The following is a 242,539-nucleotide window of genomic DNA, read 5'->3' on the forward strand; positions in this document are numbered from 1 at the left end:
ACTGAGGAAGGTAGAGTCCAGCGTGGGGAGCAAGAGCATGAAGGTATTGGCATGTGAGGAGGATTTTATAGGACATACTGGCTTTCACTGGGAGCCAGTGGAGGTGTGTAGCTAGGAGATGATTCAGGGTCACCTGATCAGCCCTAACTACTCTCTGTCACAGACGAATATTCTAAGCCTAATCTTAAAAGTAGAGTTGAGTGTCTGTCATCCAAACCCAAAGTGGGACAGCTGAAGGCTCTGCCTCCCATCCTACTTTTAAAAACTCGAAGAGTGTAGTGTAATGTAAGCCTGCAGTGTGAGAGCGACGTGCTCGGTCCTGATAATGAGGCGCTCTGAGGTCTTTAAGATGTGAGTCTGATCAGTCAGGACTTTGTATTTGAGGAGAAGGATGTGAAATTCGGAATTTAACAGGGAACCAATGAAGAGAAGCTAACATGAGCGTAACATGATCTCTTGCAGCGCTGTTGTGCATTTACACCTGCTTCACATAGCAGCTGATCAGCGGTGCAGAGGTAAGAGAGCAGTGAAGCCCATGAGCTCTGTAAGAAAAATAGGAAGGTCTCCATGTCACCAGTCTTGTTTTAATCAGCAAATCAGTGTTACACCAGTTTTGGGAAGAAGATCAAGGTTGGAATTTCCTGTTAATGACAGAAAATATCCAATGACGGTGACTCTGAGAATACAATGTTTGTACGAGCTCAGACAGTCGAGCCCCTGAAGATGAAAACACAAGTTCAGTTCAATTTTATTTATAGAGCCAAATCACAACAACAGTCGCCTCAAGGCGCTTTAGTTTTCTTTGTAAATGTGAAAAAACCACAAATATGCTGCTGTGTAAAGTGAAAAATGTTTTTTTTATTGTGTTGACATTCCGAACAGTCCCAGGACATCTTTATCTATAAAAACTAATCCCTGAATGCTGTGGCTTCATTTCCACCTAAAGCCGCTACACCACTTCTGTCTCAGCCAACAAAATCATCGAGACTTTCTCTCCATCTTCATCTTTAACAGGCTGGCGTCGCGCTCCTCAGTCAGTCACAGCGTTTCCTTGCATATGGCGTGCGGCATCTTCTGTTAACCTTTGACCCTTAAAGCTGCTGAGAAAGTCTTTGAGTGTTTAAAGTTCAGCTTTTTTTTTTTTGTCCGAATTTGAGCGTTTTGGTAAATCGAGGCTGTAAAACTCTACATTTACACATCAGTTCTGTATCAAAAAGCTACAAAGGTGCTACATTCTTGTTCCGGTGTAATGGCAACGCGTCTCCACGCACAGGCTGCACTGTCCAGGAGGGGGTCCCCCCTTATCATTTCTCCTCCAGCTGCAGAGCCACTGCAAAGCTGATCCAGAGTCAGTTTAGAGTCTATTACAGGTTTTAAGAAAACCTTGTGTAGCCCTTTATTTGTGCTGCAAAGTGAGGCCGATCAGCAGCTGAGACAGTTTCTCCGTCCAAGTTTGTCTCTTATTCAAGTAAAAAAAAAAAAAATCCTTTGGCTACCTGCTGGATGTTTAAGTCTCCGCCTCACTATCACGTTCATCTTGATTGGTGGGTTCATTTTGGTTTAGAACTCAGTGACCAATGAGACGAGCAGAGAGGCAGAGAAGAGAGAGAGCGACAGGGAGATGGCTGCCGCCCCGCCGCAGTCCTTAGCGTTCTCCTGTAGGACGAAACAAATGTGATGCTCGGTCCTTTCATAGCAGTTTCTCTGAGTACATCAGCGTTCACCTGTTTCACCACACAATCATTAGTTAGCTTTACAGAATGAACAGCAGATCATGGATGACTTGATGTATGAAGGGTCAGTGAAGTTGATTTTTCTGTCCGTACTCTGGACTCATTTTAGCATAAATTATATTCTAACGCGTGCATACTTAAAGCGAGTAGACCTACAGTATCACAGTTTTTCTCTTTTTCTCTGCTTTTCTTAGATGCACTCAAACCTTCTGTTTACATGGGGCAGCCAATCAAACGACAGCTGGGTTAAAGGGAGGAGGAGCTAAAAACAGCTTACTTCAGACTTGAGTGCTAGAAAATAAGGCAACATATTTTTGGTTTGGCTTCTTTAGTTCTGAACCAACTGATGCAGAGTCTGAGATATTTAACCCACAGTCTGAGTGTTCCTTTGGAGATCATCCTGACATCCTGATAAATGATGCACCACAGTCCAGTGTAAGCAGTAGATTATTACAAGCTATGACCCATCATGCAAAGCTCTTCTAGGGGAGTCCAAGAATAAAAATAAGGAGCTGGAAATGTGCCCAAAACATCTGCTTTAAACAGCCATCAAGTGTGACGGGACTGATGTTAGAGATTATACACAAGCTGCAACAACGACTGTTAAATGATTAGTGGAACCTTTAAAGTGAAGAATTTGAATCCCTTAAAAAAATCACTCTTAACAAAAGAGGTGATGTTCTGCTTTTCAGCTGACTGTTGGATGTGCTGCAGGACAGAGGTGCGTCAGTACCCGATTGACCCTGAGACCTGCTTCGCCTTTATTTATTTCACACACAGACACACACACCTTATGTGTTGTTGCTAGTTTTCTGTGTGAGATTCTTTATTTGCCTTTAAAATCACCACGTTTGTGTTTGCTAAATAGTCTTGCAGTTCTTTTGCGTTCACAGTCAGCAGTGGGGCTCAGCACTGACCTTTGGGTGGTAGGCGTGGCATGACTCAGGGCGCCGCCGCACCTTCTGGGATTTCATCCTGTTGCACTTCACTGTGGCGTTATGTTCACAGATATTAAGGAAAACTGGAAGCTCGCTGTGAACAACCGTCGATCGGCAACGCCTGACTTTCTGGGAATAAATATATAATGGGGACGAAATTTTGTAGAAACAAAGCATGACGTAAATCTGAAGTTTCAAAGCCTCAGCTAAGAGCAAACAGATGTTGTGAGACTGCTCAGATAATCTATTAATGTTCTCATCATTGGCTGTGGAGTGGCAGTGAACTGCATCACTGATCTGAGGGAAAATAAGGAGATTACAGCACAAATGTGATTTTCCAGGCTGAATGCAGTCTTGCCCTCCCTGCAGTATTTGTGGCTGTAAGCATCCAGCAGGGGGCAGCATTTTGCTGCTGAGTATGTGAAGGATATATTTGATCTCTTTGGGCTCCAGCAGAATGGCTCCATACTGACGGGAGCAGTCACAGTAGGCCTGAGTCACGACCAGAACCAGGTTAGTGTCAGGAATCTGCTGCACCACAAACATCCTGAAACGCAAAGAAGGCCGCAGTCAGTCACTGCCAATCATTCAATTATGCTTAAGTTGAAACTTCCTCGATTTAAGACCAGATTAACAAACTATGAATGAAGCTTGTTTTGATTTTTAAAGTGTGTGTGTGTGTGTCATACTTCTGGCAGCGTCCACACTTGTTGAGGCTGTTGGCCTCTCTGACAGACGGGTCGTACATGAAGCCTGGGTAAGCTGTGTCGCAGGGCTGCAGCGCGTCCAACTTCTTCTGCTTATGAGCTGTGGAAACCACACACACACACACACACACACACACACACACACACACACACACTTGGTTTAAATGACACGACTGCATTCAGCAAGATATGGTCTTAACAAGTAATAACCCAGCATTAGTGCAGCATAACTGGCTTCAGCTGCTCTTCATTATGTTAAATCCCAGGATGAACCTGGTCATGAATTTGTCATGCTGCAGTGTCCAGTCAGAGGCGAGCAGCAGCCAGAGTATTTAATGTGTGAAACCAGATGAGATGATGCTGATAATATAACAGCAGTAATTTTATCAGCAAGTTGTTGATCAGTGCAGTCTGATAGAAACAGCTGAGTCTCCCACATTTTCATAGTTGACTGGAACATCTTCATCTCTATCATAATGTACCTGTCAAATAAATTATTATTAGTCCTTTATTTATCCAGGTAAAAATCTCATTGAGATTAACATCTAATTTCCAAGAGAGACCTGGCATCATGGCAGCAAAAGTCAAAAGTACATGCATCACATAATTACATAACAATTAAAAAATCTAGAGTGTGATTAAAGTGGTGGGTGGGTTCTTTTACATTTTGAGAGGAACCAATTGAGTCTAATAACAGATTAAATGCCATGTTGAGGCTGTCATTTTTAGCATCTACATGGATGTTAAAATCACCCACAATAATTATTTTATCTGAGCTCAGAACTAAATTAGATATAAAGTCTGAGAAATCAGACAGAAACTCTGTGTAAGGCCCAGGTGGACGATAGATGATAACAAGTAAGACTGGTTTCTGAGTTTCACAGCTGGGGTGGACAATGTTAAGCATCAGGCTTTCAAATGAATTAAAAGTCTGTCTTGGTCTTTCGTTAATTAATAGGCTGGTGTGAAAAATTGCTGCCACACCGCCCCCTCGGCCTGTGCTTCGAGGTTTCTGGTAGTTAGAATGACTCGGGGGTGTTGATTCATTTAAACTAACATAATCATCCTGCTGCAACCAGGTTTCTGTAAGGCAGAGTAAATCAATTTGTTGATCAATTATTAAGTCATGTACTAACAGAGACTTGGAGGAGAGAGATCTAATATTTAATAATCCACATTTCACTGTTTTACTCTTTGGTTCAGATGTGGATGCTGTACTGTTCTTTCTTTGTAATTGTTTATGTTTAAGTTGTTTGTTGCAATACAAGACACAAAAAACCAGGTAGAAGTCCCGGGACCATGACATGCAGGTGGTTACATATGGTTAAAATGATTCAAATGCAGTAAGTATGCACGTTTCTCATATCAGTATAGTCCATAACTGGATTATTGTCTGTAGCCCACATGATTAAACACTTTAGTTACATAAAACATGTGAGTTTAGATTTTATCTACTGTATAGCCTGTATAGTAAATTAATATGTAGCCCAATAAGTATAAAATCCAGAAAGCTACACAACATGGGGCGGTTCATTTACAAACACAGGTCTAACTTGAGTTTCACACAGTTTTTATTAGAACACAATCAAATTGTTAAATGCTTAAAGTACACAAAATGTCAGAAATCTGCACCGTCATGAACAGAAATTTAAAGCTAATTTTTCGTGATTTGTTGATTAACCCTCCGAGGTCTAAATCCCACGTTGTGCACATCAACATCACAGATTTGTACAAATAAAGTTTATAACAAAGACATGTTAAATATTAAGCTCTGGAAACAGCTTGGTTGTTGTTGTTTGGAACATGTTGTTTTGTTGCCATAGCGATGCCTCCAGGGAAAAATTAGGGAGCAGAGCAAGAATGAGACCATATTAGTGGATATATGTTTGATAACTTTGCCTAACAACCATAAAGAAATGTTTTATATTTTGTGTGTTATTGAGCTTTAATCCTGCATGAAGGCCAAGATGAATCTCTTAGAGTAGAACTTTACAGGAACTATTAGAATAAATAAAAATAATAACACATTGACTGCTTTAGTCTTTTAGATTCACTTCTGTCTGTTTTTTTTGTCTCCATTTAAAAGATATCAAACTCTGAGCAAACAACTTGATGTAAAAAGAATCTCTGCACATTCCGCAGTCTTTGCTGCTAAAGTGACATCACAGCATTTAAGCATGTTTTGAATGAAAACATCAGCATATGAACACAAAACTGAAGAGACACTGCAACCGTATGAAAGCAGACCACTATTTAGTGACATTTCGACGTTTCCCTGAGGATTAACTGCTCTGTAATTTACCAAGAACTAAAGTAAGCTCAAATTTCAGTTTATAAACTTAAGATCATTTACTTAAATATATAAAGCCGGATTTTCCTGCCTGCCAGGACAGTATTTATGTACTTTACATTGTGCAAGACTAGAGTATATTTTCCATCATAGAGAGGATGATGTGGATCTATTATTCAGGAAAACAAATGAAGACTTAACTATTTGTCAGCTGATGTAATATTTGACAAATTATACATAAATTAGAAAATGTTCTTAATCATATCTGAGTGACAGAAGCTCTTTTTAACACGATTATTTCTGAGATTATTTTGTTCATTTAGGAAAATAGAGAAGACTTTTGTTCTCAAACAAACTATTAGAATTTCTGAGAAACTGAGGCTGCGTCCACATGTACACGGCTGTTTTTGAAAGCGCAGCTTTGTCTCTGCATTTGGGCCTTTCGTCCACACCTAAACAGCAGATTGAGTCACTGAAAGGTGAGATTTTTAAAAACTCCTGCCAGGGTGGAGATTTTTGAAAACGACGTTTTTGTGTTTAGGTGTGGACGAGGAAAACGGACATTTACTCAGGCAATGTCAAAAGTGTGCGCCGCTGTTGACGCTGTGGCCACGTTAGTGTTTACATGAGATCAATTTCTACAATGGCGGATGTAGACAACATACTGTGTCTGTTAATCTTAGTATCTGCAGTTTTTACACACTTACATATACACACACAGTTACTGTGCCTCCATTTAGAAACACAGAGGCATCAGAGTGCGCATCAGACGTGGATTCTACATTCAACACAGTCGGTTTGGAATAAATGTCATTTAAAAAAATGACATTTATGTACGCTGTATGCATTTTGTCCATTCCAAAGTTGTGAGTCTGTTCCAGCCAAAATGCTGTCTTTAGTTATTAACATTTGAAACGATGAAGGCAAGTGAAAGTAACACAAAATTAGCTGCTTTTCCAGAAAAAGACAAAAACTTTTCAGAAGCACGTAAGGTTTTGTGAGGTTTTCCCACCCAGGCTTCTAGACTTCTGATTGGCCAACATTTCTACACGGTTAAGATTTGGCGTGTTCTTGACAGCGTTTCACTTTGTTTTTAGCATTTACATGTGGAAGGAGATATTTTTTCAAAACTGCACATGTGGACTGGATTTTTTTTAAACGAAAAAGGAAAACGTGCGTTTTCAAACATAGGCGTGTACGTTCGGACGCAGCCTAAAGTCATCACAAAAAAAGCAAATTCTCTGAACATTCTGAGTTGAGGTTTACTGATCATTGTTGTTTTGTGTTCCTTGTAGTCAAAATGAGTGGAAGAGGAGATGGATCACAAAATAACCGTAATGGTAAGCACATGTGCTCAGTCTTGAAATTGATGAAAAACAGATTTTCAGCAGATAGTTATGAATGCTAATTAAAAGATTAAATGATCTTGCAGGCCGACAGGTTAACCCACAAAGGTTTTCAAGTGGAGATCAGGAACATGCTAACCGACCAGCTAACCAACCAGCTAACCAACCAGCTAACGAAGATATTGGTGGACTCCGGGGCTTCGTGGTCGATCGTTATCGTGCTCTCCGTGATATTTGTCGGAGGCTGGATGCGCTAATAGCTTCAGTATTGAATCAATATGACGATTACCTTTACGATGACTATGTCAATTACAACAATGTCAACATTCAAAATAATAATGTGAGGGACAATAATGCCAATGCTGACAACAATGAACAGCATGAGGATCATAATGCTGTTGTTGTCGGTGGCATTGAAAATGAGGATTCTGATGAGGCATTTGAAGACTGTGAGGATGTTCACCAGTACATCCCAGAAGAGGACCCTCAGCCAGGTGTTTCCAGGAGGAGGTCTAGAGAGATGGATGAAGAAGATGTGGAACCAAACAAAAGAATCAGATGGAGCGAGGAGTTTTCTGATGATGACTCTGACTTCTTCTCTGCTTGCGACACTGATAGCGAGGGCTGTCCTCATGTTGGTAATATTGCCGATGAGGACATCAATCAGCAGGTAACAGAAGAAGAAGCACAGCCTGGTGGATCCACGAAAAGGTCCAGAGAGGAAGATGTTGACGAAGAAGGTCGTAATAGCAAAAAATCCAGGCTTGCACACTCTGATTCGGGGACCAGCTCAACTGTGTACGACCACTCTGAGAGCAGCAGTGATGAACTTTTTGAAGATGCGCACGAAGAGCTTGACAACCATGAAGCTGGAGGCTCGAGGAAGCGTTCCCGAGAGGATTCTGAGGAAGAAGAGGAATACTTGCCTGTGTGCAAATTTCGGAGGTGTTCAACTGAGTCCACCAGCAGCAGTGATGAAGACTAAGACTATTTCGACGGGTTTCTTCAGTATCCTTTTAGTAGGCTGATGGGCTACTCAGGTGACCCTGAATCCTCCATGCTGCAATAAGCTGGGCATACACTGTGCTGCGATTTTTTTCAGTCGCGTTATTCAGCTCCTGCTCAAACTGTACGATTGACTCGCAGGGGTGAGAAGTTTGTGCCGTGGCTTGTGTCCAGATGACACGCCGCACCGCCGTTCTACTCCGTCTTTTCACTCTCATTTCTGCGTTTGCGCGTGCGCAGTGTGAGACGCTGTGACACCCTCGGGACGACCGACAGGATTTCAAACAGGTTTGATTTTCTTACGAGCAAACGATTGATGATCGGGAGCTGGTCGTGAGGCGTTAATCGCTTCTCGTTACCCCATGTAGACGATGCACGACACACGATCAAGGCCAAACTCGGGACGACCCCCAAAACGGTCGCACGACTGAAAAATCGGCTCAAAATGGGCCAAAAATTGCACAGTGTATGCCCAGCATTAGGCTGCCGGGGGATTCCCGTGATCCACTGGGTGCTTCTTCTTCGCCCACTATGTTTAATAGGCCTCTCTGCACTGAATGGTACTTGTTATTAACCTCTGGTTCTCTTCCACAGCATGTCTTTATCCTGTTTTACTTGCCCCTCCCCAACCGGTCGCAGCAGATGGCCGCCCCTCCCTGAGCCTGGTTCTGCTGGAGGTTTCTTCCTGTTAAAAGGGAGTTTTTCCTTCCCACTGTCGCCAAAGTGCTTGCTCATAGGGGGTCATATGATTGTTGGGGTTTTCTTTGTAAGTATACCTTACAATATAAAGCGCCTTGAGGTGACTTTTGCTGTCATTTGGCGCTATATAAATAAAATTGTAAAGCGCTTTGAGTGGTCCCGAAAAGCGCTATATAAATGCAATCCATCATTATTATTATTATTATTAAAATTGAATTAAAAATTGAATAGATGTCACTGTGATGATTTCTTCCCTCCATAGAAAGCTTAGACCCAAATGCAGATTCAATGCACATGGTTAAACTATTTATGAGACTTTGTTTAAAGCGAGGGAATGGAGAACGTGGCTCGAGCTAGGAGTGTCAGCAGAGAGCAGGAACCAGAGGAAAAGCTATCGAGAGACTGAACACCTGGCTCCTGATGGGAACAATCCAACGGGAATTCTGCAACAGAGGGAGAAGAAGTTGAAGTTGAAAGATTTACGCTGTGTCACATGAAAATATTCCTTTGCAGCATTTGATTGAAAATAATTACTTTGATTCCATCACATCTTAAATGAATAGTGCTGGACGGGTAAGGGAGTTTGAGGGTAGGATGAGTATGTTGGCAGAGGAGACCTAAACACAGGGAAAACAAGGTTAAACACAGGGAAGGAGCAAGCCAGAACTGGAGCAGAGGTGAAGCCTAGTTACCACTGGAGATGGCAGAACAAACTGGCGAGGAGTAGCAGGCAGCGCTGGTTTAAGAAGCCCTCCTGCTGATTGTTTGCAGATGAGGCCCAGGTGAGATGCTGGAAACTCCACCTCTGAAGTGTGGACACAGTATCCCGATTCCAAGTGGAAAAGCCCCTCAGACACTTCCATGGTGCATGAGAAGAAGGATGAGAAAGCATTCATTGTCCATCCATCCGTCCGTCAGCGTAATGCCTGAAGGTTTATTCAGATGTAAATATATTACATTTTTAAATAAAGATCATCAGTGTTTTTAATGACACTGCATTTCATTCACGTGTCTCTATTGGACAGTGTTGTAGAAGTCACAGAAGACAGGAATCAGTTCCAGCTTGGCCTGACGTTTGATCACTAGTGTCCTGTTTCGTATTTGAGAAAAGAGACATACGACTGAAGGTCCATAGTGCGTCAAAACAATGATTTTATTAAAACACATATATGTGGTGAAGATGGGCTCTGCAAAACATCAGCCTCGATCTCCCCAGAACAGTACACGGGTGTGATATTTATACATATGATGACAAGTAATATGCGTCACCGCAGATGCATGTTCCAGTAACTCCAGCCTGGACATATTCTAAAAAAGAACAGTTACTTCCTCTCCCACCCACCAGATGCTTCCTGTTATTCCACTCTCTGGGCTTATCAGAACTAAACTGTCACGTATGCAGGTAAACAACTTTTGGAGTCAGTTTCTAAATACTGTATATTCAGGCAAACTGTGTGTCTGTGTTAACCTTAGTGCATGACCTCCCTCTGCGTCATCTGTTACCAGGCAAACTTCAATGCAGCAAGCTGCTGAATGCACACACACAGGCCTATACAACATGTATCATATGTGGTAAATTGTACTGTAAGCATGTAGGCAACCTTTCAATAGCTGTGCTTTGCTCCATAGATCAGTCGAACTCGCGTCGGCTGTAGCTTCAAACCATTAATTAACTTGACCGAGCTTCAACTCTTTAATAAGCACAAAAAGGCAATATGTGTGTATATAAGATTATTATGTAATTATACTAACACCTGAAATACAGACTTTAATATAACATCAACAGTTTCAATAAATGTTTCAATGAAATGATAATGATAAATCATAAATGATGCAACAGTAATAATAATGATTATGAATAGTAACAGTAAAATAATATTTCATCCCGACACTAGTGATGTGCGATACCACTGATTTCCTTTCCGATCCGATACCAAGTAAAATTCAGGGTGGTATCGACGGTACTGATCCGATACTTTGTACAAAAACTTTACTCTTTTATTGTATCTCAAATTATAGCGTCATAATCATTACAGGACATCAGATTACTTGTTCTTATCACTTAATAATGCAGAATTCATCATATAGAAATACAAAACCTGAAGTTGTGCGCTATTTGAACACCTTGCCTGCCTGCAGCACTAAAGGACTCCGTGAGAGACGTCTGTCTCGCCCTAGCAGCACCTGTCCTTCTCCTCCTCTTCAGTTCGCCTCAACATACGCTCGTCATATTCTGTGATATGATTTACTCTGAGGTGTTTGACAAGGTTGGTGGTGTTGCCACAACACCTCACTTTCTTGCCACATGTATCGCAAACCACGTCTCGGCTGTTTGTGGATGTAAAATACGTGCACACATGACTCCAGTTACGCTCAGCCATTGTTGTGAGTGCGCACGCCAGAGGCTGCCACACATTTATACAGCCGTATTTCACACATGACTATAAAAGGCGGACGAGGGAGTAGTTCTTTCCAATCTAGACAATCCGAATGATAGTTTCTTTCCACTGTGTTCCTGTTTATGAAAAACTACAATTTTACCCAAAATGATTAAAATATCGATATTTTAATGTGGAAACCTTCTGTTTCCACATCTGGACTTTCTGTTGCTGCTGTGAAACTTTCTTTGAAGTGGCTCATCAAAGTTGTAATTGATAATCAATTCCCGCACAGTGTGAGAATCCAATCAATTTGCTTATCAGGGGAAAGGTGTGATTTTTTTTAGGACACAGGAGCCTAACATTAACCGGTTTAATCTTAGCTTATTTCCATAAGAAGAAAAACATAGTGAGAAAGAGATCACCAAAATATACATGTACAAATGTGAAATGGTCATATGTAGTGTGAAAGAGCTATTTGACATCTTTAACCTCCTAGGACCTGCCGTCCACATATGTGGACATCGCATTTTGGTTTATTTAGACCAAAATACTCAATTTTGCTCTACAAGGGCCTGATATCCATTTACGGGGACATTATACTGCTACAGTTCTATCAAAATTTTAAATCAATATCTTCACATGTGGCTTCGATTTTCCATAAAAACAAAAATAAGGTAAAAAAAATAATAATCAGGTAATTCTTTGTTTTTACATTCATTGGACCCAATCAGCCCAAATATCAAAGACAAATTAAAAATGCATGCTGTGGAAGAGTTTGGGTCTTAGGAGGTGTTGTGGAAATTTTAATTACCAAAGCCTGCAGACACGATGAGTTGTAACAACACCTTTATTTCAGCTATCTTATGCATAAGGAGGGACGTCAGTCAGGGGGCACTGAAAGTCGTCTCTGACAATGAACAGTTCAGGTCCCTTTTATACACAGTCGCAGAACAAAAGGCTTTTACAGTTGCAGTTCACACCTTGGCTCTAAACAGAAAGACTCTCTATCACCTGTGTGAATCTCCCCCACTCTGGGGTCAAAGCCTTCCTGTGTGAGCTTCCGTATCCTGGGAGACATTCACCAGTTTCTCACCGTCTGTTTCCCAGCGTGAATGAGGTGTGAACCAGGCATACTAAACTAAGTAACATGAAAGCAAGACAATACATTAAAGGACAATACACTAAAGAGAAATCCCACAACAGAGGTTAAATTCAAAGTAATGTATAAATCCACTTCCATAAAACATGAAAAGGCGGAGCAGCGATGCCCATCTCAGCCAGTGTATGATGGTGGGGCAAGATGGCAGCTTCCACAACATGACGCCAGCTCCTATGTATTTTTAGTAGATAAATGATACGTTTATGACAATGTATCAATTTGTTGGAAGATGTAATTACACCTTAATTATGTAATTAGAAGCAAAAATGATTTTTTTTTTAATCAAATCACCTCAAAAAATTACTGTACTTACTTTCTAATTGATTCTTTACCTCTAAAAGGGGTGGCTGTGGCTCAGGAGGTGGAGCAGCTCATCTACTAATCAGATGGTTTTTGGGTGGATCCCTGGCTGCTCCAGACTGCATGCTAACTGTCCTTGGGCAAGACATTAACCCCAAGTCACTCTCTGATGCATTCATCAGAGTGTGAATGTGTGTGAATGTTAGATAGAAAGCACAGAAAAAGGGCTTCTATGAACAGGTGTGAATGAGGCAACCTGTATAGAGCGCTTTGAATGTTCAGGTAGAGTAGAAAAGCACTGTAAAAATTTCTCTGTGTTGATTTCTTTTAGTTGGATCACTTGTGCCTGAAGACGAGCCTGCATGGCTTGTTCTCGTGACTCTGAAGGATATCACAGAACTCGTCGTGTCCCCTGTGCATAGTGATGACTCTCTGGCTTTTTTGGAAAGCAAAATTATAGAGCACAGACAGCGATACCAGGCACTGTTTCCTGATGTTAAGCTACCACCAAAACACCATTATTTGGAGCACTATCCACAGATGATTAGGTTTTTTGGTCCAGTTGTTTGGCTGTGGACAATGCGTTTCGAGGCCAAACACAGCTTTTTCAAGCAGGTCATCAGACACACAAGCTGCTTTAAGAATGTGCCTCTCTCCTTAGCCTCAAAGCATCAGATGATAATAGCTTACCATCTAAGCTCCCCATCTCTTGGCAAGTCTGAACTAGAGGTCTCGGCTGTATCAACTTTTCCAGTGGATTTGCTTAAAGAGGAGATGGCTAGAGTCATTAGGCAAACATTCCCTGACATTCTAGAGATAAACCTTGCACAGTGTGTGACAATAAAGGGCAGAACTTATAGGAAGGGAATGGTACTGGCCCACAGGGCAGCTGGTGGGTTGCCAGAATTCTGTGAAATAAACCACATCTGCATTGTAAACCAGAGCATATTCTACATTGTCAGAGAGCTTGGTGGCTGGTACAGGGAGCACTACAGAGTTTTTGAGCTCAACCCAGTATCTGCAAGAATATTCACTCTTGTTTCACTCCGTGAACTCCTTGACACTTATCCACTGGTTGACTACAAGATCGGATCAGTCCGCATGGTGACTTTAAAAAGGCATATAGAAATAAAAGGTGTGCAAATATTTGTAATGAGTTCAGTCACATGTATTTCACTAGATACATTCTATCTTTCTTTTTTTTTATATATATCTGACCTTTTATAACCGACTGATATGTATGGATAACTGTATGAAGACTAAACTGAAATTATTCTTTCTGGGTGTCTGATGTATTTTTTTTTTTTTGTCTACAGAATAGCTGCTTGAAATGGGGACCCCTGTGATCCTAAAGATCATCTTGACTGATGGAACCTGTCAAAGGCTCACTCTCTCCATTGGACCACCTGAATCAATTGAGGATCTCATTGTTGAAGTCAAGAGACAGTGTGGTCTTCAGGGCAATTTCAGACTTCAGTTTATGGATTCCTTGTTTGGGAATGAGTTCCTTAATCTTACCTCAGTTTCAGAAGTGGCAGACAGAGGGACTCTTAAAGTTATTGACATGTCAAGACCCACCACTATGCAGCATGAGGATTATATCATTCTTGATCCTGTCCAGGACTCCGAAGCCCTCAGCTGTTCCTCTGTTAACGATTCTTCGTACCTGTCTGGTGGATCTGTGGACACGGATGTGTTGTCATCAAGTGAGTCAACAAGCTGACGATCTTCTTGGCCTGCTGTCTTTTATGTGCCCAAGTTTTCGTATGATGCTGAATTACAACTTCAGCAGGCAAAAATTGCGTACAATCAGAATGGAACTGCACTTATTCCAGATCCCAAGTTGAAGTCAGCCATCCTTGATGGTTTGGTGCAGGAAATTGTGAAGTATAAAGTGTATGTCAGTGATAAAGAAATGGATCAAGTAGTTCAGAGTCTGATCAAGAAGCATCCCTGTCTAACTGAGACAATTCAATTCAATTCAATTCAATTTTATTTATATAGCGCCAAATCACAACAAAAGTCGCCTCAAGGCGCTTCATAGATACAGAGAAAAACCCAACAATCATATGACCCCCTATGAGCAAGCACTTTGGCGACAGTGGGAAGGAAAAACTCCCTTTTAACAGGAAGAAACCTCCGGCAGAACCAGGCTCAGGGAGGGGCGGCCATCTGCTGCGACTGGTTGGGGTGAGAGAAGGAAGACAGGATAAAAGACATGCTGTGGAAGAGAGACAGAGGTTAATAACAGATATGATTCAATGCAGAGAGGTCTATTAATACATAGTGAGTGAGAAAGGTGACTGGAAAGGAAAAACTCAATGCATCATGGGAATCCCCCGGCAGCCTACGTCTATTGCAGCATAACTAAGGGAGGATTCAGGGTCACCTGGTCCAGCCCTAACTATATGCTTTAGCAAAAAGGAAAGTTTTAAGCCTAATCTTAAAAGTAGAGATAGTGTCTGTCTCCCGAATCCAAACTGGAAGCTGGTTCCACAGAAGAGGGGCCTGAAAACTAAAGGCTCTGCCTCCCATTCTACTTTTAAATACTCTAGGAACAACAAGTAGGCCTGCAGAGCGAGAGCGAAGTGCTCTAATAGGGTGATATGGTACTACAAGGTCATTAAGATAAGATGGGGCCTGATTATTTAAGACCTTGTATGTGAGGAGCAGGATTTTGAATTCAATTCTGGACTTAACAGGAAGCCAATGAAGGGAAGCCAAAACAGGAGAAATATGCTCTCTCTTTCTAGTCCCTGTCAGTACTCTTGCTGCAGCATTTTGGATTAGCTGAAGGCTTTTCAGTGAGTTTTTTGGACATCCTGATAATAAGGAATTACAGTCGTCCAGCCTGGAAGTAATAAATGCATGAACTAGTTTTTCAGCGTCAGTCTGAGACAGGATATTTCTAATTTTAGAGATGTTGCGCAAATGGAAGAAAGCAGTCTTACATATTTGTTTAATATGTGCGTTGAAGGACATGTCCTGGTCAAAAATGACTCCAAGGTTCCTCACAGCGTTACTGGAGGCCAAGGTAATGCCATCCAGAGTAAGAATCTGGTTAGATACCATATTTCTAAGATTTTCAGGGCCGAGTACAATAACCTCAGTTTTATCTGAATTAAGAAGCAGAAAGTTAGCGGCCATCCAGGTCTTTATGTCTTTAAGACATTCCTGCAGTTTAACTAATTGGTGTGTGTTATCTGGCTTCATGGACAGATAGAGCTGGGTGTCATCTGCATAGCAGTGAAAATGTATGCTATGTCTTCTAATGATGCTGCCTAAGGGAAGCATGTATAATGTAAACAGAATTGGTCCTAGCACTGAACCCTGTGGAACTCCATAATTAACCTCAGTGTGTGAAGAGGACTCTCCATTTACATGCACAAATTGGAGTCTATTAGATAGATATGATACAAACCACTGCAGTGCAGTACCTGTAATACCTACAGCATGTTCTAATCGCTCTAATAGGATATTATGGTCGACAGTATCGAACGCTGCACTGAGGTCTAGCAGGACAAGCACAGAGATGAGTCCACTGTCAGAGGCCATAAGAAGATCATTTGTAACCTTCACTAAAGCTGTTTCTGTGCTGTGATGAGCTCTGAAACCTGACTGAAACTCTTCAAATAAACCATTCCTCTGCAGATGATCTGTTAGCTGTTTGACAACTACTCTTTCAAGGATTTTTGATATGAAAGGAAGGTTGGAGACTGGCCTATAATTAGCTAAGACTGCTGGGTCTAGAGATGGCTTTTTGAGTAAAGGTTTAACTACAGCCAGCTTGAAGGCCTGTGGTACATAGCCGATTATTAGAGATAGGTTGATCATATTTAAGATCGAAGAATTAATTAATGGCAGGACTTCTTTGAGCAGTTTTGTAGGAATGGGGTCTAAAAGACACGTTGATGGTTTGGAGGAAGTAATAATTGAAGTTAACTCAGAAAGATCAATTGGAGAAAAAGAGTCTAACTTAACATCAATGGTACTAAGAGTAGCTGTAGATAATATTACATCTGTGGGATGATTACTGGTAATTTTTTCTCTAATGATAAAAATTTTATTTGTGAAGAAGTTCATGAAGTCATTACTAGTTAACGTTAAAGGGATGGTTGGCTCAACAGAGCTCTGACTGTTTGTCAGCCTGGCTACAGCCACCAAGAGATCGAGACGAGAAGAAGCATCAGACAGGCTCCAACACTGGATTTGGAGGATGGAAGACCAGTTTAAAATATAAACTCTCAAACTATCGCACCCAGCTACGAAAACTGGGCTGCCCAGAGGTGACTGTAAACTCTCTAAAGAACAAACCTGTTGGAAGATGCAGTGCAGCCTTTGGTGTCAAAAAAGCAAAGAGGGGAGAAGTTAACTTTTGCCCAACATACCCACCAGAAGAAACTGAGGAGAGCCTAGAGGCAATGCGGAAAACTTTACTCTTGGACATAAAGAAGAAGAACAACAGAGAGTTGTTGAAATTCAAGATGGAAAAGACTTTTGCCTACAGAAGACATGAAGTTGTTTGTGATGCACCAATGGTAGAAGCTTTCATGGCAAGATGGCCTGCTCTATTTGATGTCCATGAGGTAAAGTTTGACTCATACCGGGAGTTCTTGGAAGAGGTGTTAAGCTAAAATACTTTAGGCACATTTAACCGCCCATTTCTTCAGCATTGGTGATTGTGGCCTTCTTCCTGGTGTTAAACATTTGAAGCTCACTCTTTTGTGCTGATGTTTTCAGATCAATGCTGAGTTTAAAAGAATTACCACAATCCCCCTTCAATCAAAGTTCCTGTCTCAGATGGATCTCCACTTAGACAACCTGGTGAAGCTGTTCAAAAGAAGAGGAGGACAGCTTGGACAAAGACTGAAAAAAATTGTGGCACAAATGGATAATGTAAGTGATAAAGCCTTAACACAACTATGACCCCTTTTGGACAAAACTTTTAATTGTGGAAAATTGTAAATGTTTTCCAATGATAAATGCTCTCATCTTGTACTACTTGTACATCTGCTTGTTTTTGTTTTAATCTTTACTTTGTCAACTTTATTAGTATGTGTGCCTTTACTTTGAAAGCATTCATGTAAAGTACAGTACTAAAACCTAAAATCAATGAGAAGGGCTGACTGAAGATACTAATCACACAAATTTAATTTCAGTGTGAAGATGTTGATGCTGGACGTGAGTGTGTCATTAAGGGAGTGTGTATCTACATGGGTGAAGATCCTGACAACCTTATCCGGGAGTATGTGGTAAGTACTTGGGGTATTTTATTTTATTTTATTTTATTTTATTTTATTTTATTTTATTTTATTTTGCTTTATTTTTTATTTTTTTTTTTGGGGGGGGGGGGGGTTGACTTTCACCAGTACATCATATTGCTCACTTGCCATGGATTGAGTAACATGACTTCTTTTATTTTATTTATTTATGTATTTTTTACAGGACATGGATGAAGACACCATCAATGAGCCCATTGAAGACACCACTGTTGGAATTTATCTTCTTAAAGAACAAGCTTCAGCAGATGAACAAGAAGACATTGGAGTTGTCCTTGAAGGCATCAGGGTGGTGAAGAATTTGGATAATGTAGCATTTGCTGTGGTAATGCTATTTGGACTCATGTATGCACTAAACCTTGCCTACCCTGCTGACCTCCGCTACACCTTTGAGGTTTTCCAGAAGGTTTTCATGGAACTGGATGGAGCTAAACTCTCCAACAAAGTTCTTGCTCTCAAAAACCGTCTGTTTCATTGAAGAGTCAAAGACTGCACTTCAGCAATTCTTTACTGAACACAAAACGAAAAACTGCAATGTTATACTGCTGATACTGTTTGTTTGGGGTTTTTTGTTGTTGTTGTTGTTTTTTCTCATGTGACTGCACTTCAAGGTGACACTTTTTTTTTCTTTTGGTGGTATTGTATTGCGAGAAATGTTTACAGAGGTTTTTTAGCAATGTGCTCTGGGTCAACCTTTACATCCTGCTTATACGTTCAAAAGGAAGATTCCTTTAGGTGTTTGGTATTATGTGACAGTGTCATTTAAGCTTCAATTTAGTAAAAAAAATTCTGTACAGCTAAAAACAAAATGTGATATGTATGAAGATATATCTTATCCTTAATAGCAGCTTGCTGCCTCTTTGAGTTTTGGAAGACCAATCTAAGCTGAAATTGTTCTATATATGTACAGACTTGATCATTCAAAGCAGCTTGCTGGTTTCTGTCTCTTAAACTCCAGGTAACAGGAGTTGTAGAAATGTTAAATGCAAAAAAAAGTTATATTTGTGTAAGCCTGTTTGTTCATGGATGCTTTTTGATTCTTTTTCCAAGTAGGCTTAATTTAGTTTCAAACTTTTAATTGTGAAATTAAATACAAATATGTGTAAGATGACAGGATCATTAAGAAGCACTTATTTGTAGCTTTCTTGTATTGCTGCTAAGGTCAGTTTTGAGGGGAAATATTTACAAATGTTTTAAATCTTTCTTTCAGTTATATCTGCAGGCAATCTCTAAAACTGTGTAACAAGTTTATATGCTTGCTGTTTTCACTGCTGTTAAAATAAAGGTGAACTTTTCAGCACTCACATTTTTTTTTTGCCTTTTTTGTCAATAACATTTAGTTTATATTTACATTATTATATTGTACATAGGCAAGAAACCAAGGACTGAATTTTTATGAAGTTGACTTAAAATAATTAAGTAGGATTTAAAGCCACAATCTGTGTTGCAGGAACATAATTATAATGCCTTTATGTTACACAATTTCATTAAGTACCACTGACAATCAAAAATACGTTGGTGTTAAACTTTAAAATGTATCAACATTACGTAATACATTGATATTTTGGTAACAGATAAACAGTATGTACATCGCACATGATTTTTTTTTTAAAAATCTGATGTGAATGAAATACTTTGGCTTTACAAGTAATTATTACTTGTTGGAAAGTGGAAAATTAAGTCAGTCATACTTATTCATATTATGTGGGACCGATGTACACAATAAAATCAAGTGAATTGAAAGAACTTTTTTTTTCAGTGTAGGGAGCCTAAAACTGACATCAAACAACAACAATACAAGACACAAAAAACCAGGTAGAAGTCCCGGGACCATGACATGCAGGTGGTTACATATGGTTAAAATGATTCAAATGCAGTAAGTATGCACGTTTCTCATATCAGTATAGTCCATAACTGGATTATTGTCTGTAGCCCACATGATTAAACACTTTAGTTACATAAAACATGTGAGTTTAGATTTTATCTACTGTATAGCCTGTATAGGAAATTAATATGTAGCCCAATAAGTATAAAATCCAGAAAGCTACACAACATGGGGCGGTTCACAGGTCTAACTTGAGTTTCACACAGTTTTTATTAGAACACAATCAAATTGTTAAATGCTTAAAGTACACAAAATGTCAGAAATCTGCACCGTCATGAACAGAAATTTAAAGCTAATTTTTCGTGATTTGTTGATTAACCCTCCGAGGTCTAAATCCCACGTTGTGCACATCAACATCACAGATTTGTACAAATAAAGTTTATAACAAAGACATGTTAAATATTAAGCTCTGGAAACAGCTTGGTTGTTGTTGTTTGGAACATGTTGTTTTGTTGCCATAGCGATGCCTCCAGGGAAAAATTAGGGAGCAGAGCAAGAATGAGACCATATTAGTGGATATATGTTTGATAACTTTGCCTAACAACCATAAAGAAATGTTTTATATTTTGTGTGTTATTGAGCTTTAATCCTGCATGAAGGCCAAGATGAATCTCTTAGAGTAGAACTTTACAGGAACTATTAGAATAAATAAAAATAATAACACATTGACTGCTTTAGTCTTTTAGATTCACTTCTGTCTGTTTTTTTTGTCTCCATTTAAAAGATATCAAACTCTGAGCAAACAACTTGATGTAAAAAGAATCTCTGCACATTCCGCAGTCTTTGCTGCTAAAGTGACATCACAGCATTTAAGCATGTTTTGAATGAAAACATCAGCATATGAACACAAAACTGAAGAGACACTGCAACCGTATGAAAGCAGACCACTATTTAGTGACATTTCGACGTTTCCCTGAGGATTAACTGCTCTGTAATTTACCAAGAACTAAAGTAAGCTCAAATTTCAGTTTATAAACTTAAGATCATTTACTTAAATATATAAAGCCGGATTTTCCTGCTTGCCAGGACAGTATTTATGTACTTTACATTGTGCAAGACTAGACTATATTTTCCATCATAGAGAGGATGATGTGGATCTATTATTCAGGAAAACAAATGAAGACTTAACTATTTGTCAGCTGATGTAATATTTGACAAATTATACATAAATTAGAAAATGTTCTTAATCATATCTGAGTGACAGAAGCTCTTTTTAACACGATTATTTCTGAGATTATTTTGTTCATTTAGGAAAATAGAGAAGACTTTTGTTCTCAAACAAACTATTAGAATTTCTGAGAAACTGAGGCTGCGTCCACATGTACACGGCTGTTTTTGAAAGCGCAGCTTTGTCTCTGCATTTGGGCCTTTCGTCCACACCTAAAAGGCAGATTGAGTCACTGAAAGGTGAGATTTTTAAAAACTCCTGCCAGGGTGGAGATTTTTGAAAACGACGTTTTTGTGTTTAGGTGTGGACGAGGAAAACGGACATTTACTCAGGCAATGTCAAAAGTGTGCGCCGCTGTTGACGCTGTGGCCACGTTAGTGTTTACATGAGATCAATTTCTACAATGGCGGATGTAGACAACATACTGTGTCTGTTAATCTTAGTATCTGCAGTTTTTACACACTTACATATACACACACAGTTACTGTGCCTCCATTTAGAAACACAGAGGCATCAGAGTGCGCATCAGACGTGGATTCTACATTCAACACAGTCGGTTTGGAATAAATGTCATTTTAAAAAATGACATTTATGTACGCTATATGCATTTTGTCCATTCCAAAGTTGTGAGTCTGTTCCAGCCAAAATGCTGTCTTTAGTTATTAACATTTGAAACGATGAAGGCAAGTGAAAGTAACACAAAATTAGCTGCTTTTCCAGAAAAAGACAAAAACTTTTCAGAAGCACGTAAGGTTTTGTGAGGTTTTCCCACCCAGGCTTCTAGACTTCTGATTGGCCAACATTTCTACACGGTTAAGATTTGGCGTGTTCTTGACAGCGTTTCACTTTGTTTTTAGCGTTTACATGTGGAAGGAGATATTTTTTCAAAACTGCACATGTGGACTGGATTTTTTTTAAACGAAAAAGGAAAACGTGCGTTTTCAAACATAGGCGTGTACGTTCGGACGCAGCCTAAAGTCATCACAAAAAAAGCAAATTCTCTGAACATTCTGAGTTGAGGTTTACTGATCATTGTTGTTTTGTGTTCCTTGTAGTCAAAATGAGTGGAAGAGGAGATGGATCACAAAATAACCGTAATGGTAAGCACATGTGCTCAGTCTTGAAATTGATGAAAAACAGATTTTCAGCAGATAGTTATGAATGCTAATTAAAAGATTAAATGATCTTGCAGGCCGACAGGTTAACCCACAAAGGTTTTCAAGTGGAGATCAGGAACATGCTAACCGACCAGCTAACCAACCAGCTAACCAACCAGCTAACGAAGATATTGGTGGACTCCGGGGCTTCGTGGTCGATCGTTATCGTGCTCTCCGTGATATTTGTCGGAGGCTGGATGCGCTAATAGCTTCAGTATTGAATCAATATGACGATTACCTTTACGATGACTATGTCAATTACAACAATGTCAACATTCAAAATAATAATGTGAGGGACAATAATGCCAATGCTGACAACAATGAACAGCATGAGGATCATAATGCTGTTGTTGTCGGTGGCATTGAAAATGAGGATTCTGATGAGGCATTTGAAGACTGTGAGGATGTTCACCAGTACATCCCAGAAGAGGACCCTCAGCCAGGTGTTTCCAGGAGGAGGTCTAGAGAGATGGATGAAGAAGATGTGGAACCAAACAAAAGAATCAGATGGAGCGAGGAGTTTTCTGATGATGACTCTGACTTCTTCTCTGCTTGCGACACTGATAGCGAGGGCTGTCCTCATGTTGGTAATATTGCCGATGAGGACATCAATCAGCAGGTAACAGAAGAAGAAGCACAGCCTGGTGGATCCACGAAAAGGTCCAGAGAGGAAGATGTTGACGAAGAAGGTCGTAATAGCAAAAAATCCAGGCTTGCACACTCTGATTCGGGGACCAGCTCAACTGTGTACGACCACTCTGAGAGCAGCAGTGATGAACTTTTTGAAGATGCGCACGAAGAGCTTGACAACCATGAAGCTGGAGGCTCGAGGAAGCGTTCCCGAGAGGATTTTGAGGAAGAAGAGGAATACTTGCCTGTGTGCAAATTTCGGAGGTGTTCAACTGAGTCCACCAGCAGCAGTGATGAAGACTAAGACTATTTCGACGGGTTTCTTCAGTATCCTTTTAGTAGGCTGATGGGCTACTCAGGTGACCCTGAATCCTCCATGCTGCAATAAGCTGGGCATACACTGTGCTGCGATTTTTTTCAGTCGCGTTATTCAGCTCCTGCTCAAACTGTACGATTGACTCGCAGGGGTGAGAAGTTTGTGCCGTGGCTTGTGTCCAGATGACACGCCGCACCGCCGTTCTACTCCGTCTTTTCACTCTCATTTCTGCGTTTGCGCGTGCGCAGTGTGAGACGCTGTGACACCCTCGGGACGACCGACAGGATTTCAAACAGGTTTGATTTTCTTACGAGCAAACGATTGATGATCGGGAGCTGGTCGTGAGGCGTTAATCGCTTCTCGTTACCCCATGTAGACGATGCACGACACACGATCAAGGCCAAACTCGGGACGACCCCCAAAACGGTCGCACGACTGAAAAATCAGCTCAAAATGGGCCAAAAATTGCACAGTGTATGCCCAGCATTAGGCTGCCGGGGGATTCCCATGATCCACTGGGTGCTTCTTCTTCGCCCACTATGTTTAATAGGCCTCTCTGCACTGAATGGTACTTGTTATTAACCTCTGGTTCTCTTCCACAGCATGTCTTTATCCTGTTTTACTTGCCCCTCCCCAACCGGTCGCAGCAGATGGCCGCCCCTCCCTGAGCCTGGTTCTGCTGGAGGTTTCTTCCTGTTAAAAGGGAGTTTTTCCTTCCCACTGTCGCCAAAGTGCTTGCTCATAGGGGGTCATATGATTGTTGGGGTTTTCTTTGTAAGTATACCTTACAATATAAAGCGCCTTGAGGTGACTTTTGCTGTCATTTGGCGCTATATAAATAAAATTGTAAAGCGCTTTGAGTGGTCCCGAAAAGCGCTATATAAATGCAATCCATCATTATTATTATTATTATTAAAATTGAATTAAAAATTGAATAGATGTCACTGTGATGATTTCTTCCCTCCATAGAAAGCTTAGACCCAAATGCAGATTCAATGCACATGGTTAAACTATTTATGAGACTTTGTTTAAAGAGAGGGAATGGAGAACGTGGCTCGAGCTAGGAGTGTCAGCAGAGAGCAGGAACCAGAGGAAAAGCTATCGAGAGACTGAACACCTGGCTCCTGATGGGAACAATCCAACGGGAATTCTGCAACAGAGGGAGAAGAAGTTGAAGTTGAAAGATTTACACTGTGTCACATGAAAATATTCCTTTGCAGCATTTGATTGAAAATAATTACTTTGATTCCATCACATCTTAAATGAATAGTGCTGGACGGGTAAGGGAGTTTGAGGGTAGGATGAGTATGTTGGCAGAGGAGACCTAAACACAGGGAAAACAAGGTTAAACACAGGGAAGGAGCAAGCCAGAACTGGAGCAGAGGTGAAGCCTAGTTACCACTGGAGATGGCAGAACAAACTGGCGAGGAGTAGCAGGCAGCGCTGGTTTAAGAAGCCCTCCTGCTGATTGTTTGCAGATGAGGCCCAGGTGAGATGCTGGAAACTCCACCTCTGAAGTGTGGACACAGTATCCCGATTCCAAGTGGAAAAGCCCCTCAGACACTTCCATGGTGCATGAGAAGAAGGATGAGAAAGCATTCATTGTCCATCCATCCGTCCGTCAGCGTAATGGCTGAAGGTTTATTCAGATGTAAATATATTACATTTTTAAATAAAGATCATCAGTGTTTTTAATGACACTGCATTTCATTCACGTGTCTCTATTGGACAGTGTTGTAGAAGTCACAGAAGACAGGAATCAGTTCCAGCTTGGCCTGACGTTTGATCACTAGTGTCCTGTTTCGTATTTGAGAAAAGAGACATACGACTGAAGGTCCATAGTGCGTCAAAACAATGATTTTATTAAAACACATATATGTGGTGAAGATGGGCTCTGCAAAACATCAGCCTCGATCTCCCCAGAACAGTACATGGGTGTGATATTTATACATATGATGACAAGTAATATGCGTCACCGCAGATGCATGTTCCAGTAACTCCAGCCTGGACATATTCTAAAAAAGAACAGTTACTTCCTCTCCCACCCACCAGATGCTTCCTGTTATTCCACTCTCTGGGCTTATCAGAACTAAACTGTCACGTATGCAGGTAAACAACTTTTGGAGTCAGTTTCTAAATACTGTATATTCAGGCAAACTGTGTGTCTGTGTTAACCTTAGTGCATGACCTCCCTCTGCGTCATCTGTTACCAGGCAAACTTCAATGCAGCAAGCTGCTGAATGCACACACACAGGCCTATACAACATGTATCATATGTGGTAAATTGTACTGTAAGCATGTAGGCAACCTTTCAATAGCTGTGCTTTGCTCCATAGATCAGTCGAACTCGCGTCGGCTGTAGCTTCAAACCATTAATTAACTTGACCGAGCTTCAACTCTTTAATAAGCACAAAAAGGCAATATGTGTGTATATAAGATTATTATGTAATTATACTAACACCTGAAATACAGACTTTAATATAACATCAACAGTTTCAATAAATGTTTCAATGAAATGATAATGATAAATCATAAATGATGCAACAGTAATAATAATGATTATGAATAGTAACAGTAAAATAATATTTCATCCCGACACTAGTGATGTGCGATACCACTGATTTCCTTTCCGATCCGATACCAAGTAAAATTCAGGGTGGTATCGACGGTACTGATCCGATACTTTGTACAAAAACTTTACTCTTTTATTGTATCTCAAATTATAGCGTCATAATCATTACAGGACATCAGATTACTTGTTCTTATCACTTAATAATGCAGAATTCATCATATAGAAATACAAAACCTGAAGTTGTGCGCTATTTGAACACCTTGCCTGCCTGCAGCACTAAAGGACTCCGTGAGAGACGTCTGTCTCGCCCTAGCAGCACCTGTCCTTCTCCTCCTCTTCAGTTCGCCTCAACATACGCTCGTCATATTCTGTGATATGATTTACTCTGAGGTGTTTGACAAGGTTGGTGGTGTTGCCACAACACCTCACTTTCTTGCCACATGTATCGCAAACCACGTCTCGGCTGTTTGTGGATGTAAAATACGTGCACACATGACTCCAGTTACGCTCAGCCATTGTTGTGAGTGCGCACGCCAGAGGCTGCCACACATTTATACAGCCGTATTTCACACATGACTATAAAAGGCGGACGAGGGAGTAGTTCTTTCCAATGTAGACAATCCGAATGATAGTTTCTTTCCACTGTGTTCCTGTTTATGAAAAACTACAATTTTACCCAAAATGATTAAAATATCGATATTTTAATGTGGAAACCTTCTGTTTCCACATCTGGACTTTCTGTTGCTGCTGTGAAACTTTCTTTGAAGTGGCTCATCAAAGTTGTAATTGATAATCAATTCCCGCACAATGTGAGAATCCAATCAATTTGCTTATCAGGGGAAAGGTGTGATTTTTTTTAGGACACAGGAGCCTAACATTAACCGGTTTAATCTTAGCTTATTTCCATAAGAAGAAAAACATAGTGAGAAAGAGATCACCAAAATATACATGTACAAATGTGAAATGGTCATATGTAGTGTGAAAGAGCTATTTGACATCTTTAACCTCCTAGGACCTGCCGTCCACATATGTGGACATCGCATTTTGGTTTATTTAGACCAAAATACTCAATTTTGCTCTACAAGGGCCTGATATCCATTTACGGGGACATTATACTGCTACAGTTCTATCAAAATTTTAAATCAATATCTTCACATGTGGCTTCGATTTTCCATAAAAACAAAAATAAGGTAAAAAAAATAATAATCAGGTAATTCTTTGTTTTTACATTCATTGGACCCAATCAGCCCAAATATCAAAGACAAATTAAAAATGCATGCTGTGGAAGAGTTTGGGTCTTAGGAGGTGTTGTGGAAATTTTAATTACCAAAGCCTGCAGACACGATGAGTTGTAACAACACCTTTATTTCAGCTATCTTATGCATAAGGAGGGACGTCAGTCAGGGGGCACTGAAAGTCGTCTCTGACAATGAACAGTTCAGGTCCCTTTTATACACAGTCGCAGAACAAAAGGCTTTTACAGTTGCAGTTCACACCTTGGCTCTAAACAGAAAGACTCTCTATCACCTGTGTGAATCTCCCCCACTCTGGGGTCAAAGCCTTCCTGTGTGAGCTTCCGTATCCTGGGAGACATTCACCAGTTTCTCACCGTCTGTTTCCCAGCGTGAATGAGGTGTGAACCAGGCATACTAAACTAAGTAACATGAAAGCAAGACAATACATTAAAGGACAATACACTAAAGAGAAATCCCACAACAGAGGTTAAATTCAAAGTAATGTATAAATCCACTTCCATAAAACATGAAAAGGCGGAGCAGCGATGCCCATCTCAGCCAGTGTATGATGGTGGGGCAAGATGGCAGCTTCCACAACATGACGCCAGCTCCTATGTATTTTTTGTAGATAAATGATACGTTTATGACAATGTATCAATTTGTTGGAAGATGTAATTACACCTTAATTATGTAATTAGAAGCAAAAATGATCTTTTTTTAAAATCAAATCACCTCAAAAAATTACTGTACTTACTTTCTAATTGATTCTTTACCTCTAAAAGGGGTGGCTGTGGCTCAGGAGGTGGAGCAGCTCATCTACTAATCAGATGGTTTTTGGGTGGATCCCTGGCTGCTCCAGACTGCATGCTAACTGTCCTTGGGCAAGACATTAACCCCAAGTCACTCTCTGATGCATTCATCAGAGTGTGAATGTGTGTGAATGTTAGATAGAAAGCACAGAAAAAGGGCTTCTATGAACAGGTGTGAATGAGGCAACCTGTATAGAGCGCTTTGAATGTTCAGGTAGAGTAGAAAAGCACTGTAAAAATTTCTCTGTGTTGATTTCTTTTAGTTGGATCACTTGTGCCTGAAGATGAGCCTGCATGGCTTGTTCTCGTGACTCTGAAGGATATCACAGAACTCGTCGTGTCCCCTGTGCATAGTGATGACTCTCTGGCTTTTTTGGAAAGCAAAATTATAGAGCACAGACAGCGATACCAGGCACTGTTTCCTGATGTTAAGCTACCACCAAAACACCATTATTTGGAGCACTATCCACAGATGATTAGGTTTTTTGGTCCAGTTGTTTGGCTGTGGACAATGCGTTTCGAGGCCAAACACAGCTTTTTCAAGCAGGTCATCAGACACACAAGCTGCTTTAAGAATGTGCCTCTCTCCTTAGCCTCAAAGCATCAGATGATAATAGCTTACCATCTAAGCTCCCCATCTCTTGGCAAGTCTGAACTAGAGGTCTCGGCTGTATCAACTTTTCCAGTGGATTTGCTTAAAGAGGAGATGGCTAGAGTCATTAGGCAAACATTCCCTGACATTCTAGAGATAAACCTTGCACAGTGTGTGACAATAAAGGGCAGAACTTATAGGAAGGGAATGGTACTGGCCCACAGGGCAGCTGGTGGGTTGCCAGAATTCTGTGAAATAAACCACATCTGCATTGTAAACCAGAGCATATTCTACATTGTCAGAGAGCTTGGTGGCTGGTACAGGGAGCACTACAGAGTTTTTGAGCTCAACCCAGTATCTGCAAGAATATTCACTCTTGTTTCACTCCGTGAACTCCTTGACACTTATCCACTGGTTGACTACAAGATCGGATCAGTCCGCATGGTGACTTTAAAAAGGCATATAGAAATAAAAGGTGTGCAAATATTTGTAATAAGTTCAGTCACATGTATTTCACTAGATACATTCTATCTTTCTTTTTTTTGTATATCTGACCTTTTATAACCGACTGATATGTATGGATAACTGTATGAAGACTAAACTGAAATTATTCTTTCTGTGTGTCTGATGTATTTTTTTTTTTTTTTGTCTACAGAATAGCTGCTTGAAATGGGGACCCCTGTGATCCTAAAGATCATCTTGACTGATGGAACCTGTCAAAGGCTCACTCTCTCCATTGGACCACCTGAATCAATTGAGGATCTCATTGTTGAAGTCAAGAGACAGTGTGGTCTTCAGGGCAATTTCAGACTTCAGTTTATGGATTCCTTGTTTGGGAATGAGTTCCTTAATCTTACCTCAGTTTCAGAAGTGGCAGACAGAGGGACTCTTAAAGTTATTGACATGTCAAGACCCACCACTATGCAGCATGAGGATTATATCATTCTTGATCCTGTCCAGGACTCCGAAGCCCTCAGCTGTTCCTCTGTTAACGATTCTTCGTACCTGTCTGGTGGATCTGTGGACACGGATGTGTTGTCATCAAGTGAGTCAACAAGCTGACGATCTTCTTGGCCTGCTGTCTTTTATGTGCCCAAGTTTTCGTATGATGCTGAATTACAACTTCAGCAGGCAAAAATTGCGTACAATCAGAATGGAACTGCACTTATTCCAGATCCCAAGTTGAAGTCAGCCATCCTTGACGCTTTGGTGCAGGAAATTGTGAAGTATAAAGTGTATGTCAGTGATAAAGAAATGGATCAAGTAGCTCAGAGTCTGATCAAGAAGCATCCCTGTCTAACTGAGACAGGCTCCAACACTGGATTTGGAGGATGGAAGACCAGTTTAAAATATAAACTCTCAAACTATCGCACCCAGCTACGAAAACTGGGCTGCCCAGAGGTGACCGTAAACTCTCTAAAGAACAAACCTGTTGGAAGATGCAGTGCAGCCTTTGGTGTCAAAAAAGCAAAGAGGGGAGAAGTTAACTTTTGCCCAACATACCCACCAGAAGAAACTGAGGAGAGCCTAGAGGCAATGCGGAAAACTTTACTCTTGGACATAAAGAAGAAGAACAACAGAGAGTTGTTGAAATTCAAGATGGAAAAGACTTTTGCCTACAGAAGACATGAAGTTGTTCGTGATGCACCAATGGTAGAAGCTTTCATGGCAAGATGGCCTGCTCTATTTGATGTCCATGAGGTAAAGTTTGACTCATACCGGGAGTTCTTGGAAGAGGTGTTAAGCTAAAATACTTTAGGCACATTTAACCGCCCATTTCTTCAGCATTGGTGATTGTGGCCTTCTTCCTGGTGTTAAACATTTGAAGCTCACTCTTTTGTGCTGATGTTTTCAGATCAATGCTGAGTTTAAAAGAATTACCACAATCCCCCTTCAATCAAAGTTCCTGTCTCAGATGGATCTCCACTTAGACAAGCTGGTGAAGCTGTTCAAAAGAAGAGGAGGACAGCTTGGACAAAGACTGAAAAAAATTGTGGCACAAATGGATAATGTAAGTGATAAAGCCTTAACACAACTATGACCCCTTTTGGACAAAACTTTTAATTGTGGAAAATTGTAAATGTTTTCCAATGATAAATGCTCTCATCTTGTACTACTTGTACATCTGCTTGTTTTTGTTTTAATCTTTACTTTGTCAACTTTATTAGTATGTGTGCCTTTACTTTGAAAGCATTCATGTAAAGTACAGTACTAAAACCTAAAATCAATGAGAAGGGCTGACTGAAGATACTAATCACACAAATTTAATTTCAGTGTGAAGATGTTGATGCTGGACGTGAGTGTGTCATTAAGGGAGTGTGTATCTACATGGGTGAAGATCCTGACAACCTTATCCGGGAGTATGTGGTAAGTACTTGGGGTATTTTATTTTATTTTATTTTATTTTATTTATTTTTTTTGGGGGGGGGGGTTGACTTTCACCAGTACATCATATTGCTCACTTGCCATGGATTGAGTAACATGACTTCTTTTATTTTATTTATTTATGTATTTTTTACAGGACATGGATGAAGACGCCATCAATGAGGCCATCGAAGACACCACTGTTGGAATTTATCTTCTTAAAGAACAAGCTTCAGCAGATGAACAAGAAGACATTGGAGTTGTCCTTGAAGGCATCAGGGTGGTGAAGAATTTGGATAATGTAGCATTTGCTGTGGTAATGCTATTTGGACTCATGTATGCACTAAACCTTGCCTACCCTGCTGACCTCCGCTACACCTTTGAGGTTTTCCAGAAGGTTTTCATGGAACTGGATGGAGCTAAACTCTCCAACAAAGTTCTTGCTCTCAAAAACCGTCTGTTTCATTGAAGAGTCAAAGACTGCACTTCAGCAATTCTTTACTGAACACAAAACGAAAAACTGCAATGTTATACTGCTGATACTGTTTGTTTGGGGGTTTTTTTGTTGTTGTTGTTTTTTCTCGTGTGACTGCACTTCAAGGTGACACTTTTTTTTTCTTTTGGTGGTATTGTATTGCGAGAAATGTTTACAGAGGTTTTTTAGCAATGTGCTCTGGGTCAACCTTTACATCCTGCTTATACGTTCAAAAGGAAGATTCCTTTAGGTGTTTGGTATTATGTGACAGTGTCATTTAAGCTTCAATTTAGTAAAAAAAATTCTGTACAGCTAAAAACAAAATGTGATATGTATGAAGATATATCTTATCCTTAATAGCAGCTTGCTGCCTCTTTGAGTTTTGGAAGACCAATCTAAGCTGAAATTGTTCTATATATGTACAGACTTGATCATTCAAAGCAGCTTGCTGGTTTCTGTCTCTTAAACTCCAGGTAACAGGAGTTGTAGAAATGTTAAATGCAAAAAAAAGTTATATTTGTGTAAGCCTGTTTGTTCATGGATGCTTTTTGATTCTTTTTCTAAGTAGGCTTAATTTAGTTTCAAACTTTAATTGTGAAATTAAATACAAATATGTGTAAGATGACAGGATCATTAATAAGCACTTATTTGTAGCTTTCTTGTATTGCTGCTAAGGTCAGTTTTGAGGGGAAATATTTACAAATGTTTTAAATCTTTCTTTCAGTTATATCTGCAGGCAATCTCTAAAACTGTGTAACAAGTTTATATGCTTGCTGTTTTCACTGCTGTAAAAATAAAGGTGAACTTTTCAGCACTCACATTTTTTTTTGCCTTTTTTGTCAATAACATTTAGTTTATATTTACATTATTATATTGTACATAGGCAAGAAACCAAGGACTGAATTTTTATGAAGTTGACTTAAAATAATTAAGTAGGATTTAAAGCCATAATCTGTGTTGCAGGAACATAATTATAATGCCTTTATGTTACACAATTTCATTAAGTACCACTGACAATCAAAAATACGTTGGTGTTAAACTTTAAAATGTATCAACATTACGTAATACATTGATATTTTGGTAACGAAGTGATATCTGCCCGATATCCGTGCTCTCTATTTATTAATAAAAGTCAAACTTCATTAATGGTAAGTGACAGAGATCTGATGAGTTCTTGCTGGTTTGTATCCACAGGAGGATACAAGCAGCTGCTTCTGTTTGTAGTCACCGTGCACACATGTTGTGTTTAATTGTGTCCGTGTTAATTTTTAAACACGTTTTCTAAATCAAATGTTTATGTATACATCAAGATTAATGTTCCAAACAAATGACACTATACAGCAAATACATACATAGACATATGCAGCAAAAGGAATCTGAGAAGATGTTTAACTTCTAAATGTTTAAATTGTTTGTTTGTTTGTTTGTTTTATATCGTTCAAAGTCTGTCAGTTTGTCATTCCCTGTTATTCCTGCTGACTGATCACTCAAATAAAGTGACACAACATGACCGTGGGTCTGATTTTTCTGGTAAACTTGTTTAGTAGTCCACTGGAGACGTATACCCTGTTCTTTGAACTTTAATACTGGACAGAAAATCGTCTCCTTCCAAAAACAAAGGGTAGCATTAGTATGAACAGCAAAACAATGTAGAAGATTTTCTTTTCTCTTTTCTTGTGTCTGTGCTGTGTCACATCATTTTGGCTCAAAAGAGTTTACTTTATTGCTATGTTAGTTTTTTGCTATTCTATTACTATATTTATATTTGTATTGTACAGCACTTTGGTCTACCAGGTGTGTTTTTAAAGTGCTATACAAATGATGATGACGATGACGTTTACTGAACAGCTGAAAGACTTTAAAACAAACCTGTTACTTTAATGATATTTCTGTGGTACTACAGAGTCCAAAAAAAGTATCACAGTAATAATTCATCCAAATTGTAACTTTTAACTGTCATTATCAGCCCAAAGGTTCACAACCAGTGCATCCCTGATAGAATGTAAATATATATACAAATCTATAAATTGTATTATGTATATAACTGTGAAACAAACATAATGGACCATTAATGTATCATAATAGTACATTTCAGAATTTGGGGTGTACTTCCAGGTGGGATGAGTGTCTGTACAGCTCCTCCTGTTGATGTAAAAAAAAAAAGTAAATGCCAGTTTTTTTAGGTTTTCATGTTGATGTTGTAACACAGTAAAGAATTACTCTTACAGAAATAAATGTCATTCATTTTTTCAAATTGCAGTTAAATTCATGTAACTTAATGCTGATGCTGTTGACGACTGGGGCTCACACGTCTTTTACTTTGTCTCCAGGACTGACTCACCATGGTTGACCCACAGGAAAATAGCCTGCATGACATTCCTGACTATGACGGCATAGAGGATGAAGCTTTCCCCCCGCTCCCACCACCACACTCCCCAGGCCGGGGAGGCCAGGAGGAAGGAGACCCTTTTGCAGATGGTAGATGCTGCTGTGCTCTTACAGGATTACTATGAGGTCTTTAAGATGTGATGTGATGATTCAGAACTTTGTATGTGAGGAGAAAGATTTTAAATTCATGGTTTAATGAAGAATCACATAGAAAAATAAGATTCAGGAAAATAAGGCCAATGTGGGAGAAATACAACCTCCCATAGTCTCATAGTCCTTCCACAAAGCTGTTTGGAACAGCTTGATAATAATGAATTTGTTAGTTCAGCCTAGAATTAACAAATGCATGAACTGGTTTTTCAGCATCACTCTGAGACTGGATGTTTCTAACAATAACAACACACATGTGTTTGTTTGTGTGAGCAAATGAAACCTATCAGATAGATACTGTTCAAACCAGCACATTTCTTCTGTAACCTCCGATCTATAATTTGTCTGGATTTAAAGATAAGCTTGAAGTTTGCCACGCTGCCAACAGAATGAGTTAGAAACACATCCTGTTGTCATGTGTTTTCAATGCAGGAGATGAAAGGTGAGGTATCACAGCTGGCTGATGTCCCTACTGCTAAAAGGAGAGGCGTGAAGAGACCCCAACCCAAGCTGGACTCCCACAGGTAGCAAAGACAATTTATATTACGACAGAGGGTTGAAATGCATTAAAATGCGCATTTAAATAGGAATTTGATGTCATCTTGTGTGAGCTGGGACACAAGGAGGCCAAAATCATTGATTGACGTGTGCAGACTATCAGTGTTGCAGCCAGGTTGAACACACGAGTCTGTGACTGCACTGGTTTTTATCACCATTTGAATAATAATCGTGCACAGAAGCTCAGAGACACGCTGACACAGAGTTGTTGCAAATGTTTGAAAACTTAAGTTTGTGGAAAGAACTTTGCACAACAAAAGTGATGTGATATTATCTGAGTGGCGACACCTGTCGTTTAGCAGAGTACTGCAGCGTCTTCTTACGCTTTAGCGGCGGGTACAAATGACTGCATCTGTGTGATGATGGTGCATCTTCACTCTGCCAGTCATTTAAAGAAGAAAGACTCTAATACCATTGTTGTTTTCATCATTTGGATGGGGAAAATTCCCAGACTGAAAATTGTCAGAGCGTTGGAGACATCCCTGGATGTGGTGAGAAAGATGGATGCCCTGGTTATGCCACACATGAAAAGCAGAGCTGGTGCTGCTGGATTACAGGCCCCAGTCCAAGAAGCAACGGGTTTTCTTCAGACTCAGATTCAGATTATCTTTGCTGGACCTCCCATCACATTTCAGCGTGCCCTGAGTATAGCATGATGAAAACTGTGTGCTGTAACTGCCTTTAGTGTGTTTAGTATTAGTTGTTTCCAGTCTCTGTACACCTATGGTGTTAGTATGGTTAGTATTGCCAACAATAAGTCAGGCTCGTTCCCAGTGGTCTCCCAGTGGGTGTCCCAGTGGCACTCCTCTGTTACTGTTCTGTTCACAATGTTCCTGGACAGAACTAAGTTATACTAAATCAAAGGATGTTAAATAAGCTTTTAAGTAAGAACGTCGATTATACTTAGGATAAAATTTGCAAGCTGTATTAAAGAAAAACATAGATTTTCATTTTATAAAATATTCAAATTAATTGCAACTTTGCAATATATATATATATATGTATATATATATATTTATTTAGATGGAGAAATTTGACTATTTCTCATTATCCTGCCTTATGTACAAACAGGTGGCAAAAGAAAAGTTGTGGGCACCCTGAAAACCAAACACCCTACCTCCCCAACAAGCTACTGCCTACTGAACATGGTACATCTAAAGGCATTGATATTTCCATTCAGAGGGTCTGTCTGTGTTGGCCCTGTGACAGGCTGGCGACCTGGCTGCTGGGATAGGCTTCAGCCATCCACGATCCTGAATTGGATAAGCCAAATATGCCTGGATGTGCTGCTAACCCTGCTTGTAATCCATTAATGGTTTAACTTAGTCTTAATATTTTTTTCCCAGGCTGATATCAGATAGAGGGCTTCCAGCTCTGGGCACTCTCTTTGACAATATCCAGTTCAAAGGCAAAGGACACGAGGTAGGATATGATAACATCTGTCCCACCAATTACCAGATGTGAATGAACATTGGTTTTTGAGCTAAATCTGTTTGGCCTGTCAGCTTTTAAATAGATGTCCTAAATTTGGTTTGAGACTAAAAGGCCAAAAGTTGCCCTTTCTGTCGTGGTCAAAAATGAGTGAGGTGAACCAAAGGTTGGTTATACCAGATTAAGATGTCTTTTTTAATAAGTCTTTTGTTCCAATGACTGGAAGTCATTTTTTTAGTGGGAAGAAGAAACGTCCTATCACACAAAGCCCTCTTTCATATCACTACTCGCTGTTTTTGATGTTGGCCCCATTAGGCTGCAGACCTGCGGCTGCTGATGCAGAAGATGGAGAACTGGGCCCACAGGTTGTACCCCAAATTGCAATTTGAAGATTTTATTGACAAAGTGGAAAGGCTCGGCAGCAAAAAGGAAGTGCAGGTGAGAGGAAGCAGTAGAATATTTCCTGCAAGCGTGTGGGATTCCTAATGTTCAGAATTTGTAATTTTTTACTCATTCTTTTATAGACATGTCTTACATGAATACGACTGGACATGCCCCTGACACATGAAGATTTTACAAGTACAGATGGTAAGAAAAAAATCATTACTGATGGGGATACGGTGGATTAGGGCTGTGCGATATGACCAAAATCTCATATCCCGATATAAGAATTCTATCGTCCGATAACGATATAAATCACAAAAATGTAACATTTTCTGTAAATTCTGTGGATCTCGGGCAGCTCGACTTGCATGAAGTGTTTCCAGCTGCGCGTCATGTAGCTGGAGTCGAGTGTTTTAACCGATGCATGAAACGATACATTTTTAGACATAAGTTGTAACGGCCGCCGTTTTCTTTGTGAGTATTTATTACACGGCGTGCTGCGGGGAAAAGCCTGTTCTAACGTTTGAGTCTAAGGTTTATTTTTTAGCACCTGGCGGCTCTTTTTTAACTTCTCATCCGTAAACAGTCTGCATACTCGTTCATGTGATTCAGTTTATTTTGAAAAGTCTCAACAGGCTCTTGAGCTTTATTCTGAAAGGTTTATGTGGAAAATAAACAAGCGGACACGCGACGCGATGGTTTTACCGTCGTTGTTGCTAACCACAACGCATAAAAACAGGCGCTTGTCCGTCCGTAGCTGGTTATATTAAATATAAGAGAAAGAGAGAACTTTAAGAAATTAATATAGCCACTACAGTGACCATCAAAACCATGAAAATATATTACCGTAAACAGTTTATTTTGCGACACCACGAAACAAACGATAGCGTAAAATGAAACATAGACGTTTTTATATCGTCAAACCATATATATCGTTATATCGAACAGCCCTACGGTGGATTCACACCTGCAGCTGCACATAGGAAATACTTGCCATATTCCACAGGACTTAATTATCAGCATTGCTTGAAATTGTGTTCAGGTGCTGGTGACGAAGAGGTACAACGTGAACCGGAAACATTTGGGGATCCTGATCTATTCAGCAGAGAGAGCTTTATTAATGCTCCCCAAGGGCAGATTGCCGAAGCCCTCGCTCCCCCACCTACTCCCTCTCTGACCGAAGAGCAGCAGAAACGCATTGAGCTGAACAGACAGCGGGCCCTGGAAAAGAGGCTCGCACGCCAGCAGCAGCAGCAAATTGGTAAGAATGGCAAAAATGTATCATACAGGTGGGACACAATATAACAGAAATAATTAATGAATCTGCTACAAAACATCCAGCGAAGGTTCATAAGGATCATCTAGCTTTATTGGTGTATTAACTTTATATGAAAATACAAAAAGCAAAACATTGCATGTACAGTATATTGCCAAAAGTGTTTGCTCTTCTGCCCCCACACTCATATGAACTTGAGTGACATCCCATTCATGACGTCCGCCTGTGCAGCTATAACAGCTTCAACTCTTCTGGCAGTGTTTATGGGAGTTTATGACCATTTGTAAGGTCAGACACTGATGTTGAAGGCCTGGCTCAAAGTCTCTGCTCTAATTCATCCCAGTGGTGTTCTGGTCAGGACTCCCATGCCAGAGTTCGTGTCTTTGTGGACCTTGCTTTGTGCACTGGTGCCCAGTCATGCTGGAACAGGAAGAAGCCATCCCCAAACTGTTCCCTTAAAGTCGGGAGCCAAAATGTCTTTGTATGCTGAAGCATTAAGAGTTCCTTTCACTGGAACGAAGAGACTGAGCCCAACTTCTGAAAAACAACCCCACACCGAAATCCCCCTGCCACCAAACCTGGAGCTCTGTTGTCCTGGCAACTGCTAAGTTGACTTGTCTATCGGCTTTCCAGATTGAGAACTGTGATCCGTCGCTCCATAGAATGCATCTCTCCTGTTCTAGAGTCCAGTGGTGGCGTGCTTTACACCGCTGTGTCCCATGCTTTGCGTTGCACTCTGTGATGTAAGGCTTGGACTACAGCTGCTCGGACATGGAAATGGATTCCACGAAGCTCTCTGTGCACTGTTCTTTAGCTAATCTGGAGACCACGTGAAGTTTGGAGCGATTGACTCCACAGAAAATTAGCAACCTCTGTGCGCCTCAAAATCCCTAAAATCCCACTGACTGGGATTTTACGTGGTCCACCACTTCATGGCTGAGTTGCTGTCGTTCTCAAACACTTCCACTTAGTAGCAGCAGTCTGCATGCCTAGGTGCTTGATTCTATACAGCTGTGGAAGTTACTGGATCACCTGAATTCAATGATTTGGATGATGAGTGAATACTCCTTACAATATAGTGAAGTGGATATAGTGTATATATCCACCAGAAACCCTGAAGGTCATCACAGTAGTGACGAGTTCCCGTATTGCACAGTTCGTCCAAACCACCAGAGATTCATCACATTAAAATGGTAAATGGCCTGCATTTGTATAGCGCTTTTCTAGTCCCTAAGGACCCCAAAGCGCTTCACACTACATTCAGTCATTCACACACAGGCAATGGCAAGCTACATTGTAGCCACAGCTGCCCTGGGGCACACTGACAGAGGCGAGGCTGCCGGACACTGGCGCCACCGGGCTCTCTGACCACCACCAGTAGGCAAACATGGGGTTAGTATCTTGCCCAAGGGTATTTGGCATGCAGCCAGGAGACAGCCTGGGATCGAACCACCGACCTTCTGATTAGTGGCTGACCTGCTCTGCCACCTGAGCTACAGCCACCCCGTGGGGAGTTTGGTAATAAAAGGCAAAGCATGTAGAAAACATTAGTTTAGTTTTAGCGTAGTATTTTTGTTTTTGCCTTACACTTGTGATCCAAACTGTTTTTACTTCCTCTTTAGTTAAAACGGAGCCAGCTGTCTGCGATCTATTGTCTTCAAATCTTTAACAGTGACATTAAATCGTTCTTCAGGGTCCTCATTTACCACAGAAATGATGTAATGTGATTTAAATGAGACCCATAGAAAAGAAAATGACCTGTTGATCGGTCTCTATTATGAGCCTTCACCCATAAAAATGTGTTTACAATTGATAACACTAGATGGTGATATGAGACCATTTCCATTGTATTACCCGAGCATGATTTACTCATCGACTTTAAACTTTCAGATTTTAGTTATTAGTCCTCCTTAAGGGGAGCCAATCCACCCGTTCTCCCTTAAATTGAAAATCTGTTTTTACCCCCCTTTTTTTTTTTTTTTTTTTTGTCCTGTATAGAAACTAAACAGCTGACATTGTTCGGGTAGTGTAGCTTCCAGAGATCTGAAGTTAACGTGAACTCTGGAGGGCAGTCAAAAGCTTAATTTTTTATAATGCAACATACTATTATTTACATACATACATATTATTTTAATAAGCAGTTTCAGGGTTTGTGCTGTTTTAATGAGTGTTTGATGGAAAACGACACTGGCGGGATTTGAGTCACATGACAGGTGAGTCCTAGTAAATAATTTCGAGTATGTGTACATAACACAGGCTAATGTTTAAAACTATTATTATTATTTTGCTAGCTATCAAACTTGCTGGAGAAATGATTGAAATGCACTGAGTGTGATAGAGTATGGCAGTGCTAGTACAGCAGTTAGTTATGGCATGGTGATTTATGCAGTATGCTTTAAACTTGGCTAACATTACTTAGCAGTAGCAGTAATATTAGTTACTTCACTCAAGTGAAAGCTTTAATCGTTAGTCCGACACTTAACTAGCCAACTTAAGACTTAAAGAAAAATTGGTAAAAAGAGGGACTGATCCATGTGGGCACAAAGAAGCCATTTTTTGTGCTACTGAAGTTCCCTGGCTTTCATTCAAAATGTGTTTATCGTGAGCACCTACACATTAAACAATTTAACAATTAAAAATGGCTTTAAGCTCACATTGATGCCTGTGGGGCACCATCAGCCACTGAGACAACAGACACATTTTAGTGCTTTAATGAATGAATATTTCATACTTTAAGGCTGCCTGTTTATTTAAGGGAGATGAACAATACATTCTTATTTTACATAATTATATGACAGGTGATGGACTGAATAAATAGATTTTAGGTCGATGTTTGTGCGTTCTTAAAGTCTTATATGTTGAATTGAACTGAGTGTGTCATCTGTTCAAAGCCTCTCCCAGTCAGTGCTGTTCTCCATGCCTGTCTTACTGTACATGGTGTTATTAGCACAAACACTTTAAAGCTGATCATTTAGGACTTTAACAATAATACAGACAGCAATGTAGTCAAACATCTCACAGTTAGTTTTATTGGGAATGAACTTTAACCTGTTAGGCCCCCAGGGGTTTTCTGAGCTTCCTGCTCGAAAATGAAGAGGCCAAAATAAACGGAGTATTTCTCTGCAATTACAAACTCTGTGTAAACAGTCTTGGTATCAAAATAAAGCTAACGCCTGTGAGCTGTCATCAGAGGGGTAAATATTACTGCAGATGTTACTATGTCAAAGTTACTGTGACTCAAACATAGAAAAATTAATTTTTTATTTCCCTCACCTAATTTTTAAAAGTATTTTATAGCTTATATGCTATAAAATATACTTTGGGTCACATTTAACTCCAGAAAATCATAAATCAAAATATGGATATTACCTGTCCACAGTTTCATGGTGACATAACTGCTCTTTTAACTGTTTGGTGTTTGTAGAAATGGTTTACAGCTGAGATTCAGAGGCTTCTGTGGACACTACTCATGTCAGCACTTATATTTCTGACCTCGTGTTATAACCGATTAAATGTGATCTCCTCCCTTTTCCCCCATTTTTGGTGGTGTGGGTGCTTAACTAGTTAAAGTAACAAACATCTGTCTCCTGTTTTTGTGTCACGTAGGAAAGAAGCATCAATATCTGATGAGCAGACTTATTAATTTGTGCAGATTTCTTGTCTTGTGTGGTTGTTTTTTCCAAGTGGAGATGAGCATCTCTAACAAGTTGATTTGTTCACATTTGCACATCTTCATTTTTGAGACAAATGTGTTTTTGAGTTTGTACACTATATGCATATAAGACAACCATTTCCTTTTTCAGTATTTTTGTGTGGTGCATTTTCCTCTGTTTTAACAAAAGGGGAACAAAGAACATTTAAGTCAACCTAAGACGATTTGTTTTAATTTTTACATGGTCTTACTGAGGTGATGCAAAGTGGAACATGTATTCTTTTTTTTGGTAATGTGCTGGAAAAGATTCATAATAGACCTTGAATGTGCTTACATTTGACCCTGAACAATGAGTATGAACCCTGCAGTTTACTGTTTCATTTTTCATTATCTCAGCTTCTCAGATGTGATGTTTTGCCTGTCTTTTATAAATCGTAGTAGACTGAGTGTGTCTGTGTTGACTGAAACCATCACTGTTTCTAATTCTCAACCCTTTCAGGCCCTTCAGACTCTCAGACTGCTGACATGTTAGGAGACAAACCTCCAGCTGCGTCCTCACCAAATGTCATCAACAGTTCTACCGATGGAGATGAAACTGTAGAAGATCCTGACCTCGAGCCTACCAACAACACCTCCACGCAACGAACCAGCCCGCTTCCCCCCAAAGACTCTGAGCCCGCTGAGGCTGAGGAAGAGACCGGCCTCAGCCCTGAGCAACAATGTATGTAACCCAGTGTGTAGTATGTGAGCTGTAGGTGAGATTGCTGTCAACTGACCATCACCCTCTTCCAAGCATTAAGTGCTCGTTCAATTATGAACAGTTCTTTCTTAAGCTACTGCTTTTAAAACAATATTCTGACAAACATATTCTCCACTCTGTTACTCCACCAGCAGCCTGAGTCATTGATACAAGCGAGGATAGATCCAAGCTTTCATGTTGTTTGAATTAGATTCTGGCCCTACCGTCTGAATGTCACAGCAGAAACCGTGGCTCATTGGGCCAGCCAACATTTTTGTAGTCTTCTGTTATCCAGTTTTGCTGAGCCTGTGTGAATTAAATGGTCTGATTCTTATATACTTACTTCTACTCTCCTGGAGTACTCAAAGCAACTATATATACAACATGCCTCATTCACACAAGCACTTCTAAACTCAAGTGCAAACTAATAAACATTCACACTCTGATGAACGAATCTGAGGGCAACTTGGGGTTAGTATCTTTCCCAAGGGTATTTGGCATGCAGACTGAAGCCAAGGATCGAACCACCAACCTTGCAGGTGATCTGCTCTACCACTTAAGCCACCCCGTAAATCCCGAATTACAGCCTTAGCAACCAGGAGTGGCACCTGGTGTGGTCTTCTGTTGCTGCGGCTTCAACATGTTGTGCGTTCAGAGATACCCTTCTGCATACTGAATGTTGGTTGTAAAGCATTGTAAAACATTTTCTCACCAAGAACCAGGAATGTATTAGTTAGCTATAATATATAATACAGATATATAGTATTTGTCCTTGACTCATTCCCTAATGAGTCAAAGATGGACCCACTGAATGAATGTGACCTCCACTGATTAGAGGTTTATAGTTGCTAAAAGCCATTCTTCAGCAGGTTGTTGTTTGTAGATGGTGTCCAGTGTACCAGCGGTGACTGTGTGGTCTTTTTCAGAACATAACTCGGACTCCAGCTAACTTCCTGTCCTGTCGCAGATTCCAGTTAGCTCAGCGACGACTCTACGCCACAGAGCCCAAAGGTGAGATCTGCTTTTCTGTTTTTCTCAAACATCAATAACTATTTAAAAAACTCACAAAGTTTGTTTCATTTGATATTATTGTGAATAGTTATTCACAAATGTTTATTACCAAGAATGTGAAAAACAAAACTAAATGGCTAAATACACTGGTGGTATAACGCATTTTAAATTAGACATTTCAAATGCTGATGTTCAATATGAGGAATCAGCTTCTCGAGACTCACGCAAACCGGTGTCAGCCCTGTGACAGGTTGATGACCTGTACAGGTGTACCCTGCTTCTTGTCTTATGACAGCTGGAATCAAGTCCAGCACCCCCTGCTGGTCATTTTCCTTTGCAAGGCCAAAATGTGTTTGGTGGCCATCAGAATTTTTTTTTAATATGAAAAAACCCCAAAAATTTACCTGAGTAGCGTCCTCGACTTGAGCCAGTGAGCGGGGATCACAGGAGCAGGGATGGGGCTGTAACTTCAGATCAAACGCATGTCAAACTGAAATAAGTAATCCAGTTTAGAAAAGAATATCCTGATATTTCATGGATAAAAACTGAGAAACTAGAAAAGGAACTGTAGCTAAAATGACATTTCTGAATTTCAGATGGAAAAAAAGGACCAACCGGAGGAGGAGGGAAGAGAGGAGGAGGAAAGGACTGGTGGAGGCGAATGCAGAAGGTATGTCGTAAACATTGAAAGAACCATTCAGTTTTTATTTTACAAAATAAGTGTAACAGAATTATGAATACAGCCTCAGTTTTTCAATATATTTATTTTATGTAAGGGGCGAGCAGCCCAACGTGGTTCTTACTCATCTCTTATTTCTTGTAGCTGACCAATTTTTCCTCAAATCAGCATCATCCTTTCCTCTGTCATTAGCGTGCCATCGCATTAACAAATAATAACCTGCAGGTAACTTTCCTCCTGTGCCTGTGTTGGTCTGCAGGGCGACTTCCCCTGGGATGAGAAGGATTTCCGTTACGTGGCGATCACGGTGGCCGGACTGAGCTCGGCTCTGCTGTATTTCTGCTTCAGAGACACCGGCAGAGAGATCAGCTGGAAGGACTTTGTCCACAGCTACCTGGGCAGAGGCAAGGTGAGGATGTTTGCTCCCAGGCTGCAGGGATATTTAGTCCTGATTGTAGTGGTTGCTGACAGATGACATGGTAACCAGCCACCCACATGAAGGAAGCTGTTTTTACTCCCGTCCCTTTAACCAAGTGTTCACACAGTGCCCACAGATTGCAAAAATAGCAAAACACACAGAATGCTGTAATTACATTTCAGTAAACACTGGCCCGTTCAATCCAAAGCAGAGAGTTTAAGTTAAGTTTGAGAGTCAAGTTGAATTTGGTGAACCCCTATTATCAGAGTGCATCTTTGTAAGGTGACTCGGCGCTCAAATTCAAACATTGCCTCCAATCCTCTGTCTGTGTGATGAAATGAAAAGGTGGCTTAATATCAGAAATATTATAATTCTGATCATTTATCAGTACTGACACTTGTGAGACTTCATCAGAGGTGTGAGCATTACAGCAGATGCCTTTGTGACAAAGTAACTGAGAATAAAACACAGAAAAACATGAAGGAGATTTTCCTGGCTGGGCTTTTTATAGCAGATGACCTTAAAAATATTCTGCAATTTTGCATAATTTTAAAAAGTTTAAATTTCTTTAGTGTTGAACAGCAGAAATTAGGCTTTCTTGTCCGAGGTCATTTAAGTAAAAAAAAAGAAAAGAAAAGAAAGAAAGACAGCGGCCGACAGCGCTGTAAACAACGGTAGACTGGTGGGAAATAAGCAAGTGAATAATGCAGAAAACAGAGATTTGAGACGGGAAACTGTTCTTGAAGTAAAGAGAGAGAGAGAGCTGTGCATGAATTGTGATTTTTATCTTGGTGGGAGCAAAACAGCAAAGTAAGAGGGAATTAATGATGACATTTATCAAATGTGAAGCGTAGTTTTGATCTTCTTTTGCTGCTGGTTCAGTGAATTTTGGTTGGAGAGAGACAAAACCTGCAGCTCAGAATCGAGCGCAAAAAAGACGTAAACACAAAGCGCGGACCCGACGCATCAGAATCAGTGAGCTGTCGGCTTTCGGCCACGACGGCGTGTCCGTGTACGTGCCGTCGGGTGAGAAAGCCGAGAAAAAGAAAGCTGATTCTGATGCGTCGGGTCCGCTGTGTTTACGTCTTTGTGTGGAATCTGTTACCTCCTCTCATTTACTGTTTGGTAGTTGTTGAAATAGTTTTGTGAGCTTTAACCTGAGTTTCTGGCAAAATACATTTATATTTAAAAATCGATTCAGGATTTAATGAATCGATATCGCTTTATTCAAGCTAGGGCTGCTCAATTAATCAAATTTTAATCTCGATTATGATGTGGGCTTTCAACGATCATTAAAAATGACTGAGCCGATTATTAGCCCCTCCCTCGTGCTTTACTCTCGCGCTGCTCCGTGTGGCAAATCGAGCGCACCTCTCTGCATTTCGAACACGTGTCACAACAATTAAGAGCAGCGGTCTCCAACCTTTTTTGCGCCACGGACCGGTTTATGCCTGACAATATTTTCATGGACCGGCCTTTAAGGTGTCGCGGATAAATACAACAAAATAAAACTAGTACCGGTACCGAAAAAAGATTTATTCGTAACACACGTGAAAAGACCCAGGAAAACCGAGTAAACGATAACAAAATAACGCTGAAACCCGATTAAAAACCCTGAAAACCATACATCTCACACCTGAGCCTCAACTCTCGCGGCCCGGTACCAAACGACTCACGGACCGGTACCGGTCCGAGGCCCGGGGGTTGGGGACCGCTGATTAAGAGGACCTGAGGGAAGCTCGGAAAGCTAAGCAGAAGTTATTTGGAGAGGAGAGTGACTGCCGTTGGTTGAAAAGAGAGGTAAAAAAACTTCAGTGGTGTGGAAACATTATGGGTTGGCGGAGTCAGACGTGGATCAAGTAGACACAGTGTATAAACTTTGCTACAGTGTCGTAGCTGCACCACAGAGCAACACTGCAAAGTTCACTAAACATAGATGTTTACATTTTTCATTTATTTTTTATATTGCAAACATTTGCACTGTTATCAGTATTTGCACACTATTTTATATTATTTTTTGACAATCTTTAAAGTCATTATTCAATTAGGGCTGCCACGATTAGTCGACTAGTCACGATTACGTCGACTATCATAATCGTCGACGACTGATTTAATAGTCGACGCGTCGTTTGAAGCTTTGTAAGATCACAAAAGACGCAGGAATAAGGATTTAAGAGTGTAATAACGGACTGAAACAGAAGATGGCAGCACTGCATGTACAAGGATGCCAGCTGCCGTTAAACCCCGAAGTAGAAGAAGAACTAGCTCTGTCCCAGAATTCATAGCGCAGCCCAGCTCAGTTTCCAACAATGGCGGCAACTAGTTAGTTTTAATATTACTCTTATTATTCTTTCTGGGTCACAAAATAAACGTTTAACATATTTTCAGGCGCGAATGTAGCTGTGTAAACCTTAAATATCTGCTCAGTTTATCAAGGCACCACATATTTTCAAAAGCGCTCCGACGTTTTCGGAGACGTCTGTTACCAACCAGCTCGATAGCTAGCCGGGGGCAAGGCTCACTAGAGCCGTGAGAACACCGGACTCCCGGCAAATCGTTTTCAAACCCACTGCTGTCTTTCACTACTCAGGTTAAACATGATATATAAGTCACTTAGATAACTTAAAAATGTTATTGTTTGGCTTTTTTTTTAGTATTTTATTTGTTCCTGAGTAAATCTGTTTGGCTGAGATTAAAGTTATAGTTTTTACACAGCTGAATAAACGTCAAGCAGACAGCTGATTATCAGAAGTGTGAGATGCTCGAGAATTTACTCCGGTGTCCTGTTATATTTTAGATAGCAAGGAGCAGACGGCTGAGTTTATTAAACTCCACTGAAACAATCTGCAAATTTGATTTAAATTTAATAAACTATCATCTTGTCTTTATTTTTAGTTAGCACATAACTTAAACACTTAAAGCTGTAAGCTAATGATAGTTATATAAGAGCAGATGCTGCTGGTGCAATAAGCTGTACGTTTTACGTCCAGTGGATGATGATCTGATTAGTCGACTGTTGTGTGCCCACCTAATTACTAAATTAGGCAGAGCACTCTGAATTGAATCAGGACATAAAGCACGGTCTTTATCTGGCTTTATTGAATACTGTCCATCTTACAACTAGCCACTTAACGGGGCTTCCTTCGGACAACAACCTCCAGTTCAAAGGTCATCACATTAAGACATAGCCATATCAATACATGACATCCCCCTTTTCCTTAGACTCAAACTTTAGTTGTAATAACTTTGATGTCTTTTTTTTTTTCCAACATTGAACATTCTTTCTTGTCTTACTTTCTAACAATTATATTATCTAACTGTCTCACCACACATGTATCTTTCTTTTTTCAATATATACATGTCGACATACACATATGAACTTGAAACTTGCCAATTTTAAGGTACCTCTTCACCTTAACATATTATAGTTCATTTCACCACAAAATCACGAAACCTCTCGGGTATCTTTTTAGCCCTCTGTGATCTACTTGGTCTCTCTGGCCCCTGGGAGCCCTCTTGTGGTGTTGGAGTGAAGGTGTCAGTCTTTGTGGGTGTTTCACCTTCCTCCCTTTCAGGTATTGTGTCATAGTGTCCTTCTCTGGTCTCATTTGTCTCGTATTTCTTCACATGTGTGGTATTCCGGTGATAGTGAGCTCCTGTTGGTGATTCAATAATGACTTGGTTTCCAGTTCTGCTTACAATTTTGTGTGGTGTTGCGTTGAATGGTGTTGTAAACTTGTCCACTTTGTCTTGTTGAACCAGCACTGTGTCTCCCGTGTCAACTTTTGAATACTCAGCTCCCCTTCGTTCATCAGCATAAATCTTTGATTTTCCTTTCTGTTCAGCGTCTCTGTCACGCACGTCCAACTCCGTTGTTTTTGCCTCACCAATGTTCGGTAACTTTCCTCTCATTTTGCGGTTGAACAGGAGTTCTGCTGGACTTTTGCCCGTGGTTGGATGTTCAATGCTGCGATACACTGTTACATATTTTCTTAGCTCTCGCTTCCAGTCAAGTCCTTCGGCTTGTGCGATCCTGATTCTTTTCATCAATGATGCATTTTGACGTTCCACTTCTCCATTTGCTTGAGCCCATTTTGGTGTAGTTCTTATATGTTTGATTCCATTAGTTTCACAATATTCTCTGAACAGCTCAGATTTGAACTGTGGGCCGTTATCAGATTTGATGGTAACTGGTAGCCCATGTCTGCTAAATATACAGTCAATAGAGTCAATGACTTTTTCAGCAGTTGTAGATGACATTACATCATACTCATAGTACCGACTGTAGTAATCTATCAGTACAAGTATTGAGTGGTTCGAAGGTAGCGGTCCCAGTAAGTCTACCGCCACATCTCACCATGGTCCATCCGGTAAAAGTGTGCTTCTCAGTGGTTCAGGTGGATCTGGTCTGGCTACTATTTGACATCCGTGACAAGCTTTACAAAATTTTTCTGCAGCTTTGTCCATCCCTGGCCACCAAACTTTTGTTCTGAGATGTTGTTTGGTTCCAACAATTCCTAAATGTCCTTCATGAGCTAGTGACAGTGCTTGAGCTCTGAGGTTTTCTGGCAATACAATGCGAGTTCCCCGCAAAACTATGTAGCCGATGACACACAGTTCATTTGCAATGGGTGCATATGTTTTGCATTTTTCAAAGTGTCCATTTTCAATAGCTCTTCGCACTTCTGTTAATTCTGAGTCTGTAGCAGAGGCTTCTTCAACCTCTCTTGTTGTGAGTGCTTTTGGAGTAGCATTAACTGCAACAAATCTCACATATTCTTCAGATTCATCCTTATGTATCTCTTTTGACGTGGTGTCAGACAGCAGTCTTGACAGTGAATCCGCAATGTTTTGTTTTCCCGTGATGTGCACTACTTTAAAGTCATATGGTTGCAGTCTGAGAACCCATCTTTCTATGCGTGCACAAGGTTTAGATTTCTGGCTGTATATGACCTCTAATGGCTTGTGGTCTGTGATGAGGTCAAACTTCCTGCCATACACATATGGATGTAGTCTCTCACATGCCCATACCAGTGCTAGGGCTTCTCTTTCTGTTTGAGAATATCTTCGCTCACAGTCTGTTAAACTCCGACTTACGTAGCACACTGGTACCTCTTCTCCGTTCTGTATTTGTATTAGCACTGCGCCCAAGCCTACAGGGCTTGCATCTGCTATGACTCTGGTTGGGGCTTCTTTGTCAAAATAGGCTAGGGTACCTGCTCTGGCTAACTCAGTCTTTAGTCTTTCAAATGCTTGCTTTTGTTCTGGCCCGAATGTAAACATAGTTTCTTTTCGAGTTAAACGTCTAAGTGGTTCAGAGAGTGTAGCAAACTGTGGTATGAACCTGCTACTGAAGCCTACCAGTCCAAGAAAGCTTCTCACCTCAGTAGCATTCTTCGGTTCTCGGGCTTCCACCACAGCTCTCACTCTTTCTTCAGTTGGGCCTATGCCTTTCTGTGTCAGCAGTATTCCCATGAACACGAGTCTGTCCATGTTGAACTGACACTTCTCTGAGTTTAGTGTCAGGCCACAGTCAGAGAGTCTCTTCATCACAGCATGCAGGCGCTTATCATGGGTTTCCTGGTCTGGCGCGTGTATGATTACATCATCTGAAATGTTCTCAACTCCTTCAATGCCAGCTAGTGCATTGGCAATCTCATGCTGATATTGCTCACTAGCTGATGAGACTCCAAATATTAGCCTTTTGTACTGGTATACTCCGTTGTGCACTGCAAATGTAGTTATCTCTCTTGACTCCGGGGTAAGCTCTAGCTGATGGTATCCCCACTTGAGATCGAGTTTGGTGAAGATTGCAGAGCCGTTTAGTCCTTGCAAAATTTCATCCACAGTGGGTATGGGGTATCTTTCCCTGATTATTGCCTCATTTGCTTTTCTCATGTCTAAGCACATTCTGATATCTTTGTCACATTTCTTTGGGAGTACCACTACCGGATTTACCCAAGGTGTAGGTCCTTCTACGCGTTCTATGATGTCCATGTCGATTAGTTCATTGATCTTTTTCTCCACTGCATCCCTCAAATGATAAGGTATGCGCCTCAGTGGCTGTGCTACTGGTTTCACATTTGGATCAATGTACAGGCTGATCTGTTTGGTGTTTAGCTTTCCTACTCCTTTGAACACTTTTGGATACTTTTCTTTAAGAGTGTGCTTTAAATCTGTGACAGCCGCCACATTTTCACCTATTTTCAACACTCCTAACTTTATGGCAGTCTTTTTCCCCAGGAGTGGTTCACCATTACCTCTAATCACAATAAATTCAGCCTCTTCAGTCCTGTCACCAATCTTGATTTCACATCTGAATGCACCTTTAACCGTGAGTGCCTGTGCTGAGGAATATGCATATAAATTCCTCTGCTCTTTGGGTACATATGAGTGACATTTTATCTTTTCAGCTTTTAGCTTTTCCCATATGTTTTCTCCCATCACATTACTTGTAGCTCCAGAGTCAACTAACATTTTCAACTCTATTCCCCCAACAGAAAAGGTAAGTTTCTCAGGTACATTATCATCATTCACAGTAAATGCATAATCATCTTGTTCAACAGCATTCACATTTTGTTTCTTTTGTCTTTTTGTACGACACATTTTTGAAAAGTGGTCCTTACCATTACACTTGTGACATGTTTGTCCTCGTGCTGGGCATTTGGGATCTTTGCCCATGTGGCCTGTAACACTGTCTGTCTGTTTTATTATCATCTTTCATTTTTCCTTTTGGTCTGTTGTTCTTCTCTTTCTTTGCTGTAAAAATCCGGCTGACCGTGTCCTCTCCTTTCTTTTCCCCGGCGACGCTCATCGCCGCCATCTGCTCCTCCACACGTTCACAGTGTGAAGCCACCTCCAACGTGCGAGTTAGAGTTAAGCCTGGACCCTCCTCAAGCAGCTTTCTCCGTACATATTCAGAAGTGCATTTACTCAGGATAGCGTCCCGTATCTGGTTATCATTGTCAGCTTGAAAGTCACAGTCTTTTGCAGCTCGCCTCAAACGTGTACAAAATTGTTGCACAGTCGCACCTGGTGTTTGGGACAATTTGTGGAAAGTTTGGCGTGCGTATGCTGCATTCACTTGAGGAACAAAATAAGTGTTGAGTGCAGTCACCGCAGCGGTGTAATCCATCGCCTCTCCCGTCTGTGGTAGAGTGGAGAAGACGTCCTGCACGTCCTGTCCGGCCATGTGCAGTAGAAGAGCGCGTCTCCGCTGTCTGATCGCGGCTGTAGCATCATCCGTCAAAATAAGACCTTTCCCATCAGCAAACAACTCGAAGGATGTTAACCAGCGCGTCCATCTCGGTCCGAGCGATTTTGAAATTGATTTTTATCCAGCTGTCACAACCCCTAGTGGCTCTTCAAAGTATTGCTTGTGGTCAGTTAATTACTTTGTTTAATTAACCAAATTCAGTTAAATTTCTTTACATGTTTACATTAAAAAACTAAAAGTTTCTTGTTTAAGGATTTTTTTTTAAAGGCACAATCTGGGTGTTATGTACATTTAGAGAAAGCCTGAAAGAGTTTGGGCAGCTAGAGAAGTTTAAAAAGTAAAACAAATGTAACCAGAGTAACCATTGACCATTAGTAGTCATGTGAAAACAACCATCAAATTCGCCCCATCATCCGACCGTCCAGTGTAGACCAAAGTGGAGATGTTTGGCACATTTGGAGGAAACTGAACAGAGCATAGTCACACAAAAGCCTCATACTAACTGACAGCACAGTGGAAAGGCTGATGATTTGGGCTTAAAGTGGAATCTTCAGATGTATAAAAAGTGTCACAGTGAGGTGCTGCTACATACAGTACAAGTCAATATTAATTACTCTGTCAGACATTCCCTGAGGTTTTTTACTCATTAAAAATGTCAAAGTTGCACAAAGACTATTTTTATTTTGCATAGATTAAAAACACAAATGGCCTAGGAACTATGGAACGCCAGGACTGCCATAATGAATTAATTAAATACACCATTAAATAATTAATGAAATGTGTCAATAATTAATTAAAATTGGAATTAATTAATTAAATAAATAGGTATGACACATGTAATTAATTAATTATTGCCACATTTAATTAATTATTTATGTATTTCACATTTTAATTAATTATTGACACATTTCATTAATTGTTTAATGATATATTTATTTATTTCATTTTGGCAGTCCTGGCACCTGGCTCTCATCTTGAATTAATTTTATCTGTCAGCCTCACCCATCAAACTCAGGGGGCGGGGTTAACGCTGCCCATGCAGCTTCTCTAACATTTGATTGGTTGCCGTGCAAAGTAAGTCAAAACAGGTCGATCCTAGATAATCGATCGCTTGTGTAGACTTGGGGCAGCCAGGTATCCCAGAATGCATTTCAAATCACAGGCAGCAATGGTGGTGGTGTAGTTTTAAAATACCCGTTTTTCTGTCACCAACTACACTTTTAACAGTGTTTTAGCCGCGAATGTCGCGCCGTAATCTTCACATGTCTGGTCAGGTTGTCAACATAGAACATGTTTGCAAAAGTGCTCAGATGTTTTCAGAGATTTCACTAGCTCTGCTAACAGTCAGCATGCAGAGTGCACCAAGGGGGTTACGTTAACCGGTTTGTTTACATATTCCACTCTCCGTGTTCCACATGTTGCATTTGCAGATTCTCATTTTCACCGAACGATCGTCTCTTTCCGCCTGGTCTTGTGTCTCTGTGCTTCTGTAACATAAAGAACGAGCTGACATTTTTCTCACGAAACCAGCGATCAGCTCAACAGACCCTCAGTTTACCTGCATGCATCCTCCTCCTCACCTGTCAGCTGTTTAACACCTGCTGCTAATTCAAGAAACACGCCTACGTTACCTGGTGATAGTCACAGTTTAACTGGGCAGCCGGTGCACAATATAACGCAATGTCAGCGCATTTTTCTGCACAAGATAAGGAAATATAGTATTTTTCCCGAGCGCAGAGCTGCTGGAGCTTGTTTCCTTACAGAGCACTTTATAGGCGAACCAGCTTCATCGGCGGCTGATGTCCAATCACAGGCACACAGCTTTGAAACCTCACCTGAGTTTTAGCTCTCAGTGGTTAAACGCTGGACTTAATTCACTCAGGTTTTGTCTGTCGGGTCACGTTTACTTCGCTGTTTTATTTACAACTGAGCAAATCGGTTTGACTGAGGTTAAAGTTACGTTTCATAACTGCATAGTTTTACAGACCTTTAATGGTTCACTGGCACATGTGTTAGACTGAACTATTCGCTTTTCTTTATCTGGTGTGTTTTGGATTTAACAGTGAATTTTGAGATTAAACTGACTTTTAAAATGTTTTATACAAAGAGGAAAGAGAAGGCGCATTTCCACCGAGAGGAGCAGAGTTTGCAACAGCATGTTCATCATGCAGACTGCAACCTGGACAGAAATATTATATCATCTGTTTCTTAATAGTTATTCAACTGTATTCTAAGCACCAGCTGTCTGTTAGAATTTTTAGAGTTTACTTAACTAAAAATAAATGGGGTTAACATATAATTTGTGTGATTTTTTTTTCTCTCTCTCTCTCTTTATTTTTTATTTATTTTTTTGCTTTTTCGGTCATGTTATGTTTAACTGTCAAAGGCTTGTTAGAAACTGTGTAACACATCGTGCAGACTTCTGGATGTTAGAAGAAAACTAATACTGCTCATGAATGAGACTAAAGGCAGGAAGGTGTCCTTTAAAACTAAACATGTTAGTAGGACCTCCCTATTTATATCATAGTTTATGATATAGCACGTGTATTTCAGTAATAGCCTACTGATTTCAGTGTAGTGGTGAACAGTCACACAGCTCACATGGGCCTTATCTCTGATACTCCTTAACTATAATTTATCCAAGTTAACTTCAGTTAACCATTCAGACGGTTCTTTTGCAATGAAAAACGTAAACACCCATGCTGCCGGTTGGTTTCCTCAGTGCCAGCTGTTAACGTTATAGCTGCTTATGCAGTAACCATGGTAACCACGGACTCTGAGCGGCTGGATCGACGGAGGTCAGACAACAATTTTACAGGTATGATCTTAAAACAGGACACAGCCACTATACGTGCTGGCCTCATATCAAATGTGAACGCAGACTGAGTCTATGTTTGACGTTTGTTTATATCTAATCTTCCTCTCAAACATTTAAACAGCAGCGAGTCTGCACCGGAGGGGATACAAACTCAAATTGTCGGAACAGGTTTGCTCGTTTCTTGCGTGTATTCATTTGGTAATTTATTAAATGTATAACTGTTATTCTAATCTGCTGCTGAGTCTCTTACACTGATGAAAATGCAGATAACACAGATCACGGACACCTGTTCAACCAATCACTTTCATTCTACTTTGACAAACTGACGTTCATCTGTTACAGTGTTGTTAGACTGCTATATTTTTTGGTCTTTATGCTGTAGATTTTCACGTCTCTGAAATAGTTGGCAGTATTAAGGATGCTTTTCTGTAAAATCATATTGATATGACCCGTGACATATTCGTAGATGACAGTTAGATTAGTCAGCTGGGAAACTCTGGGTTAACTCAGAGAGCTGAAGATATCGTGGATATGCTGACCTCGCTCCGTGGTGTACAGGGCCGTTTACCCTCATGATTAATATTCACAATAAAAATATTAGCCGAACATCATGAAGTCTGTATGTGTTTCATAGTGTCGAACAACCTTTGTACAGTTAAAGCCAACAGTTACTACATGACGGAAACACCAACGTTATTTCTTTTATGCGTTTATACACAGGTCACGCTGATTACTGAACAAAAACCCAAAGATCAGCTGTTAATCGGATTTAGTTGCTCTCTCTCCTCCTTAAACATGTTTTTAATGTTAGTTATAATTCAGAATTGGCGACTGAAACACGTAGGACACATAAGAACATCAGGAAATAAAAACCCGATAAATATAACCTCAGTAAAAGAAGTCAGTGTCAGCGGCGGTTATTACAGCTGTGTACCGGGGCCTGCGCTTTGTCGGTGTTAATAACAGCTCGATTGCTTGCGAGGCGAGCGGGTCTATCCCACGCTTTGCCCACCGACCACAAACCGACCAGACATATGAAGATTAAACCGCTACATTCTCGGCTAAAAAAATATTAAAACTGTATTTGGTGACACACAAACAGGGTTTTTCAAAGTTCAGTTCTGTTAGTTTCCACATGCCGGTTGTTGTGTGCTAGAAACAATGGCCACCAGGCCAAAGCAATGGTTTTGACTCGATCAGCGTTAACCCCGCCCCCTGGGTTTGATGGGTGAGGCTGACAGATAAAATTATTTCAAGATGAGAGCCAGGCGCCAGGACTGCCAAAATGAAATAAATAAATATATTATTAAATAATTAATTAAATGTGTCAATAATTAATTAAAATGTGAAATACATAAATAATTAATTAAATGTGGCAATAATTAATTAATTACATGTGTCATACCTATTTATTTAATTAATTAATTCCAATTTTAATTAATTATTGCCACATTTAATTAATTATTTAATGGTGTATTTAATTAATTCATTATGGCAGTCCTGGCGTTCCATAAGGAACAGGTAAGTCGCACAGTTCAGGCTACCTTTCTCTAGTTGAATGATGCATGATGTTGTTTGTCCCTCAGAGTTACGTCTGGTTCAACATCGGCAGCGTCGACACATTTGAGAGAAACCTCGAGACGGCAGTTCTGGAACTCGGAATGGAGTCAACGCACCAACCTGCCGTCATCTACAGCTCTGAGAGTGATGGGTGGGTTTGGACACACAAACGCAGCATGCATTATGTCAGCCAGAGGCTTTAATCAGGGGTAAAATCTTTATTAAAAAGGGCCTAACAACCTCAGTTTCTATAATAACATTTGTGAAAAAGTAGCTTTCCTAACGCTGCTTTTTCTTCCTTCAGCTCTTTCCTGTTGAACATGATCCCGACCGTGCTGCTGATTGGCTTCCTGCTCTTCATGCTGCGGCGGGAACTAATGGGAGGAGGCGCTGGAGGTGGTAGGAATCCATTTAGCATGTCAACAGCCAAGATGATGAAGGACAACATCGAAGTGAAGTTCAAGGATGTGGCTGGTTGTGAGGAGGCCAAGCTGGAGATAATGGAGTTTGTGAACTTCCTGAAGAACCCGCAGCAGTACCAGGACCTTGGAGCTAAGATCCCCAAGGTAAAAATCTGAGTTTTGCAGACGAGGACTTTTCATCTGGTGGAATAATTTTGTGGTACTGCTGCCTTTTGCAGCACGAGTTTTACAGCATGTTTTGGAAAATATTTTGTTTGACATCCTCCCTGTGAAACTCCCACTATCGCCATATTTTCCCTGTTTATATCTGGTAGTATATAAACATGCATGCTCAGCGCAGTGTGCTGGGTAGGAAATTTTCCGGTTGGGAGGGGCCATTAATGATGCATTTGCAGCGTGTTTGAGAGAAAAAACTCTCAGTGAATTAGGTCTAGACAACTTAATATTTCCATGGCAGCCTTTATTTGATGGTTACAATAAAGTCATTTTAACCTCTCGATACATCAAGTGTATGCAATAGATCTCCCACCCCTAGTTTCTGCGATACCAATAACTTACTTTGACTGCATTTGATCATCTGTTTTATTTATGTCTTTGCTTACAATCTTGTTTGTGTCTGCATGGCTTTGCTCAGATATGTGTAGAAATGCTTATGAAGAGTTTATTTCACATTGATGAGTCCCTGCTGCACATTTTATTAATAAAGCTTTTACTGTAGTCCATTTCATTAAGTTTTGTTCCATTCTGAAGATAAAGTACCTTTGATTTGAGCACATTATTAGTGTAAAAACACTGAGCTGTTTTCCCTGCTGTGTGTTGGAAATTCTGGACTCTTAACAGTTTTAATCCTGTAGTAGGATCCAAAAAGAAAAATCCAAAAACGAAACCTGAAATGAAATCAGTCATTATTCGTAAAGATACAGGCTAAAGACGAGGCATTTATAAATTAGTGCCGTTTTTTGAGGGACAGTTTGTCTTGGATGTGAACTGCTCTCAATCACTTTTAACTGATGCCGTTTCTATCTCAGGGAGCCGTGCTGTCCGGACCTCCTGGTACGGGAAAGACTCTGCTGGCCAAAGCTACAGCTGGAGAGGCCAACGTCCCCTTCATCACCGTCAACGGCTCCGAGTTCCTCGAGATGTTTGTGGGCGTCGGTCCGGCCCGAGTAAGTGAATGAACCCGGAGCAGATCCTGGACCATCTGAGATGACTCTGTTCAGACACTGAATGTTTGACTGTTCTCTCTCCTCATAAAGGTGAGGGACATGTTTGCCATGGCGAGGAAGAATGCCCCCTGCATCCTCTTCATTGATGAGATCGACGCAGTGGGGAGGAAGAGAGGAGGGGGGAACTTTGGGGGTCAGAGTGAGCAGGAGAACACCCTGAACCAGCTGCTGGCGGAGATGGATGGTAGGCAATCTGCATTTTTGAAGTGGAACATACTATCCCCCCAGCCCCCTATTAGATTTAAGTGTCTTCATCTTTTTCTACAGGTTTTAACACCGCCACGAATGTGGTGGTCCTGGCTGGAGCTAACAGACCGGACATCCTGGATCCTGCTCTGCTGAGGCCGGGACGCTTCGACAGACAGATCTACATAGGTAAGCAGAGTCTTTACTGCCTTACTGCAGTCTCCACATCTTAAAGTATTGGAATGTGCCCAAATCATTCTCCCGCTAACCACAGTGCTGCCAGTTGGTGTGAGGTGTTGATTTGCTGTTTGCATTCTCCAAACATGCCATTTAGAGACCTGATTAAGTGTAAACATGGCAGCGAAATGTACCTACGAGGGATATCTGGGTTTTCCAATGTGATCAGCCTGCTGGAGGACGCATGCGGTGCCCTGTAAAATCATGCTCATGTTGAAGCTCCGCAGAATAAGTTTTAGTTGGAATGCAGAGGAAGAATTCTCTCCTGTCTTCTGTCAGGTCCGCCGGACATCAAAGGCAGGGCGTCCATCTTTAAAGTCCACCTGCGACCAATCAAACTGGATCCCAATCTGGACAAAGACGGTCTTTCAAGGAAGATGGCAGCTTCCACACCGGGATTCACTGGTTTGTAACAGTTGGATCGAATAACAACAATGTAACGGCACTATCGCAAAAATGTTTTTATTTTGAATCATTATATTTGATGACTGTTTTTTCCCGTTTGAATGAATCAGGAGCTGACATCGCTAGAGTCTGCAACGAAGCAGCTCTGATCGCAGCCAGGCACCTGAACCCATCCGTCAACACCAAACACTTTGAACAAGCCCTCGACCGGGTCATTGGAGGTGAGTGTGACATCACCTAGTACGTGACGGCTGTGTACGGTTGTTTCTTGTAATGGTCTTTGTGTGGTAAACAGGACAGTTTGTATCTGACGTCCTTACAGTCTGACTCCCGGGTTGTTTGCTTTCAGGTCTGGAGAAGAAGACTCAAGTCCTGCAGCCCACAGAAAAGAAGACCGTCGCCTATCACGAGGCCGGTCACGCCATCGTCGGGTGGTTCCTGCAGCACGCTGACCCTCTGTTCAAGGTAGGAGCTCTGTTCGTGCTTGGGCTGTGTCGTTTCTGTTATGACTCCAGCTGCTCTGTAAATCTCCACCAGTTACAGGTGTAGATGGGAGCTGTGGGTTAACCACACATGGTTTGTATCCAGGTGTCGATCATCCCGCGGGGGAAGGGTCTGGGTTACGCTCAGTACCTGCCTACGGAACAGTACCTGGACACCAAAGAGCAGCTGTTCGACAGGATGTGCATGATGCTGGGAGGGCGTGTGGCTGAGCAGGTTTTCTTCGGACGGATCACCGCCGTAGCTCAGGACGACCTGAAGAAGGTCACGCAGTCTGCCTACGCTCAGGTACGCACGTGTGACTAAAAACACACTCCCTGTTTGATTCCCACCAGCAGAAGAGTGCTGTTTGTGCCGTGACGCATCGCTCTGCACCCTGATTTGCAGGTGGTGCAGTTTGGGATGAGCGAGAAGGTGGGACAGGTGTCGTTTGACCTCCCCCGACAGGGCGAGGTAGTCATGGAGAAGCCGTACAGTAAGGCGACAGCGGAGATCATTGACGAGGAGGTCAGAGAGCTGGTAAATCGAGCGTACGAGCGCACCCTGCAGCTCATCCAGGACAAGAAGGACCTGGTGGAGCTGGTGAGACTGTCTAATACGCAAAAACACAACATAACCTCAGATAAACGCTGAGTATTCTTTCCATGATTCATAGTTCAAATAAGGATGAACTGAAGCCCCACATCTGGGCTTCAGTTCATCCTCTGTCTGAAACAAACCAGTTAAGCTCCACCTCTGCTGTGATCCTCAGGTGGGGAAGCGCCTGCTAGAAAGGGAGGTGTTGAACAAGGCTGACATGCTGGAGCTGCTGGGCCCTCGGCCGTTTGAGGAGAAGTCAACGTATGAGGAGTTTGTGGAGGGGACCGGCAGCTTCGAGGAGGACACGAGCCTGCCGCAGGGCCTCCGAGACTGGAACCAGGAGAGAGGAGGGGAGGCGGAAGACAAAAATTCAACTCAGGACAAACGGCAGGCCATGTAGAGTCCAAAAAACACCCAACACGTACCAGCTGCAAAAAAAAAAAGGTCTGACAGAGTCTGGGAGGTCTGGGGCAGGTACTGGGTTTAGGAAGAGCACGTGGCCATTCACCCCGATTTGTTCTACCTTCAAGAAACTTTCTAGTTTAACACGTTTAAGATAAGGTGAAATTAACATGTGCACGTTCATGAACCTAAACATAAAAATACAAGATTTCACCAGGTGATTTCACAGATTTCAATAAAATTGTACTTTTTATTCAGTCAACTTTAACTTTACTTGTCCGTCCTGCAGAGGATCAATACCGCACAATCTGAGACAGCTGCACTGCTCGTTAGTGCTCTGTCTTTAAAATGTAAATAGTTGGTGACCTGTATAACTGATATGAAGGTTGGTGGTTATAATTTCCTACTACTTGTTAATAGTAGGGGCAATGTTGGGAGCACCTCAGATACCTCCTCCTCAGATCCACCAGTCTCTGGTCAGTCTCTGCTTGTAGAATTTGTCCAGAGGTTTCTTCTTTCCAACATCTGGGCAGGAATTTGCTCCAGAATGCCTTTAAGACTCAAACAGGAGGCTAGAATGTACACGATGCGCATTTAAACGGTGCATACAGACTGACTCTTCCTTTATTTATTCTTCTAAAGGGGAGACCCCTTCCTGACCGATGCCTTGCTGATAATGAGGAGGATTATTTTCTGTGTGTCCAGACTAAAAACACTGGATCGTTTTTAAACTTTTCTTTTTGTGGACAGCAGTTACTCTTCATACTGACACGAAGAGTCGTCGGACCGAAACACCTCAGCAGCATCCGTCACTTCGGATTTCTTTTTGTACAAACGTTTTGATCATATTGATTTTTGTGTGATGTTAACAGAAAATAAAAAATGAAACATTTCGTGTAAGTTATGCTGATTTAAAGTAAAAATCCCCCTAAAATACTGAACCACAGACCGTCAGTGATGGCTGCAGGCGTCGCATTTCAGCCCCAACGCGAGTCGTTCCCTTCAGAGTTAAAGGCTCGTCTTATTTTATGTTTTAAATTTTCATCAGCAGCATCCCTGAAGGGACTGAAACGAATTAAACTTATCTCGCTAACGAATACTTTGAAGCCTGTTAGCATCCAAATGAGACGAGCGCCTCCTGGAAGTCTCCCAGCACAGGAGATAGATACTTCATGTCCTGATTTGTGTAAACTGATTTTTCATTTATAAGATGGATTTTCAGGTTATTAATAAGCTTTATATTGGAATTTGGAGCCCCTACAATGTTAGAGGGGGAACTCGTACAGCTCCAGCGAGGAAGAACCCGCCGGTGTCGGGCATACGGAAAGGCAGCCTTGTATATAAACACATGGGGAGTGGATAAGAAGTACTGAGCCTATTGCAATAATAACCAATAATAATGTTGTAGAGTAGTAACAAGAATCATAACTTAGATTTATAGAGCACCCTTCAAAGTACCCGAGGTTTCTTTAGACACAGAAAAAAGGCTTCAGTGAGCATGTGACATTTCAGCTGCTTTTTGAGATGGAGGATCACAGATCTCAGAGGGGAGCATGTTTCAGAGTGAAAGCCCTGCTCCCAAAGGACCGCTGTCTGGAGTGCTTGATGGAGAGTGAGCATTTGTACTGAGGAAGGTAGAGTCCAGCGTGGGGAGCAAGAGCATGAAGGGATTGGCATGTGAGGAGGATTTTATAGGACATACTGGCTTTCACTGGGAGCCAGTGGAGGTGTGTGGCTAGGAGATGATTCAGGGTCACCTGATCAGCCCTAACTACTCTCTGTCACAGACGAATATTCTAAGCCTAATCTTAAAAGTAGAGTTGAGTGTCTGTCATCCAAACCCAAAGTGGGACAGCTGAAGGCTCTGCCTCCCATCCTACTTTTAAAAACTCGAAGAGTGTAGTGTAATGTAAGCCTGCAGTGTGAGAGTGACGTGCTCGGTCCTGATAATGAGGCGCTCTGAGGTCTTTAAGATGTGAGTCTGATCAGTCAGGACTTTGTATTTGAGGAGAAGGATGTGAAATTCAGAATTTAACAGGGAACCAATGAAGAGAAGCTAACATGAGCGTAACATGATCTCTTGCAGCGCTGTTGTGCATTTACACCTGCTTCACATAGCAGCTGATCAGCGGTGCAGAGGTAAGAGAGCAGTGAAGCCCATGAGCTCTGTAAGAAAAATAGGAAGGTCTCCATGTCACCAGTCTTGTTTTAATCAGCAAATCAGTGTTACACCAGTTTTGGGAAGAAGATCAAGGTTGGAATTTCCTGTTAATGACAGAAAATATCCAATGACGGTGACTCTGAGAATACAATGTTTGTACGAGCTCAGACAGTCGAGCCCCTGAAGATGAAAACACAAGTTCAGTTCAATTGTATTTATAGAGCCAAATCACAACAACAGTCGCCTCAAGGCGCTTTAGTTTTCTTTGTAAATGTGAAAAAACCACAAATATGCTGCTGTGTAAAGTGAAAAATGTTTTTTTTTATTGTGTTGACATTCCGAACAGTCCCAGGACATCTTTATCTATAAAAACTAATCCCTGAATGCTGTGGCTTCATTTCCACCTAAAGCCGCTACACCGCTTCTGTCTCAGCCAACAAAATCATCGAGACTTTCTCTCCATCTTCATCTTTAACAGGCTGGCGTCGCGCTCCTCAGTGAGTCACAGCGTTTCCTTGCATATGGCGTGCGGCATCTTCTGTTAACCTTTGACCCTTAAAGCTGCTGAGAAAGTCTGAGTGTTTAAAGTTCAGCTTTTTTTTTTTTGTCCGAATTTGAGAGTTTTGGTAAATCGAGGCTGTAAAACTCTACATTTACACATCAGTTCTGTATCAAAAAGCTACAAAGGTGCTACATTCTTGTTCCGGTGTAATGGCAACGCGTCTCCACGCACAGGCTGCACTGTCCAGGAGGGGGTCCCCCCCCTTATCATTTCTCCTCCAGCTGCAGAGCCACTGCAAAGCTGATCCAGAGTCAGTTTAGAGTCTATTACAGGTTTTAAAGAAAACCTTGTGTAGCCCTTTATTTGTGCTGCAAAGTGAGGCCGATCAGCAGCTGAGACAGTTTCTCCGTCCAAGTTTGTCTCTTATTCAAGTAAAAAAAAAAAAAATCCTTTGGCTACCTGCTGGATGTTTAAGTCTCCGCCTCACTGTCATGTTCATCTTGATTGGTGGGTTCATTTTGGTTTAGAACTCAGTGACCAATGAGACGAGCAGAGAGGCAGAGAAGAGAGAGAGCGACAGGGAGATGGCTGCCGCCCCGCCGCAGTCCTTAGCGTTCTCCTGTAGGACGAAACAAATGTGATGCTCAGTCCTTTCATAGCAGTTTCTCTGAGTACATCAGCGTTCACCTGTTTCACCACACAATCATTAGTTAGCTTTACAGAATGAACAGCAGATCATGGATGACTTGATGTATGAAGGGTCAGTGAAGTTGATTTTTCTGTCCGTACTCTGGACTCATTTTAGCATAAATTATATTCTAACGCGTGCATACTTAAAGCGAGTAGACCTACAGTATCACAGTTTTTCTCTTTTTCTCTGCTTTTCTTAGATGCACTCAAACCTTCTGTTTACATGGGGCAGCCAATCAAACGACAGCTGGGTTAAAGGGAGGAGGAGCTAAAAACAGCTTACTTCAGACTTGAGTGCTAGAAAATAAGGCAACATATTTTTGGTTTGGCTTCTTTAGTTCTGAACCAACTGATGCAGAGTCTGAGATATTTAACCCACAGTCTGAGTGTTCCTTTGGAGAACATCCTGACATCCTGATAAATGATGCACCACAGTCCAGTGTAAGCAGTAGATTATTACAAGCTATGACCCATCATGCAAAGCTCTTCTAGGGGAGTCCAAGAATAAAAATAAGGAGCTGGAAATGTGCCCAAAACATCTGCTTTAAACAGCCATCAAGTGTGACGGGACTGATGTTAGAGATTATACACAAGCTGCAACAACGACTGTTAAATGATTAGTGGAACCTTTAAAGTGAAGAATTTGAATCCCTTAAAAAAATCACTCTTAACAAAAGAGGTGATGTTCTGCTTTTCAGCTGACTGTTGGATGTGCTGCAGGACAGAGGTGCATCAGTACCCGATTGACCCTGAGACCTGCTTCGCCTTTATTTATTTCACACACAGACACACACACCTTATGTGTTGTTGCTAGTTTTCTGTGTGAGATTCTTTATTTGCCTTTAAAATCACCACGTTTGTGTTTGCTAAATAGTCTTGCAGTTCTTTTGCGTTCACAGTCAGCAGTGGGGCTCAGCACTGACCTTTGGGTGGTAGGCGTGGCATGACTCAGGGCGCCGCCGCACCTTCTGGGATTTCATCCTGTTGCACTTCACTGTGGCGTTATGTTCACAGATATTAAGGAAAACTGGAAGCTCGCTGTGAACAACCGTCGATCGGCAACGCCTGACTTTCTGGGAATAAATATATAATGGGGACGAAATTTTGTAGAAACAAAGCATGCCGTAAATCTGAAGTTTCAAAGCCTCAGCTAAGAGCAAACAGATGTTGTGAGACTGCTCAGATAATCTATTAATGTTCTCATCATTGGCTGTGGAGTGGCAGTGAACTGCATCACTGATCTGAGGGAAAATAAGGAGATTACAGCACAAATGTGATTTTCCAGGCTGAATGCAGTCTTGCCCTCCCTGCAGTATTTGTGGCTGTAAGCATCCAGCTGCTGAGTATGTGAAGGATATATTTGATCTCTTTGGGCTCCAGCAGAATGGCTCCATACTGACGGGAGCAGTCACAGTAGGCCTGAGTCACGACCAGAACCAGGTTACTGTCAGGAATCTGCTGCACCACAAACATCCTGAAACGCAAAGAAGGCCGCAGTCAGTCACTGCCAATCATTCAATTATGCTTAAGTTGAAACTTCCTCGATTTAAGACCAGATTAACAAACTATGAATGAAGCTTGTTTTGATTTTTAAAGTGTGTGTGTGTGTGTCATACTTCTGGCAGCGTCCACACTTGTTGAGGCTGTTGGCCTCTCTGACAGACGGGTCGTACATGAAGCCTGGGTAAGCTGTGTCGCAGGGCTGCAGTGCGTCCAACTTCTTCTGCTTATGAGCTGTGGAAACCACACACACACACACACACACACACACACACACACACACACACACACACTTGGTTTAAATGACACGACTGCATTCAGCAAGATATGGTCTTAACAAGTAATAACCCAGCATTAGTGCAGCATAACTGGCTTCAGCTGCTCTTCTTTATGTTAAATCCCAGGATGAACCTGGTCATGAATTTGTCATGCTGCAGTGTCCAGTCAGAGGCGAGCAGCAGCCAGAGTATTTAATGTGTGAAACCAGATGAGATGATGCTGATAATATAACAGCAGTAATTTTATCAGCAAGTTGTTGATCAGTGCAGTCTGATAGAAACAGCTGAGTCTCCCACATTTTCATAGTTGACTGGAACATCTTCATCTCTATCATAATGTACCTGTCAAATAAATTATTATTAGTCCTTTATTTATCCAGGTAAAAATCTCATTGAGATTAACATCTAATTTCCAAGAGAGACCTGGCATCATGGCAGCAAAAGTCAAAAGTACATGCATCACATAATTACATAACAATTAAAAAATCTAGAGTGTGATTAAAGTGGTGGGTGGGTTCTTTTACATTTTGAGAGAAACCAATTGAGTCTAATAACAGACTAAATGCCATGTTGAGGCTGTCATTTTTAGCATCTACATGGATGTTAAAATCACCCACAATAATTATTTTATCTGAGCTCAGAACTAAATTAGATATAAAGTCTGAGAAATCAGACAGAAACTCTGTGTAAGGCCCAGGTGGACGATAGATGATAACAAGTAAGACTGGTTTCTGAGTTTCACAGCTGGGGTGGACAATGTTAAGCATCAGGCTTTCAAATGAATTAAAAGTCTGTCTTGGTCTTTCATTAATTAATAGGCTGGTGTGAAAAATTGCTGCCACACCGCCCCCTCGGCCTGTGCTTCGAGGTTTCTGGTAGTTAGAATGACTCGGGGGTGTTGATTCATTTAAATTAACATAATCATCCTGCTGCAACCAGGTTTCTGTAAGGCAGAGTAAATCAATTTGTTGATCAATTATTAAGTCACGTACTAACAGAGACTTGGAGGAGAGAGACCTGATATTTAATAATCCACATTTCACTGTTTTACTCTTTGGTTCAGATGTGGATACTGTACTGTTCTTTCTTTGTAATTGTTTATGTTTAAGTTGTTTGTTGCAATACAAGACACAAAAAACCAGGTAGAAGTCCCGGGACCATGACATGCAGGTGGTTACATATGGTTAAAATGATTCAAATGCAGTAAGTATGCACGTTTCTCATATCAGTATAGTCCATAACTGGATTATTGTCTGTAGCCCACATGATTAAACACTTTAGTTACATAAAACATGTGAGTTTAGATTTTATCTACTGTATAGCCTGTATAGGAAATTAATATGTAGCCCAATAAGTATAAAATCCAGAAAGCTACACAACATGGGGCGGTTCACAGGTCTAACTTGAGTTTCACACAGTTTTTATTAGAACACAATCAAATTGTTAAATGCTTAAAGTACACAAAATGTCAGAAATCTGCACCGTCATGAACAGAAATTTAAAGCTAATTTTTCGTGATTTGTTGATTAACCCTCCGAGGTCTAAATCCCACGTTGTGCACATCAACATCACAGATTTGTACAAATAAAGTTTATAACAAAGACATGTTAAATATTAAGCTCTGGAAACAGCTTGGTTGTTGTTGTTTGGAACATGTTGTTTTGTTGCCATAGCGATGCCTCCAGGGAAAAATTAGGGAGCAGAGCAAGAATGAGACCATATTAGTGGATATATGTTTGATAACTTTGCCTAACAACCATAAAGAAATGTTTTATATTTTGTGTGTTATTGAGCTTTAATCCTGCATGAAGGCCAAGATGAATCTCTTAGAGTAGAACTTTACAGGAACTATTAGAATAAATAAAAATAATAACACATTGACTGCTTTAGTCTTTTAGATTCACTTCTGTCTGTTTTTTTTGTCTCCATTTAAAAGATATCAAACTCTGAGCAAACAACTTGATGTAAAAAGAATCTCTGCACATTCCGCAGTCTTTGCTGCTAAAGTGACATCACAGCATTTAAGCATGTTTTGAATGAAAACATCAGCATATGAACACAAAACTGAAGAGACACTGCAACCGTATGAAAGCAGACCACTATTTAGTGACATTTCGACGTTTCCCTGAGGATTAACTGCTCTGTAATTTACCAAGAACTAAAGTAAGCTCAAATTTCAGTTTATAAACTTAAGATCATTTACTTAAATATATAAAGCCGGATTTTCCTGCCTGCCAGGACAGTATTTATGTACTTTACATTGTGCAAGACTAGACTATATTTTCCATCATAGAGAGGATGATGTGGATCTATTATTCAGGAAAACAAATGAAGACTTAACTATTTGTCAGCTGATGTAATATTTGACAAATTATACATAAATTAGAAAATGTTCTTAATCATATCTGAGTGACAGAAGCTCTTTTTAACACGATTATTTCTGAGATTATTTTGTTCATTTAGGAAAATAGAGAAGACTTTTGTTCTCAAACAAACTATTAGAATTTCTGAGAAACTGAGGCTGCGTCCACATGTACACGGCTGTTTTTGAAAGCGCAGCTTTGTCTCTGCATTTGGGCCTTTCGTCCACACCTAAACAGCAGATTGAGTCACTGAAAGGTGAGATTTTTAAAAACTCCTGCCAGGGTGGAGATTTTTGAAAACGACGTTTTTGTGTTTAGGTGTGGACGAGGAAAGCGGACATTTACTCAGGCAATGTCAAAAGTGTGCGCCGCTGTTGACGCTGTGGCCACGTTAGTGTTTACATGAGATCAATTTCTACAATGGCGGATGTAGACAACATACTGTGTCTGTTAATCTTAGTATCTGCAGTTTTTACACACTTACATATACACACACAGTTACTGTGCCTCCATTTAGAAACACAGAGGCATCAGAGTGCGCATCAGACGTGGATTCTACATTCAACACAGTCGGTTTGGAATAAATGTCATTTTAAAAAATGACATTTATGTACGCTGTATGCATTTTGTCCATTCCAAAGTTGTGAGTCTGTTCCAGCCAAAATGCTGTCTTTAGTTATTAACATTTGAAACGATGAAGGCAAGTGAAAGTAACACAAAATTAGCTGCTTTTCCAGAAAAAGACAAAAACTTTTCAGAAGTACGTAAGGTTTTGTGAGGTTTTCCCACCCAGGCTTCTAGACTTCTGATTGGCCAACATTTCTACACGGTTAAGATTTGGCGTGTTCTTGACAGCGTTTCACTTTGTTTTTAGCATTTACATGTGGAAGGAGATATTTTTTCAAAACTGCACATGTGGACTGGATTTTTTTTAAACGAAAAAGGAAAACGTGCGTTTTCAAACATAGGCGTGTACGTTCGGACGCAGCCTAAAGTCATCACAAAAAAAGCAAATTCTCTGAACATTCTGAGTTGAGGTTTACTGATCATTGTTGTTTTGTGTTCCTTGTAGTCAAAATGAGTGGAAGAGGAGATGGATCACAAAATAACCGTAATGGTAAGCACATGTGCTCAGTCTTGAAATTGATGAAAAACAGATTTTCAGCAGATAGTTATGAATGCTAATTAAAAGATTAAATGATCTTGCAGGCCGACAGGTTAACCCACAAAGGTTTTCAAGTGGAGATCAGGAACATGCTAACCGACCAGCTAACCAACCAGCTAACCAACCAGCTAACGAAGATATTGGTGGACTCCGGGGCTTCGTGGTCGATCGTTATCGTGCTCTCCGTGATATTTGTCGGAGGCTGGATGCGCTAATAGCTTCAGTATTGAATCAATATGACGATTACCTTTACGATGACTATGTCAATTACAACAATGTCAACATTCAAAATAATAATGTGAGGGACAATAATGCCAATGCTGACAACAATGAACAGCATGAGGATCATAATGCTGTTGTTGTCGGTGGCATTGAAAATGAGGATTCTGATGAGGCATTTGAAGACTGTGAGGATGTTCACCAGTACATCCCAGAAGAGGACCCTCAGCCAGGTGTTTCCAGGAGGAGGTCTAGAGAGATGGATGAAGAAGATGTGGAACCAAACAAAAGAATCAGATGGAGCGAGGAGTTTTCTGATGATGACTCTGACTTCTTCTCTGCTTGCGACACTGATAGCGAGGGCTGTCCTCATGTTGGTAATATTGCCGATGAGGACATCAATCAGCAGGTAACAGAAGAAGAAGCACAGCCTGGTGGATCCACGAAAAGGTCCAGAGAGGAAGATGTTGACGAAGAAGGTCGTAATAGCAAAAAATCCAGGCTTGCACACTCTGATTCGGGGACCAGCTCAACTGTGTACGACCACTCTGAGAGCAGCAGTGATGAACTTTTTGAAGATGCGCACGAAGAGCTTGACAACCATGAAGCTGGAGGCTCGAGGAAGCGTTCCCGAGAGGATTTTGAGGAAGAAGAGGAATACTTGCCTGTGTGCAAATTTCGGAGGTGTTCAACTGAGTCCACCAGCAGCAGTGATGAAGACTAAGACTATTTCGACGGGTTTCTTCAGTATCCTTTTAGTAGGCTGATGGGCTACTCAGGTGACCCTGAATCCTCCATGCTGCAATAAGCTGGGCATACACTGTGCTGCGATTTTTTTCAGTCGCGTTATTCAGCTCCTGCTCAAACTTTACGATTGACTCGCAGGGGTGAGAAGTTTGTGCCGTGGCTTGTGTCCAGATGACACGCCGCACCGCCGTTCTACTCCGTCTTTTCACTCTCATTTCTGCGTTTGCGCGTGCGCAGTGTGAGACGCTGTGACACCCTCGGGACGACCGACAGGATTTCAAACAGGTTTGATTTTCTTACGAGCAAACGATTGATGATCGGGAGCTGGTCGTGAGGCGTTAATCGCTTCTCGTTACCCCATGTAGACGATGCACGACACACGATCAAGGCCAAACTCGGGACGACCCCCAAAACGGTCGCACGACTGAAAAATCGGCTCAAAATGGGCCAAAAATTGCACAGTGTATGCCCAGCATTAGGCTGCCGGGGGATTCCCGTGATCCACTGGGTGCTTCTTCTTCGCCCACTATGTTTAATAGGCCTCTCTGCACTGAATGGTACTTGTTATTAACCTCTGGTTCTCTTCCACAGCATGTCTTTATCCTGTTTTACTTGCCCCTCCCCAACCGGTCGCAGCAGATGGCCGCCCCTCCCTGAGCCTGGTTCTGCTGGAGGTTTCTTCCTGTTAAAAGGGAGTTTTTCCTTCCCACTGTCGCCAAAGTGCTTGCTCATAGGGGGTCATATGATTGTTGGGGTTTTCTTTGTAAGTATACCTTACAATATAAAGCGCCTTGAGGTGACTTTTGCTGTCATTTGGCGCTATATAAATAAAATTGTAAAGTGCTTTGAGTGGTCCCGAAAAGCGCTATATAAATGCAATCCATCATTATTATTATTATTATTAAAATTGAATTAAAAATTGAATAGATGTCACTGTGATGATTTCTTCCCTCCATAGAAAGCTTAGACCCAAATGCAGATTCAATGCACATGGTTAAACTATTTATGAGACTTTGTTTAAAGCGAGGGAATGGAGAACGTGGCTCGAGCTAGGAGTGTCAGCAGAGAGCAGGAACCAGAGGAAAAGCTATCGAGAGACTGAACACCTGGCTCCTGATGGGAACAATCCAACGGGAATTCTGCAACAGAGGGAGAAGAAGTTGAAGTTGAAAGATTTACGCTGTGTCACATGAAAATATTCCTTTGCAGCATTTGATTGAAAATAATTACTTTGATTCCATCACATCTTAAATGAATAGTGCTGGACGGGTAAGGGAGTTTGAGGGTAGGATGAGTATGTTGGCAGAGGAGACCTAAACACAGGGAAAACAAGGTTAAACACAGGGAAGGAGCAAGCCAGAACTGGAGCAGAGGTGAAGCCTAGTTACCACTGGAGATGGCAGAACAAACTGGCGAGGAGTAGCAGGCAGCGCTGGTTTAAGAAGCCCTCCTGCTGATTGTTTGCAGATGAGGCCCAGGTGAGATGCTGGAAACTCCACCTCTGAAGTGTGGACACAGTATCCCGATTCCACGTGGAAAAGCCCCTCAGACACTTCCATGGTGCATGAGAAGAAGGATGAGAAAGCATTCATTGTCCATCCATCCGTCCGTCAGCGTAATGCCTGAAGGTTTATTCAGATGTAAATATATTACATTTTTAAATAAAGATCATCAGTGTTTTTAATGACACTGCATTTCATTCACGTGTCTCTATTGGACAGTGTTGTAGAAGTCACAGAAGACAGGAATCAGTTCCAGCTTGGCCTGACGTTTGATCACTAGTGTCCTGTTTCGTATTTGAGAAAAGAGACATACGACTGAAGGTCCATAGTGCGTCAAAACAATGATTTTATTAAAACACATATATGTGGTGAAGATGGGCTCTGCAAAACATCAGCCTCGATCTCCCCAGAACAGTACACGGGTGTGATATTTATACATATGATGACAAGTAATATGCGTCACCGCAGATGCATGTTCCAGTAACTCCAGCCTGGACATATTCTAAAAAAGAACAGTTACTTCCTCTCCCACCCACCAGATGCTTCCTGTTATTCCACTCTCTGGGCTTATCAGAACTAAACTGTCACGTATGCAGGTAAACAACTTTTGGAGTCAGTTTCTAAATACTGTATATTCAGGCAAACTGTGTGTCTGTGTTAACCTTAGTGCATGACCTCCCTCTGCGTCATCTGTTACCAGGCAAACTTCAATGCAGCAAGCTGCTGAATGCACACACACAGGCCTATACAACATGTATCATATGTGGTAAATTGTACTGTAAGCATGTAGGCAACCTTTCAATAGCTGTGCTTTGCTCCATAGATCAGTCGAACTCGCGTCGGCTGTAGCTTCAAACCATTAATTAACTTGACCGAGCTTCAACTCTTTAATAAGCACAAAAAGGCAATATGTGTGTATATAAGATTATTATGTAATTATACTAACACCTGAAATACAGACTTTAATATAACATCAACAGTTTCAATAAATGTTTCAATGAAATGATAATGATAAATCATAAATGATGCAACAGTAATAATAATGATTATGAATAGTAACAGTAAAATAATATTTCATCCCGACACTAGTGATGTGCGATACCACTGATTTCCTTTCCGATCCGATACCAAGTAAAATTCAGGGTGGTATCGACGGTACTGATCCGATACTTTGTACAAAAACTTTACTCTTTTATTGTATCTCAAATTATAGCGTCATAATCATTACAGGACATCAGATTACTTGTTCTTATCACTTAATAATGCAGAATTCATCATATAGAAATACAAAACCTGAAGTTGTGCGCTATTTGAACACCTTGCCTGCCTGCAGCACTAAAGGACTCCGTGAGAGACGTCTGTCTCGCCCTAGCAGCACCTGTCCTTCTCCTCCTCTTCAGTTCGCCTCAACATACGCTCGTCATATTCTGTGATATGATTTACTCTGAGGTGTTTGACAAGGTTGGTGGTGTTGCCACAACACCTCACTTTCTTGCCACATGTATCGCAAACCACGTCTCGGCTGTTTGTGGATGTAAAATACGTGCACACATGACTCCAGTTACGCTCAGCCATTGTTGTGAGTGCGCACGCCAGAGGCTGCCACACATTTATACAGCCGTATTTCACACATGACTATAAAAGGCGGACGAGGGAGTAGTTCTTTCCAATGTAGACAATCCGAATGATAGTTTCTTTCCACTGTGTTCCTGTTTATGAAAAACTACAATTTTACCCAAAATGATTAAAATATCGATATTTTAATGTGGAAACCTTCTGTTTCCACATCTGGACTTTCTGTTGCTGCTGTGAAACTTTCTTTGAAGTGGCTCATCAAAGTTGTAATTGATAATCAATTCCCGCACAGTGTGAGAATCCAATCAATTTGCTTATCAGGGGAAAGGTGTGATTTTTTTTAGGACACAGGAGCCTAACATTAACCGGTTTAATCTTAGCTTATTTCCATAAGAAGAAAAACATAGTGAGAAAGAGATCACCAAAATATACATGTACAAATGTGAAATGGTCATATGTAGTGTGAAAGAGCTATTTGACATCTTTAACCTCCTAGGACCTGCCGTCCACATATGTGGACATCGCATTTTGGTTTATTTAGACCAAAATACTCAATTTTGCTCTACAAGGGCCTGATATCCATTTACGGGGACATTATACTGCTACAGTTCTATCAAAATTTTAAATCAATATCTTCACATGTGGCTTCGATTTTCCATAAAAACAAAAATAAGGTAAAAAAAAATAATAATCAGGTAATTCTTTGTTTTTACATTCATTGGACCCAATCAGCCCAAATATCAAAGACAAATTAAAAATGCATGCTGTGGAAGAGTTTGGGTCTTAGGAGGTGTTGTGGAAATTTTAATTACCAAAGCCTGCAGACACGATGAGTTGTAACAACACCTTTATTTCAGCTATCTTATGCATAAGGAGGGACGTCAGTCAGGGGGCACTGAAAGTCGTCTCTGACAATGAACAGTTCAGGTCCCTTTTATACACAGTCGCAGAACAAAAGGCTTTTACAGTTGCAGTTCACACCTTGGCTCTAAACAGAAAGACTCTCTATCACCTGTGTGAATCTCCCCCACTCTGGGGTCAAAGCCTTCCTGTGTGAGCTTCCGTATCCTGGGAGACATTCACCAGTTTCTCACCGTCTGTTTCCCAGCGTGAATGAGGTGTGAACCAGGCATACTAAACTAAGTAACATGAAAGCATTTCATCAAGACAATACATTAAAGAGAGATCCCACAACCCATACTAAACTAAGTAACATGAAAGCAAGACAATACATTAAAGGACAATACACTAAAGAGAAATCCCACAACAGAGGTTAAATTCAAAGTAATGTATAAATCCACTTCCATAAAACATGAAAAGGCGGAGCAGCGATGCCCATCTCAGCCAGTGTATGATGGTGGGGCAAGATGGCAGCTTCCACAACATGACGCCAGCTCCTATGTATTTTTAGTAGATAAATGATACGTTTATGACAATGTGTCAATTTGTTGGAAGATGTAATTACACCTTAATTATGTAATTAGAAGCAAAAATGATCTTTTTTTAAAATCAAATCACCTCAAAAAATTACTGTACTTACTTTCTAATTGATTCTTTACCTCTAAAAGGGGTGGCTGTGGCTCAGGAGGTGGAGCAGCTCATCTACTAATCAGATGGTTTTTGGGTGGATCCCTGGCTGCTCCAGACTGCATGCTAACTGTCCTTGGGCAAGACATTAACCCCAAGTCACTCTCTGATGCATTCATCAGAGTGTGAATGTGTGTGAATGTTAGATAGAAAGCACAGAAAAAGGGCTTCTATGAACAGGTGTGAATGAGGCAACCTGTATAGAGCGCTTTGAATGTTCAGGTAGAGTAGAAAAGCACTGTAAAAATTTCTCTGTGTTGATTTCTTTTAGTTGGATCACTTGTGCCTGAAGATGAGCCTGCATGGCTTGTTCTCGTGACTCTGAAGGATATCACAGAACTCGTCGTGTCCCCTGTGCATAGTGATGACTCTCTGGCTTTTTTGGAAAGCAAAATTATAGAGCACAGACAGCGATACCAGGCACTGTTTCCTGATGTTAAGCTACCACCAAAACACCATTATTTGGAGCACTATCCACAGATGATTAGGTTTTTTGGTCCAGTTGTTTGGCTGTGGACAATGCGTTTCGAGGCCAAACACAGCTTTTTCAAGCAGGTCATCAGACACACAAGCTGCTTTAAGAATGTGCCTCTCTCCTTAGCCTCAAAGCATCAGATGATAATAGCTTACCATCTAAGCTCCCCATCTCTTGGCAAGTCTGAACTAGAGGTCTCGGCTGTATCAACTTTTCCAGTGGATTTGCTTAAAGAGGAGATGGCTAGAGTCATTAGGCAAACATTCCCTGACATTCTAGAGATAAACCTTGCACAGTGTGTGACAATAAAGGGCAGAACTTATAGGAAGGGAATGGTACTGGCCCACAGGGCAGCTGGTGGGTTGCCAGAATTCTGTGAAATAAACCACATCTGCATTGTAAACCAGAGCATATTCTACATTGTCAGAGAGCTTGGTGGCTGGTACAGGGAGCACTACAGAGTTTTTGAGCTCAACCCAGTATCTGCAAGAATATTCACTCTTGTTTCACTCCGTGAACTCCTTGACACTTATCCACTGGTTGACTACAAGATCGGATCAGTCCGCATGGTGACTTTAAAAAGGCATATAGAAATAAAAGGTGTGCAAATATTTGTAATAAGTTCAGTCACATGTATTTCACTAGATACATTCTATCTTTCTTTTTTTTTGTATATCTGACCTTTTATAACCGACTGATATGTATGGATAACTGTATGAAGACTAAACTGAAATTATTCTTTCTGGGTGTCTGATGTATTTTTTTTTTTTTTTCTCTACAGAATAGCTGCTTGAAATGGGGACCCCTGTGATCCTAAAGATCATCTTGACTGATGGAACCTGTCAAAGGCTCACTCTCTCCATTGGACCACCTGAATCAATTGAGGATCTCATTGTTGAAGTCAAGAGACAGTGTGGTCTTCAGGGCAATTTCAGACTTCAGTTTATGGATTCCTTGTTTGGGAATGAGTTCCTTAATCTTACCTCAGTTTCAGAAGTGGCAGACAGAGGGACTCTTAAAGTTATTGACATGTCAAGACCCACCACTATGCAGCATGAGGATTATATCATTCTTGATCCTGTCCAGGACTCCGAAGCCCTCAGCTGTTCCTCTGTTAACGATTCTTCGTACCTGTCTGGTGGATCTGTGGACACGGATGTGTTGTCATCAAGTGAGTCAACAAGCTGACGATCTTCTTGGCCTGCTGTCTTTTATGTGCCCAAGTTTTCGTATGATGCTGAATTACAACTTCAGCAGGCAAAAATTGCGTACAATCAGAATGGAACTGCACTTATTCCAGATCCCAAGTTGAAGTCAGCCATCCTTGACGGTTTGGTGCAGGAAATTGTGAAGTATAAAGTGTATGTCAGTGATAAAGAAATGGATCAAGTAGTTCAGAGTCTGATCAAGAAGCATCCCTGTCTAACTGAGACAATTCAATTCAATTCAATTCAATTTTATTTATATAGCGCCAAATCACAACAAAAGTCGCCTCAAGGCGCTTCATAGATACAGAGAAAAACCCAACAATCATATGACCCCCTATGAGCAAGCACTTTGGCGACAGTGGGAAGGAAAAACTCCCTTTTAACAGGAAGAAACCTCCGGCAGAACCAGGCTCAGGGAGGGGCGGCCATCTGCTGCGACTGGTTGGGGTGAGAGAAGGAAGACAGGATAAAAGACATGCTGTGGAAGAGAGACAGAGGTTAATAACAGATATGATTCAATGCAGAGAGGTCTATTAATACATAGTGAGTGAGAAAGGTGACTGGAAAGGAAAAACTCAATGCATCATGGGAATCCCCCGGCAGCCTACGTCTATTGCAGCATAACTAAGGGAGGATTCAGGGTCACCTGGTCCAGCCCTAACTATATGCTTTAGCAAAAAGGAAAGTTTTAAGCCTAAACTTAAAAGTAGAGATAGTGTCTGTCTCCCGAATCCAAACTGGAAGCTGGTTCCACAGAAGAGGGGCCTGAAAACTGAAGGCTCTGCCTCCCATTCTACTTTTAAATACTCTAGGAACAACAAGTAGGCCTGCAGAGCGAGAGCGAAGTGCTCTAATAGGGTGATATGGTACTACAAGGTCATTAAGATAAGATGGGGCCTGATTATTTAAGACCTTGTATGTGAGGAGCAGGATTTTGAATTCAATTCTGGACTTAACAGGAAGCCAATGAAGGGAAGCCAAAACAGGAGAAATATGCTCTCTCTTTCTAGTCCCTGTCAGTACTCTTGCTGCAGCATTTTGGATTAGCTGAAGGCTTTTCAGTGAGTTTTTTGGACATCCTGATAATAAGGAATTACAGTCGTCCAGCCTGGAAGTAATAAATGCATGAACTAGTTTTTCAGCGTCACTCTGAGACAGGATATTTCTAATTTTAGAGATGTTGCGCAAATGGAAGAAAGCAGTCTTACATATTTGTTTAATATGTGCGTTGAAGGACATGTCCTGGTCAAAAATGACTCCAAGGTTCCTCACAGCGTTACTGGAGGCCAAGGTAATGCCATCCAGAGTAAGAATCTGGTTAGATACCATATTTCTAAGATTTTCAGGGCCGAGTACAATAACCTCAGTTTTATCTGAATTAAGAAGCAGAAAGTTAGCGGCCATCCAGGTCTTTATGTCTTTAAGACATTCCTGCAGTTTAACTAATTGGTGTGTGTTATCTGGCTTCATGGACAGATAGAGCTGGGTGTCATCTGCATAGCAGTGAAAATGTATGCTATGTCTTCTAATGATGCTGCCTAAGGGAAGCATGTATAATGTAAACAGAATTGGTCCTAGCACTGAACCCTGTGGAACTCCATAATTAACCTCAGTGTGTGAAGAGGACTCTCCATTTACATGCACAAATTGGAGTCTATTAGATAGATATGATACAAACCACTGCAGCGCAGTACCTGTAATACCTACAGCATGTTCTAATCGCTCTAATAGGATATTATGGTCAACAGTATCGAACGCTGCACTGAGGTCTAGCAGGACAAGCACAGAGATGAGTCCACTGTCAGAGGCCATAAGAAGATCATTTGTAACCTTCACTAAAGCTGTTTCTGTGCTGTGATGAGCTCTGAAACCTGACTGAAACTCTTCAAATAAACCATTCCTCTGCAGATGATCTGTTAGCTGTTTGACAACTACTCTTTCAAGGATTTTTGATATGAAAGGAAGGTTGGAGACTGGCCTATAATTAGCTAAGACTGCTGGGTCTAGAGATGGCTTTTTGAGTAAAGGTTTAACTACAGCCAGCTTGAAGGCCTGTGGTACATAGCCGATTATTAGAGATAGGTTGATCATATTTAAGATCGAAGAATTAATTAATGGCAGGACTTCTTTGAGCAGTTTTGTAGGAATGGGGTCTAAAAGACACGTTGATGGTTTGGAGGAAGTAATAATTGAAGTTAACTCAGAAAGATCAATTGGAGAAAAAGAGTCTAACTTAACATCAATGGTACTAAGAGTAGCTGTAGATAATATTACATCTGTGGGATGATTACTGGTAATTTTTTCTCTAATGATAAAAATTTTATTTGTGAAGAAGTTCATGAAGTCATTACTAGTTAACGTTAAAGGGATGGTTGGCTCAACAGAGCTCTGACTGTTTGTCAGCCTGGCTACAGCCACCAAGAGATCGAGACGAGAAGAAGCATCAGACAGGCTCCAACACTGGATTTGGAGGATGGAAGACCAGTTTAAAATATAAACTCTCAAACTATCGCACCCAGCTACGAAAACTGGGCTGCCCAGAGGTGACCGTAAACTCTCTAAAGAACAAACCTGTTGGAAGATGCAGTGCAGCCTTTGGTGTCAAAAAAGCAAAGAGGGGAGAAGTTAACTTTTGCCCAACATACCCACCAGAAGAAACTGAGGAGAGCCTAGAGGCAATGCGGAAAACTTTACTCTTGGACATAAAGAAGAAGAACAACAGAGAGTTGTTGAAATTCAAGATGGAAAAGACTTTTGCCTACAGAAGACATGAAGTTGTTCGTGATGCACCAATGGTAGAAGCTTTCATGGCAAGATGGCCTGCTCTATTTGATGTCCATGAGGTAAAGTTTGACTCATACCGGGAGTTCTTGGAAGAGGTGTTAAGCTAAAATACTTTAGGCACATTTAACCGCCCATTTCTTCAGCATTGGTGATTGTGGCCTTCTTCCTGGTGTTAAACATTTGAAGCTCACTCTTTTGTGCTGATGTTTTCAGATCAATGCTGAGTTTAAAAGAATTACCACAATCCCCCTTCAATCAAAGTTCCTGTCTCAGATGGATCTCCACTTAGACAAGCTGGTGAAGCTGTTCAAAAGAAGAGGAGGACAGCTTGGACAAAGACTGAAAAAAATTGTGGCACAAATGGATAATGTAAGTGATAAAGCCTTAACACAACTATGACCCCTTTTGGACAAAACTTTTAATTGTGGAAAATTGTAAATGTTTTCCAATGATAAATGCTCTCATCTTGTACTACTTGTACATCTGCTTGTTTTTGTTTTAATCTTTACTTTGTCAACTTTATTAGTATGTGTGCCTTTACTTTGAAAGCATTCATGTAAAGTACAGTACTAAAACCTAAAATCAATGAGAAGGGCTGACTGAAGATACTAATCACACAAATTTAATTTCAGTGTGAAGATGTTGATGCTGGACGTGAGTGTGTCATTAAGGGAGTGTGTATCTACATGGGTGAAGATCCTGACAACCTTATCCGGGAGTATGTGGTAAGTACTTGGGGTATTTTATTTTATTTTATTTTATTTTATTTTATTTTATTTTATTTTGCTTTATTTTTTATTTTTTTTTTTGGGGGGGGGGGGGGTTGACTTTCACCAGTACATCATATTGCTCACTTGCCATGGATTGAGTAACATGACTTCTTTTATTTTATTTATTTATGTATTTTTTACAGGACATGGATGAAGACGCCATCAATGAGGCCATCGAAGACACCACTGTTGGAATTTATCTTCTTAAAGAACAAGCTTCAGCAGATGAACAAGAAGACATTGGAGTTGTCCTTGAAGGCATCAGGGTGGTGAAGAATTTGGATAATGTAGCATTTGCTGTGGTAATGCTATTTGGACTCATGTATGCACTAAACCTTGCCTACCCTGCTGACCTCCGCTACACCTTTGAGGTTTTCCAGAAGGTTTTCATGGAACTGGATGGAGCTAAACTCTCCAACAAAGTTCTTGCTCTCAAAAACCGTCTGTTTCATTGAAGAGTCAAAGACTGCACTTCAGCAATTCTTTACTGAACACAAAACGAAAAACTGCAATGTTATACTGCTGATACTGTTTGTTTGGGGGTTTTTTTGTTGTTGTTTTTTCTCATGTGACTGCACTTCAAGGTGACACTTTTTTTTTCTTTTGGTGGTATTGTATTGAGAGAAATGTTTACAGAGGTTTTTTAGCAATGTGCTCTGGGTCAACCTTTACATCCTGCTTATACGTTCAAAAGGAAGATTCCTTTAGGTGTTTGGTATTATGTGACAGTGTCATTTAAGCTTCAATTTAGTAAAAAAAATTCTGTACAGCTAAAAACAAAATGTGATATGTATGAAGATATATCTTATCCTTAATAGCAGCTTGCTGCCTCTTTGAGTTTTGGAAGACCAATCTAAGCTGAAATTGTTCTATATATGTACAGACTTGATCATTCAAAGCAGCTTGCTGGTTTCTGTCTCTTAAACTCCAGGTAACAGGAGTTGTAGAAATGTTAAATGCAAAAAAAAGTTATATTTGTGTAAGCCTGTTTGTTCATGGATGCTTTTTGATTCTTTTTCTAAGTAGGCTTAATTTAGTTTCAAACTTTAATTGTGAAATTAAATACAAATATGTGTAAGATGACAGGATCATTAAGAAGCACTTATTTGTAGCTTTCTTGTATTGCTGCTAAGGTCAGTTTTGAGGGGAAATATTTACAAATGTTTTAAATCTTTCTTTCAGTTATATCTGCAGGCAATCTCTAAAACTGTGTAACAAGTTTATATGCTTGCTGTTTTCACTGCTGTTAAAATAAAGGTGAACTTTTCAGCACTCACATTTTTTTTTTTTGCCTTTTTTGTCAATAACATTTAGTTTATATTTACATTATTATATTGTACATAGGCAAGAAACCAAGGACTGAATTTTTATGAAGTTGACTTAAAATAATTAAGTAGGATTTAAAGCCACAATTTGTGTTGCAGGAACATAATTATAATGCCTTTATGTTACACAATTTCATTAAGTACCACTGACAATCAAAAATATGTTGGTGTTAAACTTTAAAATGTATCAACATTACGTAATACATTGATATTTTGGTAACGAAGTGATATCTGCCCGATATCCGTGCTCTCTATTTATTAATAAAAGTCAAACTTCATTAATGGTAAGTGACAGAGATCTGATGAGTTCTTGCTGGTTTGTATCCACAGGAGGATACAAGCAGCTGCTTCTGTTTGTAGTCACCGTGCACACATGTTGTGTTTAATTGTGTCCGTGTTCATTTTTAAACACGTTTTTTAAATCAAATGTTTATGTATACATCAAGATTAATGTTCCAAACAAATGACACTATACAGCAAATACATACATAGACATATGCAGCAAAAGGAATCTGAGAAGATGTTTAACTTCTAAATGTTTAAATTGTTTGTTTGTTTGTTTTATATCGTTCAAAGTCTGTCAGTTTGTCATTCCCTGTTATTCCTGCTGACTGATCCCTCAAATAAAGTGACACAACATGACCGTGGGTCTGATTTTTCTGGTAAACTTGTTTAGTAGTCCACTGGAGACGTATACCCTGTTCTTTGAACTTTAATACTGGACAGAAAATCGTCTCCTTCCAAAAACAAAGGGTAGCATTAGTATGAACAGCAAAACAATGTAGAAGATTTTCTTTTCTCTTTTCTTGTGTCTGTGCTGTGTCACATCATTTTGGCTCAAAAGAGTTTACTTTATTGCTATGTTAGTTTTTTGCTATTTTATTACTATATTTATATTTGTATTGTACAGCACTTTGGTCTACCAGGTGTGTTTTTAAAGTGCTATACAAATGATGATGACGATGACGTTTACTGAACAGCTGAAAGACTTTAAAACAAACCTGTTACTTTAATGATATTTCTGTGGTACTACAGAGTCCAAAAAAAGTATCACAGTAATAATTCATCCAAATTGTAACTTTTAACTGTCATTATCAGCCCAAAGGTTCACAACCAGTGCATCCCTGATAGAATGTAAATATATATACAAATCTATAAATTGTATTATGTATATAACTGTGAAACAAACATAATGGACCATTAATGTATCATAATAGTACATTTCAGAATTTGGGGTATACTTCCAGGTGGGATGAGTGTCTGTACAGCTCCTCCTGTTGATGTAAAAAAAAAAAGTAAATGCCAGTTTTTTTAGGTTTTCATGTTGATGTTGTAACACAGTAAAGAATTACTCTTACAGAAATAAATGTCATTCATTTTTTCAAATTGCAGTTAAATTCATGTAACTTAATGCTGATGCTGTTGACGACTGGGGCTCACACGTCTTTTACTTTGTCTCCAGGACCGACTCACCATGGTTGACCCACAGGAAAATAGCCTGCATGACATTCCTGACTATGACGGCATAGAGGATGAAGCTTTCCCCCCGCTCCCACCACCACACTCCCCAGGCCGGGGAGGCCAGGAGGAAGGAGACCCTTTTGCAGATGGTAGATGCTGCTGTGCTCTTACAGGATTACTATGAGGTCTTTAAGATGTGATGTGATGATTCAGAACTTTGTATGTGAGGAGAAAGATTGTAAATTCATGGTTTAATGAAGAATCACATAGAAAAATAAGATTCAGGAAAATAAGGCCAATGTGGGAGAAATACAACCTCCCATAGTCTCATAGTCCTTCCACAAAGCTGTTTGGAACAGCTTGATAATAATGAATTTGTTAGTTCAGCCTAGAATTAACAAATGCATGAACTGGTTTTTCAGCATCACTCTGAGACTGGATGTTTCTAACAATAACAACACACATGTGTTTGTTTGTGTGAGCAAATGAAACCTATCAGATAGATACTGTTCAAACCAGCACATTTCTTCTGTAACCTCCGATCTATAATTTGTCTGGATTTAAAGATAAGCTTGAAGTTTGCCACGCTGCCAACAGAATGAGTTAGAAACACATCCTGTTGTCATGTGTTTTCAATGCAGGAGATGAAAGGTGAGGTATCACAGCTGGCTGATGTCCCTACTGCTAAAAGGAGAGGCGTGAAGAGACCCCAACCCAAGCTGGACTCCCACAGGTAGCAAAGACAATTTATATTACGACAGAGGGTTGAAATGCATTAAAATGCGCATTTAAATAGGAATTTGATGTCATCTTGTGTGAGCTGGGACACAAGGAGGCCAAAATCATTGATTGACGTGTGCAGACTATCAGTGTTGCAGCCAGGTTGAACACACGAGTCTGTGACTGCACTGGTTTTTATCACCATTTGAATAATAATCGTGCACAGAAGCTCAGAGACACGCTGACACAGAGTTGTTGCAAATGTTTGAAAACTTAAGTTTGTGGAAAGAACTTTGCACAACAAAAGTGATGTGATATTATCTGAGTGGCGACACCTGTCGTTTAGCAGAGTACTGCAGCGTCTTCTTACGCTTTAGCGGCGGGTACAAATGACTGCATCTGTGTGATGATGGTGCATCTTCACTCTGCCAGTCATTTAAAGAAGAAAGACTCTAATACCATTGTTGTTTTCATCATTTGGATGGGGAAAATTCCCAGACTGAAAATTGTCAGAGCGTTGGAGACATCCCTGGATGTGGTGAGAAAGATGGATGCCCTGGTTATGCCACACATGAAAAGCAGAGCTGGTGCTGCTGGATTACAGGCCCCAGTCCAAGAAGCAACGGGTTTTCTTCAGACTCAGATTCAGATTATCTTTGCTGGACCTCCCATCACATTTCAGCGTGCCCTGAGTATAGCATGATGAAAACTGTGTGCTGTAACTGTCTTTAGTGTGTTTAGTATTAGTTGTTTCCAGTCTCTGTACACCTTTAGTGTTAGTATGGTTAGTACTGCCAACAATAAGTCAGGCTCGTTCCCAGTGGTCTCCCAGTGGGTGTCCCAGTGGCACTCCTCTGTTACTGTTCTGTTCACAATGTTCCTGGACAGAACTAAGTTATACTAAATCAAAGGATGTTAAATAAGCTTTTAAGTAAGAACGTCGATTATACTTAGGATAAAACTTGCAAGCTGTATTAAAGAAAAACATAGATTTTCATTTTATAAAATATTCAAATTAATTGCAACTTTGCAATATATATATATATATATATATATATATATATATATATATATATATATATATATATATATATATATATATATATATATATATATATTTAGATGGAGAAATTTGACTATTTCTCATTATACTGCCTTATGTACAAACAGGTGGCAAAAGAAAAGTTGTGGGCACCCTGAAAACCAAACAGCCTACCTCCCCAACAAGCTACTGCCTACTGAACATGGTACATCTAAAGGCATTGATATTTCCATTCAGAGGGTCTGTCTGTGTTGGCCCTGTGACAGGCTGGCGACCTGGCTGCTGGGATAGGCTTCAGCCATCCACGATCCTGAATTGGATAAGCCAAATATGCCTGGATGTGCTGCTAACCCTGCTTGTAATCCATTAATGGTTTAACTTAGTCTTAATATTTTTTTCCCAGGCTGATATCAGATAGAGGGCTTCCAGCTCTGGGCACTCTCTTTGACAATATCCAGTTCAAAGGCAAAGGACACGAGGTAGGATATGATAACATCTGTCCCACCAATTACCAGATGTGAATGAACATTGGTTTTTGAGCTAAATCTGTTTGGCCTGTCAGCTTTTAAATAGATGTCCTAAATTTGGTTTGAGACTGAAAGGCCAAAAGTTGCCCTTTCTGTCGTGGTCAAAAATGAGTGAGGTGAACCAAAGGTTGGTTATACCAGATTAAGATGTCTTTTTTAATAAGTCTTTTGTTCCAATGACTGGAAGTCATTTTTTTAGTGGGAAGAAGAAACGTCCTATCACACAAAGCCCTCTTTCATATCACTACTCGCTGTTTTTGATGTTGGCCCCATTAGGCTGCAGACCTGCGGCTGCTGATGCAGAAGATGGAGAACTGGGCCCACAGGTTGTACCCCAAATTGCAATTTGAAGATTTTATTGACAAAGTGGAAAGGCTCGGCAGCAAAAAGGAAGTGCAGGTGAGAGGAAGCAGTAGAATATTTCCTGCAAGCGTGTGGGATTCCTAATGTTCAGAATTTGTAATTTTTTACTCATTCTTTTATAGACATGTCTTACACGAATACGACTGGACATGCCCCTGACACATGAAGATTTTACAAGTACAGATGGTAAGAAAAAAAATCATTACTGATGGGGATACGGTGGATTAGGGCTGTGCGATATGACCAAAATCTCATATCCCGATATAAGAATTCTATCGTCCGATAACGATATAAATCACAAAAATGTAACATTTTCTGTAAATTCTGTGGATCTCGGGCAGCTCGACTTGCGTGAAGTGTTTCCAGCTGCGCATCATGTAGCTGGAGTCGAGTGTTTTAACCGATGCATGAAACGATACATTTTTAGACATAAGTTGTAACGGCCGCCGTTTTCTTTGTGAGTATTTATTACACGGCGTGCTGCGGGGAAAAGCCTGTTCTAACGTTTGAGTCTAAGGTTTATTTTTTAGCACCTGGCGGCTCTTTTTTAACTTCTCATCCGTAAACAGTCTGCATACTCGTTCATGTGATTCAGTTTATTTTGAAAAGTCTCAACAGGCTCTTGAGCTTTATTCTGAAAGGTTTATGTGGAAAATAAACAAGCGGACACGCGACGCGATGGTTTTACCGTCGTTGTTGCTAACCACAACGCATAAAAACAGGCGCTTGTCCGTCCGTAGCTGGTTATATTAAATATAAGAGAAAGAGAGAACTTTAAGAAATTAATATAGCCACTACAGTGACCATCAAAACCATGAAAATATATTACCGTAAACAGTTTATTTTGCGACACCACGAAACAAACGATAGCGTAAAATGAAACATAGACGTTTTTATATCGTCAAACCATATATATCGTTATATCGAACAGCCCTACGGTGGATTCACACCTGCAGGTGCACATAGGAAATACTTGCCATATTCCACAGGACTTAATTATCAGCATTGCTTGAAATTGTGTTCAGGTGCTGGTGACGAAGAGGTACAACGTGAACTGGAAACATTTGGGGATCCTGATCTATTCAGCAGAGAGAGCTTTATTAATGCTCCCCAAGGGCAGATTGCCGAAGCCCTCGCTCCCCCACCTACTCCCTCTCTGACCGAAGAGCAGCAGAAACGCATTGAGCTGAACAGACAGCGGGCCCTGGAAAAGAGGCTCGCACGCCAGCAGCAGCAGCAAATTGGTAAGAATGGCAAAAATGTATCATACAGGTGGGACACAATATAACAGAAATAATTAATGAATCTGCTACAAAACATCCAGCGAAGGTTCATAAGGATCATCTAGCTTTATTGGTGTATTAACTTTATATGAAAATACAAAAAGCAAAACATTGCATGTACAGTATATTGCCAAAAGTGTTTGCTCTTCTGCCCCCACACTCATATGAACTTGAGTGACATCCCATTCATGACGTCCGCCTGTGCAGCTATAACAGCTTCAACTCTTCTGGGAGTGTTTATGGGAGTTTATGACCATTTGTAAGGTCAGACACTGATGTTGAAGGCCTGGCTCAAAGTCTCTGCTCTAATTCATCCCAGTGGTGTTCTGGTCAGGACTCCCATGCCAGAGTTCGTGTCTTTGTGGACCTTGCTTTGTGCACTGGTGCCCAGTCATGCTGGAACAGGAAGAAGCCATCCCCAAACTGTTCCCTTAAAGTCGGGAGCCAAAATGTCTTTGTATGCTGAAGCATTAAGAGTTCCTTTCACTGGAACGAAGAGACTGAGCCCAACTTCTGAAAAACAACCCCACACCGAAATCCCCCTGCCACCAAACCTGGAGCTCTGTTGTCCTGGCAACTGCTAAGTTGACTTGTCTATCGGCTTTCCAGATTGAGAACTGTGATCCGTCGCTCCATAGAATGCATCTCTCCTGTTCTAGAGTCCAGTGGTGGCGTGCTTTACACCGCTGTGTCCCATGCTTTGCGTTGCACACTGTGATGTAAGGCTTGGACTACAGCTGCTCGGACATGGAAATGGATTCCACGAAGCTCTCTGTGCACTGTTCTTTAGCTAATCTGGAGACCACGTGAAGTTTGGAGCGATTGACTCCACAGAAAATTAGCAACCTCTGTGCGCCTCAAAATCCCTAAAATCCCACTGACTGGGATTTTACGTGGTCCACCACTTCATGGCTGAGTTGCTGTCGTTCCCAAACACTTCCACTTAGTAGCAGCAGTCTGCATGCCTAGGTGCTTGATTCTATACAGCTGTGGAAGTTACTGGATCACCTGAATTCAATGATTTGGATGATGAGTGAATACTCCTTACAATATAGTGAAGTGGATATAGTGTATATATCCACCAGAAACCCTGAAGGTCATGACAGTAGTGACGAGTTCCCGTATTGCACAGTTCGTCCAAACCACCAGAGATTCATCACATTAAAAGAAAAAGTCCTTAGGGACTAGCGCTTTTCTAGTCCCTAAGGACCCCAAAGCGCTTCACACTACATTCAGTCATTCACCCATTCACACACTGGCAATGGCAAGCTACATTGTAGCCACAGCTGCCCTGGGGCGCACCGACAGAGGCGAGGCTGCCGGACACTGGCGCCACCGGGCCCTCTGACCACCACCAGTAGGCAAACATGGGGTTAGTATCTTGCCCAAGGGTATTTGGCATGCAGCCAGGAGACAGCCTGGGATCGAACCACCGACCTTCTGATTAGTGGCTGACCTGCTCTGCCACCTGAGCTACAGCCACCCCGTGGGGAGTTTGGTAATAAAAGGCAAAGCATGTAGAAAACATTAGTTTAGTTTTAGCGTAGTATTTTTGTTTTTGCCTTACACTTGTGATCCAAACTGTTTTTACTTCCTCTTTAGTTAAAACGGAGCCAGCTGTCTGCGATCTATTGTCTTCAAATCTTTAACAGTGACATTAAATCGTTCTTCAGGGTCCTCATTTACCACAGAAATGATGTAATGTGATTTAAATGAGACCCATAGAAAAGAAAATGACCTGTTGATCGGTCTCTATTATGAGCCTTCACCCATAAAAATGTGTTTACAATTGATAACACTAGATGGTGATATGAGACCATTTCCATTGTATTACCCGAGCATGATTTACTCATCGACTTTAAACTTTCAGATTTTAGTTATTAGTCCTCCTTAAGGGGAGCCAATCCACCCGTTCTCCCTTAAATTGAAAATCTGTTTTTACCCCCCCCCTTTTTTTTTTTTTGTCCTGTATAGAAACTAAACAGCTGACATTGTTCGGGTAGTGTAGCTTCCAGAGATCTGAAGTTAACGTGAACTCTGGAGGGCAGTCAAAAGCTTAATTTTTTATAATGCAACATACTATTATTTACATACATACATATTATTTTAATAAGCAGTTTCAGGGTTTGTGCTGTTTTAATGAGTGTTTGATGGAAAACGACACTGGCGGGATTTGAGTCACATGACAGGTGAGTCCTAGTAAATAATTTCGAGTATGTGTACATAACACAGGCTAATGTTTAAAACTATTATTATTATTTTGCTAGCTATCAAACTTGCTGGAGAAATGATTGAAATGCACTGAGTGTGATAGAGTATGGCAGTGCTAGTACAGCAGTTAGTTATGGCATGGTGATTTATGCAGTATGCTTTAAACTTGGCTAACATTACTTAGCAGTAGCAGTAATATTAGTTACTTCACTCAAGTGAAAGCTTTAATCGTTAGTCCGACACTTAACTAGCCAACTTAAGACTTAAAGAAAAATTGGTAAAAAGAGGGACTGATCCATGTGGGCACAAAGAAGCCATTTTTTGTGCTACTGAAGTTCCCTGGCTTTCATTCAAAATGTGTTTATCGTGAGCACCTACACATTAAACAATTTAACAATTAAAAATGGCTTTAAGCTCACATTGATGCCTGTGGGGCACCATCAGCCACTGAGACAACAGACACATTTAGTGCTTTAATGAATGAATATTTCATACTTTAAGGCTGCCTGTTTATTTAAGGGAGATGAACAATACATTCTTATTTTACATAATTATATGACAGGTGATGGACTGAATAAATAGATTTTAGGTCGATGTTTGTGCGTTCTTAAAGTCTTATATGTTGAATTGAACTGAGTGTGTCATCTGTTCAAAGCCTCTCCCAGTCAGTGCTGTTCTCCATGCCTGTCTTACTGTACATGGTGTTATTAGCACAAACACTTTAAAGCTGATCATTTAGGACTTTAACAATAATACAGACAGCAATGTAGTCAAACATCTCACAGTTAGTTTTATTGGGAATGAACTTTAACCTGTTAGGCCCCCAGGGGTTTTCTGAGCTTCCTGCTCGAAAATGAAGAGGCCAAAATAAACGGAGTATTTCTCTGCAATTACAAACTCTGTGTAAACAGTCTTGGTATCTAAATAAATATAACGCCTGTGAGCTGTCATCAGAGGGGTAAATATTACTGCAGATGTTACTATGTCAAAGTTACTGTGACTCAAACATAGAAAAATTAATTTTTTATTTCCCTCACCTAATTTTTAAAAGTATTTTATAGCTTATATGCTATAAAATATACTTTGGGTCACATTTAACTCCAGAAAATCATAAATCAAAATATGGATATTACCTGTCCACAGTTTCATGGTGACGTAACTGCTCTTTTAACTGTTTGGTGTTTGTAGAAATGGTTTACAGCTGAGATTCAGAGGCTTCTGTGGACACTACTCATGTCAGCACTTATATTTCTGACCTCGTGTTATAACCGATTAAATGTGATCTCCTCCCTTTTCCCCCATTTTTGGTGGTGTGGGTGCTTAACTAGTTAAAGTAACAAACATCTGTCTCCTGTTTTTGTGTCACGTAGGAAAGAAGCATCAATATCTGATGAGCAGACTTATTAATTTGTGCAGATTTCTTGTCTTGTGTGGTTGTTTTTTCCAAGTGGAGATGAGCATCTCTAACAAGTTGATTTGTTCACATTTGCACATCTTCATTTTTGAGACAAATGTGTTTTTGAGTTTGTACACTATATGCATATAAGACAACCATTTCCTTTTTCAGTATTTTTGTGTGGTGCATTTTCCTCTGTTTTAACAAAAGGGGAACAAAGAACATTTAAGTCAACCTAAGACGATTTGTTTTAATTTTTACATGGTCTTACTGAGGTGATGCAAAGTGGAACATGTATTCTTTTTTTTGGTAATGTGCTGGAAAAGATTCATAATAGACCTTGAATGTGCTTACATTTGACCCTGAACAATGAGTATGAACCCTGCAGTTTACTGTTTCATTTTTCATTATCTCAGCTTCTCAGATGTGATGTTTTGCCTGTCTTTTATAAATCGTAGTAGACTGAGTGTGTCTGTGTTGACTGAAACCATCACTGTTTCTAATTCTCAACCCTTTCAGGCCCTTCAGACTCTCAGACTGCTGACATGTTAGGAGACAAACCTCCAGCTGCGTCCTCACCAAATGTCATCAACAGTTCTACCGATGGAGATGAAACTGTAGAAGATCCTGACCTCGAGCCTACCAACAACACCTCCACGCAACGAACCAGCCCGCTTCCCCCCAAAGACTCTGAGCCCGCTGAGGCTGAGGAAGAGACCGGCCTCAGCCCTGAGCAACAATGTCTGTAACCCAGTGTGTAGTATGTGAGCTGTAGGTGAGATTGCTGTCAACTGACCATCACCCTCTTCCAAGCATTAAGTGCTCGTTCAATTATGAACAGTTCTTTCTTAAGCTACTGCTTTTAAAACAATATTCTGACAAACATATTCTCCACTCTGTTACTCCACCAGCAGCCTGAGTCATTGATACAAGCGAGGATAGATCCAAGCTTTCATGTTGTTTGAATTAGATTCTGGCCCTACCGTCTGAATGTCACAGCAGAAACCGTGGCTCATCGGGCCAGCCAACATTTTTGTAGTCTTCTGTTATCCAGTTTTGGTGAGCCTGTGTGAATTAAATGGTCTGATTCTTATATACTTACTTCTACTCTCCTGGAGTACTCAAAGCAACTATATATACAACATGCCTCATTCACACAAGCACTTCTAAACTCAAGTGCAAACTAATAAACATTCACACTCTGATGAACGAATCTGAGGGCAACTTGGGGTTAGTATCTTTCCCAAGGGTATTTGGCATGCAGACTGAAGCCAAGGATCGAACCACCAACCTTGCAGGTGATCTGCTCTACCACTTAAGCCACCCCGTAAATCCCGAATTACAGCCTTAGCAACCAGGAGTGGCACCTGGTGTGGTCTTCTGTTGCTGCGGCTTCAACATGTTGTGCGTTCAGAGATACCCTTCTGCATACTGAATGTTGGTTGTAAAGCATTGTAAAACATTTTCTCACCAAGAACCAGGAATGTATTAGTTAGCTATAATATATAATACAGATATATAGTATTTGTCCTTGACTCATTCCCTAATGAGTCAAAGATGGACCCACTGAATGAATGTGACCTCCACTGATTAGAGGTTTATAGTTGCTAAAAGCCATTCTTCAGCAGGTTGTTGTTTGTAGATGGTGTCCAGTGTACCAGCGGTGACTGTGTGGTCTTTTTCAGAACATAACTCGGACTCCAGCTAACTTCCTGTCCTGTCGCAGATTCCAGTTAGCTCAGCGACGACTCTACGCCACAGAGCCCAAAGGTGAGATCTGCTTTTCTGTTTTTCTCAAACATCAATAACTATTTAAAAAACTCACAAAGTTTGTTTCATTTGATATTATTGTGAATAGTTATTCACAATTTTTATTACCAAGAATGTGAAAAACAAAACTAAATGGCTAAATACACTGGTGGTATAACGCATTTTAAATTAGACATTTCAAATGCTGATGTTCAATATGAGGAATCAGCTTCTCGAGACTCACGCAAACCGGTGTCAGCCCTGTGACAGGTTGATGACCTGTACAGGTGTACCCTGCTTCTTGTCTTATGACAGCTGGAATCAAGTCCAGCACCCCCTGCTGGTCATTTTCCTTTGCAAGGCCAAAATGTGTTTGGTGGCCATCAGAATTTTTTTTTAATATGAAAAAACCCCAAAAATTTACCTGAGTAGCGTCCTCGACTTGAGCCAGTGAGCGGTGATCACAGGAGCAGGGATGGGGCTGTAACTTCAGATCAAACGCATGTCAAACTGAAATAAGTAATCGGGTTTAGAAAAGAATATCCTGATATTTCATGGATAAAAACTGAGAAACTAGAAAAGGAACTGTAGCTAAAATGACATTTCTGAATTTCAGATGGAAAAAAAGGACCAACCGGAGGAGGAGGGAAGAGAGGAGGAGGAAAGGACTGGTGGAGGCGAATGCAGAAGGTATGTCGTAAACATTGAAAGAACCATTCAGTTTTTATTTTACAAAATAAGTGTAACAGAATTATGAATACAGCCTCAGTTTTTCAATATATTTATTTTATGTAAGGGGCGAGCAGCCCAACGTGGTTCTTACTCATCTCTTATTTCTTGTAGCTGACCAATTTTTCCTCAAATCAGCATCATCCTTTCCTCTGTCATTAGCGTGCCATCGCATTAACAAATAATAACCTGCAGGTAACTTTCCTCCTGTGCCTGTGTTGGTCTGCAGGGCGACTTCCCCTGGGATGAGAAGGATTTCCGTTACGTGGCGATCACGGTGGCCGGACTGAGCTCGGCTCTGCTGTATTTCTGCTTCAGAGACACCGGCAGAGAGATCAGCTGGAAGGACTTTGTCCACAGCTACCTGGGCAGAGGCAAGGTGAGGATGTTTGCTCCCAGGCTGCAGGGATATTTAGTCCTGATTGTAGTGGTTGCTGACAGATGACATGGTAACCAGCCACCCACATGAAGGAAGCTGTTTTTACTCCCGTCCCTTTAACCAAGTGTTCACACAGTGCCCACAGATTGCAAAAATAGCAAAACACACAGAATGCTGTAATTACATTTCAGTAAACACTGGCCCGTTCAATCCGAAGCAGAGTTTAAGTTAAGTTTGAGAGTCAAGTTGAATTTGGTGAACCCCTATTATCAGAGTGCATCTTTGTAAGGTGACTCGGCGCTCAAATTCAAACATTGCCTCCAATCCTCTGTCTGTGTGATGAAATGAAAAGGTGGCTTAATATCAGAAATATTATAATTCTGATCATTTATCAGTACTGACACTTGTGAGACTTCATCAGAGGTGTGAGCATCACAGCAGATGCCTTTGTGACAAAGTAACTGAGAATAAAACACAGAAAAACATGAAGGAGATTTTCCTGGCTGGGCTTTTTATAGCAGATGACCTTAAAAATATTCTGCAATTTTGCATAATTTTAAAAAGTTTAAATTTCTTTAGTGTTGAACAGCAGAAATTAGGCTTTCTTGTCCGAGGTCATTTAAGTAAAAAAAAGAAAAGAAAAGAAAGAAAGACAGCGGCCGACAGCGCTGCAAACAACGGTAGACTGGTGGGTAATAAGCAAGTGAATAATGCAGAAAACAGAGATTTGAGACGGGAAACTGTTCTTGAAGTAAAGAGAGAGAGAGAGCTGTGCATGAATTGTGATTTCTATCGTGGTGGGAGCAAACAGCAAAGTAAGAGGGAATTAATGATGACATTTATCAAATGTGAAGCGTAGTTTTGATCTTCTTTTGCTGCTGGTTCAGTGAATTTTGGTTGGAGAGAGACAAAACCTGCAGCTCAGAATCGAGCGCAAAAAAGACGTAAACACAAAGCGCGGACCCGACGCATCAGAATCAGTGAGCTGTCGGCTTTCGGCCACGACGGCGTGTCCGTGTACGTGCCGTCGGGTGAGAAAGCCGAGAAAAAGAAAGCTGATTCTGATGCGTCGGGTCCGCTGTGTTTACGTCTTTGTGTGGAATCTGTTACCTCCTCTCATTTACTGTTTGGTAGTTGTTGAAATAGTTTTGTGAGCTTTAACCTGAGTTTCTGGCAAAATACATTTATATTTAAAAATCGATTCAGGATTTAATGAATCGATATCGCTTTATTCAAGCTAGGGCTGCTCAATTAATCAAATTTTAATCTCGATTATGATCTGGGCTTTCAACGAACATTAAAAATGACTGAGCCGATTATTAGCCCCTCCCTCGTGCTTTACTCTCGCGCTGCTCCGTGTGGCAAATCGAGCGCACCTCTCTGCATTTCGAACACGTGTCACAACAATTAAGAGCAGCGGTCCCCAACCTTTTTTGCGCCACGGACCGGTTTATGCCTGACAATATTTTCATGGACCGGCCTTTAAGGTGTCGCGGATAAATACAACAAAATAAAACTAGTACCGGTACCGAAAAAAGATTTATTCGTAACACACGTGAAAAGACCCAGGAAAACCGAGTAAACGATAACAAAATAACGCTGAAACCCGATTAAAAACCCTGAAAACCATACATCTCACACCTGAGCCTCAACTCTCGCGGCCCGGTACCAAACGACTCACGGACCGGTACCGGTCCGAGGCCCGGGGGTTGGGGACCGCTGATTAAGAGGACCTGAGGGAAGCTCGGAAAGCTAAGCAGAAGTTATTTGGAGAGGAGAGTGACTGCCGTTGGTTGAAAAGAGAGGTAAAAAAACTTCAGTGGTGTGGAAACATTATGGGTTGGCGGAGTCAGACGTGGATCAAGTAGACACAGTGTATAAACTTTGCTACAGTGTCGTAGCTGCACCACAGAGCAACACTGCAAAGTTCACTAAACATAGATGTTTACATTTTTCATTTATTTTTTATATTGCAAACATTTGCACTGTTATCAGTATTTGCACACTATTTTATATTATTTTTTGACAATCTTTAAAGTCATTATTCAATTAGGGCTGCCACGATTAGTCGACTAGTCACGATTACGTCGACTATCAAAATCGTCGACGACTGATTTAATAGTCGACGCGTCGTTTGAAGCTTTGTAAGATCACAAAAGACGCAGGAATAAGTAGTAGGATTTAAGAGTGTAATACCGGACTGAAACAGAAGATGGCAGCACTGCATGTACAAGGATGCCAGCTGCCGTTAAACCCCGAAGTAGAAGAAGAACTAGCTCTGTCCCAGAATTCATAGCGCAGCCCAGCTCAGTTTCCAACAATGGCGGCAACTAGTTAGTTTTAATATTACTCTTATTATTCTTTCTGGGTCACAAAATAAACGTTTAACATATTTTCAGGCGCGAATGTAGCTGTGTAAACCTTAAATATCTGCTCAGTTTATCAAGGCACCACATATTTTCAAAAGCGCTCCGACGTTTTCGGAGACGTCTGTTACCAACCAGCTCGATAGCTAGCCGGGGGCAAGGTCACTAGAGCCGTGAGAACACCGGACTCCCGGCAAATCGTTTTCAAACCCACTGCTGTCTTTCACTACTCAGGTTAAACATGATATATAAGTCACTTAGATAACTTAAAAATGTTATTGTTTGGCTTTTTTTTTAGTATTTTATTTGTTCCTGAGTAAATCTGTTTGGCTGAGATTAAAGTTATAGTTTTTACACAGCTGAATAAACGTCAAGCAGACAGCTGATTATCAGAAGTGTGAGATGCTCGAGAATATACTCTGGTGTCCTGTTATATTTTAGATAGCAAGGAGCAGACGGCTGAGTTTATTAAACTCCACTGAAACAATCTGCAAATTTGATTTAAATTTAATAAACTATCATCTTGTCTTTATTTTTAGTTAGCACATAACTTAAACACTTAAAGCTGTAAGCTAATGATAGTTATATAAGAGTAGATGCTGCTGGTGCAATAAGCTGTACGTTTTACGTCCAGTGGATGATGATCTGATTAGTCGACTGTTGTGTGCCCACCTAATTACTAAATTAGGCAGAGCACTCTGAATTGAATCAGGACATAAAGCACGGTCTTTATCTGGCTTTATTGAATACTGTCCATCTTACAACTAGCCACTTAACGGGGCTTCCTTCGGACAACAACCTCCAGTTCAAAGGTCATCACATTAAGACATAGCCATATCAATACATGACATCTCCCTTTTCCTTAGACTCAAACTTTAGTTGTAATAACTTTGATGTCTTTTTTTTTTTCCAACATTGAACATTCTTTCTTGTCTTACTTTCTAACAATTATATTATCTAACTGTCTCACCACACATGTATCTTTCTTTTTTCAATATATACATGTCGACATACACATATGAACTTGAAACTTGCCAATTTTAAGGTACCTCTTCACCTTAACATATTATAGTTCATTTCACCACAAAATCACGAAACCTCTCGGGTATCTTTTTAGCCCTCTGTGATCTACTTGGTCTCTCTGGCCCCTGGGAGCCCTCTTGTGGTGTTGGAGTGAAGGTGTCAGTCTTTGTGGGTGTTTCACCTTCCTCCCTTTCAGGTATTGTGTCATAGTGTCCTTCTCTGGTCTCATTTGTCTCGTATTTCTTCACATGTGTGGTATTCCGGTGATAGCGAGCTCCTGTTGGTGATTCAATAATGACTTGGTTTCCAGTTCTGCTTACAATTTTGTGTGGTGTTGCGTTGAATGGTGTTGTAAACTTGTCCACTTTGTCTTGTTGAACCAGCACTGTGTCTCCCGTGTCAACTTTTGAATACTCAGCTCCCCTTCGTTCATCAGCATAAATCTTTGATTTTCCTTTCTGTTCAGCGTCTCTGTCACGCACGTCCAACTCCGTTGTTTTTGCCTCACCGATGTTCGGTAACTTTCCTCTCATTTTGCGGTTGAACAGGAGTTCTGCTGGACTTTTGCCCGTGGTTGGATGTTCAATGCTGCGATACACTGTTACATATTTTCTTAGCTCTCGCTTCCAGTCAAGTCCTTCGGCTTGTGCGATCCTGATTCTTTTCATCAATGATGCATTTTGACGTTCCACTTCTCCATTTGCTTGAGCCCATTTTGGTGTAGTTCTTATATGTTTGATTCCATTAGTTTCACAATATTCTCTGAACAGCTCAGATTTGAACTGTGGGCCGTTATCAGATTTGATGGTAACTGGTAGCCCATGTCTGCTAAATATACAGTCAATAGAGTCAATGACTTTTTCAGCAGTTGTAGATGACATTACATCATACTCATAGTACCGACTGTAGTAATCTATCAGTACAAGTATTGAGTGGTTCGAAGGTAGCGGTCCCAGTAAGTCTACCGCCACATCTCGCCATGGTCCATCCGGTAAAAGTGTGCTTCTCAGTGGTTCAGGTGGATCTGGTCTGGCTACTATTTGACATCCGTGACAAGCTTTACAAAATTTTTCTGCAGCTTTGTCCATCCCTGGCCACCAAACTTTTGTTCTGAGATGTTGTTTGGTTCCAACAATTCCTAAATGTCCTTCATGAGCTAGTGACAGTGCTTGAGCTCTGAGGTTTTCTGGCAATACAATGCGAGTTCCCCGCAAAACTATGTAGCCGATGACACACAGTTCATTTGCAATGGGTGCATATGTTTTGCATTTTTCAAAGTGTCCATTTTCAATAGCTCTTCGCACTTCTGTTAATTCTGAGTCTGTAGCAGAGGCTTCTTCCACCTCTCTTGTTGTGAGTGCTTTTGGAGTAGCATTAACTGCAACAAATCTCACATATTCTTCAGATTCATCCTTATGTATCTCTTTTGACGTGGTGTCAGACAGCAGTCTTGACAGTGAATCCGCAATGTTTTGTTTTCCTGCGATGTGCACTACTTTAAAGTCATATGGTTGCAGTCTGAGAACCCATCTTTCTATGCGTGCACAAGGTTTAGATTTCTGGCTGTATATGACCTCTAATGGCTTGTGGTCTGTGATGAGGTCAAACTTCCTGCCATACACATATGGATGTAGTCTCTCACATGCCCATACCAGTGCTAGGGCTTCTCTTTCTGTTTGAGAATATCTTCGCTCACAGTCTGTTAAACTCCGACTTACGTAGCACACTGGTACCTCTTCTCCGTTCTGTATTTGTATTAGCACTGCGCCCAAGCCTACAGGGCTTGCATCTGCTATGACTCTGGTTGGGGCTTCTTTGTCAAAATAGGCTAGGGTACCTGCTCTGGCTAACTCAGTCTTTAGTCTTTCAAATGCTTGCTTTTGTTCTGGCCCGAATGTAAACATAGTTTCTTTTCGAGTTAAACGTCTAAGTGGTTCAGAGAGTGTAGCAAACTGTGGTATGAACCTGCTACTGAAGCCTACCAGTCCAAGAAAGCTTCTCACCTCAGTAGCATTCTCCGGTTCTCGGGCTTCCACCACAGCTCTCACTCTTTCTTCAGTTGGGCCTATGCCTTTCTGTGTCAGCAGTATTCCCATGAACACGAGTCTGTCCATGTTGAACTGACACTTCTCTGAGTTTAGTGTCAGGCCACAGTCAGAGAGTCTCTTCATCACAGCATGCAGGCGTTTATCATGGGTTTCCTGGTCTGGCGCGTGTATGATTACATCATCTGAAATGTTCTCAACTCCTTCAATGCCAGCTAGTGCATTGGCAATCTCATGCTGATATTGCTCACTAGCTGATGAGACTCCAAATATTAGCCTTTTGTACCGGTATACTCCGTTGTGCACTGCAAATGTAGTTATCTCTCTTGACTCCGGGGTAAGCTCTGCCACATTTTCACCTATTTTCAACACTCCTAACTTTATGGCAGTCTTTTTCCCCAGGAGTGGTTCACCATTACCTCTAATCACAATAAATTCAGCCTCTTCAGTCCTGTCACCAATCTTGATTTCACATCTGAATGCACCTTTAACCGTGAGTGCCTGTGCTGAGGAATATGCATATAAATTCCTCTGCTCTTTGGGTACATATGAGTGACATTTTATCTTTTCAGCTTTTAGCTTTTCCCATATGTTTTCTCCCATCACATTACTTGTAGCTCCAGAGTCAACTAACATTTTCAACTCTATTCCCCCAACAGAAAAGGTAAGTTTCTCAGGTACATTATCATCATTCACAGTAAATGCATAATCATCTTGTTCAACAGCATTCACATTTTGTTTCTTTTGTCTTTTTGTACGACACATTTTTGAAAAGTGGTCCTTACCATTACACTTGTGACATGTTTGTCCTCGTGCTGGGCATTTGGGATCTTTGCCCATGTGGTCAGTATAACCACACCTGTAACACTGTCTGTCTGTTTTATTATCATCTTTCATTTTTCCTTTTGGTCTGTTGTTCTTCTCTTTCTTTGCTGTAAAAATCCGGCTGACCGTGTCCTCTCCTTTCTTTTCCCCGGCGACGCTCATCGCCGCCATCTGCTCCTCCACACGTTCACAGTGCGAAGCCACCTCCAACGTGCGAGTTAGAGTTAAGCCTGGACCCTCCTCAAGCAGCTTTCTCCGTACATATTCAGAAGTGCATTTACTCAGGATAGCGTCCCGTATCTGGTTATCATTGTCAGCTTGAAAGTCACAGTCTTTTGCAGCTCGCCTCAAACGTGTACAAAATTGTTGCACAGTCTCACCTGGTGTTTGGGACAATTTGTGGAAAGTTTGGCGTGCGTATGCTGCATTCAGTTGAGGAACAAAATAAGTGTTGAGTGCAGTCACCGCAGCGGTGTAATCCATCGCCTCTCCCGTCTGTGGTAGAGTGGAGAAGACGTCCTGCACGTCCTGTCCGGCCATGTGCAGTAGAAGAGCGCGTCTCCGCTGTCTGATCGCGGCTGTAGCATCATCCGTCAAAATAAGACCTTTCCCATCAGCAAACAACTCGAAGGATGTTAACCAGCGCGTCCATCTCGGTCCGAGCGATTTTGAAATAGATTTTTATCCAGCTGTCACAACCCCTAGTGGCTCTTCAAAGTATTGCTTGTGGTCAGTTAATTACTTTGTTTAATTAACCAAATTCAGTTAAATTTCTTTACATGTTTACATTAAAAAACTAAAAGTTTCTTGTTTAAGGATTTTTTTTTAAAGGCACAATCTGGGTGTTATGTACATTTAGAGAAAGCCTGAAAGAGTTTGGGCAGCTAGAGAAGTTTAAAAAGTAAAACAAATGTAACCAGAGTAACCATTGACCATTAGTAGTCATGTGAAAACAACCATCAAATTCGCCCCATCATCCGACCGTCCAGTGTAGACCAAAGTGGAGATGTTTGGCACATTTGGAGAAAACTGAACAGAGCATAGTCACACAAAAGCCTCATACTAACTGACAGCACAGTGGAAAGGCTGATGATTTGGGCTTAAAGTGGAATCTTCAGATGTATAAAAAGTGTCACAGTGAGGTGCTGCTACATACAGTACAAGTCAATATTAATTACTCTGTCAGACATTCCCTGAGGTTTTTTACTCATTAAAAATGTCAAAGTTGCACAAAGACTATTTTTATTTTGCATAGATTAAAAACACAAATGGCCTAGGAACTATGGAACGCCAGGACTGCCATAATGAATTAATTAAATACACCATTAAATAATTAATGAAATGTGTCAATAATTAATTAAAATTGGAATTAATTAATTAAATAAATAGGTATGACACATGTAATTAATTAATGATTGCCACATTTAATTAATTATTTATGTATTTCACATTTTAATTAATTATTGACACATTTCATTAATTGTTTAATGATATATTTATTTATTTCATTTTGGCAGTCCTGGCACCTGGCTCTCATCTTGAATTAATTTTATCTGTCAGCCTCACCCATCAAACTCAGGGGGCGGGGTTAACGCTGCCCATACAGCTTCTCTAACATTTGATTGGTTGCCGTGCAAAGTAAGTCAAAACAGGTCGATCCTAGATAATCGATTACTTGTGTAGACTTGGGGCAGCCAGGTATCCCAGAATGCATTTCCAATCACAGGCAGCAATGGTGGTGGTGTAGTTTTAAAATACCCGTTTTTCTGTCACCAACTACACTTTTAACAGTGTTTTAGCCGCGAATGTCGCGCCGTAATCTTCACATGTCTGGTCAGGTTGTCAACATAGAACATGTTTGCAAAAGTGCTCAGATGTTTTCAGAGATTTCACTAGCTCTGCTAACAGTCAGCATGCAGAGTGCACCAAGGGGGTTACGTTAACCGGTTTGTTTACATATTCCACTCTCTGTGTTCCACATGTTGCATTTGCAGATTCTCATTTTCACCGAACGATCGTCTCTTTCCACCTGGTCTTGTGTCTCTGTGCTTCTGTAACATAAAGAACGAGCTGACATTTTTCTCACGAAACCAGCGATCAGCTCAGCAGACCCTCAGTTTACCTGCATGCATCCTCCTCCTCACCTGTCAGCTGTTTAACACCTGCTGCTAATTCAAGAAACACGCCTACGTTACCTGGTGATAGTCACAGTTTAACTGGGCAGCCGGTGCACAATATAACGCAATGTCAGCGCATTTTTCTGCGCAAGATAAGGAAATATAGTATTTTTCCCGAGCGCAGAGCTGCTGGAGCTTGTTTCCTTACAGAGCACTTTATAGGCGAACCAGCTTCATCGGCGGCTGATGTCCACTCACCGGCACACAGCTTTGAAACCTCACCTGAGTTTTAGCTCTCAGTGGTTAAACGCTGGACTTAATTCACTCAGGTTTTGTCTGTCGGGTCACGTTTACTTCGCTGTTTTATTTACAACTGAGCAAATCGGTTTGACTGAGGTTAAAGTTACGTTTCATAACTGCATAGTTTTACAGACGTTTAATGGTTCACTGGCACATGTGTTAGACTGAACTATTCGCTTTTCTTTATCTGGTGTGTTTTGGATTTAACAGTGAATTTTGAGATTAAACTGATTTTTAAAATGTTTTATACAAAGAGGAAAGAGAAGGCGCATTTCCACCGAGAGAAGCAGAGTTTGCAACAGCATGTTCATCATGCAGACTGTAACCTGGACAGAAATATTATATCATCTGTTTCTTAATAGTTATTCAACTGTATTCTAAGCACCAGCTGTCTGTTAGAATTTTTAGAGTTTACTTAACTAAAAATAAATGGGGTTAACATATAATTTGTGTGATTTTTTTTTTTTTTCTCTCTCTCTCTCTCTTTATTTTTTATTTTTTATTTATTTTTTTTGCTTTTTCGGTCATGTTATGTTTAACTGTCAAAGGCTTGTTAGAAACTGTGTAACACATCGTGCAGACTTCTGGATGTTAGAAGAAAACTAATACTGCTCATGAATGAGACTAAAGGCAGGAAGGTGTCCTTTAAAACTAAACATGTTAGTAGGACCTCCCTATTTATATCATAGTTTATGATATAGCACGTGTATTTCAGTAATAGCCTACTGATTTCAGTGTAGTGGTGAACAGTCACACAGCTCACATGGGCCTTATCTCTGATACTCCTTAACTATAATTTATCCAAGTTAACTTCAGTTAACCATTCAGACGGTTCTTTTGCAATGAAAAACGTAAACACCCATGCTGCCGGTTGGTTTCCTCAGTGCCAGCTGTTAACGTTATAGCTGCTTATGCAGTAACCATGGTAACCACGGACTCTGAGCGGCTGGATCGACGGAGGTCAGACAACAATTTTACAGGTATGATCTTAAAACAGGACACAGCCACTATACGTGCTGGCCTCATATCAAATGTGAACGCAGACTGAGTCTATGTTTGACGTTTGTTTATATCTAATCTTCCTCTCAAACATTTAAACAGCAGCGAGTCTGCACCGGAGGGGATACAAACTCAAATTGTCGGAACAGGTTTGCTCGTTTCTTGTGTGTATTCATTTGGTAATTTATTAAATGTATAACTGTTATTCTAATCTGCTGCTGAGTCTCTTACACTGATGAAAATGCAGATAACACAGATCACGGACACCTGTTCAACCAATCACTTTCATTCTACTTTGACAAACTGACGTTCATCTGTTACAGTGTTGTTAGACTGCTATATTTTTTGGTCTTTATGCTGTAGATTTTCACGTCTCTGGAATAGTTGGCAGTATTAAGGATGCTTTTCTGTAAAATCATATTGATATGACCCGTGACATATTCGTAGATGACAGTTAGATTAGTCAGCTGGGAAACTCTGGGTTAACTCAGAGAGCTGAAGATATCGTGGATATGCTGACCTCGCTCCGTGGTGTACAGGGCCGTTTACCCTCATGATTAATATTCACAATAAAAATATTAGCCGAACATCATGAAGTCTGTATGTGTTTCATAGTGTCGAACAACCTTTGTACAGTTAAAGCCAACAGTTACTACATGACGGAAACACCAACGTTATTTCTTTTATGCGTTTATACACAGGTCACGCTGATTACTTAACAAAAACCCAAAGATCAGCTGTTAATCGGATTTATTTGCTCTCTCTCCTCCTTAAACATGTTTTTAATGTTAGTTATAATTCAGAATTGGCGACTGAAACACGTAGGACACATAAGAACATCAGGAAATAAAAACCCGATAAATATAACCTCAGTAAAAGAAGTCAGTGTCAGCGGCGGTTATTACAGCTGTGTACCGGGGCCTGCGCTTTGTCGGTGTTAATAACAGCTCGATTGCTTGCGAGGCGAGCGGGTCTATCCCACGCTTTGCCCACCGACCACAAACCGACCAGACATATGAAGATTAAACCGCTACATTCTCGGCTAAAAAAATATTAAAACTGTATTTGGTGACACACAAACAGGGTTTTTCAAAGTTCAGTTCTGTTAGTTTCCACATGCCGGTTGTTGCGTGCTAAAAACAATGGCCACCAGGCCAAAGCAATGGTTTTGACTCGATCAGCGTTAACCCCGCCCCCTGGGTTTGATGGGTGAGGCTGACAGATAAAATTATTTCAAGATGAGAGCCAGGCGCCAGGACTGCCAAAATGAAATAAATAAATATATTATTAAATAATAAAAAAACACTGTTAAAAGTGTAGTTGGTGACAGAAAAACGGGTATTTTAAAACTACACCACCACCACCATTGCTGCCTGTGATTTGAAATGCATTCTGGGATACCTGGCTGCCCCAAGTCTACACAAGCAATCGATTATCTTGGATCGACCTGTTTTGATTTACTTTGCACGGCAACCAATCAAATGTTAGAGAAGCTGCATGGGCAGCGTTAACCCCGCCCCCTGAGTTTGATGGGTGAGGCTGACAGATAAAATTAATTCAAGATGAGAGCCAGGTGCCAGGACTGCCAAAATGAAATAAATAAATATATTATTAAATAATTAATTAAATGTGTCAATAATTAATTAAAATGCGAAATACATAAATAATTAATTAAATGTGGCAATAATTAATTAATTACATGTGTCATACCTATTTATTTAATTAATTAATTCCAATTTTAATTAATTATTGCCACATTTAATTAATTATTTAATAGTGTATTTAATTAATTCATTATGGCAGTCCTGGCGTTCCATAAGGAACAGGTAAGTCGCACAGTTCAGGCTACCTTTCTCTAGTTGAATGATGCATGATGTTGTTTGTCCCTCAGAGTTACGTCTGGTTCAACATCGGCAGCGTCGACACATTTGAGAGAAACCTCGAGACGGCAGTTCTGGAACTCGGAATGGAGTCAACGCACCAACCTGCCGTCATCTACAGCTCTGAGAGTGATGGGTGGGTTTGGACACACAAACGCAGCATGCATTATGTCAGCCAGAGGCTTTAATCAGGGGTAAAATCTTTATTAAAAAGGGCCTAACAACCTCAGTTTCTATAATAACATTTGTGAAAAAGTAGCTTTCCTAACGCTGCTTTTTCTTCCTTCAGCTCTTTCCTGTTGAACATGATCCCGTCCGTGCTGGTGATTGGCTTCCTGCTCTTCATGCTGCGGCGGGAACCAATGGGAGGAGGCGCTGGAGGTGGTAGGAATCCATTTAGCATGTCAACAGCCAAGATGATGAAGGACAACATCGAAGTGAAGTTCAAGGATGTGGCTGGTTGTGAGGAGGCCAAGCTGGAGATAATGGAGTTTGTGAACTTCCTGAAGAACCCGCAGCAGTACCAGGACCTTGGAGCTAAGATCCCCAAGGTAAAAATCCGAGTTTTGCAGACGAGGACTTTTCATCTGGTGGAATAATTTTGTGGTAGTGCTGCCTTTTGCAGCACGAGTTTTACAGCATGTTTTGGAAAATATTTTGTTTGACATCCTCCCTGTGAAACTCCCACTATCGCCATATTTTCCCTGTTTATATCTGGTAGTATATAAACATGCATGCTCAGCGCAGTGTTCTGGGTAGGAAATTTTCCGGTTGGGAGGGGCCATTAATGATGCATTTGCAGCGTGTTTGAGAGAAAAAACTCTCAGTGAATTAGGTCTAGACAACTTAATATTTCCACGGCAGCCTTTATTTGATGGTTACAATAAAGTCGTTTTAACCTCTCGACACATCAAGTGTATGCAATAGATCTCCCACCCCTAGTTTCTGCGATACCAATAACTTACTTTGACTGCATTTGATCATCTGTTTTATTTATGTCTTTGCTTACAATCTTGTTTGTGTCTGCATGGCTTTGCTCAGATATGTGTAGAAATGCTTATGAAGAGTTTATTTCACATTGATGAGTCCCTGCTGCACATTTTATTAATAAAGCTTTTACTGTAGTCCATTTCATTAAGTTTTGTTCCATTCTGAAGATAAAGTACCTTTGATTTGAGCACATTATTAGTGTAAAAACACTGAGCTGTTTTCCCTGCTGTGTGTTGGAAATTCTGGACTCTTAACAGTTTTAATCCTGTAGTAGGATCCAAAAAGAAAAATCCAAAAACGAAACCTGAAATGAAATCAGTCATTATTCGTAAAGATACAGGCTAAAGACGAGGCATTTATAAATTAGTGCCGTTTTTTGAGGGACAGTTTGTCTTGGATGTGAACTGCTCTCAATCACTTTTAACTGATGCCGTTTCTATCTCAGGGAGCCGTGCTGTCCGGACCTCCTGGTACGGGAAAGACTCTGCTGGCCAAAGCTACAGCTGGAGAGGCCAACGTCCCCTTCATCACCGTCAACGGCTCCGAGTTCCTCGAGATGTTTGTGGGCGTCGGTCCGGCCCGAGTAAGTGAATGAACCCGGAGCAGATCCTGGACCATCTGAGATGACTCTGTTCAGACACTGAATGTTTGACTGTTCTCTCTCCTCATGAAGGTGAGGGACATGTTTGCCATGGCGAGGAAGAATGCCCCCTGCATCCTCTTCATTGATGAGATCGATGCAGTGGGGAGGAAGAGAGGAGGGGGGAACTTTGGGGGTCAGATTGAGCAGGAGAACACCCTGAGCCAGCTGCTGGCGGAGATGGATGGTAGGCAATCTGCATTTTTGAAGTGGAACATACTATCCCCCCAGCCCCCCATTAGATTTAAGTGTCTTCATCTTTTTCTACAGGTTTTAACACCGCCACGAATGTGGTGGTCCTGGCTGGAGCTAACAGACCGGACATCCTGGATCCTGCTCTGCTGAGGCCGGGACGCTTCGACAGACAGATCTACATAGGTAAGCAGAGTCTTTACTGCCTTACTGCAGTCTCCACATCTTAAAGTATTGGAATGTGCCCAAATCATTCTCCCGCTAACCACAGTGCTGCCAGTTGGTGTGAGGTGTTGATTTGCTGTTTGCATTCTCCAAACATGCCATTTAGAAACCTGATTAAGTGTAAACATGGCAGCGAAATGTACCTACGAGGGATATCTGGGTTTTCCAATGTGATCAGCCTGCTGGAGGACGCATGCGGTGCCCTGTAAAATCATGCTCATGTTGAAGCTCCGCAGAATAAGTTTTAGTTGGAATGCAGAGGAAGAATTCTCTCCTGTCTTCTGTCAGGTCCGCCGGACATCAAAGGCAGGGCGTCCATCTTTAAAGTCCACCTGCGACCAATCAAACTGGATCCCAATCTGGACAAAGACGGTCTTTCAAGGAAGATGGCAGCTTCCACACCGGGATTCACTGGTTTGTAACAGTTGGATCGAATAACAACAATGTAACGGCACTATCGCAAAAATGTTTTTATTTTGAATCATTATATTTGATGACTGTTTTTTCCCGTTTGAATGAATCAGGAGCTGACATCGCTAGTGTCTGCAACGAAGCAGCTCTGATCGCAGCCAGGCACCTGAACCCATCCGTCAACACCAAACACTTTGAACAAGCCCTCGACCGGGTCATTGGAGGTGAGTGTGACATCACCTAGTACGTGACGGCTGTGTACGGTTGTTTCTTGTAATGGTCTTTGTGTGGTAAACAGGACAGTTTGTATCTGACGTCCTTACAGTCTGACTCCCGGGTTGTTTGCTTTCAGGTCTGGAGAAGAAGACTCAAGTCCTGCAGCCCACAGAAAAGAAGACCGTCGCCTATCACGAGGCCGGTCACGCCATCGTCGGGTGGTTCCTGCAGCACGCTGACCCTCTGCTCAAGGTAGGAGCTCTGTTCGTGCTTGGGCTGTGTCGTTTCTGTTATGACTCCAGCTGCTCTGTAAATCTCCACCAGTTACAGGTGTAGATGGGAGCTGTGGGTTAACCACACATGGTTTGTATCCAGGTGTCGATCATCCCGCGGGGGAAGGGTCTGGGTTACGCTCAGTACCTGCCTACGGAACAGTACCTGGACACCAAAGAGCAGCTGTTCGACAGGATGTGCATGATGCTGGGAGGGCGTGTGGCTGAGCAGGTTTTCTTCGGACGGATCACCGCCGTAGCTCAGGACGACCTGAAGAAGGTCACGCAGTCTGCCTACGCTCAGGTACGCACATGTGACTAAAAACACACTCCCTGTTTGATTCCCACCAGCAGAAGAGTGCTGTTTGTGCCGTGACGCATCGCTCTGCACCCTGATTTGCAGGTGGTGCAGTTTGGGATGAGCGAGAAGGTGGGACAGGTGTCGTTTGACCTCCCCCGACAGGGCGAGGTAGTCATGGAGAAGCCGTACAGTGAGGCGACAGCGGAGATCATTGACGAGGAGGTCAGAGAGCTGGTAAATCGAGCGTACGAGCGCACCCTGCAGCTCATCCAGGACAAGAAGGACCTGGTGGAGCTGGTGAGACTGTCTAATACGCAAAAACACAACATAACCTCAGATAAACGCTGAGTATTCTTTCCATGATTCATAGTTCAAATAAGGATGAGCCCCACATCTGGGCTTCAGTTCATCCTCTGTCTGAAACAAACCAGTTAAGCTCCACCTCTGCTGTGATCCTCAGGTGGGGAAGCGCCTGCTAGAAAGGGAGGTGTTGAACAAGGCTGACATGCTGGAGCTGCTGGGCCCTCGGCCGTTTGAGGAGAAGTCAACGTATGAGGAGTTTGTGGAGGGGACCGGCAGCTTCGAGGAGGACACGAGCCTGCCGCAGGGCCTCCGAGACTGGAACCAGGAGAGAGGAGGGGAGGCGGAAGACAAAAATTCAACTCAGGACAAACGGCAGGCCATGTAGAGTCCAAAAAACACCCAACACGTACCAGCTGCAAAAAAAAAAAGGTCTGACAGAGTCTGGGAGGTCTGGGGCAGGTACTGGGTTTAGGAAGAGCACGTGGCCATTCACCCCGATTTGTTCTACCTTCAAGAAACTTTCTAGTTTAACACGTTTAAGATAAGGTGAAATTAACATGTGCACGTTCATGAACTTAAACATAAAAATACAAGATTTCACCAGGTGATTTCACAGATTTCAATAAAATTGTACTTTTTATTCAGTCAACTTTAACTTTACTTGTCCGTCCTGCAGAGGATCAATACCGCACAATCTGAGACAGCTGCACTGCTCGTTAGTGCTCTGTCTTTAAAATGTAAATAGTTGGTGACCTGTATAACTGATATGAAGGTTGGTGGTTATAATTTCCTACTACTTGTTAATAGTAGGGGCAATGTTGGGAGCACCTCAGATACCTCCTCCTCAGATCCACCAGTCTCTGGTCAGTCTCTGCTTGTAGAATTTGTCCAGAGGTTTCTTCTTTCCAACATCTGGGCAGGAATTTGCTCCAGAATGCCTTTAAGACTCAAACAGGAGGCTAGAATGTACACGATGCGCATTTAAACGGTGCATACAGACTGACTCTTCCTTTATTTATTCTTCTAAAGGGGAGACCCCTTCCTGACCGATGCCTTGCTGATAATGAGGAGGATTATTTTCTGTGTGTCCAGACTAAAAACACTGGATCGTTTTTAAACTTTTCTTTTTGTGGACAGCAGTTACTCTTCATACTGACACGAAGAGTCGTCGGACCGAAACACCTCAGCAGCATCCGTCACTTCGGATTTCTTTTTGTACAAACGTTTTGATCATATTGATTTTTGTGTGATGTTAACAGAAAATAAAAAATGAAACATTTCGTGTAAGTTATGCTGATTTAAAGTAAAAATCCCCCTAAAATACTGAACCACAGACCGTCAGTGATGGCTGCAGGCGTCGCATTTCAGCCCCAACGCGAGTCGTTCCCCTCAGAGTTAAAGGCTCGTCTTATTTTATGTTTTAAATTTTCATCAGCAGCATCCCTGAAGGGACTGAAACGAATTAAACTTATCTCGCTAACGAATACTTATACGAGCATCCAAATGAGACGAGCGCCTCCTGGAAGTCTCCCAGCACAGGAGATAGATACTTCATGTCCTGATTTGTGTAAACTGATTTTTCATTTGTAAGATGGATTTTCAGGTTATTAATAAGCTTTATATTGGAATTTGGAGCCCCTACAATGTTAGAGGGGGAACTCGTACAGCTCCAGCGAGGAAGAACCCGCCGGTGTCGGGCATACGGAAAGGCAGCCTTGTATATAAACACATGGGGAGTGGATAAGAAGTACTGAGCCTATTGCAATAATAACCAATAATAATGTTGTAGAGTAGTAACAAGAATCATAACTTAGATTTATAGAGCACCCTTCAAAGTACCCGAGGTTTCTTTAGACACAGAAAAAAGGCTTCAGTGAGCATGTGACATTTCAGCTGCTTTTTGAGATGGAGGATCACAGATCTCAGAGGGGAGCATGTTTCAGAGTGAAAGCCCTGCTCCCAAAGGACCGCTGTCTGGAGTGCTTGATGGAGAGTGAGCATTTGTACTGAGGAAGGTAGAGTCCAGCGTGGGGAGCAAGAGCATGAAGGGATTGGCATGTGAGGAGGATTTTATAGGACATACGGGCTTTCACTGGGAGCCAGTGGAGGTGTGTAGCTAGGAGATGATTCAGGGTCACCTGATCAGCCCTAACTACTCTCTGTCACAGACGAATATTCTAAGCCTAATCTTAAAAGTAGAGTTGAGTGTCTGTCATCCAAACCCAAAGTGGGACAGCTGAAGGCTCTGCCTCCCATCCTACTTTTAAAAACTCGAAGAGTGTAGTGTAATGTAAGCCTGCAGTGTGAGAGTGACGTGCTCGGTCCTGATAATGAGGCGCTCTGAGGTCTTTAAGATGTGAGTCTGATCAGTCAGGACTTTGTATTTGAGGAGAAGGATGTGAAATTCAGAATTTAACAGGGAACCAATGAAGAGAAGCTAACATGAGCGTAACATGATCTCTTGCAGCGCTGTTGTGCATTTACACCTGCTTCACATAGCAGCTGATCAGCGGTGCAGAGGTACGAGAGCAGTGAAGCCCATGAGCTCTGTAAGAAAAATAGGAAGGTCTCCATGTCACCAGTCTTGTTTTAATCAGCAAATCAGTGTTACACCAGTTTTGGGAAGAAGATCAAGGTTGGAATTTCCTGTTAATGACAGAAAATATCCAATGACGGTGACTCTGAGAATACAATGTTTGTACGAGCTCAGACAGTCGAGCCCCTGAAGATGAAAACACAAGTTCAATTCAATTTTATTTATAGAGCCAAATCACAACAACAGTCGCCTCAAGGCGCTTTAGTTTTCTTTGTAAATGTGAAAAAACCACAAATATGCTGCTGTGTAAAGTGAAAAATGTTTTTTTTTATTGTGTTGACATTCCGAACAGTCCCAGGACATCTTTATCTATAAAAACTAATCCCTGAATGCTGTGGCTTCATTTCCACCTAAAGCCGCGACACCACTTCTGTCTCAGCCAACAAAATCATCGAGACTTTCTCTCCATCTTCATCTTTAACAGGCTGGCGTCGCGCTCCTCAGTGAGTCACAGCGTTTCCTTGCATATGGCGTGCGGCATCTTCTGTTAACCTTTGACCCTTAAAGCTGCTGAGAAAGTCTTTGAGTGTTTAAAGTTCAGCTTTTTTTTTTTTTTTTTTGTCCGAATTTGAGCGTTTTGGTAAATCGAGGCTGTAAAACTCTACATTTACACATCAGTTCTGTATCAAAAAGCTACAAAGGTGCTACATTCTTGTTCCGGTGTAATGGCAACGCGTCTCCACGCACAGGCTGCACTGTCCAGGAGGGGGTCCCCCCCCTTATCATTTCTCCTCCAGCTGCAGAGCCACTGCAAAGCTGATCCAGAGTCAGTTTAGAGTCTATTACAGGTTTTAAAGAAAACCTTGTGTAGCCCTTTATTTGTGCTGCAAAGTGAGGCCGATCAGCAGCTGAGACAGTTTCTCCGTCCAAGTTTGTCTCTTATTCAAGTAAAAAAAAAAAAAAAATCCTTTGGCTACCTGCTGGATGTTTAAGTCTCCGCCTCACTGTCACGTTCATCTTGATTGGTGGGTTCATTTTGGTTTAGAACTCAGCGACCAATGAGACGAGCAGAGAGGCAGAGAAGAGAGAGAGCGACAGGGAGATGGCTGCCGCCCCGCCGCAGTCCTTAGCGTTCTCCTGTAGGACGAAACAAATGTGATGCTCAGTCCTTTCATAGCAGTTTCTCTGAGTACATCAGCGTTCACCTGTTTCACCACACAATCATTAGTTAGCTTTACAGAATGAACAGCAGATCATGGATGACTTGATGTATGAAGGGTCAGTGAAGTTGATTTTTCTGTCCGTACTCTGGACTCATTTTAGCATAAATTATATTCTAACGCGTGCATACTTAAAGCGAGTAGACCTACAGTATCACAGTTTTTCTCTTTTTCTTGCTTTTCTTAGATGCACTCAAACCTTCTGTTTACATGGGGCAGCCAATCAAACGACAGCTGGGTTAAAGGGAGGAGGAGCTAAAAACAGCTTACTTCAGACTTGAGTGCTAGAAAATAAGGCAACATATTTTTGGTTTGGCTTCTTTAGTTCTGAACCAACTGATGCAGAGTCTGAGATATTTAACCCACAGTCTGAGTGTTCCTTTGGAGATCATCCTGACATCCTGATAAATGATGCACCACAGTCCAGTGTAAGCAGTAGATTATTACAAGCTATGACCCATCATGCAAAGCTCTTCTAGGGGAGTCCAAGAATAAAAATAAGGAGCTGGAAAAACATCTGCTTTAAACAGCCATCAAGTGTGACGGGACTGATGTTAGAGATTATACACAAGCTGCAACAACGACTGTTAAATGATTAGTGGAACCTTTAAAGTGAAGAATTTGAATCCCTTAAAAAAATCACTCTTAACAAAAGAGGTGATGTTCTGCTTTTCAGCTGACTGTTGGATGTGCTGCAGGACAGAGGTGCGTCAGTACCCGATTGACCCTGAGACCTGCTTCGCCTTTATTTATTTCACACACAGACACACACACCTTATGTGTTGTTGCTAGTTTTCAGTGTGAGGTTCTTTATTTGCCTTTAAAATCACCACGTTTGTGTTTGTTAAATAGTCTTGCAGTTCTTTTGCGTTCACAGTCAGCAGTGGGGCTCAGCACTGACCTTTGGGTGGTAGGCGTGACATGACTCAGGGCGCCGCCGCACCTTCTGGGATTTCATCCTGTTGCACTTCACTGTGGCGTTATGTTCACAGATATTAAGGAAAGCTGGAAGCTCGCTGTGAACAACCGTCGATCGGCAACGCCTGACTTTCTGGGAATAAATATATAATGGGGACGAAATTTTGTAGAAACAAAGCATGACGTAAATCTGAAGTTTCAAAGCCTCAGCTAAGAGCAAACAGATGTTGTGAGACTGCTCAGATAATCTATTAATGTTCTCATCATTGGCTGTGGAGTGGCAGTGAACTGCATCACTGATCTGAGGGAAAATAAGGAGATTACAGCACAAATGTGATTTTCCAGGCTGAATGCAGTCTTGCCCTCCCTGCAGTATTTGTGGCTGTAAGCATCCAGCAGGGGGCAGCATTTTGCTGCTGAGTATGTGAAGGATATATTTGATCTCTTTGGGCTCCAGCAGAATGGCTCCATACTGACGGGAGCAGTCACAGTAGGCCTGAGTCACGACCAGAACCAGGTTACTGTCAGGAATCTGCTGCACCACAAACATCCTGAAACGCAAAGAAGGCCGCAGTCAGTCACTGCCAATCATTCAATTATGCTTAAGTTGAAACTTCCTCGATTTAAGACCAGATTAACAAACTATGAATGAAGCTTGTTTTGATTTTTAACGTGTGTGTGTGTGTGTGTCATACTTCTGGCAGCGTCCACACTTGTTGAGGCTGTTGGCCTCTCTGACAGACGGGTCGTACATGAAGCCTGGGTAAGCTGTGTCGCAGGGCTGCAGCGCGTCCAACTTCTTCTGCTTATGAGCTGTGGAAACCACACACACACACACACACACACACACACACACACACACACACACACACACACACACACACTTGGTTTAAATGACACGACTGCATTCAGCAAGATATGGTCTTAACAAGTAATAACCCAGCATTAGTGCAGCATAACTGGCTTCAGCTGCTCTTCATTATGTTAAATCCCAGGATGAACCTGGTCATGAATTTGTCATGCTGCAGTGTCCAGTCAGAGGCGAGCAGCAGCCAGAGTATTTAATGTGTGAAACCAGATGAGATGATGCTGATAATATAACAGCAGTAATTTTATCAGCAAGTTGTTGATCAGTGCAGTCTGATAGAAACAGCTGAGTCTCCCACATTTTCATAGTTGACTGGAACATCTTCATCTCTATCATAATGTACCTGTCAAATAAATTATTATTAGTCCTTTATTTATCCAGGTAAAAATCTCATTGAGATTAACATCTAATTTCCAAGAGAGACCTGGCATCATGGCAGCAAAAGTCAAAAGTACATGCATCACATAATTACATAACAATTAAAAAATCTAGAGTGTGATTAAAGTGGTGGGTGGGTTCTTTTACATTTTGAGAGAAACCAATTGAGTCTAATAACAGATTAAATGCCATGTTGAGGCTGTCATTTTTAGCATCTACATGGATGTTAAAATCACCCACAATAATTATTTTATCTGAGCTCAGAACTAAATTAGATATAAAGTCTGAGAAATCAGACAGAAACTCTGTGTAAGGCCCAGGTGGACGATAGATGATAACAAGTAAGACTGGTTTCTGAGTTTCACAGCTGGGGTGGACAATGTTAAGCATCAGGCTTTCAAATGAATTAAAAGTCTGTCTTGGTCTTTCATTAATTAATAGGCTGGTGTGAAAAATTGCTGCCACACCGCCCCCTCGGCCTGTGCTTCGAGGTTTCTGGTAGTTAGAATGACTCGGGGGTGTTGATTCATTTAAACTAACATAATCATCCTGCTGCAACCAGGTTTCTGTAAGGCAGAGTAAATCAATTTGTTGATCAATTATTAAGTCATGTACTAACAGAGACTTGGAGGAGAGAGACCTGATATTTAATAATCCACATTTCACTGTTTTACTCTTTGGTTCAGATGTGGATGCTGTACTGTTCTTTCTTTTTGATTGTTTATGTTTAAGTTGTTTGTTGCAATACAAGACACAAAAAACCAGGTAGAAGTCCCGGGACCATGACATGCAGGTGGTTACATATGGTTAAAATGATTCAAATGCAGTAAGTATGCACGTTTCTCATATCAGCATAGTCCATAACTGGATTATTGTCTGTAGCCCACATGATTAAACACTTTAGTTACATAAAACATGTGAGTTTAGATTTTATCTATTGTATAGCCTGTATAGTAAATTAATATGTAGCCCAATAAGTATAAAATCCAGAAAGCTACACAACATGGGGCGGTTCACAGGTCTAACTTGAGTTTCACACAGTTTTTATTAGAACACAATCAAATTGTTAAATGCTTAAAGTACACAAAATGTCAGAAATCTGCACCGTCATGAACAGAAATTTAAAGCTAATTTTTCGTGATTTGTTGATTAACCCTCCGAGGTCTAAATCCCACGTTGTGCACATCAACATCACAGATTTGTACAAATAAAGTTTATAACAAAGACATGTTAAATATTAAGCTCTGGAAACAGCTTGGTTGTTGTTGTTTGGAACATGTTGTTTTGTTGCCATAGCGATGCCTCCAGGGAAAAATTAGGGAGCAGAGCAAGAATGAGACCATATTAGTGGATATATGTTTGATAACTTTGCCTAACAACCATAAAGAAATGTTTTATATTTTGTGTGTTATTGAGCTTTAATCCTGCATGAAGGCCAAGATGAATCTCTTAGAGTAGAACTTTACAGGAACTATTAGAATAAATAAAAATAATAACACATTGACTGCTTTAGTCTTTTAGATTCACTTCTGTCTGTTTTTTTTGTCTCCATTTAAAAGATATCAAACTCTGAGCAAACAACTTGATGTAAAAAGAATCTCTGCACATTCCGCAGTCTTTGCTGCTAAAGTGACATCACAGCATTTAAGCATGTTTTGAATGAAAACATCAGCATATGAACACAAAACTGAAGAGACACTGCAACCGTATGAAAGCAGACCACTATTTAGTGACATTTCGACGTTTCCCTGAGGATTAACTGCTCTGTAATTTACCAAGAACTAAAGTAAGCTCAAATTTCAGTTTATAAACTTAAGATCATTTACTTAAATATATAAAGCCGGATTTTCCTGCTTGCCAGGACAGTATTTATGTACTTTACATTGTGCAAGACTAGACTATATTTTCCATCATAGAGAGGATGATGTGGATCTATTATTCAGGAAAACAAATGAAGACTTAACTATTTGTCAGCTGATGTAATATTTGACAAATTATACATAAATTAGAAAATGTTCTTAATCATATCTGAGTGACAGAAGCTCTTTTTAACACGATTATTTCTGAGATTATTTTGTTCATTTAGGAAAATAGAGAAGACTTTTGTTCTCAAACAAACTATTAGAATTTCTGAGAAACTGAGGCTGCGTCCACATGTACACGGCTGTTTTTGAAAGCGCAGCTTTGTCTCTGCATTTGGGCCTTTCGTCCACACCTAAACAGCAGATTGAGTCACTGAAAGGTGAGATTTTTAAAAACTCCTGCCAGGGTGGAGATTTTTGAAAACGACGTTTTTGTGTTTAGGTGTGGACGAGGAAAGCGGACATTTACTCAGGCAATGTCAAAAGTGTGCGCCGCTGTTGACGCTGTGGCCACGTTAGTGTTTACATGAGATCAATTTCTACAATGGCGGATGTAGACAACATACTGTGTCTGTTAATCTTAGTATCTGCAGTTTTTACACACTTACATATACACACACAGTTACTGTGCCTCCATTTAGAAACACAGAGGCATCAGAGTGCGCATCAGACGTGGATTCTACATTCAACACAGTCGGTTTGGAATAAATGTCATTTAAAAAAATGACATTTATGTACGCTATATGCATTTTGTCCATTCCAAAGTTGTGAGTCTGTTCCAGCCAAAATGCTGTCTTTAGTTATTAACATTTGAAACGATGAAGGCAAGTGAAAGTAACACAAAATTAGCTGCTTTTCCAGAAAAAGACAAAAACTTTTCAGAAGTACGTAAGGTTTTGTGAGGTTTTCCCACCCAGGCTTCTAGACTTCTGATTGGCCAACATTTCTACACGGTTAAGATTTGGCGTGTTCTTGACAGCGTTTCACTTTGTTTTTAGCGTTTACATGTGGAAGGAGATATTTTTTCAAAACTGCACATGTGGACTGGATTTTTTTTAAACGAAAAAGGAAAACGTGCGTTTTCAAACATAGGCGTGTACGTTCGGACGCAGCCTAAAGTCATCACAAAAAAAGCAAATTCTCTGAACATTCTGAGTTGAGGTTTACTGATCATTGTTGTTTTGTGTTCCTTGTAGTCAAAATGAGTGGAAGAGGAGATGGATCACAAAATAACCGTAATGGTAAGCACATGTGCTCAGTCTTGAAATTGATGAAAAACAGATTTTCAGCAGATAGTTATGAATGCTAATTAAAAGATTAAATGATCTTGCAGGCCGACAGGTTAACCCACAAAGGTTTTCAAGTGGAGATCAGGAACATGCTAACCGACCAGCTAACCAACCAGCTAACCAACCAGCTAACGAAGATATTGGTGGACTCCGGGGCTTCGTGGTCGATCGTTATCGTGCTCTCCGTGATATTTGTCGGAGGCTGGATGCGCTAATAGCTTCAGTATTGAATCAATATGACGATTACCTTTACGATGACTATGTCAATTACAACAATGTCAACATTCAAAATAATAATGTGAGGGACAATAATGCCAATGCTGACAACAATGAACAGCATGAGGATCATAATGCTGTTGTTGTCGGTGGCATTGAAAATGAGGATTCTGATGAGGCATTTGAAGACTGTGAGGATGTTCACCAGTACATCCCAGAAGAGGACCCTCAGCCAGGTGTTTCCAGGAGGAGGTCTAGAGAGATGGATGAAGAAGATGTGGAACCAAACAAAAGAATCAGATGGAGCGAGGAGTTTTCTGATGATGACTCTGACTTCTTCTCTGCTTGCGACACTGATAGCGAGGGCTGTCCTCATGTTGGTAATATTGCCGATGAGGACATCAATCAGCAGGTAACAGAAGAAGAAGCACAGCCTGGTGGATCCACGAAAAGGTCCAGAGAGGAAGATGTTGACGAAGAAGGTCGTAATAGCAAAAAATCCAGGCTTGCACACTCTGATTCGGGGACCAGCTCAACTGTGTACGACCACTCTGAGAGCAGCAGTGATGAACTTTTTGAAGATGCGCACGAAGAGCTTGACAACCATGAAGCTGGAGGCTCGAGGAAGCGTTCCCGAGAGGATTTTGAGGAAGAAGAGGAATACTTGCCTGTGTGCAAATTTCGGAGGTGTTCAACTGAGTCCACCAGCAGCAGTGATGAAGACTAAGACTATTTCGACGGGTTTCTTCAGTATCCTTTTAGTAGGCTGATGGGCTACTCAGGTGACCCTGAATCCTCCATGCTGCAATAAGCTGGGCATACACTGTGCTGCGATTTTTTTCAGTCGCGTTATTCAGCTCCTGCTCAAACTGTACGATTGACTCGCAGGGGTGAGAAGTTTGTGCCGTGGCTTGTGTCCAGATGACACGCCGCACCGCCGTTCTACTCCGTCTTTTCACTCTCATTTCTGCGTTTGCGCGTGCGCATTGTGAGACGCTGTGACGCCCTCGGGACGACCGACAGGATTTCAAACAGGTTTGATTTTCTTACGAGCAAACGATTGATGATCGGGAGCTGGTCGTGAGGCGTTAATCGCTTCTCGTTACCCCATGTAGACGATGCACGACACACGATCAAGGCCAAACTCGGGACGACCCCCAAAACGGTCGCACGACTGAAAAATCGGCTCAAAATGGGCCAAAAATCGCACAGTGTATGCCCAGCATTAGGCTGCCGGGGGATTCCCATGATCCACTGGGTGCTTCTTCTTCGCCCACTATGTTTAATAGACCTCTCTGCACTGAATGGTACTTGTTATTAACCTCTGGTTCTCTTCCACAGCATGTCTTTATCCTGTTTTACTTGCCCCTCCCCAACCGGTCGCAGCAGATGGCCGCCCCTCCCTGAGCCTGGTTCTGCTGGAGGTTTCTTCCTGTTAAAAGGGAGTTTTTCCTTCCCACTGTCGCCAAAGTGCTTGCTCATAGGGGGTCATATGATTGTTGGGGTTTTCTTTGTAAGTATACCTTACAATATAAAGCGCCTTGAGGTGACTTTTGCTGTCATTTGGCGCTATATAAATAAAATTGTAAAGCGCTTTGAGTGGTCCCGAAAAGCGCTTTATAAATGCAATCCATCATTATTATTATTATTATTATTAAAATTGAATTAAAAATTGAATAGATGTCACTGTGATGATTTCTTCCCTCCATAGAAAGCTTAGACCCAAATGCAGATTCAATGCACATGGTTAAACTATTTATGAGACTTTGTTTAAAGAGAGGGAATGGAGAACGTGGCTCGAGCTAGGAGTGTCAGCAGAGAGCAGGAACCAGAGGAAAAGCTATCGAGAGACTGAACACCTGGCTCCTGATGGGAACAATCCAACGGGAATTCTGCAACAGAGGGAGAAGAAGTTGAAGTTGAAAGATTTACGCTGTGTCACATGAAAATATTCCTTTGCAGCATTTGATTGAAAATAATTACTTTGATTCCATCACATCTTAAATGAATAGTGCTGGACGGGTAAGGGAGTTTGAGGGTAGGATGAGTATGTTGGCAGAGGAGACCTAAACACAGGGAAAACAAGGTTAAACACAGGGAAGGAGCAAGCCAGAACTGGAGCAGAGGTGAAGCCTAGTTACCACTGGAGATGGCAGAACAAACTGGCGAGGAGTAGCAGGCAGCGCTGGTTTAAGAAGCCCTCCTGCTGATTGTTTGCAGATGAGGCCCAGGTGAGATGCTGGAAACTCCACCTCTGAAGTGTGGACACAGTATCCCGATTCCACGTGGAAAAGCCCCTCAGACACTTCCATGGTGCATGAGAAGAAGGATGAGAAAGCATTCATTGTCCATCCATCCGTCCGTCAGCGTAATGCCTGAAGGTTTATTCAGATGTAAATATATTACATTTTTAAATAAAGATCATCAGTGTTTTTAATGACACTGCATTTCATTCACGTGTCTCTATTGGACAGTGTTGTAGAAGTCACAGAAGACAAGAATCAGTTCCAGCTTGGCCTGACGTTTGATCACTAGTGTCCTGTTTCGTATTTGAGAAAAGAGACATACGACTGAAGGTCCATAGTGCGTCAAAACAATGATTTTATTAAAACACATATATGTGGTGAAGATGGGCTCTGCAAAACATCAGCCTCGATCTCCCCAGAACAGTACACGGGTGTGATATTTATACATATGATGACAAGTAATATGCGTCACCGCAGATGCATGTTCCAGTAACTCCAGCCTGGACATATTCTAAAAAAGAACAGTTACTTCCTCTCCCACCCACCAGATGCTTCCTGTTATTCCACTCTCTGGGCTTATCAGAACTAAACTGTCACGTATGCAGGTAAACAACTTTTGGAGTCAGTTTCTAAATACTGTATATTCAGGCAAACTGTGTGTCTGTGTTAACCTTAGTGCATGACCTCCCTCTGCGTCATCTGTTACCAGGCAAACTTCAATGCAGCAAGCTGCTGAATGCACACACACAGGCCTATACAACATGTATCATATGTGGTAAATTGTACTGTAAGCATGTAGGCAACCTTTCAATAGCTGTGCTTTGCTCCATAGATCAGTCGAACTCGCGTCGGCTGTAGCTTCAAACCATTAATTAACTTGACCGAGCTTCAACTCTTTAATAAGCACAAAAAGGCAATATGTGTGTATATAAGATTATTATGTAATTATACTAACACCTGAAATACAGACTTTAATATAACATCAACAGTTTCAATAAATGTTTCAATGAAATGATAATGATAAATCATAAATGATGCAACAGTAATAATAATGATTATGAATAGTAACAGTAAAATAATATTTCATCCCGACACTAGTGATGTGCGATACCACTGATTTCCTTTCCGATCCGATACCAAGTAAAATTCAGGGTGGTATCGACGGTACTGATCCGATACTTTGTACAAAAACTTTACTCTTTTATTGTATCTCAAATTATAGCGTCATAATCATTACAGGACATCAGATTACTTGTTCTTATCACTTAATAATGCAGAATTCATCATATAGAAATACAAAACCTGAAGTTGTGCGCTATTTGAACACCTTGCCTGCCTGCAGCACTAAAGGACTCCGTGAGAGACGTCTGTCTCGCCCTAGCAGCACCTGTCCTTCTCCTCCTCTTCAGTTCGCCTCAACATACGCTCGTCATATTCTGTGATATGATTTACTCTGAGGTGTTTGACAAGGTTGGTGGTGTTGCCACAACACCTCACTTTCTTGCCACATGTATCGCAAACCACGTCTCGGCTGTTTGTGGATGTAAAATACGTGCACACATGACTCCAGTTACGCTCAGCCATTGTTGTGAGTGCGCACGCCAGAGGCTGCCACACATTTATACAGCCGTATTTCACACATGACTATAAAAGGCGGACGAGGGAGTAGTTCTTTCCAATGTAGACAATCCGAATGATAGTTTCTTTCCACTGTGTTCCTGTTTATGAAAAACTACAATTTTACCCAAAATGATTAAAATATCGATATTTTAATGTGGAAACCTTCTGTTTCCACATCTGGACTTTCTGTTGCTGCTGTGAAACTTTCTTTGAAGTGGCTCATCAAAGTTGTAATTGATAATCAATTCCCGCACAATGTGAGAATCCAATCAATTTGCTTATCAGGGGAAAGGTGTGATTTTTTTTAGGACACAGGAGCCTAACATTAACCGGTTTAATCTTAGCTTATTTCCATAAGAAGAAAAACATAGTGAGAAAGAGATCACCAAAATATACATGTACAAATGTGAAATGGTCATATGTAGTGTGAAAGAGCTATTTGACATCTTTTACCTCCTAGGACCTGCCGTCCACATATGTGGACATCGCATTTTGGTTTATTTAGACCAAAATACTCAATTTTGCTCTACAAGGGCCTGATATCCATTTACGGGGACATTATACTGCTACAGTTCTATCAAAATTTTAAATCAATATCTTCACATGTGGCTTCGATTTTCCATAAAAACAAAAATAAGGTAAAAAAAAAAAAAAAATCAGGTAATTCTTTGTTTTTACATTCATTGGACCCAATCAGCCCAAATATCAAAGACAAATTAAAAATGCATGCTGTGGAAGAGTTTGGGTCTTAGGAGGTGTTGTGGAAATTTTAATTACCAAAGCCTGCAGACACGATGAGTTGTAACAACACCTTTATTTCAGCTATCTTATGCATAAGGAGGGACGTCAGTCAGGGGGCACTGAAAGTCGTCTCTGACAATGAACAGTTCAGGTCCCTTTTATACACAGTCGCAGAACAAAAGGCTTTTACAGTTGCAGTTCACACCTTGGCTCTAAACAGAAAGACTCTCTATCACCTGTGTGAATCTCCCCCACTCTGGGGTCAAAGCCTTCCTGTGTGAGCTTCCGTATCCTGGGAGACATTCACCAGTTTCTCACCGTCTGTTTCCCAGCGTGAATGAGGTGTGAACCAGGCATACTAAACTAAGTAACATGAAAGCATTTCATCAAGACAATACATTAAAGAGAGATCCCACAACCCATATTAAACTAAGTAACATGAAAGCAAGACAATACATGAAAGGACAATACACTAAAGAGAAATCCCACAACAGAGGTTAAATTCAAAGTAATGTATAAATCCACTTCCATAAAACATGAAAAGGCGGAGCAGCGATGCCCATCTCAGCCAGTGTATGATGGTGGGGCAAGATGGCAGCTTCCACAACATGACGCCAGCTCCTATGTATTTTTAGTAGATAAATGATACGTTTATGACAATGTATCAATTTGTTGGAAGATGTAATTACACCTTAATTATGTAATTAGAAGCAAAAATGATTCTTTTTTTAATCAAATCACCTCAAAAAATTACTGTACTTACTTTCTAATTGATTCTTTACCTCTAAAAGGGGTGGCTGTGGCTCAGGAGGTGGAGCAGCTCATCTACTAATCAGATGGTTTTTGGGTGGATCCCTGGCTGCTCCAGACTGCATGCTAACTGTCCTTGGGCAAGACATTAACCCCAAGTCACTCTCTGATGCATTCATCAGAGTGTGAATGTGTGTGAATGTTAGATAGAAAGCACAGAAAAAGGGCTTCTATGAACAGGTGTGAATGAGGCAACCTGTATAGAGCGCTTTGAATGTTCAGGTAGAGTAGAAAAGCACTGTAAAAATTTCTCTGTGTTGATTTCTTTTAGTTGGATCACTTGTGCCTGAAGATGAGCCTGCATGGCTTGTTCTCGTGACTCTGAAGGATATCACAGAACTCGTCGTGTCCCCTGTGCATAGTGATGACTCTCTGGCTTTTTTGGAAAGCAAAATTATAGAGCACAGACAGCGATACCAGGCACTGTTTCCTGATGTTAAGCTACCACCAAAACACCATTATTTGGAGCACTATCCACAGATGATTAGGTTTTTTGGTCCAGTTGTTTGGCTGTGGACAATGCGTTTCGAGGCCAAACACAGCTTTTTCAAGCAGGTCATCAGACACACAAGCTGCTTTAAGAATGTGCCTCTCTCCTTAGCCTCAAAGCATCAGATGATAATAGCTTACCATCTAAGCTCCCCATCTCTTGGCAAGTCTGAACTAGAGGTCTCGGCTGTATCAACTTTTCCAGTGGATTTGCTTAAAGAGGAGATGGCTAGAGTCATTAGGCAAACATTCCCTGACATTCTAGAGATAAACCTTGCACAGTGTGTGACAATAAAGGGCAGAACTTATAGGAAGGGAATGGTACTGGCCCACAGGGCAGCTGGTGGGTTGCCAGAATTCTGTGAAATAAACCACATCTGCATTGTAAACCAGAGCATATTCTACATTGTCAGAGAGCTTGGTGGCTGGTACAGGGAGCACTACAGAGTTTTTGAGCTCAACCCAGTATCTGCAAGAATATTCACTCTTGTTTCACTCCGTGAACTCCTTGACACTTATCCACTGGTTGACTACAAGATCGGATCAGTCCGCATGGTGACTTTAAAAAGGCATATAGAAATAAAAGGTGTGCAAATATTTGTAATGAGTTCAGTCACATGTATTTCACTAGATACATTCTATCTTTTTTTTTTTTGTATATCTGACCTTTTATAACCGACTGATATGTATGGATAACTGTACGAAGACTAAACTGAAATTATTCTTTCTGGGTGTCTGATGTATTTTTTTTTTTTTTTGTCTACAGAATAGCTGCTTGAAATGGGGACCCCTCTGATCCTAAAGATCATCTTGACTGATGGAACCTGTCAAAGGCTCACTCTCTCCATTGGACCACCTGAATCAATTGAGGATCTCATTGTTGAAGTCAAGAGACAGTGTGGTCTTCAGGGCAATTTCAGACTTCAGTTTATGGATTCCTTGTTTGGGAATGAGTTCCTTAATCTTACCTCAGTTTCAGAAGTGGCAGACAGAGGGACTCTTAAAGTTATTGACATGTCAAGACCCACCACTATGCAGCATGAGGATTATATCATTCTTGATCCTGTCCAGGACTCCGAAGCCCTCAGCTGTTCCTCTGTTAACGATTCTTCGTACCTGTCTGGTGGATCTGTGGACACGGATGTGTTGTCATCAAGTGAGTCAACAAGCTGACGATCTTCTTGGCCTGCTGTCTTTTATGTGCCCAAGTTTTCGTATGATGCTGAATTACAACTTCAGCAGGCAAAAATTGCGTACAATCAGAATGGAACTGCACTTATTCCAGATCCCAAGTTGAAGTCAGCCATCCTTGACGCTTTGGTGCAGGAAATTGTGAAGTATAAAGTGTATGTCAGTGATAAAGAAATGGATCAAGTAGCTCAGAGTCTGATCAAGAAGCATCCCTGTCTAACTGAGACAGGCTCCAACACTGGATTTGGAGGATGGAAGACCAGTTTAAAATATAAACTCTCAAACTATCGCACCCAGCTACGAAAACTGGGCTGCCCAGAGGTGACCGTAAACTCTCTAAAGAACAAACCTGTTGGAAGATGCAGTGCAGCCTTTGGTGTCAAAAAAGCAAAGAGGGGAGAAGTTAACTTTTGCCCAACATACCCACCAGAAGAAACTGAGGAGAGCCTAGAGGCAATGCGGAAAACTTTACTCTTGGACATAAAGAAGAAGAACAACAGAGAGTTGTTGAAATTCAAGATGGAAAAGACTTTTGCCTACAGAAGACATGAAGTTGTTCGTGATGCACCAATGGTAGAAGCTTTCATGGCAAGATGGCCTGCTCTATTTGATGTCCATGAGGTAAAGTTTGACTCATACCGGGAGTTCTTGGAAGAGGTGTTAAGCTAAAATACTTTAGGCACATTTAACCGCCCATTTCTTCAGCATTGGTGATTGTGGCCTTCTTCCTGGTGTTAAACATTTGAAGCTCACTCTTTTGTGCTGATGTTTTCAGATCAATGCTGAGTTTAAAAGAATTACCACAATCCCCCTTCAATCAAAGTTCCTGTCTCAGATGGATCTCCACTTAGACAAGCTGGTGAAGCTGTTCAAAAGAAGAGGAGGACAGCTTGGACAAAGACTGAAAAAAATTGTGGCACAAATGGATAATGTAAGTGATAAAGCCTTAACACAACTATGACCCCTTTTGGACAAAACTTTTAATTGTGGAAAATTGTAAATGTTTTCCAATGATAAATGCTCTCATCTTGTACTACTTGTACATCTGCTTGTTTTTGTTTTAATCTTTACTTTGTCAACTTTATTAGTATGTGTGCCTTTACTTTGAAAGCATTCATGTAAAGTACAGTACTAAAACCTAAAATCAATGAGAAGGGCTGACTGAAGATACTAATCACACAAATTTAATTTCAGTGTGAAGATGTTGATGCTGGACGTGAGTGTGTCATTAAGGGAGTGTGTATCTACATGGGTGAAGATCCTGACAACCTTATCCGGGAGTATGTGGTAAGTACTTGGGGTATTTTATTTTATTTTATTTATTTATTTTATTTTATTTTATTTTATTTTATTTTATTTTATTTTATTTTTTTATTTTTTTTTTTATTTTATTTTATTTTTTTTTTTGGGGGGGGGGGGGGTTGACTTTCACCAGTACATCATATTGCTCACTTGCCATGGATTGAGTAACATGACTTCTTTTATTTTATTTATTTATGTATTTTTTACAGGACATGGATGAAGACGCCATCAATGAGGCCATCGAAGACACCACTGTTGGAATTTATCTTCTTAAAGAACAAGCTTCAGCAGATGAACAAGAAGACATTGGAGTTGTCCTTGAAGGCATCAGGGTGGTGAAGAATTTGGATAATGTAGCATTTGCTGTGGTAATGCTATTTGGACTCATGTATGCACTAAACCTTGCCTACCCTGCTGACCTCCGCTACACCTTTGAGGTTTTCCAGAAGGTTTTCATGGAACTGGATGGAGCTAAACTCTCCAACAAAGTTCTTGCTCTCAAAAACCGTCTGTTTCATTGAAGAGTCAAAGACTGCACTTCAGCAATTCTTTACTGAACACAAAACGAAAAACTGCAATGTTATACTGCTGATACTGTTTGTTTGGGGTTTTTTGTTGTTGTTGTTGTTTTTTCTCATGTGACTGCACTTCAAGGTGACACTTTTTTTTTCTTTTGGTGGTATTGTATTGCGAGAAATGTTTACAGAGGTTTTTTAGCAATGTGCTCTGGGTCAACCTTTACATCCTGCTTATACGTTCAAAAGGAAGATTCCTTTAGGTGTTTGGTATTATGTGACAGTGTCATTTAAGCTTCAATTTAGTAAAAAAAAATTCTGTACAGCTAAAAACAAAATGTGATATGTATGAAGATATATCTTATCCTTAATAGCAGCTTGCTGCCTCTTTGAGTTTTGGAAGACCAATCTAAGCTGAAATTGTTCTATATATGTACAGACTTGATCATTCAAAGCAGCTTGCTGGTTTCTGTCTCTTAAACTCCAGGTAACAGGAGTTGTAGAAATGTTAAATGCAAAAAAAAGTTATATTTGTGTAAGCCTGTTTGTTCATGGATGCTTTTTGATTCTTTTTCCAAGTAGGCTTAATTTAGTTTCAAACTTTTAATTGTGAAATTAAATACAAATATGTGTAAGATGACAGGATCATTAAGAAGCACTTATTTGTAGCTTTCTTGTATTGCTGCTAAGGTCAGTTTTGAGGGGAAATATTTACAAATGTTTTAAATCTTTCTTTCAGTTATATCTGCAGGCAATCTCTAAAACTGTGTAACAAGTTTATATGCTTGCTGTTTTCACTGCTGTAAAAATAAAGGTGAACTTTTCAGCACTCACATTTTTTTTTTTGCCTTTTTTGTCAATAACATTTAGTTTATATTTACATTATTATATTGTACATAGGCAAGAAACCAAGGACTGAATTTTTATGAAGTTGACTTAAAATAATTAAGTAGGATTTAAAGCCATAATCTGTGTTGCAGGAACATAATTATAATGCCTTTATGTTACACAATTTCATTAAGTACCACTGACAATCAAATATACGTTGGTGTTAAACTTTAAAATGTATCAACATTACGTAATACATTGATATTTTGGTAACGAAGTGATATCTGCCCGATATCCGTGCTCTCTATTTATTAATAAAAGTCAAACTTCATTAATGGTAAGTGACAGAGATCTGATGAGTTCTTGCTGGTTTGTATCCACAGGAGGATACAAGCAGCTGCTTCTGTTTGTAGTCACCGTGCACACATGTTGTGTTTAATTGTGTCCGTGTTCATTTTTAAACACGTTTTTTAAATCAAATGTTTATGTATACATCAAGATTAATGTTCCAAACAAATGACACTATACAGCAAATACATACATAGACATATGCAGCAAAAGGAATCTGAGAAGATGTTTAACTTCTAAATGTTTAAATTGTTTGTTTGTTTGTTTTATATCGTTCAAAGTCTGTCAGTTTGTCATTCCCTGTTATTCCTGCTGACTGATCACTCAAATAAAGTGACACAACATGACCGTGGGTCTGATTTTTCTGGTAAACTTGTTTAGTAGTCCACTGGAGACGTATACCCTGTTCTTTGAACTTTAATACTGGACAGAAAATCGTCTCCTTCCAAAAACAAAGGGTAGCATTAGTATGAACAGCAAAACAATGTAGAAGATTTTCTTTTCTCTTTTCTTGTGTCTGTGCTGTGTCACATCATTTTGGCTCAAAAGAGTTTACTTTATTGCTATGTTAGTTTTTTGCTATTTTATTACTATATTTATATTTGTATTGTACAGCACTTTGGTCTACCAGGTGTGTTTTTAAAGTGCTATACAAATGATGATGACGATGAGGTTTACTGAACAGCTGAAAGACTTTAAAACAAACCTGTTACTTTAATGATATTTCTGTGGTACTACAGAGTCCAAAAAAAGTATCACAGTAATAATTCATCCAAATTGTAACTTTTAACTGTCATTATCAGCCCAAAGGTTCACAACCAGTGCATCCCTGATAGAATGTAAATATATATACAAATCTATAAATTGTATTATGTATATAACTGTGAAACAAACATAATGGACCATTAATGTATCATAATAGTACATTTCAGAATTTGGGGTGTACTTCCAGGTGGGATGAGTGTCTGTACAGCTCCTCCTGTTGATGTAAAAAAAAAAAGTAAATGCCAGTTTTTTTAGGTTTTCATGTTGATGTTGTAACACAGTAAAGAATTACTCTTACAGAAATAAATGTCATTCATTTTTTCAAATTGCAGTTAAATTCATGTAACTTAATGCTGATGCTGTTGACGACTGGGGCTCACACGTCTTTTACTTTGTCTCCAGGACCGACTCACCATGGTTGACCCACAGGAAAATAGCCTGCATGACATTCCTGACTATGACGGCATAGAGGATGAAGCTTTCCCCCCGCTCCCACCACCACACTCCCCAGGCCGGGGAGGCCAGGAGGAAGGAGACCCTTTTGCAGATGGTAGATGCTGCTGTGCTCTTACAGGATTACTATGAGGTCTTTAAGATGTGATGTGATGATTCAGAACTTTGTATGTGAGGAGAAAGATTTTAAATTCATGGTTTAATGAAGAATAACATAGAAAAATAAGATTCAGGAAAATAAGGCCAATGTGGGAGAAATACAACCTCCCATAGTCTCATAGTCCTTCCACAAAGCTGTTTGGAACAGCTTGATAATAATGAATTTGTTAGTTCAGCCTAGAATTAACAAATGCATGAACTGGTTTTTCAGCATCACTCTGAGACTGGATGTTTCTAACAATAACAACACACATGTTTTTGTTTGTGTGAGCAAGTGAAACCTATCAGATAGATACTGTTCAAACCAGCACATTTCTTCTGTAACCTCCGATCTATAATTTGTCTGGATTTAAAGATAAGCTTGAAGTTTGCCACGCTGCCAACAGAATGAGTTAGAAACACATCCTGTTGTCATGTGTTTTCAATGCAGGAGATGAAGGTGAGGTATCACAGCTGGCTGATGTCCCTACTGCTAAAAGGAGAGGCGTGAAGAGACCCCAACCCAAGCTGGACTCCCACAGGTAGCAAAGACAATTTATATTACGACAGAGGGTTGAAATGCATTAAAATGTGCATTTAAATAGGAATTTGATGTCATCTTGTGTGAGCTGGGACACAAGGAGGCCAAAATCATTGATTGACGTGTGCAGACTATCAGTGTTGAACCAGGTTGAACACACGAGTCTGTGACTGCACTGGTTTTTATCACCATTTGAATAATAATCGTGCACAGAAGCTCAGAGACACGCTGACACAGAGTTGTTGCAAATGTTTGAAAACTTAAGTTTGTGGAAAGAACTTTGCACAAAAAAAGTGATGTGATATTATCTGAGTGGTGACACCTGTCGTTTAGCAGAGTACTGCAGCGTCTTCTTACGCTTTAGCGGCGGGTACAAATGACTGCATCTGTGTGATGATGGTGCATCTTCACTCTGCCAGTCATTTAAAGAAGAAAGACTCTAATACCATTGTTGTTTTCATCATTTGGATGGGGAAAATTCCCAGACTGAAAATTGTCAGAGCGTTGGAGACATCCCTGGATGTGGTGAGAAAGATGGATGCCCTGGTTATGCCACACATGAAAAGCAGAGCTGGTGCTGCTGGATTACAGGCCCCAGTCCAAGAAGCAACGGGTTTTCTTCAGACTCAGATTCAGATTATCTTTGCTGGACCTCCCATCACATTTCAGCGTGCCCTGAGTATAGCATGATGAAAACTGTGTGCTGTAACTGTCTTTAGTGTGTTTAGTATTAGTTGTTTCCAGTCTCTGTACACCTTTAGTGTTAGTATGGTTAGTATTGCCAACAATAAGTCAGGCTCGTTCCCAGTGGTCTCCCAGTGGGTGTCCCAGTGGTCTCCCAGTGGGTGTCCCAGTGGCACTCCTCTGTTACTGTTCTGTTCACAATGTTCCTGGACAGAACTAAGTTATACTAAATCAAAGGATGTTAAATAAGCTTTTAAGTAAGAACGTCGATTATACTTAGGATAAAATTTGCAAGCTGTATTAAAGAAAAACATAGATTTTCATTTTATAAAATATTCAAATTAATTGCAACTTTGCAATATATATATATGTATATATATATATATATTTATTTAGATGGAGAAATTTGACTATTTCTCATTATACTGCCTTATGTACAAACAGGTGGCAAAAGAAAAGTTGTGGGCACCCTGAAAACCAAACAGCCTACCTCCCCAACAAGCTACTGCCTACTGAACATGGTACATCTAAAGGCATTGATATTTCCATTCAGAGGGTCTGTCTGTGTTGGCCCTGTGACAGGCTGGCGACCTGGCTGCTGGGATAGGCTTCAGCCATCCACGATCCTGAATTGGATAAGCCAAATATGCCTGGATGTGCTGCTAACCCTGCTTGTAATCCATTAATGGTTTAACTTAGTCTTAATATTTTTTCCCAGGCTGATATCAGATAGAGGGCTTCCAGCTCTGGGCACTCTCTTTGACAATATCCAGTTCAAAGGCAAAGGACACGAGGTAGGATATGATAACATCTGTCCCACCAATTACCAGATGTGAATGAACATTGGTTTTTGAGCTAAATCTGTTTGGCCTGTCAGCTTTTAAATAGATGTCCTAAATTTGGTTTGAGACTAAAAGGCCAAAAGTTGCCCTTTCTGTCGTGGTCAAAAATGAGTGAGGTGAACCAAAGGTTGGTTATACCAGATTAAGATGTCTTTTTTAATAAGTCTTTTGTTCCAATGACTGGAAGTCATTTTTTTAGTGGGAAGAAGAAACGTCCTATCACACAAAGCCCTCTTTCATATCACTACTCGCTGTTTTTGATGTTGGCCCCATTAGGCTGCAGACCTGCGGCTGCTGATGCAGAAGATGGAGAACTGGGCCCACAGGTTGTACCCCAAATTGCAATTTGAAGATTTTATTGACAAAGTGGAAAGGCTCGGCAGCAAAAAGGAAGTGCAGGTGAGAGGAAGCAGTAGAATATTTCCTGCAAGCGTGTGGGATTCCTAATGTTCAGAATTTGTAATTTTTTACTCATTCTTTTATAGACATGTCTTACACGAATACGACTGGACATGCCCCTGACACATGAAGATTTTACAAGTACAGATGGTAAGAAAAAAATCATTACTGATGGGGATACGGTGGATTAGGGCTGTGCGATATGACCAAAATCTCATATCCCGATATAAGAATTCTATCGTCCGATAACGATATAAATCACAAAAATGTAACATTTTCTGTAAATTCTGTGAATCTCGGGCAGCTCGAATTGCGTGAAGTGTTTCCAGCTGCGCATCATGTAGCTGGAGTCGAGTGTTTTAACCGATGTATGAAACGATACATTTTTAGACATAAGTTGTAACGGCCGCCGTTTTCTTTGTGAGTATTTATTACACGGCGTGCTGCGGGGAAAAGCCTGTTCTAACGTTTGAGTCTAAGGTTTATTTTTTAGCACCTGGCGGCTCTTTTTTAACTTCTCATCCGTAAACAGTCTGCATACTCGTTCATGTGATTCAGTTTATTTTGAAAAGTCTCAACAGGCTCTTGAGCTTTATTCTGAAAGGTTTATGTGGAAAATAAACAAGCGGACACGCCACGCGATGGTTTTACCGTCGTTGTTGCTAACCACAACGCATAAAAACAGGCGCTTGTCCGTCCGTAGCTGGTTATATTAAATATAAGAGAAAGAGAGAACTTTAAGAAATTAATATAGCCACTACAGTGACCATCAAAACCATGAAAATATATTACCGTAAACAGTTTATTTTGTGACACCACGAAACAAACGATAGCGTAAAATGAAACATAGACGTTTTTATATCGTCAAACCATATATATCGTTATATCGAACAGCCCTATGGTGGATTCACACCTGCAGGTGCACATAGGAAATACTTGCCATATTCCACAGGACTTAATTATCAGCATTGCTTGAAATTGTGTTCAGGTGCTGGTGACGAAGAGGTACAACGTGAACCGGAAACATTTGGGGATCCTGATCTATTCAGCAGAGAGAGCTTTATTAATGCTCCCCAAGGGCAGATTGCCGAAGCCCTCGCTCCCCCACCTACTCCCTCTCTGACCGAAGAGCAGCAGAAACGCATTGAGCTGAACAGACAGCGGGCCCTGGAAAAGAGGCTCGCACGCCAGCAGCAGCAGCAAATTGGTAAGAATGGCAAAAATGTATCATACAGGTGGGACACAATATAACAGAAATAATTAATGAATCTGCTACAAAACATCCAGCGAAGGTTCATAAGGATCATCTAGCTTTATTGGTGTATTAACTTTATATGAAAATACAAAAAGCAAAACATTGCATGTACAGTATATTGCCAAAAGTGTTTGCTCTTCTGCCCCCACACTCATATGAACTTGAGTGACATCCCATTCATGACGTCCGCCTGTGCAGCTATAACAGCTTCAACTCTTCTGGCAGTGTTTATGGGAGTTTATGACCATTTGTAAGGTCAGACACTGATGTTGAAGGCCTGGCTCAAAGTCTCTGCTCTAATTCATCCCAGTGGTGTTCTGGTCAGGACTCCCATGCCAGAGTTCGTGTCTTTGTGGACCTTGCTTTGTGCACTGGTGCCCAGTCATGCTGGAACAGGAAGAAGCCATCCCCAAACTGTTCCCTTAAAGTCGGGAGCCAAAATGTCTTTGTATGCTGAAGCATTAAGAGTTCCTTTCACTGGAACGAAGAGACTGAGCCCAACTTCTGAAAAACAACCCCACACCGAAATCCCCCTGCCACCAAACCTGGAGCTCTGTTGTCCTGGCAACTGCTAAGTTGACTTGTCTATCGGCTTTCCAGATTGAGAACTGTGATCCGTCGCTCCATAGAATGCATCTCTCCTGTTCTAGAGTCCAGTGGTGGCGTGCTTTACACCGCTGTGTCCCATGCTTTGCGTTGCACTCTGTGATGTAAGGCTTGGACTACAGCTGCTCGGACATGGAAATGGATTCCACGAAGCTCTCTGTGCACTGTTCTTTAGCTAATCTGGAGACCACGTGAAGTTTGGAGCGATTGACTCCACAGAAAATTAGCAACCTCTGTGCGCCTCAAAATCCCTAAAATCCCACTGACTGGGATTTTACGTGGTCCACCACTTCATGGCTGAGTTGCTGTCGTTCTCAAACACTTCCACTTAGTAGCAGCAGTCTGCATGCCTAGGTGCTTGATTCTATACAGCTGTGGAAGTTACTGGATCACCTGAATTCAATGATTTGGATGATGAGTGAATACTCCTTACAATATAGTGAAGTGGATATAGTGTATATATCCACCAGAAACCCTGAAGGTCATCACAGTAGTGACGAGTTCCCGTATTGCACAGTTCGTCCAAACCACCAGAGATTCATCACATTAAAATGGTAAATGGCCTGCATTTGTATAGCGCTTTTCTAGTCCCTAAGGACCCCAAAGCGCTTCACACTACATTCAGTCATTCACACACAGGCAATGGCAAGCTACATTGTAGCCACAGCTGCCCTGGGGCACACTGACAGAGGCGAGGCTGCCGGACACTGGCGCCACCGGGCTCTCTGACCACCACCAGTAGGCAAACATGGGGTTAGTATCTTGCCCAAGGGTATTTGGCATGCAGCCTGGGATCGAACCACCGACCTTCTGATTAGTGGCTGACCTGCTCTGCCACCTGAGCTACAGCCACCCCGTGGGGAGTTTGGTAATAAAAGGCAAAGCATGTAGAAAACATTAGTTTAGTTTTAGCGTAGTATTTTTGTTTTTGCCTTACACTTGTGATCCAAACTGTTTTTACTTCCTCTTTAGTTAAAACGGAGCCAGCTGTCTGCGATCTATTGTCTTCAAATCTTTAACAGTGACATTAAATCGTTCTTCAGGGTCCTCATTTACCACAGAAATGATGTAATGTGATTTAAATGAGACCCATAGAAAAGAAAATGACCTGTTGATCGGTCTCTATTATGAGCCTTCACCCATAAAAATGTGTTTACAATTGATAACACTAGATGGTGATATGAGACCATTTCCATTGTATTACCCGAGCATGATTTACTCATCGACTTTAAACTTTCAGATTTTAGTTATTAGTCCTCCTTAAGGGGAGCCAATCCACCCGTTCTCCCTTAAATTGAAAATCTGTTTTTACCCCCCTTTTTTTTTTTTTTTTTTTTGTCCTGTATAGAAACTAAACAGCTGACATTGTTCGGGTAGTGTAGCTTCCAGAGATCTGAAGTTAACGTGAACTCTGGAGGGCAGTCAAAAGCTTAATTTTTTATAATGCAACATACTATTATTTACATACATACATATTATTTTAATAAGCAGTTTCAGGGTTTGTGCTGTTTTAATGAGTGTTTGATGGAAAACGACACTGGCGGGATTTGAGTCACATGACAGGTGAGTCCTAGTAAATAATTTCGAGTATGTGTACATAACACAGGCTAATGTTTAAAACTATTATTATTATTTTGCTAGCTATCAAACTTGCTGGAGAAATGATTGAAATGCACTGAGTGTGATAGAGTATGGCAGTGCTAGTACAGCAGTTAGTTATGGCATGGTGATTTATGCAGTATGCTTTAAACTTGGCTAACATTACTTAGCAGTAGCAGTAATATTAGTTACTTCACTCAAGTGAAAGCTTTAATCGTTAGTCCGACACTTAACTAGCCAACTTAAGACTTAAAGAAAAATTGGTAAAAAGAGGGACTGATCCATGTGGGCACAAAGAAGCCATTTTTTGTGCTACTGAAGTTCCCTGGCTTTCATTCAAAATGTGTTTATCGTGAGCACCTACACATTAAACAATTTAACAATTAAAAATGGCTTTAAGCTCACATTGATGCCTGTGGGGCACCATCAGCCACTGAGACAACAGACACATTTTAGTGCTTTAATGAATGAATATTTCATACTTTAAGGCTGCCTGTTTATTTAAGGGAGATGAACAATACATTCTTATTTTACATAATTATATGACAGGTGATGGACTGAATAAATAGATTTTAGGTCGATGTTTGTGCGTTCTTAAAGTCTTATATGTTGAATTGAACTGAGTGTGTCATCTGTTCAAAGCCTCTCCCAGTCAGTGCTGTTCTCCATGCCTGTCTTACTGTACATGGTGTTATTAGCACAAACACTTTAAAGCTGATCATTTAGGACTTTAACAATAATACAGACAGCAATGTAGTCAAACATCTCACAGTTAGTTTTATTGGGAATGAACTTTAACCTGTTAGGCCCCCAGGGGTTTTCTGAGCTTCCTGCTCGAAAATGAAGAGGCCAAAATAAACGGAGTATTTCTCTGCAATTACAAACTCTGTGTAAACAGTCTTGGTATCAAAATAAAGCTAACGCCTGTGAGCTGTCATCAGAGGGGTAAATATTACTGCAGATGTTACTATGTCAAAGTTACTGTGACTCAAACATAGAAAAATTAATTTTTTATTTCCCTCACCTAATTTTTAAAAGTATTTTATAGCTTATATGCTATAAAATATACTTTGGGTCACATTTAACTCCAGAAAATCATAAATCAAAATATGGATATTACCTGTCCACAGTTTCATGGTGACATAACTGCTCTTTTAACTGTTTGGTGTTTGTAGAAATGGTTTACAGCTGAGATTCAGAGGCTTCTGTGGACACTACTCATGTCAGCACTTATATTTCTGACCTCGTGTTATAACCGATTAAATGTGATCTCCTCCCTTTTCCCCCATTTTTGGTGGTGTGGGTGCTTAACTAGTTAAAGTAACAAACATCTGTCTCCTGTTTTTGTGTCACGTAGGAAAGAAGCATCAATATCTGATGAGCAGACTTATTAATTTGTGCAGATTTCTTGTCTTGTGTGGTTGTTTTTTCCAAGTGGAGATGAGCATCTCTAACAAGTTGATTTGTTCACATTTGCACATCTTCATTTTTGAGACAAATGTGTTTTTGAGTTTGTACACTATATGCATATAAGACAACCATTTCCTTTTTCAGTATTTTTGTGTGGTGCATTTTCCTCTGTTTTAACAAAAGGGGAACAAAGAACATTTAAGTCAACCTAAGACGATTTGTTTTAATTTTTACATGGTCTTACTGAGGTGATGCAAAGTGGAACATGTATTCTTTTTTTTGGTAATGTGCTGGAAAAGATTCATAATAGACCTTGAATGTGCTTACATTTGACCCTGAACAATGAGTATGAACCCTGCAGTTTACTGTTTCATTTTTCATTATCTCAGCTTCTCAGATGTGATGTTTTGCCTGTCTTTTATAAATCGTAGTAGACTGAGTGTGTCTGTGTTGACTGAAACCATCACTGTTTCTAATTCTCAACCCTTTCAGGCCCTTCAGACTCTCAGACTGCTGACATGTTAGGAGACAAACCTCCAGCTGCGTCCTCACCAAATGTCATCAACAGTTCTACCGATGGAGATGAAACTGTAGAAGATCCTGACCTCGAGCCTACCAACAACACCTCCACGCAACGAACCAGCCCGCTTCCCCCCAAAGACTCTGAGCCCGCTGAGGCTGAGGAAGAGACCGGCCTCAGCCCTGAGCAACAATGTATGTAACCCAGTGTGTAGTATGTGAGCTGTAGGTGAGATTGCTGTCAACTGACCATCACCCTCTTCCAAGCATTAAGTGCTCGTTCAATTATGAACAGTTCTTTCTTAAGCTACTGCTTTTAAAACAATATTCTGACAAACATATTCTCCACTCTGTTACTCCACCAGCAGCCTGAGTCATTGATACAAGCGAGGATAGATCCAAGCTTTCATGTTGTTTGAATTAGATTCTGGCCCTACCGTCTGAATGTCACAGCAGAAACCGTGGCTCATTGGGCCAGCCAACATTTTTGTAGTCTTCTGTTATCCAGTTTTGCTGAGCCTGTGTGAATTAAATGGTCTGATTCTTATATACTTACTTCTACTCTCCTGGAGTACTCAAAGCAACTATATATACAACATGCCTCATTCACACAAGCACTTCTAAACTCAAGTGCAAACTAATAAACATTCACACTCTGATGAACGAATCTGAGGGCAACTTGGGGTTAGTATCTTTCCCAAGGGTATTTGGCATGCAGACTGAAGCCAAGGATCGAACCACCAACCTTGCAGGTGATCTGCTCTACCACTTAAGCCACCCCGTAAATCCCGAATTACAGCCTTAGCAACCAGGAGTGGCACCTGGTGTGGTCTTCTGTTGCCGCGGCTTCAACATGTTGTGCGTTCAGAGATACCCTTCTGCATACTGAATGTTGGTTGTAAAGCATTGTAAAACATTTTCTCACCAAGAACCAGGAATGTATTAGTTAGCTATAATATATAATACAGATATATAGTATTTGTCCTTGACTCATTCCCTAATGAGTCAAAGATGGACCCACTGAATGAATGTGACCTCCACTGATTAGAGGTTTATAGTTGCTAAAAGCCATTCTTCAGCAGGTTGTTGTTTGTAGATGGTGTCCAGTGTACCAGCGGTGACTGTGTGGTCTTTTTCAGAACATAACTCGGACTCCAGCTAACTTCCTGTCCTGTCGCAGATTCCAGTTAGCTCAGCGACGACTCTACGCCACAGAGCCCAAAGGTGAGATCTGCTTTTCTGTTTTTCTCAAACATCAATAACTATTTAAAAAACTCACAAAGTTTGTTTCATTTGATATTATTGTGAATAGTTATTCACAATTTTTATTACCAAGAATGTGAAAAACAAAACTAAATGGCTAAATACACTGGTGGTATAACGCATTTTAAATTAGACATTTCAAATGCTGATGTTCAATATGAGGAATCAGCTTCTCGAGACTCACGCAAACCGGTGTCAGCCCTGTGACAGGTTGATGACCTGTACAGGTGTACCCTGCCTCTTGCCTTATGACAGCTGGAATCAAGTCCAGCACCCCCTGCTGGTCATTTTCCTTTGCAAGGCCAAAATGTGTTTGGTGGCCATCAGAATTTTTTTTTAATATGAAAAAACCCTAAAAATTTACCTGAGTAGCGTCCTCGACTTGAGCCAGTGAGCGGTGATCACAGGAGCAGGGATGGGGCTGTAACTTCAGATCAAACGCATGTCAAACTGAAATAAGTAATCGGGTTTAGAAAAGAATATCCTGATATTTCATGGATAAAAACTGAGAAACTAGAAAAGGAACTGTAGCTAAAATGACATTTCTGAATTTCAGATGGAAAAAAAGGACCAACCGGAGAAGGAGGGAAGAGAGGAGGAGGAAAGGACTGGTGGAGGCGAATGCAGAAGGTATGTCGTAAACATTGAAAGAACCATTCAGTTTTTATTTTACAAAATAAGTGTAACAGAATTATGAATACAGCCTCAGTTTTTCAATATATTTATTTTATGTAAGGGGCGAGCAGCCCAACGCTGTTCTTACTCATCTCTTATTTCTTGTAGCTGACCAATTTTTCCTCAAATCAGCATCATCCTTTCCTCTGTCATTAGCGTGCCATCGCATTAACAAATAATAACCTGCAGGTAACTTTCCTCCTGTGCCTGTGTTGGTCTGCAGGGCGACTTCCCCTGGGATGAGAAGGATTTCCGTTACGTGGCGATCACGGCGGCCGGACTGAGCTCGGCTCTGCTGTATTTCTGCTTCAGAGACACCGGCAGAGAGATCAGCTGGAAGGACTTTGTCCACAGCTACCTGGGCAGAGGCAAGGTGAGGATGTTTGCTCCCAGGCTGCAGGGATATTTAGTCCTGATTGTAGTGGTTGCTGACAGATGACATGGTAACCAGCCACCCACATGAAGGAAGCTGTTTTTACTCCCGTCCCTTTAACCAAGTGTTCACACAGTGCCCACAGATTGCAAAAATAGCAAAACACACAGAATGCTGTAATTACATTTCAGTAAACACTGGCCCGTTCAATCCAAAGCAGAGAGTTTAAGTTAAGTTTGAGAGTCAAGTTGAATTTGGTGAACCCCTATTATCAGAGTGCATCTTTGTAAGGTGACTCGGCGCTCAAACTCAAACATTGCCTCCAATCCTCTGTCTGTGTGATGAAATGAAAAGGTGGCTTAATATCAGAAATATTATAATTCTGATCATTTATCAGTACTGACACTTGTGAGACTTCATCAGAGGTGTGAGCATCACAGCAGATGCCTTTGTGACAAAGTAACTGAGAATAAAACACAGAAAAACATGAAGGAGATTTTCCTGGCTGGGCTTTTTATAGCAGATGACCTTAAAAATATTCTGCAATTTTGCATAATTTTAAAAAGCTTAAATTTCTTTAGTGTTGAACAGCAGAAATTAGGCTTTCTTGTCCGAGGTCATTTAAGTAAAAAAAAGAAAAGAAAAGAAAGAAAGACAGCGGCCGACATCGCTGCAAACAACGGTAGACTGGTGGGTAATAAGCAAGTGAATAATGCAGAAAACAGAGATTTGAGACGGGAAACTGTTCTTGAAGTAAAGAGAGAGAGAGAGCTGTGCATGAATTGTGATTTCTATCGTGGTGGGAGCAAAACAGCAAAGTAAGAGGGAATTAATGATGACATTTATCAAATGTGAAGCGTAGTTTTGATCTTCTTTTGCTGCTGGTTCAGTGAATTTTGGTTGGAGAGAGACAAAACCTGCAGCTCAGAATCGAGCGCAAAAAAGACGTAAACACAAAGCGCGGACCCGACGCATCAGAATCAGTGAGCTGTCGGCTTTCGGCCACGACGGCGTGTCCGTGTACGTGCCGTCGGGTGAGAAAGCCGAGAAAAAGAAAGCTGATTCTGATGCGTCGGGTCCGCTGTGTTTACGTCTTTGTGTGGAATCTGTTACCTGCTCTCATTTACTGTTTGGTAGTTGTTGAAATAGTTTTGTGAGCTTTAACCTGAGTTTCTGGCAAAATACATTTATATTTAAAAATCGATTCAGGATTTAATGAATCGATATCGCTTTATTCAAGCTAGGGCTGCTCAATTAATCAAATTTTAATCTCGATTATGATCTGGGCTTTCAACGATCATTAAAAATGACTGAGCCGATTATTAGCCCCTCCCTCGTGCTTTACTCTCGCGCTGCTCCGTGTGGCAAATCGAGCGCACCTCTCTGCATTTCGAACACGTGTCACAACAATTAAGAGCAGCGGTCCCCAACCTTTTTTGCGCCACGGACCGGTTTATGCCTGACAATATTTTCATGGACCGGCCTTTAAGGTGTCGCGGATAAATACAACAAAATAAAACTAGTACTGGTACCGAAAAAAGATTTATTCGTAACACACGTGAAAAGACCCAGGAAAACCGAGTAAACGATAACAAAATAACGCTGAAACCCGATTAAAAACCCTGAAAACCATACATCTCACACCTGAGCCTCAACTCTCGCGGCCCGGTACCAAACGACTCACGGACCGGTACCGGTCCGAGGCCCGGGGGTTGGGGACCGCTGATTAAGAGGACCTGAGGGAAGCTCGGAAAGCTAAGCAGAAGTTATTTGGAGAGGAGAGTGACTGCCGTTGGTTGAAAAGAGAGGTAAAAAAACTTCAGTGGTGTGGAAACATTATGGGTTGGCGGAGTCAGACGTGGATCAAGTAGACACAGTGTATAAACTTTGCTACAGTGTCGTAGCTGCACCACAGAGCAACACTGCAAAGTTCACTAAACATAGATGTTTACATTTTTCATTTATTTCTTATATTGCAAACATTTGCACTGTTATCAGTATTTGCACACTATTTTATATTATTTTTTGACAATCTTTAAAGTCATTATTCAATTAGGGCTGCCACGATTAGTCGACTAGTCACGATTACGTCGACTATCAAAATCGTCGACGACTGATTTAATAGTCGACGCGTCGTTTGAAGCTTTGTAAGATCACAAAAGACGCAGGAATAAGTAGTAGGATTTAAGAGTGTAATACCGGACTGAAACAGAAGATGGCAGCACTGCATGTACAAGGATGCCAGCTGCCGTTAAACCCCGAAGTAGAAGAAGAACTAGCTCTGTCCCAGAATTCATAGTGCAGCCCAGCTCAGTTTCCAACAATGGCGGCAACTAGTTAGTTTTAATATTACTCTTATTATTCTTTCTGGGTCACAAAATAAACGTTTAACATATTTTCAGGCGCGAATGTAGCTGTGTAAACCTTAAATATCTGCTCAGTTTATCAAGGCACCACATATTTTCAAAAGCGCTCCGACGTTTTCGGAGACGTCTGTTACCAACCAGCTCGATAGCTAGCCGGGGGCAAGGCTCACTAGAGCCGTGAGAACACCGGACTCCCGGCAAATCGTTTTCAAACCCACTGCTGTCTTTCACTACTCAGGTTAAACATGATATATAAGTCACTTAGATAACTTAAAAATGTTATTGTTTGGCTTTTTTTTTAGTATTTTATTTGTTCCTGAGTAAATCTGTTTGGCTGAGATTAAAGTTATAGTTTTTACACAGCTGAATAAACGTCAAGCAGACAGCTGATTATCAGAAGTGTGAGATGCTCGAGAATATACTCTGGTGTCCTGTTATATTTTAGATAGCAAGGAGCAGACGGCTGAGTTTATTAAACTCCACTGAAACAATCTGCAAATTTGATTTAAATTTAATAAACTATCATCTTGTCTTTATTTTTAGTTAGCACATAACTTAAACACTTAAAGCTGTAAGCTAATGATAGTTATATAAGAGTAGATGCTGCTGGTGCAATAAGCTGTACGTTTTACGTCCAGTGGATGATGATCTGATTAGTCGACTGTTGTGTGCCCACCTAATTACTAAATTAGGCAGAGCACTCTGAATTGAATCAGGACATAAAGCACGGTCTTTATCTGGCTTTATTGAATACTGTCCATCTTACAACTAGCCACTTAACGGGGCTTCCTTCGGACAACAACCTCCAGTTCAAAGGTCATCACATTAAGACATAGCCATATCAATACATGACATCCCCCTTTTCCTTAGACTCAAACTTTAGTTGTAATAACTTTGATGTCTTTTTTTTTTTCCAACATTGAACATTCTTTCTTGTCTTACTTTCTAACAATTATATTATCTAACTGTCTCACCACACATGTATCTTTCTTTTTTCAATATATACATGTCGACATACACATATGAACTTGAAACTTGCCAATTTTAAGGTACCTCTTCACCTTAACATATTATAGTTCATTTCACCACAAAATCACGAAACCTCTCGGGTATCTTTTTAGCCCTCTGTGATCTACTTGGTCTCTCTGGCCCCTGGGAGCCCTCTTGTGGTGTTGGAGTGAAGGTGTCAGTCTTTGTGGGTGTTTCACCTTCCTCCCTTTCAGGTATTGTGTCATAGTGTCCTTCTCTGGTCTCATTTGTCTCGTATTTCTTCACATGTGTGGTATTCCGGTGATAGTGAGCTCCTGTTGGTGATTCAATAATGACTTGGTTTCCAGTTCTGCTTACAATTTTGTGTGGTGTTGCGTTGAATGGTGTTGTAAACTTGTCCACTTTGTCTTGTTGAACCAGCACTGTGTCTCCCGTGTCAACTTTTGAATACTCAGCTCCCCTTCGTTCATCAGCATAAATCTTTGATTTTCCTTTCTGTTCAGCGTCTCTGTCACGCACGTCCAACTCCGTTGTTTTTGCCTCACCGATGTTCGGTAACTTTCCTCTCATTTTGCGGTTGAACAGGAGTTCTGCTGGACTTTTGCCCGTGGTTGGATGTTCAATGCTGCGATACACTGTTACATATTTTCTTAGCTCTCGCTTCCAGTCAAGTCCTTCGGCTTGTGCGATCCTGATTCTTTTCATCAATGATGCATTTTGACGTTCCACTTCTCCATTTGCTTGAGCCCATTTTGGTGTAGTTCTTATATGTTTGATTCCATTAGTTTCACAATATTCTCTGAACAGCTCAGATTTGAACTGTGGGCCGTTATCAGATTTGATGGTAACTGGTAGCCCATGTCTGCTAAATATACAGTCAATAGAGTCAATGACTTTTTCAGCAGTTGTAGATGACATTACATCATACTCATAGTACCGACTGTAGTAATCTATCAGTACAAGTATTGAGTGGTTCGAAGGTAGCGGTCCCAGTAAGTCTACCGCCACATCTCGCCATGGTCCATCCGGTAAAAGTGTGCTTCTCAGTGGTTCAGGTGGATCTGGTCTGGCTACTATTTGACATCCGTGACAAGCTTTACAAAATTTTTCTGCAGCTTTGTCCATCCCTGGCCACCAAACTTTTGTTCTGAGATGTTGTTTGGTTCCAACAATTCCTAAATGTCCTTCATGAGCTAGTGACAGTGCTTGAGCTCTGAGGTTTTCTGGCAATACAATGCGAGTTCCCCGCAAAACTATGTAGCCGATGACACACAGTTCATTTGCAATGGGTGCATATGTTTTGCATTTTTCAAAGTGTCCATTTTCAATAGCTCTTCGCACTTCTGTTAATTCTGAGTCTGTAGCAGAGGCTTCTTCCACCTCTCTTGTTGTGAGTGCTTTTGGAGTAGCATTAACTGCAACAAATCTCACATATTCTTCAGATTCATCCTTATGTATCTCTTTTGACGTGGTGTCAGACAGCAGTCTTGACAGTGAATCCGCAATGTTTTGTTTTCCTGCGATGTGCACTACTTTAAAGTCATATGGTTGCAGTCTGAGAACCCATCTTTCTATGCGTGCACAAGGTTTAGATTTCTGGCTGTATATGACCTCTAACGGCTTGTGGTCTGTGATGAGGTCAAACTTCCTGCCATACACATATGGATGTAGTCTCTCACATGCCCATACCAGTGCTAGGGCTTCTCTTTCTGTTTGAGAATATCTTCGCTCACAGTCTGTTAAACTCCGACTTACGTAGCACACTGGTACCTCTTCTCCGTTCTGTATTTGTATTAGCACTGCGCCCAAGCCTACAGGGCTTGCATCTGCTATGACTCTGGTTGGGGCTTCTTTGTCAAAATAGGCTAGGGTACCTGCTCTGGCTAACTCAGTCTTTAGTCTTTCAAATGCTTGCTTTTGTTCTGGCCCGAATGTAAACATAGTTTCTTTTCGAGTTAAACGTCTAAGTGGTTCAGAGAGTGTAGCAAACTGTGGTATGAACCTGCTACTGAAGCCTACCAGTCCAAGAAAGCTTCTCACCTCAGTAGCATTCTTCGGTTCTCGGGCTTCCACCACAGCTCTCACTCTTTCTTCAGTTGGGCCTATGCCTTTCTGTGTCAGCAGTATTCCCATGAACACGAGTCTGTCCATGTTGAACTGACACTTCTCTGAGTTTAGTGTCAGGCCACAGTCAGAGAGTCTCTTCATCACAGCATGCAGGCGCTTATCATGGGTTTCCTGGTCTGGCGCGTGTATGATTACATCATCTGAAATGTTCTCAACTCCTTCAATGCCAGCTAGTGCATTGGCAATCTCATGCTGATATTGCTCACTAGCTGATGAGACTCCAAATATTAGCCTTTTGTACCGGTATACTCCGTTGTGCACTGCAAATGTAGTTATCTCTCTTGACTCCGGGGTAAGCTCTGCCACATTTTCACCTATTTTCAACACTCCTAACTTTATGGCAGTCTTTTTCCCCAGGAGTGGTTCACCATTACCTCTAATCACAATAAATTCAGCCTCTTCAGTCCTGTCACCAATCTTGATTTCACATCTGAATGCACCTTTAACCGTGAGTGCCTGTGCTGAGGAATATGCATATAAATTCCTCTGCTCTTTGGGTACATATGAGTGACATTTTATCTTTTCAGCTTTTAGCTTTTCCCATATGTTTTCTCCCATCACATTACTTGTAGCTCCAGAGTCAACTAACATTTTCAACTCTATTCCCCCAACAGAAAAGGTAAGTTTCTCAGGTACATTATCATCATTCACAGTAAATGCATAATCATCTTGTTCAACAGCATTCACATTTTGTTTCTTTTGTCTTTTTGTACGACACATTTTTGAAAAGTGGTCCTTACCATTACACTTGTGACATGTTTGTCCTCGTGCTGGGCATTTGGGATCTTTGCCCATATGGTCAGTATAACCACACCTGTAACACTGTCTGTCTGTTTTATTATCATCTTTCATTTTTCCTTTTGGTCTGTTGTTCTTCTCTTTCTTTGCTGTAAAAATCCGGCTGACCGTGTCCTCTCCTTTCTTTTCCCCGGCGACGCTCATCGCCGCCATCTGCTCCTCCACACGTTCACAGTGTGAAGCCACCTCCAACGTGCGAGTTAGAGTTAAGCCTGGACCCTCCTCAAGCAGCTTTCTCCGTACATATTCAGAAGTGCATTTACTCAGGATAGCGTCCCGTATCTGGTTATCATTGTCAGCTTGAAAGTCACAGTCTTTTGCAGCTCGCCTCAAACGTGTACAAAATTGTTGCACAGTCTCACCTGGTGTTTGGGACAATTTGTGGAAAGTTTGGCGTGCGTATGCTGCATTCACTTGAGGAACAAAATAAGTGTTGAGTGCAGTCACCGCAGCGGTGTAATCCATCGCCTCTCCCGTCTGTGGTAGAGTGGAGAAGACGTCCTGCACGTCCTGTCCGGCCATGTGCAGTAGAAGAGCGCGTCTCCGCTGTCTGATCGCGGCTGTAGCATCATCCGTCAAAATAAGACCTTTCCCATCAGCAAACAACTCGAAGGATGTTAACCAGCGCGTCCATCTCGGTCCGAGCGTAGCTGGATCAGTGTAGCAGGCGAACGGTTGAATACCCGACTTTTCCATGTTAGCCCACAAGTTTTTCGCTAACACCGTGCCGCCGCTGGGTCTACTTCTCACAAAAACAAATCCAGGTCCGGGTCATCCTCGTCGCCATTGTTGTGTGCCCACCTTATTACTAAATTAGGCAGAGCACTCTGAATTGAATCAGGACATAAAGCACGGTCTTTATCTGGCTTTATTGAATACTGTCCATCTTACAACTAGCCACTTAACGGGGCTTCCTTCGGACAACAACCTCCGGTTCAAAGGTCATCACATTAAGACATAGCCATATCAATACATGACATCGACTAATCGCAAAAATAATCGGTGACTAGTCGACTATCAAAATAATCGTTTGTGGCAGCCCTATATTCAATACATTGTTATTGTTAAATAAATATCGTCAAATAATCGAGATCTCAATTTCAGTGAAAATAATCGTGATTGTCATTTTTGCCATAATCGAGCAGCCCTAACTCAAGCTACTCACCTCTCTCTATCTGCCTGTGCTTTCAAACGTACACACGAAGGACCACAGTAATATCTGGACCATGGCCAATCAGACAGGTCCCGCCCCTGACTATCTCTGATTGGTTTAGACCACGATATGGGCATAATGTGTGTCTGTTGTTGACCACACGGAGACTTTCAGACTTTCAGAGTTCTTATTTTGGTCGCACCATTGAAAAATGTGGTCACATTTGCGTCCAAATTGGTCGCACTCTGGAGCCCTGTACTAATGTTTCTGCAGGTTAACAGTTTCATGCTCTTTCCAGGTGGATCGACTGGAGGTCGTCAACAAGCAGTACGTCAGAGTCATTCTGGTGCCGGGAGCCGACACTGATGCGGTAAGGCAAAGCAAACCAATGCTCAAACTGATTTTGAAATAGATTTTTATCCAGCTGTCACAACCCCTAGTGGCTCTTCAAAGTATTGCTTGTGGTCAGTTAATTACTTTGTTTAATTAACCAAATTCAGTTAAATTTCTTTACATGTTTACATTAAAAAACTAAAAGTTTCTTGTTTAAGGATTTTTTTTAAAGGCACAATCTGGGTGTTATGTACATTTAGAGAAAGCCTGAAAGAGTTTGGGCAGCTAGAGAAGTTTAAAAAGTAAAACAAATGTAACCAGAGTAACCATTGACCATTAGTAGTCATGTGAAAACAACCATCAAATTCGCCCCATCATCCGACCGTCCAGTGTAGACCAAAGTGGAGATGTTTGGCACATTTGGAGAAAACTGAACATAGCATAGTCACACAAAAGCCTCATACTAACTGACAGCACAGTGGAAAGGCTGATGATTTGGGCTTAAAGTGGAATCTTCAGATGTATAAAAAGTGTCACAGTGAGGTGCTGCTACATACAGTACAAGTCAATATTAATTACTCTGTCAGACATTCCCTGAGGTTTTTTACTCATTAAAAATGTCAAAGTTGCACAAAGACTATTTTTATTTTGCATAGATTAAAAACACAAATGGCCTAGGAACTATGGAACGCCAGGACTGCCATAATGAATTAATTAAATACACCATTAAATAATTAATGAAATGTGTCAATAATTAATTAAAATTGGAATTAATTAATTAAATAAATAGGTATGACACATGTAATTAATTAATGATTGCCACATTTAATTAATTATTTATGTATTTCACATTTTAATTAATTATTGACACATTTCATTAATTGTTTAATGATATATTTATTTATTTCATTTTGGCAGTCCTGGCACCTGGCTCTCATCTTGAATTAATTTTATCTGTCAGCCTCACCCATCAAACTCAGGGGGCGGGGTTAACGCTGCCCATGCAGCTTCTCTAACATTTGATTGGTTGCCGTGCAAAGTAAGTCAAAACAGGTCGATCCTAGATAATCGATTGCTTGTGTAGACTTGGGGCAGCCAGGTATCCCAGAATGCATTTCCAATCACAGGCAGCAATGGTGGTGGTGTAGTTTTAAAATACCCGTTTTTCTGTCACCAACTACACTTTTAACAGTGTTTTAGCCGCGAATGTCGCGCCGTAATCTTCACATGTCTGGTCAGGTTGTCAACATAGAACATGTTTGCAAAAGTGCTCAGATGTTTTCAGAGATTTCACTAGCTCTGCTAACAGTCAGCATGCAGAGTGCACCAAGGGGGTTACGTTAACCGGTTTGTTTACATATTCCACTCTCCGTGTTCCACATGTTGCATTTGCAGATTCTCATTTTCACCGAACGATCGTCTCTTTCCACCTGGTCTTGTGTCTCTATGCTTCTGTAACATAAAGAACGAGCTGACATTTTTCTCACGAAACCAGCGATCAGCTCAGCAGACCCTCAGTTTACCTGCATGCATCCTCCTCCTTATCTGTCAGCTGTTTAACACCTGCTGCTAATTCAAGAAACACGCCTACGTTACCTGGTGATAGTCACAGTTTAACTGGGCAGCCGGTGCACAATATAACGCAATGTCAGCGCATTTTTCTGCGCAAGATAAGGAAATATAGTATTTTTCCCGAGCGCAGAGCTGCTGGAGCTTGTTTCCTTACAGAGCACTTTATAGGCGAACCAGCTTCATCGGCGGCTGATATCCAATCACCGGCACACAGCTTTGAAACCTCACCTGAGTTTTAGCTCTCAGTGGTTAAACGCTGGACTTAATTCACTCAGGTTTTGTCTGTCGGGTCACGTTTACTTCGCTGTTTTATTTACAACTGAGCAAATCGGTTTGACTGAGGTTAAAGTTACGTTTCATAACTGCATAGTTTTACAGACCTTTAATGGTTCACTGGCACATGTGTTAGACTGAACTATTCGCTTTTCTTTATCTGGTGTGTTTTGGATTTAACAGTGAATTTTGAGATTAAACTGACTTTTAAAATGTTTTATACAAAGAGGAAAGAGAAGGCGCATTTCCACCGAGAGGAGCAGAGTTTGCAACAGCATGTTCATCATGCAGACTGCAACCTGGACAGAAATATTATATCATCTGTTTCTTAATAGTTATTCAACTGTATTCTAAGCACCAGCTGTCTGTTAGAAATTTTAGAGTTTACTTAACTAAAAATAAATGGGGTTAACATATAATTTGTGTGATTTATTTATTTTTTTCTCTCTCTCTCTCTCTTTATTTTTTATTTTTTATTTATTTTTTTTTGCTTTTTCGGTCATGTTATGTTTAACTGTCAAAGGCTTGTTAGAAACTGTGTAACACATCGTGCAGACTTCTGGATGTTAGAAGAAAACTAATACTGCTCATGAATGAGACTAAAGGCAGGAAGGTGTCCTTTAAAACTAAACATGTTAGTAGGACCTCCCTATTTATATCATAGTTTATGATATAGCACGTGTATTTCAGTAATAGCCTACTGATTTCAGTGTAGTGGTGAACAGTCACACAGCTCACATGGGCCTTATCTCTGATACTCCTTAACTATAATTTATCCAAGTTAACTTCAGTTAACCATTCAGACGGTTCTTTTGCAATGAAAAACGTAAACACCCATGCTGCCGGTTGGTTTCCTCAGTGCCAGCTGTTAACGTTATAGCTGCTTATGCAGTAACCATGGTAACCACGGACTGAGCGGCTGGATCGACGGAGGTCAGACAACAATTTTACAGGTATGATCTTAAAACAGGACACAGCCACTATACGTGCTGGCCTCATATCAAATGTGAACGCAGACTGAGTCTATGTTTGACGTTTGTTTATATCTAATCTTCCTCTCAAACATTTAAACAGCAGCGAGTCTGCACCGGAGGGGATACAAACTCAAATTGTCGGAACAGGTTTGCTCGTTTCTTGCGTGTATTCATTTGGTAATTTATTAAATGTATAACTGTTATTCTAATCTGCTGCTGAGTCTCTTACACTGATGAAAATGCAGATAACACAGATCACGGACACCTGTTCAACCAATCACTTTCATTCTACTTTGACAAACTGACGTTCATCTGTTACAGTGTTGTTAGACTGCTATATTTTTTGGTCTTTATGCTGTAGATTTTCACGTCTCTAAAATAGTTGGCAGTATTAAGGATGCTTTTCTGTAAAATCATATTGATATGACCCGTGACATATTCGTAGATGACAGTTAGATTAGTCAGCTGGGAAACTCTGGGTTAACTCAGAGAGCTGAAGATATCGTGGATATGCTGACCTCGCTCCGTGGTGTACAGGGCCGTTTACCCTCATGATTAATATTCACAATAAAAATATTAGCCGAACATCATGAAGTCTGTATGTGTTTCATAGTGTCGAACAACCTTTGTACAGTTAAAGCCAACAGTTACTACATGACGGAAACACCAACGTTATTTCTTTTATGCGTTTATACACAGGTCACGCTGATTACTGAACAAAAACCCAAAGATCAGCTGTTAATCGGATTTATTTGCTCTCTCTCCTCCTTAAACATGTTTTTAATGTTAGTTATAATTCAGAATTGGCGACTGAAACACGTAGGACACATAAGAACATCAGGAAATAAAACCCGATAAATATAACCTCAGTAAAAGAAGTCAGTGTCAGCGGCGGTTATTACAGCTGTGTACCGGGGCCTGCGCTTTGTCGGTGTTAATAACAGCTCGATTGCTTGCGAGGCGAGCGGGTCTATCCCACGCTTTGCCCACCGACCACAAACCGACCAGACATATGAAGATTAAACCGCTACATTCTCGGCTAAAAAAAATATTAAAACTGTATTTGGTGACACACAAACAGGGTTTTTCAAAGTTCAGTTCTGTTAGTTTCCACATGCCGGTTGTTGTGTGCTAGAAACAATGGCCACCAGGCCAAAGCAATGGTTTTGACTCGATCAGCGTTAACCCCGCCCCCTGGGTTTGATGGGTGAGGCTGACAGATAAAATTATTTCAAGATGAGAGCCAGGCGCCAGGACTGCCAAAATGAAATAAATAAATATATTATTAAATAATTAATTAAATGTGTCAATAATTAATTAAAATGCGACATACATAAATAATTAATTAAATGTGGCAATAATTAATTAATTACATGTGTCATACCTATTTATTTAATTAATTAATTCCAATTTTAATTAATTATTGCCACATTTAATTAATTATTTAATAGTGTATTTAATTAATTCATTATGGCAGTCCTGGTGTTCCATAAGGAACAGGTAAGTCGCACAGTTCAGGCTACCTTTCTCTAGTTGAATGATGCATGATGTTGTTTGTCCCTCAGAGTTACGTCTGGTTCAACATCGGCAGCGTCGACACATTTGAGAGAAACCTCGAGACGGCAGTTCTGGAACTCGGAATGGAGTCAACGCACCAACCTGCCGTCATCTACAGCTCTGAGAGTGATGGGTGGGTTTGGACACACAAACGCAGCATGCATTATGTCAGCCAGAGGCTTTAATCAGGGGTAAAATCTTTATTAAAAAGGGCCTAACAACCTCAGTTTCTATAATAACATTTGTGAAAAAGTAGCTTTCCTAACGCTGCTTTTTCTTCCTTCAGCTCTTTCCTGTTGAACATGATCCCGTCCGTGCTGGTGATTGGCTTCCTGCTCTTCATGCTGCGGCGGGAACCAATGGGAGGAGGCGCTGGAGGTGGTAGGAATCCATTTAGCATGTCAACAGCCAAGATGATGAAGGACAACATCGAAGTGAAGTTCAAGGATGTGGCTGGTTGTGAGGAGGCCAAGCTGGAGATAATGGAGTTTGTGAACTTCCTGAAGAACCCGCAGCAGTACCAGGACCTTGGAGCTAAGATCCCCAAGGTAAAAATCCGAGTTTTGCAGACGAGGACTTTTCATCTGGTGGAATAATTTTGTGGTACTGCTGCCTTTTGCAGCACGAGTTTTACAGCATGTTTTGGAAAATATTTTGTTTGACATCCTCCCTGTGAAACTCCCACTATCGCCATATTTTCCCTGTTTATATCTGGTAGTATATAAACATGCACGCTCAGCGCAGTGTTCTGGGTAGGAAATTTTCCGGTTGGGAGGGGCCATTAATGATGCATTTGCAGCGTGTTTGAGAGAAAAAACTCTCAGTGAATTAGGTCTAGACAACTTAATATTTCCACGGCAGCCTTTATTTGATGGTTACAATAAAGTCATTTTAACCTCTCGATACATCAAGTGTATGCAATAGATCTCCCACCCCTAGTTTCTGCGATACCAATAACTTTGACTGCATTTGATCATCTGTTTTATTTATGTCTTTGCTTACAATCTTGTTTGTGTCTGCATGGCTTTGCTCAGATATGTGTAGAAATGCTTATGAAGAGTTTATTTCACATTGATGAGTCCCTGCTGCACATTTTATTAATAAAGCTTTTACTGTAGTCCATTTTATTAAGTTTTGTTCCATTCTGAAGATAAAGTACCTTTGATTTGAGCACATTATTAGTGTAAAAACACTGAGCTGTTTTCCCTGCTGTGTGTTGGAAATTCTGGACTCTTAACAGTTTTAATCCTGTAGTAGGATCCAAAAAGAAAAATCCAAAAACGAAACCTGAAATGAAATCAGTCATTATTCGTAAAGATACAGGCTAAAGACGAGGCATTTATAAATTAGTGCCGTTTTTTGAGGGACAGTTTGTCTTGGATGTGAACTGCTCTCAATCACTTTTAACTGATGCCGTTTCTATCTCAGGGAGCCGTGCTGTCCGGACCTCCTGGTACGGGAAAGACTCTGCTGGCCAAAGCTACAGCTGGAGAGGCCAACGTCCCCTTCATCACCGTCAACGGCTCCGAGTTCCTCGAGATGTTTGTGGGCGTCGGTCCGGCCCGAGTAAGTGAATGAACCCGGAGCAGATCCTGGACCATCTGAGATGACTCTGTTCAGACACTGAATGTTTGACTGTTCTCTCTCCTCATGAAGGTGAGGGACATGTTTGCCATGGCGAGGAAGAATGCCCCCTGCATCCTCTTCATTGATGAGATCGATGCAGTGGGGAGGAAGAGAGGAGGGGGGAACTTTGGGGGTCAGAGTGAGCAGGAGAACACCCTGAACCAGCTGCTGGCGGAGATGGATGGTAGGCAATCTGCATTTTTGAAGTGGAACATACTATCCCCCCAGCCCCCCATTAGATTTAAGTGTCTTCATCTTTTTCTACAGGTTTTAACACCGCCACGAATGTGGTGGTCCTGGCTGGAGCTAACAGACCGGACATCCTGGATCCTGCTCTGCTGAGGCCGGGACGCTTCGACAGACAGATCTACATAGGTAAGCAGAGTCTTTACTGCCTTACTGCAGTCTCCACATCTTAAAGTATTGGAATGTGCCCAAATCATTCTCCCACTAACCACAGTGCTGCCAGTTGGTGTGAGGTGTTGATTTGCTGTTTGCATTCTCCAAACATGCCATTTAGAAACCTGATTAAGTGTAAACATGGCAGCGAAATGTACCTACGAGGGATATCTGGGTTTTCCAATGTGATCAGCGTGCTGGAGGACGCATGCGGTGCCCTGTAAAATCATGCTCATGTTGAAGCTCCGCAGAATAAGTTTTAGTTGGAATGCAGAGGAAGAATTCTCTCCTGTCTTCTGTCAGGTCCGCCGGACATCAAAGGCAGGGCGTCCATCTTTAAAGTCCACCTGCGACCAATCAAACTGGATCCCAATCTGGACAAAGACGGTCTTTCAAGGAAGATGGCAGCTTCCACACCGGGATTCACTGGTTTGTAACAGTTGGATCGAATAACAACAATGTAACGGCACTATCGCAAAAATGTTTTTATTTTGAATCATTATATTTGATGACTGTTTTTTCCCGTTTGAATGAATCAGGAGCTGACATCGCTAGTGTCTGCAACGAAGCAGCTCTGATCGCAGCCAGGCACCTGAACCCATCCGTCAACACCAAACACTTTGAACAAGCCCTCGACCGGGTCATTGGAGGTGAGTGTGACATCACCTAGTACGTGACGGCTGTGTACGGTTGTTTCTTGTAATGGTCTTTGTGTGGTAAACAGGACAGTTTGTATCTGACGTCCTTACAGTCTGACTCCCGGGTTGTTTGCTTTCAGGTCTGGAGAAGAAGACTCAAGTCCTGCAGCCCACAGAAAAGAAGACCGTCGCCTATCACGAGGCCGGTCACGCCATCGTCGGGTGGTTCCTGCAGCACGCTGACCCTCTGCTCAAGGTAGGAGCTCTGTCCGTGCTTGGGCTGTGTCGTTTCTGTTATGACTCCAGCTGCTCTGTAAATCTCCACCAGTTACAGGTGTAGATGGGAGCTGTGGGTTAACCACACATGGTTTGTATCCAGGTGTCGATCATCCCGCGGGGGAAGGGTCTGGGTTACGCTCAGTACCTGCCTAGAGAACAGTACCTGGACACCAAAGAGCAGCTGTTCGACAGGATGTGCATGATGCTGGGAGGGCGTGTGGCTGAGCAGGTTTTCTTCGGACGGATCACCGCCGTAGCTCAGGACGACCTGAAGAAGGTCACGCAGTCTGCCTACGCTCAGGTACGCACGTGTGACTAAAAACACACTCCCTGTTTGATTCCCACCAGCAGAAGAGTGCTGTTTGTGCCGTGACGCATCGCTCTGCACCCTGATTTGCAGGTGGTGCAGTTTGGGATGAGCGAGAAGGTGGGACAGGTGTCGTTTGACCTCCCCCGACAGGGCGAGGTAGTCATGGAGAAGCCGTACAGTGAGGCGACAGCGGAGATCATTGACGAGGAGGTCAGAGAGCTGGTAAATCGAGCGTACGAGCGCACCCTGCAGCTCATCCAGGACAAGAAGGACCTGGTGGAGCTGGTGAGACTGTCTAATACGCAAAAACACAACATAACCTCAGATAAACGCTGAGTATTCTTTCCATGATTCATAGTTCAAATAAGGATGAACTGAAGCCCCACATCTGGGCTTCAGTTCATCCTCTGTCTGAAACAAACCAGTTAAGCTCCACCTCTGCTGTGATCCTCAGGTGGGGAAGCGCCTGCTAGAAAGGGAGGTGTTGAACAAGGCTGACATGCTGGAGCTGCTGGGCCCTCGGCCGTTTGAGGAGAAGTCAACGTATGAGGAGTTTGTGGAGGGGACCGGCAGCTTCGAGGAGGACACGAGCCTGCCGCAGGGCCTCCGAGACTGGAACCAGGAGAGAGGAGGGGAGGCGGAAGACAAAAATTCAACTCAGGACAAACGGCAGGCCATGTAGAGTCCAAAAAACACCCAACACGTACCAGCTGCAAAAAAAAAAAGGTCTGACAGAGTCTGGGAGGTCTGGGGCAGGTACTGGGTTTAGGAAGAGCACGTGGCCATTCACCCCGATTTGTTCTACCTTCAAGAAACTTTCTAGTTTAACACGTTTAAGATAAGGTGAAATTAACATGTGCACGTTCATGAACTTAAACATAAAAATACAAGATTTCACCAGGTGATTTCACAGATTTCAATAAAATTGTACTTTTTATTCAGTCAACTTTAACTTTACTTGTCCGTCCTGCAGAGGATCAATACCGCACAATCTGAGACAGCTGCACTGCTCGTTAGTGCTCTGTCTTTAAAATGTAAATAGTTGGTGACCTGTATAACTGATATGAAGGTTGGTGGTTATAATTTCCTACTACTTGTTAATAGTAGGGGCAATGTTGGGAGCACCTCAGATACCTCCTCCTCAGATCCACCAGTCTCTGGTCAGTCTCTGTTTGTAGAATTTGTCCAGAGGTTTCTTCTTTCCAACATCTGGGCAGGAATTTGCTCCAGAATGCCTTTAAGACTCAAACAGGAGGCTAGAATGTACACGATGCGCATTTAAACGGTGCATACAGACTGAGTCTTCCTTTATTTATTCTTCTAAAGGGGAGACCCCTTCCTGACCGATGCCTTGCTGATAATGAGGAGGATTATTTTCTGTGTGTCCAGACTAAAAACACTGGATCGTTTTTAAACTTTTCTTTTTGTGGACAGCAGTTACTCTTCATACTGACACGAAGAGTCGTCGGACCGAAACACCTCAGCAGCATCCGTCACTTCGGATTTCTTTTTGTACAAACGTTTTGATCATATTGATTTTTGTGTGATGTTAACAGAAAATAAAAAATGAAACATTTCGTGTAAGTTATGCTGATTTAAAGTAAAAATCCCCCTAAAATACTGAACCACAGACCGTCAGTGATGGCTGCAGGCGTCGCATTTCAGCCCCAACACGAGTCGTTCCCCTCAGAGTTAAAGGCTCGTCTTATTTTATGTTTTAAATTTTCATCAGCAGCATCCCTGAAGGGACTGAAACGAATTAAACTTATCTCGCTAACGAATACTTTGAAGCCTGTTAGCATCCAAATGAGACGAGCGCCTCCTGGAAGTCTCCCAGCACAGGAGATAGAGCCAGTGGAGGTGTGTAGCTAGGAGATGATTCAGGGTCACCTGATCAGCCCTAACTACTCTCTGTCACAGACGAATATTCTAAGCCTAATCTTAAAAGTAGAGTTGAGTGTCTGTCATCCAAACCCAAAGTGGGACAGCTGAAGGCTCTGCCTCCCATCCTACTTTTAAAAACTCGAAGAGTGTAGTGTAATGTAAGCCTGCAGTGTGAGAGCGACGTGCTCGGTCCTGATAATGAGGCGCTCTGAGGTCTTTAAGATGTGAGTCTGATCAGTCAGGACTTTGTATTTGAGGAGAAGGATGTGAAATTCGGAATTTAACAGGGAACCAATGAAGAGAAGCTAACATGAGCGTAACATGATCTCTTGCAGCGCTGTTGTGCATTTACACCTGCTTCACATAGCAGCTGATCAGCGGTGCAGAGGTACGAGAGCAGTGAAGCCCATGAGCTCTGTAAGAAAAATAGGAAGGTCTCCATGTCACCAGTCTTGTTTTAATCAGCAAATCAGTGTTACACCAGTTTTGGGAAGAAGATCAAGGTTGGAATTTCCTGTTAATGACAGAAAATATCCAATGACGGTGACTCTGAGAATACAATGTTTGTACGAGCTCAGACAGTCGAGCCCCTGAAGATGAAAACACAAGTTCAATTCAATTTTATTTATAGAGCCAAATCACAACAACAGTCGCCTCAAGGCGCTTTAGTTTTCTTTGTAAATGTGAAAAAACCACAAATATGCTGCTGTGTAAAGTGAAAAATGTTTTTTTTTTATTGTGTTGGCATTCCGAACAGTCCCAGGACATCTTTATCTATAAAAACTAATCCCTGAATGCTGTGGCTTCATTTCCACCTAAAGCCGCTACACCGCTTCTATCTCAGCCAACAAAATCATCGAGACTTTCTCTCCATCTTCATCTTTAACAGGCTGGCGTCGCGCTCCTCAGTGAGTCACAGCGTTTCCTTGCATATGGCGTGCGGCATCTTCTGTTAACCTTTGACCCTTAAAGCTGCTGAGAAAGTCTTTGAGTGTTTAAAGTTCAGCTTTTTTTTTTTTTTTTTTTGTCCGAATTTGAGCGTTTTGGTAAATCGAGGCTGTAAAACTCTACATTTACACATCAGTTCTGTATCAAAAAGCTACAAAGGTGCTACATCCTTGTTCCGGTGTAATGGCAACGCGTCTCCACGCACAGGCTGCACTGTCCAGGAGGGGGTCCCCCCCCTTATCATTTCTCCTCCAGCTGCAGAGCCACTGCAAAGCTGATCCAGAGTCAGTTTAGAGTCTATTACAGGTTTTAAGAAAACCTTGTGTAGCCCTTTATTTGTGCTGCAAAGTGAGGCCGATCAGCAGCTGAGACAGTTTCTCCGTCCAAGTTTGTCTCTTATTCAAGTAAAAAAAAAAAAAAAAATCCTTTGGCTACCTGCTGGATGTTTAAGTCTCCGCCTCACTGTCACGTTCATCTTGATTGGTGGGTTCATTTTGGTTTAGAACTCAGCGACCAATGAGACGAGCAGAGAGGCAGAGAAGAGAGAGAGCGACAGGGAGATGGCTGCCGCCCCGCCGCAGTCCTTAGCGTTCTCCTGTAGGACGAAACAAATGTGATGCTCAGTCCTTTCATAGCAGTTTCTCTGAGTACATCAGCGTTCACCTGTTTCACCACACAATCATTAGTTAGCTTTACAGAATGAACAGCAGATCATGGATGACTTGATGTATGAAGGGTCAGTGAAGTTGATTTTTCTGTCCGTACTCTGGACTCATTTTAGCATAAATTATATTCTAACGCGTGCATACTTAAAGCGAGTAGACCTACAGTATCACAGTTTTTCTCTTTTTCTTGCTTTTCTTAGATGCACTCAAACCTTCTGTTTACATGGGGCAGCCAATCAAACGACAGCTGGGTTAAAGGGAGGAGGAGCTAAAAACAGCTTACTTCAGACTTGAGTGCTAGAAAATAAGGCAACATATTTTTGGTTTGGCTTCTTTAGTTCTGAACCAACTGATGCAGAGTCTGAGATATTTAACCCACAGTCTGAGTGTTCCTTTGGAGATCATCCTGACATCCTGATAAATGATGCACCACAGTCCAGTGTAAGCAGTAGATTATTACAAGCTATGACCCATCATGCAAAGCTCTTCTAGGGGAGTCCAAGAATAAAAATAAGGAGCTGGAAAAACATCTGCTTTAAACAGCCATCAAGTGTGACGGGACTGATGTTAGAGATTATACACAAGCTGCAACAACGACTGTTAAATGATTAGTGGAACCTTTAAAGTGAAGAATTTGAATCCCTTAAAAAAATCACTCTTATCAAAAGAGGTGATGTTCTGCTTTTCAGCTGACTGTTGGATGTGCTGCAGGACAGAGGTGCGTCAGTACCCGATTGACCCTGAGACCTGCTTCGCCTTTATTTATTTCACACACAGACACACACACCTTATGTGTTGTTGCTAGTTTTCTGTGTGAGATTCTTTATTTGCCTTTAAAATCACCACGTTTGTGTTTGTTAAATAGTCTTGCAGTTCTTTTGCGTTCACAGTCAGCAGTGGGGCTCAGCACTGACCTTTGGGTGGTAGGCGTGGCATGACTCAGGGCGCCGCCGCACCTTCTGGGATTTCATCCTGTTGCACTTCACTGTGGCGTTATGTTCACAGATATTAAGGAAAGCTGGAAGCTCGCTGTGAACAACCGTCGATCGGCAACGCCTGACTTTCTGGGAATAAATATATAATGGGGACGAAATTTTGTAGAAACAAAGCATGACGTAAATCTGAAGTTTCAAAGCCTCAGCTAAGAGCAAACAGATGTTGTGAGACTGCTCAGATAATCTATTAATGTTCTCATCATTGGCTGTGGAGTGGCAGTGAACTGCATCACTGATCTGAGGGAAAATAAGGAGATTACAGCACAAATGTGATTTTCCAGGCTGAATGCAGTCTTGCCCTCCCTGCAGTATTTGTGGCTGTAAGCATCCAGCAGGGGGCAGCATTTTGCTGCTGAGTATGTGAAGGATATATTTGATCTCTTTGGGCTCCAGCAGAATGGCTCCATACTGACGGGAGCAGTCACAGTAGGCCTGAGTCACGACCAGAACCAGGTTAGTGTCAGGAATCTGCTGCACCACAAACATCCTGAAACGCAAAGAAGGCCGCAGTCAGTCACTGCCAATCATTCAATTATGCTTAAGTTGAAACTTCCTCGATTTAAGACCAGATTAACAAACTATGAATGAAGCTTGTTTTGATTTTTAAAGTGTGTGTGTGTGTGTCATACTTCTGGCAGCGTCCACACTTGTTGAGGCTGTTGGCCTCTCTGACAGACGGGTCGTACATGAAGCCTGGGTAAGCTGTGTCGCAGGGCTGCAGCGCGTCCAACTTCTTCTGCTTATGAGCTGTGGAAACCACACACACACACACACACACACACACACACACACACACACACACACACACACACACACACACACACACACACACACACACACACTTGGTTTAAATGACACGACTGCATTCAGCAAGATATGGTCTTAACAAGTAATAACCCAGCATTAGTGCAGCATAACTGGCTTCAGCTGCTCTTCTTTATGTTAAATCCCAGGATGAACCTGGTCATGAATTTGTCATGCTGCAGTGTCCAGTCAGAGGCGAGCAGCAGCCAGAGTATTTAATGTGTGAAACCAGATGAGATGATGCTGATAATATAACAGCAGTAATTTTATCAGCAAGTTGTTGATCAGTGCAGTCTGATAGAAACAGCTGAGTCTCCCACATTTTCATAGTTGACTGGAACATCTTCATCTCTATCATAATGTACCTGTCAAATAAATTATTATTAGTCCTTTATTTATCCAGGTAAAAATCTCATTGAGATTAACATCTAATTTCCAAGAGAGACCTGGCATCATGGCAGCAAAAGTCAAAAGTACATGCATCACATAATTACATAACAATTAAAAAATCTAGAGTGTGATTAAAGTGGTGGGTGGGTTCTTTTACATTTTGAGAGAAACCAATTGAGTCTAATAACAGACTAAATGCCATGTTGAGGCTGTCATTTTTAGCATCTACATGGATGTTAAAATCACCCACAATAATTATTTTATCTGAGCTCAGAACTAAATCAGATATAAAGTCTGAGAAATCAGACAGAAACTCTGTGTAAGGCCCAGGTGGACGATAGATGATAACAAGTAAGACTGGTTTCTGAGTTTCACAGCTGGGGTGGACAATGTTAAGCATCAGGCTTTCAAATGAATTAAAAGTCTGTCTTGGTCTTTCATTAATTAATAGGCTGGTGTGAAAAATTGCTGCCACACCGCCCCCTCGGCCTGTGCTTCGAGGTTTCTGGTAGTTAGAATGACTCGGGGGTGTTGATTCATTTAAACTAACATAATCATCCTGCTGCAACCAGGTTTCTGTAAGGCAGAGTAAATCAATTTGTTGATCAATTATTAAGTCATGTACTAACAGAGACTTGGAGGAGAGAGACCTAATGTTTAATAATCCACATTTCACTGTTTTACTCTTTGGTTCAGATGTGGATGCTGTACTGTTCTTTCTTTGTAATTGTTTATGTTTAAGTTGTTTGTTGCAATACAAGACACAAAAAACCAGGTAGAAGTCCCGGGACCATGACATGCAGGTGGTTACATATGGTTAAAATGATTCAAATGCAGTAAGTATGCACGTTTCTCATATCAGTATAGTCCATAACTGGATTATTGTCTGTAGCCCACATGATTAAACACTTTAGTTACATAAAACATGTGAGTTTAGATTTTATCTACTGTATAGCCTGTATAGTAAATTAATATGTAGCCCAATAAGTATAAAATCCAGAAAGCTACACAACATGGGGCGGTTCATTTACAAACACAGGTCTAACTTGAGTTTCACACAGTTTTTATTAGAACACAATCAAATTGTTAAATGCTTAAAGTACACAAAATGTCAGAAATCTGCACCGTCATGAACAGAAATTTAAAGCTAATTTTTCGTGATTTGTTGATTAACCCTCCGAGGTCTAAATCCCACGTTGTGCACATCAACATCACAGATTTGTACAAATAAAGTTTATAACAAAGACATGTTAAATATTAAGCTCTGGAAACAGCTTGGTTGTTGTTGTTTGGAACATGTTGTTTTGTTGCCATAGCGATGCCTCCAGGGAAAAATTAGGGAGCAGAGCAAGAATGAGACCATATTAGTGGATATATGTTTGATAACTTTGCCTAACAACCATAAAGAAATGTTTTATATTTTGTGTGTTATTGAGCTTTAATCCTGCATGAAGGCCAAGATGAATCTCTTAGAGTAGAACTTTACAGGAACTATTAGAATAAATAAAAATAATAACACATTGACTGCTTTAGTCTTTTAGATTCACTTCTGTCTGTTTTTTTTTGTCTCCATTTAAAAGATATCAAACTCTGAGCAAACAACTTGATGTAAAAAGAATCTCTGCACATTCCGCAGTCTTTGCTGCTAAAGTGACATCACAGCATTTAAGCATGTTTTGAATGAAAACATCAGCATATGAACACAAAACTGAAGAGACACTGCAACCGTATGAAAGCAGACCACTATTTAGTGACATTTCGACGTTTCCCTGAGGATTAACTGCTCTGTAATTTACCAAGAACTAAAGTAAGCTCAAATTTCAGTTTATAAACTTAAGATCATTTACTTAAATATATAAAGCCGGATTTTCCTGCTTGCCAGGACAGTATTTATGTACTTTACATTGTGCAAGACTAGACTATATTTTCCATCATAGAGAGGATGATGTGGATCTATTATTCAGGAAAACAAATGAAGACATAACTATTTGTCAGCTGATGTAATATTTGACAAATTATACATAAATTAGAAAATGTTCTTAATCATATCTGAGTGACAGAAGCTCTTTTTAACATGATTATTTCTGAGATTATTTTGTTCATTTAGGAAAATAGAGAAGACTTTTGTTCTCAAACAAACTATTAGAATTTCTGAGAAACTGAGGCTGTGTCCACATGTACACGGCTGTTTTTGAAAGCGCAGCTTTGTCTCTGCATTTGGGCCTTTCGTCCACACCTAAACAGCAGATTGAGTCACTGAAAGGTGAGATTTTTAAAAACTCCTGCCAGGGTGGAGATTTTTGAAAACGACGTTTTTGTGTTTAGGTGTGGACGAGGAAAACGGACATTTACTCAGGCAATGTCAAAAGTGTGCGCCGCTGTTGACGCTGTGGCCACGTTAGTGTTTACATGAGATCAATTTCTACAATGGCGGATGTAGACAACATACTGTGTCTGTTAATCTTAGTATCTGCAGTTTTTACACGCTTACATATACACACACAGTTACTGTGCCTCCATTTAGAAACACAGAGGCATCAGAGTGCACATCAGACGTGGATTCTACATTCAACACAGTCGGTTTGGAATAAATGTCATTTAAAAAAATGACATTTATGTACGCTATATGCATTTTGTCCATTCCAAAGTTGTGAGTCTGTTCCAGCCAAAATGCTGTCTTTAGTTATTAACATTTCAAACGATGAAGGCAAGTGAAAGTAACACAAAATTAGCTGCTTTTCCAGAAAAAGACAAAAACTTTTCAGAAGTACGTAAGGTTTTGTGAGGTTTTCCCACCCAGGCTTCTAGACTTCTGATTGGCCAACATTTCTACACGGTTAAGATTTGGCGTGTTCTTGACAGCGTTTCACTTTGTTTTTAGCGTTTACATGTGGAAGGAGATATTTTTTCAAAACTGCACATGTGGACTGGATTTTTTTTAAACGAAAAAGGAAAACGTGCGTTTTCAAACATAGGCGTGTACGTTCGGACGCAGCCTAAAGTCATCACAAAAAAAGCAAATTCTCTGAACATTCTGAGTTGAGGTTTACTGATCATTGTTGTTTTGTGTTCCTTGTAGTCAAAATGAGTGGAAGAGGAGATGGATCACAAAATAACCGTAATGGTAAGCACATGTGCTCAGTCTTGAAATTGATGAAAAACAGATTTTCAGCAGATAGTTATGAATGCTAATTAAAAGATTAAATGATCTTGCAGGCCGACAGGTTAACCCACAAAGGTTTTCAAGTGGAGATCAGGAACATGCTAACCGACCAGCTAACCAACCAGCTAACGAAGATATTGGTGGACTCCGGGGCTTCGTGGTCGATCGTTATCGTGCTCTCCGTGATATTTGTCGGAGGCTGGATGCGCTAATAGCTTCAGTATTGAATCAATATGACGATTACCTTTACGATGACTATGTCAATTACAACAATGTCAACATTCAAAATAATAATGTGAGGGACAATAATGCCAATGCTGACAACAATGAACAGCATGAGGATCATAATGCTGTTGTTGTCGGTGGCATTGAAAATGAGGATTCTGATGAGGCATTTGAAGACTGTGAGGATGTTCACCAGTACATCCCAGAAGAGGACCCTCAGCCAGGTGTTTCCAGGAGGAGGTCTAGAGAGATGGATGAAGAAGATGTGGAACCAAACAAAAGAATCAGATGGAGCGAGGAGTTTTCTGATGATGACTCTGACTTCTTCTCTGCTTGCGACACTGATAGCGAGGGCTGTCCTCATGTTGGTAATATTGCCGATGAGGACATCAATCAGCAGGTAACAGAAGAAGAAGCACAGCCTGGTGGATCCACGAAAAGGTCCAGAGAGGAAGATGTTGACGAAGAAGGTCGTAATAGCAAAAAATCCAGGCTTGCACACTCTGATTCGGGGACCAGCTCAACTGTGTACGACCACTCTGAGAGCAGCAGTGATGAACTTTTTGAAGATGCGCACGAAGAGCTTGACAACCATGAAGCTGGAGGCTCGAGGAAGCGTTCCCGAGAGGATTTTGAGGAAGAAGAGGAATACTTGCCTGTGTGCAAATTTCGGAGGTGTTCAACTGAGTCCACCAGCAGCAGTGATGAAGACTAAGACTATTTCGACGGGTTTCTTCAGTATCCTTTTAGTAGGCTGATGGGCTACTCAGGTGACCCTGAATCCTCCATGCTGCAATAAGCTGGGCATACACTGTGCTGCGATTTTTTTCAGTCGCGTTATTCAGCTCCTGCTCAAACTGTACGATTGACTCGCAGGGGTGAGAAGTTTGTGCCGTGGCTTGTGTCCAGATGACACGCCGCACCGCCGTTCTACTCCGTCTTTTCACTCTCATTTCTGCGTTTGCGCGTGCGCAGTGTGAGACGCTGTGACACCCTCGGGACGACCGACAGGATTTCAAACAGGTTTGATTTTCTTACGAGCAAACGATTGATGATCGGGAGCTGGTCGTGAGGCGTTAATCGCTTCTCGTTACCCCATGTAGACGATGCACGACACACGATCAAGGCCAAACTCGGGACGACCCCCAAAACGGTCGCACGACTGAAAAATCGGCTCAAAATGGGCCAAAAATTGCACAGTGTATGCCCAGCATTAGGCTGCCGGGGGATTCCCGTGATCCACTGGGTGCTTCTTCTTCGCCCACTATGTTTAATAGGCCTCTCTGCACTGAATGGTACTTGTTATTAACCTCTGGTTCTCTTCCACAGCATGTCTTTATCCTGTTTTACTTGCCCCTCCCCAACCGGTCGCAGCAGATGGCCGCCCCTCCCTGAGCCTGGTTCTGCTGGAGGTTTCTTCCTGTTAAAAGGGAGTTTTTCCTTCCCACTGTCGCCAAAGTGCTTGCTCATAGGGGGTCATATGATTGTTGGGGTTTTCTTTGTAAGTATACCTTACAATATAAAGCGCCTTGAGGTGACTTTTGCTGTCATTTGGCGCTCTATAAATAAAATTGTAAAGCGCTTTGAGTGGTCCCGAAAAGCGCTATATAAATGCAATCCATCATTATTATTATTATTATTAAAATTGAATTAAAAATTGAATAGATGTCACTGTGATGATTTCTTCCCTCCATAGAAAGCTTAGACCCAAATGCAGATTCAATGCACATGGTTAAACTATTTATGAGACTTTGTTTAAAGCGAGGGAATGGAGAACGTGGCTCGAGCTAGGAGTGTCAGCAGAGAGCAGGAACCAGAGGAAAAGCTATCGAGAGACTGAACACCTGGCTCCTGATGGGAACAATCCAACGGGAATTCTGCAACAGAGGGAGAAGAAGTTGAAGTTGAAAGATTTACGCTGTGTCACATGAAAATATTCCTTTGCAGCATTTGATTGAAAATAATTACTTTGATTCCATCACATCTTAAATGAATAGTGCTGGACGGGTAAGGGAGTTTGAGGGTAGGATGAGTATGTTGGCAGAGGAGACCTAAACACAGGGAAAACAAGGTTAAACACAGGGAAGGAGCAAGCCAGAACTGGAGCAGAGGTGAAGCCTAGTTACCACTGGAGATGGCAGAACAAACTGGCGAGGAGTAGCAGGCAGCGCTGGTTTAAGAAGCCCTCCTGCTGATTGTTTGCAGATGAGGCCCAGGTGAGATGCTGGAAACTCCACCTCTGAAGTGTGGACACAGTATCCCGATTCCAAGTGGAAAAGCCCCTCAGACACTTCCATGGTGCATGAGAAGAAGGATGAGAAAGCATTCATTGTCCATCCATCCGTCCGTCAGCGTAATGCCTGAAGGTTTATTCAGATGTAAATATATTACATTTTTAAATAAAGATCATCAGTGTTTTTAATGACACTGCATTTCATTCACGTGTCTCTATTGGACAGTGTTGTAGAAGTCACAGAAGACAGGAATCAGTTCCAGCTTGGCCTGACGTTTGATCACTAGTGTCCTGTTTCGTATTTGAGAAAAGAGACATACGACTGAAGGTCCATAGTGCGTCAAAACAATGATTTTATTAAAACACATATATGTGGTGAAGATGGGCTCTGCAAAACATCAGCCTCGATCTCCCCAGAACAGTACACGGGTGTGATATTTATACATATGATGACAAGTAATATGCGTCACCGCAGATGCATGTTCCAGTAACTCCAGCCTGGACATATTCTAAAAAAGAACAGTTACTTCCTCTCCCACCCACCAGATGCTTCCTGTTATTCCACTCTCTGGGCTTATCAGAACTAAACTGTCACGTATGCAGGTAAACAACTTTTGGAGTCAGTTTCTAAATACTGTATATTCAGGCAAACTGTGTGTCTGTGTTAACCTTAGTGCATGACCTCCCTCTGCGTCATCTGTTACCAGGCAAACTTCAATGCAGCAAGCTGCTGAATGCACACACACAGGCCTATACAACATGTATCATATGTGGTAAATTGTACTGTAAGCATGTAGGCAACCTTTCAATAGCTGTGCTTTGCTCCATAGATCAGTCGAACTCGCGTCGGCTGTAGCTTCAAACCATTAATTAACTTGACCGAGCTTCAACTCTTTAATAAGCACAAAAAGGCAATATGTGTGTATATAAGATTATTATGTAATTATACTAACACCTGAAATACAGACTTTAATATAACATCAACAGTTTCAATAAATGTTTCAATGAAATGATAATGATAAATCATAAATGATGCAACAGTAATAATAATGATTATGAATAGTAACAGTAAAATAATATTTCATCCCGACACTAGTGATGTGCGATACCACTGATTTCCTTTCCGATCCGATACCAAGTAAAATTCAGGGTGGTATCGACGGTACTGATCCGATACTTTGTACAAAAACTTTACTCTTTTATTGTATCTCAAATTATAGCGTCATAATCATTACAGGACATCAGATTACTTGTTCTTATCACTTAATAATGCAGAATTCATCATATAGAAATACAAAACCTGAAGTTGTGCGCTATTTGAACACCTTGCCTGCCTGCAGCACTAAAGGACTCCGTGAGAGACGTCTGTCTCGCCCTAGCAGCACCTGTCCTTCTCCTCCTCTTCAGTTCGCCTCAACATACGCTCGTCATATTCTGTGATATGATTTACTCTGAGGTGTTTGACAAGGTTGGTGGTGTTGCCACAACACCTCACTTTCTTGCCACATGTATCGCAAACCACGTCTCGGCTGTTTGTGGATGTAAAATACGTGCACACATGACTCCAGTTACGCTCAGCCATTGTTGTGAGTGCGCACGCCAGAGGCTGCCACACATTTATACAGCCGTATTTCACACATGACTATAAAAGGCGGACGAGGGAGTAGTTCTTTCCAATGTAGACAATCCGAATGATAGTTTCTTTCCACTGTGTTCCTGTTTATGAAAAACTACAATTTTACCCAAAATGATTAAAATATCGATATTTTAATGTGGAAACCTTCTGTTTCCACATCTGGACTTTCTGTTGCTGCTGTGAAACTTTCTTTGAAGTGGCTCATCAAAGTTGTAATTGATAATCAATTCCCGCACAATGTGAGAATCCAATCAATTTGCTTATCAGGGGAAAGGTGTGATTTTTTTTAGGACACAGGAGCCTAACATGAACCGGTTTAATCTTAGCTTATTTCCATAAGAAGAAAAACATAGTGAGAAAGAGATCACCAAAATATACATGTACAAATGTGAAATGGTCATATGTAGTGTGAAAGAGCTATTTGACATCTTTAACCTCCTAGGACCTGCCGTCCACATATGTGGACATCGCATTTTGGTTTATTTAGACCAAAATACTCAATTTTGCTCTACAAGGGCCTGATATCCATTTACGGGGACATTATACTGCTACAGTTCTATCAAAATTTTAAATCAATATCTTCACATGTGGCTTCGATTTTCCATAAAAACAAAAATAAGGTAAAAAAAATAATAATCAGGTAATTCTTTGTTTTTACATTCATTGGACCCAATCAGCCCAAATATCAAAGACAAATTAAAAATGCATGCTGTGGAAGAGTTTGGGTCTTAGGAGGTGTTGTGGAAATTTTAATTACCAAAGCCTGCAGACACGATGAGTTGTAACAACACCTTTATTTCAGCTATCTTATGCATAAGGAGGGACGTCAGTCAGGGGGCACTGAAAGTCGTCTCTGACAATGAACAGTTCAGGTCCCTTTTATACACAGTCGCAGAACAAAAGGCTTTTACAGTTGCAGTTCACACCTTGGCTCTAAACAGAAAGACTCTCTATCACCTGTGTGAATCTCCCCCACTCTGGGGTCAAGCCTTCCTGTGTGAGCTTCCGTATCCTGGGAGACATTCACCAGTTTCTCACCGTCTGTTTCCCAGCGTGAATGAGGTGTGAACCAGGCATACTAAACTAAGTAACATGAAAGCATTTCATCAAGACAATACATTAAAGAGAGATCCCACAACCCATACTAAACTAAGTAACATGAAAGCAAGACAATACATGAAAGGACAATACACTAAAGAGAAATCCCACAACAGAGGTTAAATTCAAAGTAATGTATAAATCCACTTCCATAAAACATGAAAAGGCGGAGCAGCGATGCCCATCTCAGCCAGTGTATGATGGTGGGGCAAGATGGCAGCTTCCACAACATGACGCCAGCTCCTATGTATTTTTAGTAGATAAATGATACGTTTATGACAATGTATCAATTTGTTGGAAGATGTAATTACACCTTAATTATGTAATTAGAAGCAAAAATGATCTTTTTTTAAAATCAAATCACCTCAAAAAATTACTGTACTTACTTTCTAATTGATTCTTTACCTCTAAAAGGGGTGGCTGTGGCTCAGGAGGTGGAGCAGCTCATCTACTAATCAGATGGTTTTTGGGTGGATCCCTGGCTGCTCCAGACTGCATGCTAACTGTCCTTGGGCAAGACATTAACCCCAAGTCACTCTCTGATGCATTCATCAGAGTGTGAATGTGTGTGAATGTTAGATAGAAAGCACAGAAAAAGGGCTTCTATGAACAGGTGTGAATGAGGCAACCTGTATAGAGCGCTTTGAATGTTCAGGTAGAGTAGAAAAGCACTGTAAAAATTTCTCTGTGTTGATTTCTTTTAGTTGGATCACTTGTGCCTGAAGATGAGCCTGCATGGCTTGTTCTCGTGACTCTGAAGGATATCACAGAACTCGTCGTGTCCCCTGTGCATAGTGATGACTCTCTGGCTTTTTTGGAAAGCAAAATTATAGAGCACAGACAGCGATACCAGGCACTGTTTCCTGATGTTAAGCTACCACCAAAACACCATTATTTGGAGCACTATCCACAGATGATTAGGTTTTTTGGTCCAGTTGTTTGGCTGTGGACAATGCGTTTCGAGGCCAAACACAGCTTTTTCAAGCAGGTCATCAGACACACAAGCTGCTTTAAGAATGTGCCTCTCTCCTTAGCCTCAAAGCATCAGATGATAATAGCTTACCATCTAAGCTCCCCATCTCTTGGCAAGTCTGAACTAGAGGTCTCGGCTGTATCAACTTTTCCAGTGGATTTGCTTAAAGAGGAGATGGCTAGAGTCATTAGGCAAACATTCCCTGACATTCTAGAGATAAACCTTGCACAGTGTGTGACAATAAAGGGCAGAACTTATAGGAAGGGAATGGTACTGGCCCACAGGGCAGCTGGTGGGTTGCCAGAATTCTGTGAAATAAACCACATCTGCATTGTAAACCAGAGCATATTCTACATTGTCAGAGAGCTTGGTGGCTGGTACAGGGAGCACTACAGAGTTTTTGAGCTCAACCCAGTATCTGCAAGAATATTCACTCTTGTTTCACTCCGTGAACTCCTTGACACTTATCCACTGGTTGACTACAAGATCGGATCAGTCCGCATGGTGACTTTAAAAAGGCATATAGAAATAAAAGGTGTGCAAATATTTGTAATAAGTTCAGTCACATGTATTTCACTAGATACATTCTATCTTTCTTTTTTTTTTGTATATCTGACCTTTTATAACCGACTGATATGTATGGATAACTGTACGAAGACTAAACTGAAATTATTCTTTCTGTGTGTCTGATGTATTTTTTTTTTTTGTCTACAGAATAGCTGCTTGAAATGGGGACCCCTGTGATCCTAAAGATCATCTTGACTGATGGAACCTGTCAAAGGCTCACTCTCTCCATTGGACCACCTGAATCAATTGAGGATCTCATTGTTGAAGTCAAGAGACAGTGTGGTCTTCAGGGCAATTTCAGACTTCAGTTTATGGATTCCTTGTTTGGGAATGAGTTCCTTAATCTTACCTCAGTTTCAGAAGTGGCAGACAGAGGGACTCTTAAAGTTATTGACATGTCAAGACCCACCACTATGCAGCATGAGGATTATATCATTCTTGATCCTGTCCAGGACTCCGAAGCCCTCAGCTGTTCCTCTGTTAACGATTCTTCGTACCTGTCTGGTGGATCTGTGGACACGGATGTGTTGTCATCAAGTGAGTCAACAAGCTGACGATCTTCTTGGCCTGCTGTCTTTTATGTGCCCAAGTTTTCGTATGATGCTGAATTACAACTTCAGCAGGCAAAAATTGCGTACAATCAGAATGGAACTGCACTTATTCCAGATCCCAAGTTGAAGTCAGCCATCCTTGACGGTTTGGTGCAGGAAATTGTGAAGTATAAAGTGTATGTCAGTGATAAAGAAATGGATCAAGTAGCTCAGAGTCTGATCAAGAAGCATCCCTGTCTAACTGAGACAGGCTCCAACACTGGATTTGGAGGATGGAAGACCAGTTTAAAATATAAACTCTCAAACTATCGCACCCAGCTATGAAAACTGGGCTGCCCAGAGGTGACCGTAAACTCTCTAAAGAACAAACCTGTTGGAAGATGCAGTGCAGCCTTTGGTGTCAAAAAAGCAAAGAGGGGAGAAGTTAACTTTTGCCCAACATACCCACCAGAAGAAACTGAGGAGAGCCTAGAGGCAATGCGGAAAACTTTACTCTTGGACATAAAGAAGAAGAACAACAGAGAGTTGTTGAAATTCAAGATGGAAAAGACTTTTGCCTACAGAAGACATGAAGTTGTTCGTGATGCACCAATGGTAGAAGCTTTCATGGCAAGATGGCCTGCTCTATTTGATGTCCATGAGGTAAAGTTTGACTCATACCGGGAGTTCTTGGAAGAGGTGTTAAGCTAAAATACTTTAGGCACATTTAACCGCCCATTTCTTCAGCATTGGTGATTGTGGCCTTCTTCCTGGTGTTAAACATTTGAAGCTCACTCTTTTGTGCTGATGTTTTCAGATCAATGCTGAGTTTAAAAGAATTACCACAATCCCCCTTCAATCAAAGTTCCTGTCTCAGATGGATCTCCACTTAGACAACCTGGTGAAGCTGTTCAAAAGAAGAGGAGGACAGCTTGGACAAAGACTGAAAAAAATTGTGGCACAAATGGATAATGTAAGTGATAAAGCCTTAACACAACTATGACCCCTTTTGGACAAAACTTTTAATTGTGGAAAATTGTAAATGTTTTCCAATGATAAATGCTCTCATCTTGTACTACTTGTACATCTGCTTGTTTTTGTTTTAATCTTTACTTTGTCAACTTTATTAGTATGTGTGCCTTTACTTTGAAAGCATTCATGTAAAGTACAGTACTAAAACCTAAAATCAATGAGAAGGGCTGACTGAAGATACTAATCACACAAATTTAATTTCAGTGTGAAGATGTTGATGCTGGACGTGAGTGTGTCATTAAGGGAGTGTGTATCTACATGGGTGAAGATCCTGACAACCTTATCCGGGAGTATGTGGTAAGTACTTGGGGTATTTTATTTTATTTTATTGTTTTGGGGGGGGGTTGACTTTCACCAGTACATCATATTGCTCACTTGCCATGGATTGAGTAACATGACTTCTTTTATTTTATTTATTTATGTATTTTTTACAGGACATGGATGAAGACGCCATCAATGAGGCCATTGAAGACACCACTGTTGGAATTTATCTTCTTAAAGAACAAGCTTCAGCAGATGAACAAGAAGACATTGGAGTTGTCCTTGAAGGCATCAGGGTGGTGAAGAATTTGGATAATGTAGCATTTGCTGTGGTAATGCTATTTGGACTCATGTATGCACTAAACCTTGCCTACCCTGCTGACCTCCGCTACACCTTTGAGGTTTTCCAGAAGGTTTTCATGGAACTGGATGGAGCTAAACTCTCCAACAAAGTTCTTGCTCTCAAAAACCGTCTGTTTCATTGAAGAGTCAAAGACTGCACTTCAGCAATTCTTTACTGAACACAAAACGAAAAACTGCAATGTTATACTGCTGATACTGTTTGTTTGGGGTTTTTTGTTGTTGTTGTTGTTTTTTCTCATGTGACTGCACTTCAAGGTGACACTTTTTTTTTCTTTTGGTGGTATTGTATATCTTATCCTTAATAGCAGCTTGCTGCCTCTTAGAGTTTTGGAAGACCAATCTAAGCTGAAATTGTTCTATATATGTACAGACTTGATCATTCAAAGCAGCTTGCTGGTTTCTGTCTCTTAAACTCCAGGTAACAGGAGTTGTAGAAATGTTAAATGCAAAAAAAAGTTATATTTGTGTAAGCCTGTTTGTTCATGGATGCTTTTTGATTCTTTTTCCAAGTAGGCTTAATTTAGTTTCAAACTTTAATTGTGAAATTAAATACAAATATGTGTAAGATGACAGGATCATTAATAAGCACTTATTTGTAGCTTTCTTGTATTGCTGCTAAGGTCAGTTTTGAGGGGAAATATTTACAAATGTTTTAAATCTTTCTTTCAGTTATATCTGCAGGCAATCTCTAAAACTGTGTAACAAGTTTATATGCTTGCTGTTTTCACTGCTGTTAAAATAAAGGTGAACTTTTCAGCACTCACATTTTTTTTTTTGCCTTTTTTGTCAATAACATTTAGTTTATATTTACATTATTATATTGTACATAGGCAAGAAACCAAGGACTGAATTTTTATGAAGTTGACTTAAAATAATTAAGTAGGATTTAAAGCCATAATCTGTGTTGCAGGAACATAATTATAATGCCTTTATGTTACACAATTTCATTAAGTACCACTGACAATCAAATATACGTTGGTGTTAAACTTTAAAATGTATCAACATTACGTAATACATTGATATTTTGGTAACGAAGTGATATCTGCCCGATATCCGTGCTCTCTATTTATTAATAAAAGTCAAACTTCATTAATGGTAAGTGACAGAGATCTGATGAGTTCTTGCTGGTTTGTATCCACAGGAGGATACAAGCAGCTGCTTCTGTTTGTAGTCACCGTGCACACATGTTGTGTTTAATTGTGTCCGTGTTCATTTTTAAACACGTTTTTTAAATCAAATGTTTATGTATACATCAAGATTAATGTTCCAAACAAATGACACTATACAGCAAATACATACATAGACATATGCAGCAAAAGGAATCTGAGAAGATGTTTAACTTCTAAATGTTTAAATTGTTTGTTTGTTTGTTTGTTTTATATCGTTCAAAGTCTGTCAGTTTGTCATTCCCTGTTATTCCTGCTGACTAATCACTCAAATAAAGTGACACAACATGACCGTGGGTCTGATTTTTCTGGTAAACTTGTTTAGTAGTCCACTGGAGACGTATACCCTGTTCTTTGAACTTTAATACTGGACAGAAAATCGTCTCCTTCCAAAAACAAAGGGTAGCATTAGTATGAACAGCAAAACAATGTAGAAGATTTTCTTTTCTCTTTTCTTGTGTCTGTGCTGTGTCACATCATTTTGGCTCAAAAGAGTTTACTTTATTGCTATGTTAGTTTTTTGCTATTCTATTACTATATTTATATTTGTATTGTACAGCACTTTGGTCTACCAGGTGTGTTTTTAAAGTGCTATACAAATGATGATGACGATGACGTTTACTGAACAGCTGAAAGACTTTAAAACAAACCTGTTACTTTAATGATATTTCTGTGGTACTACAGAGTCCAAAAAAAGTATCACAGTAATAATTCATCCAAATTGTAACTTTTAACTGTCATTATCAGCCCAAAGGTTCACAACCAGTGCATCCCTGATAGAATGTAAATATATATACAAATCTATAAATTGTATTATGTATATAACTGTGAAACAAACATAATGGACCATTAATGTATCATAATAGTACATTTCAGAATTTGGGGTATACTTGCAGGTGGGATGAGTGTCTGTACAGCTCCTCCTGTTGATGTAAAAAAAAAAAGTAAATGCCAGTTTTTTTTAGGTTTTCATGTTGATGTTGTAACACAGTAAAGAATTACTCTTACAGAAATAAATGTCATTCATTTTTTCAAATTGCAGTTAAATTCATGTAACTTAATGCTGATGCTGTTGACGACTGGGGCTCACACGTCTTTTACTTTGTCTCCAGGACCGACTCACCATGGTTGACCCACAGGAAAATAGCCTGCATGACATTCCTGACTATGACGGCATAGAGGATGAAGCTTTCCCCCCACTCCCACCACCACACTCCCCAGGCCGGGGAGGCCAGGAGGAAGGAGACCCTTTTGCAGATGGTAGATGCTGCTGTGCTCTTACAGGATTACTATGAGGTCTTTAAGATGTGATGTGATGATTCAGAACTTTGTATGTGAGGAGAAAGATTTTAAATTCATGGTTTAATGAAGAATCACATAGAAAAATAAGATTCAGGAAAATAAGGCCAATGTGGGAGAAATACAACCTCCCATAGTCTCATAGTCCTTCCACAAAGCTGTTTGGAACAGCTTGATAATAATGAATTTGTTAGTTCAGCCTAGAATTAACAAATGCATGAACTGGTTTTTCAGCATCACTCTGAGACTGGATGTTTCTAACAATAACAACACACATGTTTTTGTTTGTGTGAGCAAGTGAAACCTATCAGATAGATACTGTTCAAACCAGCACATTTCTTCTGTAACCTCCGATCTATAATTTGTCTGGATTTAAAGATAAGCTTGAAGTTTGCCACGCTGCCAACAGAATGAGTTAGAAACACATCCTGTTGTCATGTGTTTTCAATGCAGGAGATGAAGGTGAGGTATCACAGCTGGCTGATGTCCCTACTGCTAAAAGGAGAGGCGTGAAGAGACCCCAACCCAAGCTGGACTCCCACAGGTAGCAAAGACAATTTATATTACGACAGAGGGTTGAAATGCATTAAAATGTGCATTTAAATAGGAATTTGATGTCATCTTGTGTGAGCTGGGACACAAGGAGGCCAAAATCATTGATTGACGTGTGCAGACTATCAGTGTTGAACCAGGTTGAACACACGAGTCTGTGACTGCACTGGTTTTTATCACCATTTGAATAATAATCGTGCACAGAAGCTCAGAGACACGCTGACACAGAGTTGTTGCAAATGTTTGAAAACTTAAGTTTGTGGAAAGAACTTTGCACAAAAAAAGTGATGTGATATTAAGATAAGATAAGATAAGATAAAACTTTATTAATCCCTCGGGTGGGTTCCTCTGGGAAATTCGGTTCCAAATAAGCACAGCACCGACAGAAGTTATAGAGTTACAGAATATTATATATATATATATATATATATATATATATATATACACACACACACACATATATAAATACAAGACATATATAGATAAAAATATACAAAGGGGATAAATAGAATAAATAGGAATAAAATAAAAATAAAAATACAAGTGGATTGCACATTTCAAGTATGGAGTCTATTGCACCGTTGACTATTAACAAAAAGTATTGCACAAAGGTAATTGCACAGTGAGGTGAAGAGGCACTACAGCTTAGTTGTTCCCCCCCCTTTGTCCTCCTGCCTCCCCTCCCTCTCCCCTCCAGAGAGGAGTTAAACAGTCTGATGGCGTGTGGGACAAAGGAGTTTTTAAGTCTGTTGGTTCTTGTCTTGGGGAGAAGCAACCTGTCACTGAACAGGCTCTTCTGGTTGTTTATGGCCGTGTGCAGAGGATGCCCAGCATTGTCCATAATGTCCATCAGTTTCTTTAAGGTCCTCTTCTCTGCCACTGTCACCAGAGTGTCCAGCTTCATGCCGACCACAGAGCCAGCCTTCCTGATCAGTTTTTCCAGCCTGGATGAGTCCTTCTTTGCTGTGCTGCTCCCCCAGCACACCACAGCATAGAAAAGTACTCCAGCAACCACTGACTGGTAAAACATCCTCAGGAGCTTCCTGCAGATGTTAAAAGACCTCAGCCTCCTGAGGAAGTACAGTCGGCTTTGGGCTTTTTTATACAAGTGCTCTGTGTTGCATGACCAGTCCAGTTTGTTGTCCACCCACAGCCCGAGGTACTTGTACTTGTTGACCACCTCCACCTCCTCCCCCTCTATCTGAACCGGCAGTGGACCTGCTCTGGACCTCCCAAAGTCCACAACCAGTTCCTTAGTCTTTGAGGTGTTGAGTTGCAGGTGGTTTGTGTGACTCCATGCGACAAAGTTCCTCACCAGACTTCTGTACTCCTCTTCCTGATCATCCCAGATACACCCCATGATGGCTGTGTCGTCTGCAAACTTCTGAATGTGGCATAATTCAGAGTTGTAGCAGAAGTCAGAGGTGTACAGGGTGAAGAGAAGTGGGGACAGCACAGTTCCCTGTGGTGCTCCTGTGCTGCTGACCACAGTGTCAGACGTGATGTCCTTCAGCCTGACGTACTGTGGCCTGTCGGTGAGGTAGTCGGAGATCCAAGCGACCAGGCAGGGGTCCACCTCCATCCTGTTCAGTTTTTCCTGAAGCAGACAGGGCCGGATGGTATTAAAGGCACTGGAAAAGTCAAGAAACAGGATCCTGACCGTGCCTTTTCCCCCATCCAGGTGTGAGTGGGCTCTATGCAGGAGGTACAGGATGGCATCCTCCACTCCGACACCCGCCTTGTAGGCGAACTGTAGTGGGTCCTGGGCATGTTGTACCTGTGGTCGGAGGAGGTTGAGGAAGAGCCGCTCTAGAGTCTTCATAAGATGTGACGTCAATGCCACCGGTCGGAAGTCATTCAGCTCATTGGGCCGGTTCCTTTTGGGGACCGGGACGATGCAGGATGTCTTCCATAGGGCGGGCACTCTCCCCAGTCGCAGACTGAGATTGAAGACTCGTTGTAGCGGCTCCCCAAGTTCAGCAGCACACGCCTTTAGCATCCTCGGACACACCTTGTCTGGACCTGCTGCCTTTCTGGGGCGAAGCTTCCTCAGTTGTCTCCTGACCTGATCCACTGTGACACTGGGAGATGATTGGAAGGAGGGGGGGGAAGATGTCTTGCTGTTGAGAGAGGGATTGGAGGAGGGGGGTGTCATCATAGTGTCAGGAAGGGGGGGGAGCGAGGGAGGAAGGAGAGTGGGGAGAGGGCTCTGTAGTAAAGGTGAGGGTGAGGGTGGGGGGGTTGTGGGCTGGTCAAACCTGTTGAAGAAGTTGTTGAGTTCGTTTGCCTTCTCCACAGTCCCCCCCACTGTGCTTTTCTTGGTGTTGTGGCCTGTGATGGTTTTCACACCATTCCAGACCTCCCTCATATTGTTCCTCTCCAACTTCTGCTCCACCTTCCTCCTGTAGGTGTCCTTTGCTTCCCCCAGGCAGCGTTTCACCTCCCGCTGTGCTGCTTTCATCTCCTCCTTCACTTTGCTCCTGAAAGCCTTCTTCTTCATGTTGAGGGCAGCTTTGACTTCCTGTGTTACCCACGGTTTGTTATTAGGGTAACACCGTACCGTCTTAGCAGGGGCGACCGTGTCCACACAAAAGTTGAGGTAGTCTGTAAGACAGTGTGTCGCCCCCTCTATGTCCTCACCATGTGGGCTCAGAAGCACATCCCAGTCTGTGGTGTCATAGCAGTCTCTCAGAGCATCCTCCTTTTCTGGGGTCCATCTCCTGATGGAGCGTGTTGTGACAGGCTGCCTTTGGACGAGGGGTGTGTATTGTGGCTGTAGGTAAACCAGGTTGTGGTCTGACTTCCCTAGTGGGGGGAGGGGGGTGGCTCTGTATGCATCTCTCACATTGGCATACAGTAGGTCAATTGTCCTGTTGCTCCTTGTGGGACAATTCACAAACTGGTGAAAAGCAGCCAGAGTAGAATCCAGTGTGGCATGATTAAAGTCTCCAGATATAATGATGAAAGCCTCTGGGTTTTGTGTCTGAAGTCTTGCTGTAACTGTGTGTATTTGCTCACAGGCAGCTGTTGCGTCGGCCCTCGGAGGGATGTAAACACACACACAGATCACGTGACTGAACTCCCGAGGTAGATAATATGGCCGCAAGCTAACAGCTAGCAGCTCCAGGTCCGGACGGCATACCGAAACTTTAACGGAGACGTGGCGACACCTGTCGTTTAGCAGAGTACTGCAGCGTCTTCTTACGCTTTAGCGGCGGGTACAAATGACTGCATCTGTGTGATGATGGTGCATCTTCACTCTGCCAGTCATTTAAAGAAGAAAGACTCTAATACCATTGTTGTTTTCATCATTTGGATGGGGAAAATTCCCAGACTGAAAATTGTCAGAGCGTTGGAGACATCCCTGGATGTGGTGAGAAAGATGGATGCCCTGGTTATGCCACACATGAAAAGCAGAGCTGGTGCTGCTGGATTACAGGCCCCAGTCCAAGAAGCAACGGGTTTTCTTCAGACTCAGATTCAGATTATCTTTGCTGGACCTCCCATCACATTTCAGCGTGCCCTGAGTATAGCATGATGAAAACTGTGTGCTGTAACTGTCTTTAGTGTGTTTAGGATTAGTTGTTTCCAGTCTCTGTACACCTATGGTGTTAGTATGGTTAGTATTGCCAACAATAAGTCAGGCTCGTTCCCAGTGGTCTCCCAGTGGGTGTCCCAGTGGCACTCCTCTGTTACTGTTCTGTTCACAATGTTCCTGGACAGAACTAAGTTATACTAAATCAAAGGATGTTAAATAAGCTTTTAAGTAAGAACGTCGATTATACTTAGGATAAAATTTGCAAGCTGTATTAAAGAAAAACATAGATTTTCATTTTATAAAATATTCAAATTAATTGCAACTTTGCAATATATATATATGTATATATATATATTTATTTAGATGGAGAAATTTGACTATTTCTCATTATACTGCCTTATGTACAAACAGGTGGCAAAAGAAAAGTTGTGGGCACCCTGAAAACCAAACAGCCTACCTCCCCAACAAGCTACTGCCTACTGAACATGGTACATCTAAAGGCATTGATATTTCCATTCAGAGGGTCTGTCTGTGTTGGCCCTGTGACAGGCTGGCGACCTGGCTGCTGGGATAGGCTTCAGCCATCCACGATCCTGAATTGGATAAGCCAAATATGCCTGGATGTGCTGCTAACCCTGCTTGTAATCCATTAATGGTTTAACTTAGTCTTAATATTTTTTTCCCAGGCTGATATCAGATAGAGGGCTTCCAGCTCTGGGCACTCTCTTTGACAATATCCAGCTCAAAGGCAAAGGACACGAGGTAGGATATGATAACATCTGTCCCACCAATTACCAGATGTGAATGAACATTGGTTTTTGAGCTAAATCTGTTTGGCCTGTCAGCTTTTAAATAGATGTCCTAAATTTGGTTTGAGACTAAAAGGCCAAAAGTTGCCCTTTCTGTCGTGGTCAAAAATGAGTGAGGTGAACCAAAGGTTGGTTATACCAGATTAAGATGTCTTTTTTAATAAGTCTTTTGTTCCAATGACTGGAAGTCATTTTTTTAGTGGGAAGAAGAAACGTCCTATCACACAAAGCCCTCTTTCATATCACTACTCGCTGTTTTTGATGTTGGCCCCATTAGGCTGCAGACCTGCGGCTGTTGATGCAGAAGATGGAGAACTGGGCCCACAGGTTGTACCCCAAATTGCAATTTGAAGATTTTATTGACAAAGTGGAAAGGCTCGGCAGCAAAAAGGAAGTGCAGGTGAGAGGAAGCAGTAGAATATTTCCTGCAAGCGTGTGGGATTCCTAATGTTCAGAATTTGTAATTTTTTACTCATTCTTTTATAGACATGTCTTACACGAATACGACTGGACATGCCCCTGACACATGAAGATTTTACAAGTACAGATGGTAAGAAAAAAATCATTACTGATGGGGATACGGTGGATTAGGGCTGTGCGATATGACCAAAATCTCATATCCCGATATAAGAATTCTATCGTCCGATAACGATATAAATCACAAAAATGTAACATTTTCTGTAAATTCTGTGGATCTCGGGCAGCTCGACTTGCGTGAAGTGTTTCCAGCTGCGCATCATGTAGCTGGAGTCGAGTGTTTTAACCGATGCATGAAACGATACATTTTTAGACATAAGTTGTAACGGCCGCCGTTTTCTTTGTGAGTATTTATTACACGGCGTGCTGCGGGGAAAAGCCTGTTCTAACGTTTGAGTCTAAGGTTTATTTTTTAGCACCTGGCGGCTCTTTTTTAACTTCTCATCCGTAAACAGTCTGCATACTCGTTCATGTGATTCAGTTTATTTTGAAAAGTCTCAACAGGCTCTTGAGCTTTATTCTGAAAGGTTTATGTGGAAAATAAACAAGCGGACACGCCACGCGATGGTTTTACCGTCGTTGTTGCTAACCACAACGCATAAAAACAGGCGCTTGTCCGTCCGTAGCTGGTTATATTAAATATAAGAGAAAGAGAGAACTTTAAGAAATTAATATAGCCACTACAGTGACCATCAAAACCATGAAAATATATTACCGTAAACAGTTTATTTTGCGACACCACGAAACAAACGATAGCGTAAAATGAAACATAGACGTTTTTATATCGTCAAACCATATATATCGTTATATCGAACAGCCCTACGGTGGATTCACACCTGCAGGTGCACATAGGAAATACTTGCCATATTCCACAGGACTTAATTATCAGCATTGCTTGAAATTGTGTTCAGGTGCTGGTGACGAAGAGGTACAACGTGAACCGGAAACATTTGGGGATCCTGATCTATTCAGCAGAGAGAGCTTTATTAATGCTCCCCAAGGGCAGATTGCCGAAGCCCTCGCTCCCCCACCTACTCCCTCTCTGACCGAAGAGCAGCAGAAACGCATTGAGCTGAACAGACAGCGGGCCCTGGAAAAGAGGCTCGCACGCCAGCAGCAGCAGCAAATTGGTAAGAATGGCAAAAATGTATCATACAGGTGGGACACAATATAACAGAAATAATTAATGAATCTGCTACAAAACATCCAGCGAAGGTTCATAAGGATCATCTAGCTTTATTGGTGTATTAACTTTATATGAAAATACAAAAAGCAAAACATTGCATGTACAGTATATTGCCAAAAGTGTTTGCTCTTCTGCCCCCACACTCATATGAACTTGAGTGACATCCCATTCATCACGTCCGCCTGTGCAGCTATAACAGCTTCAACTCTTCTGGCAGTGTTTATGGGAGTTTATGACCATTTGTAAGGTCAGACACTGATGTTGAAGGCCTGGCTCAAAGTCTCTGCTCTAATTCATCCCAGTGGTGTTCTGGTCAGGACTCCCATGCCAGAGTTCGTGTCTTTGTGGACCTTGCTTTGTGCACTGGTGCCCAGTCATGCTGGAACAGGAAGAAGCCATCCCCAAACTGTTCCCTTAAAGTCGGGAGCCAAAATGTCTTTGTATGCTGAAGCATTAAGAGTTCCTTTCACTGGAACGAAGAGACTGAGCCCAACTTCTGAAAAACAACCCCACACCGAAATCCCCCTGCCACCAAACCTGGAGCTCTGTTGTCCTGGCAACTGCTAAGTTGACTTGTCTATCGGCTTTCCAGATTGAGAACTGTGATCCGTCGCTCCATAGAATGCATCTCTCCTGTTCTAGAGTCCAGTGGTGGCGTGCTTTACACCGCTGTGTCCCATGCTTTGCGTTGCACTCTGTGATGTAAGGCTTGGACTACAGCTGCTCGGACATGGAAATGGATTCCACGAAGCTCTCTGTGCACTGTTCTTTAGCTAATCTGGAGACCACGTGAAGTTTGGAGCGATTGACTCCACAGAAAATTAGCAACCTCTGTGCGCCTCAAAATCCCTAAAATCCCACTGACTGGGATTTTACGTGGTCCACCACTTCATGGCTGAGTTGCTGTCGTTCCCAAACACTTCCACTTAGTAGCAGCAGTCTGCATGCCTAGGTGCTTGATTCTATACAGCTGTGGAAGTTACTGGATCACCTGAATTCAATGATTTGGATGATGAGTGAATACTCCTTACAATATAGTGAAGTGGATATAGTGTATATATCCACCAGAAACCCTGAAGGTCATCACAGTAGTGACGAGTTCCCGTATTGCACAGTTCGTCCAAACCACCAGAGATTCATCACATTAAAATGGTAAATGGCCTGCATTTGTATAGCGCTTTTCTAGTCCCTAAGGACCCCAAAGCGCTTCACACTACATTCAGTCATTCACCCACACACAGGCAATTCACACACTGGCGATGGCAAGCTACATTGTAGCCACAGCTGCCCTGGGGCGCACTGACAGAGGCGAGGCTGCCGGACACTGGCGCCACCGGGCCCTCTGACCACCACCAGTAGGCAAACATGGGGTTAGTATCTTGCCCAAGGGTATTTGGCATGCAGCCAGGAGACAGCCTGGGATCGAACCACCGACCTTCTGATTAGTGGCTGACCTGCTCTGCCACCTGAGCTACAGCCACCCCGTGGGGAGTTTGGTAATAAAAGGCAAAGCATGTAGAAAACATTAGTTTAGTTTTAGCGTAGTATTTTTGTTTTTGCCTTACACTTGTGATCCAAACTGTTTTTACTTCCTCTTTAGTTAAAACGGAGCCAGCTGTCTGCGATCTATTGTCTTCAAATCTTTAACAGTGACATTAAATCGTTCTTCAGGGTCCTCATTTACCACAGAAATGATGTAATGTGATTTAAATGAGACCCATAGAAAAGAAAATGACCTGTTGATCGGTCTCTATTATGAGCCTTCACCCATAAAAATGTGTTTACAATTGATAACACTAGATGGTGATATGAGACCATGTCCATTGTATTACCCGAGCATGATTTACTCATCGACTTTAAACTTTCAGATTTTAGTTATTAGTCCTCCTTAAGGGGAGCCAATCCACCCGTTCTCCCTTAAATTGAAAATCTGTTTTTACCCCCCTTTTTTTTTTTTTGTCCTGTATAGAAACTAAACAGCTGACATTGTTCGGGTAGTGTAGCTTCCAGAGATCTGAAGTTAACGTGAACTCTGGAGGGCAGTCAAAAGCTTAATTTTTTATAATGCAACATACTATTATTTACATACATACATATTATTTTAATAAGCAGTTTCAGGGTTTGTGCTGTTTTAATGAGTGTTTGATGGAAAACGACACTGGCGGGATTTGAGTCACATGACAGGTGAGTCCTAGTAAATAATTTCGAGTATGTGTACATAACACAGGCTAATGTTTAAAACTATTATTATTATTTTGCTAGCTATCAAACTTGCTGGAGAAATGATTGAAATGCACTGAGTGTGATAGAGTATGGCAGTGCTAGTACAGCAGTTAGTTATGGCATGGTGATTTATGCAGTATGCTTTAAACTTGGCTAACATTACTTGGCAGTAGCAGTAATATTAGTTACTTCACTCAAGTGAAAGCTTTAATCGTTAGTCCGACACTTAACTAGCCAACTTAAGACTTAAAGAAAAATTGGTAAAAAGAGGGACTGATCCATGTGGGCACAAAGAAGCCATTTTTTGTGCTACTGAAGTTCCCTGGCTTTCATTCAAAATGTGTTTATCGTGAGCACCTACACATTAAACAATTTAACAATTAAAAATGGCTTTAAGCTCACACTGATGCCTGTGGGGCACCATCAGCCACTGAGACAACAGACACATTTAGTGCTTTAATGAATGAATATTTCATACTTTAAGGCTGCCTGTTTATTTAAGGGAGATGAACAATACATTCTTATTTTACATAATTATATGACAGGTGATGGACTGAATAAATAGATTTTAGGTCGATGTTTGTGCGTTCTTAAAGTCTTATATGTTGAATTGAACTGAGTGTGTCATCTGTTCAAAGCCTCTCCCAGTCAGTGCTGTTCTCCATGCCTGTCTTACTGTACATGGTGTTATTAGCACAAACACTTTAAAGCTGATCATTTAGGACTTTAACAATAATACAGACAGCAATGTAGTCAAACATCTCACAGTTAGTTTTATTGGGAATGAACTTTAACCTGTTAGGCCCCCAGGGGTTTTCTGAGCTTCCTGCTCGAAAATGAAGAGGCCAAAATAAACGGAGTATTTCTCTGCAATTACAAACTCTGTGTAAATAGTCTTGGTATCAAAATAAAGCTAACGCCTGTGAGCTGTCATCAGAGGGGTAAATATTACTGCAGATGTTACTATGTCAAAGTTACTGTGACTCAAACATAGAAAAATTAATTTTTTATTTCCCTCACCTAATTTTTAAAAGTATTTTATAGCTTATATGCTATAAAATATACTTTGGGTCACATTTAACTCCAGAAAATCATAAATCAAAATATGGATATTACCTGTCCACAGTTTCATGGTGACGTAACTGCTCTTTTAACTGTTTGGTGTTTGTAGAAATGGTTTACAGCTGAGATTCAGAGGCTTCTGTGGACACTACTCATGTCAGCACTTATATTTCTGACCTCGTGTTATAACCGATTAAATGTGATCTCCTCCCTTTTCCCCCATTTTTGGTGGTGTGGGTGCTTAACTAGTTAAAGTAACAAACATCTGTCTCCTGTTTTTGTGTCACGTAGGAAAGAAGCATCAATATCTGATGAGCAGACTTATTAATTTGTGCAGATTTCTTGTCTTGTGTGGTTGTTTTTTCCAAGTGGAGATGAGCATCTCTAACAAGTTGATTTGTTCACATTTGCACATCTTCATTTTTGAGACAAATGTGTTTTTGAGTTTGTACACTATATGCATATAAGACAACCATTTCCTTTTTCAGTATTTTTGTGTGGTGCATTTTCCTCTGTTTTAACAAAAGGGGAACAAAGAACATTTAAGTCAACCTAAGACGATTTGTTTTAATTTTTACATGGTCTTACTGAGGTGATGCAAAGTGGAACATGTATTCTTTTTTTTGGTAATGTGCTGGAAAAGATTCATAATAGACCTTGAATGTGCTTACATTTGACCCTGAACAATGAGTATGAACCCTGCAGTTTACTGTTTCATTTTTCATTATCTCAGCTTCTCAGATGTGATGTTTTGCCTGTCTTTTATAAATCGTAGTAGACTGAGTGTGTCTGTGTTGACTGAAACCATCACTGTTTCTAATTCTCAACCCTTTCAGGCCCTTCAGACTCTCAGACTGCTGACATGTTAGGAGACAAACCTCCAGCTGCGTCCTCACCAAATGTCATCAACAGTTCTACCGATGGAGATGAAACTGTAGAAGATCCTGACCTCGAGCCTACCAACAACACCTCCACGCAACGAACCAGCCCGCTTCCCCCCAAAGACTCTGAGCCCGCTGAGGCTGAGGAAGAGACCGGCCTCAGCCCTGAGCAACAATGTCTGTAACCCAGTGTGTAGTATGTGAGCTGTACGTGAGATTGCTGTCAACTGACCATCACCCTCTTCGAAGCATTAAGTGCTCGTTCAATTATGAACAGTTCTTTCTTAAGCTACTGCTTTTAAAACAATATTCTGACAAACATATTCTCCACTCTGTTACTCCACCAGCAGCCTGAGTCATTGATACAAGCGAGGATAGATCCAAGCTTTCATGTTGTTTGAATTAGATTCTGGCCCTACCGTCTGAATGTCACAGCAGAAACCGTGGCTCATCGGGCCAGCCAACATTTTTGTAGTCTTCTGTTATCCAGTTTTGGTGAGCCTGTGTGAATTAAATGGTCTGATTCTTATATACTTACTTCTACTCTCCTGGAGTACTCAAAGCAACTATATATACAACATGCCTCATTCACACAAGCACTTCTAAACTCAAGTGCAAACTAATAAACATTCACACTCTGATGAACGAATCTGAGGGCAACTTGGGGTTAGTATCTTTCCCAAGGGTATTTGGCATGCAGACTGAAGCCAAGGATCGAACCACCAACCTTGCAGGTGATCTGCTCTACCACTTAAGCCACCCCGTAAATCCCGAATTACAGCCTTAGCAACCAGGAGTGGCACCTGGTGTGGTCTTCTGTTGCTGCGGCTTCAACATGTTGTGCGTTCAGAGATACCCTTCTGCATACTGAATGTTGGTTGTAAAGCATTGTAAAACATTTTCTCACCAAGAACCAGGAATGTATTAGTTAGCTATAATATATAATACAGATATATAGTATTTGTCCTTGACTCATTCCCTAATGAGTCAAGGATGGACCCACTGAATGAATGTGACCTCCACTGATTAGAGGTTTATAGTTGCTAAAAGCCATTCTTCAGCAGGTTGTTGTTTGTAGATGGTGTCCAGTGTACCAGCGGTGACTGTGTGGTCTTTTTCAGAACATAACTCGGACTCCAGCTAACTTCCTGTCCTGTCGCAGATTCCAGTTAGCTCAGCGACGACTCTACGCCACAGAGCCCAAAGGTGAGATCTGCTTTTCTGTTTTTCTCAAACATCAATAACTATTTAAAAAACTCACAAAGTTTGTTTCATTTGATATTATTGTGAATAGTTATTCACAATTTTTATTACCAAGAATGTGAAAAACAAAACTAAATGGCTAAATACACTGGTGGTATAACGCATTTTAAATTAGACATTTCAAATGCTGATGTTCAATATGAGGAATCAGCTTCTCGAGACTCACGCAAACCGGTGTCAGCCCTGTGACAGGTTGATGACCTGTACAGGTGTACCCTGCCTCTTGCCTTATGACAGCTGGAATCAAGTCCAGCACCCCCTGCTGGTCATTTTCCTTTGCAAGGCCAAAATGTGTTTGGTGGCCATCAGAATTTTTTTTTAATATGAAAAAACCCCAAAAATTTACCTGAGTAGCGTCCTCGACTTGAGCCAGTGAGCGGTGATCACAGGAGCAGGGATGGGGCTGTAACTTCAGATCAAATGCATGTCAAACTGAAATAAGTAATCGGGTTTAGAAAAGAATATCCTGATATTTCATGGATAAAAACTGAGAAACTAGAAAAGGAACTGTAGCTAAAATGACATTTCTGAATTTCAGATGGAAAAAAAGGACCAACCGGAGAAGGAGGGAAGAGAGGAGGAGGAAAGGACTGGTGGAGGCGAATGCAGAAGGTATGTCGTAAACATTGAAAGAACCATTCAGTTTTTATTTTACAAAATAAGTGTAACAGAATTATGAATACAGCCTCAGTTTTTCAATATATTTATTTTATGTAAGGGGCGAGCAGCCCAACGCGGTTCTTACTCATCTCTTATTTCTTGTAGCTGACCAATTTTTCCTCAAATCAGCATCATCCTTTCCTCTGTCATTAGCGTGCCATCGCATTAACAAATAATAACCTGCAGGTAACTTTCCTCCTGTGTTGGTCTGCAGGGCGACTTCCCCTGGGATGAGAAGGATTTCCGTTACGTGGCGATCACGGTGGCCGGACTGAGCTCGGCTCTGCTGTATTTCTGCTTCAGAGACACCGGCAGAGAGATCAGCTGGAAGGACTTTGTCCACAGCTACCTGGGCAGAGGCAAGGTGAGGATGTTTGCTCCCAGGCTGCAGGGATATTTAGTCCTGATTGTAGTGGTTGCTGACAGATGACATGGTAACCAGCCACCCACATGAAGGAAGCTGTTTTTACTCCCGTCCCTTTAACCAAGTGTTCACACAGTGCCCACAGATTGCAAAAATAGCAAAACACACAGAATGCTGTAATTACATTTCAGTAAACACTGGCCCGTTCAATCCAAAGCAGAGTTTAAGTTAAGTTTGAGAGTCAAGTTGAATTTGGTGAACCCCTATTATCAGAGTGCATCTTTGTAAGGTGACTCGGCGCTCAAACTCAAACATTGCCTCCAATCCTCTGTCTGTGTGATGAAATGAAAAGGTGGCTTAATATCAGAAATATTATAATTCTGATCATTTATCAGTACTGACACTTGTGAGACTTCATCAGAGGTGTGAGCATCACAGCAGATGCCTTTGTGACAAAGTAACTGAGAATAAAACACAGAAAAACATGAAGGAGATTTTCCTGGCTGGGCTTTTTATAGCAGATGACCTTAAAAATATTCTGCAATTTTGCATAATTTTAAAAAGCTTAAATTTCTTTAGTGTTGAACAGCAGAAATTAGGCTTTCTTGTCCGAGGTCATTTAAGTAAAAAAAAGAAAAGAAAAGAAAGAAAGACAGCGGCCGACATCGCTGTAAACAACGGTAGACTGGTGGGTAATAAGCAAGTGAATAATGCAGAAAACAGAGATTTGAGATGGGAAACTGTTCTTGAAGTAAAGAGAGAGAGAGAGCTGTGCATGAATTGTGATTTCTATCGTGGTGGGAGCAAAACAGCAAAGTAAGAGGGAATTAATGATGACATTTATCAAATGTGAAGCGTAGTTTTGATCTTCTTTTGCTGCTGGTTCAGTGAATTTTGGTTGGAGAGAGACAAAACCTGCAGCTCAGAATCGAGCGCAAAAAAGACGTAAACACAAAGCGCGGACCCGACGCATCAGAATCAGTGAGCTGTCGGCTTTCGGCCACGACGGCGTGTCCGTGTACGTGCCGTCGGGTGAGAAAGCCGAGAAAAAGAAAGCTGATTCTGATGCGTCGGGTCCGCTGTGTTTACGTCTTTGTGTGGAATCTGTTACCTCCTCTCATTTACTGTTTGGTAGTTGTTGAAATAGTTTTGTGAGCTTTAACCTGAGTTTCTGGCAAAATACATTTATATTTAAAAATCGATTCAGGATTTAATGAATCGATATCGCTTTATTCAAGCTAGGGCTGCTCAATTAATCAAATTTTAATCTCGATTATGATCTGGGCTTTCAACGATCATTAAAAATGACTGAGCCGATTATTAGCCCCTCCCTCGTGCTTTACTCTCGCGCTGCTCCGTGTGGCAAATCGAGCGCACCTCTCTGCATTTCGAACACGTGTCACAACAATTAAGAGCAGCGGTCCCCAACCTTTTTTGCGCCACGGACCGGTTTATGCCTGACAATATTTTCATGGACCGGCCTTTAAGGTGTCGCGGATAAATACAACAAAATAAAACTAGTACCGGTACCGAAAAAAGATTTATTCGTAACACACGTGAAAAGACCAAGGAAAACCGAGTAAACGATAACAAAATAACGCTGAAACCCGATTAAAAACCCTGAAAACCATACATCTCACACCTGAGCCTCAACTCTCGCGGCCCGGTACCAAACGACTCACGGACCGGTACCGGTCCGAGGCCCGGGGGTTGGGGACCGCTGATTAAGAGGACCTGAGGGAAGCTCGGAAAGCTAAGCAGAAGTTATTTGGAGAGGAGAGTGACTGCCGTTGGTTGAAAAGAGAGGTAAAAAAACTTCAGTGGTGTGGAAACATTATGGGTTGGCGGAGTCAGACGTGGATCAAGTAGACACAGTGTATAAACTTTGCTACAGTGTCGTAGCTGCACCACAGAGCAACACTGCAAAGTTCACTAAACATAGATGTTTACATTTTTCATTTATTTTTTATATTGCAAACATTTGCACTGTTATCAGTATTTGCACACTATTTTATATTATTTTTTGACAATCTTTAAAGTCATTATTCAATTAGGGCTGCCACGATTAGTCGACTAGTCACGATTACGTCGACTATCAAAATCGTCGACGACTGATTTAATAGTCGACGCGTCGTTTGAAGCTTTGTAAGATCACAAAAGACGCAGGAATAAGTAGTAGGATTTAAGAGTGTAATACCGGACTGAAACAGAAGATGGCAGCACTGCATGTACAAGGATGCCAGCTGCCGTTAAACCCCGAAGTAGAAGAAGAACTAGCTCTGTCCCAGAATTCATAGTGCAGCCCAGCTCAGTTTCCAACAATGGCGGCAACTAGTTAGTTTTAATATTACTCTTATTATTCTTTCTGGGTCACAAAATAAACGTTTAACATATTTTCAGGCGCGAATGTAGCTGTGTAAACCTTAAATATCTGCTCAGTTTATCAAGGCACCACATATTTTCAAAAGCGCTCCGACGTTTTCGGAGACGTCTGTTACCAACCAGCTCGATAGCTAGCCGGGGCAAGGCTCACTAGAGCCGTGAGAACACCGGACTCCCGGCAAATCGTTTTCAAACCCACTGCTGTCTTTCACTACTCAGGTTAAACATGATATATAAGTCACTTAGATAACTTAAAAATGTTATTGTTTGTCTTTTTTTTTAGTATTTTATTTGTTCCTGAGTAAATCTGTTTGGCTGAGATTAAAGTTATAGTTTTTACACAGCTGAATAAACGTCAAGCAGACAGCTGATTATCAGAAGTGTGAGATGCTCGAGAATATACTCTGGTGTCCTGTTATATTTTAGATAGCAAGGAGCAGACGGCTGAGTTTATTAAACTCCACTGAAACAATCTGCAAATTTGATTTAAATTTAATAAACTATCATCTTGTCTTTATTTTTAGTTAGCACATAACTTAAACACTTAAAGCTGTAAGCTAATGATAGTTATATAAGAGTAGATGCTGCTGGTGCAATAAGCTGTACGTTTTACGTCCAGTGGATGATGATCTGATTAGTCGACTGTTGTGTGCCCACCTAATTACTAAATTAGGCAGAGCACTCTGAATTGAATCAGGACATAAAGCACGGTCTTTATCTGGCTTTATTGAATACTGTCCATCTTACAACTAGCCACTTAACGGGGCTTCCTTCGGACAACAACCTCCAGTTCAAAGGTCATCACATTAAGACATAGCCATATCAATACATGACATCCCCCTTTTCCTTAGACTCAAACTTTAGTTGTAATAACTTTGATGTCTTTTTTTTTTTCCAACATTGAACATTCTCTCTTGTCTTACTTTCTAACAATTATATTATCTAACTGTCTCACCACACATGTATCTTTCTTTTTTCAATATATACATGTCGACATACACATATGAACTTGAAACTTGCCAATTTTAAGGTACCTCTTCACCTTAACATATTATAGTTCATTTCACCACAAAATCACAAAACCTCTCGGGTATCTTTTTAGCCCTCTGTGATCTACTTGGTCTCTCTGGCCCCTGGGAGCCCTCTTGTGGTGTTGGAGTGAAGGTGTCAGTCTTTGTGGGTGTTTCACCTTCCTCCCTTTCAGGTATTGTGTCATAGTGTCCTTCTCTGGTCTCATTTGTCTCGTATTTCTTCACATGTGTGGTATTCCGGTGATAGCGAGCTCCTGTTGGTGATTCAATAATGACTTGGTTTCCAGTTCTGCTTACAATTTTGTGTGGTGTTGCGTTGAATGGTGTTGTAAACTTGTCCACTTTGTCTTGTTGAACCAGCACTGTGTCTCCCGTGTCAACTTTTGAATACTCAGCTCCCCTTCGTTCATCAGCATAAATCTTTGATTTTCCTTTCTGTTCAGCGTCTCTGTCACGCACGTCCAACTCCGTTGTTTTTGCCTCACCGATGCTCGGTAACTTTCCTCTCATTTTGCGGTTGAACAGGAGTTCTGCTGGACTTTTGCCCGTGGTTGGATGTTCAATGCTGCGATACACTGTTACATATTTTCTTAGCTCTCGCTTCCAGTCAAGTCCTTCGGCTTGTGCGATCCTGATTCTTTTCATCAATGATGCATTTTGACGTTCCACTTCTCCATTTGCTTGAGCCCATTTTGGTGTAGTTCTTATATGTTTGATTCCATTAGTTTCACAATATTCTCTGAACAGCTCAGATTTGAACTGTGGGCCGTTATCAGATTTGATGGTAACTGGTAGCCCATGTCTGCTAAATATACAGTCAATAGAGTCAATGACTTTTTCAGCAGTTGTAGATGACATTACATCATACTCATAGTACCGACTGTAGTAATCTATCAGTACAAGTATTGAGTGGTTCGAAGGTAGCGGTCCCAGTAAGTCTACCGCCACATCTCGCCATGGTCCATCCGGTAAAAGTGTGCTTCTCAGTGGTTCAGGTGGATCTGGTCTGGCTACTATTTGACATCCGTGACAAGCTTTACAAAATTTTTCTGCAGCTTTGTCCATCCCTGGCCACCAAACTTTTGTTCTGAGATGTTGTTTGGTTCCAACAATTCCTAAATGTCCTTCATGAGCTAGTGACAGTGCTTGAGCTCTGAGGTTTTCTGGCAATACAATGCGAGTTCCCCGCAAAACTATGTAGCCGATGACACACAGTTCATTTGCAATGGGTGCATATGTTTTGCATTTTTCAAAGTGTCCATTTTCAATAGCTCTTCGCACTTCTGTTAATTCTGAGTCTGTAGCAGAGGCTTCTTCAACCTCTCTTGTTGTGAGTGCTTTTGGAGTAGCATTAACTGCAACAAATCTCACATATTCTTCAGATTCATCCTTATGTATCTCTTTTGACGTGGTGTCAGACAGCAGTCTTGACAGTGAATCCGCAATGTTTTGTTTTCCTGCGATGTGCACTACTTTAAAGTCATATGGTTGCAGTCTGAGAACCCATCTTTCTATGCGTGCACAAGGTTTAGATTTCTGGCTGTATATGACCTCTAACGGCTTGTGGTCTGTGATGAGGTCAAACTTCCTGCCATACACATATGGATGTAGTCTCTCACATGCCCATACCAGTGCTAGGGCTTCTCTTTCTGTTTGAGAATATCTTCGCTCACAGTCTGTTAAACTCCGACTTACGTAGCACACTGGTACCTCTTCTCCGTTCTGTATTTGTATTAGCACTGCGCCCAAGCCTACAGGGCTTGCATCTGCTATGACTCTGGTTGGGGCTTCTTTGTCAAAATAGGCTAGGGTACCTGCTCTGGCTAACTCAGTCTTTAGTCTTTCAAATGCTTGCTTTTGTTCTGGCCCGAATGTAAACATAGTTTCTTTTCGAGTTAAACGTCTAAGTGGTTCAGAGAGTGTAGCAAACTGTGGTATGAACCTGCTACTGAAGCCTACCAGTCCAAGAAAGCTTCTCACCTCAGTAGCATTCTTCGGTTCTCGGGCTTCCACCACAGCTCTCACTCTTTCTTCAGTTGGGCCTATGCCTTTCTGTGTCAGCAGTATTCCCATGAACACGAGTCTGTCCATGTTGAACTGACACTTCTCTGAGTTTAGTGTCAGGCCACAGTCAGAGAGTCTCTTCATCACAGCATGCAGGCGCTTATCATGGGTTTCCTGGTCTGGCGCGTGTATGATTACATCATCTGAAATGTTCTCAACTCCTTCAATGCCAGCTAGTGCATTGGCAATCTCATGCTGATATTGCTCACTAGCTGATGAGACTCCAAATATTAGCCTTTTGTACCGGTATACTCCGTTGTGCACTGCAAATGTAGTTATCTCTCTTGACTCCGGGGTAAGCTCTGCCACATTTTCACCTATTTTCAACACTCCTAACTTTATGGCAGTCTTTTCCCCCAGGAGTGGTTCACCATTACCTCTAATCACAATAAATTCAGCCTCTTCAGTCCTGTCACCAATCTTGATTTCACATCTGAATGCACCTTTAACCGTGAGTGCCTGTGCTGAGGAATATGCATATAAATTCCTCTGCTCTTTGGGTACATATGAGTGACATTTTATCTTTTCAGCTTTTAGCTTTTCCCATATGTTTTCTCCCATCACATTACTTGTAGCTCCAGAGTCAACTAACATTTTCAACTCTATTCCCCCAACAGAAAAGGTAAGTTTCTCAGGTACATTATCATCATTCACAGTAAATGCATAATCATCTTGTTCAACAGCATTCACATTTTGTTTCTTTTGTCTTTTTGTACGACACATTTTTGAAAAGTGGTCCTTACCATTACACTTGTGACATGTTTGTCCTCGTGCTGGGCATTTGGGATCTTTGCCCATATGGTCAGTATAACCACACCTGTAACACTGTCTGTCTGTTTTATTATCATCTTTCATTTTTCCTTTTGGTCTGTTGTTCTTCTCTTTCTTTGCTGTAAAAATCCGGCTGACCGTGTCCTCTCCTTTCTTTTCCCCGGCGACGCTCATCGCCGCCATCTGCTCCTCCACACGTTCACAGTGTGAAGCCACCTCCAACGTGCGAGTTAGAGTTAAGCCTGGACCCTCCTCAAGCAGCTTTCTCCGTACATATTCAGAAGTGCATTTACTCAGGATAGCGTCCCGTATCTGGTTATCATTGTCAGCTTGAAAGTCACAGTCTTTTGCAGCTCGCCTCAAACGTGTACAAAATTGTTGCACAGTCGCACCTGGTGTTTGGGACAATTTGTGGAAAGTTTGGCGTGCGTATGCTGCATTCACTTGAGGAACAAAATAAGTGTTGAGTGCAGTCACCGCAGCGGTGTAATCCATCGCCTCTCCCGTCTGTGGTAGAGTGGAGAAGACGTCCTGCACGTCCTGTCCGGCCATGTGCAGTAGAAGAGTGCGTCTCCGCTGTCTGATCGCGGCTGTAGCATCATCCGTCAAAATAAGACCTTTCCCATCAGCAAACAACTCGAAGGATGTTAACCAGCGCGTCCATCTCGGTCCGAGCGATTTTGAAATTGATTTTTATCCAGCTGTCACAACCCCTAGTGGCTCTTCAAAGTATTGCTTGTGGTCAGTTAATTACTTTGTTTAATTAACCAAATTCAGTTAAATTTCTTTACATGTTTACATTAAAAAACTAAAAGTTTCTTGTTTAAGGATTTTTTTTTAAAGGCACAATCTGGGTGTTATGTACATTTAGAGAAAGCCTGAAAGAGTTTGGGCAGCTAGAGAAGTTTAAAAAGTAAAACAAATGTAACCAGAGTAACCATTGACCATTAGTAGTCATGTGAAAACAACCATCAAATTCGCCCCATCATCCGACCGTCCAGTGTAGACCAAAGTGGAGATGTTTGGCACATTTGGAGGAAACTGAACAGAGCATAGTCACACAAAAGCCTCATACTAACTGACAGCACAGTGGAAAGGCTGATGATTTGGGCTTAAAGTGGAATCTTCAGATGTATAAAAAGTGTCACAGTGAGGTGCTGCTACATACAGTACAAGTCAATATTAATTACTCTGTCAGACATTCCCTGAGGTTTTTTACTCATTAAAAATGTCAAAGTTGCACAAAGACTATTTTTATTTTGCATAGATTAAAAACACAAATGGCCTAGGAACTATGGAACGCCAGGACTGCCATAATGAATTAATTAAATACACCATTAAATAATTAATGAAATGTGTCAATAATTAATTAAAATTGGAATTAATTAATTAAATAAATAGGTATGACACATGTAATTAATTAATGATTGCCACATTTAATTAATTATTTATGTATTTCACATTTTAATTAATTATTGACACATTTCATTAATTGTTTAATGATATATTTATTTATTTCATTTTGGCAGTCCTGGCACCTGGCTCTCATCTTGAATTAATTTTATCTGTCAGCCTCACCCATCAAACTCAGGGGGCGGGGTTAACGCTGCCCATGCAGCTTCTCTAACATTTGATTGGTTGCCGTGCAAAGTAAGTCAAAACAGGTCGATCCTAGATAATCGATTGCTTGTGTAGACTTGGGGCAGCCAGGTATCCCAGAATGCATTTCAAATCACAGGCAGCAATGGTGGTGGTGTAGTTTTAAAATACCCGTTTTTCTGTCACCAACTACACTTTTAACAGTGTTTTAGCCGCGAATGTCGCGCCGTAATCTTCACATGTCTGGTCAGGTTGTCAACATAGAACATGTTTGCAAAAGTGCTCAGATGTTTTCAGAGATTTCACTAGCTCTGCTAACAGTCAGCATGCAGAGTGCACCAAGGGGGTTACGTTAACCGGTTTGTTTACATATTCCACTCTCCGTGTTCCACATGTTGCATTTGCAGATTCTCATTTTCACCGAACGATCGTCTCTTTCCGCCTGGTCTTGTGTCTCTGTGCTTCTGTAACATAAAGAACGAGCTGACATTTTTCTCACGAAACCAGCGATCAGCTCAACAGACCCTCAGTTTACCTGCATGCATCCTCCTCCTCACCTGTCAGCTGTTTAACACCTGCTGCTAATTCAAGAAACACGCCTACGTTACCTGGTGATAGTCACAGTTTAACTGGGCAGCCGGTGCACAATATAACGCAATGTCAGCGCATTTTTCTGCACAAGATAAGGAAATATAGTATTTTTCCCGAGCGCAGAGCTGCTGGAGCTTGTTTCCTTACAGAGCACTTTATAGGCGAACCAGCTTCATCGGCGGCTGATGTCCAATCACAGGCACACAGCTTTGAAACCTCACCTGAGTTTTAGCTCTCAGTGGTTAAACGCTGGACTTAATTCACTCAGGTTTTGTCTGTCGGGTCACGTTTACTTCGCTGTTTTATTTACAACTGAGCAAATCGGTTTGACTGAGGTTAAAGTTACGTTTCATAACTGCATAGTTTTACAGACGTTTAATGGTTCACTGGCACATGTGTTAGACTGAACTATTCGCTTTTCTTTATCTGGTGTGTTTTGGATTTAACAGTGAATTTTGAGATTAAACTGACTTTTAAAATGTTTTATACAAAGAGGAAAGAGAAGGCGCATTTCCACCGAGAGAAGCAGAGTTTGCAACAGCATGTTCATCATGCAGACTGCAACCTGGACAGAAATATTATATCATCTGTTTCTTAATAGTTATTCAACTGTATTCTAAGCACCAGCTGTCTGTTAGAAATTTTAGAGTTTACTTAACTAAAAATAAATGGGGTTAACATATAATTTGTGTGATTTTTTTTTCTCTCTCTCTCTCTTTTTATTTTTTATTTTTTATTTATTTTTTTTGCTTTTTCGGTCATGTTATGTTTAACTGTCAAAGGCTTGTTAGAAACTGTGTAACACATCGTGCAGACTTCTGGATGTTAGAAGAAAACTAATACTGCTCATGAATGAGACTAAAGGCAGGAAGGTGTCCTTTAAAACTAAACATGTTAGTAGGACCTCCCTATTTATATCATAGTTTATGATATAGCACGTGTATTTCAGTAACAGCCTACTGATTTCAGTGTAGTGGTGAACAGTCACACAGCTCACATGGGCCTTATCTCTGATACTCCTTAACTATAATTTATCCAAGTTAACTTCAGTTAACCATTCAGACGGTTCTTTTGCAATGAAAAACGTAAACACCCATGCTGCCGGTTGGTTTCCTCAGTGCCAGCTGTTAACGTTATAGCTGCTTATGCAGTAACCATGGTAACCACGGACTCTGAGCGGCTGGATCGACGGAGGTCAGACAACAATTTTACAGGTATGATCTTAAAACAGGACACAGCCACTATACGTGCTGGCCTCATATCAAATGTGAACGCAGACTGAGTCTATGTTTGACCTTTGTTTATATCTAATCTTCCTCTCAAACATTTAAACAGCAGCGAGTCTGCACCGGAGGGGATACAAACTCAAATTGTCGGAACAGGTTTGCTCGTTTCTTGCGTGTATTCATTTGGTAATTTATTAAATGTATAACTGTTATTCTAATCTGCTGCTGAGTCTCTTACACTGATGAAAATGCAGATAACACAGATCACGGACACCTGTTCAACCAATCACTTTCATTCTACTTTGACAAACTGACGTTCATCTGTTACAGTGTTGTTAGACTGCTATATTTTTTGGTCTTTATGCTGTAGATTTTCACGTCTCTAAAATAGTTGGCAGTATTAAGGATGCTTTTCTGTAAAATCATATTGATATGACCCGTGACATATTCGTAGATGACAGTTAGATTAGTCAGCTGGGAAACTCTGGGTTAACTCAGAGAGCTGAAGATATCGTGGATATGCTGACCTCGCTCCGTGGTGTACAGGGCCGTTTACCCTCATGATTAATATTCACAATAAAAATATTAGCCGAACATCATGAAGTCTGTATGTGTTTCATAGTGTCGAACAACCTTTGTACAGTTAAAGCCAACAGTTACTACATGACGGAAACACCAACGTTATTTCTTTTATGCGTTTATACACAGGTCACGCTGATTACTGAACAAAAACCCAAAGATCAGCTGTTAATCGGATTTATTTGCTCTCTCTCCTCCTTAAACATGTTTTTAATGTTAGTTATAATTCAGAATTGGCGACTGAAACACGTAGGACACATAAGAACATCAGGAAATAAAAACCCGATAAATATAACCTCAGTAAAAGAAGTCAGTGTCAGCGGCGGTTATTACAGCTGTGTACCGGGGCCTGCGCTTTGTCGGTGTTAATAACAGCTCGATTGCTTGCGAGGCGAGCGGGTCTATCCCACGCTTTGCCCACCGACCACAAACCGACCAGACATATGAAGATTAAACCGCTACATTCTCGGCTAAAAAAATATTAAAACTGTATTTGGTGACACACAAACAGGGTTTTTCAAAGTTCAGTTCTGTTAGTTTCCACATGCCGGTTGTTGTGTGCTAGAAACAATGGCCACCAGGCCAAAGCAATGGTTTTGACTCGATCAGCGTTAACCCCGCCCCCTGGGTTTGATGGGTGAGGCTGACAGATAAAATTATTTCAAGATGAGAGCCAGGCGCCAGGACTGCCAAAATGAAATAAATAAATATATTATTAAATAATTAATTAAATGTGTCAATAATTAATTAAAATGTGAAATACATAAATAATTAATTAAATGTGGCAATAATTAATTAATTACATGTGTCATACCTATTTATTTAATTAATTAATTCCAATTTTAATTAATTATTGCCACATTTAATTAATTATTTAATGGTGTATTTAATTAATTCATTATGGCAGTCCTGGCGTTCCATAAGGAACAGGTAAGTCGCACAGTTCAGGCTACCTTTCTCTAGTTGAATGATGCATGATGTTGTTTGTCCCTCAGAGTTACGTCTGGTTCAACATCAGCAGCGTCGACACATTTGAGAGAAACCTCGAGACGGCAGTTCTGGAACTCGGAATGGAGTCAACGCACCAACCTGCCGTCATCTACAGCTCTGAGAGTGATGGGTGGGTTTGGACACACAAACGCAGCATGCATTATGTCAGCCAGAGGCTTTAATCAGGGGTAAAATCTTTATTAAAAAGGGCCTAACAACCTCAGTTTCTATAATAACATTTGTGAAAAAGTAGCTTTCCTAACGCTGCTTTTTCTTCCTTCAGCTCTTTCCTGTTGAACATGATCCCGTCCGTGCTGCTGATTGGCTTCCTGCTCTTCATGCTGCGGCGGGAACCAATGGGAGGAGGCGCTGGAGGTGGTAGGAATCCATTTAGCATGTCAACAGCCAAGATGATGAAGGACAACATCGAAGTGAAGTTCAAGGATGTGGCTGGTTGTGAGGAGGCCAAGCTGGAGATAATGGAGTTTGTGAACTTCCTGAAGAACCCGCAGCAGTACCAGGACCTTGGAGCTAAGATCCCCAAGGTAAAAATCCGAGCTTTGCAGACGCGGACTTTTCATCTGGTGGAATAATTTTGTGGTACTGCTGCCTTTTGCAGCACGAGTTTTACAGCATGTTTTGGAAAATATTTTGTTTGACATCCTCCCTGTGAAACTCCCACTATCGCCATGTTTTCCCTGTTTATATCTGGTAGTATATAAACATGCATGCTCAGCGCAGTGTGCTGGGTAGGAAATTTTCCGGTTGGGAGGGGCCATTAATGATGCATTTGCAGCGTGTTTGAGAGAAAAAAAAACTCTCAGTGAATTAGGTCTAGACAACTTAATATTTCCACGGCAGCCTTTATTTGATGGTTACAATAAAGTCGTTTTAACCTCTCGATACATCAAGTGTATGCAATAGATCTCCCACCCCTAGTTTCTGCGATACCAATAACTTACTTTGACTGCATTTGATCATCTGTTTTATTTATGTCTTTGCTTACAATCTTGTTTGTGTCTGCATGGCTTTGCTCAGATATGTGTAGAAATGCTTATGAAGAGTTTATTTCACATTGATGAGTCCCTGCTGCACATTTTATTAATAAAGCTTTTACTGTAGTCCATTTCATTAAGTTTTGTTCCATTCTGAAGATAAAGTACCTTTTATTCGAGCACATTATTAGTGTAAAAACACTGAGCTGTTTTCCCTGCTGTGTGTTGGAAATTCTGGACTCTTAACAGTTTTAATCCTGTAGTAGGATCCAAAAAGAAAAATCCAAAAACGAAACCTGAAATGAAATCAGTCATTATTCGTAAAGATACAGGCTAAAGACGAGGCATTTATAAATTAGTGCCGTTTTTTGAGGGACAGTTTGTCTTGGATGTGAACTGCTCTCAATCACTTTTAACTGATGCCGTTTCTATCTCAGGGAGCCGTGCTGTCCGGACCTCCTGGTACGGGAAAGACTCTGCTGGCCAAAGCTACAGCTGGAGAGGCCAACGTCCCCTTCATCACCGTCAACGGCTCCGAGTTCCTCGAGATGTTTGTGGGCGTCGGTCCGGCCCGAGTAAGTGAATGAACCCGGAGCAGATCCTGGACCATCTGAGATGACTCTGTTCAGACACTGAATGTTTGACTGTTCTCTCTCCTCATAAAGGTGAGGGACATGTTTGCCATGGCGAGGAAGAATGCCCCCTGCATCCTCTTCATTGATGAGATTGATGCAGTGGGGAGGAAGAGAGGAGGGGGGAACTTTGGGGGTCAGAGTGAGCAGGAGAACACCCTGAGCCAGCTGCTGGCGGAGATGGATGGTAGGCAATCTGCATTTTTGAAGTGGAACATACTATCCCCCCAGCCCCCTATTAGATTTAAGTGTCTTCATCTTTTTCTACAGGTTTTAACACCGCCACGAATGTGGTGGTCCTGGCTGGAGCTAACAGACCGGACATCCTGGATCCTGCTCTGCTGAGGCCGGGACGCTTCGACAGACAGATCTACATAGGTAAGCAGAGTCTTTACTGCCTTACTGCAGTCTCCACATCTTAAAGTATTGGAATGTGCCCAAATCATTCTCCCGCTAACCACAGTGCTGCCAGTTGGTGTGAGGTGTTGATTTGCTGTTTGCATTCTCCAAACATGCCATTTAGAGACCTGATTAAGTGTAAACATGGCAGCGAAATGTACCTACGAGGGATATCTGGGTTTTCCAATGTGATCAGCCTGCTGGAGGACGCATGCGGTGCCCTGTAAAATCATGCTCATGTTGAAGCTCCGCAGAATAAGTTTTAGTTGGAATGCAGAGGAAGAATTCTCTCCTGTCTTCTGTCAGGTCCGCCGGACATCAAAGGCAGGGCGTCCATCTTTAAAGTCCACCTGCGACCAATCAAACTGGATCCCAATCTGGACAAAGACGGTCTTTCAAGGAAGATGGCAGCTTCCACACCGGGATTCACTGGTTTGTAACAGTTGGATCGAATAACAACAATGTAACGGCGCTATCGCAAAAATGTTTTTATTTTGAATCATTATATTTGATGACTGTTTTTTCCCGTTTGAATGAATCAGGAGCTGACATCGCTAGTGTCTGCAACGAAGCAGCTCTGATCGCAGCCAGGCACCTGAACCCATCCGTCAACACCAAACACTTTGAACAAGCCCTCGACCGGGTCATTGGAGGTGAGTGTGACATCACCTAGTACGTGACGGCTGTGTACGGTTGTTTCTTGTAATGGTCTTTGTGTGGTAAACAGGACAGTTTGTATCTGACGTCCTTACAGTCTGACTCCCGGGTTGTTTGCTTTCAGGTCTGGAGAAGAAGACTCAAGTCCTGCAGCCCACAGAAAAGAAGACCGTCGCCTATCACGAGGCCGGTCACGCCATCGTCGGGTGGTTCCTGCAGCACGCTGACCCTCTGCTCAAGGTAGGAGCTCTGTCCGTGCTTGGGCTGTGTCGTTTCTGTTATGACTCCAGCTGCTCTGTAAATCTCCACCAGTTACAGGTGTAGATGGGAGCTGTGGGTTAACCACACATGGTTTGTATCCAGGTGTCGATCATCCCGCGGGGGAAGGGTCTGGGTTACGCTCAGTACCTGCCTACGGAACAGTACCTGGACACCAAAGAGCAGCTGTTCGACAGGATGTGCATGATGCTGGGAGGGCGTGTGGCTGAGCAGGTTTTCTTCGGACGGATCACCGCCGTAGCTCAGGACGACCTGAAGAAGGTCACGCAGTCTGCCTACGCTCAGGTACGCACGTGTGACTAAAAACACACTCCCTGTTTGATTCCCACTAGCAGAAGAGTGCTGTTTGTGCCGTGACGCATCGCTCTGCACCCTGATTTGCAGGTGGTGCAGTTTGGGATGAGCGAGAAGGTGGGACAGGTGTCGTTTGACCTCCCCCGACAGGGCGAGGTAGTCATGGAGAAGCCGTACAGTGAGGCGACAGCGGAGATCATTGACGAGGAGGTCAGAGAGCTGGTAAATCGAGCGTACGAGCGCACCCTGCAGCTCATCCAGGACAAGAAGGACCTGGTGGAGCTGGTGAGACTTTCTAATACGCAAAAACACAACATAACCTCAGATAAACGCTGAGTATTCTTTCCATGATTCATAGTTCAAATAAGGATGAACTGAAGCCCCACATCTGGGCTTCAGTTCATCCTCTGTCTGAAACAAACCAGTTAAGCTCCACCTCTGCTGTGATCCTCAGGTGGGGAAGCGCCTGCTAGAAAGGGAGGTGTTGAACAAGGCTGACATGCTGGAGCTGCTGGGCCCTCGGCCGTTTGAGGAGAAGTCAACGTATGAGGAGTTTGTGGAGGGGACCGGCAGCTTCGAGGAGGACACGAGCCTGCCGCAGGGCCTCCGAGACTGGAACCAGGAGAGAGGAGGGGAGGCGGAAGACAAAAATTCAACTCAGGACAAACGGCAGGCCATGTAGAGTCCAAAAAACACCCAACACGTACCAGCTGCAAAAAAAAAAAGGTCTGACAGAGTCTGGGAGGTCTGGGGCAGGTACTGGGTTTAGGAAGAGCACGTGGCCATTCACCCCGATTTGTTCTACCTTCAAGAAACTTTCTAGTTTAACACGTTTAAGATAAGGTGAAATTAACATGTGCACGTTCATGAACTTAAACATAAAAATACAAGATTTCACCAGGTGATTTCACAGATTTCAATAAAATTGTACTTTTTATTCAGTCAACTTTAACTTTACTTGTCCGTCCTGCAGAGGATCAATACCGCACAATCTGAGACAGCTGCACTGCTCGTTAGTGCTCTGTCTTTAAAATGTAAATAGTTGGTGACCTGTATAACTGATATGAAGGTTGGTGGTTATAATTTCCTACTACTTGTTAATAGTAGGGGCAATGTTGGGAGCACCTCAGATACCTCCTCCTCAGATCCACCAGTCTCTGGTCAGTCTCTGCTTGTAGAATTTGTCCAGAGGTTTCTTCTTTCCAACATCTGGGCAGGAATTTGCTCCAGAATGCCTTTAAGACTCAAACAGGAGGCTAGAATGTACACGATGCGCATTTAAACGGTGCATACAGACTGACTCTTCCTTTATTTATTCTTCTAAAGGGGAGACCCCTTCCTGACCGATGCCTTGCTGATAATGAGGAGGATTATTTTCTGTGTGTCCAGACTAAAAACACTGGATCGTTTTTAAACTTTTCTTTTTGTGGACAGCAGTTACTCTTCATACTGACACGAAGAGTCGTCGGACCGAAACACCTCAGCAGCATCCGTCACTTCGGATTTCTTTTTGTACAAACGTTTTGATCATATTGATTTTTGTGTGATGTTAACAGAAAATAAAAAATGAAACATTTCGTGTAAGTTATGCTGATTTAAAGTAAAAATCCCCCTAAAATACTGAACCACAGACCGTCAGTGATGGCTGCAGGCGTCGCATTTCAGCCCCAACGCGAGTTGTTCCCCTCAGAGTTAAAGGCTCGTCTTATTTTATGTTTTAAATTTTCATCAGCAGCATCCCTGAAGGGACTGAAACGAATTAAACTTATCTCACTAACGAATACTTATACGAGCATCCAAATGAGACGAGCGCCTCCTGGAAGTCTCCCAGCACAGGAGATAGATACTTCATGTCCTGATTTGTGTAAACTGATTTTTCATTTATAAGATGGATTTTCAGGTTATTAATAAGCTTTATATTGGAATTTGGAGCCCCTACAATGTTAGAGGGGGAACTCGTACAGCTCCAGCGAGGAAGAACCCGCCGGTGTCGGGCATACGGAAAGGCAGCCTTGTATATAAACACATGGGGAGTGGATAAGAAGTACTGAGCCTATTGCAATAATAACCAATAATAATGTTGTAGAGTAGTAACAAGAATCATAACTTAGATTTATAGAGCACCCTTCAAAGTACCCGAGGTTTCTTTAGACACAGAAAAAAGGCTTCAGTGAGCATGTGACATTTCAGCTGCTTTTTGAGATGGAGGATCACAGATCTCAGAGGGGAGCATGTTTCAGAGTGAAAGCCCTGCTCCCAAAGGACCGCTGTCTGGAGTGCTTGATGGAGAGTGAGCATTTGTACTGAGGAAGGTAGAGTCCAGCGTGGGGAGCAAGAGCATGAAGGGATTGGCATGTGAGGAGGATTGTATAGGACATACTGGCTTTCACTGGGAGCCAGTGGAGGTGTGTAGCTAGGAGATGATTCAGGGTCACCTGATCAGCCCTAACTACTCTCTGTCACAGACGAATATTCTAAGCCTAATCTTAAAAGTAGAGTTGAGTGTCTGTCATCCAAACCCAAAGTGGGACAGCTGAAGGCTCTGCCTCCCATCCTACTTTTAAAAACTCGAAGAGTGTAGTGTAATGTAAGCCTGCAGTGTGAGAGCGACGTGCTCGGTCCTGATAATGAGGCGCTCTGAGGTCTTTAAGATGTGAGTCTGATCAGTCAGGACTTTGTATTTGAGGAGAAGGATGTGAAATTCGGAATTTAACAGGGAACCAATGAAGAGAAGCTAACATGAGCGTAACATGATCTCTTGCAGCGCTGTTGTGCATTTACACCTGCTTCACATAGCAGCTGATCAGCGGTGCAGAGGTACGAGAGCACTGAAGCCCATGAGCTCTGTAAGAAAAATTTTTTTTTTTTTGTCCGAATTTGAGAGTTTTGGTAAATCGAGGCTGTAAAACTCTACATTTACACATCAGTTCTGTATCAAAAAGCTACAAAGGTGCTACATTCTTGTTCCGGTGTAATGGCAACGCGTCTCCACGCACAGGCTGCACTGTCCAGGAGGGGGTCCCCCCCCTTATCATTTCTCCTCCAGCTGCAGAGCCACTGCAAAGCTGATCCAGAGTCAGTTTAGAGTCTATTACAGGTTTTAAGAAAACCTTGTGTAGCCCTTTATTTGTGCTGCAAAGTGAGGCCGATCAGCAGCTGAGACAGTTTCTCCGTCCAAGTTTGTCTCTTATTCAAGTAAAAAAAAAAAAAATCCTTTGGCTACCTGCTGGATGTTTAAGTCTCCGCCTCACTGTCACGTTCATCTTGATTGGTGGGTTCATTTTGGTTTAGAACTCAGCGACCAATGAGACGAGCAGAGAGGCAGAGAAGAGAGAGAGCGACAGGGAGATGGCTGCCGCCCCGCCGCAGTCCTTAGCGTTCTCCTGTAGGACGAAACAAATGTGATGCTCAGTCCTTTCATAGCAGTTTCTCTGAGTACATCAGCGTTCACCTGTTTCACCACACAATCATTAGTTAGCTTTACAGAATGAACAGCAGATCATGGATGACTTGATGTATGAAGGGTCAGTGAAGTTGATTTTTCTGTCCGTACTCTGGACTCATTTTAGCATAAATTATATTCTAACGCGTGCATACTTAAAGCGAGTAGACCTACAGTATCACAGTTTTTCTCTTTTTCTCTGCTTTTCTTAGATGCACTCAAACCTTCTGTTTACATGGGGCAGCCAATCAAACGACAGCTGGGTTAAAGGGAGGAGGAGCTAAAAACAGCTTACTTCAGACTTGAGTGCTAGAAAATAAGGCAACATATTTTTGGTTTGGCTTCTTTAGTTCTGAACCAACTGGTGCAGAGTCTGAGATATTTAACCCACAGTCTGAGTGTTCCTTTGGAGAACATCCTGACATCCTGATAAATGATGCACCACAGTCCAGTGTAAGCAGTAGATTATTACAAGCTATGACCCATCATGCAAAGCTCTTCTAGGGGAGTCCAAGAATAAAAATAAGGAGCTGGAAATGTGCCCAAAACATCTGCTTTAAACAGCCATCAAGTGTGACGGGACTGATGTTAGAGATTATACACAAGCTGCAACAACGACTGTTAAATGATTAGTGGAACCTTTAAAGTGAAGAATTTGAATCCCTTAAAAAAATCACTCTTAACAAAAGAGGTGATGTTCTGCTTTTCAGCTGACTGTTGGATGTGCTGCAGGACAGAGGTGCGTCAGTACCCGATTGACCCTGAGACCTGCTTCGCCTTTATTTATTTCACACACAGACACACACACCTTATGTGTTGTTGCTAGTTTTCTGTGTGAGATTCTTTATTTGCCTTTAAAATCACCACGTTTGTGTTTGCTAAATAGTCTTGCAGTTCTTTTGCGTTCACAGTCAGCAGTGGGGCTCAGCACTGACCTTTGGGTGGTAGGCGTGGCATGACTCAGGGCGCCGCCGCACCTTCTGGGATTTCATCCTGTTGCACTTCACTGTGGCGTTATGTTCACAGATATTAAGGAAAACTGGAAGCTCGCTGTGAACAACCGTCGATCGGCAACGCCTGACTTTCTGGGAATAAATATATAATGGGGACGAAATTTTGTAGAAACAAAGCATGCCGTAAATCTGAAGTTTCAAAGCCTCAGCTAAGAGCAAACAGATGTTGTGAGACTGCTCAGATAATCTATTAATGTTCTCATCATTGGCTGTGGAGTGGCAGTGAACTGCATCACTGATCTGAGGGAAAATAAGGAGATTACAGCACAAATGTGATTTTCCAGGCTGAATGCAGTCTTGCCCTCCCTGCAGTATTTGTGGCTGTAAGCATCCAGCAGGGGGCAGCATTTTGCTGCTGAGTATGTGAAGGATATATTTGATCTCTTTGGGCTCCAGCAGAATGGCTCCATACTGACGGGAGCAGTCACAGTAGGCCTGAGTCACGACCAGAACCAGGTTACTGTCAGGAATCTGCTGCACCACAAACATCCTGAAACGCAAAGAAGGCCGCAGTCAGTCACTGCCAATCATTCAATTATGCTTAAGTTGAAACTTCCTCGATTTAAGACCAGATTAACAAACTATGAATGAAGCTTGTTTTGATTTTTAAAGTGTGTGTGTGTGTGTCATACTTCTGGCAGCGTCCACACTTGTTGAGGCTGTTGGCCTCTCTGACAGACGGGTCGTACATGAAGCCTGGGTAAGCTGTGTCGCAGGGCTGCAGCGCGTCCAACTTCTTCTGCTTATGAGCTGTGGAAACCACACACACACACACACACACACACACACACACACACACACACACACACACACACACTTGGTTTAAATGACACGACTGCATTCAGCAAGATATGGTCTTAACAAGTAATAACCCAGCATTAGTGCAGCATAACTGGCTTCAGCTGCTCTTCATTATGTTAAATCCCAGGATGAACCTGGTCATGAATTTGTCATGCTGCAGTGTCCAGTCAGAGGCGAGCAGCAGCCAGAGTATTTAATGTGTGAAACCAGATGAGATGATGCTGATAATATAACAGCAGTAATTTTATCAGCAAGTTGTTGATCAGTGCAGTCTGATAGAAACAGCTGAGTCTCCCACATTTTCATAGTTGACTGGAACATCTTCATCTCTATCATAATGTACCTGTCAAATAAATTATTATTAGTCCTTTATTTATCCAGGTAAAAATCTCACTGAGATTAACATCTAATTTCCAAGAGAGACCTGGCATCATGGCAGCAAAAGTCAAAAGTACATGCATCACATAATTACATAACAATTAAAAAATCTAGAGTGTGATTAAAGTGGTGGGTGGGTTCTTTTACATTTTGAGAGAAACCAATTGAGTCTAATAACAGACTAAATGCCATGTTGAGGCTGTCATTTTTAGCATCTACATGGATGTTAAAATCACCCACAATAATTATTTTATCTGAGCTCAGAACTAAATTAGATATAAAGTCTGAGAAATCAGACAGAAACTCTGTGTAAGGCCCAGGTGGACGATAGATGATAACAAGTAAGACTGGTTTCTGAGTTTCACAGCTGGGGTGGACAATGTTAAGCATCAGGCTTTCAAATGAATTAAAAGTCTGTCTTGGTCTTTCATTAATTAATAGGCTGGTGTGAAAAATTGCTGCCACACCGCCCCCTCGGCCTGTGCTTCGAGGTTTCTGGTAGTTAGAATGACTCGGGGGTGTTGATTCATTTAAACTAACATAATCATCCTGCTGCAACCAGGTTTCTGTAAGGCAGAGTAAATCAATTTGTTGATCAATTATTAAGTCATGTACTAACAGAGACTTGGAGGAGAGAGACCTGATATTTAATAATCCACATTTCACTGTTTTACTCTTTGGTTCAGATGTGGATACTGTACTGTTCTTTCTTTGTAATTGTTTATGTTTAAGTTGTTTGTTGCAATACAAGACACAAAAAACCAGGTAGAAGTCCCGGGACCATGACATGCAGGTGGTTACATATGGTTAAAATGATTCAAATGCAGTAAGTATGCACGTTTCTCATATCAGTATAGTCCATAACTGGATTATTGTCTGTAGCCCACATGATTAAACACTTTAGTTACATAAAACATGTGAGTTTAGATTTTATCTACTGTATAGCCTGTATAGGAAATTAATATGTAGCCCAATAAGTATAAAATCCAGAAAGCTACACAACATGGGGCGGTTCACAGGTCTAACTTGAGTTTCACACAGTTTTTATTAGAACACAATCAAATTGTTAAATGCTTAAAGTACACAAAATGTCAGAAATCTGCACCGTCATGAACAGAAATTTAAAGCTAATTTTTCGTGATTTGTTGATTAACCCTCCGAGGTCTAAATCCCACGTTGTGCACATCAACATCACAGATTTGTACAAATAAAGTTTATAACAAAGACATGTTAAATATTAAGCTCTGGAAACAGCTTGGTTGTTGTTGTTTGGAACATGTTGTTTTGTTGCCATAGCGATGCCTCCAGGGAAAAATTAGGGAGCAGAGCAAGAATGAGACCATATTAGTGGATATATGTTTGATAACTTTGCCTAACAACCATAAAGAAATGTTTTATATTTTGTGTGTTATTGAGCTTTAATCCTGCATGAAGGCCAAGATGAATCTCTTAGAGTAGAACTTTACAGGAACTATTAGAATAAATAAAAATAATAACACATTGACTGCTTTAGTCTTTTAGATTCACTTCTGTCTGTTTTTTTTGTCTCCATTTAAAAGATATCAAACTCTGAGCAAACAACTTGATGTAAAAAGAATCTCTGCACATTCCGCAGTCTTTGCTGCTAAAGTGACATCACAGCATTTAAGCATGTTTTGAATGAAAACATCAGCATATGAACACAAAACTGAAGAGACACTGCAACCGTATGAAAGCAGACCACTATTTAGTGACATTTCGACGTTTCCCTGAGGATTAACTGCTCTGTAATTTACCAAGAACTAAAGTAAGCTCAAATTTCAGTTTATAAACTTAAGATCATTTACTTAAATATATAAAGCCGGATTTTCCTGCTTGCCAGGACAGTATTTATGTACTTTACATTGTGCAAGACTAGACTATATTTTCCATCATAGAGAGGATGATGTGGATCTATTATTCAGGAAAACAAATGAAGACTTAACTATTTGTCAGCTGATGTAATATTTGACAAATTATACATAAATTAGAAAATGTTCTTAATCATATCTGAGTGACAGAAGCTCTTTTTAACACGATTATTTCTGAGATTATTTTGTTCATTTAGGAAAATAGAGAAGACTTTTGTTCTCAAACAAACTATTAGAATTTCTGAGAAACTGAGGCTGCGTCCACATGTACACGGCTGTTTTTGAAAGCGCAGCTTTGTCTCTGCATTTGGGCCTTTCGTCCACACCTAAAAGGCAGATTGAGTCACTGAAAGGTGAGATTTTTAAAAACTCCTGCCAGGGTGGAGATTTTTGAAAACGACGTTTTTGTGTTTAGGTGTGGACGAGGAAAACGGACATTTACTCAGGCAATGTCAAAAGTGTGCGCCGCTGTTGACGCTGTGGCCACGTTAGTGTTTACATGAGATCAATTTCTACAATGGCGGATGTAGACAACATACTGTGTCTGTTAATCTTAGTATCTGCAGTTTTTACACACTTACATATACACACACAGTTACTGTGCCTCCATTTAGAAACACAGAGGCATCAGAGTGCGCATCAGACGTGGATTCTACATTCAACACAGTCGGTTTGGAATAAATGTCATTTTAAAAAATGACATTTATGTACGCTGTATGCATTTTGTCCATTCCAAAGTTGTGAGTCTGTTCCAGCCAAAATGCTGTCTTTAGTTATTAACATTTGAAACGATGAAGGCAAGTGAAAGTAACACAAAATTAGCTGCTTTTCCAGAAAAAGACAAAAACTTTTCAGAAGCACGTAAGGTTTTGTGAGGTTTTCCCACCCAGGCTTCTAGACTTCTGATTGGCCAACATTTCTACACGGTTAAGATTTGGCGTGTTCTTGACAGCGTTTCACTTTGTTTTTAGCATTTACATGTGGAAGGAGATATTTTTTCAAAACTGCACATGTGGACTGGATTTTTTTTAAACGAAAAAGGAAAACGTGCGTTTTCAAACATAGGCGTGTACGTTCGGACGCAGCCTAAAGTCATCACAAAAAAAGCAAATTCTCTGAACATTCTGAGTTGAGGTTTACTGATCATTGTTGTTTTGTGTTCCTTGTAGTCAAAATGAGTGGAAGAGGAGATGGATCACAAAATAACCGTAATGGTAAGCACATGTGCTCAGTCTTGAAATTGATGAAAAACAGATTTTCAGCAGATAGTTATGAATGCTAATTAAAAGATTAAATGATCTTGCAGGCCGACAGGTTAACCCACAAAGGTTTTCAAGTGGAGATCAGGAACATGCTAACCGACCAGCTAACCAACCAGCTAACCAACCAGCTAACGAAGATATTGGTGGACTCCGGGGCTTCGTGGTCGATCGTTATCGTGCTCTCCGTGATATTTGTCGGAGGCTGGATGCGCTAATAGCTTCAGTATTGAATCAATATGACGATTACCTTTACGATGACTATGTCAATTACAACAATGTCAACATTCAAAATAATAATGTGAGGGACAATAATGCCAATGCTGACAACAATGAACAGCATGAGGATCATAATGCTGTTGTTGTCGGTGGCATTGAAAATGAGGATTCTGATGAGGCATTTGAAGACTGTGAGGATGTTCACCAGTACATCCCAGAAGAGGACCCTCAGCCAGGTGTTTCCAGGAGGAGGTCTAGAGAGATGGATGAAGAAGATGTGGAACCAAACAAAAGAATCAGATGGAGCGAGGAGTTTTCTGATGATGACTCTGACTTCTTCTCTGCTTGCGACACTGATAGCGAGGGCTGTCCTCATGTTGGTAATATTGCCGATGAGGACATCAATCAGCAGGTAACAGAAGAAGAAGCACAGCCTGGTGGATCCACGAAAAGGTCCAGAGAGGAAGATGTTGACGAAGAAGGTCGTAATAGCAAAAAATCCAGGCTTGCACACTCTGATTCGGGGACCAGCTCAACTGTGTACGACCACTCTGAGAGCAGCAGTGATGAACTTTTTGAAGATGCGCACGAAGAGCTTGACAACCATGAAGCTGGAGGCTCGAGGAAGCGTTCCCGAGAGGATTTTGAGGAAGAAGAGGAATACTTGCCTGTGTGCAAATTTCGGAGGTGTTCAACTGAGTCCACCAGCAGCAGTGATGAAGACTAAGACTATTTCGACGGGTTTCTTCAGTATCCTTTTAGTAGGCTGATGGGCTACTCAGGTGACCCTGAATCCTCCATGCTGCAATAAGCTGGGCATACACTGTGCTGCGATTTTTTTCAGTCGCGTTATTCAGCTCCTGCTCAAACTTTACGATTGACTCGCAGGGGTGAGAAGTTTGTGCCGTGGCTTGTGTCCAGATGACACGCCGCACCGCCGTTCTACTCCGTCTTTTCACTCTCATTTCTGCGTTTGCGCGTGCGCAGTGTGAGACGCTGTGACACCCTCGGGACGACCGACAGGATTTCAAACAGGTTTGATTTTCTTACGAGCAAACGATTGATGATCGGGAGCTGGTCGTGAGGCGTTAATCGCTTCTCGTTACCCCATGTAGACGATGCACGACACACGATCAAGGCCAAACTCGGGACGACCCCCAAAACGGTCGCACGACTGAAAAATCGGCTCAAAATGGGCCAAAAATCGCACAGTGTATGCCCAGCATTAGGCTGCCGGGGGATTCCCATGATCCACTGGGTGCTTCTTCTTCGCCCACTATGTTTAATAGGCCTCTCTGCACTGAATGGTACTTGTTATTAACCTCTGGTTCTCTTCCACAGCATGTCTTTATCCTGTTTTACTTGCCCCTCCCCAACCGGTCGCAGCAGATGGCCGCCCCTCCCTGAGCCTGGTTCTGCTGGAGGTTTCTTCCTGTTAAAAGGGAGTTTTTCCTTCCCACTGTCGCCAAAGTGCTTGCTCATAGGGGGTCATATGATTGTTGGGGTTTTCTTTGTAAGTATACCTTACAATATAAAGCGCCTTGAGGTGACTTTTGCTGTCATTTGGCGCTCTATAAATAAAATTGTAAAGCGCTTTGAGTGGTCCCGAAAAGCGCTATATAAATGCAATCCATCATTATTATTATTATTATTAAAATTGAATTAAAAATTGAATAGATGTCACTGTGATGATTTCTTCCCTCCATAGAAAGCTTAGACCCAAATGCAGATTCAATGCACATGGTTAAACTATTTATGAGACTTTGTTTAAAGAGAGGGAATGGAGAACGTGGCTCGAGCTAGGAGTGTCAGCAGAGAGCAGGAACCAGAGGAAAAGCTATCGAGAGACTGAACACCTGGCTCCTGATGGGAACAATCCAACGGGAATTCTGCAACAGAGGGAGAAGAAGTTGAAGTTGAAAGATTTACGCTGTGTCACATGAAAATATTCCTTTGCAGCATTTGATTGAAAATAATTACTTTGATTCCATCACATCTTAAATGAATAGTGCTGGACGGGTAAGGGAGTTTGAGGGTAGGATGAGTATGTTGGCAGAGGAGACCTAAACACAGGGAAAACAAGGTTAAACACAGGGAAGGAGCAAGCCAGAACTGGAGCAGAGGTGAAGCCTAGTTACCACTGGAGATGGCAGAACAAACTGGCGAGGAGTAGCAGGCAGCGCTGGTTTAAGAAGCCCTCCTGCTGATTGTTTGCAGATGAGGCCCAGGTGAGATGCTGGAAACTCCACCTCTGAAGTGTGGACACAGTATCCCGATTCCACGTGGAAAAGCCCCTCAGACACTTCCATGGTGCATGAGAAGAAGGATGAGAAAGCATTCATTGTCCATCCATCCGTCCGTCAGCGTAATGCCTGAAGGTTTATTCAGATGTAAATATATTACATTTTTAAATAAAGATCATCAGTGTTTTTAATGACACTGCATTTCATTCACGTGTCTCTATTGGACAGTGTTGTAGAAGTCACAGAAGACAGGAATCAGTTCCAGCTTGGCCTGACGTTTGATCACTAGTGTCCTGTTTTGTATTTGAGAAAAGAGACATACGACTGAAGGTCCATAGTGCGTCAAAACAATGATTTTATTAAAACACATATATGTGGTGAAGATGGGCTCTGCAAAACATCAGCCTCGATCTCCCCAGAACAGTACACGGGTGTGATATTTATACATATGATGACAAGTAATATGCGTCACCGCAGATGCATGTTCCAGTAACTCCAGCCTGGACATATTCTAAAAAAGAACAGTTACTTCCTCTCCCACCCACCAGATGCTTCCTGTTATTCCACTCTCTGGGCTTATCAGAACTAAACTGTCACGTATGCAGGTAAACAACTTTTGGAGTCAGTTTCTAAATACTGTATATTCAGGCAAACTGTGTGTCTGTGTTAACCTTAGTGCATGACCTCCCTCTGCGTCATCTGTTACCAGGCAAACTTCAATGCAGCAAGCTGCTGAATGCACACACACAGGCCTATACAACATGTATCATATGTGGTAAATTGTACTGTAAGCATGTAGGCAACCTTTCAATAGCTGTGCTTTGCTCCATAGATCAGTCGAACTCGCGTCGGCTGTAGCTTCAAACCATTAATTAACTTGACCGAGCTTCAACTCTTTAATAAGCACAAAAAGGCAATATGTGTGTATATAAGATTATTATGTAATTATACTAACACCTGAAATACAGACTTTAATATAACATCAACAGTTTCAATAAATGTTTCAATGAAATGATAATGATAAATCATAAATGATGCAACAGTAATAATAATGATTATGAATAGTAACAGTAAAATAATATTTCATCCCGACACTAGTGATGTGCGATACCACTGATTTCCTTTCCGATCCGATACCAAGTAAAATTCAGGGTGGTATCGACGGTACTGATCCGATACTTTGTACAAAAACTTTACTCTTTTATTGTATCTCAAATTATAGCGTCATAATCATTACAGGACATCAGATTACTTGTTCTTATCACTTAATAATGCAGAATTCATCATATAGAAATACAAAACCTGAAGTTGTGCGCTATTTGAACACCTTGCCTGCCTGCAGCACTAAAGGACTCCGTGAGAGACGTCTGTCTCGCCCTAGCAGCACCTGTCCTTCTCCTCCTCTTCAGTTCGCCTCAACATACGCTCGTCATATTCTGTGATATGATTTACTCTGAGGTGTTTGACAAGGTTGGTGGTGTTGCCACAACACCTCACTTTCTTGCCACATGTATCGCAAACCACGTCTCGGCTGTTTGTGGATGTAAAATACGTGCACACATGACTCCAGTTACGCTCAGCCATTGTTGTGAGTGCGCACGCCAGAGGCTGCCACACATTTATACAGCCGTATTTCACACATGACTATAAAAGGCGGACGAGGGAGTAGTTCTTTCCAATGTAGACAATCCGAATGATAGTTTCTTTCCACTGTGTTCCTGTTTATGAAAAACTACAATTTTACCCAAAATGATTAAAATATCGATATTTTAATGTGGAAACCTTCTGTTTCCACATCTGGACTTTCTGTTGCTGCTGTGAAACTTTCTTTGAAGTGGCTCATCAAAGTTGTAATTGATAATCAATTCCCGCACAGTGTGAGAATCCAATCAATTTGCTTATCAGGGGAAAGGTGTGATTTTTTTTAGGACACAGGAGCCTAACATTAACCGGTTTAATCTTAGCTTATTTCCATAAGAAGAAAAACATAGTGAGAAAGAGATCACCAAAATATACATGTACAAATGTGAAATGGTCATATGTAGTGTGAAAGAGCTATTTGACATCTTTAACCTCCTAGGACCTGCCGTCCACATATGTGGACATCGCATTTTGGTTTATTTAGACCAAAATACTCAATTTTGCTCTACAAGGGCCTGATATCCATTTACGGGGACATTATACTGCTACAGTTCTATCAAAATTTTAAATCAATATCTTCACATGTGGCTTCGATTTTCCATAAAAACAAAAATAAGGTAAAAAAAAATAATAATCAGGTAATTCTTTGTTTTTACATTCATTGGACCCAATCAGCCCAAATATCAAAGACAAATTAAAAATGCATGCTGTGGAAGAGTTTGGGTCTTAGGAGGTGTTGTGGAAATTTTAATTACCAAAGCCTGCAGACACGATGAGTTGTAACAACACCTTTATTTCAGCTATCTTATGCATAAGGAGGGACGTCAGTCAGGGGGCACTGAAAGTCGTCTCTGACAATGAACAGTTCAGGTCCCTTTTATACACAGTCGCAGAACAAAAGGCTTTTACAGTTGCAGTTCACACCTTGGCTCTAAACAGAAAGACTCTCTATCACCTGTGTGAATCTCCCCCACTCTGGGGTCAAGCCTTCCTGTGTGAGCTTCCGTATCCTGGGAGACATTCACCAGTTTCTCACCGTCTGTTTCCCAGCGTGAATGAGGTGTGAACCAGGCATACTAAACTAAGTAACATGAAAGCATTTCATCAAGACAATACATTAAAGAGAGATCCCACAACCCATACTAAACTAAGTAACATGAAAGCAAGACAATACATTAAAGGACAATACACTAAAGAGAAATCCCACAACAGAGGTTAAATTCAAAGTAATGTATAAATCCACTTCCATAAAACATGAAAAGGCGGACCAGCGATGCCCATCTCAGCCAGTGTATGATGGTGGGGCAAGATGGCAGCTTCCACAACATGACGCCAGCTCCTATGTATTTTTAGTAGATAAATGATACGTTTATGACAATGCGTCAATTTGTTGGAAGATGTAATTACACCTTAATTATGTAATTAGAAGCAAAAATGATCTTTTTTTAAAATCAAATCACCTCAAAAAATTACTGTACTTACTTTCTAATTGATTCTTTACCTCTAAAAGGGGTGGCTGTGGCTCAGGAGGTGGAGCAGCTCATCTACTAATCAGATGGTTTTTGGGTGGATCCCTGGCTGCTCCAGACTGCATGCTAACTGTCCTTGGGCAAGACATTAACCCCAAGTCACTCTCTGATGCATTCATCAGAGTGTGAATGTGTGTGAATGTTAGATAGAAAGCACAGAAAAAGGGCTTCTATGAACAGGTGTGAATGAGGCAACCTGTATAGAGCGCTTTGAATGTTCAGGTAGAGTAGAAAAGCACTGTAAAAATTTCTCTGTGTTGATTTCTTTTAGTTGGATCACTTGTGCCTGAAGATGAGCCTGCATGGCTTGTTCTCGTGACTCTGAAGGATATCACAGAACTCGTCGTGTCCCCTGTGCATAGTGATGACTCTCTGGCTTTTTTGGAAAGCAAAATTATAGAGCACAGACAGCGATACCAGGCACTGTTTCCTGATGTTAAGCTACCACCAAAACACCATTATTTGGAGCACTATCCACAGATGATTAGGTTTTTTGGTCCAGTTGTTTGGCTGTGGACAATGCGTTTCGAGGCCAAACACAGCTTTTTCAAGCAGGTCATCAGACACACAAGCTGCTTTAAGAATGTGCCTCTCTCCTTAGCCTCAAAGCATCAGATGATAATAGCTTACCATCTAAGCTCCCCATCTCTTGGCAAGTCTGAACTAGAGGTCTCGGCTGTATCAACTTTTCCAGTGGATTTGCTTAAAGAGGAGATGGCTAGAGTCATTAGGCAAACATTCCCTGACATTCTAGAGATAAACCTTGCACAGTGTGTGACAATAAAGGGCAGAACTTATAGGAAGGGAATGGTACTGGCCCACAGGGCAGCTGGTGGGTTGCCAGAATTCTGTGAAATAAACCACATCTGCATTGTAAACCAGAGCATATTCTACATTGTCAGAGAGCTTGGTGGCTGGTACAGGGAGCACTACAGAGTTTTTGAGCTCAACCCAGTATCTGCAAGAATATTCACTCTTGTTTCACTCCGTGAACTCCTTGACACTTATCCACTGGTTGACTACAAGATCGGATCAGTCCGCATGGTGACTTTAAAAAGGCATATAGAAATAAAAGGTGTGCAAATATTTGTAATAAGTTCAGTCACATGTATTTCACTAGATACATTCTATCTTTCTTTTTTTTTTGTATATCTGACCTTTTATAACCGACTGATATGTATGGATAACTGTATGAAGACTAAACTGAAATTATTCTTTCTGGGTGTCTGATGTATTTTTTTTTTTTTTTTGTCTACAGAATAGCTGCTTGAAATGGGGACCCCTCTGATCCTAAAGATCATCTTGACTGATGGAACCTGTCAAAGGCTCACTCTCTCCATTGGACCACCTGAATCAATTGAGGATCTCATTGTTGAAGTCAAGAGACAGTGTGGTCTTCAGGGCAATTTCAGACTTCAGTTTATGGATTCCTTGTTTGGCAATGAGTTCCTTAATCTTACCTCAGTTTCAGAAGTGGCAGACAGAGGGACTCTTAAAGTTATTGACATGTCAAGACCCACCACTATGCAGCATGAGGATTATATCATTCTTGATCCTGTCCAGGACTCCGAAGCCCTCAGCTGTTCCTCTGTTAACGATTCTTCGTACCTGTCTGGTGGATCTGTGGACACGGATGTGTTGTCATCAAGTGAGTCAACAAGCTCACGATCTTCTTGGCCTGCTGTCTTTTATGTGCCCAAGTTTTCGTATGATGCTGAATTACAACTTCAGCAGGCAAAAATTGCGTACAATCAGAATGGAACTGCACTTATTCCAGATCCCAAGTTGAAGTCAGCCATCCTTGACGGTTTGGTGCAGGAAATTGGGAAGTATAAAGTGTATGTCAGTGATAAAGAAATGGATCAAGTAGCTCAGAGTCTGATCAAGAAGCATCCCTGTCTAACTGAGACAGGCTCCAACACTGGATTTGGAGGATGGAAGACCAGTTTAAAATATAAACTCTCAAACTATCGCACCCAGCTAAGAAAACTGGGCTGCCCAGAGGTGACCGTAAACTCTCTAAAGAACAAACCTGTTGGAAGATGCAGTGCAGCCTTTGGTGTCAAAAAAGCAAAGAGGGGAGAAGTTAACTTTTGCCCAACATACCCACCAGAAGAAACTGAGGAGAGCCTAGAGGCAATGCGGAAAACTTTACTCTTGGACATAAAGAAGAAGAACAACAGAGAGTTGTTGAAATTCAAGATGGAAAAGACTTTTGCCTACAGAAGACATGAAGTTGTTCGTGATGCACCAATGGTAGAAGCTTTCATGGCAAGATGGCCTGCTCTATTTGATGTCCATGAGGTAAAGTTTGACTCATACCGGGAGTTCTTGGAAGAGGTGTTAAGCTAAAATACTTTAGGCACATTTAACCGCCCATTTCTTCAGCATTGGTGATTGTGGCCTTCTTCCTGGTGTTAAACATTTGAAGCTCACTCTTTTGTGCTGATGTTTTCAGATCAATGCTGAGTTTAAAAGAATTACCACAATCCCCCTTCAATCAAAGTTCCTGTCTCAGATGGATCTCCACTTAGACAACCTGGTGAAGCTGTTCAAAAGAAGAGGAGGACAGCTTGGACAAAGACTGAAAAAAATTGTGGCACAAATGGATAATGTAAGTGATAAAGCCTTAACACAACTATGACCCCTTTTGGACAAAACTTTTAATTGTGGAAAATTGTAAATGTTTTCCAATGATAAATGCTCTCATCTTGTACTACTTGTACATCTGCTTGTTTTTGTTTTAATCTTTACTTTGTCAACTTTATTAGTATGTGTGCCTTTACTTTGAAAGCATTCATGTAAAGTACAGTACTAAAACCTAAAATCAATGAGAAGGGCTGACTGAAGATACTAATCACACAAATTTAATTTCAGTGTGAAGATGTTGATGCTGGACGTGAGTGTGTCATTAAGGGAGTGTGTATCTACATGGGTGAAGATCCTGACAACCTTATCCGGGAGTATGTGGTAAGTACTTGGGGTATTTTATTTTATTTTATTTTATTTTATTTTATTTTATTTTATTTTATTTTGCTTTATTTTTTATTTTTTTTTTTTGGGGGGGGGGGGGGGGTTGACTTTCACCAGTACATCATATTGCTCACTTGCCATGGATTGAGTAACATGACTTCTTTTATTTTATTTATTTATGTATTTTTTACAGGACATGGATGGAGACGCCATCAATGAGGCCATCGAAGACACCACTGTTGGAATTTATCTTCTTAAAGAACAAGCTTCAGCAGATGAACAAGAAGACATTGGAGTTGTCCTTGAAGGCATCAGGGTGGTGAAGAATTTGGATAATGTAGCATTTGCTGTGGTAATGCTATTTGGACTCATGTATGCACTAAACCTTGCCTACCCTGCTGACCTCCGCTACACCTTTGAGGTTTTCCAGAAGGTTTTCATGGAACTGGATGGAGCTAAACTCTCCAACAAAGTTCTTGCTCTCAAAAACCGTCTGTTTCATTGAAGAGTCAAAGACTGCACTTCAGCAATTCTTTACTGAACACAAAACGAAAAACTGCAATGTTATACTGCTGATACTGTTTGTTTGGGGTTTTTTGTTGTTGTTGTTGTTTTTTCTCATGTGACTGCACTTCAAGGTGACACTTTTTTTTTCTTTTGGTGGTATTGTATTGCGAGAAATGTTTACAGAGGTTTTTTAGCAATGTGCTCTGGGTCAACCTTTACATCCTGCTTATACGTTCAAAAGGAAGATTCCTTTAGGTGTTTGGTATTATGTGACAGTGTCATTTAAGCTTCAATTTAGTAAAAAAAATTCTGTACAGCTAAAAACAAAATGTGATATGTATGAAGATATATCTTATCCTTAATAGCAGCTTGCTGCCTCTTTGAGTTTTGGAAGACCAATCTAAGCTGAAATTGTTCTATATATGTACAGACTTGATCATTCAAAGCAGCTTGCTGGTTTCTGTCTCTTAAACTCCAGGTAACAGGAGTTGTAGAAATGTTAAATGAAAAAAAAAGTTATATTTGTGTAAGCCTGTTTGTTCATGGATGCTTTTTGATTCTTTTTCTAAGTAGGCTTAATTTAGTTTCAAACTTTTAATTGTGAAATTAAATACAAATATGTGTAAGATGACAGGATTATTAAGAAGCACTTATTTGTAGCTTTCTTGTATTGCTGCTAAGGTCAGTTTTGAGGGGAAATATTTACAAATGTTTTAAATCTTTCTTTCAGTTATATCTGCAGGCAATCTCTAAAACTGTGTAACAAGTTTATATGCTTGCTGTTTTCACTGCTGTTAAAATAAAGGTGAACTTTTCAGCACTCACATTTTTTTTTTGCCTTTTTTGTCAATAACATTTAGTTTATATTTACATTATTATATTGTACATAGGCAAGAAACCAAGGACTGAATTTTTATGAAGTTGACTTAAAATAATTAAGTAGGATTTAAAGCCACAATCTGTGTTGCAGGAACATAATTATAATGCCTTTATGTTACACAATTTCATTAAGTACCACTGACAATCAAAAATACGTTGGTGTTAAACTTTAAAATGTATCAACATTACGTAATACATTGATATTTTGGTAACAGATAAACAGTATGTACATCGCACATGATTTTTTTTTAAAAATCTGATGTGAATGAAATACTTTGGCTTTACAAGTAATTATTACTTGTTGGAAAGTGGAAAATTAAGTCAGTCATACTTATTCATATTATGTGGGACCGATGTACACAATAAAATCAAGTGAATTGAAAGAACTTTTTTTTTCAGTGTAGGGAGCCTAAAACTGACATCAAACAACAACAATACAAGACACAAAAAACCAGGTAGAAGTCCCGGGACCATGACATGCAGGTGGTTACATATGGTTAAAATGATTCAAATGCAGTAAGTATGCACGTTTCTCATATCAGTATAGTCCATAACTGGATTATTGTCTGTAGCCCACATGATTAAACACTTTAGTTACATAAAACATGTGAGTTTAGATTTTATCTACTGTATAGCCTGTATAGGAAATTAATATGTAGCCCAATAAGTATAAAATCCAGAAAGCTACACAACATGGGGCGGTTCACAGGTCTAACTTGAGTTTCACACAGTTTTTATTAGAACACAATCAAATTGTTAAATGCTTAAAGTACACAAAATGTCAGAAATCTGCACCGTCGTGAACAGAAATTTAAAGCTAATTTTTCGTGATTTGTTGATTAACCCTCCGAGGTCTAAATCCCACGTTGTGCACATCAACATCACAGATTTGTACAAATAAAGTTTATAACAAAGACATGTTAAATATTAAGCTCTGGAAACAGCTTGGTTGTTGTTGTTTGGAACATGTTGTTTTGTTGCCATAGCGATGCCTCCAGGGAAAAATTAGGGAGCAGAGCAAGAATGAGACCATATTAGTGGATATATGTTTGATAACTTTGCCTAACAACCATAAAGAAATGTTTTATATTTTGTGTGTTATTGAGCTTTAATCCTGCATGAAGGCCAAGATGAATCTCTTAGAGTAGAACTTTACAGGAACTATTAGAATAAATAAAAATAATAACACATTGACTGCTTTAGTCTTTTAGATTCACTTCTGTCTGTTTTTTTTGTCTCCATTTAAAAGATATCAAACTCTGAGCAAACAACTTGATGTAAAAAGAATCTCTGCACATTCCGCAGTCTTTGCTGCTAAAGTGACATCACAGCATTTAAGCATGTTTTGAATGAAAACATCAGCATATGAACACAAAACTGAAGAGACACTGCAACCGTATGAAAGCAGACCACTATTTAGTGACATTTCGACATTTCCCTGAGGATTAACTGCTCTGTAATTTACCAAGAACTAAAGTAAGCTCAAATTTCAGTTTATAAACTTAAGATCATTTACTTAAATATATAAAGCCGGATTTTCCTGCTTGCCAGGACAGTATTTATGTACTTTACATTGTGCAAGACTAGACTATATTTTCCATCATAGAGAGGATGATGTGGATCTATTATTCAGGAAAACAAATGAAGACATAACTATTTGTCAGCTGATGTAATATTTGACAAATTATACATAAATTAGAAAATGTTCTTAATCATATCTGAGTAACAGAAGCTCTTTTTAACACGATTATTTCTGAGATTACTTTGTTCATTTAGGAAAATAGAGAAGACTTTTGTTCTCAAACAAACTATTAGAATTTCTGAGAAACTGAGGCTGCGTCCACATGTACACGGCTGTTTTTGAAAGCGCAGCTTTGTCTCTGCATTTGGGCCTTTCGTCCACACCTAAACAGCAGATTGAGTCACTGAAAGGTGAGATTTTTAAAAACTCCTGCCAGGGTGGAGATGTTTGAAAACGACGTTTTTGTGTTTAGGTGTGGACGAGGAAAGCGGACATTTACTCAGGCAATGTCAAAAGTGTGCGCCGCTGTTGACGCTGTGGCCACGTTATTGTTTACATGAGATCAATTTCTACAATGGCGGATGTAGACAACATACTGTGTCTGTTAATCTTAGTATCTGCAGTTTTTACACGCTTACATATACACACACAGTTACTGTGCCTCCATTTAGAAACACAGAGGCATCAGAGTGCGCATCAGACGTGGATTCTACATTCAACACAGTCGGTTTGGAATAAATGTCATTTAAAAAATGACATTTATGTACGCTGTATGCATTTTGTCCATTCCAAAGTTGTGAGTCTGTTCCAGCCAAAATGCTGTCTTTAGTTATTAACATTTGAAACGATGAAGGCAAGTGAAAGTAACACAAAATTAGCTGCTTTTCCAGAAAAAGACAAAAACTTTTCAGAAGCACGTAAGGTTTTGTGAGGTTTTCCCACCCAGGCTTCTAGACTTCTGATTGGCCAACATTTCTACACGGTTAAGATTTGGCGTGTTCTTGACAGCGTTTCACTTTGTTTTTAGCGTTTACATGTGGAAGGAGATATTTTTTCAAAACTGCACATGTGGACTGGATTTTTTTTAAACGAAAAAGGAAAACGTGCGTTTTCAAACATAGGCGTGTACGTTCGGACGCAGCCTAAAGTCATCACAAAAAAAGCAAATTCTCTGAACATTCTGAGTTGAGGTTTACTGATCATTGTTGTTTTGTGTTCCTTGTAGTCAAAATGAGTGGAAGAGGAGATGGATCACAAAATAACCGTAATGGTAAGCACATGTGCTCAGTCTTGAAATTGATGAAAAACAGATTTTCAGCAGATAGTTATGAATGCTAATTAAAAGATTAAATGATCTTGCAGGCCGACAGGTTAACCCACAAAGGTTTTCAAGTGGAGATCAGGAACATGCTAACCGACCAGCTAACCAACCAGCTAACCAACCAGCTAACGAAGATATTGGTGGACTCCGGGGCTTCGTGGTCGATCGTTATCGTGCTCTCCGTGATATTTGTCGGAGGCTGGATGCGCTAATAGCTTCAGTATTGAATCAATATGACGATTACCTTTACGATGACTATGTCAATTACAACAATGTCAACATTCAAAATAATAATGTGAGGGACAATAATGCCAATGCTGACAACAATGAACAGCATGAGGATCATAATGCTGTTGTTGTCGGTGGCATTGAAAATGAGGATTCTGATGAGGCATTTGAAGACTGTGAGGATGTTCACCAGTACATCCCAGAAGAGGACCCTCAGCCAGGTGTTTCCAGGAGGAGGTCTAGAGAGATGGATGAAGAAGATGTGGAACCAAACAAAAGAATCAGATGGAGCGAGGAGTTTTCTGATGATGACTCTGACTTCTTCTCTGCTTGCGACACTGATAGCGAGGGCTGTCCTCATGTTGGTAATATTGCCGATGAGGACATCAATCAGCAGGTAACAGAAGAAGAAGCACAGCCTGGTGGATCCACGAAAAGGTCCAGAGAGGAAGATGTTGACGAAGAAGGTCGTAATAGCAAAAAATCCAGGCTTGCACACTCTGATTCGGGGACCAGCTCAACTGTGTACGACCACTCTGAGAGCAGCAGTGATGAACTTTTTGAAGATGCGCACGAAGAGCTTGACAACCATGAAGCTGGAGGCTCGAGGAAGCGTTCCCGAGAGGATTTTGAGGAAGAAGAGGAATACTTGCCTGTGTGCAAATTTCGGAGGTGTTCAACTGAGTCCACCAGCAGCAGTGATGAAGACTAAGACTATTTCGACGGGTTTCTTCAGTATCCTTTTAGTAGGCTGATGGGCTACTCATGTGACCCTGAATCCTCCATGCTGCAATAAGCTGGGCATACACTGTGCTGCGATTTTTTTCAGTCGCGTTATTCAGCTCCTGCTCAAACTTTACGATTGACTCGCAGGGGTGAGAAGTTTGTGCCGTGGCTTGTGTCCAGATGACACGCCGCACCGCCGTTCTACTCCGTCTTTTCACTCTCATTTCTGCGTTTGCGCGTGCGCAGTGTGAGACGCTGTGACACCCTCGGGACGACCGACAGGATTTCAAACAGGTTTGATTTTCTTACGAGCAAACGATTGATGATCGGGAGCTGGTCGTGAGGCGTTAATCGCTTCTCGTTACCCCATGTAGACGATGCACGACACACGATCAAGGCCAAACTCGGGACGACCCCCAAAACGGTCGCACGACTGAAAAATCGGCTCAAAATGGGCCAAAAATTGCACAGTGTATGCCCAGCATTAGGCTGCCGGGGGATTCCCGTGATCCACTGGGTGCTTCTTCTTCGCCCACTATGTTTAATAGGCCTCTCTGCACTGAATGGTACTTGTTATTAACCTCTGGTTCTCTTCCACAGCATGTCTTTATCCTGTTTTACTTGCCCCTCCCCAACCGGTCGCAGCAGATGGCCGCCCCTCCCTGAGCCTGGTTCTGCTGGAGGTTTCTTCCTGTTAAAAGGGAGTTTTTCCTTCCCACTGTCGCCAAAGTGCTTGCTCATAGGGGGTCATATGATTGTTGGGGTTTTCTTTGTAAGTATACCTTACAATATAAAGCGCCTTGAGGTGACTTTTGCTGTCATTTGGCGCTATATAAATAAAATTGTAAAGCGCTTTGAGTGGTCCCGAAAAGCGCTATATAAATGCAATCCATCATTATTATTATTATTATTAAAATTGAATTAAAAATTGAATAGATGTCACTGTGATGATTTCTTCCCTCCATAGAAAGCTTAGACCCAAATGCAGATTCAATGCACATGGTTAAACTATTTATGAGACTTTGTTTAAAGCGAGGGAATGGAGAACGTGGCTCGAGCTAGGAGTGTCAGCAGAGAGCAGGAACCAGAGGAAAAGCTATCGAGAGACTGAACACCTGGCTCCTGATGGGAACAATCCAACGGGAATTCTGCAACAGAGGGAGAAGAAGTTGAAGTTGAAAGATTTACGCTGTGTCACATGAAAATATTCCTTTGCAGCATTTGATTGAAAATAATTACTTTGATTCCATCACATCTTAAATGAATAGTGCTGGACGGGTAAGGGAGTTTGAGGGTAGGATGAGTATGTTGGCAGAGGAGACCTAAACACAGGGAAAACAAGGTTAAACACAGGGAAGGAGCAAGCCAGAACTGGAGCAGAGGTGAAGCCTAGTTACCACTGGAGATGGCAGAACAAACTGGCGAGGAGTAGCAGGCAGCGCTGGTTTAAGAAGCCCTCCTGCTGATTGTTTGCAGATGAGGCCCAGGTGAGATGCTGGAAACTCCACCTCTGAAGTGTGGACACAGTATCCCGATTCCAAGTGGAAAAGCCCCTCAGACACTTCCATGGTGCATGAGAAGAAGGATGAGAAAGCATTCATTGTCCATCCATCCGTCCGTCAGCGTAATGGCTGAAGGTTTATTCAGATGTAAATATATTACATTTTTAAATAAAGATCATCAGTGTTTTTAATGACACTGCATTTCATTCACGTGTCTCTATTGGACAGTGTTGTAGAAGTCACAGAAGACAGGAATCAGTTCCAGCTTGGCCTGACGTTTGATCACTAGTGTCCTGTTTCGTATTTGAGAAAAGAGACATACGACTGAAGGTCCATAGTGCGTCAAAACAATGATTTTATTAAAACACATATATGTGGTGAAGATGGGCTCTGCAAAACATCAGCCTCGATCTCCCCAGAACAGTACACGGGTGTGATATTTATACATATGATGACAAGTAATATGCGTCACCGCAGATGCATGTTCCAGTAACTCCAGCCTGGACATATTCTAAAAAAGAACAGTTACTTCCTCTCCCACCCACCAGATGCTTCCTGTTATTCCACTCTCTGGGCTTATCAGAACTAAACTGTCACGTATGCAGGTAAACAACTTTTGGAGTCAGTTTCTAAATACTGTATATTCAGGCAAACTGTGTGTCTGTGTTAACCTTAGTGCATGACCTCCCTCTGCGTCATCTGTTACCAGGCAAACTTCAATGCAGCAAGCTGCTGAATGCACACACACAGGCCTATACAACATGTATCATATGTGGTAAATTGTACTGTAAGCATGTAGGCAACCTTTCAATAGCTGTGCTTTGCTCCATAGATCAGTCGAACTCGCGTCGGCTGTAGCTTCAAACCATTAATTAACTTGACCGAGCTTCAACTCTTTAATAAGCACAAAAAGGCAATATGTGTGTATATAAGATTATTATGTAATTATACTAACACCTGAAATACAGACTTTAATATAACATCAACAGTTTCAATAAATGTTTCAATGAAATGATAATGATAAATCATAAATGATGCAACAGTAATAATAATGATTATGAATAGTAACAGTAAAATAATATTTCATCCCGACACTAGTGATGTGCGATACCACTGATTTCCTTTCCGATCCGATACCAAGTAAAATTCAGGGTGGTATCGACGGTACTGATCCGATACTTTGTACAAAAACTTTACTCTTTTATTGTATCTCAAATTATAGCGTCATAATCATTACAGGACATCAGATTACTTGTTCTTATCACTTAATAATGCAGAATTCATCATATAGAAATACAAAACCTGAAGTTGTGCGCTATTTGAACACCTTGCCTGCCTGCAGCACTAAAGGACTCCGTGAGAGACGTCTGTCTCGCCCTAGCAGCACCTGTCCTTCTCCTCCTCTTCAGTTCGCCTCAACATACGCTCGTCATATTCTGTGATATGATTTACTCTGAGGTGTTTGACAAGGTTGGTGGTGTTGCCACAACACCTCACTTTCTTGCCACATGTATCGCAAACCACGTCTCGGCTGTTTGTGGATGTAAAATACGTGCACACATGACTCCAGTTACGCTCAGCCATTGTTGTGAGTGCGCACGCCAGAGGCTGCCACACATTTATACAGCCGTATTTCACACATGGCTATAAAAGGCGGACGAGGGAGTAGTTCTTTCCAATGTAGACAATCCGAATGATAGTTTCTTTCCACTGTGTTCCTGTTTATGAAAAACTACAATTTTACCCAAAATGATTAAAATATCGATATTTTAATGTGGAAACCTTCTGTTTCCACATCTGGACTTTCTGTTGCTGCTGTGAAACTTTCTTTGAAGTGGCTCATCAAAGTTGTAATTGATAATCAATTCCCGCACAATGTGAGAATCCAATCAATTTGCTTATCAGGGGAAAGGTGTGATTTTTTTTAGGACACAGGAGCCTAACATTAACCGGTTTAATCTTAGCTTATTTCCATAAGAAGAAAAACATAGTGAGAAAGAGATCACCAAAATATACATGTACAAATGTGAAATGGTCATATGTAGTGTGAAAGAGCTATTTGACATCTTTAACCTCCTAGGACCTGCCGTCCACATATGTGGACATCGCATTTTGGTTTATTTAGACCAAAATACTCAATTTTGCTCTACAAGGGCCTGATATCCATTTACGGGGACATTATACTGCTACAGTTCTATCAAAATTTTAAATCAATATCTTCACGTGTGGCTTCGATTTTCCATAAAAACAAAAATAAGGTAAAAAAAATAATAATCAGGTAATTCTTTGTTTTTACATTCATTGGACCCAATCAGCCCAAATATCAAAGACAAATTAAAAATGCATGCTGTGGAAGAGTTTGGGTCTTAGGAGGTGTTGTGGAAATTTTAATTACCAAAGCCTGCAGACACGATGAGTTGTAACAACACCTTTATTTCAGCTATCTTATGCATAAGGAGGGACGTCAGTCAGGGGGCACTGAAAGTCGTCTCTGACAATGAACAGTTCAGGTCCCTTTTATACACAGTCGCAGAACAAAAGGCTTTTACAGTTGCAGTTCACACCTTGGCTCTAAACAGAAAGACTCTCTATCACCTGTGTGAATCTCCCCCACTCTGGGGTCAAAGCCTTCCTGTGTGAGCTTCCGTATCCTGGGAGACATTCACCAGTTTCTCACCGTCTGTTTCCCAGCGTGAATGAGGTGTGAACCAGGCATACTAAACTAAGTAACATGAAAGCATTTCATCAAGACAATACATTAAAGAGAGATCCCACAACCCATACTAAACTAAGTAACATGAAAGCAAGACAATACATTAAAGGACAATACACTAAAGAGAAATCCCACAACAGAGGTTAAATTCAAAGTAATGTATAAATCCACTTCCATAAAACATGAAAAGGCGGAGCAGCGATGCCCATCTCAGCCAGTGTATGATGGTGGGGCAAGATGGCAGCTTCCACAACATGACGCCAGCTCCTATGTATTTTTAGTAGATAAATGATACGTTTATGACAATGTATCAATTTGTTGGAAGATGTAATTACACCTTAATTATGTAATTAGAAGCAAAAATGATTCTTTTTTTAATCAAATCACCTCAAAAAATTACTGTACTTAATTTCTAATTGATTCTTTACCTCTAAAAGGGGTGGCTGTGGCTCAGGAGGTGGAGCAGCTCATCTACTAATCAGATGGTTTTTGGGTGGATCCCTGGCTGCTCCAGACTGCATGCTAACTGTCCTTGGGCAAGACATTAACCCCAAGTCACTCTCTGATGCATTCATCAGAGTGTGAATGTGTGTGAATGTTAGATAGAAAGCACAGAAAAAGGGCTTCTATGAACAGGTGTGAATGAGGCAACCTGTATAGAGCGCTTTGAATGTTCAGGTAGAGTAGAAAAGCACTGTAAAAATTTCTCTGTGTTGATTTCTTTTAGTTGGATCACTTGTGCCTGAAGACGAGCCTGCATGGCTTGTTCTCGTGACTCTGAAGGATATCACAGAACTCGTCGTGTCCCCTGTGCATAGTGATGACTCTCTGGCTTTTTTGGAAAGCAAAATTATAGAGCACAGACAGCGATACCAGGCACTGTTTCCTGATGTTAAGCTACCACCAAAACACCATTATTTGGAGCACTATCCACAGATGATTAGGTTTTTTGGTCCAGTTGTTTGGCTGTGGACAATGCGTTTCGAGGCCAAACACAGCTTTTTCAAGCAGGTCATCAGACACACAAGCTGCTTTAAGAATGTGCCTCTCTCCTTAGCCTCAAAGCATCAGATGATAATAGCTTACCATCTAAGCTCCCCATCTCTTGGCAAGTCTGAACTAGAGGTCTCGGCTGTATCAACTTTTCCAGTGGATTTGCTTAAAGAGGAGATGGCTAGAGTCATTAGGCAAACATTCCCTGACATTCTAGAGATAAACCTTGCACAGTGTGTGACAATAAAGGGCAGAACTTATAGGAAGGGAATGGTACTGGCCCACAGGGCAGCTGGTGGGTTGCCAGAATTCTGTGAAATAAACCACATCTGCATTGTAAACCAGAGCATATTCTACATTGTCAGAGAGCTTGGTGGCTGGTACAGGGAGCACTACAGAGTTTTTGAGCTCAACCCAGTATCTGCAAGAATATTCACTCTTGTTTCACTCCGTGAACTCCTTGACACTTATCCACTGGTTGACTACAAGATCGGATCAGTCCGCATGGTGACTTTAAAAAGGCATATAGAAATAAAAGGTGTGCAAATATTTGTAATGAGTTCAGTCACATGTATTTCACTAGATACATTCTATCTTTTTTTTTTTTTTGTATATCTGACCTTTTATAACCGACTGATATGTATGGATAACTGTATGAAGACTAAACTGAAATTATTCTTTCTGGGTGTCTGATGTATTTTATTTTTTTGTCTACAGAATAGCTGCTTGAAATGGGGACCCCTGTGATCCTAAAGATCATCTTGACTGATGGAACCTGTCAAAGGCTCACTCTCTCCATTGGACCACCTGAATCAATTGAGGATCTCATTGTTGAAGTCAAGAGACAGTGTGGTCTTCAGGGCAATTTCAGACTTCAGTTTATGGATTCCTTGTTTGGGAATGAGTTCCTTAATCTTACCTCAGTTTCAGAAGTGGCAGACAGAGGGACTCTTAAAGTTATTGACATGTCAAGACCCACCACTATGCAGCATGAGGATTATATCATTCTTGATCCTGTCCAGGACTCCGAAGCCCTCAGCTGTTCCTCTGTTAACGATTCTTCGTACCTGTCTGGTGGATCTGTGGACACGGATGTGTTGTCATCAAGTGAGTCAACAAGCTGACGATCTTCTTGGCCTGCTGTCTTTTATGTGCCCAAGTTTTCGTATGATGCTGAATTACAACTTCAGCAGGCAAAAATTGCGTACAATCAGAATGGAACTGCACTTATTCCAGATCCCAAGTTGAAGTCAGCCATCCTTGACGGTTTGGTGCAGGAAATTGTGAAGTATAAAGTGTATGTCAGTGATAAAGAAATGGATCAAGTAGTTCAGAGTCTGATCAAGAAGCATCCCTGTCTAACTGAGACAGGCTCCAACACTGGATTTGGAGGATGGAAGACCAGTTTAAAATATAAACTCTCAAACTATCGCACCCAGCTACGAAAACTGGGCTGCCCAGAGGTGACCGTAAACTCTCTAAAGAACAAACCTGTTGGAAGATGCAGTGCAGCCTTTGGTGTCAAAAAAGCAAAGAGGGGAGAAGTTAACTTTTGCCCAACATACCCACCAGAAGAAACTGAGGAGAGCCTAGAGGCAATGCGGAAAACTTTACTCTTGGACATAAAGAAGAAGAACAACAGAGAGTTGTTGAAATTCAAGATGGAAAAGACTTTTGCCTACAGAAGACATGAAGTTGTTCGTGATGCACCAATGGTAGAAGCTTTCATGGCAAGATGGCCTGCTCTATTTGATGTCCATGAGGTAAAGTTTGACTCATACCGGGAGTTCTTGGAAGAGGTGTTAAGCTAAAATACTTTAGGCACATTTAACCGCCCATTTCTTCAGCATTGGTGATTGTGGCCTTCTTCCTGGTGTTAAACATTTGAAGCTCACTCTTTTGTGCTGATGTTTTCAGATCAATGCTGAGTTTAAAAGAATTACCACAATCCCCCTTCAATCAAAGTTCCTGTCTCAGATGGATCTCCACTTAGACAACCTGGTGAAGCTGTTCAAAAGAAGAGGAGGACAGCTTGGACAAAGACTGAAAAAAATTGTGGCACAAATGGATAATGTAAGTGATAAAGCCTTAACACAACTATGACCCCTTTTGGACAAAACTTTTAATTGTGGAAAATTGTAAATGTTTTCCAATGATAAATGCTCTCATCTTGTACTACTTGTACATCTGCTTGTTTTTGTTTTAATCTTTACTTTGTCAACTTTATTAGTATGTGTGCCTTTACTTTGAAAGCATTCATGTAAAGTACAGTACTAAAACCTAAAATCAATGAGAAGGGCTGACTGAAGATACTAATCACACAAATTTAATTTCAGTGTGAAGATGTTGATGCTGGACGTGAGTGTGTCATTAAGGGAGTGTGTATCTACATGGGTGAAGATCCTGACAACCTTATCCGGGAGTATGTGGTAAGTACTTGGGGTATTTTATTTTATTTTATTTATTTATTTATTTATTTTTTTGGGGGGGGGGTTGACTTTCACCAGTACATCATATTGCTCACTTGCCATGGATTGAGTAACATGACTTCTTTTATTTTATTTATTTATGTATTTTTTACAGGACATGGATGAAGACGCCATCAATGAGGCCATCGAAGACACCACTGTTGGAATTTATCTTCTTAAAGAACAAGCTTCAGCAGATGAACAAGAAGACATTGGAGTTGTCCTTGAAGGCATCAGGGTGGTGAAGAATTTGGATAATGTAGCATTTGCTGTGGTAATGCTATTTGGACTCATGTATGCACTAAACCTTGCCTACCCTGCTGACCTCCGCTACACCTTTGAGGTTTTCCAGAAGGTTTTCATGGAACTGGATGGAGCTAAACTCTCCAACAAAGTTCTTGCTCTCAAAAACCGTCTGTTTCATTGAAGAGTCAAAGACTGCACTTCAGCAATTCTTTACTGAACACAAAACGAAAAACTGCAATGTTATACTGCTGATACTGTTTGTTTGGGTTTTTTTTGTTGTTGTTGTTTTTTCTCATGTGACTGCACTTCAAGGTGACACTTTTTTTTTCTTTTGGTGGTATTGTATTGCGAGAAATGTTTACAGAGGTTTTTTAGCAATGTGCTCTGGGTCAACCTTTACATCCTGCTTATACGTTCAAAAGGAAGATTCCTTTAGGTGTTTGGTATTATGTGACAGTGTCATTTAAGCTTCAATTTAGTAAAAAAAATTCTGTACAGCTAAAAACAAAATGTGATATGTATGAAGATATATCTTATCCTTAATAGCAGCTTGCTGCCTCTTTGAGTTTTGGAAGACCAATCTAAGCTGAAATTGTTCTATATATGTACAGACTTGATCATTCAAAGCAGCTTGCTGGTTTCTGTCTCTTAAACTCCAGGTAACAGGAGTTGTAGAAATGTTAAATGCAAAAAAAAGTTATATTTGTGTAAGCCTGTTTGTTCATGGATGCTTTTTGATTCTTTTTCCAAGTAGGCTTAATTTAGTTTCAAACTTTAATTGTGAAATTAAATACAAATATGTGTAAGATGACAGGATCATTAATAAGCACTTATTTGTAGCTTTCTTGTATTGCTGCTAAGGTCAGTTTTGAGGGGAAATATTTACAAATGTTTTAAATCTTTCTTTCAGTTATATCTGCAGGCAATCTCTAAAACTGTGTAACAAGTTTATATGCTTGCTGTTTTCACTGCTGTTAAAATAAAGGTGAACTTTTCAGCACTCACATTTTTTTTTGCCTTTTTTTGTCAATAACATTTAGTTTATATTTACATTATTATATTGTACATAGGCAAGAAACCAAGGACTGAATTTTTATGAAGTTGACTTAAAATAATTAAGTAGGATTTAAAGCCACAATTTGTGTTGCAGGAACATAATTATAATGCCTTTATGTTACACAATTTCATTAAGTACCACTCACAATCAAAAATACGTTGGTGTTAAACTTTAAAATGTATCAACATTACGTAATACATTGATATTTTGGTAACAGATAAACAGTATGTACATCGAACATGATTTTTTTTTAAAAATCTGATGTGAATGAAATACTTTGGCTTTACAAGTAATTATTACTTGTTGGAAAGTGGAAAATTAAGTCAGTCATACTTATTCATATTATGTGGGACCGATGTACACAATAAAATCAAGTAAATTGAAAGAACTTTTTTTTTCAGTGTAGGGAGCCTAAAACTGACATCAAACAACAACAATACAAGACACAAAAAACCAGGTAGAAGTCCCGGGACCATGACATGCAGGTGGTTACATATGGTTAAAATGATTCAAATGCAGTAAGTATGCACGTTTCTCATATCAGTATAGTCCATAACTGGATTATTGTCTGTAGCCCACATGATTAAACACTTTAGTTACATAAAACATGTGAGTTTAGATTTTATCTACTGTATAGCCTGTATAGGAAATTAATATGTAGCCCAATAAGTATAAAATCCAGAAAGCTACACAACATGGGGCGGTTCATTTACAAACACAGGTCTAACTTGAGTTTCACACAGTTTTTATTAGAACACAATCAAATTGTTAAATGCTTAAAGTACACAAAATGTCAGAAATCTGCACCGTCATGAACAGAAATTTAAAGCTAATTTTTCGTGATTTGTTGATTAACCCTCCGAGGTCTAAATCCCACATTGTGCACATCAACATCACAGATTTGTACAAATAAAGTTTATAACAAAGACATGTTAAATATTAAGCTCTGGAAACAGCTTGTTGTTGTTGTTTGGAACATGTTGTTTTGTTGCCATAGCGATGCCTCCAGGGAAAAATTAGGGAGCAGAGCAAGAATGAGACCATATTAGTGGATATATGTTTGATAACTTTGCCTAACAACCATAAAGAAATGTTTTATATTTTGTGTGTTATTGAGCTTTAATCCTGCATGAAGGCCAAGATGAATCTCTTAGAGTAGAACTTTACAGGAACTATTAGAATAAATAAAAATAATAACACATTGACTGCTTTAGTCTTTTAGATTCACTTCTGTCTGTTTTTTTTGTCTCCATTTAAAAGATATCAAACTCTGAGCAAACAACTTGATGTAAAAAGAATCTCTGCACATTCCGCAGTCTTTGCTGCTAAAGTGACATCACAGCATTTAAGCATGTTTTGAATGAAAACATCAGCATATGAACACAAAACTGAAGAGACACTGCAACCGTATGAAAGCAGACCACTATTTAGTGACATTTAGACGTTTCCCTGAGGATTAACTGCTCTGTAATTTACCAAGAACTAAAGTAAGCTCAAATTTCAGTTTATAAACTTAAGATCATTTACTTAAATATATAAAGCCGGATTTTCCTGCTTGCCAGGACAGTATTTATGTACTTTACATTGTGCAAGACTAGACTATATTTTCCATCATAGAGAGGATGATGTGGATCTATTATTCAGGAAAACAAATGAAGACTTAACTATTTGTCAGCTGATGTAATATTTGACAAATTATACATAAATTAGAAAATGTTCTTAATCATATCTGAGTGACAGAAGCTCTTTTTAACACGATTATTTCTGAGATTACTTTGTTCATTTAGGAAAATAGAGAAGACTTTTGTTCTCAAACAAACTATTAGAATTTCTGAGAAACTGAGGCTGCGTCCACATGTACACGGCTGTTTTTGAAAGCGCAGCTTTGTCTCTGCATTTGGGCCTTTCGTCCACACCTAAACAGCAGATTGAGTCACTGAAAGGTGAGATTTTTAAAAACTCCTGCCAGGGTGGAGATTTTTGAAAACGACGTTTTTGTGTTTAGGTGTGGACGAGGAAAGCGGACATTTACTCAGGCAATGTCAAAAGTGTGCGCCGCTGTTGACGCTGTGGCCACGTTAGTGTTTACATGAGATCAATTTCTACAATGGCGGATGTAGACAACATACTGTGTCTGTTAATCTTAGTATCTGCAGTTTTTACACACTTACATATACACACACAGTTACTGTGCCTCCATTTAGAAACACAGAGGCATCAGAGTGCGCATCAGACGTGGATTCTACATTCAACACAGTCGGTTTGGAATAAATGTAATTTAAAAAAATGACATTTATGTACGCTATATGCATTTTGTCCATTCCAAAGTTGTGAGTCTGTTCCAGCCAAAATGCTGTCTTTAGTTATTAACATTTGAAACGATGAAGGCAAGTGAAAGTAACACAAAATTAGCTGCTTTTCCAGAAAAAGACAAAAACTTTTCAGAAGTACGTAAGGTTTTGTGAGGTTTTCCCACCCAGGCTTCTAGACTTCTGATTGGCCAACATTTCTACACGGTTAAGATTTGGCGTGTTCTTGACAGCGTTTCACTTTGTTTTTAGCGTTTACATGTGGAAGGAGATATTTTTTCAAAACTGCACATGTGGACTGGATTTTTTTTAAACGAAAAAGGAAAACGTGCGTTTTCAAACATAGGCGTGTACGTTCGGACGCAGCCTAAAGTCATCACAAAAAAAGCAAATTCTCTGAACATTCTGAGTTGAGGTTTACTGATCATTGTTGTTTTGTGTTCCTTGTAGTCAAAATGAGTGGAAGAGGAGATGGATCACAAAATAACCGTAATGGTAAGCACATGTGCTCAGTCTTGAAATTGATGAAAAACAGATTTTCAGCAGATAGTTATGAATGCTAATTAAAAGATTAAATGATCTTGCAGGCCGACAGGTTAACCCACAAAGGTTTTCAAGTGGAGATCAGGAACATGCTAACCGACCAGCTAACCAACCAGCTAACCAACCAGCTAACGAAGATATTGGTGGACTCCGGGGCTTCGTGGTCGATCGTTATCGTGCTCTCCGTGATATTTGTCGGAGGCTGGATGCGCTAATAGCTTCAGTATTGAATCAATATGACGATTACCTTTACGATGACTATGTCAATTACAACAATGTCAACATTCAAAATAATAATGTGAGGGACAATAATGCCAATGCTGACAACAATGAACAGCATGAGGATCATAATGCTGTTGTTGTCGGTGGCATTGAAAATGAGGATTCTGATGAGGCATTTGAAGACTGTGAGGATGTTCACCAGTACATCCCAGAAGAGGACCCTCAGCCAGGTGTTTCCAGGAGGAGGTCTAGAGAGATGGATGAAGAAGATGTGGAACCAAACAAAAGAATCAGATGGAGCGAGGAGTTTTCTGATGATGACTCTGACTTCTTCTCTGCTTGCGACACTGATAGCGAGGGCTGTCCTCATGTTGGTAATATTGCCGATGAGGACATCAATCAGCAGGTAACAGAAGAAGAAGCACAGCCTGGTGGATCCACGAAAAGGTCCAGAGAGGAAGATGTTGACGAAGAAGGTCGTAATAGCAAAAAATCCAGGCTTGCACACTCTGATTCGGGGACCAGCTCAACTGTGTACGACCACTCTGAGAGCAGCAGTGATGAACTTTTTGAAGATGCGCACGAAGAGCTTGACAACCATGAAGCTGGAGGCTCGAGGAAGCGTTCCCGAGAGGATTTTGAGGAAGAAGAGGAATACTTGCCTGTGTGCAAATTTCGGAGGTGTTCAACTGAGTCCACCAGCAGCAGTGATGAAGACTAAGACTATTTCGACGGGTTTCTTCAGTATCCTTTTAGTAGGCTGATGGGCTACTCAGGTGACCCTGAATCCTCCATGCTGCAATAAGCTGGGCATACACTGTGCTGCGATTTTTTTCAGTCGCGTTATTCAGCTCCTGCTCAAACTGTACGATTGACTCGCAGGGGTGAGAAGTTTGTGCCGTGGCTTGTGTCCAGATGACACGCCGCACCGCCGTTCTACTCCGTCTTTTCACTCTCATTTCTGCGTTTGCGCGTGCGCAGTGTGAGACGCTGTGACACCCTCGGGACGACCGACAGGATTTCAAACAGGTTTGATTTTCTTACGAGCAAACGATTGATGATCGGGAGCTGGTCGTGAGGCGTTAATCGCTTCTCGTTACCCCATGTAGACGATGCACGACACACGATCAAGGCCAAACTCGGGACGACCCCCAAAACGGTCGCACGACTGAAAAATCGGCTCAAAATGGGCCAAAAATCGCACAGTGTATGCCCAGCATTAGGCTGCCGGGGGATTCCCGTGATCCACTGGGTGCTTCTTCTTCGCCCACTATGTTTAATAGGCCTCTCTGCACTGAATGGTACTTGTTATTAACCTCTGGTTCTCTTCCACAGCATGTCTTTATCCTGTTTTACTTGCCCCTCCCCAACCGGTCGCAGCAGATGGCCGCCCCTCCCTGAGCCTGGTTCTGCTGGAGGTTTCTTCCTGTTAAAAGGGAGTTTTTCCTTCCCACTGTCGCCAAAGTGCTTGCTCATAGGGGGTCATATGATTGTTGGGGTTTTCTTTGTAAGTATACCTTACAATATAAAGCGCCTTGAGGTGACTGTTGCTGTCATTTGGCGCTCTATAAATAAAATTGTAAAGCGCTTTGAGGGGTCCCGAAAAGCGCTATATAAATGCAATCCATCATTATTATTATTATTATTAAAATTGAATTAAAAATTGAATAGATGTCACTGTGATGATTTCTTCCCTCCATAGAAAGCTTAGACCCAAATGCAGATTCAATGCACATGGTTAAACTATTTATGAGACTTTGTTTAAAGAGAGGGAATGGAGAACGTGGCTCGAGCTAGGAGTGTCAGCAGAGAGCAGGAACCAGAGGAAAAGCTATCGAGAGACTGAACACCTGGCTCCTGATGGGAACAAGCCAACGGGAATTCTGCAACAGAGGGAGAAGAAGTTGAAGTTGAAAGATTTACGCTGTGTCACATGAAAATATTCCTTTGCAGCATTTGATTGAAAATAATTACTTTGATTCCATCACATCTTAAATGAATAGTGCTGGACGGGTAAGGGAGTTTGAGGGTAGGATGAGTATGTTGGCAGAGGAGACCTAAACACAGGGAAAACAAGGTTAAACACAGGGAAGGAGCAAGCCAGAACTGGAGCAGAGGTGAAGCCTAGTTACCACTGGAGATGGCAGAACAAACTGGCGAGGAGTAGCAGGCAGCGCTGGTTTAAGAAGCCCTCCTGCTGATTGTTTGCAGATGAGGCCCAGGTGAGATGCTGGAAACTCCACCTCTGAAGTGTGGACACAGTATCCCGATTCCAAGTGGAAAAGCCCCTCAGACACTTCCATGGTGCATGAGAAGAAGGATGAGAAAGCATTCATTGTCCATCCATCCGTCCGTCAGCGTAATGCCTGAAGGTTTATTCAGATGTAAATATATTACATTTTTAAATAAAGATCATCAGTGTTTTTAATGACACTGCATTTCATTCACGTGTCTCTATTGGACAGTGTTGTAGAAGTCACAGAAGACAGGAATCAGTTCCAGCTTGGCCTGACGTTTGATCACTAGTGTCCTGTTTCGTATTTGAGAAAAGAGACATACGACTGAAGGTCCATAGTGCGTCAAAACAATGATTTTATTAAAACACATATATGTGGTGAAGATGGGCTCTGCAAAACATCAGCCTCGATCTCCCCAGAACAGTACACGGGTGTGATATTTATACATATGATGACAAGTAATATGCGTCACCGCAGATGCATGTTCCAGTAACTCCAGCCTGGACATATTCTAAAAAAGAACAGTTACTTCCTCTCCCACCCACCAGATGCTTCCTGTTATTCCACTCTCTGGGCTTATCAGAACTAAACTGTCACGTATGCAGGTAAACAACTTTTGGAGTCAGTTTCTAAATACTGTATATTCAGGCAAACTGTGTGTCTGTGTTAACCTTAGTGCATGACCTCCCTCTGCGTCATCTGTTACCAGGCAAACTTCAATGCAGCAAGCTGCTGAATGCACACACACAGGCCTATACAACATGTATCATATGTGGTAAATTGTACTGTAAGCATGTAGGCAACCTTTCAATAGCTGTGCTTTGCTCCATAGATCAGTCGAACTCGCGTCGGCTGTAGCTTCAAACCATTAATTAACTTGACCGAGCTTCAACTCTTTAATAAGCACAAAAAGGCAATATGTGTGTATATAAGATTATTATGTAATTATACTAACACCTGAAATACAGACTTTAATATAACATCAACAGTTTCAATAAATGTTTCAATGAAATGATAATGATAAATCATAAATGATGCAACAGTAATAATAATGATTATGAATAGTAACAGTAAAATAATATTTCATCCCGACACTAGTGATGTGCGATACCACTGATTTCCTTTCCGATCCGATACCAAGTAAAATTCAGGGTGGTATCGACGGTACTGATCCGATACTCTGTACAAAAACTTTACTCTTTTATTGTATCTCAAATTATAGCGTCATAATCATTACAGGACATCAGATTACTTGTTCTTATCACTTAATAATGCAGAATTCATCATATAGAAATACAAAACCTGAAGTTGTGCGCTATTTGAACACCTTGCCTGCCTGCAGCACTAAAGGACTCCGTGAGAGACGTCTGTCTCGCCCTAGCAGCACCTGTCCTTCTCCTCCTCTTCAGTTCGCCTCAACATACGCTCGTCATATTCTGTGATATGATTTACTCTGAGGTGTTTGACAAGGTTGGTGGTGTTGCCACAACACCTCACTTTCTTGCCACATGTATCGCAAACCACGTCTCGGCTGTTTGTGGATGTAAAATACGTGCACACATGACTCCAGTTACGCTCAGCCATTGTTGTGAGTGCGCACGCCAGAGGCTGCCACACATTTATACAGCCGTATTTCACACATGACTATAAAAGGCGGACGAGGGAGTAGTTCTTTCCAATGTAGACAATCCGAATGATAGTTTCTTTCCACTGTGTTCCTGTTTATGAAAAACTACAATTTTACCCAAAATGATTAAAATATCGATATTTTAATGTGGAAACCTTCTGTTTCCACATCTGGACTTTCTGTTGCTGCTGTGAAACTTTCTTTGAAGTGGCTCATCAAAGTTGTAATTGATAATCAATTCCCGCACAATGTGAGAATCCAATCAATTTGCTTATCAGGGGAAAGGTGTGATTTTTTTTAGGACACAGGAGCCTAACATGAACCGGTTTAATCTTAGCTTATTTCCATAAGAAGAAAAACATAGTGAGAAAGAGATCACCAAAATATACATGTACAAATGTGAAATGGTCATATGTAGTGTGAAAGAGCTATTTGACATCTTTAACCTCCTAGGACCTGCCGTCCACATATGTGGACATCGCATTTTGGTTTATTTAGACCAAAATACTCAATTTTGCTCTACAAGGGCCTGATATCCATTTACGGGGACATTATACTGCTACAGTTCTATCAAAATTTTAAATCAATATCTTCACATGTGGCTTCGATTTTCCATAAAAACAAAAATAAGGTAAAAAAAAATAATAATCAGGTAATTCTTTGTTTTTACATTCATTGGACCCAATCAGCCCAAATATCAAAGACAAATTAAAAATGCATGCTGTGGAAGAGTTTGGGTCTTAGGAGGTGTTGTGGAAATTTTAATTACCAAAGCCTGCAGACACGATGAGTTGTAACAACACCTTTATTTCAGCTATCTTATGCATAAGGAGGGACGTCAGTCAGGGGGCACTGAAAGTCGTCTCTGACAATGAACAGTTCAGGTCCCTTTTATACACAGTCGCAGAACAAAAGGCTTTTACAGTTGCAGTTCACACCTTGGCTCTAAACAGAAAGACTCTCTATCACCTGTGTGAATCTCCCCCACTCTGGGGTCAAGCCTTCCTGTGTGAGCTTCCGTATCCTGGGAGACATTCACCAGTTTCTCACCGTCTGTTTCCCAGCGTGAATGAGGTGTGAACCAGGCATACTAAACTAAGTAACATGAAAGCATTTCATCAAGACAATACATTAAAGAGAGATCCCACAACCCATACTAAACTAAGTAACATGAAAGCAAGACAATACATTAAAGGACAATACACTAAAGAGAAATCCCACAACAGAGGTTAAATTCAAAGTAATGTATAAATCCACTTCCATAAAACATGAAAAGGCGGACCAGCGATGCCCATCTCAGCCAGTGTATGATGGTGGGGCAAGATGGCAGCTTCCACAACATGACGCCAGCTCCTATGTATTTTTAGTAGATAAATGATACGTTTATGACAATGTATCAATTTGTTGGAAGATGTAATTACACCTTAATTATGTAATTAGAAGCAAAAATGATTTTTTTTTTAATCAAATCACCTCAAAAAATTACTGTACTTACTTTCTAATTGATTCTTTACCTCTAAAAGGGGTGGCTGTGGCTCAGGAGGTGGAGCAGCTCATCTACTAATCAGATGGTTTTTGGGTGGATCCCTGGCTGCTCCAGACTGCATGCTAACTGTCCTTGGGCAAGACATTAACCCCAAGTCACTCTCTGATGCATTCATCAGAGTGTGAATGTGTGTGGATGTTAGATAGAAAGCACAGAAAAAGGGCTTCTATGAACAGGTGTGAATGAGGCAACCTGTATAGAGCGCTTTGAATGTTCAGGTAGAGTAGAAAAGCACTGTAAAAATTTCTCTGTGTTGATTTCTTTTAGTTGGATCACTTGTGCCTGAAGATGAGCCTGCATGGCTTGTTCTCGTGACTCTGAAGGATATCACAGAACTCGTCGTGTCCCCTGTGCATAGTGATGACTCTCTGGCTTTTTTGGAAAGCAAAATTATAGAGCACAGACAGCGATACCAGGCACTGTTTCCTGATGTTAAGCTACCACCAAAACACCATTATTTGGAGCACTATCCACAGATGATTAGGTTTTTTGGTCCAGTTGTTTGGCTGTGGACAATGCGTTTCGAGGCCAAACACAGCTTTTTCAAGCAGGTCATCAGACACACAAGCTGCTTTAAGAATGTGCCTCTCTCCTTAGCCTCAAAGCATCAGATGATAATAGCTTACCATCTAAGCTCCCCATCTCTTGGCAAGTCTGAACTAGAGGTCTCGGCTGTATCAACTTTTCCAGTGGATTTGCTTAAAGAGGAGATGGCTAGAGTCATTAGGCAAACATTCCCTGACATTCTAGAGATAAACCTTGCACAGTGTGTGACAATAAAGGGCAGAACTTATAGGAAGGGAATGGTACTGGCCCACAGGGCAGCTGGTGGGTTGCCAGAATTCTGTGAAATAAACCACATCTGCATTGTAAACCAGAGCATATTCTACATTGTCAGAGAGCTTGGTGGCTGGTACAGGGAGCACTACAGAGTTTTTGAGCTCAACCCAGTATCTGCAAGAATATTCACTCTTGTTTCACTCCGTGAACTCCTTGACACTTATCCACTGGTTGACTACAAGATCGGATCAGTCCGCATGGTGACTTTAAAAAGGCATATAGAAATAAAAGGTGTGCAAATATTTGTAATAAGTTCAGTCACATGTATTTCACTAGATACATTCTATCTTTTTTTTTTTTGTATATCTGACCTTTTATAACCGACTGATATGTATGGATAACTGTATGAAGACTAAACTGAAATTATTCTTTCTGTGTGTCTGATGTATTTTTTTTTTTTTTTGTCTACAGAATAGCTGCTTGAAATGGGGACCCCTGTGATCCTAAAGATCATCTTGACTGATGGAACCTGTCAAAGGCTCACTCTCTCCATTGGACCACCTGAATCAATTGAGGATCTCATTGTTGAAGTCAAGAGACAG

At 41.1% G+C, this 242,539-nt stretch overlaps 27 protein-coding genes and 7 long non-coding RNA genes across 47 annotated transcripts; 23 read left to right on the top strand and 11 right to left on the bottom strand.

Annotated features, from left to right (window-relative positions):
• Positions 1–1,560: 1,560 nt before the first annotated feature.
• On the bottom strand, positions 1,561–3,483 carry LOC146384474 (voltage-dependent calcium channel subunit alpha-2/delta-4-like). Its single transcript, XM_084932487.1, has 4 exons — positions 3,361–3,483; positions 3,098–3,218; positions 2,651–2,728; positions 1,561–1,656 (listed from the first exon to the last, which is right to left on the bottom strand). Exons 1-4 carry the CDS (start codon positions 3,417–3,419, stop codon positions 1,561–1,563), a joined length of 354 nt encoding a protein of 117 aa, XP_084788613.1. The 5' UTR covers positions 3,420–3,483.
• Positions 3,484–4,080: 597 nt separating this feature from the next.
• Positions 4,081–7,999, top strand: LOC146384475 (uncharacterized). 2 transcript variants are annotated; one of them, XM_084936451.1, is made up of 3 exons: positions 4,081–5,691; positions 6,964–7,008; positions 7,101–7,999. In XM_084936451.1, exons 2-3 carry the CDS (start codon positions 6,969–6,971, stop codon positions 7,997–7,999), a joined length of 939 nt encoding a protein of 312 aa, XP_084792577.1. In that variant the 5' UTR covers positions 4,081–5,691; positions 6,964–6,968. The 2 variants fall into 2 exon arrangements, with proteins under 2 accessions (XP_084792577.1, XP_084792576.1); XM_084936450.1 differs by lacking the exon at positions 4,081–5,691 and having other exon boundaries at positions 6,759–7,008.
• Positions 8,000–9,047: 1,048 nt separating this feature from the next.
• Positions 9,048–9,935, bottom strand: LOC146384476 (uncharacterized). Its single transcript, XR_014800868.1, has 3 exons — positions 9,411–9,935; positions 9,253–9,335; positions 9,048–9,161 (listed from the first exon to the last, which is right to left on the bottom strand). It is a non-coding gene; the product is annotated as an uncharacterized LOC146384476 (long non-coding RNA).
• A 3,953-nt stretch (positions 9,936–13,888) lies between these two features.
• LOC146384477 (uncharacterized) lies at positions 13,889–18,354 on the top strand. The gene is made up of 6 exons (XM_084932488.1): positions 13,889–14,251; positions 14,318–14,522; positions 16,747–17,144; positions 17,299–17,454; positions 17,718–17,810; positions 18,004–18,354. The coding sequence occupies exons 1-6, from the start codon at positions 13,889–13,891 to the stop codon at positions 18,313–18,315; spliced, it is 1,527 nt and encodes a 508-aa protein (XP_084788614.1). The 3' UTR covers positions 18,316–18,354.
• A 1,288-nt stretch (positions 18,355–19,642) lies between these two features.
• Positions 19,643–23,421, top strand: LOC146384478 (uncharacterized). 2 transcript variants are annotated; one of them, XM_084936453.1, is made up of 3 exons: positions 19,643–20,673; positions 21,946–21,990; positions 22,083–23,421. In XM_084936453.1, exons 2-3 carry the CDS (start codon positions 21,951–21,953, stop codon positions 22,979–22,981), a joined length of 939 nt encoding a protein of 312 aa, XP_084792579.1. In that variant the 5' UTR covers positions 19,643–20,673; positions 21,946–21,950; the 3' UTR covers positions 22,982–23,421. The 2 variants fall into 2 exon arrangements, with proteins under 2 accessions (XP_084792579.1, XP_084792578.1); XM_084936452.1 differs by lacking the exon at positions 19,643–20,673 and having other exon boundaries at positions 21,512–21,990.
• A 7-nt stretch (positions 23,422–23,428) lies between these two features.
• On the bottom strand, positions 23,429–24,932 carry LOC146384479 (uncharacterized). Its single transcript, XR_014800869.1, has 3 exons — positions 24,393–24,932; positions 24,235–24,317; positions 23,429–24,143 (listed from the first exon to the last, which is right to left on the bottom strand). It is a non-coding gene; the product is annotated as an uncharacterized LOC146384479 (long non-coding RNA).
• Positions 24,933–29,455: 4,523 nt separating this feature from the next.
• On the top strand, positions 29,456–31,059 carry LOC146384480 (uncharacterized). The gene is made up of 4 exons (XM_084936457.1): positions 29,456–29,902; positions 30,057–30,212; positions 30,476–30,568; positions 30,723–31,059. The coding sequence occupies exons 1-4, from the start codon at positions 29,456–29,458 to the stop codon at positions 31,032–31,034; spliced, it is 1,008 nt and encodes a 335-aa protein (XP_084792583.1). The 3' UTR covers positions 31,035–31,059.
• Positions 31,060–33,409: 2,350 nt separating this feature from the next.
• On the top strand, positions 33,410–41,491 carry LOC146384481 (TIMELESS-interacting protein-like). The gene is made up of 7 exons (XM_084936458.1): positions 33,410–33,518; positions 34,011–34,102; positions 35,483–35,558; positions 35,883–36,005; positions 36,092–36,155; positions 36,994–37,212; positions 41,379–41,491. The coding sequence occupies exons 1-5, from the start codon at positions 33,441–33,443 to the stop codon at positions 36,104–36,106; spliced, it is 384 nt and encodes a 127-aa protein (XP_084792584.1). The 5' UTR covers positions 33,410–33,440; the 3' UTR covers positions 36,107–36,155; positions 36,994–37,212; positions 41,379–41,491.
• Positions 41,492–60,171, top strand: LOC146384482 (mitochondrial inner membrane m-AAA protease component AFG3L1-like). Of its 2 annotated transcripts, XM_084936456.1 has the most exons (15): positions 41,492–41,600; positions 42,545–42,629; positions 43,226–43,299; positions 43,568–43,717; positions 55,347–55,471; positions 55,625–55,886; positions 56,771–56,908; positions 56,999–57,152; positions 57,236–57,343; positions 57,671–57,796; positions 57,907–58,017; positions 58,146–58,261; positions 58,385–58,585; positions 58,685–58,879; positions 59,049–60,171. In XM_084936456.1, the coding sequence occupies exons 3-15, from the start codon at positions 43,291–43,293 to the stop codon at positions 59,274–59,276; spliced, it is 1,923 nt and encodes a 640-aa protein (XP_084792582.1). In that variant the 5' UTR covers positions 41,492–41,600; positions 42,545–42,629; positions 43,226–43,290; the 3' UTR covers positions 59,277–60,171. The 2 variants fall into 2 exon arrangements, with proteins under 2 accessions (XP_084792582.1, XP_084792581.1); XM_084936455.1 differs by lacking the exons at positions 41,492–41,600; positions 42,545–42,629; positions 43,226–43,299; positions 43,568–43,717 and adding an exon at positions 53,683–53,760.
• A 2,293-nt stretch (positions 60,172–62,464) lies between these two features.
• Positions 62,465–64,325, bottom strand: LOC146384483 (voltage-dependent calcium channel subunit alpha-2/delta-4-like). The gene is made up of 4 exons (XM_084932489.1): positions 64,248–64,325; positions 63,985–64,105; positions 63,555–63,632; positions 62,465–62,560 (listed from the first exon to the last, which is right to left on the bottom strand). The coding sequence occupies exons 1-4, from the start codon at positions 64,304–64,306 to the stop codon at positions 62,465–62,467; spliced, it is 354 nt and encodes a 117-aa protein (XP_084788615.1). The 5' UTR covers positions 64,307–64,325.
• Positions 64,326–65,390: 1,065 nt separating this feature from the next.
• LOC146384484 (uncharacterized) lies at positions 65,391–68,880 on the top strand. Of its 2 annotated transcripts, XM_084936460.1 has the most exons (3): positions 65,391–66,572; positions 67,845–67,889; positions 67,982–68,880. In XM_084936460.1, the coding sequence occupies exons 2-3, from the start codon at positions 67,850–67,852 to the stop codon at positions 68,878–68,880; spliced, it is 939 nt and encodes a 312-aa protein (XP_084792586.1). In that variant the 5' UTR covers positions 65,391–66,572; positions 67,845–67,849. The 2 variants fall into 2 exon arrangements, with proteins under 2 accessions (XP_084792586.1, XP_084792585.1); XM_084936459.1 differs by lacking the exon at positions 65,391–66,572 and having other exon boundaries at positions 67,785–67,889.
• A 1,048-nt stretch (positions 68,881–69,928) lies between these two features.
• Positions 69,929–70,816, bottom strand: LOC146384485 (uncharacterized). Its single transcript, XR_014800870.1, has 3 exons — positions 70,292–70,816; positions 70,134–70,216; positions 69,929–70,042 (listed from the first exon to the last, which is right to left on the bottom strand). It is a non-coding gene; the product is annotated as an uncharacterized LOC146384485 (long non-coding RNA).
• Positions 70,817–75,422: 4,606 nt separating this feature from the next.
• Positions 75,423–79,284, top strand: LOC146384486 (uncharacterized). Its single transcript, XM_084936464.1, has 6 exons — positions 75,423–75,476; position 77,050; positions 77,702–78,093; positions 78,248–78,403; positions 78,667–78,759; positions 78,948–79,284. Exons 1-6 carry the CDS (start codon positions 75,423–75,425, stop codon positions 79,257–79,259), a joined length of 1,008 nt encoding a protein of 335 aa, XP_084792590.1. The 3' UTR covers positions 79,260–79,284.
• Positions 79,285–81,552: 2,268 nt separating this feature from the next.
• LOC146384487 (TIMELESS-interacting protein-like) lies at positions 81,553–90,905 on the top strand. Of its 2 annotated transcripts, none has more exons than XM_084936465.1 (8): positions 81,553–81,739; positions 82,232–82,323; positions 83,756–83,831; positions 84,156–84,278; positions 84,365–84,428; positions 85,268–85,486; positions 89,652–89,907; positions 90,818–90,905. In XM_084936465.1, the coding sequence occupies exons 1-7, from the start codon at positions 81,662–81,664 to the stop codon at positions 89,879–89,881; spliced, it is 882 nt and encodes a 293-aa protein (XP_084792591.1). In that variant the 5' UTR covers positions 81,553–81,661; the 3' UTR covers positions 89,882–89,907; positions 90,818–90,905. The 2 variants fall into 2 exon arrangements, with proteins under 2 accessions (XP_084792591.1, XP_084792592.1); XM_084936466.1 differs by having other exon boundaries at positions 89,652–89,873.
• Positions 90,824–108,374, top strand: LOC146384488 (mitochondrial inner membrane m-AAA protease component AFG3L1-like). Of its 2 annotated transcripts, XM_084936463.1 has the most exons (14): positions 90,824–90,902; positions 91,498–91,571; positions 91,840–91,989; positions 103,556–103,680; positions 103,834–104,095; positions 104,980–105,117; positions 105,208–105,361; positions 105,445–105,552; positions 105,880–106,005; positions 106,116–106,226; positions 106,355–106,470; positions 106,594–106,794; positions 106,894–107,088; positions 107,252–108,374. In XM_084936463.1, the coding sequence occupies exons 2-14, from the start codon at positions 91,563–91,565 to the stop codon at positions 107,477–107,479; spliced, it is 1,923 nt and encodes a 640-aa protein (XP_084792589.1). In that variant the 5' UTR covers positions 90,824–90,902; positions 91,498–91,562; the 3' UTR covers positions 107,480–108,374. The 2 variants fall into 2 exon arrangements, with proteins under 2 accessions (XP_084792589.1, XP_084792587.1); XM_084936461.1 differs by lacking the exons at positions 90,824–90,902; positions 91,498–91,571; positions 91,840–91,989 and adding an exon at positions 101,572–101,645.
• Positions 108,375–114,003: 5,629 nt separating this feature from the next.
• Positions 114,004–117,345, top strand: LOC146384489 (uncharacterized). 2 transcript variants are annotated; one of them, XM_084936468.1, is made up of 3 exons: positions 114,004–114,800; positions 116,073–116,117; positions 116,210–117,345. In XM_084936468.1, the coding sequence occupies exons 2-3, from the start codon at positions 116,078–116,080 to the stop codon at positions 117,106–117,108; spliced, it is 939 nt and encodes a 312-aa protein (XP_084792594.1). In that variant the 5' UTR covers positions 114,004–114,800; positions 116,073–116,077; the 3' UTR covers positions 117,109–117,345. The 2 variants fall into 2 exon arrangements, with proteins under 2 accessions (XP_084792594.1, XP_084792593.1); XM_084936467.1 differs by lacking the exon at positions 114,004–114,800 and having other exon boundaries at positions 115,630–116,117.
• A 690-nt stretch (positions 117,346–118,035) lies between these two features.
• Positions 118,036–118,867, bottom strand: LOC146384490 (uncharacterized). Its single transcript, XR_014800623.1, has 3 exons — positions 118,523–118,867; positions 118,365–118,447; positions 118,036–118,273 (listed from the first exon to the last, which is right to left on the bottom strand). It is a non-coding gene; the product is annotated as an uncharacterized LOC146384490 (long non-coding RNA).
• A 4,785-nt stretch (positions 118,868–123,652) lies between these two features.
• Positions 123,653–125,340, top strand: LOC146384491 (uncharacterized). Its single transcript, XM_084936472.1, has 4 exons — positions 123,653–124,099; positions 124,254–124,409; positions 124,673–124,765; positions 124,990–125,340. Exons 1-4 carry the CDS (start codon positions 123,653–123,655, stop codon positions 125,299–125,301), a joined length of 1,008 nt encoding a protein of 335 aa, XP_084792598.1. The 3' UTR covers positions 125,302–125,340.
• A 2,230-nt stretch (positions 125,341–127,570) lies between these two features.
• On the top strand, positions 127,571–136,909 carry LOC146384492 (TIMELESS-interacting protein-like). The gene is made up of 8 exons (XM_084936473.1): positions 127,571–127,786; positions 128,279–128,369; positions 129,771–129,846; positions 130,171–130,293; positions 130,380–130,443; positions 131,282–131,500; positions 135,656–135,877; positions 136,822–136,909. Coding segments are annotated over exons 1-8 (933 nt in total). The 5' UTR covers positions 127,571–127,650; the 3' UTR covers positions 136,824–136,909.
• On the top strand, positions 136,793–154,965 carry LOC146384493 (mitochondrial inner membrane m-AAA protease component AFG3L1-like). 2 transcript variants are annotated; one of them, XM_084936470.1, is made up of 15 exons: positions 136,828–136,906; positions 137,502–137,575; positions 137,844–137,993; positions 145,726–145,797; positions 150,145–150,269; positions 150,423–150,684; positions 151,565–151,702; positions 151,793–151,946; positions 152,030–152,137; positions 152,465–152,590; positions 152,701–152,811; positions 152,940–153,055; positions 153,179–153,379; positions 153,479–153,673; positions 153,843–154,965. In XM_084936470.1, exons 2-15 carry the CDS (start codon positions 137,567–137,569, stop codon positions 154,068–154,070), a joined length of 1,995 nt encoding a protein of 664 aa, XP_084792596.1. In that variant the 5' UTR covers positions 136,828–136,906; positions 137,502–137,566; the 3' UTR covers positions 154,071–154,965. The 2 variants fall into 2 exon arrangements, with proteins under 2 accessions (XP_084792595.1, XP_084792596.1); XM_084936469.1 differs by lacking the exon at positions 145,726–145,797 and having other exon boundaries at positions 136,793–136,906.
• A 1,754-nt stretch (positions 154,966–156,719) lies between these two features.
• Positions 156,720–158,590, bottom strand: LOC146384494 (voltage-dependent calcium channel subunit alpha-2/delta-4-like). Of its 2 annotated transcripts, XM_084936475.1 has the most exons (4): positions 158,510–158,590; positions 158,247–158,367; positions 157,800–157,877; positions 156,720–156,815 (listed from the first exon to the last, which is right to left on the bottom strand). In XM_084936475.1, exons 1-4 carry the CDS (start codon positions 158,566–158,568, stop codon positions 156,720–156,722), a joined length of 354 nt encoding a protein of 117 aa, XP_084792601.1. In that variant the 5' UTR covers positions 158,569–158,590. The 2 variants fall into 2 exon arrangements, with proteins under 2 accessions (XP_084792601.1, XP_084792600.1); XM_084936474.1 differs by having other exon boundaries at positions 157,800–158,367.
• Positions 158,591–158,807: 217 nt separating this feature from the next.
• On the top strand, positions 158,808–163,177 carry LOC146384495 (uncharacterized). Of its 2 annotated transcripts, XM_084936477.1 has the most exons (3): positions 158,808–160,881; positions 162,154–162,198; positions 162,291–163,177. In XM_084936477.1, the coding sequence occupies exons 2-3, from the start codon at positions 162,159–162,161 to the stop codon at positions 163,175–163,177; spliced, it is 927 nt and encodes a 308-aa protein (XP_084792603.1). In that variant the 5' UTR covers positions 158,808–160,881; positions 162,154–162,158. The 2 variants fall into 2 exon arrangements, with proteins under 2 accessions (XP_084792603.1, XP_084792602.1); XM_084936476.1 differs by lacking the exon at positions 158,808–160,881 and having other exon boundaries at positions 162,094–162,198.
• LOC146384496 (uncharacterized) lies at positions 160,121–165,113 on the bottom strand. Of its 2 annotated transcripts, XR_014800872.1 has the most exons (3): positions 164,589–165,113; positions 164,431–164,513; positions 160,121–164,339 (listed from the first exon to the last, which is right to left on the bottom strand). It is a non-coding gene; the product is annotated as an uncharacterized LOC146384496 (long non-coding RNA). The 2 variants fall into 2 exon arrangements; XR_014800871.1 differs by having other exon boundaries at positions 164,431–165,113.
• A 4,690-nt stretch (positions 165,114–169,803) lies between these two features.
• Positions 169,804–171,316, top strand: LOC146384497 (uncharacterized). The gene is made up of 4 exons (XM_084936481.1): positions 169,804–170,162; positions 170,317–170,472; positions 170,736–170,828; positions 170,966–171,316. The coding sequence occupies exons 1-4, from the start codon at positions 169,998–170,000 to the stop codon at positions 171,275–171,277; spliced, it is 726 nt and encodes a 241-aa protein (XP_084792607.1). The 5' UTR covers positions 169,804–169,997; the 3' UTR covers positions 171,278–171,316.
• A 2,091-nt stretch (positions 171,317–173,407) lies between these two features.
• Positions 173,408–185,557, top strand: LOC146384498 (TIMELESS-interacting protein-like). The gene is made up of 8 exons (XM_084936482.1): positions 173,408–173,581; positions 174,074–174,164; positions 178,397–178,472; positions 178,797–178,919; positions 179,006–179,069; positions 179,908–180,126; positions 184,304–184,525; positions 185,470–185,557. Coding segments are annotated over exons 1-8 (933 nt in total). The 5' UTR covers positions 173,408–173,445; the 3' UTR covers positions 185,472–185,557.
• LOC146384499 (mitochondrial inner membrane m-AAA protease component AFG3L1-like) lies at positions 185,476–202,701 on the top strand. 2 transcript variants are annotated; one of them, XM_084936480.1, is made up of 14 exons: positions 185,476–185,554; positions 186,150–186,223; positions 186,486–186,635; positions 197,874–197,998; positions 198,152–198,413; positions 199,301–199,438; positions 199,529–199,682; positions 199,766–199,873; positions 200,201–200,326; positions 200,437–200,547; positions 200,676–200,791; positions 200,915–201,115; positions 201,215–201,409; positions 201,579–202,701. In XM_084936480.1, the coding sequence occupies exons 2-14, from the start codon at positions 186,215–186,217 to the stop codon at positions 201,804–201,806; spliced, it is 1,923 nt and encodes a 640-aa protein (XP_084792606.1). In that variant the 5' UTR covers positions 185,476–185,554; positions 186,150–186,214; the 3' UTR covers positions 201,807–202,701. The 2 variants fall into 2 exon arrangements, with proteins under 2 accessions (XP_084792606.1, XP_084792605.1); XM_084936479.1 differs by lacking the exons at positions 185,476–185,554; positions 186,150–186,223; positions 186,486–186,635 and adding an exon at positions 196,221–196,287.
• A 1,689-nt stretch (positions 202,702–204,390) lies between these two features.
• Positions 204,391–206,334, bottom strand: LOC146384500 (voltage-dependent calcium channel subunit alpha-2/delta-4-like). The gene is made up of 4 exons (XM_084932630.1): positions 206,212–206,334; positions 205,949–206,069; positions 205,502–205,579; positions 204,391–204,507 (listed from the first exon to the last, which is right to left on the bottom strand). The coding sequence occupies exons 1-4, from the start codon at positions 206,268–206,270 to the stop codon at positions 204,412–204,414; spliced, it is 354 nt and encodes a 117-aa protein (XP_084788756.1). The 5' UTR covers positions 206,271–206,334; the 3' UTR covers positions 204,391–204,411.
• Positions 206,335–206,813: 479 nt separating this feature from the next.
• On the top strand, positions 206,814–210,852 carry LOC146384501 (uncharacterized). Of its 2 annotated transcripts, XM_084936484.1 has the most exons (3): positions 206,814–208,544; positions 209,817–209,861; positions 209,954–210,852. In XM_084936484.1, exons 2-3 carry the CDS (start codon positions 209,822–209,824, stop codon positions 210,850–210,852), a joined length of 939 nt encoding a protein of 312 aa, XP_084792610.1. In that variant the 5' UTR covers positions 206,814–208,544; positions 209,817–209,821. The 2 variants fall into 2 exon arrangements, with proteins under 2 accessions (XP_084792610.1, XP_084792609.1); XM_084936483.1 differs by lacking the exon at positions 206,814–208,544 and having other exon boundaries at positions 209,757–209,861.
• Positions 210,853–211,900: 1,048 nt separating this feature from the next.
• Positions 211,901–212,660, bottom strand: LOC146384502 (uncharacterized). The gene is made up of 3 exons (XR_014800873.1): positions 212,264–212,660; positions 212,106–212,188; positions 211,901–212,014 (listed from the first exon to the last, which is right to left on the bottom strand). It is a non-coding gene; the product is annotated as an uncharacterized LOC146384502 (long non-coding RNA).
• A 4,720-nt stretch (positions 212,661–217,380) lies between these two features.
• On the top strand, positions 217,381–219,055 carry LOC146384503 (uncharacterized). The gene is made up of 4 exons (XM_084932631.1): positions 217,381–217,842; positions 217,997–218,152; positions 218,416–218,508; positions 218,705–219,055. Exons 1-4 carry the CDS (start codon positions 217,396–217,398, stop codon positions 219,014–219,016), a joined length of 1,008 nt encoding a protein of 335 aa, XP_084788757.1. The 5' UTR covers positions 217,381–217,395; the 3' UTR covers positions 219,017–219,055.
• A 3,126-nt stretch (positions 219,056–222,181) lies between these two features.
• On the top strand, positions 222,182–223,825 carry LOC146384504 (uncharacterized). The gene is made up of 2 exons (XM_084936485.1): positions 222,182–222,689; positions 222,782–223,825. The coding sequence occupies exons 1-2, from the start codon at positions 222,650–222,652 to the stop codon at positions 223,678–223,680; spliced, it is 939 nt and encodes a 312-aa protein (XP_084792611.1). The 5' UTR covers positions 222,182–222,649; the 3' UTR covers positions 223,681–223,825.
• Positions 223,826–224,728: 903 nt separating this feature from the next.
• Positions 224,729–225,616, bottom strand: LOC146384505 (uncharacterized). The gene is made up of 3 exons (XR_014800874.1): positions 225,092–225,616; positions 224,934–225,016; positions 224,729–224,842 (listed from the first exon to the last, which is right to left on the bottom strand). It is a non-coding gene; the product is annotated as an uncharacterized LOC146384505 (long non-coding RNA).
• A 4,587-nt stretch (positions 225,617–230,203) lies between these two features.
• On the top strand, positions 230,204–231,822 carry LOC146384506 (uncharacterized). The gene is made up of 4 exons (XM_084932632.1): positions 230,204–230,665; positions 230,820–230,975; positions 231,239–231,331; positions 231,486–231,822. Exons 1-4 carry the CDS (start codon positions 230,219–230,221, stop codon positions 231,795–231,797), a joined length of 1,008 nt encoding a protein of 335 aa, XP_084788758.1. The 5' UTR covers positions 230,204–230,218; the 3' UTR covers positions 231,798–231,822.
• A 3,165-nt stretch (positions 231,823–234,987) lies between these two features.
• LOC146384507 (uncharacterized) lies at positions 234,988–237,631 on the top strand. Its single transcript, XM_084936487.1, has 2 exons — positions 234,988–235,477; positions 235,570–237,631. The coding sequence occupies exons 1-2, from the start codon at positions 235,438–235,440 to the stop codon at positions 236,466–236,468; spliced, it is 939 nt and encodes a 312-aa protein (XP_084792613.1). The 5' UTR covers positions 234,988–235,437; the 3' UTR covers positions 236,469–237,631.
• The last annotated feature ends 4,908 nt before the right edge of the window (positions 237,632–242,539 follow it).

Source organism: Perissodus microlepis, chromosome 7 (genome assembly GCF_051167445.1).
Source record: "Perissodus microlepis isolate ML-2025 ecotype Zambia chromosome 7, ASM5116744v1, whole genome shotgun sequence".
Taxonomy (NCBI): domain Eukaryota; kingdom Metazoa; phylum Chordata; class Actinopteri; order Cichliformes; family Cichlidae; genus Perissodus; species Perissodus microlepis.

Bases quoted from the DNA above. Each gene is read 5' to 3' on its own strand.
- LOC146384499 (XM_084936480.1), top strand. The intron at 186,636-197,873 runs GTGAGGATGTTT...TTTGTCCCTCAG, and splicing joins GCTACCTGGGCAGAGGCAAG to AGTTACGTCTGGTTCAACAT. The intron at 200,792-200,914 runs GTAGGAGCTCTG...GTTTGTATCCAG, and splicing joins ACGCTGACCCTCTGCTCAAG to GTGTCGATCATCCCGCGGGG.
- LOC146384500 (XM_084932630.1), bottom strand. From the start codon at position 206,270: ATGTACGACCCGTCTGTCAGAGAGGCCAACAGCCTCAACAAGTGTGGA. The intron at 205,580-205,948 runs CTTCACATACTC...TGTGAACATAAC, and splicing joins CCAAAGAGATCAAATATATC to GCCACAGTGAAGTGCAACAG. The intron at 204,508-205,501 runs GTCAGTGCTGAG...TTCGTCCTACAG, and splicing joins GCCACGCCTACCACCCAAAG to GAGAACGCTAAGGACTGCGG.
- LOC146384474 (XM_084932487.1), bottom strand. From the start codon at position 3,419: ATGTACGACCCGTCTGTCAGAGAGGCCAACAGCCTCAACAAGTGTGGA. The intron at 3,219-3,360 runs GTATGACACACA...TTTGCGTTTCAG, and splicing joins AAGTGTGGACGCTGCCAGAA to GATGTTTGTGGTGCAGCAGA. The intron at 1,657-2,650 runs GTCAGTGCTGAG...TTCGTCCTACAG, and splicing joins GCCACGCCTACCACCCAAAG to GAGAACGCTAAGGACTGCGG.
- LOC146384493 (XM_084936470.1), top strand. The intron at 137,994-145,725 runs GTGAGGATGTTT...TGCTCTTTCCAG, and splicing joins GCTACCTGGGCAGAGGCAAG to GTGGATCGACTGGAGGTCGT. The intron at 153,056-153,178 runs GTAGGAGCTCTG...GTTTGTATCCAG, and splicing joins ACGCTGACCCTCTGCTCAAG to GTGTCGATCATCCCGCGGGG.
- LOC146384484 (XM_084936460.1), top strand. From the start codon at position 67,850: ATGAGTGGAAGAGGAGATGGATCACAAAATAACCGTAATG. The intron at 67,890-67,981 runs GTAAGCACATGT...ATGATCTTGCAG, and splicing joins ATCACAAAATAACCGTAATG to GCCGACAGGTTAACCCACAA.
- LOC146384487 (XM_084936465.1), top strand. From the start codon at position 81,662: ATGAAGCTTTCCCCCCGCTCCCACCACCACACTCCCCAGGCCGGGGAG. The intron at 82,324-83,755 runs GTAGCAAAGACA...TTTTTTTCCCAG, and splicing joins CCCAAGCTGGACTCCCACAG to GCTGATATCAGATAGAGGGC. The intron at 85,487-89,651 runs GTAAGAATGGCA...CAACCCTTTCAG, and splicing joins CCAGCAGCAGCAGCAAATTG to GCCCTTCAGACTCTCAGACT.
- LOC146384477 (XM_084932488.1), top strand. From the start codon at position 13,889: ATGGGGACCCCTGTGATCCTAAAGATCATCTTGACTGATGGAACCTGT. The intron at 14,252-14,317 runs GTGTTGTCATCA...TATGTGCCCAAG, and splicing joins GTGGATCTGTGGACACGGAT to TTTTCGTATGATGCTGAATT. The intron at 17,145-17,298 runs GTAAAGTTTGAC...TGATGTTTTCAG, and splicing joins CTCTATTTGATGTCCATGAG to ATCAATGCTGAGTTTAAAAG.
- LOC146384507 (XM_084936487.1), top strand. From the start codon at position 235,438: ATGAGTGGAAGAGGAGATGGATCACAAAATAACCGTAATG. The intron at 235,478-235,569 runs GTAAGCACATGT...ATGATCTTGCAG, and splicing joins ATCACAAAATAACCGTAATG to GCCGACAGGTTAACCCACAA.
- LOC146384506 (XM_084932632.1), top strand. From the start codon at position 230,219: ATGGATCAAGTAGTTCAGAGTCTGATCAAGAAGCATCCCTGTCTAACT. The intron at 230,976-231,238 runs GTAAGTGATAAA...ATTTAATTTCAG, and splicing joins TTGTGGCACAAATGGATAAT to TGTGAAGATGTTGATGCTGG. The intron at 231,332-231,485 runs GTAAGTACTTGG...TATTTTTTACAG, and splicing joins ACCTTATCCGGGAGTATGTG to GACATGGATGAAGACGCCAT.
- LOC146384488 (XM_084936463.1), top strand. The intron at 105,362-105,444 runs GTAGGCAATCTG...CTTTTTCTACAG, and splicing joins GCTGCTGGCGGAGATGGATG to GTTTTAACACCGCCACGAAT. The intron at 106,227-106,354 runs GTGAGTGTGACA...GTTTGCTTTCAG, and splicing joins CCTCGACCGGGTCATTGGAG to GTCTGGAGAAGAAGACTCAA.
- LOC146384495 (XM_084936477.1), top strand. From the start codon at position 162,159: ATGAGTGGAAGAGGAGATGGATCACAAAATAACCGTAATG. The intron at 162,199-162,290 runs GTAAGCACATGT...ATGATCTTGCAG, and splicing joins ATCACAAAATAACCGTAATG to GCCGACAGGTTAACCCACAA.
- LOC146384480 (XM_084936457.1), top strand. From the start codon at position 29,456: ATGGATCAAGTAGCTCAGAGTCTGATCAAGAAGCATCCCTGTCTAACT. The intron at 29,903-30,056 runs GTAAAGTTTGAC...TGATGTTTTCAG, and splicing joins CTCTATTTGATGTCCATGAG to ATCAATGCTGAGTTTAAAAG. The intron at 30,569-30,722 runs GTAAGTACTTGG...TATTTTTTACAG, and splicing joins ACCTTATCCGGGAGTATGTG to GACATGGATGAAGACGCCAT.
- LOC146384504 (XM_084936485.1), top strand. From the start codon at position 222,650: ATGAGTGGAAGAGGAGATGGATCACAAAATAACCGTAATG. The intron at 222,690-222,781 runs GTAAGCACATGT...ATGATCTTGCAG, and splicing joins ATCACAAAATAACCGTAATG to GCCGACAGGTTAACCCACAA.
- LOC146384486 (XM_084936464.1), top strand. From the start codon at position 75,423: ATGGATCAAGTAGTTCAGAGTCTGATCAAGAAGCATCCCTGTCTAACT. The intron at 78,094-78,247 runs GTAAAGTTTGAC...TGATGTTTTCAG, and splicing joins CTCTATTTGATGTCCATGAG to ATCAATGCTGAGTTTAAAAG. The intron at 78,760-78,947 runs GTAAGTACTTGG...TATTTTTTACAG, and splicing joins ACCTTATCCGGGAGTATGTG to GACATGGATGAAGACGCCAT.
- LOC146384481 (XM_084936458.1), top strand. From the start codon at position 33,441: ATGAAGCTTTCCCCCCGCTCCCACCACCACACTCCCCAGGCCGGGGAG. The intron at 33,519-34,010 runs GTAGATGCTGCT...TTTTCAATGCAG, and splicing joins AGGAGACCCTTTTGCAGATG to GAGATGAAAGGTGAGGTATC. The intron at 34,103-35,482 runs GTAGCAAAGACA...TTTTTTTCCCAG, and splicing joins CCCAAGCTGGACTCCCACAG to GCTGATATCAGATAGAGGGC.
- LOC146384491 (XM_084936472.1), top strand. From the start codon at position 123,653: ATGGATCAAGTAGCTCAGAGTCTGATCAAGAAGCATCCCTGTCTAACT. The intron at 124,410-124,672 runs GTAAGTGATAAA...ATTTAATTTCAG, and splicing joins TTGTGGCACAAATGGATAAT to TGTGAAGATGTTGATGCTGG. The intron at 124,766-124,989 runs GTAAGTACTTGG...TATTTTTTACAG, and splicing joins ACCTTATCCGGGAGTATGTG to GACATGGATGAAGACGCCAT.
- LOC146384494 (XM_084936474.1), bottom strand. From the start codon at position 158,568: ATGTACGACCCGTCTGTCAGAGAGGCCAACAGCCTCAACAAGTGTGGA. The intron at 158,368-158,509 runs GTATGACACACA...TTTGCGTTTCAG, and splicing joins AAGTGTGGACGCTGCCAGAA to GATGTTTGTGGTGCAGCAGA. The intron at 156,816-157,799 runs GTCAGTGCTGAG...TTCGTCCTACAG, and splicing joins GCCACGCCTACCACCCAAAG to GAGAACGCTAAGGACTGCGG.
- LOC146384497 (XM_084936481.1), top strand. From the start codon at position 169,998: ATGCGGAAAACTTTACTCTTGGACATAAAGAAGAAGAACAACAGAGAG. The intron at 170,473-170,735 runs GTAAGTGATAAA...ATTTAATTTCAG, and splicing joins TTGTGGCACAAATGGATAAT to TGTGAAGATGTTGATGCTGG. The intron at 170,829-170,965 runs GTAAGTACTTGG...TATTTTTTACAG, and splicing joins ACCTTATCCGGGAGTATGTG to GACATGGATGAAGACGCCAT.
- LOC146384475 (XM_084936451.1), top strand. From the start codon at position 6,969: ATGAGTGGAAGAGGAGATGGATCACAAAATAACCGTAATG. The intron at 7,009-7,100 runs GTAAGCACATGT...ATGATCTTGCAG, and splicing joins ATCACAAAATAACCGTAATG to GCCGACAGGTTAACCCACAA.
- LOC146384482 (XM_084936456.1), top strand. The intron at 56,909-56,998 runs GTAAGTGAATGA...CTCCTCATAAAG, and splicing joins TGGGCGTCGGTCCGGCCCGA to GTGAGGGACATGTTTGCCAT. The intron at 58,880-59,048 runs GTGAGACTGTCT...TGTGATCCTCAG, and splicing joins AGAAGGACCTGGTGGAGCTG to GTGGGGAAGCGCCTGCTAGA.
- LOC146384489 (XM_084936468.1), top strand. From the start codon at position 116,078: ATGAGTGGAAGAGGAGATGGATCACAAAATAACCGTAATG. The intron at 116,118-116,209 runs GTAAGCACATGT...ATGATCTTGCAG, and splicing joins ATCACAAAATAACCGTAATG to GCCGACAGGTTAACCCACAA.
- LOC146384492 (XM_084936473.1), top strand. From the start codon at position 127,651: ATGGTTGACCCACAGGAAAATAGCCTGCATGACATTCCTGACTATGAC. The intron at 129,847-130,170 runs GTAGGATATGAT...TGGCCCCATTAG, and splicing joins TCAAAGGCAAAGGACACGAG to GCTGCAGACCTGCGGCTGCT. The intron at 130,294-130,379 runs GTGAGAGGAAGC...ATTCTTTTATAG, and splicing joins GCAGCAAAAAGGAAGTGCAG to ACATGTCTTACACGAATACG.
- LOC146384483 (XM_084932489.1), bottom strand. From the start codon at position 64,306: ATGTACGACCCGTCTGTCAGAGAGGCCAACAGCCTCAACAAGTGTGGA. The intron at 63,633-63,984 runs CTTCACATACTC...TGTGAACATAAC, and splicing joins CCAAAGAGATCAAATATATC to GCCACAGTGAAGTGCAACAG. The intron at 62,561-63,554 runs GTCAGTGCTGAG...TTCGTCCTACAG, and splicing joins GCCACGCCTACCACCCAAAG to GAGAACGCTAAGGACTGCGG.
- LOC146384501 (XM_084936484.1), top strand. From the start codon at position 209,822: ATGAGTGGAAGAGGAGATGGATCACAAAATAACCGTAATG. The intron at 209,862-209,953 runs GTAAGCACATGT...ATGATCTTGCAG, and splicing joins ATCACAAAATAACCGTAATG to GCCGACAGGTTAACCCACAA.
- LOC146384498 (XM_084936482.1), top strand. From the start codon at position 173,446: ATGGTTGACCCACAGGAAAATAGCCTGCATGACATTCCTGACTATGAC. The intron at 178,473-178,796 runs GTAGGATATGAT...TGGCCCCATTAG, and splicing joins TCAAAGGCAAAGGACACGAG to GCTGCAGACCTGCGGCTGTT. The intron at 180,127-184,303 runs GTAAGAATGGCA...CAACCCTTTCAG, and splicing joins CCAGCAGCAGCAGCAAATTG to GCCCTTCAGACTCTCAGACT.
- LOC146384503 (XM_084932631.1), top strand. From the start codon at position 217,396: ATGGATCAAGTAGCTCAGAGTCTGATCAAGAAGCATCCCTGTCTAACT. The intron at 217,843-217,996 runs GTAAAGTTTGAC...TGATGTTTTCAG, and splicing joins CTCTATTTGATGTCCATGAG to ATCAATGCTGAGTTTAAAAG. The intron at 218,509-218,704 runs GTAAGTACTTGG...TATTTTTTACAG, and splicing joins ACCTTATCCGGGAGTATGTG to GACATGGATGGAGACGCCAT.
- LOC146384478 (XM_084936453.1), top strand. From the start codon at position 21,951: ATGAGTGGAAGAGGAGATGGATCACAAAATAACCGTAATG. The intron at 21,991-22,082 runs GTAAGCACATGT...ATGATCTTGCAG, and splicing joins ATCACAAAATAACCGTAATG to GCCGACAGGTTAACCCACAA.